Source organism: Phalacrocorax carbo, chromosome 10 (assembly GCF_963921805.1).
Source record: "Phalacrocorax carbo chromosome 10, bPhaCar2.1, whole genome shotgun sequence".
In the NCBI taxonomy this organism is placed as follows: Eukaryota; Metazoa; Chordata; class Aves; order Suliformes; family Phalacrocoracidae; genus Phalacrocorax; species Phalacrocorax carbo.
Genome location: NC_087522.1, coordinates 12,480,364 through 12,762,475, shown reverse-complemented (window position 1 = coordinate 12,762,475; position 282,112 = coordinate 12,480,364). Strand labels below are relative to the sequence as shown.

Sequence of the window (282,112 nt, the reverse complement as noted above, 5' to 3'; positions counted from 1 at the left end):
TGAACCAGGAGAATGAAAAGTGAAACCATCGTTGTCACTTCAGGAGTTTCAAAGAAGTCGATGATAAACAGCAATTTGAAGTTTTACCTGAGTTTGAACTCTAAGCTGGCTCAACTCCTACAAATTTTTATTCTGCTCATCTACCCTCTAGCTTTCTGCTGATGCAGCTGCAGCAGCTAATGACCCAAAACACAGGAGTCAACAGGTGGTGAACAGCCTGTCTGCTGTGTTGTAGCATGCCCACCACTGAAATAGGTATGTCACATCAAAGTTATTTCAGTTCAAAGATGCTTTTTTATTAAACCACCTATGGAAATGTATTAAACCATATATTTATTCTTTTTTTAATGTGGTGTTTGAATTCCCAACAAACTAGATAGAGATTTTTTATTTTAGCTAGCTTTGAGCCTAGGTGGGTTATGCTGATGCTGACTTTGATGCTACTAAATGGTCTAATTTCCCCTGACTTGCAGCCTTCACAGAAGTTATTTTCACCTTTATATGATGCTACATGCTGATGTGGTGATACCAAAATGTTCACTTAACAGAAATTATGGAATTAAGCCTAAGTATCATAAAAACAACTGAGTTGGTAATGTTCCATTTAATAGAAAGAGGCCTACAAAGGTGCCTGTAAAACCCAGTTCTGTAATCTTACCTTAGAGGGATTAGTCACTCAGCCCCCATGTGGTGGTGGCTTCTGTTCCCCTCCTTTCCCCTTGCAGAACTGAATAAGCCACTGAATATATTTCTAAGAAGACAGCACTACCAACAGAACATGAGTGAGATGGCAAGTAAAATGAATGACAAATACCTGGAAAGGTGTAAGGGGCATAATCAGCAGCAGCAAAAGTCAGGAACTGACTGTGTCTAGAAAGTCAGCCCTGGGGTTTATTAATTTCCAGAGCATTCTGCATACCTGTGCCATTGCTTTTCCTGTAGTTCCCTGCTGTTCCCTTGCACAGTTCCTCAAAGCCTCTGACAAGTTTGAGTGACAGGAAAGGGCGGTGGGGTTTTTGGCTTTGTTTTCCCCCACCCCATCTCCACAGCGTTGACTTCCTGAATTTGGTACAAGAGAAGCAAAGACTTCATGGAAGAAAGTTTAAGAAATGTGTAATTTTTATTATTATTATTAGGAACAAGACTATTTGATTTCAAGGAAAATTATTATTTGTTTTTTTCTGGAAACTTTCCTACAAATTCCTGCCATCAGATTACTGAATGAGCATCTACTCAACTGATATGTCAAAATAAAGACATACCATCAGTGTAACCTCCAGAAGCTGAGAAGGGCATTTTTAGTTGTTGAGAGAGCTTAGATGACAAAGGTCTGAGGAATCTAGGAGCCAGATATCCTAATATTCATTCAGTATCCTCTCCTTTCCACCAGCACAAGGCTTTTTGAAAAATGAGACAGCAAAGAGAAGAAAGCCAACTAGAGTCTAAAGCCAGAAGAACAGCTGTTGAAACTTTCCAGAAAACAACACTTTGATATTGCTGACATCCTTGAGTTGCTTTCTGAAGCTTTCTTGCCAGTCATCATCTTATTTGAACTGTTTGGTCTTCTGCTCTTTCACTCCAACCCTTTGTTTAGCTAAGGTAGTTCAACATGGTTTCCCAGAAAGGAATTAATCCTAAAACCAAAAAGTACTTGGAGCACATGGACACCATCAGATTGGTACAGATCCATCTTTTATCTCTTCCCGAGCCTGAGTCTGTTTTCTTTGTTTTCTTGCAGGTTTGTGGATGTGAATTGATGATGGTGTGGAGCAGTAATGCAGGAAAGGGTGAGGACAGAGTGAGGGAACTCTGGACTTCAGGGTAAACAAGAGAGGAAGCAGAACAGTAGAAGAAAAAGGACAATGTCTTATTTAGATACAGCTCCCAGAATATGCAGATTAGTGTTGGAAGCATCGTCCTATATGTTCAGTGAGCCCACAAAAGGGAAAAACAGGTATTTATGCCAAACACACTCACCTTTGAGCCCAACTCACTCAGATCATTTGCTACCTTGTCTTAGAGTCACTGAAGACAGGTCAGAGCATTCTTGGGAGAGTAATGTGCGTTGGATGTTCAACTTCCAGCACAGAAGGGGAACCCTTAGTAGCACTGGAAATAGTTAAACATATGAAACTCTCTTCTAGGAGGAGAATTCATTCAGCTTCTCACTCAGGAATGTTCATTTATGCTGTTTGCTCAGGCAGGCACCTCGTGAGGGCACAGTTTCAGCTGACCCATGTAACCAATCACATGCCATTCTCTGACAGCACTTGTTCTTTATCAGCCCATTAAGCATGGGCTTTCAGCCAGTGAAAACCTCAGATATTTGGCAAAGCATTTATAATTAGTAAGTGTTGTGGCAGAATAATGGAATTTGAGGTCTCACAAACCATCAAGTGTGTTCATTTCCAGCTGATAATCCCATGGAGACAACAAAATGGAAAGTGAAGAACACCAAATTGAAGGAAGCACCATGCAGTGTTTGGATTTACTGCAGAGTATCTTGCAGCAATCCAGACTCTTTCCAGAGTTTGATCAGTTCCTGAAGACCTTGTAGAGAAGGATGTTTTCTCCCCCCACCTTGCTTGTATTTTACCGGCATTACTGTGCTATCTTGCCTGTACCATTTGTTCCTGTTCTCTTCAGAAAGCTTTTTGTGTTTTGACAAGAGGTGCACTTAGGGAAAACATTTTTATACTCTTGAAATAGTTTGATATTGAGGACATGGTCACATTGTCAAGAAGGGAGGCAGACAGAGGCTTGAAGTATGTATGCTTCCTCTAGATGTGGTTGTGCAGATTTCCACTCAGTCTCACCGTTCATGAAGTGGGAATCTCCTTCATTTGTTTTGGCTGATGACCTAGGATCATCAAGATATGGCCACTTTCTGTCAACCATGTTTTTGTTTTTCACTCTCTTGGCATGCATTTGACAAACTTGCTTTGGCATCTTCCAGGAAACAGCCTGTTTCCTAAGAACTGGCTTCCAAGCTTTTGGCATTCTCCGGCTATGTGTCATCTTCCCATAGCAGAAATTCTTCTCCCCTCACATCACTGTCCATTTGGTATTGAGACCTAGCCTATACAGCTCAGATGAAAAGTTCTTCTGCACTCCACCTGGAGAGTCTGAAGACAGTGCTCCAGTGGTTCAGTCCATTAAGGCAACGCTACCCCTGTTGAGCCAGGAGGGCTGTGAGGGTTTGAGATTTGGTTTATTTTATACTTTTTCTAGAAGGCTGCAAAGAACCAAAGAAAGGACTTTAGGTCTGTGAACTCTACTAGCAAAGAGGTCCAATATCTCCATTCTGTGAATAAAGAAGCAAGTGACAGCAGCATGATTCCAGGTCAGCTTCAGCTGGTCTGCTGTGGGTTCTGGCAGCCCTTTCTCCCTGGCATCCGCTGTACAGCCTTCCCTCACCTCTCCTTTGCATTTATAATATTGGTCTTGTGACTGCGGTGAGAGAGTTAATCTTCCTGAACTCTAACTGGAAGAAAAAAAAGTCCAAAATAATTTATTTCTTCTTACTTTGCCAGACCTTTTCATTATAGGGCCACATGAACTCTACTGCTGGCAGAAGAGAGAGATGGGGAGGGAGGGACAGGCACAGGACCACAGCATCTTGGCTGAGATTCACTTAACCTTCTGTGAAATCTTATTCAAAACTCTCAGCATGTTCCAGGCCCTGGGTGCCAGGCACGTGCTTTCTCTGAGTTACAGTCTTAACTACGATTGCTGCTGCTTTCAGCTGCCTTCTTATCTCTATAGGGAAACCTATCATTCATTTTGTGATTACTGCATCAGTAGCCAGTTTAAAGGAAGCCCTTCAGAGTTATGATTTAGTCTTTGTCAGGACTTGGTATGTGTATGAGTACTGTGCGCTGTAGCCTCCTTTTGTTTTTATCTATCATGCAAATATCTGCATACAAAGGGACAGGATTATTTCTGTTCTTAGTCTGAAGTATTGAGTGAAAGGTGTTGAGCACTGGCTAGGGATCAAAACTGTACTTGCAAGCAGTCCTTAATGGCATGATGACAGTATTCTTTCCATTTAAAACAAGGGCTCAGACCACATGAAACATGATTTCTTCTAAATGCCCAGAAGGGGGAAAAGGGAGGGGAAGGAAGAAAGCAGAATGCCTTATTTCTGAGTTGCTGTATCCACTGTCAGAGCCAGCAGAGTCTATACTCTTCTGCTTTTTGTTTTGGTTCGGTTTGTTCTTTGGAGCATGAGAGATGGTCTGGAGACAGAAGATACTGGCTCGGCAGATGCAGGGTATGCGGTCCAGGGGCTCAGTTCCAAGTGCAAAAATTATAATTTCTCAAATGCTCATTTCTGCACTAATGCAACAGGCATGACTGGGCTGTGCAGTTACATTTAGGCTTTTGCCTCTGAAGTCTGGACAGTGCCTTCATGTGTGTGTTGCCCACAGAATCTAGGCCCAGTGCATTTGAAGCACCCTGAGGTACAGAGCACCCTCAGGCTATGCTGCCACAGCAGCAGCAAATAAGTTGGAGTGAGTACTGGAGATGATGTCTGGCAGGTCATATGAATATTTTGCAAAACTTTAAATGCAGGAGTGGAAGCATGGGCTGAGTACGATTGTATCAGGGTAATGCAGGTGCTATGGTTACAGGCCCGTCTTTTGTCATTGTGCCCATAAATGGTACTAGTGCTTTTTTTTGTTACAAATGGGGTGAAGCTCTTCTCCTTAGTGAGTATTTGGCCCAGTCCTAGATGTTAGAGTAACTTCCAACAGAGCAAGCCCAGCTGTGATTTGTAGTGGTGTTTTATTTTCAGGGCTTGTGGGAGACTGGCATTAGCACGCTTGCTGGGAAGGCAGCGTTGGACAAGAAAGAACTGCAGAGGTTTTTTAGCAGGATAATTTCAGTACTGGCCCATGCTGTAGCCTGGATCTGATTAAGCCAGCAGAAAACTAGGCTTGTCCATTTTTCTTGCCAAGCTTGTAGCTATAGCTCTTTAACCTTGCTATAACCAACAGCCATGTGAGTAGTGTGGCACTGCAGCTCTAGTGATAAACCTCCTTTTGTGCAGTCCGGGTGTTAACCGCATCAATGTATACTTGCAAGGCTCTGTCTTTGGTGCAGATGAACTGATCACAGCGTTGGAGACTTGTTGCTCCAAACTTTTGTCCCCTTCTCCCTCAGCACCAAGCAAAGCTGCTTCTATACAGAAGCTTTTCCCAAAACTGAGAGGAGAGTTATTTTTCTACTGAGTGCTTTCTTGCTTACCCGCTGATTGATTTAAAGTGTTTCTGTGTTGCCACTGAACTGTTGTATAGCAGCTTTGGGGGTGGGAAGCCATGGGAGTTCTTTTTGCAGTATTTTGTACGTGTTTGGCTATTGAAAACTGGTATGATGGTGTCCTAGTAAACGGCTTAGTTTCTGTTCATCAGTTCTTAAGATGCTGCAGCTCAGAGGAATCACACTTTTCATGAGACTCTAAGTTTCACTTTCGGGTTCTTGGATTTACTGCATTTCCCTGATGCGGTGAATGGAAGGGTGTTTGTTTAAATACAACTTTTCTTTTCGAGTTTTGAAACAGAAGCAGTAATCTTAAATCTTTCTATTTAGTTTAAATTAATAAAAGCTTGTTTTCATGAAATAAAATGATGGACCCTTTCTGATTTCAACATGCACATCTTCTTTTAAAAATACATTTAGAAATATCTACTGCTGTGACATTGTGTAATTGGCTAACAATTTAAGTTAATTTTTGTAGCCTTTTATTTCCCAATAGGATATTTCTGAGCAGTCTTTGCTTTGTCACAGGCTTATCTCCTTGTCTTCCTCCTCACTGCTTATAGGTATAGCCTGATTCCTTCTCCTAAGGGAGTGGATAGAAATACTAATGTCTTCATAGTTGTGGGAGAAAGCAGGGGAGAAAACAGCAGGAGAAGCAGAGACAACTTCATTAAGAGAAAGCAGTAGATAAGCTTTGGGATAAATAATGAAGCAAAAATGATCAGGTAGGATAAGGGGCAAAGGTTTATTTGAAGAGGGACAACCTTGTTCTGGAAAATGGTTGATGAAGAATGGACCACAGAAGACCAAATGCTCCAGAGAAATAAATCCACTGGTGCCTAACTATAAACTTTCTACCTCTGCTACAGTGATAGCGTTAGCCACAGTTCAGAACTCTGCTATAATCCCACCCTTAGGATCAGATCCAAACCCAGCATGCAGTCTGGAGCACTGCTTAACTCAACACACAGTATTTAAAATCTGTAGAAGTAAAGCCAAAAGCAATCTCTGGAGTTAAGAGCATCTTCAGGGCCCAACAATTGTCCAGCAGAATCACACATTCATGATCACCGTTTTGAATTTAGGAACACAAATTCTGCCATAATCTCACTTCATAAACCTATATTTCTTGACCTGCATGCTGGTTTTTTTTTAAATATCTTATGAGAATGGAAACCTCATGCTGTGAAAGAAAAATATGAATATAGGTTGTATAAGTCTTTCTAATTTATCAAGTGTAAGCTAGGAAAGAGAAAATATGCATAATATATCATAAAAGGAAGAAAGAAACTTACTACCCATCTCCATGCTTTAGTTCTTCTCAATTTTAATGTGTTTTGGAAAAAGTTGAAATAAGTATCTGTATAACATGTACTTGTGGCTGAAGGACAGCAAGCAAGTAGCTAGAGAACTTCTACAGATTATATTGTAATGCACCATCAACAGCAAGCACAAAAGGTGAGTTTCTTTTGTATTCATGTTTTTTCCTCTCCATAAATCTGTTTTGAATCCCTGGGAAAGAGAGGAACTACAAAATGAGGCAGTCTTTTACAACTGTGCAATGCTTCCAGCAGTGATGCATCGATATTCATGTAGAAATTATTTTACCATAAGTTAAGATGGGGGAAGGAGGGGTACATGCTATATTATTCCCTCACAGAAAAGAAAAATCAATCCATTCTCATAAATAATATACAAAATTCTCAGCAAGAGCTAAATTCAATACACTTAAGATGTCACCAGGGTTCTAAGTCTGATTGGCCAAAGAGCTGGCTGGGGAAAGGCTTTATTCCGTTCAATTGCTGGCAAAATCTGGGTGGACTTGATCACCCTTACTGTCCCACACAGACTCTGGAGAGAGGACAGTTTAACTCCCTGCATAGCTGAACAGTCAGTAAGTCACTGCAGTCAGACCTTTGGGGAGGGCAGAGGGTTGCTCCTACCTACCTACCTACTCTAGGGGATTAAGCAAAACAGCCAGGTAAAACGACTCTAGTGGTAGCTCTTCTACCTTCAACTGAAGGAATACCAGAATTGTATAAATGCAGAAATTGCCTAGTTTAAATCAAAAGTGGTTTAATTAACACTAAAAGAAGTTTGATGGGCCAAGAGTTCTAGTGTTCAAATAAAAAATTATAGGTGGAGTTGTTTACTGGGGTTTTTAACCTGCAAGTCCACTGTTAATTGCCCCTTTTTAGGTCTGCCTTGCCACCTTTCCTCTGTATTTGCAGAGCAAGATAACTGAGCTACAGGTTATTATGAAAAGGTCATATATAATAACAATATATTTGTTTTCTCTATAACTTGCTAAATAAAGACTTGAGTACATTCAAATGGCCGAATGTTGAAATTTTGTTTCTCTTGGACTTCAGTGCCTTTGTCAGAAATTTCATTGATTGCTCCATAACCTTGTTTCTGATGTTTGCTTTTAATTTCTGTCTTAAAATATAAAAGCATAGGAATTTATATCTAGCAGTATAGAGAAAGTCAGTAGATCCTAGGCTTTCTATCAGGTGTAGTTAGTTTAATGTTTCTACTGACTCTGAGTCTAACTGCTTGTGATGGTAAACTAGGAGCACCTGGGCTCAGTAAATATATATGCATGTTCAGGTGTTCCTCACTGAACCTCCTTTGAGTGCTAGCTTGTTGAGTTTTGGTGGGATTTTTTTAATGATTGCTGTAGTAAGTCTGTTGCTATTGGTGCTACTCTGAGTCATTAATCTGTTTCATCAACAGAAGCTGTAATTCAGCAAGTTAAAATGATAGAGCATTAATTTCCTAGGGCTAATTAAGAAAGACAGGACTGTCTGTCTCTTGGGTGATGAGTGCAGTGGGAGAGCAGCTAGGCCACTGAAAGCAGACCTTACAGAACTGCATCCTCCTGTGAATTTGCCCTGCATTCCTGAGCTCCACCTCAAGTCTTGCATAAACTACACAGATGTACTTTTAACTCCCTCCCCATCTCAGTCTGTAGTGGCCTAGCCTCCCATGGTTGTCATGCAAACGTGTGCACAGACATGCACATGTATGCCAAAAAAGTCACCCAAACACACACCCTCAGCACTCTCCACCATCTTCATCTACCTATATTTACTTGCTCACAGGGCAGGGAGCACCGTGTCCTAAGGCTGGTTAAGAGCTAAGTAGATGCTGGCTATTGTTTCCCAAATATGAAGTAAGCCATCCCATACAAATTTAAGTTGAGCTGTTTGTACTTCTTCCTCTGAGATTGGGTGCTTAGAGAAGAATAGAGTAGTTTCCTCTCTCTTCAAAACTGTGGGTCTTCAATGGGCTGGAGGCAGCAGCTAGCGCTGGTATTTCAAGATTGGTAGCAAACTGGAATGGAATTGATGAACCCAGTGAAGCCTTCCTGGCAGGAACAGGAGGCAGAAGAGGCAGCACAATAACATGAACTTCATTTTCTCAGGAAAAAAAAAAAAACAGACAAAAAAAATGCACTGTGGCAAAATTCTGCTATGTGCGTAAGCAGCTGCCTAATTTAAAGCAAGGGAGCAGTTCAGCTGAAATTTCCTGGCTGTTCCATTGAACTGCAATTCTGCCTACACTGTATTACTCCTCCAGATGTTTTTCTGTCCTAGGCACTCTTTCTAAAGTAAGCTAGCACTCTGCCCCACACCCCCCACACCCCCCCATTCAAAAAAAAAACCAACCCAAACAAACAAACAAACAAAAAACCAAAAACAACCCAAACAAACCTTTCCTCATAATTTTCTAGAACTGAGTATGTTGCAGGTGGTTTTAATACTAAGTGTCCTTTTGTTTAGAAATTAAACCCTCTTCCTTATCTCCAGACTGCCAGATCTATGAATAATGAACTTTTTCCCCCCTGTACTAGAAACATTTTTTTAAAGCTATTCAAAGATACTTTAGCAAATATTTCTTTGTCAGGCAGCAATTGAATAAAATCCCAGGTTTCTTGATGCTGTCCCTCCCTTTTCCTCTGAGTTTCTTATATCCATTGCTTTTTGCCTATAAATAACACAGAGATAGCTAGAAAGGGAAACCTTTTTTAAGCGGTGATATCGTCATCTGGCAGCTACCCAGGAAGGCCCTATTGGCTGTAAGTCAGTGCTGAGCTTCCCTGCAAAAAAGAAAGTCTAATGTTAGTTTTAAAAAAAAAAAAAAACAACCAAACAACAACAACAAAAAATAACCCAAACCAAAACCTCACTGTCTTCTGTTTGCTATTTAAAGGGAAAGGAACAGAGAATGTTTTATCTTCCTGTATAAGCACGCATGGACAGACTTTGCAGCTGAAAGGACTTCTCAATGCCTTTTATCACTGGAAATTATGTAGAGCTGTGGGTGGTACTTAATGGCAGATAGATGAGAGCCAAGCAAACTGGCAGCCAAAGCATAAGGAGTGGTTCTAGGTTTTTGCCTGTGCAGTGAGCTCCAAGTACTGGGACTGGAAACTTCTCAGTACTGTGTGCATCTGCTTGAGTCTAAGCCTGCATCTCCTTTGACTCTGTGCTTCAGCTGCAACACTGCTGTTAAAATGAGAAACCCAGTAGGCCAGAGAGTTTTGTGATGTTTACCTAAAGCTATAGGTTATGACTTTCATGCTATTGTAACTGCCTCTGTGCTCAAAAATAATACAGCAGAAAACTTGTGTTCCTATGCACAGACCACAAAATGCAAATAAGTGTTGATTTAGTGGTTGAAAACATAGCAAGTCAGCTTACTGCCACTAACTATTTTCATTTGCCCGTGCCTAGGAACTGAAGTCACTCAATAATCTGGTCTGGCCAACTAGGCATCCAAAAAAACACTAACTAGCTTTCCTACACCTTGTCCTGTTGTGTTCTTAGTTGCATTCAGGCTATTTTTCAAAAACAGCCTGATCTGGTTAGTATTACTTCATCACATATTAGAATGTGATATCAGGATCATAACAGTAGCATTTTTAAAGATTTTTGAATTTAGAAACTCCTAATTAGAGTGAAATGGTCACAATGACTTTGTGAAAATGGCCTCCTTCCGCCTTAAAATGTTAAAAAATGAAGTACCAAAGTTAATTACTTCTTAAAATCTAGTCAGCTGGATTTTACTTTTTTTTTTCCCTCTTCTCTGCCTAAATATAATGCAATGGTATTAGCACTCAAACAGCTATAGTTCATATATAAAGTTAATGAGTTTGACACCTTCTCTGGTCTCTCTCTATTACATAGAAGCTTACCTTGGATTTTCAATGAGATATTAACCACAGATATACTAAGATTATATCCTTTAATTATTTTGAAAAATATGGAGGGGACTAAATAGCACAAACCTACTCTCCATTTTAGGCAGGATCCCAGCCTGAAAATAACTTTGTTTTTGTAGTTTGGATATAGTTAAGAGCTCATTGTAAGCTTAGATAATTGTTTCTGTGCTCCAGGAAAGAAAAGAAAATTGAAAAACAAACAACAACAAAACCCCAAACTTGGACTCAAACATTAAACATTAAGTTGATTGTTAGGCTGTAATCAGATTTGGGCATAGTCAAATAGTAACCCTTGTTCCAATTTTAGCTCCTTGTTCACTGCCCCATATTAAGGTTCAGAACTCTGAAGCACAAATAAGGTAACATTAAGTATTTACATTAAAATCAAATTGGTATATCCATATGATGATTTATGGCCCAGTACCTTCAAACTATTAATGAGTTCTGTAAAGCTTATTCCAATTCCCCCTCCCATACATCTTGGCCTTAATAGGAAGGCAGCCTTACACCAACTGCAAATGTTTCCATGCAGTCAAGGACCAGAGTGCTGTGGAGGTTTTCTGATTAAAATAGATTTCTGATTACATCTAACTAGAATCAACACAAAAATGCTGCTACTGGGGAATAAGGAGGCCATATAACCCATAAAACAAACAGGTCTATATGGGTGGTTATATTTAGAGTTGACTAGAAGGTGATCCTGGCTAGCCAGAGCTATATGAGCTGCCACCTCTTTTCTCTCATCTGTATTATCCTTGAACTGTACCAAAGACATTCATACATTGATGCCTACATCTTGAACACAGCAGTAAGATATACCTGAGGTTCTCTTACACCGTATTTCCCAAGGTGCTTCTGGTTTGCAGCAGGATGGGGGGGGAGGATGATCAGAAACTAGGTGAGCTAGAAGACGGAAATAACAGACGGGTGAGAAGCGTCTGGAGAAAGGTAGGCTCATCTTCATATCAAATAGGTAAATAATTTTGAGAGGATGGCTTGGGCTGCCACTTGGCATTTGAGCTGGAGATTTACAGTGTTAGTGTAATTGAAACAGACTTACAGTGTGATGGATATCTGGTGTGAATGAATGTGTGTGGATTGGCCCTAACAGTAAAGAATATATTCAGCAGAGGCTTTGTTAACATAAAAATACAGAGTTTTTTATTATTGCAAAATTAAATCATTGCTGCTTCTTCCTCCTTTCTTGTTAATATCACCAAAATTCCCTAGGAAATGTTTCCCAAAGAGGGACTATCCACTTTCTGTTTCTGCTAATTGTTTTCATTCTATGAAATGAGCAGAAAATTATTTGATCAGCTGAAGCATTTGGAAACTACTGAAGTAGTATCTGATTCATCAGAAGCTGAAATTTGCTTTTCTTAATTGCTGCTAGGTAATAAAATGTGAATGTATTGGCTTTGTAACCAAAGCCCCAGTCCATGATAAACAAATACGGCAAGGCCAGGGAATAGTTGGAGTTTTAGACAGTCTTTTCCTGGAATGATAAGGAAATAGATTTCTTTGTTAAAGCTGGTAGAGCTCAGGGGTTTGTAGTGGTGCATGGCGCTGCAAGGACAATGCTGAGACATGCAGTTACATTTTAGGAGTACAAAGCCCTGGCTGTTAAGTGGAAATTACAAGCTAGGACCAACACTTGGTTATAATAAGAAAAGGAAGAAAAGTAAGCCACACTTTCTGTAACTTCCCAGCAAGTCAGAAGAATTAAGTCTGTAACAGAGAAATTTTCCTTTGTGTAAAGCAATGCCAAGATTAGGACCATTCCCTTCAATGCTACTGCAATACCTGTCCAGAAGGAGAGAGAGACAGACTTCACCTGCTCACTTTTGAGGCTGAGCTCAGTGTAAGCATTATGACTGAGGGAGGAGAAAGGTTCCTGTTCTTCAAAAAATAAAGTGCTCTCTGTGTGTTACAGTCTCCTTCAGTATCCTCTTGGCTCTGATAAGCTTCTGTGTCTGTTGGGAGGTGAAACCACCTCCCAGTGTGTGAGCATTCCCTGGGTTCCAGCTGCCCTTTAAGAGGCCACACAGATGCTCACAAGCTGTAATTGCACTGCCAGATTTAACTGGGAGGTGGGGAGAAAAGGGGGGGATTAATTTTGAGGCAGGGGCCACTTTTCTTCTATTTTTTCTGTTTATTTTGGATATTGCAAATAAGCCAACAGAAAGTAATGCAAAGGATGTTTCTCAAATCACTTTTTAGGAGAGAATCTGTGCCAGAAAGTCTGGTGGAGAGTAGAGTACACAAGCCAGTACAGCCTACATAGATATATGTATATGTGCACATCTCTCTCTTTTCGACAAAGCATTTTAGCAAAATCTGATTAGAGGGAAACTTCTGCAAGAAGACAGAAGGCAGCCAGAATTCAGAGAACAGTAGGATAGAGCAGAATGGTCAGGAGATCAAGAAGCTCAGAAAGCTACTGAGAAAGGCTTTGAGAGGATTTCCTGTAACTTCTCAAAGACTTACCTGCCTCATCCAGCATACCACAGTCTAACTGATTTCTGTGCTGTGCAATGAAATACCAATAAGGAAACAGTAAACAAATGCTAAATTTTAAGTACATCCCCAGACTAGTAGTTTGGGGATAAATAATAAATAAGACTAGAGTCCATAAGAGGCATGACAGCATCTCTTAGAGAAGATCTTATAAAACTGTGTGTGCATGTGCAGTCTGTTATGTAAGCTTGGTTTTCTTCATCATACCATGTGTAAGGTTTATATAGTGTCCTAAGAGCTGGATAGCTTTGATTCAGGCAAGCACAGAGTATAAATTTATTAGTCAAAACTGTTAAAAAATTGACTCTCATCTAGGATAGTTTTACTCTCCTTAACCTTCTTTCCTCAGTAAGCTAACTGAAAAAAATTAACCTACTTCCAATTATCTCTTGAGTAGAAACTGGTGGACGTAAACTACTAAGCAAAGTCAGTGGCCAACCTGTTGCAGACTGTGTCTTGTCGTAAACTTGATATTCTATATTGTGTTGAATCATTTATCAGGAAGGATCCTTTCAGCATGGCAGCAGAGGTCTAGCTGCTTCTGTTAAAAACCACAGAAACTTTCCCATCTGGCTTTAATTTCGATTATGTTAAACACTGTTACGGTATCTGAGGGAAGTCCTGTGAAATCGACAGGAGTAACTTCCTCTGGACTTAGTGGGATCTACAGTATCTTTTTAAAGAAATCAGTGCAAACTGTGTAGTTCACACTAAGCTAAGGTTTATGTGGTTTGAAATTAGCTGTGCTGACCATAGTGCATCACCACACAGCTGAACACTGTAGAGCCTGCGCTGATGTTTGGATTCAGCACACTGCATGGTAAATTAGGGCAGGCTAAGGCTCCTGAAGCTATTTCTCTACCACACAGTAGCCTGATGATCCTCTGACTTCTATCTCTTATGCTATGGCTAGTCTATTAACTTGCCTCAAAAAACAGTCAGTCTGTGGCTATCCTTCTGCATGTGGTCTTTTATTAAATCATTGATTAAAAAACTGGGAGGCTGTTTAGCCTTTGTTAACGAAGTGCTGACCGTGCAGCATTTTGATCGGAAAGTGTCCCAAGGAGACAAGTAGATGTTGTATCCTTAGCCAGCTGCTGCCTCATGTCTTCCTGCTGCCACACAGCATGCTGTAAGGGATCTCTCCCTTCCCAAGGACCTATTTTTGTTGCAGAGATGTTTCCACATTAAAATATTAGCAGCTGGATGAAATTCCCCTGGAAACTAGTACAGGCTTGTTATCCAAACATTTCTAGATATTGAGCTATCTCTATTTACATATTTTTGGCTTTGGGTTAAAAAAAAAAAAAGAAAAAGAAAAAATAATGATAAGGTAGATAATAAACTTTTGCTGAAAAAATTAAATGACTGTGCGGAACCACCCCCAGGATGCAGGATGCCCGGCAATATCAGATTGAAAGCAAGTGGCAGAAGATTCATTGTTACCAAAATAAGTCCAAAATTTCATTGACTAATAGTTGAAAGAGATATTAACTGTACCATACAAAAATATTTGGGCTCTATTATTGCTGGAAACATTTTTTATATAGATATATGTATGTATGTATTTAGCAGTTATCTGGGAAATTAAAGCAGTCCACAATAAATTGGTTCCTCACAGTATCTCTGTCTGTCTCTGATAAGAGAGAACTCTACCTATGGCAAGTCTGGAGGTATATAGCGCACTCAGTACTTTCCATAAGATTCACCTTTACTGACTTTCTCAAATTAACTTTGTCTCAGGTAAGTTTTTTTCATTCTTAACACCTTTCTTATTTCTTTACAGTTCATCATATCACTGAAATGAGTTCTCATCCCCTGGGAAGAAGAAATTTCACTGCAATACAGACATCTTCATAACATAGTAGTGTATAGCATATTCAGGGCTGGCATGTCCTACCAACCCAAGAGACTTCAACCAGTAAGTGTATTTCTTGGTACATATTGCACTGTAAGTGATGTGAAACATGACTCACTAGGTTTTTTTATGTCTCCTGAGTGCCTGCTGGATGCTGCCATCTTGTTAAATCAGTTGCCTTTCTGAATTCTGCCTTCATCCACTTCTAATGGAAGTCATACACATAGGAGTTTCTGGTTATAAAAGTCTGTTGCAATGAGAATTTAAAAATCTGCTAGTCCCAGACATGCCATTCACCCACAGGTTTTCTGTTCTTGTTTGTCTTTAGGATGATTTGATGCTGTGCTATATAGAAAGATGATTGTTATGCTTAACAAGGTAACTACATATGTAAAGAAGGTGTTCGCATGGGAAATTAGTTTCAGTTTCTATTACTTTGTGCTTTTGTATTCTGCCCTTGCCAGGAATGAAGCACTTAAAAACTGAATTGAAAACAGAGCTCAAATTGCTATTCTCTTGATTACGGACTTCTACTTGTCCATGAAAATTAGCTTTTTAAGTGCCACTGCTTGGTTCCAGCTAAGACAGAAATTTGTTCAGACTTGAAGGAATTTGAATGAAAGAATTCTTTACTTAGAATATGCTCAAATATGGCTGTTAGTTAGGCTTACAACTGCTAGTAAGCAGAGTAGCCATAGGAATGTTTGTGCTGGAGTTACTTACTGGGTGATATTGTTACCACAGAATCAGAATGGTTAGGGTTGGAAGGAACCTTTGGAGGTCATCTGGTCCAAGCCACCTGCTCAAGCAGGGCCACTTAGAGCCAGTTCCCCAAGACCACGTCCAGACAGTTTTTTACTATCTCCAAGGATGGAGACTCCACAGTCTCTCTGGGCAACCTGTGCCAGTGCTCAGTCACCCTTTTGGTAAAAAGTGTTTCCTGATGTTCAGAGGGATCCTCCTGTGTTTCAGTTTGTGCCCATTGCCTGTGGTCCTGTCACTGGGCACCACTGAGAAGAGCCTGGCTCCATCTTCTTTGCACCCTCCCTTTAGGTATTCATATACATGAATAAGATCCCCCCAAGCCTTCTCTTCTCCAGGCTGAGCAGTCTCAGCTCTGTGAGCCTTTCCTCACAGGAGAGATGCTCCAGTTCCTTAATCATCTTTGTGGCCCTTCATTGGGCTCTCTCCAGTATGTCTATGTATTTCTTGCACTGGGGAGGTCAGAAATGGACACAGTACACCAGGCGTGGCCTCACCAGTACTAAGCAGAGGGGAAGGATCACCTCCCTTGACCTGCTGGCAATGCCTTCTCTAATGCAGCCTTGGATACCATTCACCTTCTTTGCCACAAAGGCACATTGCTGGCTCATGTTCAACTTGGTGTCAACCAGGGCCCCCAGGTCCTTTGCTGCAAAGCTGCTTTCCAGCTGAGTGGCCCCAGGGTATATTCGTTCATGGGTTGTTCCTCCCCAGATGCAGGATTTTGTACTTCTCTCCTTGTTGAATGGCATGAGGTTAACATCAGCCCAATTCTCCAGCCTGTTGAGGTCCACCTGATTGGCAGCACACTGTCTGGCCTATCAGCCACTCTTCCAGTTTGTGTCACCTGCACACTTGCTGAGGGTGCACTGCCTGATCATCCAAACCATTAATGACGTGGTTTAACAGGACTGGACCCAGTATTGATGCCTGGGGTACACCACTAGTTGCTGGCCTCCAACCAGGCTTCATGCCAAGTTTCAATCCACCTCAAGGTCTGCTCATCTAGCCTGTACATCAACAGCTTCTCTATAAGGACCTTATGTGATACAGTGTTGAAATCTTTACTGGTCTAGTTATACAATATCCACTGTTCTTCCCTCATCTGCTAAGGCAGTCATTTAATCGTAGAAGGTTAACCAGTTGGGTCAGGCATGACATCCCCTTGGTGAATCTAAGTGGATTCTTACACACTGCAGTTCTTTGAACAAGTGTCAAGACTTTATAAGACATATTGTGATGCTACTGTTGGGAGAAGGGGAACAGGAACAGAGATTGCTTTCTGCCTGACGATCTGGAGTCTGATCCTGACTGATATTACTATGTGGGAACCAGACATTTTTGCTAGGCTGGGTTTTTTGAAAGGGGATAGTTCAGGTGTCTGTGTGAGGTATGAACTATATTCATCAGTAAAATAGAATATACTTTCAGTTTATGCCATGCCTTTGTCACCATTTTCTGCCCCAAATACAACCTGGTCTCTGAAACCATAACTTCTGCAGCTTCCCATACTGGTATCACTGGTGCCAAAAAAGGGCTGTGGTTTCTAAAGAAAAAAGGGATTTTATGGCTGTATCCTTAAACTGAGGAAACAGTCAAATTGTTTAGAAGCCTATGGGAATCAGAGAGCCCCTGACTGGCTTTCCTGCAGGGAAGCACATTTGCCTCCTCTCAGTGCAGCAACAGGAGAGATCCTTTGTGTCCTTAGCTTTTCTGCATTAGCAACCACTGGTCCCCTTCGATGCCTGCCAAGGTGCCACCTGCACAGCCACAGCATACTCCTTCACCCTGGTGTCTTCATCTTCCACTTCCCCTTTCCCTGCTGCTTGCTCATCACATCAGAGAGCTTCTGCCTCAGACAAATATTAATAAGACGACCACATTTCTATTAAAACCGTTGTTGGTTTTAAAGAAGTGCTTGAAGGAACCATAGAAAATTTTGATCACTTCTCGGAAATGAGACTGAATTGCAGAAATGCCTTCAGTGGAATCGTTTACTGGTGTGCTGCAGCAGCAGTGCAGCCGCCATGGCTGTGCAGGGGATGTAAGGACAGAGCATTGCATAGCTGTGGGAACATCACGTTGTATCAAGTTGCACCACACAAAAGAAGCAGTTGCGTTTTATGAGGGTCCTTGTGATGGTTTACTTTATAGAGCCTCAAGTGTGTAACCTGAAATATTTATTTTATGAATTAAACTTTCTGAAAGAAAGGATGAGAATTCACTGGAGAACTTTTTAATATCCTACTCCCAAAAGCTAGTAAGTTCTCTGCTTCTAAACTTAGGTTATACAGCAAGGTGTAGAGATATACAGACAAACATGAGGCATGGTGACACAATACTCTCCCAAGCCAAATAATTTTGCTTGAAAGCAACCTCAGAAGCAAGTTTTTCAGCACAGCAGTGGATTATGCATGAAAACTGTTCTACAATGCCATGCTTCCGTGCAAGGGCTTCACCAGAAAATAACTTGCCTTGCAGCTGGAAAATTAAATCTGCACAGTTTCAAAGAGACAGGGGACAACAACAGGAGGAAGGTCAGCTTAAGAGAAGCCTGGAGACCAGGCAAACGCTAATGATGACAGAAGAAAGGTAGTGTTAAAGACAACAGAACGTAAGGGCCCTTAGGTTCCTGTTATAGCCCTAACCACTGACATTGACTTTTGGAAGGATCACTTTGTTTCTTAGTGTCTTACATACCTGGCCAGAAGTGTTGACCTTCACATGGGACTATTCAGGCACAAACCAACAGTTATCTGAAGCAATGGACTGATGTGACAGCAAAACTGTGCATTGCATGAGGAAAATTGCCTGTGTGTATGCAAGAGAGAGGGGCAGGCCTTCCCTGGCTTCTGGAGGGAGAAGCAATGCTGGCAGTGGGCAGACGCAGCAGTGACGAGGATGGTGAGAACCAGAGGAAGGACATTTGCCTCACCTTCTCTCAAGCTGCCTGATGACGCTACACTAAGCACACAGTTGGTACTGGGAAGGGCAGATGTGGGTGAGGTTGGGCACACAGGCAGGGGGACCTTTCCAGGGGTAGGAAACTGGGTCTGTGATGGTGCCCTCAGTTTCCAGGGAAGGCTGAACCTCTGAGAGTTTTTCTGAAGTCCTGCCAGATAGCTGCCTATTATCAGATGTGGTACTTCATGGGAGTATTAGAGGATTTCATTAGCAAGTGCTAAGGATTTTAGCTCCAATGCTGAAAAGAGATATATTAGTTCAAAACATAAAATACTTATTTGGTTTTATTGGTATTTACACAGCACTTTTCCAAGACATATGGATATATCTGTAGTGACTAGTGGTTTATTGTGGCATATGTAGTATGAGCCATGATGTCTGTGTGCCAGTACCAAAAGTTACTGATGGCCTATGACTGAGCCTTCCACCCCCCAGAAACAAGGGATATGTGACAGCTTAACTAAGAGATTAAACATGCTGGTAGAGATTAAACCCTGGGAATGGTGAGCAGAGGCTCTGAACAGAAACGCTGAACCAAGGACAAATCTGGGTCTTTAATTGTGAGTTCTCTCTGTGATTGGTAGAACTGAAGGGACTTGAGGAACAAAAGTCTGATGATTCATCAAATTACTGATTGGTCTGGAGTGTCTTTGGCTTGCAATGTAACAGTTACTTTGGATGTAGTGAGAAACAGTGCATTAATCCCCTCCCTACTGCGCTCCCTTCAGCAGAAAAAAGCCAACAATGTCAGTCTTGTTAAGAGAAGCTGCAGAGGACGAGTGACAGGTTAAAGATTACACGGCGAGTCCTTTGATTTTTGTGCTGCTTCTCTCTAAATCTAGCTGCAAATGGAGGTCAGACCAAAAGATGACTTACTCCTGAAGAAACCAGCTGTGCGAGGGCTGAGGGCCCCCTCCCACCGCGTGATGGGGGGCCAGCACTGACTCAGCCCCTCTCCTGGGAGCTGTGATTGTTTGTGAGGAAAAATATGTCAAGATACTGCACAGCCTGGTTGCTCCCATCTGGGAACCTCATCTGAGCACAAATGCTGGAGCTATATTGGTCCACCAGGCCAGTGAGTTAGATTTATGCCCACTCCAATCCGCTTGAATTTACTGGAGTTATTCAAGGACAAGTGTGACAGCAGTATACCCAGCAGAGCTAAACATCAGGTTTAAGGATGGGGGGAATAGTGAAGTGTGGGAAGAAGGAAAGAAGATTGGGAAGGAGCTTCTTTCCTCCATATTATCAGGCACATAGTGACCCCTTCCCCTGATACAGTGGATCAAGGACTGCTAGGATCAATGAGGCTTCTCTTCCTCTACACTTCACAAGTTAAAACTTTCATTTTGAGGGGTGTACACATAATGCTGAGTCATTTTTCCTCATCTTACTAACTATTAGGCACTTATAACTATTAAGCACTTAATCTACCATATCAACAATGTACTCTGTACTCACTGGTTCAGAGCGTTGATCCCTTTGGTACCTCTGGCTGCAATCTGCAGGGAATGGTTCATTTGTGGCAGATCCAGAAAAGACCAAAACCTCCCTCCTCCTATTTAAAATTTAAAATGCAGCTCCATTTTTTTTCTGAATCCAAGCCCAGCAAATGAAGAATTCTGGCCAAGATGCTGATTTTACCCACTGACCACAAATAACAATAGGAACAATGCCCTGTGGTTCTCTGTGATACTCAATCCCAAAAGACTGACCTCTTCCTTATTTTTAATAAGCATATTTATCAGCTCCAGACCTCATCCACAGGAATGAAAACAACATCAGCTTAAATTCAGGTGATGTGGGCATGAATGACTTTTTCTGAAGAAACAAAATTTGCTTAGATCACAGAATCACGAGTTGGAAGGGACCTCAGGGGTTATCTAGTCCAACCTTTCTGGGAAGAGCACAGTCTAGACAAGATGGCCCAGCACCCTGTCCAGACGACTCTTGAAGGTGTCCAACGTGGCCAAGTCAACCACTTCCCTGGGGAGATTACTCCAATGGTGACTGTCCTCACTGTGAAAAGTTTTCCTCTCGTGTCCAATCGGAATGTCCCCAAAAGCAACTTGTGTCCATTCCCCCTTGTCCTCTCCATGTGACTCCTTGTAAAAAGGGAGTCTCCATCTTCTTTGTAACTACCCCTTAAGTACTGGTACATGGTGATGAGATCCCCTCTGAGCCTCCTTTTCTCAAGGCTGAACAAACCCAGCTCTCCCAGCCTCTCCTCTCATGGCAGGCTTCCCAGTCCTTTGATCATCTTGGTGGCCCTTCTCTGGACCCCTTCCAGCCTGTCCACATCCTTTTTGTATAGAGGGGACCAGAACTGTACCCAGTACTCCAGGTGTGGCCTGACAAGCGCTGAGTAGAGAGGGATAATGACTTCTTTATCTCTGCTGGTGATGCCCTTTTCGATGCAACCCAGCATCCAGTTGGCCTTCTTGACCGCAGCAGCACCCTGTTCGCTCATGTTGAGCTTCCTGTCCACCAGGACCCTTGGGTCCCTTTCCACAGAGCTGCTCTCCAGCCAGGTGGATCCCAGTCTGTGCTGCACTCCTGGATTATGTTTTCCCAGGTGCATGACCTTACACTTGTCCTTGTTGAACTTCATATGGTTCTTGCTGGCCCACTCTTCCAGCCTATCCAGATCTCCCTGCAGAGCAGCTCTCCCTTCTGGAGTGTCTACTTCCCCACTCAACTTGGTGTCATCAGCAAAATTCATCAGGCTACGCTTGATGCCGTTATCCAGATCACTCATGAAGATGTTGAATAACATTGGGCCCAATATCGATCCCTGGGGGACCCCACTTGTGACATGTCACCACTTGGAAAAGGAGCTATTTATCACTACCCTTTGGGTGCGGCCTGTCAGCCAGTTCCCCGCCCACTGCACAGACCACTTGTCTAGGCCATAACACATTAATTTCTCCAGGAGGAGGCTGTGGGGGACCGTATCAAAGGACTTGGAGAAGTCCAGGTAGACAATGTCCACTGCCTGTCCCATGTCAACCAGGCAAGTCACTTCGTCATAGAAGGCCACCAGGTTTGTCAAGCACGATCTGCCTTTAGTGAAGCCATGTTGGCTTTTCCCAGTCACGTGCTTCATTTGACTTGTGATGGCCCCCAGGAGGATTCGTTCCATAACTTTCCCAGGGACTGAAGTAAGGCTGATGGGCCTATAGTTACTCAGATCCCCCCTCGAGCCTTTCTTGTAGATAGGGGTAACATTTGCTTCCTCCAGTCCTCTGGGCCATCCCCTGTTCTCCATGACTTCTCGAAGATTATGGAGAGTGGCCTTGCAATGACATCAGCCATCTCTCTCAACACCCTCGGGTGGATGGCGTCAGGGCCCATCAATTTGTAGGGGTCAAGCTCCTGTAGTAATTCATATACTAACTCTTCATTCACCAATGGTGGGTCGGTGTTTGGATCAATTGGCAATGTCATTCCCAAAGCCTGGGACCCAATAGTGCTGGTAAAGACAGAGGTGAAGAAAGTGTTGAGGACCTCTGCCTTTTCAGCATCATTGGTGATTGACTCTCCTTTTCCATTTAACAGTGGGCCTATGTTTTCCTTCTTTTTCCGCTTATGGTTGACATGTCTGAAGAAACCTTTCTTGTTATTTTTGACATCTACAGCCAGTTTCAATTCAAGCTGGGCTTTTGCTTTTCTAACTGCATCTCTGCACACTCTGGCAATGCCCTTGTAGCTCTCAATGGATAATCCCCCACTTCTCCATCTCTGGTATGCTTCCCTTTTGGATTTGAGTAGACCCAGGAGGTCATGGTTGAGCCAAGGGGGGGCCTCTTGCTCCGCTTACTTCCCCTTCCTTTGTAGGGGATAAATTGGCTTTGTGCTTCCAATAGAGAGTTCTTGAAGAACTCCCAGCACTCACTAGCTGCTTTGTCTTCCATGGAAGCTTCCCATCGAATCCCTCCCAACTGAGCCCTGAGTGAACTTAAGTTTGGTCTTCTAAAATCCAGAACCCTTGTCTTAGAGCTGACCTTCAGCATGTGCAGCAGGATCCTGAACTCCACAATATTGTGGTCACTGCAGCCAAGGCTGTCACTAACCGAGATATTACAAAGCAGGTTTTCTCGGTTTGTGAATAGCAAGTCCAGCAGTATGGTTTATGTAAGTATGGTTTATGTAAGTTTATCTAAGTATGCTTTACCAGTCATCTAAATAAACCTTTCTTGCAGGGGAAAGGATGGGCTTTAACGTTCCCCACCCCCAACACAGGCACAGATCTCCTGTCACATAAATGAAATAGGCTTGGTGTCCTGGTTATAGAGATCCCAGCTGTTTCAGGATTTTCTCTAGGGTGGGAAGGGACTTGCAAAGCAGTCATGTTTGTGCAGGGATGTATTATGTCAAGAGCAGAGAGAACCTCTCAGTGTTTGTGCTGGCATAACAATGACTTGGCATGGGCTCAGTTCTGCTCAGCAGCTTCATTTCTGGAGCCAGCCTGTAAGCTCAGGAGGAAAATATCTCATCAGCTGGTCTAACTGCTGTAGGGCGGTTTCTTTTTAAAAACTGCCATCAAGTTATAACATGTGATTTATCTTCTAATGAAATAACATCCCCACCCTTAAATCATAATTTAAGGATGCAGAGACTGTGATGAGCCTTTGTTGCAGTTTAGCCTCAGCCAGCAACTAAGCCCCACCCAGCCACCCGCTCACTCCCCACCCTGGTGGGATGGGGGAGAGAATCAGAAGAGTAAAAGTGAGAAAACTCATGGGTTAAGATAAGAACAATTTAATGGGTAAAGCAAAAGCCATGTGCACAAGCAAAGCAAACCAAGGAATCCATTCACCACTTCCCATGGGCAGGCAGGTGTTCAGCCATCTCCAGGAGAGCAGGGCTCTGTCACGCTTAACGGTTACTTGGGAAGGCAAATGCCATTGCTTCAAATATCCCCCCATTCCTTTGTCTTCCCCCACCTTTATATGCTGAGCATGATGTCATATGGTGTGGGATATCCCTGGGGTCAGTTTGGGTCAGCTGTCCTGGCTGTGTCCCCTCCCAACTCCTTGTGCACCCCCCCAGCCCACCTGTGCGTGGGGTGGGGTGAGGAGCAGAAAAGGCCTTGACTCTCTATAAGCACCGCTTAGCAGGAACTAAAACACCCCTGTGTTATCAACACTGTTTTTAGCACAAATCCAAAACGCAGCCCTATAGTAGCTACTCTGAAGAAAATTCACACTACCCCAGCCAAAACCAGCACAACTTTTATAAATAACATTCATAAAATCATTTACATGTGTCATAAGGCTGAGCTGGAGGTTGCTAAGGCGTTACCCTTCTCTTGAGAGGAAGAGGCTGAGACAGGGTTTGAGTGTGCGTGTGGTGTCACAACAGGGAGGTGTGACGCATGAGAGTGTTGATTTGCAGTACATTTTTTGCATCCCAATCACGTGAGCTGAAACAGTTACAAAGCTCCATAAACTGCACTCATGCACAGCAGTTTCAAGGGCTCTCTGTGCAGCACTTGGCTTTTTACTTATTTTCTTTTCCAATTAAATTTTTTAAAAAGTAGAAATTGAGAGATAACTGACATTGCAAACATTATATTAGCAATAATGGTGAAAGCAAGAATGCTGGGGACGCTGATTAAAGAGCAGGATACAACAGAGCAAACAAGCTTGAGAAGAAGTCAAGGAACAGGAGGCTTACAACATCCTCTCTCAGTCTTGCTTAAGCCTGCCTGTACACGTGACCAGTGAAGGTAACTTGTGAGTCTAAGCAGGCACCTGCAGCAGTATGCTACAGGGCAATAATAGAATTACTTTCGGCTAATTATCGAAATGTTGTCCTTTGCTGACAGAGTGCCAGTAGTGGGAGGCCCCTGAGTCACTCATGCCATGGTTTGCTGACTCTGTTCCAGCAGCATTTGGGGAAGATTTCCTTGCAGAGCACTAACAGCTGTGCTGGTGTATCAGTTGTGCCTGCTCATTTGTGGCTTATTTCTAGGCCTCCTCATGGGGCCCAGTGTCATCATAACTGATACACGACTAAGATCTCAAGGTTTAAGAAAAAGGGAACTGATTTTCTTATACCAGGCTTCAGTTCTAATCCCTGTAGAAACAAAATATTCTTCCCTCCTCCCCAAAATACAAAACTAGCTGCAGAGGATCTGCCAAGTAATACATCAAGCCAGGAGCTGATCAGATCACCTGAAGGGGTGTTTGTGTGTACCAGCTGCAGCAGAGAGCAGGCAGCTCTGTGTATACGTGTTAATGGATTTCCAAGGAAGACAAGGGATCATCAGTATCTGGAGGGGCTACCTAAGGAGCAGGCACATCTTTGCTATGAGCTCAGAAAACTTCTCAGAAGAGGGGGCAATGTTACGAATAGTGGTTTCCTTTGAAATGATATTCAAATTCCTATAAATCACATGTTCTAACCCAAAAACTGAAGTAAACCATATGCCTCTCCTACCCATGTTTTCCTTCTTCATCTTGGTCCGTTGTTTTTCAGAGGCCAAGTTTTCCTCAGGCTACCCTTTCTTTGCTTTTTCCTCCAATTGTATTTGATTCTTGTTTTCTTCTTGGAAACAGCCTCTCTTTCCCTAGCCCCATCTTTTTTTTACCCCCTTTGTCTTTTCCTTCTCCAGAAGTGCAGCTGAAAGAGCTGGCACCACCACATGGTGCTGCTTTCTGGAGTAGGAGAGGCCACTGGACACTGGAATGCAGGACAGCAGAGGTGGGATTCCCCTCCCTGGCCATTAGCTACTTACAGCATGGACATGAGTACCCTAAGCTCTCTTTATAGTCAGTGGAGACAAATAAGCATTTTGAGGGCACAAATGCCCCAAAATGTGTTAGATTTTACTAGGTTATTCTTTAGGTTGAGATGAAACACACCTAGACTCTGTAGTGTCCACATCAATCAGGGTCAGGACTATATTTAATCAATACCTCACTCTTTAAGTCTACTACCGACCTGGTGGATCACTTGGGCAAGTCACCAATCTATAAAGTGGAATAATGTTGTGATTTTACTCAAGGCTATAACTTGGTTAAGTTTTACTTTGGCTACAGCAGGGTTTAGCTTTGTGCAGTGCTGTTATCCTGTTACTTTTGCCTTCTTTTTTTTAACCTTTGGACTCTTTTGCAATAGGAAGTAATTTCTTTTATTGGCAAGGGCCAGTCCAACATCTGCACCCACAGGGATCAGAGCTGGAGTTTAAGATCCCTCTCTTTACAGGCCACAGCTTCCTTCATCCAGAGAGCAACTAACCCCTGTCTTCCCAGAGGGCTGCTGCTGTTCTGGGGAAGAGAGCAACAAAGGATGTCAAGTGTTTTCCTCTCTGCTTAGCAGCTGTTTCCTGTCCTCACTACAGGAGGACACTAGAAAAGTTCACTGCATCAAAACAGTCCTCTGAGCTGTGGCAGGTAGGAGAGGTGGTAGGCAGCAAACTGGACAGGGTTTGCCCCTCAGTTCTTGTTTCCTTGAGGGAAGGTGAGGATAGGTCAGCTGGAAGCATCAACTGGCCATGCAATGCCCAGAGCACTGCAGCTGGGCAAGAGCACCTGAACTCGGACAAAGCACAAGGCACGGATGAAGGGCTGCCTGATGCCGTGGCTTTGGCAATGTTAACAGGTCTTTCAGTTTCATTATGGATTCATATATCATTTAGTGATATAAAATTATAAGTCTGTTCTCAAAAACAAACAAATCCCCCAAACAGAAACAAGTTTTTGTCAAGAAGAAAAAGCCAGCAAATACAAGCCGTAAAGTCTGAGGCTCCAGACCAAAACAATTTTTTGCCAGCAAGATCCAAAGTTAACTGTAAATTTTCACAATTTTACTCAATTCTGTCAATTTCTAGGGTCCAATTCAGAGATTTTGAGCATTCTTGAGCCTCCTCTGTTTTGTTAAGTGTAAGACACATCAAGGTCACCCCATGATATTTTCTCTCTCGCTCCTTGCTTTATCACATTATCTAATTGCACCCCAAATCTGAGGTCACCAGATGCAGCTATGCTTGCTTTTGCAAATTAATAAACTGCAGATTAGCGCAATTGAAAATATTCTGCTATTTTCATCCATTCTGACTTTTACCAACATTTGTATTCTTCAATTTTTCATCCTACAGCTTTGCCAAATTTTTCTTCTGCCATGCAGTTCTCTGCTAGCTTGGATTCTACCATGCATGATTTCTCCACAGGAACATCTTATAAACGGAAGGACTCTTCATCCTCTGCTTCAGTGATTGATTGGTTTCACAGCTTCTGTAAGGTGAAGTGCTTGTAATGTCCTTGAAAAAAACCCCACATGTTCAGTTCCATGCATAACAGATGAAATAACAGGATATCTGGTTATTAGTTTTCTTACATGATTCTGGCTTTTGGTACAGGATGTACCCAAGGGAAAGATCCTGCTCAGTCATCATTATGGTGACAGCTTCACACATCTGCTCACTGTGGAGGCATTTACAGGGACTCCCTGCTCTTTCACCTCTTCCTGAAAGGCACAGTTCAAAGTGCCCACAGTTAGCAGGCGCTGTGTTGTTTTAGCAATGTGCAATCTAGCTCATGTATGTTAGACCACAGGTGGGAAAATGGCCTGCACCTGTCAGAGCATCATCATTTAAATAGGACATGATGGTTCTGACATTGTGAAGTGTACTGTGTGAAAACGTTTCTAAGCTTGTCAGTTAGGTCTGCAGGAACTTTGATACTTGTTAGCCCGAAGACTTACAAATTGCAAAATACACTGCTGGAAAAATCTCGTGCTGTAATAGTGTGAAACATAACGCATGAGAAAGAACAGCTTCTCAAAGCAAACCCACTTGGTTACATCTTCTCTCCTTTCACTTCCTTCCCATCCTCTGAACAAAAAGCAAACCCAGAGCAGCAAGGTTGTGGGCAGTTGCACACACTAAAAATACATACGAGAGAAAAGGACATAGTCTGAAACCAGCAAGGACTGCATAAATTTGAGGTTGCAAGGTGCCTGAGTTTGCCTTGTGTCATTTGGGAGTGGGCACCCGGGCAGACTGTGTTTATTAGAGTGCTTTCTCCAGTTACATTTGAGATTGTGCATTCAGTTTTAACTCCTAATAGTTAGCCCTGCTTGCAGAATTTACTCTGCTCCTACTCACAGTCACCATTCCTCTATAGAGCTCTTTAATTATGTGGAAACACATCTAAATATGAATATAAGTTAACTCCTACTCTCAATGCTACTAGCAAAGCTGCAGCTGGCATATGGAGGCAGCCTTGAAGTGTTCTGTTCTGAATTGCCAGCTGTTTTTCCCAGGAAACATTCCTGGAAGACAATACATCAACAATTTCCTGCAAGGCATTTGACTAAATCATTTAGTACACAGCACATATGATATCTTTATCTCTCAAGAGCGCTGTAACATCTAGTAAGCTGCAGTTGCCTGCACAGAGTGTACTCTTCTGGCTGAAGTTCTTGTCAGTACTGGACGAGCTCTAGGCAACTTGGGAACAATCTGTGTTTCCTGTAGGTCATACTCTGCTGCGTGTGCCACAAAGGCACTTAAGCACTGGAAGATCTATCCCACTAGGACAGCTGGTGCCTACCCAGTGCTTTTTAGTTTCTGCGATTTTCTGGATCACCTTGAAAGAGGACATACGGTATGCTGTTGTAAACAGATGTGTAAACAAATTTGAATTGGTACTCTAAGCCTTTAAGAGAAAGATCAGTTCCATGCTGATGCAGATAAGCAGCCCTGCAGGCAGTGAAGAAAATGTTCCCTGAATAACAGTCTCTGCTACAGTTAGGAGTGGGACACAGAAGTGAGAAGCATTGAGAAAATTTTGGGGTTCAGAATGATGCTAGCCAATTAAAACAAGGTATTCCTCCAGAATGGTTGAGTCTGAAAGTGCAGTACACAGAAAGGTCATTAATAACATGTAAAGGATCTTGCAGCTGCCCAGGATGTGGGAAAATAAACATCGGGGTTTTTTCCAAAGATCATATCTCGTCTTTAATTCAGCATGTATAAAGCCCTTGCTTTGTAGTTTAAACAAATTGGTACCAAAAGTTAAAAGGAAAAAGCTGTTCTGAAGCAGAAACACACTTGCATAAAAGGAGGTATTTATAAGAAGTATGAAGCTGTTACCCCTTTTAGTTTCTACATCTTGTTCTAGAATAGAGACCAGTGTCCATCTAAAGGCAGAAGTCCTTTAGGCTGATTGTAGGGTTATAATAAAGGGAGTCCAGTAGCATCAGATGATTAGAAATGTACTGAGCTGGAGGTGCCTTACGCTAGAACAGTTAATTCCAACTGGACTGGAGGGTGGACTTCATATCGGGGCATATACTGGTGTAACTATTTTAACCAAGTAATTGTAGCAGTATAAAACCAGGCTTGATTAGGCCAAAAGTTAGTGTGGAAATTCATTAACAGTGACTGACCTTGTAGAACAGTTTGTGCTTCAGCTCCTGGTTCCTACTCTGTTGTCTTTCTGAATTGTCACCTCGTAAGGTTCGTAAGGCTCAAAGAGTTAGAAGACAGGAAGAGCTTAGTGTATTAGTAATATAGATAGACTTTTGATATACTCTTATCTTTGAGACAACTAAAATGGTTTAAATGCTTGCTATTTTTCCCCTCAAGGGACAGGGTGGATTTTGGTTTGTTGCTGTGTTAGGCCCAGGTTAAAGCCATGGGAACAGAACGAGATACGAAGCTGTTAGCAGACAAGGCTGAGAGCAATAAGCTGAAGAAATAGGAATATCCCAGCTGAATGACAAGTTTGTGCTGAAGTCTCTCTCTTTTCACCCACAACCAAATCTCTGACTTGCCCTTTGCTAGTTGGCAGTCTTGTGACTGAAGAGGCAGTTTAGCTTGAGGATAAGACTTAAGAACCTAGGATAGATGAAGCCTTTCATAATAAGTTTGATCTCAATGTGGGAGGGCTAATGCCTGCTCTCCACACCTAATATCAACAAAAGAGTATGAGCTTGATAAATAGTGAATTGTTTGCTAGTGTCATTAGTTTTAGCCTAAAACCCTTAGCACTTTACTTCTGAAGATCAGCTGCTGTCACACATAGGATTCTCTTCATCAACACACAAATATATGTATCCCTAGAACAAACAGCTGCTGCGTGTGTGCTAATTGATACTGGTTCTGATGTCAGCTAACAGGTCTGTACTCAATGTGTTCCAGTCAAATGACTACCCTAAGTAGTGGGTACTATGATGAAGCCAGGAGCCATGCCAGTCTGCAGCTGCTGTGGAAACCATTCACAGTTTGCACTTGCACACAAGCTCTGCAGTGTTCTGCTCTCTCTAGCTCAATCTAGGAACTGGATTTGGAGACACACATTGCTTCTAGCGTGTGATCAGAAATGTGCCAAAATCATTTTTATGCTTAGAGCTTGAGCTCAGAGCCTCCTCTCCACACCAGTTTTGAAGGTTGGTTCTCAAAAAAAGAAGTGCCTGAAAGGAGAAGAAAATGCTTTGCTATCTATATTACTCTTGGCAACCTCTTGCTTGTTTAGTGCTAAGCATGTTCAGCAGGTGTCACTGAGTTAACCTCAGCAGGCTCTGTGAAACTGCGCTTTAAAGTCCCGCTAGATGTATACACCTTCTCTTCTGATATATGTCAGAGCAACCCAAATAGCACTCCAGAAATCCAATTACTTGCACTCTGATATTCAATAATATTTTCTCAACCAGAATCCTTTAAATGTCACTTATCTAATACCCAGCCCAAATTTAGAGCTGTTCGAGTGCCTGTGCCCTTTTAAGTTTGTGCTCCAGTGACAGAAAGGTTCTGTTATGTTAACCTTCTTCCAGGACTCTGCAGCATACCATTTTCTTTTATACTAAAACAAATAATGAATATTTTCAGAATAATAAAACAAGAAAATGTTTATACATTTTCTCCCATATACTCCCATACATAAGAATGGAAGTCCTCGTAGGGTTCATAGATAGGCCGTCTTATTGGGTATTTTCAAATTAATATCAGATTCCTTCTGATCTCAGACCAAACTGTATCTAGTAAAAAAGCTAAGGGATAATAGGTTTACAATAGCTATGTTCCTGGAATCCATTTCTTCCTTACCTGTGTACTTTAATTTTTTCTGCATATTCTTTCTTATTTCCTTCTTACCCCTATTTTAACCATAACTGGATGATACTTTATTTCAGTTAACTCTAGCTTTTTTCTCTGGGGTTCACTGCAGACATTCCAAACTCAAATCTTCCCTTTTATATATTATCAGTCTCTCCAAATATTTATTTTTTCTTCCCTGCACCTATGTGCATTTCCCCTGCTCTTAAAATATTAAAGCAGCATCCTTTTAGATATAAGTTAGCTAGAAGTACTGTATATTAGTTTCATTGACTATGTTCTATAAAAAGCTGTTATAAATATAGCTTTTTCCAAAGGAAGTATAAGCAAGCTAAGAAATTCAGATCTGTCAGATACAAGTATAAATATCCACCTATATTAAACATACTCAGGAAGCTGTGAATAGGATTATTTGCCATGTGAGTAATTTCAGTTTGTGATTTACTAGAGCCAGACTTTGTGCAGGTTTTCTGCTGAGTGTGATCTTGATACTAACTGAAGGTGTGTGTGTTTTTGTCAGTAGAAGGGAGTGGCACAGAGTGCAGCCTAGAGTGAAAGTAGAAATAATGTTCAGCTTGTCTGTGGCACACCAGCAGGATCACCCCTTCTCTCCAGCATGCTTCCTGCTGCTTTTTGTAATAATTTTAACTACCAGATAAGGATTATTCTCCTGGGACATTTTCCCAGCTAGTTAAGCTCAGTGCTATTTGAATTATTTTTTCCTTTGGTGATGTTGAATTCTTCTTTGCTTAGTCTTCTATTGCTCTTTAATCTCTCCTCCAGACCATTCATCCTGATTATTGGTAAGTATTTATTATATCAGGAGGATTTGTTCAGGAGAGGAACGGCCTCTGTAGTCAAGAGGATTTTCAGCCCACAACTGGTAGATGCATGTCTGAATGATCAGCCAAGCAGAAATAGCACCACTCTCTGCCTCTCGCCAGCAAGCTGGTTTAGCTGAATGACTGCTGGGTGGTGTAAGTATCCACCTGGCTGAAGAACTTGCGTGGAAGAAGGACATGTGTGTGAGGTATAATCTGAGGTAAATAACTTCCTGTTCCAAAATAGGTGAGTGGCATAAGTTCTGATGGACTCAGCACTAAAGCACTGCAGCAATAAGTTTCTGAATATTCCTGGTAACAGGGCTTGAATGAAATGATCTGTCCTCTAACGATGAATAAATTATTTCCATCTTCCTATACTCAATCGGCATATAAGCGTGCAATCCACCTTTGAACCTTGTTATCTGTTGCTAAGATGTGGACTGTGTCTCTAGCTGTTGCCAGTCCTGTAATTTCTATTGCAGCATAGAAGTAGTCTGTCAGGGAACAACCTGAGAAGAAATACTATCTTCTGCCATTTTTCATCACACTGAGTCAGTACCACAGAGGATATGTTTCACCAGTCCAGCCATTTTGGTCATAAAATAAACCCTTGTCCCATTACTCACTAGTTCTGGTGCTTAAGTCCAGAGTTTGCTCTCCCCAACTAATGAATATACAGATCTCCAGAAATGGGTAAGGATTAACTGGAAATGGTGATTAGAAGAGGGAATTTTAAGAAAGTAAAACATAAGTCAAATGTAAACAACTTTTGAGCATTAGTGAAGGTGGCACTTTTTCAAAATGCTTGGACCTTGAAGCTCACTGGATAGAATCATTAAATGAGATATGAATTTTGGATGTAGGCTAAAAGTAGCTGAGTCTGGAGGAAGCTGGACTCAAGTCCTGGTTAAAGACTTCTGCTTAGAATCTGTGTCTGAAAAGCTTCCATCAAAAAGCATTTCAGCTCTGTCCCAGTCAGACTAGGCCACAGAATACTGGGATACAGATTGTTACTTTCCATGTTGCACTTATCTCCTGAATGGGAGCGGAATTCTTGGCATGTCGGTACTTTACAATGAGATTGTTGCTTAAAGGAAAGCTTCATATGTCTGGATGTGACTCACAATGCCCCTGGATTTTGAGGAAAAACAGTATTTGTATCAGTTGGTGCTCTTAATGATCGTCACAGTTCTAGAAATCTGCCAGCTGAGGTGGCTTGAGTCCTGTGTTTTGCAGAAATTGACACCTAGAGAGAGATGCTCGCTTAGTTTACTGAGCTTTAATGGAGCTATTTTGGGACCTGGAACTCCTGCTCATCAGCCACATACTTCAGGGCTAAATCATTCTCTAAGCAGATTGTTTTTAATTAAGCTATTCTGTCTGTAATGGATTGTGGCATTGTAGAGTAATTCTGGTTTGAATGAACAGATACCCAACTAAGTGCCTTATTGCTCCATATATTTCTAGCTTTGTGTGTATTTCTGATATGCAATCATACAATTAGCCTATGCATAGGCTAAAGAGAAGTTTGCTGTTTCTTTCTTTTGTTCTCAAGCCTATCGCCTGAACCCTTTCCATTTGTTTGGCAAAGATGAGTTGAAGTGGCTAAACACTTCTTGAACACCATGTCTGGAATACAGCCTGGTTTCTTTAGACTTACAGAAGTATTACTACAATAGTAAAGGCAATTATTAGTCAGATTTAGCGTGCAAGATACTTGCTTCTGGTCTGTCACTTCTTCCCATAGAAGACACTGAAAGCCCAATAAAAGAGCAGGTATTACCTAGGCAGCCAAGCACCACCATAATAGGAGATAAACAGAGATTCAGGGTCCTTGAATCTCTGCCAAAGGGAGGGAGAGGGGGAGGGAAGGAAGGAAATGTAGTCCAGGTAGTGTAGTCATAGCTGCTGCTCTTTGAGAGTCGGTATCTCCCAGCAGCAGTGCCAACATGATGAGGGTATCTGCTTGCATAGGAAGGAGTTGGGACAAAGCTAGTTGTAGTTCTCTGGAATGGAGGGAGACCAGGGGGAGACATTATGTAAATCTGTTTGTACAGTCCTGAAATGTCCCAATAAGGCCAAGTTTCACTTGGGTTTAGGACCCTCCTTGTACACAAAGTTGTCTTCAGGACTCTTTACAGTACAGGTTCTTGAACGAGAGCGTTCTTTAACCTGGGAAAGATGTTGAAGATTTTGGGGTGTCTGTCAATATGGAAGGCCATACTGACATACTTGTATGTCTCTTGGCCAAACTGCATACCTGTAAATTTTGACTGCTTTTGCCTTTATTTTTTCAGCTCTCTGCTTATAAACCCAGGTTTCCTCTGCAACAACAGCAGAAGTATCTGAGGGAAAAGGAAAGGAAAGTTACAACAATTTCCTGTTAGAAATCTTTTAAGATTAACCACACTAGCTTAATCACAAACTGTATTGTGGCAGTGTTAAAATTCAGTTATTCTTACTAAAAGAGATGAGTTTCCTAAAGGAAAGCTTTGGATCTTTTACAGATTAAAACTCCTGTCTTCATCGGCTATTTCTGCTCTTGATAGTTCACTCTGTGGTTGTAACAGACGAGGCAAGTAAAACCTAAGGGAACAGGCCACATTTGACTGGTGGGGAAAAAGAAATATTTAGCAGGGTGACTTTTGTCTTGTGAACAGGGCAGAGGGGAAAGTTATGCCCATGCGTGTCCTCTGTGGACAGAACAGAAGGGCAACTAGTTGCATTTATATTGTGGTACCACAATACACCACGAAGCCATCACCTTATTTGTAGCACAAATATAAATATATGTGTAACATTTTAAAAAGCAGATGAGCTAAATTTTCTTTTAAAAAAAGACCCAAGACAAACCAGGTGCCACAACTGCCTTGGTGCAATCCTTTGCCCACAATCCCCTCCCCCCAGCCCTGTCACTGTATTTCTAAGAATTTGCCACTTTCAGCTTTTCCATGTGTCACTTATACTGTGAACTCCTTAGAAGCTTTATACATAAATCAACTCTTTCACAGTACCAACAGAAACCTGGCTTGTCTCTGAGGTAATTTGATATTTCAGATAAATTGGATTTTGAGAACCATCAGCCGAGCACATTGACTTTCAGCGCTTGGTTCTCTGTGCTGTGTATTTCCAGGGAAGGATGAGGCCACCCATCTGCGCAGCTCCAGTTGCGTCAGGGAGCCCTGAATCTTCTGTGGGTGAGACTCTGGCCCTATCTACTGAGATAACATAATTTGTTAAATTATGTCCAGACTTTTGTAATGCCAACTCTTCCTTGCAAACTTGATGCTTCTGAGGAAGAGGGAGGGGTTTTCCTGAGGCCGCTCATGTATCTGTCAGGATGACAAGTTTCTTAAAAAAAGAAGTAGGATTACTATAATACATTTACAAGCCTGTTAATAGCAAAACAGAAACTGAAATTACACATGCAGCTCTGCTCATGAGAGGTTTGAGGTTATTTTGTTTTAGTTCAATGGCCATTGACAGGAATGAAATCCACTGACTCATAAGATTTTTGTTTATTTAGAGTCTCTAAGGTGAAGTAATTAAAAAAAAATCTTTCTGAGTTTTCTTATCCATGCCACTAACATGTCACTTGAATCGCTTGATAAAAACCCAATGTTGATCTAAACCAATGTTACAAGTAAACAATGAAATGCTAGAATAAGGCAGCTACTTTACTGGAAACTCTTCATCCAAGGGCTATTTCTGATGCCTAGGCTCCAAGCAGCTGCTGCAAAATATGACTTGATTATTTGAAAGGCTGTACCTTGGAGTAAAAGGAATGCTATTGATTTTCATTTTGAAGAGTTACGGAAGCCTAGGGGGAAAGTGAGTGAGGGATTGTTAAGTTCCAGGTAAAGTAAAACAGAGATAATGACAACTGCAAGGAAGGCAAGTGGATGGGCAGCCAAAATGTCTGGCTGCCTTTAAAGCTGCATAATTCTGTACAAGCAAACTTCGGGGAAACAGTCAGGTTTGTTTTCCAGGAAGAGATAATAATGTAGAAACCTCTTTCTTGTGGCTTTCTTTAATCACATGGAGGGATGGTGTTAAAAGCCAAACGCGCCGCTCCCTTTGAACTACAGAACACCACACATCCCAGGCTCAGTTCACTAAACGGGTGCTTTACTGAAAGTTACAGCCATCTCTCATGTTGAGCTGACCTCCTGTACCTCTTTTAAAAACAACTATTTTAGCAGCCTTTGCTGTTACAGTATTGTCAGAATAATTTAAGTGTGCAGAGAACTTGTCACTGGAACTGACATCAATATGCATGTGCCATGTTGCATGTTTCTTTTTAAACATTTTTGAACATATTTGACAATAGCTGTGCAAATCCAGTTAAAATATTTTCACTAGCTGAGTAGTTATTTCTCTAGAACTGTGCCTGGGAATATTTTGCTGATGTACCACAGTATCCTATTTCATTTTAGATTTGTAGATCACTGCTTGCTTCTAGTACAGTTTGAGCTGTCATTTCTTGTAAATGTATGGGCACAAATAAATCCTTGTATCCCTTCTAGTGTTCCCTAGGAGGGCTGAGTTGTTTGGTGCTGTGTGCACTACATCTGGAGCACCTTTAGAAAACACAGGTATACCAAGTTCTGCTACAAGCAGAAACACAGAGACACATCTGTGATCTTAGCAAGGAACTTTGTGTCACAGAAGTGTGTGTCACTCAGTGGGGCAGTGAAAAAGTTAACTTGCCCTGACCCAGTCCTGCAAGGGCTCATTCAGTTGCACTGAGATGAGGTAAGACCATATTGTGACAGAGCAGTTGCTTTGCTAAGTTAGAGCCAACGGGGAACAGGTTATAGCCCCTTTTGTTGCCCCTCTGGCCCTCATTAAATCTACGCTATCTTCTTTAGCCATGTGTAACCGAACAAACCCTTGTGTTAGTCCCTGCAAGTGCCTGCAGTTGGCCAAAAGCCTTTGGTTCTTCATGCACTCAGAAAAGACTCTGCTATTTGTTCCTGTTCTGAGGTATAAAACCCCATAGACCTCTCCTTTCCCAATGGACTTTGGATCAGATGCTCAGGCTTTTATTCAGCTGCAGCCCTTCCCCTGAGGAGAACTTAGTTTCTGGAAAGCTAACATCTGATGGCCCTACCCATGAAATCACTAACTAAATCTGACCTGATGCAGAAGAGGTAACTGGCAGGTAAAATAGGCTTATTTTTTGTGCAAAAGGGATTTCTTACTTTTTAGCAAAAACTCAAATTGTTTTGAGATCTCTTTTGAATTCAGTTTTGCAAACACTGTCAACTTTCTGCAGCAACTTCAATGGGAATAATGCCTAAAAAAAGTCTAAGGAAAACTGAGGCCTTAATTCTGTATTGCTTGCTAATGCAGTTCACTGTAAATCTGGAATGTTCTTGGATTAGTCAGTGGCATGTTTTCTTTCTTGGTCAGCCTTTTATTTTACTCCATAAATAATTAGCCTTAATTACAGCTATCTTAGTTTGTTTCTGGGTTTTGGTTTTGGTGTTTTGTTTTTTTTTTCCAATGAAATCTAAATATAGCATTTAAATTCTTAACTTATCCTTCCTGGAGAATTAACAGAGAGAAAGTTTTGTACTCAAATCCTTCTTCAGGAGGCTTTTTGTATCAGTAAGGCCATTCCCTTTTTGCAACAGAAGTAGCAAAGTCAATCTCTTTACATGTTTGTTTGATCCTACCTGCTACCTCTGAATGATCTCTCTCAGCTATTGGGTACATGCTTTCAGTTCAGCATTTTATTTCCAGTATGAGATCCTGCCAAACTCAACAGCAGGATCCTGCAATAGCTGTTCAGTGACTTTGGTCTAGATTGAGAAGTTTGTCTTTTATTGACTTTCCACGTGACTGATTTGCCAGATCTGGTAAGCAAACAGGAGCTAGTACATCCTAGAAGCTCTCCTTGTTCTGTAATACACAAGGGTGTCTCTTAATTACAACAGTGTGGAGATGAACACAAAGAACAACTGGTAATCCTAAAATCTGGAAAATTCTAATCTGTCCCAATCGTGTACTCCTGCTGCCATTTTGCACTGGTTCTGACATTTCTTGGATGATTTTTTGAAGGCATTTTAGCTCCTTAATGTGACATGACTGGATTATATTTTTTCCCTAAGGTAGCAAGCTGTCTTGGCTCTGGAAGGGATTGAGAGCCAGCATAAAGGGTGAGGTGGGATTCCACAGCCCAGGAGCAGGGATGGAGAAGGAGAAAGGCCAAGTTGTAGGGGAAGTTGCTGGATTGTCTCAGCTGTCTGTGACACCACACTCTTGAGTTGTTTAAAAAACACCCTGCCTTACATTGTTTCTATCACATGAAATATACAGCCGGCAGCCTTCTAGTTACTGGCTCACAGGAAAGAGCTAAAATTATTGAGAAAAATTTCACTTTTTGGAATGCAAAGTAGGGATTGGTTTTACTTACCAGGCTTGACCAATGTGCTAAGAGAGGACACATTTTGCTTTAGAGCAACTCAGAGAAAGGTTTTACTGGCCGCCCTGTTGAGGGGCAAGCCAGTTGGTTTGAGTCCTTCAGGCTACCTTTAACGCTTCGGTGGGGGAGCTATGTAAACAGTATGGATGAGCCTGCTTTTTCAGATAATGTCTTCTACATGTTTATCAGTTTCAATTTGGAGGACCAACCACTCAGTATAATATATGCATTACAGGAATGTACTGGAGGCACTGTTGTGCTTTATGTAACTCTAGTAGGGAAGTGGAAATAATTATCTAGTATAGGTAGAAAGAGGAGCAGGATCTGCCATGTATGAATGGTTAAAGAAATTACCTTGTAGCTCCTTGGATGAAATGAGACCCTTTTTCACTTCCCATGAGTAAATCCATTTGCCCTACCAAGTAAGGACTTCAAAGTGTATCAAATCACCCTTTTAAGGAATATCATGGAGATTTCTTAAAGCAACGTCATAATGAGTGAATGAGCACCACTTTCCTGATGCTAAATGTTTCCATCATTACTTTCAAACAGCTCCAGCAATCTATGCTTTGGCACTCAGGTACCTGAGTATATTACCATTGCCTCACCAGATATGAGAAGAGCCATCAGCCCATCACGTGTCTATGTGTACCTATCTACACCACACCCACCTCCTCTCTTTTTCTTTCTCCCAGTTGCTGGCAGCATATGTTTTAGCTGATACGGGTGCCTGGGAATCCTGCTATCAGAAGTTATGTCCATGGTAGGTAGATTCAGGCTTGCCAACCAGTAGCTGGGTGGCTGCATTTAGACCATTATCAAACCAAAATGACTAATTCCTGCTGAGAGCCAGAGTATGTTGACTCAGAGCCAGCTCTTCCTGTACTACGTAACTTCTTAAAGGTTCCAGTATAGACACAGGGGGAGGAATTCTACCAACCTCTGTCCTTTGCTGTCATCCAGCTCCAGCAAGTCCATACTTACCCCCTCCCCATCTGAAAGGACAGGACAGATTTCACAACTTGCATAACAACGATTTTGGAGATCCCACAAGAGTAGACACATGGATAGTGAAATGCCACAATAGTTTCCTTATAGATTTCTCCTTGGGAAGAAGGGGATAATCTGCCACTCCTTATGGGTGAGGGCATGGCCCCCTTCACCTCTAGATTTTCCAGCTTTTTGAGGGTGAGGGAGCCAAAACAGCCATCCTTGTCACTCTGTCCTTTCTCTGCCTTGCTTACTTGCAGCCTGGTTGCAATGCAGCAGTTTTACAAGACTTCTGAAGCCAACAAAGGTTTTTTTAAAGGGGATTCCCATCCCACAGATTGTGTGCGAGTGCAGATGAACTCCTTAAGTGTCATTGGGGTGGGGAGACGGCGAAGGGTGGAGAAGAGAGAATGGGTTTGTGACATGACTTCCCTGTGTTGCCTCAGTAGAAAGTTCCCTGCAAAGCCTTGTTTGTTCATGTAGAGCAACTGAGCCCCTTTCCATAGGAACTGGTAGCTAGGTATTGGTCAAAAACCCAGCTATTAGAATTATGGGGCGTTAGTGGAATATAATACACAAATTTCTTCCTGATTTCCTCTTTCTGCGATGACAAGAGAGACCAGTGGCCTTCATGGGGCAAGGTGTCCTCCCAGTACACTACATTATGGCATTGAGGAAGGGTCTTGACACAAGGCTGCTGTGTGCTAGCTGGAGAGAAGTAGTTTCACTGTTGGGAGCATATCTCCATGATCCACAGCCCACAGCAGATCAGATCATTTAATTGCACAATATCAGTAACAATGTATGAGGCCACAGAGCAGAAATAAGTCTACATGGAACAGAATAAACGTATGATGTATTTCTGGGGGGGACTAACTAAAATGAACTTCAAAGAAGGGGCCTTATCCTCAGTATGAAAGGCTTAATAGGTCTTCCTTAAGTCAAATAGCAAAGCAAAACAGTTGTCCAAATGACCATATCTAAGCCTGAAGTTCCCTGTGCATTAGGGAAGGCATATATGAACTGAAGAATTAAAGGATTACAATTATGGGAGTAAGAGTCTTCTGTGAAGTAGAGGAACAAAAGAAGGGAAGGGAAACCCCTCAATAACACTAACAAGATGAGTTCAAACAATACTATTCCCAGGCAAATCATCTTTCCAAGAGAATTAATAAATAGATATCCTGAACCAGATATGACTATGGCTTTTAGCCATGTCCTTTGGGATTTTCAAACTAAAACACAGGAAAGAGCAAAATCCTGAAATGAAATCTCAGTGTGACTCATATCATGTGCTAAAAAGCAGAACAGAGCCTCTAAGCATCTGAGCGCTGGCAAGCTGCTGAAGTATAAGAGCAACCAGATTCAAGTTTGTCATTGATGAGGTGGCAAATAGAAGACTAATATCCTGATCTGCAGTCTGATTCTCCTAAATTAGGTCATACACTTTCTGTCTGTGTGCAAACCCAAGCATTGGCAAGGAGGCACTTCTGACTTTCTTGTACTCTAACACCTGAGCTTCCTGTCAACGACCAACATCCTGTTTCTGTTACTGTCAGAGCTACGCCGGCACTTTACAGTCAGATCTGATTAGCGCAGGCCAGGTGGCATTATTTGATGGGTCATTATACAGTGAGTAAGCCTTTCTACTGAAATCAAGGCTCTTGAATAGTCCTAGGAGGGAGAATACATGTTGTGTCAGCCTGATACATGCACAATCTAGTCCTGCTTTTGCTGCCTCTACAATCAATAGCAAAACTCCACCAATTTCAGTAGACGTTCATGGAAGTATTTAGTCCTTGAAAAGTTCTCCTTTTTGTACTTTTGCTCTTGGGAGATGGTTGTCTTGGGTATATGGATGGTCTTGCACTTTCACAGCATTTCACAATCAAACATGAGAGTCCTGAGGTGGTATTTGTATTTGCCAAGAAACTTTCTTCCCCAATAGTCTTTTAGCCAGAGCACTTGCTTCCAGATAGATTCAGTGCTGGGAGAGGATTTTATTTATGTCCTTGTTGCTTCCCTCAGAGGCAAAGGTCCTGCACTACATAGGCTCTGTGGAGGAGGGGAAGGCACTTTGGTCTATGGAGGCTGTACAAACAGTAGTGCATCTCTCTGGGCTGAGCAGAAGAGAGCAGGGGAGGTCTGCAACCTGCTGATTCAATAGCTCCCTGCGCCTGAGAAATCCTGTGATTTAGTTATTGCTCCAGAATTAATTCTGGATTTTAGTTATTCACTGTTAAATCCTTATTCCTTCTATGCACACTTAAGTCTCCAGATGTTTAATTCCTTTTCCTGGACTTGTTCCTGGGTTATCAGCTCCATTTCCTGAAGTGGATGAAGCAAAGATTACAGACTGGAGTATTTCCAAAACAGGGCTAGTGTTTTCAAGTCCAAGCTCCAACTTGATCATATTTCCTTCATTTAAGCTTACAGTAAAATTAATAAAACTGGACTAGGTTTGGGATAATGAGTAGCTCATCCTCCTGAAACCTCTTAATATTGAACTATACAGAGCAGAAAACCTGAACTGATTTGTAAAGCAGAAACTGAGTTCAGTAAAAAGCTGCTGGTTCTCCTCTTCCATCAAATAACATTAGTAAGTATTGTTTGATGGTACTCTTTTCCCCTTCTCTGCCCTTAATTTCCTGGAGGATCATATCTGACCAGCAAATTTAAAGGACTGTGAGATATGTTCGTTAACTGCAGTGGTTCTGGTGTAGTTGTTTTACAGTAAAATGTGCTGTTTGTTATATAACCTGCATGGAACAGGCCACTGGCTGTTCTGTTTAGATTTGTAAGCATTATGTCTCTTTAAAATGACATTAATAGCAAACAGCATTACCACACGCGATTTAGCTGTTTAGCAGTTATCAAGAGAAGATAATATTTATGCCAGCTTTTTCATGGCAGGTCAATTATTTTGTTAGCACAGGCAACAGTATATTTGTATTGTGCAACTCTTCCTAGGAACTGAACTGCGCTGGAGGACAGGAAGTCATGGGAAGCAGGATGGACTTGAATTAAAAGGAAGGGATTTGTTTTTCTTGTGTTTGGATGCCAGTGCCTGTTGAGCTACAGTGACATACTGTACAATCTGTGCTTTTCATTATGCAACTAAGAAAAAGGAAGACTACAAGAGATTAAAGTAAAAGTGACTAGACTGTAGTTATTAATATTTTGAGTGTAGTTTCTTTTCCCTTAATCTGTTTTGACATGGTGACATGTGGTCTCCACAGGTGAAGCCTCTAGATTCTGGAACAATTTTGCAAGGTGCTATTTTACAGAACTTCACTTGGCCAAAGCTGTCTTAATCTAACCATATAAATGACTGCCTAACCCAATGGACAGTATTTAAAATTCAGCCCCTTCTGTATGTTTTATAACTAGTGAGGACAAGCTACTTTCATAATCTGTCTACTACATAAAGGCTTTATGACTCAGACTGGGGCAGTTTCATAAATATTTTGCTCATGGTTACTTAAAAATACACTATCTTATGAAGGTGTTTAATAGGTATCTCTTCCCCCTCCTTTTTTTTCTCTACAATCAGCATATTACCGTAATTGTGCACTTAAAGTGGATTAAGCTTGAACAAAAGAATGCATTCATTTCAGCTCAGGCACTAGAGGCTGTTAAAACAGGCCTGCAATAAGTTTGTACTTTAAAAAATTGGACCAACAGTAGCATAATTTGTATGGCAATTAATTAAGTGGCTTCTCAAAGTCCACAGTAAGGGCTCAGACCATCACTGTTGTGAGTCAAAACTGAGCAGCTTTAGGACAGTTCTGGATTATGTAACGTGTCTGAATCCTGGAGTAAAAAGCTCTAAACTACCTGTATAACTGTTCTGCACTTGGGACTCCTTTTTCATGGCAGAGATTACAGCTGGCAAGAGAACTTGTGAGAACTACCTGTATGCCCTTGCAGTTGTTTTTCCCTCTGTGCAGTTCTTTCAAAACTCAGCTCATATTTTCTCTGGCTCTCTTGAATGCATTACCTCCTTCCAAATTTTCACAGCTTTCCAGGATGCTTTCTTCTGACATGCTACAGTCTTCCCAGATTTTGCAGAGAATTTTCCTTTAGAGAGAAAACATTTTCTCTCAAGGTTAGTTTTGAGTTCAGTTCTGTTGACTTCAGTAGAGATTGAATTAGGCCCTGTAAGAAGCCCTGAAGACTGCTGGCAATTAGTTAAACCTGGCATTTGCTTCAAGCTGGCCCTGCAGTGATTTTTTTTTTTTTTGTTCCACCAACGGCCAGCATCCAAGCTAGTGGAATTACACATGTACTCATCAATTCATTCAAAGTCTATTTATACCAGCTTCAAGTATGCCTATGGGTTGTATTTAGCATTTATATGCAATTGCCTTTGGGCTTCAGCTGGACTTGTATACAATATTAACAGATAATGGTTTGTACACAGAATAACTACAGCAGACTGTATGCAGCAGTCATCCTTCCCTTTTACCTGGATCATAAGTTCAGGTCTGGCAGATGAACTGTGGTATTTTAAACTTGAAAGAGTCAGAAGAGATTATTCTTCCCCAGTAGAAATGTCAATGCTAAAACAGAACTATCTGGGCTTCCAATCCCAAAACATATTTTGGACTGATGTGAAATATGCTGCACTTTAAAATCACCATCTTCTTAAAACTGGATTGAAATGACAAAAGAAATGACATACGTAGGAAAGCAAGGAGAATACAGATGTCTGAGAAAGGCAGCCCTGGACTGTGTAGTCCTCACTTTATACTTAGTATACAGGCATAGCCTTACCTATACCTCTCACTTGTGTCTTTTCACAAAGACACAAATGTCTTTGTATATTTCTTACTTATGTCTTCATGGAGAGCCACAAAGTCGGTGAAGGGTTTAGTGGGGAAACCGTATGAGGAGCAGCTAAAGTCACTTGGTTTGTTCAGCCTGGAGAAGAGGGGGCTGAGGGCAGACCTCATCGCAGTCTGCAGCTTCCTCACAAGAGGAGGAGGAGGGGCAGGCGCTGATCTCTCCTCTCTGGAGACTGATGACAGGACCCAAGGGAATGGCAGGAAGATGTGCCAGGGGAGGTTTAGGTTGGGTATTAGGAAAAGGTTCTTCACCCAGAGGGTGGTGGAGCACTGGAACAGGGACCCCAGGGAGGCAGTCACGGCACCAAGCCTGACGCTATTCAAGAAGCACTTGGACAAGACCCTCAGAGACATGGTGTGAATTTTGGGGTTGTCCTGTGCAGGGACAGGAGTTGGACTTGATCCTTGTGGGTCCCTTCCAGCTCAGGACATTCTGTGATTCTATGATTCTAGTGAAGATTTGGAAGTCCTCAGCTATTTTAATATCTGTGATTGAAATTGTCATTGTATTCACCTTGGTAATGAGTTTTTGTATGGTTTTGCATACAGAGCACAAGTTACACTTCTCAGGAAGAAAGATTACCTAGGTTTTATTAGTTCCAAAGCATAATAAAAAGATACACAGTACAAGTTGTGCAGTTCACATAGACAACTTCTTCCTCATTAGGCATATTTGTTTTAAAAGTAGATATAAAATAATACTTAGACATACAAGAAAATAATCAGCAAATACTTCTTGATACCTAGGCCTTTATACTTTTACTCCCCAGAGTTAAAGGCTCTAAATACATGTGTGTAGTACAGTAAATCTTCCAGGACTAGAGCATGATATCCATTGCACAAGTAAGGGAATGAAGGCATGCGGAGGTTTATAGATGCAGAGTTCGAATCAAAAGACTTTTATCCTGCTGTCAGAAAGATGTAGAATTTGTTGTGGTTTCAGTAGGGCAGCTGTAAAAGGACTGGAAAGAAAACAGAAAGAGAAGAGAAGGCCATAATGAACTAAAAAAAAAGCCAAACCTCTCTTTACTGAGTACTCTGTTACTGAAACCCTTGCAGTGTTGCCTAATGGTCAAAAAAAAGATGATAGACATTCTGTTATGTGCTGTGAAAAATCAGTCTAAATTATCCATACAGTTAAAAGCTGCAGGGAGATTACAAGATAAAGTAGTATGACGTGTAGAATAATTTGTTGGAAAGGGCTCTGCCCATGAGTTTGAGTTCTAATCCTTCACTCAAACTATTTATGAATAGATATTTTGTACAAACTATATAATGCAAGATTCCAGGGTCACAGGGCATGGATAGTTTCCTTGATTGGAGTTTGGAGTCCTAAGCCTTGTTTCAGCAGCACTTCACCCAAAGGCTGAATTTCCATTCTTTCCTCTTTTCTTTTCTTATCCCAAGTACTTCTGTGGCTAATTGGAGCATCCTTTGTGCCTTACAGCTTCAGTAGGCCCTGCTATTTCACATTCCTTCCCACTCTCTGCTCCTAAAACAAAACCTGTCCTCCTTTATTTGCATTTAGATGCCAGAGAAAATCCCTCTGACCAATATGTGCATGGCTTCTGTTCATAAAATTCAAGGCCAGAGTGACATGTGGGTCACTCATTCCACTTTGCATATTAGAAGATATCAGATGATCCTGGTGTGTTCTGTACTAAGCATAAAGTCCTCAAAACTGTGTGTCCCTGGCAGAAAGTTGAAGACATTTAAAGTCTCATCAGTGCTTGGAACCTTTACAACTGCAACACACAAATTAGGTGAGATATTCTTATTTAATTCCTGAGGACAAATGACATTGCAGCATGTTGAAAAAAACATCCCTTAACAACATCCCTTAATTGCCAATCTGACCTGCACTCCCATCATGACATTCAGTCTGTCCCTAAGGACAAACAGGCTAGCTGAGAAGGTCATCTGCACAACCGCAAGAGATGCTTACTATGTCTGGCTTCTCAGGCTTTAGAGAAAGATGGAGAAACCCAGGAACCACTGTCCCTGTGTGAAAACACTCATATAATCTCTGAACCTTCTTCTAGACTCCTGCTGCTTCAGCTATCCACTCCAGAAAGGAGTTAACTGCTTTTTAGAGTGAGCTGATGAATTACAGCACCAGATGTACACGTATTGGTTGTTGGAAGTGTATACAAACCCAGTGTACAACAGCATACTGAATGCTGTAACACAGCTTGTGCCTAAGGCTTGAGATGGTTTAGACAGCTCTGCCCTCTGGGCTAGTCGTGAATCCCCTGTAAAGTCTAAGATTTCTCCCATTGCAGCCTTCTTTTTCTTTTCTTTACTGAATGGAAACTTAGAGGAATCATTTGGCATAGCTGGCAAATTATAAGAACCGTATTGGTTGTAAATGCCATTGTACACCTGGACCATATTAATGTCTATAGAGAGGAGAACTATAGCAAATTTACACTGAACAGCAGGTTGATCATATGCTCTACTAAACACAGCTCATCCAGTCACTAGCTTTTCCTGTGCAGCAACAGTAATTAGAAAATATACAGCAGCCAGAAATTCTTGTAAGAAAACGGAAATTAGATTACCAAATATGCTGGGCTAAGAATACTGGAACTGAAATTATTACCTTTAAGAAAGGCACCATCTACTTTGCATACAATTATACAAAAATGGCACATGCCCAACACATACAGGTGATAGCTACCCGATATGTTGCAGAGCTGTGGACTTCAAGAGTACACAGAGCTTGTGCTCTGGACTACTGTGCTGTTATACCGTCTTGTCTGGGAAAAGCTTCTGTTGGCTGCTAGTTCTACACACTTTGATGACACTCTGACATGTATTTTTTTTCTCTTCCCACAAAACCATAGTTCTTCCTGCTCTTCCCTTCTTCCTGGTTTTCCAAATCATAGACCTGTGTTTGCCTAAGATAGTACTTTACAATTGGTACATTTAGTCACAGGACAGTGATGGATTTACCATAAATCACATAATTCTTGACTAACTGTTCAAGATTAGATAAACAAGATCCTCTATTTGAAAAGGGAAATTCCTATCTCATGGTTGAAAAAGGCTTGAGGTACTGAACTGTAGCTTCAGGATGTTTTAAACAGAAAACACTTGCTTCAGGATGTTTTAAACAGAAAGCACTTGCTATGTAATACTTGTGAAGCTCACTTTATTTTACTTTGTATAGCTGGCCTTGTTTGGAACCAGGCAGAAACCTGGGGAAGGATTCACACAAAGTCTTTTAGGCACCTAATTTACAGATCTAATTGCCCCCTGGCAGTTAAGCATCTGTATCTGAAAGCACCTAAGTCAGCTGTTTAAAGAAGCTGGTGTGAACAGCTTACCTGGTGAGAGCAAATGTGAGTGTAAGGGGGACAGAAAACCATAAATAATCTCTGAAGCATTTGCCAAAACTATTTATAAACAGATTGTGTATGCAGAATACATGCCACAGGAGCCTACCGAGAAGGTTACTGGTTTTTATCTGGGGAGAGCTAAGAAAGTAGCTATTAGCCTTACTCATTCATAGCATATGTATCTTCCAGATTTATCCTAGTGATAATGTTAGAGATCATACCTATCCTACTTCAGTGTCATGAGTTTATAGGATATACCAACTCCATGTCCAGATCCCTCTAAACTCCCTGAAGAGTGATGGCATATAGGCAGGTCAAGAGATAACCAAACGAGGCTATTTCACTTAGTGTTACAAAATCTGTAAGCCTTAGTCAAGTCTGTGTTGTAATGTTTTTGGGACAATATTTTACATTCACTTCTGTTTTCAGTGCTCTGTCTGCAACCAGAAGTTGTTCAAATCCCAGAGAGGATAACCCAAATCTCAGCCTGAAAGTTCAATCTGACTCAAATTCCAGTAATAATTAGTTTCTGCTGTAGGGAAGTTGATTTGGGGAAAGTTTGGTTAGGGTGAAAATGTAACACAGTTATCAGTTTCAGTTTGAAGGGCACAGGGGAGACTTGCAAATGCTCTGCAGAGCTGGAAGGAATCGGGCAGGAAACTGCACGCAATTTTGTGTACACACTTTCAGTATCAAAACTGAACAGCATAAATATGGTTTCACATCACCCTCAACCTGTGAGTTTGCTGGGGCTCTATCAAGTAAGAAATCTTCATGATGTAACCATAGGTCTTAGGGTTAATTTTTAAAAGATACTTACTGTTATTTAATAGTAGTATCTGTAGAAAAGTTGATCTTCCCTGGAAATTGATTTCACTGGACTGAACATTTCATTCCAGGTGTTTGTATGTTCTGTTGTAATGAACCTTCAATTGAATACAGTTAATATTTTTTTTTCCCCACAACATGTGTAAATGTTGAGACTAGAGCAGATTTACCAAGAGAATTAATGGGTCTACAGTATCGTCCCTAGCTCTTTGCATTCACACCGTGTCTTGCAAAGTGTCCCTCAATTCAGGATCGTGGGAACCATACAGTGCTGGGAATGCCATGCTCCCACAATTTCACGCGGCTGCTGGCTGTCCTGTGCTAATGCTACTTCTAGGGTGCCCATTAGACCAGTACAGTAAAGCACCTTATTTTCAGTTTAAACTTAGTGAAAGATGGAAGGGATTGGTGTAATCATCTAAGATCTTCAGTCTAAGATAAAGGTAGCTTAATTAGAAGGTTTCCTTTACACTGACAACATATTAATCTGCCAGTACACTGGTAACTATTCACTCTATCCTGACCTAACCTGGGAGCATTGTAACCAAATTAAAGGATGGCTCCTTGGAAAGTACACACTTTGAGATTTGATCCCACTTGTGCTTTCCTTCCTAGGCTGTCTCCCTATCCCCTCTTCTCTGCTTCTGCTGATACCACCACTAAATGTCCCAGCATTCATCACAGTAAAGCCACCCTTTACTACTTTCCTCTGAAAATTTGCTAATTATTTTTCCTATTTTTTTTCTTGGTCACTACTAAGTTCATACTTCTCCTTTCTCATCATTAACATGTTCACCTGTGTATTATGTGTCTTGACTCTTGAAACCACTGATGTCTTTTCTACTACTCAAAGTCCGCAGCAGAGTATCAGGAGGGTAGTTAGTGGTAGAATAAGGAAGGGCCAAATAGTTTTTTGCTTTTTTAACAGAGCCAGGATGTCTATGAAAACCAACTAAAACAGAGCACAGAATTTCCAAGGGATTTGATAGTGTCTAAGGAAAGGCCTAAACTACTTACCTTACTTAACTATCCTACCGGGTCCATCTTTCCAGGTCTCTCTTCTGTGTAGCCTGCACATCTTATTTTAGCACAGTAGTTACAGTTTCTTCACTATCTGCATTTCAGCTGCCTGAGAGAAGGCGGAACTTGATTTATAACAACTTCAGACTCCTGTCCTTTCCCAATGTGCTTAACTAAGATTGATGATCAAGACTTTTCTCTTTTCTCTCTTGTTACCAAGCTCAGTAAGTCCTGCATGGCGACTAGCTCACCTTACCTAAAAGAAGCCAGCCTGTGCCCAGTCCTATTCTGTCAGGTAAGAAGAAAAAATGTCCCACCATCTACTTTAGGACTTTGTTCCCTCTCCACCTGCATCCATGCCATGCTGCTATTGTAATCCCAAATGGAAAGAGAACTGTGACTGGCCGGACGTGTTGATGATTGGAAAAGGTAAGTTGCATTGTAACACAGCCAGTGTGTTAACTGGTGGAAGCATATGGAAGAACACAGTAAATTCTTTAGTGCTTGACATCCTTCAGTAAACTATACTAAGTTTAATTACACATAACTGGCTTCAATAATGTTCTCTTACGCAGCAGGCATGACTGTGCGCTTTGCAGGAATAACTTCTGCGCTGCAGAAAATTCCTGGTGAAACTTCTGAGTCCTTTGTTTATACACAGAAAGTCAAACTTGATGAATGTATGGGTATTGTTTAGCCTTCAAAGGCATACAAAGATGCTGTAAAATATAAGTAAAGGGGCTTTGTGGAACTAATGTGCCACTGACGATCACTAGATCTAATCCACAAGTCGCATTAAGATAACAACACCTTGTATACATCCTGAGCCCATGCAAAACTGCCAGTGCACAGATGCCGGGGTCAGAGTGTCCTCTTACATCCTGGCACCATTCTGGATCTGCCCATGGAATATCTCACTGTAAACCTGAGCATGTTTTGGTCCACCATATTCAGTATAGACAATTCTGTAGAACTCAGAATCGTGTGTAAACAAAGATACTGTTAAGATTAAACCAAATAACCCTTTCCTGTAACAAAAATAGAACTAAAGAGGCATTAATTACGTTGGGAAGAAAGAGGCAATGAACGAGTATTTCTGTGGAAGAAGTGATAAGCGTTTGGCAATGGATAAGTGTGTAAGAAGCCTCTGATTAAAAACATACTAATCATGTAAAGAAACTTCCCCTTTTTTGCCACTCAGTCAGAACTTTAGTCCCATAGCCACGTCTGGAGGGATTATGCATAGCTACAAGCACAGCACAGTGGCCAGTGGATTTTATTCAGCAAAAAAAAAGAGCAAATCTTCACATTTGCTTTATTTCAGTTAGCAGCAGGGAACAAAAAAGAAAACAACCCAGTACTCTCTGTTAGTGAAGATGAACCTTTGTGATTACAAGCAAAAGCAGACCAGGCAGTAGTGATTCACAGAAGGAGACAGAACTCCTTGAGAGGGATGACTGTTTTTTTCATTCTTGTACATGGTTGGGAGGTAAAAAATCTATAACTAAGATTAAAATTACAACAGAAAGGTGATTGTACTTTGCCTTGCCAATATTATCAAGGGGAGCAGAATGAAGGAAGCTGAGCAAATGTGGCTTGTGGCACTGTTAGTTATTTGCTTTATTCTGTTTGGCTGCTATTCCAGCCTCACAATATCTGCTTGTCTCATAGCTGAAGAGTATAGGGTAATTGCTTCGCTATGCATAAGCATCATCTCCATCATTCTTGTCTTCAATAACAACATCCAGAGCATGTCACCGAGGTCCAGAAAGAGGGGAAATACTTCTGTCATGTGGCTAACTCACCCATCTGTCGGTCAGGAGTTTATATTCTGACTCTTTGGCCTTTGCTGCTTTGCTGTAGTTAGGCAGTGGTTACACGTTGGACAGGTGGGAGGAGTTGGGCTTTTCTTTACACGTGTCTTGATTTTGGCTGGGGTAGAGTTAATTTTCCTCCTAGTAGCTGGTGTAGTGCTGTGTTTTGGATTTAGTATGAGAATAATGCGATAATACACTGATGTTTTAGTTGTTGCTAAGCAGTGCCTGTACTAAGTCAAGGACTTTTCAACTTCCCATGCTCTGCCAGGAAGGAGGTGCACGAGAAGCTGGGAGAGAGCGAAGCTGGGAGAGAGCATAGCTGGGAGAGCTGGCCCAAACTGGCCAAAGGGATATTCCACACCATATGATGTCATGCTCAGCATATAAACTAGGGGAAGTTGGCCAGGGACCAGTGATCGCTGCTCAAGAACAGGCTGGGTGTCGGTTGGCAGGTGATGAGCCATTGCATCACTTGTTTTTCCTGGATGTTGTTTCTCTCTCTCTTTTTGTTGTTTTCCTTTTCATTACAATTATTATTACAGTTATTTTTATTATTTTTTATTATTATTATTTTATTTCAATCATTAAACTGTTCTTATCTCAACCCACGAGTATTCTTACTTTTACCCTTACGATTCTCTCTGCCATCCCACCATGGGGGCTGGGGTGCTGAGCGAGCAGCTGTGTGGTGCTTGGTTGCCAACTGGGGTTAAACCACGACAAAGCTCCCTGCTGGCCCACGTTTCTGTTATTCCCTGGTGACACAAAGAGCAAATTGGACCCGAGTGTACCAAATTTGGCTGCTATGTTGGGAAACAGCTGTGGAGGAAAAAGTCAGATACAGTGACACAGTCTGAGTACTAGGCAGAAGTCTGACAATAGGCAAGTCAGTGGCAATGAAAAGTCTTGAATGGCCCTTCCTTGCAATTGGGAGAAACATCCTGGAAACCTACTGCACATGCAGTTGTTAGCTTACACTTTGACTGCACAGAAACCAATGCAGAGTCTGAATTAAGTCACTGTTACACAGCCTTTGTCTTAAAGTTGGAATTAATGAATAAATGCATTGCTCACACAGCTGTCAGCACTATGAATGGAGGGGTGGAAGGAGAGCCAGGGACTGAATAACAGCCCAGCACAACAGAAAGGGCTGACACTAGATCTGAAGGAGAAGGCTCAGGAGGTGGATACACTGTTCAATAGAGGATTAAGTACAAGCTGGGTGAAGAGTATTGATGGCTAGATACAGCCAGCGTGTTGCCCTAGGGGACACTTTTTTCTTGACTGTTGAAAATAGCATCAGTGCTGACTGCAGCTGAAGCCTCGCTTCTTGTAAATGACTTCAATCATAACAGAATTAGTGTGACCACAGCTTCACAACGGGTAAGGTTATGCTTGTCATTCAAAAGGCTCCTACTGAGCATTCAGTAGCTTCTTCACAGCTAATTAACCAGGTTCTCTGAACACCTACAGTTCTATTAATTAGCTCTATTCGTTAGCATTTTATAGCTGCAACATGGTATGTAAATTAACCTACTCTGAAAGCAAAGGTGTGTTTCAGTCTTTAAAAAGCCAGGAAGCCTGAGTCTTGCTGTGTGTACGGTCACGGGATCATCGCACTAGAACAGGGCTGGGGTGGTGTCCCAGGAGGACCCTGCTGCACAGCTCCCACCGGGCTGCTCTCTGTAGGACAGAGAGCCCCCAGGGTCCTCACAGGTGAGACAGCCATGCAGCAAATGGTATTATTTTAAAGCTGTCCTTTTCCCACTAACTATAAATACTGCAGTTCTTCAGAAAACAAGGCTTTTGCTTGGCTCCTGATCATGGCTCAGATTTTTCCATAGTCCTGTAGCAGATTGACTGTTTACTTCACTTTCCAGCCACAGCCAGGACTGAAAAGGTCAGAGGAAAGAGCTGGGCAAGAGGGGGAGGGGCTGGAAACACCACCCTTCAAGTACTATTTAGCAGGGAGGATTAAAATCACTGAACAGTTATGTGGTTCCATTGCTTTAGGTGCAGAATACCCCAAATTCCCTGTTTGACCTTGCTGGTGCTTTATTAAACAGAGGATGAGAGATTTGACAGCTGGAATTACAACAGAAATCTTCAGGAGACTCCTAATGTGCCCCTTAGATGTGAGAGAGTCCTTAAATCAGTGCACACAGGTAAAAGACATTTCAGAGAGCCCTTCATTAGCTCTTAGAGAGGGCAAGTCAGAGCGACACTGTGAACACACGTACTGTGGTTAGGGTTTCTGAGCTGCTTTGGAGAAACCTACATATACCTGCTAGAAAGAGGATCTGCCTGGCCACTATATTGTATGCTGGGGAGAAAGAGAATGAGAGAAGGAAAGGAAGGAAGGGGAAGAAGAGTAAGACAAGTGAAAAGAGATATAGTTTAAAAATACAAGCCAGCTTTGTCTCCTCTTTCCTTAAGAGACCTTTTATATAATTCTGACCTTCTTGTTCTTATTCGTAGTTTTGATTATATTTTTTTCCTGAGCTATCCCATGTTTGCATTTCATTTTAAAGACAAAATGAAGGGATTTAGATACTTCACGTGGATCATTTCTGCTAAACTTACTCTAATAAAAGGGAGAAAGAAATTAGGTTTGTTTCTGCCAGGAAGAAAATTAAATGGGCGCAATCGTTATGCTTTTCATTCCACGCCTTTCAGTGGGAAGCCCTTTACCGTATATTAAGGTCTTGTTTGTTTTTATCAAGGGTAATGGAGAACTTTCTAAGCACCTTTGTGCTTGTCCTACCATTAATGCTGTCATGTGGACACCCATTTATATAGCAAGGCAAGAGTCATTAGTTTGGGGCCTGAAGGGTTAAAAGATACTACAGTGGGGGCTGGGAAAAGACAACAGGGAAAGGCATAACAATCTCTGCTGACAGCAAACCAGTTTGGCAGCTTTCACCCTACAAAGACTGTTGAGGTTTATTTTTTTCCCCACCAATTTTACTTCTTAAAGCTATTCACATTCAGGCAGTTGCTTTGCTCTGCTCTCTGCTGCATAGCTCAGTATTCACTACTTCCCCAATTTATATCTTTGCAGCTGCTGTGGGAAAATGCATCATTTGGCAACTAATTCCAGTTTTAGAATTAAGCAGAAATACTGTCTGCTAATCTCAGCCAGAGAGGGCTGACAAGGGAATGGGAGACTGCTAGGCAGGACTGATCCAAAGAACATTTCTGGGGAAGCAGCACAGTAAGGGGTTACATGATACTGCCTGTACGTTCATTCTTTTATCCTTTTTCACAATGTCCAATGATGATTGGTCTAAGTGATCCTTAGTCATGTTTGAGGAGGAAACCTATTTATTCCAAAGAACCATCAATGATGCAAGAACTGATTTTGTAGAGTAAATTATATTAAACAAATTACTCAGTACGGAACACTATACAACACACAATGTTTCCTAAAAGTGGCTTTAGTTTTAAAAGGAATGTGAACTACAGTAGAGGGAGAGACCTTTTATCTTCCAAACTCTAAAGATTACTTCATTTACTGCTTACAGTTACAGTAAGCACTGTAGATCTGTGCTGATATACATTTCTGTGAAAGACTGTGCTTTCTTTGAAGTGATTTGGTTCAGCTGGTTTTCTAAGTCAGCTTTTCATGGATTTCAGGAAATGCCTGGGGGAGGGGAGAATGACTTTATCATAGTGCAGGTGACATTTTGCCAAAGTCAGCATCTCAAGTCATTCACAGTTACAGCTCCATGGGGTACTGGTTTTGCATTTTATGAGCAGATAGAAACCCAGTGATGCTGTCACCAATTTCCTACAAATGGTATTACAAAACAGTCTAATATATTTTAACTTTCTTTGAATGCAGTTTAGCCACCAGAAGATACAGCTACAAATCTATAGGCTTATGCTCTCTGAATCCTGTCATGGAGCTAAGTCATTGATTCTTTTAAAATATCAAGTCTGCCAAGAATGTAAGACAAAAAACACCTTTTTGAAGTCTAAAGATGTCTGCACCTTTGTCCTTCTGTGTATGCCAGTTTAAAGAGAACTAAGCTATCCTTCCCCCAATGCATCAAAATGCTACAGTGTTCACAACCTTTTAAAGTGTGTGAATGGCATTTCTGGGCAGTTTTATTTTTCCCCACCAACATTCATGTTGTTTGGTTGTGTCAGGCAGCAACCTCTTCTCGCTTAGAGCCTTGTAGCTTTTAATAGAAATAAGGCAAGCCAGAGTTGGTACAATCAGCTCAGCCAAAGGTTTGATTCACTCTTTCAAAAACTATGCACCACTGTAGCCTTAGCACACTGCTCCTGCTCTCATGGATTTAGAGGAGAGCTAGATTCCTGGCAGATTCATCCTGAGTACATTGTCTACTTGCATCTTTCTATTTTAGGCTTTTGGGGGCAGGAATCGTCTGTCTGTTGGAGTACCACTAAAACAGGCTAGCCTGGTAGGGTGAAGAGCAGGACCACGTGGAGACCTGACGGCACTTACATGCTCAATTAGCAGTTAAAGTTTGTCAGCAGGATAGGCACCAGAACCTTTAAGACTAAAATCAGAAAAGCTTTTTTTTTTTTTAAAAACTTTCACAATAAAGTTTATTATGTTAATATCATTAAAAATATTATAAAATAATAAAATACTCTGCTTGGCAGAAAAATTATCCCAGTGTTTTAAAACCCCAGGTTTGTGCAAACAGTTTTTGTAAACATAAGAAGTCAAGTGTTCAAGTTCCATCCCAAAATACAGTAAATTGCTACAAAAATAAGTTTGCTCACTGTCAAACATATTTAAAAACCCAGAAAGCTGGATTTCTTTACACATCTCTCATGTGTCCCTATACAGTTAATGCTGTACTTAGATCTGAAATGGGAAGGATTTCAGATAGTCCTTTAAAACAGGATTGAGTGGGATCTGGTTTAAGTTGTCTCTTCCAAAAGTCTTCACAATGCTCTTCCGGCAGAGCTCCTGCAGGGGCTGCACACGCACTTTGCGCAGGGGGGTAACCAGTACCTTTCTCGGGGAGCTTAGGTAATGTTCCAGCAGCTTAAAAAGACAGTCAAAAGTCTCTTTGCTGCCATCCAGGCTAAAACGCCCAGTCTGAAAGTTTATCCGAATGCTGGTGGGCCCAGTCGCAGTCTTAACACTGATGGCAAAGAAGCAATTCTTTTGTGTGCTGTCCCTGATGAGGAAGGTGCCCTCGGGCTCAGACTTCAGCTTCTCATGGGCAGCATTGACAGTCAGAGGTCCCCAGTAGAAGCCACAGGCATCCAGCAGGCTGCTTGCTCGAGTGATGCTACTAAAATCCGCTTGCGAACGAAAGGTTCGGAAGTGCGTGTTGCTCTGTGCCTGCACAGTGCTGGGCCGGCCTGGGCCGTGGTAGCCTCGAGCCTGCGAACGATCCCGTGCTGGAGGGTCAAGTAGACGTCTCGGGTCTGCTGCAACTGCATTATCTGCTGACACCTTGCTGTGCGCTACCATCCTACAGCCTAGACCAGCGGATGCGGTCTTCCATAGCGTCAGTGGCTACGGCAGGGCAGCTTTCCAGCAGCTATTCTGAAATGCCAAAGAGAAACACAATGTGAGATCCTCAGAGAAAAGCGGCTGCAATCTCTGAATGACCAAGTCTTCCATTCACATGCCTCCCACCCATTATAAAATAATAAAATATTCATTTGCCAATTTACACTGGGCAAACAACCGTTCGCTTTCTGACAAGATTAGTAGTCTATCACTATGGCAAAGTCCAAAGCTCCAAAAATACTTAGCAAGGATCAGCAACAGCTACAGAGGATAATGCAGTTTCCCTGCTATGAGCCCACAGAAGCATATCAGCACCTAGAGAGTCAAATGACAGGACCCTCTCAATGTGAAGTTATCTTGTGTGTGCTCCACCAGATTCTCAGGTTTTTAGAGGACAAAGCAACAAGGCCTTACAACCGAGTTACCAGTTTCTCTGCACCTCCTCTCTCCTTCCCTTCCCAAATCCCAGCTGAGATGTCAGAACTCTGACAACATCATTATTTGGTGCATTGTGTGAAAAAGAAATTGGGTGAAGATGTGAACTCTGCAGCTGGGTATGTTTCCAGATAATTGGTGAACAGGGTGATGTGAATAGGTGCCATTGTGTGACAGAAGTGTAACTTGGAAGGGCAGCTGGTAAGGCTGCCAATTTACACAGCAATCCTAAAACTACTTTCCTCTCTCCTGTTAACCTGAGGCTCAGCCATAAAAGGCAATTTCCCATTCCCCCAGCTTTCCCTTGGGACAGCAGTGCTACAACATAGTGATGCTTACACAAATCAACCTCTATGATCCCTTAAAGCATTACTCCTCAGTCTCTCTCTCTTTTTTGTATTACATGCACTTTAAGTGGCCCAATCTAAATTGCTTCCTATTGATATATCTTTCAGCATGAGGGTCTAAATTCATCCCTTGCGTTACTTCAAAGAAATTAGCAGTGCTGCACCAGGAATGAGTTTGGCCTGAAATGCCTACCTCTGACAGTGTGGTTCGATACATCTCCGCTGGCTGCCTTGACCTTACTGGCAAGCATAGGCTTTAGGATTTATCCCTATAGTCAGATATAGATCTGCAGCAGCAGCTTCTTGAGAAACCTTGAAGTATTCTCAGAAATGAATCCCTCAGCCATTTTATGGTTCAGGGTAACATGCTAATGAGGGTTTCAAAGAAAGTACGCAGCTGGATTCCTGTCTGTGCTAATTTAACAACTTGATGTTTGGTTTCATTTAGGTCATATTACCTCCTGAAACAGCAAAGAGGGTTGTAAAATCCTTATGCTGGCAAATAACAGGCTGAAAGCAGCATTGGGCTTTCTTTACACAGCAGAAGGAAACTGATGTCAGTTTTTCCAATTACTGGGCCCAGATTATCGCTTAGCATTTAAAGTTACCAAAACCCAAATTTCAGGGCATGTGGGTGAGAAACGACCACTAATCCCGAGCTCTAAAAATCGCAGGACTCGCTAGCGGAAGCCGTCTGTAGCCAAGGGAGGGTTCGCTGTGCCCTTCCAAATGGCACAGAGCAATAACGGGGCACACGCCAGTCTTCACAGCCTGGAAGCCAGAGCTGGCGTCCGGTACGAGGGTGCCTCGACTGCGCCGGGGCAGAACCTTCGGCGGGGTCCCGGCCCGGCCCCGGCTCGTCCCGCTCTGGCCGCCGGGGGCTGCTCCGGTTCCTACCGCGTAGCGGGGCTGCGGGGTCCTTGGAGAAGAGCGGTGCTGTGCAAAAACCACTGCGTGTTCGCTTTAGTGTTTCTCCCGCTATTTTATACCAGGCACGAGAGAGCTCCGACTTGAGCACGGACATTGAGCCAAAAGGGCAGGAAAAAGCCAACAAAAAACAACAACAACAAAAAAGCAAAAAAACCCACACGCACACACACAAAAAAAAAAAAAAAAAAAAAAGAGGCAACAGCCCCCAAAGCCACCACGCTCTTGCACAACGCGTAGGGCTCCCTTGTCGCGCCTCCGAAATCTGACCTCTTCCAACTGCGGCGCAGGAGCGTTTCGATGCGGGTCGCGGTTCCCGAGGACCCCACGAGAAAGATACCCTCCCTTACCTTCGCCCGGGGCGCGGCGGGCGGGGGCCGCCCCCGAGGGGCGCAGCACACGCGCGGGCGGCGGGCAGGGACGCGGCGGTCCCGGCGACGCGGCGGCTAGTCTAGTCCTGGCCCCGGCGGCTAGTCCTGGCCCCGGCGGCCGGCTGAGCATCCTCCGGGCGGGGGCCCTGCCTGGCGCCGCGGCGAGCCGGGGCTCCCGCGGGGCGGGCAGGCGGGCGGCACTTCCAGCGCTCTGGGCCCGCTCATCGCCTCTGCTTTCTATTTAACGCGGCGGCGGCGCTTTTCTGCCCGGCGGCTCCTCCCCTGCCTTCTCCGAAAACACGTGGCCGCCGCTTCACTTTCACTTTCCGAATGAGTCAGGCTGGCGAAGTGCCCGCGGCGCCCGGGCTGCCCGCGGAGCGCGCCCGGGGCCGGGGCTGCCGGAGCGCCGGCGCCCGCTCCCGGGGGTCCTTCCCGGCGCCCGCTCCCGGGGGTCCTTCCCGGCGCCCGCTCCCGGGGCCGCGGGCAGGCGCTGCCCCGCTGCCGAACCCCGGGCTCCCCGCCCCGCCACGCCGCCGGTGGAGGTGTCCCGCCTCGGGTGTCCCCGTTTCTTCTGTCCGACAAAACCCGGGTTTACTCTTTATTCCCTTTGTTTATCGGCCGGCACAGCGAGTTGCAGGAGGTGGCCGTGGGTGGCGGCCAGCAGCGGGTGCTGGGTCGGGCTGGCCCAGCAGGAGGTGCTGCCTGGGAAGCCCGAGCCCAGGGGTGCGCTGAGGCCAAAGGAAGGCGAGGGGACGCTAGAGGTAGGTGATGAACAAGGCTCTGACCTGGCATTTAGCTCGAAACGTGGGGGAAAAATGTCAAGAAAAGCAAAAGAGCAACCAACGTGGGAAGTTTTAACCTGAAGATAGCCACTCTCCTCAGAGCTAACGTGTCGGCATGGACAGAGTAGGTGAGAGGACTTAATGTGTAACTTGTATGTCCAAGAAGGGGTGCAAGTTTAGACCAATAATAATTTTAGTGAGAAAAACATTCAGGGAAATATAAGATCCTTCCACTGAGAGGACTGTGCAGATGCTACACTGGGTTTTGAGTTCTCAAAACAGAATTTCCCTGGGGTTTTCTACCGGGTAATCAAATTTAAAAGTAACTGTTCAGAGCCCCAGCTGTATTTGTAACCTCGCCAGCAGCCAGCTCAGGAGGCTTGGGATGCTGTTCTGCTCACCCACAGGGAGATTTGAAACCTCAAGTACTAAACCAGCGTCTTATGTCCTCCCTTAAGCAGGCCCCAGTAAAGTCTGCTTTCTTCCAAAGAGGATGTTTCTTGAGGGAGTAACCAACACCCATTTAAAAGGCCAAGCAGAAGTCTTTCTTCTGATTATTCCTTGTCTTTTTGGAAGCCACATGCCCTAATAGATACTTTGCACAGTAATTCATCTGCATAGGCATATGCAAAAATACAGAAACTTTGTGAAGAATTCCACTGACTCTTGAATCTGGAGTCAATACAGGAATGTATTGCTTCCAGAGCATGTGCAGTTAGAGGCAAGCAGCATGACATCTGGGTTTTGCAGCCAGAATGCTTCTTTACATCAGGAGCAGAGAGAGGATGTTTTTCCCCTCGCAGTCACCACGATGTTTAGTGACAATGAAAAAGAATAGTTTCTGTCAAATGATTAAGGGGGCAGGGGCTGGCAAAGACTTGTGAGGTGTCCTTTGGGATGAAGTTGAGGGAATGTATTTCCTGCTTTGAGACTGAATGTTCTTTTCAAAATCCAGTGTGGTCACAGACTGAATTAACCTGATGGCAATACAGCACCTTACAGTGATGTGCAGCCAGTATACAATAGGTGAACCTGGAAATTTCTGACGATGCTTTAGCCACCAAAATTTACTGCTTAGCTTCTGTCATGTGAGAGTATAGTTGTCATGAATTTGGAGAAACAGAGCTCATCATTCATTTTAAGACCTGGCACAAAGAGTCACTTTGTGCTCAGAATCCTCTTTCAAACAATTTTTGAGCAACTGAACTTAAGGTAAGGTTTGGCATAAGCAGCTGGGGGAGAGATGCTCAGCTGCTTTTCTGTGTAAAGCAAAAGCATGAAAGAATGGTGGAACTGAAACTTACTTTAGAATTTGAACATGCAATAGTGAGAAATGTTTTGCCACTATTTGCATTTGCATAGTGCACTCCATGCAATGGCTGTTCTGTGTAAGGCATTCTTCATGTACAGACAGGTAGTAAAACCAGGCCTTGCCCTTAACAGGTTGAAGCCTACTTAGGCAAGATGAAGCCCCCTTCCTCCCTGCCACCTGTCCAAAGAAGAGAGACTTGAAGTGCTTAACTGTGTCACAATAAGGTAAATCCAAGCCAAAAGCACAGCTCAGATCCTCCAACTACTCACCTAGCCCCTGAGGCGCCCAGCCGAGCTACCTTCCTGTAACCGCACTGTTGGCTCCTGCCATCACTGTGGCTTTAAGGAGTGGAGCACGGCATGGCTGTAACGCAGCACAGTGGTACGAGTGCTTCTCAGATGAGATGGGGGTTGGCTGCAGTTTGCTGTAGGTGTGCCAGGAAAGCTGTTCTACTCTCATGTAATTTTTAATTTTGTAAGAATCACAGGGGAAGGAAAGATCCTCCAGGTGCATGTGCAGTCTGTCTGCCATGTACTGAGTAGCGCAGCTGACAAAGAGTCTGTCCAAAAAGTCTTCTTCATTGAGCAGGAATGTGGTAATGATATTTAGTTGCAAAGCTTCAGGGCTTGGCAGGGCTCGAATGAGTAGGTGAGCTTCCAGTTGCTGAGGGGAGTGATGGAGTAAGCCTGCCAGCTTGGACACCAAAAGCTGAGTGCGTCAGGCTGTTGCTCATGGAATTTTATTCCACCTCTACATGAATCACAATAAGAGTGGCCTGGGTGTTCCATAAGGTGCCTTAAAAAGGCTTGCCCAGGAGAAGTGGGCATCAATCGTAATAAGTGAAGGAGACTTGAGGGTCCCACGAGTTGAGCTTTCTTGGGATATCTTCAATTTTACACACTCATGTTTCCTTTTGCAACCACCCATTCCCATCCTTCTGTTTACTTTCTTACTTCCTCTCTCTCTACTTAAAATCCCCATAATCTGGGCCTTGGGAAGAGCCCCACGCCGGCAGGATTGGCTAAAATGAGGCTACTCATTCATCTACCCGGTAGAGGGCAGTGCATAAATTTGGAGCCGGTGCAGAGCTGCTGGGCAAAGCACACATAGAAAGTCTCCAGAAATGACTGAAGTTGAAAGCACTGCTGCCAGTTCAGATGATTCTGATCTTTGCTCTGTCAGTCAGCTAAATGAGCATTTATTGCTTATTGCAAGGTGAAATAGTCTTAGAGTCTATTTGGTAAGTAAAGCCTTCATTGTGAAATGCCTTTTTTTCTCCTCTTCACAAAGTACCATTTCATGTGAAGAAACAAATTGTGCTGATGGTCTCTGAAAAGAAAGGCAAAGTCTGGGGAGAAAGAAAATGACTGGGAGACACTATCCCATACCCCCTTCTCCCTTGTTTGGTGGGGCAGGAAAGTAAACCCTTTTTGGCCTGAAGGGTCATATCAGTAAATCTCCAAGGGCTAGGATAAAGAACAAACTCAGCTTTTGTTAAAAGTTCTTACCTCTAGTTTGTAAACACTGGCTTGGCAGATGACAGAAAGTTCAGAGGAATCACTGGGCATTTGTGCAGCAGGAGCAGGGCTTACTGGCTAGAAACAGGGCAAAGACTGGAGGGAATCTGTTCATAAAGCACTGGGAATATGGATGCCAGGAAGGGTCTGCCAGGAGGCAGCAAGGGAAAAAAAACATGGTTCAGAAGATGGTTTTGAAGGTAGAAGAGTGCTGTATCTGTTGGGGATACATGAGGCATTTGCCTGTTTGTTAGTTTGTTTTTCAAAAACCACACACTTAGCCCTACTAGCAGCAGTGTAATGCAGGCAGAGCTTCCTTTACTCATCCAAGCCTTTCCTCACCCTGTGAAACCACTAAGAGGGGGGAGGTTGTAATACCATGTATGGTATTCCCCAGTATAAATTCCCTTATGGGGCACTCCACACCCGCTGAATTCATCCCCCCTGCAGGGATAGTCCTCTGGGGGGGGGGAATCAAAAAACTTGAAAGGCTTAGAAGATCAGCAGGCACTCCCCCTTTCAGCTTTGCTCCTAATCTTTGAGAATAGAAGCAGACACTGATTCTCTTATGAAGCTGGATTAACTGGCAGGCCAATGTGTTTGTGGAATAGCATGTTGTTTGGAATTTGGTATACTAACTGGGTGAATAGTGTGGGAATTAATATGGGAATGTTAAATCAGCTCGGTTGTGTTATTGTTATGAAGACACTTGTCAATGAGCAATCAAAATATTTTTCCAAGTCTAATAAATTGCTATTTTCTTGTAAGAGCAGTTCGAATAAATAGGGTCACAACTTTTAGTATGAGTGTTTTGAGGTTAGAGTCTCTCTTGTGCTGATATTGTAAATGGTAGCTCTTACATGAAAGCGCACATTATCTAAACTGACCAAATCAGCAACATCATCTTTAGAAAAGGGGAACTGAAGCACCAAGAGATTCAGTGATTTGCTTAAAGTCACAGAGCGAGCTAGTCTGCAGAAGGGCTAGGAATGGAACATAATTCAGGTTTTCAGAGCCCCATACTAGAAACTTAACCACAATACCATCCTTCCTGTTTTAGTGGGTTTTGTTTTCTTCTCCAGAATCTGAATTTTCATTTAAATGAAACCCCTGAAATCGGAATTCTTTGATTTTGCAAGTAAATTAGACACCACACTGTTTCTGAGTCTGCTTTCAGATACACTGAAACCAGCAGCACTGAGAGAAGTGTGAACCTCTGTCAGCCACTTTAACTAGGTATTAAGGTCAGAGTTTGACGTATTTAAATGGGACATGCCCAAAAGATGTAACTATTTTGACTAGACATTTCCTTATACATGTCCATTTCCATACTATCCACACTGATTTTCTAAATTAAGAGATAATAAAGTGGGCCCGATGAGTACAGCTCATCCTCCTATCATTTTAGTCACTTACTTCAAGGTAAAATGGCTATAAAAATGACTCAGTTTACACTGATATTAATTATCATGCTAGATATCGCTGAAGAACGATGTGTGTATGGCATGGTTGTCACAGCATACACAAGTCGTTATGCCAAGAACAAAATACGTTTTGAGATGTCACCAGTTTGTTATCAAGCCTTGATAAGCATCATGCCTACACCTAGACAAGGGCTAGTCAGTCAGTACAGAATGAATGATTTCTGTCTGAGCTGGAATTCATGCTGTTCTGCAGATAATGTACAAGTCAGATCCCATCCAGCTGGGAGTTAATGGTTTTGTCTTCTAAAAAGGATCGCTGTATTAGTTGTGAGAAAGTGCACACATCCACTGGCTAGGATGAAAAGCTGTGTTTTTTTGAAGTTAAGCAAATTAAGCTTAACGGTGTACTAAAACTGAGTAAGAGTTGAGCCTCTCCCTCCCTTTGAATAGTCCAAATTGTCTGAAATATATCTCTGTAAGAGATATAAACTGTTATACTTCAAATAAGTAATAAATTAACTGTCTGAGGCTATGAGGAAAGTTTCTAAGCTCCCTATTCTGGAACTCTTTATTTTAAATTATGTTAGCCGCCTTTTCTGTGGCGGTTAATGCTGGTTTCCTTGAGCCTAGATTAAATGGACCCTGACTGATGTTCAGTGCAAGTTCTTTTGTTGATATTAACTAAGTCAAATCAAGATTCACATTAGTCTCATGAATTCAAATGCTCAACAGTTAACCAAACAAAAATGTGATTTGGGTTTTCTACATGTCGGTGGTTTAGTTCTTGGTAATTAGTTGGGGGGGGCGGGGAAAGCAAACCCTCAAATTGTTGGTAAAAGCATTGTGAAGGGGCAGCTGCTTTCTGCTGTTTTTTTTTTGTATGAATGAGAGCTTTGTTTTGGGGGGGGGGGGAGTGTGCGTATGTACACTCCACAGTTGATGGAGGAATTTTGGATCCCTAAAAATAATGTCAATGCTAATTGCGAAGGTAGGAGGCTGACACTCATACAGGGGAACTGCTGCTATAAATACTGAACTGGATATTTTAAAGCAGAACCATATGAAGGTAGTTCAGCTTCCAGATACACTTACTGGACTACAGAGGTTTCAGTGTTGGCTGGAGGATCACAGACCTTGAATTTCAGAGCCAGTTGCTAATTTTACTTCAGTCTGGCTACCGCAATACCTGAGTGATCCTTTCCAAACTAAGCCAGTACAGACCTTTACTCCCTTTGCCTTGCCTTCCTCACTGCCCTGGCAGCTCTCCCCCTTGCTGTTGAAGCCACATTCTCTGTTTCTCCAGTTGCCTGTTCTCATGTCTTTTCAGATCCCAAGCCCATGAAAGGAGAGCGGTAACATGGCACATGAAAATCAGCCATGGCACTGAACTCTGCTGTGGGTTTTGGAGCCAAGGTTACTGTTTGTAGATGCAGTTAGAGTCCTCAGGCAGTTATATATCCATGTAATATGGAAAGGAAATGCTGGCTGTAAAGACAACACAGGAGAGGTCATAAGCTTTGGGGAAAATTTATTTTTGGGTGGAAACCTTGAGGACACCATCCAAAACATCAATTCATAATCCAGAAAGTCTTCCAGAGTCTCTTTATTACTACTTTAATGGTATCTTTACCCTCTGCTCTTACAGCTTCCCATTCGTACAGGCATTTTTTACCACTTCTTTTTGTTTTCAGTGCCTGTTTAGATCGCATCCTGCACGGTTTACATGATTACGAATTTGCATTTGCTGCTGAAGGTGAATGGTGTTGATACCCTTTCTGGTGCTCCCATGATTCCGTCTACTCAAACCACAAGCAAATGCTGAGCTTCTGCTGAAGTAATTCAAAGGTTGTGGAAGCAGTTTCTGAAGCATTTCATTCATAAGCATAATCCACATATGAGGAGATTTTTATGGTTCGGGTGAGGTGGAGCACGAGCAAATGACTCAAATATTCCTTCACCTTTGGTTTTCAGTCCACAGAAACTAATTTAAATTAATTCTTAATATGGTCAAATGGATCCAAATCTCAGTTCTGTTTCCTTGAATGTAAAGAGACTCAATAGTCCAAATAAAAAGGAAAAAGGTAGTCTTGTTCTTAAAGTGAACTAAGACTGATACAGTGCTGTTATAGGAGACAGAAGTAGCACATAGGAAGCTGAGAAATCAGAAGTTGATGGCATAGCAGTATCTTGCAGCTTCTCCTCCAGATCCAGGTGGACAATCATATTTCTTTTGCAATGCACTCAGACACTTTAAATGACTTGGTGGCTTTTTAATACTTGAAGTTATGAAGCTTGGATCTGAGTAATTAATACTATTAAAACTCAGCCTTGAGAAAACATCTTTTGTGGGCTTTTCTACTACATGATATGCTGACCTCCATATTCCTACTGTGATTACCGTAATCTATTTTAATTGACAGATCTTTTTTACAGTTGCAGTCTAATCTCAAAATCATACAGCGCCCAAACTCTTATGAAGATGCAATATATCAGGGTCCTGCAATATCTAATAATTTCTATACCCAACAAATAGAAACTAGTGAATGTGCATATTTTATTCTTCTGTATGGATAGATCCTACATAGATTTTATTATTGTCTTATGGCCTTGGCTAGCTATGTAACATAAATCTGCAAAGATCTAGGCAAGAAATAACTAATATAAATTTTAATTTTGCAGTTTTCAGAGTATTGAGAAAATAGCTGGTTTTCTGTTCCTCCCTGTCCCTGAAGAACGGATAGGTCCTGATAGGTGGCTCAGCAGTCTACTTCAAAATACAGATATTAATTCCTCAGTTGCAAGAAAAGGAAAGATAGAAAACCCCACCATAACTGCTCTTGTTAAAAAAGAATTGGATTTTTTTCTTCAGACATTCTCCGTCTCCAGATTTATTGCAAACTTCAGCCAATTTTACATGTGAACTTAGCAAGCTGTGTTCAGAATAGATTAGCTTCACCATATTCCAACTCCAGTAGAATTTCTAGAAATCAGGAGAATAAGCTGGCTACTTCTGACACAAGAAAGAAGTCCTTCAAATGTAGAATTTTTGGCATCTGTTGTTGAAGTGGCAAATAAGAAACATTATGCAAATATATTAATGAAGCATTCTCTAATTTTAGAAAGAGCTATATTAGTTAGATATAGTCCTCACCACACACACTTTTGGATTAATTAGGAAGAAATATTACATTATGTAAAATTAGTGTAGCTTACCATGCAGGTCTTGATGTCCCCTATCAGTAAATTAGGTAACTGAGAATATGACAGTGGGAAGAGTGCCCAGCCTGGAGGATTTCCTCCTGGAGTTCTGGAGACATCTCACTGAATTGCTCTTGTCAGGAGGTTTGAAGTCTGTGGTGACTCACTCTTTAAGGGTAGCTTTGTCCTCTGACACTGTGAGAAGTCCTATTATCGGTTATCTTAAACTGGAAAGAAATGCTATGCTGTATTTCAATTGCAGATATATTTCAGTTCATAATAATGTCAAAATACTGGCAAAATGTCTGACAGTGAGTCTAGAGGAAGTGTTAGACTTAGTCATATACACAAAATGAATTGAGCTTGCCAAGATGACCTTCAAAAGCTTACTGAACATATAAGTAGTGACATGGGATGACCTCAAACCACAAGTCATTCTAATACAACTTTACTCACAGAAGAAAATTTTGGTAAGGAGGCTGGAGCTATTCTTATATGCAAACAGTTTAAATTTGTGCTTAACTTCTTTGCTTCAGCTGTCCTGTTCTGGCTCTGTCTCATACCGTGACTTGGAGTATGGCCTGAGTAACTTCTCAGTTTCTGCAGCAGTACCAAAAAACTACGTCCATGACTTTCTGGGTTTACTTCTAAACAGAAGGATCTCTATATTCCTGATATTACAGCCCCATTCAACATAAGTTAATGTAGCCTTCAGGTGATGGCTGGTTTAATATATATCTAAACTGAAGTTTCATAATTAGATTTCTCTGATCACCAGTTTAAAAATTCAGATTAGCCTTGTGATAACTTGTTAAGAGAAAGCAGATATAATTCTTCAAATGTCAAGTGTTGGGGCTTTTTCACTCAAGAACTTTTATAGGGAAACAGATGCAATTAAGCACCTACTACAATAATACCAAGAAATACCAATAAACCGACGAATGTGAATTTAAATCCTGTGCTCTCTCTAAGTAATTTCCACATAAATAGGTTTACATCCTCTCTCCCCGAGTCTATAAGGAAAGGTTAAAATACTAACAGGGAGTATGGATTTTCCAGTTAGTCAGTGAGAGCTCTGTCTCTTCCTAATGCTATGACTTACACATGGCGAAGGTGGAACACTTGCTTATGGACAAGGTACTGCACATCCTGAGAGGTTTGCCTAGCTTCAGAGGCCTGCCAGAGACCCAGAATTTCTGGGTATGTTAAAAATGCTCCAGTGTCTTCCCAAGTCATACTTACTTACTTCCCAAATCATATGATATGCTTTGGTCAGGCAGAAACCTTTTGTGAGTTTGCTTCTTTGGGGAAGGCTTGGCAGGAACTTCATCAAAGCCCTTCAGAAGATCTCCAGTTACAGTAGCATATAAAAAAAAACCCCAAACTATAGTACAATGTCCGTGATCATAGGATATTTCTCAGTATTTTTTTTCTGTTGAGCAAGGTGAACATTTTGTTCTGTAGTTTGTGCTGGTTCTTTAATAGGAATGTGATGGATATGCTGTGGCTATGGAAAGATGCCAATATGACTTCACGTTAGATTGGACTTCTGCATCCAAAATACTGCTAGTGGCAGCTGAGCTAAGATCTCCAAGTAGATGTTTTAGCAAAATGGAAGAGTAGACTTGCACCTGGAATAGAGCACTGGGGTCCCGACCTTAGCTTTACTGCTAAAAATGGCTTGTTTTTGAAGACATGAAAAACAAAGACATTCAGAGATCACTTCTAGATACATTTGTGTCACAAATTTTGGATTAGTTGAAAGGATGCCACCTAACTCCCTCCAGTTTCCTCTCTTCATTCTGGCTTTTTGTTCCTCACATATTTTACCCTCGCTTTCTTAGTGTCCTATTTTCCCCTGCACAGTCACTGACTGTTGGGCCACCAGGGAAGCTCAGGGTGAGGCTGAGCACGGTGCCAGTGGAGCAATGCCGAGGGGTCCATGCACTGGAGGATTCCAGGTGTCATGGCTGGAAAAAGCAGCTTGTCTGGTTCAAGCACTGGAAAAAATATGTCCTCACTTCTTGCTCGCTCATGGGCTATACTAAAAATATCTCACCACTGATAAATCTGCAATATATTGCAATGTGGTATTCCAGCAGTGAGTTGCATAGCATTCTGCACTTTTCCTCCTCTGTTTCTGTATGAAACTCAATTAAAAACTTAGTCTGATACACACACGCACACAAAAAAGAATATATTTACTCTCAGTGGCTGCATTTACTATCAAAGTTGGTAGTGTTTCCTGAAATTGGTTTCTGATCCCCCTGAAAGACTCTGGGGTTTTCTTTTCTTTTCTTTTCTTTTTTTTTTTTAAAAAGGTTAATTTCAGGGAAACTGAACAACATACATGAAACTCTAAAATATCAACTGTGCAGATAAATTGTGGTATCAAGGGTGTAATTCATGTGACCTGCCTTCAGTTCCCTGAATTCCAGTGAATTCCCAGTTTCCGCTAGCGGGTGGCAGGCAGATCTGAGTGTGGTTATTTTCTGTTAATTTTGTGCCAACATGTGGTTGTGATGGTGGTAGAAGGGTAGGAGGAGTGTGATTTGGGGGCAAAGAGGGAAACACTATGCTTGAGACTGGGGAGGTAAACCCATTGGTTTTCATGGTGTCGTGCTCATTGAGTTGTTTCGGATCACATATGAATCCTCTTCATGTGCAGACCTGCTGCATAAAATACCAAGAGTGGGGCAGCCTGCAAATCTTTGGCAAATGGATCATCTCTTGTGATTCATTCAGCATCCTTTCTGTGCTCTGTGTATGATGATCTCTCAAATGTGTACTTGAAAGGGAGGGCTAAAGCTGAATCTGGTTTTAAAAAATAAGCCACAAGCAGAGTTTTGTGCAGCATAAAAAAGAAAAAGTGATCCTGAGTGTCCAAAGCTGCCGACATATATTTCCAAAGCAATTGCTGCTCGACTGAACTGGATGTTTTTACTGGCTATTTAGAAACAGCTTTAAAAGACTTCCTTCTCTTTCACTCATACCTTCACTTTAAGACACTGAGTGTGTTACTGGCCACTTCCCAGAAGTCCTGTGGCTGATTCTAATTTGCATAAACTTTTCTGTATACTGGCAGAGAGAAGTGGGTCCAACTGAAGTATTTCCTTGTCTTTATATCTCTTCCCTTATTTTCTCCCAGCCCCCTTTTTTCAGGGCTCAGGAAATATGATGGCATGTTTGCACTGGAAAAAGCAGATTTGGGGCGGGGAGGGGGTGGTGGGCTGTGTCATGGTGTTGTACTCCACTGGGTTTACTACACCAAGGAGCACTCCATGAATGGAGACAAGTCCTCATCACTGGGGATTCAGCAGCCATTCCCCTCTGGAAATGGGATTTTGGTGCAGCTGTGAGGCTGTGCAGAGACCCCATCACTGTTCCAGAGAATCATTACCCCATTTCCTCTTCTCTTCTCCTAATCAGCAGCTTGCACTTCAGAACAGCACATACCACAGCCTTCCTCCCGTCTTGCACACTGGTGCACGCACTGCACTGATGTTATGTGGTTTACAAAGCCAAGAACTGAAAAACTGGGCAATATCAGATTTACATTTGCACATGCAACCTGAAATCTGCCCACTCACACATCTGTTCACTGAATGATGCAGGGGTGCTGATGAAATCCGTGATCTTAAGTCTTGCACAAAACTAGGACAGGATTTGCAGGAAAAGACAAGGAAGGCCCTGTCTAAATTTTAAGGGCTGGAATTTGCAATTACATTTTTTTAACATAGTTTTCTGTAGATAATTCTGTATTTTACAAAGAAGAAAGGCATAAAAATAAACTTTGCTAGCATTCCAGGATGTTGTTTTGATACCAGTTTATTGTTGTTTTAATTATGTTAATTGCCAGAAAGAAAATGTGCAGTATGCAGGAGAGCAAGACCCTTGTCCACATGCTGAATTTAGACATCACTGAGTTGAGGCGGGACAAGCTGGCAGAGCTGTGGTTCTCCCCACCTTTTCTGGATCTTTGAGTTCCTGCCTTACTTAAGACTAATTGTGAGACAACAGAATTGTCCAAGTTTTGAAGGTAAGTGCTTTTGTGCTACTGTAGCTGCCTGTATTCCTAAGATATACGATTACAGCATGCTAGTTTCTAAACAGTTCAGCAATGGAAAGCATACATGCAGGTCAGGTGTGACATACAAATCAGAGTGGATGGAGGAAAGGTACTTTTGTACTGGAGGTGGAATTGTAGAAGGGGCAGTATTTCTTCCATCTGAAGTGAATATATAGAAACCTCATGAAAAATGGATGCTAAACATGTGGCCTTTTGGAAAGTGTCTCTGTGCAAATGCATCCACAACATCTAGAGTGATAAAAATCATCTACTGAGCTGAGTCGAATGGCATAGCTGAAGTGGAGCTGTAAATAAAGTGGTAGGTGGTTTCCTGCTAAAACTCCCCTGCTTGTCCAAGAACTCACTGTGACTCAGCCATTGCAGTCACTGGGAACTCAGCGCAGACACCCTTTGCTAGTTGGGTATTTTTACTTCTCTTTTTGCACCATATCAAAAGGGGCTCCATTCATCCCTGGAGGAACTGAATTGACAATATGACCCATTATTTTTTGTTGTGTTAAGGCAATGATCTTACAGCAGACCGAGACTGGTTGGACTTCTTGTTAAGCTGTCTGATTATCAGCGATTCATGCTTGCAAAATGGTCTATCTGCCTGGATCTTTGTTAGGCCTTCACGTGGAAGTTCTTGGGACATACATTAACATACTTTAACTGGGCTCTTACCTGCATCTCTTGATGGCCTAAAGACTGAATTTTTGTTGCTTACATTTCATGTGCAAGAAGACTCAGGAATGACTGGGGTTTTTTATTTTCGAGTGTATGTGTGTAAATATGCTGAATGGAAGAGAGATAATTATGTATTTGCTTATAATAAATTTTCTAAGGTACCTACTTTTCCTTTAAAGAATTAGCATCTTTGGAATGATGATCTGAGCTGGAAGAAGCTGCACCCTTGTTAAAACAACAGCAGTAGCAATGTCTAGTAGTTTTTAGGTCAGCAGCATCTAGAGTCTCACTTGCCCTAGAATATTTTATGTTTGAAGCTGTCAGAAGTCATCTTACTGCTCTGGGCTCATAGTTTTTGTACATCCTTTGTCATTTGTCCATTTTGAACCTGCACAGATAGCTGCCTCTCCCTGTGAAATGTTCTGTACCCACAAGGCTTTAAACTTGGTGTTGGCAATTAATAAAGCAGATTTGGGAGATTTGCAGGTTCCCATGAGCTGAGCTAGAATGGGCTGTTCTGTTCTTTTTCCATCTTTATCCCATGCAATATTTATTCTGTTGCTTCTTTGTTTCCTCTTCCATTTCTAGCCTGTCTCCTTTCCTTCAGTTCAGTCCTTTTCCTCATTTTTTTCATTTTTAATTTATTATACTCCCCTCTGCTAGCCCCAGCTAATTCCTTATTGGCTTCTTCCATAATACTGCTGGAAGTTTCTCCCCATCTGACCTTTCTCTGTGTGAACAAATCCCAGTGTCCCAGGTTTAAAATTACTCCACTCTCTGCTTTTTTTTTCTGCTTTTCAGCCTGATGTTTTCTAATTGCTCGCTGTAATTTCTGTTTAATACCTCTCAGTTTCAAGGTGCTCTCTGCCTTTTGCTTGCTTTCTCTCTCTGATGTACCAAGTATGCTTGGTACAGGTTTTTCTTCTGAGAATTAAGTCTACCTTCTCCTCCAGAGTTTTCAGTTTAGCATCTGAAGGTTATCTGTGGTTCCTTGTTAGTGAACTTCCTTTCTGGGAAGTTCAGCCTCCTTGTATTTTGACTCAGGTTATTAACATCAAAGTAGATTCTTTCTTTCTTGCAAATTCCCATAACTGCCCACCTTTCTTCTCTTTTCCTCAGTCCTCTCCTGTAACACACATGGCAGTGCTATGCAGTGCATTGTTTTATGAAAGCTGACACCCAGTCGCTTTTCCCTCAGACAAATCCTCTTTTGCTGTTCTTAGAGCTGTGAATGGTGGAGGATTTGGTATGTTTTGAAATCCTCCCATCTGAAAAGCAGGAGTCAGGGTGTTCACAAAGCTCACTAGAGGAGGGGATACCCAAGGAGCTGGTACCAGGAAGGAGCTCAGATTATTGCAGAGGCCCAAGGGAACTGAGGGGTGTCTGGCATTGGGGGACCTGACACTGGGGAGTGAGCCAAAAGGCAGGGGCAGTGCTGAGAGTGCCTGAGGGTTATGAGAATTCAGCTCTGGGGTGATTCCAGGCAGGTAGAAGGGGAAGGCCCAGGAAGCATGTATAGCCCAGGGTTGTTGGGTCAGGGAGGGGACGCTCTGGTGTGGAAGGCTGGATATTTTTATTTCGTGAGAAGAAAGGCAGCTCTATAGAGAAGGGAGAGGTTTTGAAATGGGTTTGGAGAAGTGGGGTAAAGGATGTGGAGGACACCAGCTCCAAAGACTGGGGGAACTGAGAGCAATTGGTGGAAGTGTTGCAGATGTGGTATGGATGAGGGGACTCAAAGGCAGGAGGGGCCAGGGCTCACCATCTAGCAGAACTGGTGCCATTAACGGGGATGCTGGTTTGGGGACTGAGGACACACAGTGACCTGCTGCATCCCCCTTACTCCAGATGGGCTGCTGTAACCCTCACAGCCCGTCTTTTCTTCTATGAGAAATACGGTGGTATATAGCATGTCAGTACATAGTGCATCCACTTCCAAATAGGAAGTTTATCAGACAATCTGATATCTACACTAAATGATAATTTTATTTCACCAGGTGACCAGAATTCTCATCCTCCTCCTCCCCCATGTGCTCTTTTTTGAAGGAAAATTACTGGTCAACGTGGGTGGCAACTCTTGTACCCCACAATCACAGAGCGGCTGCTGAGATCCTGCCTTCTGAGAAGAGCTCCCCAGAATGACCGGCAAGGCCAGTGAGTAGGCAGAGCCCAGGCTGCTGCAGAGCGCTGCACCTATCAGCATCCCTGCAAGGTGACTGCTGCTGCGCGTGTAACAGGACAGCCCGCGCTCACGTCGGCAAGGGAAAGTGTTGCACCCTTATTGGTCGTGGTGAGTCATTTGCACCTTCTGCTACCTCTGGCATGAGTTTCATTTGAAGTTACTCTACTGCATCGTTATTTTCAATATTTCCTTCACCAGAAGCTGGAGCCACAGTGGTGAAAATAATTATGTTTACCAGAATCTGTCATTAGAATTGGCAGCTAGTTCCCACTAGAAATAAAAGAATCAGATTTTGAACAGCACTAGACAGTGCCATTCAGGTACTCACACATGAAGTAAAATTCTATTCATCAGAATTAATAAAGTGAATGTAATTCCCAGGCATTCAAATGTACCTCCCTGCACCTTTTTCTATGTGAATGGCAATCAAGTAAGAAAACAGTATGTGGGGGACAAATCCAATTAATGATGAAAAAGAGGAATTTACCAGAAGACTAGCCAGCCTGTTTTAATTTCAAGACAAATTTGTGTCATGCTTTTGTCTTTACGTAACACTGTGTGAAACTTAACACTAAGCATTAGCTTTAAATGTGCTTCTGTACACCACCACCTTGGATTACATCCATGTATTTGGTCTCACGCCTATTGTGAGGTTGCCAGTGGCTCTTGTGGCCATCCAGAGCTTTGTCTACTCTTTGAAACTACAGAGTGGCCTCACATAATTAGATAACTCCTGGACCACTTGGATCACATGTCCTGCCTTCAGATACACAGCTTTGTGGTGGCTTGGAAAACTTTCCACCAGGAGTTTACCTCAATGTCTTTTCTGTTTTTTTCTTGTACAAGTGATGAAGTAGTTTACAGGGACAGGTTTTATAGGAACTTGGACTCAGCTTTTCAGAGGAATTAGGAGCAAAAACTTCTTTACTTGCACACTGTGCCTGGTGCCTGTCAGGTATAACTGCTGGGGCTTTCTGCTGAAATAGAAAAGCCACACTGAAAAGTAAGGGAAACAAAGATAGCCGTAACAACACTCAATTAGAATTGTGTCTGTTTATATCTGAATCTCTTGTTTGTAGGAAGTTCTGTTTTTATCTATAATATTATGCAAGTTCCTATAAAAGTCAATTTAATTCTAGTACTACTTAATTTCCAAAGAAATAATTTGATTTGGTGTTTAGAAAACTTACTGCCAAGCCCCCTCTACTGGACAGAAAAATCATGTTTTCATCCCTGCATGCTGAAGACATCTAATAAAAGCATTCCAGCTTATTACTTTTCAAGCAATTACAATCTCAGAGTTCACAATATCATTACTATCTTTCTATTATTATCTATCATTATCTGTCATGAGCTGAGCTTTAGAGAAGAGTCAGGATGGTTGCTGCAAATGTGTTCGGATCCCTTCATTTGAATGAGTATTCAGTCAGTCTGTTGAAAATTCATCCTGTCACCTGATAATTTTATCATCCAAGTCATTTTCAGTAGTGTCCACCCTCTTCATCCCCCACTATCTCTCTTATGTATTATTTACATCTTTTGTCAGTGATCTCACTGCACACAGTTAGAGTGTACTTGCGTAATATGTCTCTATAGGAAATAATAGAAGTCTGAATCCAAGAAGCACACATGCTTTTCCAGGGCAATTCAAACTGCAAAGACCTGCTTTGCTTATTTTGAAAGTGTGACAATGGAAGTTCACTAGGTGAAAGGCAATACTGTGTGCTGTTTAAACCATGCTTTGTCATTTGGGTACGACAAAGCCTTTTGCAGGGACCAGCTTTATATTTACCTATCAGGAAATAGGCTGAGGAAGGAAAGACAATCCATTAGCTTGAGCATTAAATTAGGACATGGATTTAAACCCTGCTCTGAAACAGACTGGCTGGTGACCTCGCACCAATTAGGCTAGAAGTCAAAAAAGAAGTGTGCCACAACATTGAGCACTTCCCAACAAAATTTTGAAGTTTCTGAGATAATGTGTTGGACCCATTTATGGTCCTCTGTGGTGCACTTTGAGAGCTACGTTTCTTTGAAAGGAGATTCAAAGCAGCCAGTACACCATACAAGCAGCCAGAAAGGAACTATTGCCTACAGAGGTGTGTCTGAAGCTTTTTCCCCTCTTGAGCTTGTTCAAACATTGGTCTTCAAAGAGCCTTTTACAAATGGAGCAAGCCAAGACAGTGTTGCTGGGGCAGCTGATTAGTATGTAAAAGACCTCTTCAGTATGTGGAAAAGTGAGATTTGTGTCCCTGCCCGGCAAGAGGGCAGTCAAACTTCAGTTCCTTTCTTTTCTGGAAGGTGTCCTAACTACTGAGTAGAGGTCTCTTCTCATTGAAAGGGAAGGAGAAGTATTTGTTAGCCAAGAGAGACTTGGAGCTTAACAGCTAGAGCACTCACCTATGAGTGGGAATCACCTGATTCTGGTGCCTCCTCTAAGTGCTGTTACATATTATACATTAAGCAGTTATTAGCTAAGCTACATAAGTGGTATTTGAAGCTGAGCCAGAATTCAGTGGCTCAACTCTCTCAAATCAAAGCGCCAGTCTGCAGGCTTAAAGGCAAGTCTCACTCTTTCTGTAGGTCAATGGCTCTTGAATGCCTTTCTGTGAACTAATGCAAGTTCATGGGAAGACCAGAGGATGTTTCCTTCTATAGGTTTGTGGTGAGGTTGTCATTTCAAAATGAGCTCAACAAGCACATCCTTGAGTCTCTTTATGCCAGGAAAGGATCTGAGCCTGAATTTTCCACATTCAAACCTGAAACGCCTACATTCCCACAAATGAACCTACTGGTAAACTGTTGGATAAAACTGATGAGGTTGAAAAGATGATGGTATCCTTTTAAAGAAAATGTCTCTAATGAAGTCTGTGAAGGGATGAGAACTATTTCAAAGCTCTATTATTTCATTCAGTTTGAAAAAGTAGTGACAATTGTCCCACAAAAATCAAACTGTAGCAAAATTGAGGGAAGGAAAAACATACTGAATTGGTGTTTTATGTTAAAAAAATACTTTTTAAATGTAACTGTATTTCAGATGAGAATGTGAAATAATGTTTCCTAGAATATACTGTAGTAGCCAATAAATGCTAAAATTAACAACAGGTTTGGAACAGAAAGAAGTCTAAGTAGCCCTGAGTTCTAGGAAAGTTAGAAAACGAAGCCTGTGTTTGGAACTTATGCTCAACCTCTTCACTCACAAGGCAGAGGGTTAAATACAAGTAGTCTCAGTTTTTGTGTATGCAATGTTTTGTGACTATGCAACATTTCCTGTCTGCTGAAATGCAGCTGCATTGCCTCCCAGGTTTAAGTCAGCTGTTGCTTTATGATTGCAGCACAATAAAGAGTTCCCTTTCCTTCTGAATGAGAAGTTTTATTGCAGGGCCTGTGCACATTGAAGAAAGAAAAGAGGAATAAAAAAAAAAGTAAGCAGGAAGTACTTCAGTCCCAAGCGGTGGGTAATCAGAGACAGCTCTGCAACCAGGGGGGAGCAGTCCTTCCTTCTGAGGCATTTGGCCAAGCTTAGATGAACCTCAGAGTTTTCTAGGCCTGCAGCCTAGACATCTCATCCTACCTTCACAGAATCTTGTGCTTCTATGACCAGAGCTAACCTGCTTTTGCAGCGGCCAAACTGGCCAACCAAGCTGTAGCACTTGGTAAAAGCTGGGAGCAGGAGGCAGAAGCTCCCTCCTTCCTGAGTGGAATGGAGGACCAGGGCTGACCCGGGATATGACTTGCCACTTTCCAGAGGCCTTTTCATGCAGAGCCTGTTAATTTCTTACCTTCTGAAATGCACAGTCTGCCCATTTATACAGAGCTGCAAGATGAAGATACAACTTTAGAGCTATTAAGTTGAGGTGCTGTATATTCAGACATTTACATATAATGTAAAACCGTGACTGAAAACCAGCGAAATGAAAGCCATGATGGAAACTTGTTCTTTAGTATGTGCCTGCACAAGAAATGGCTACCAGGAAAGATAAAAGCTTTTCTCCTAAAGCATCTGTCTGCAACTTTACTGATGAAACAACAAAGCAACAGTACACCCTTTCCTACTCATATACCAGGAATTTAATGGGGCTTAATGCAAGATTACAGATCATAAACTATAGTTTGAGATCATTGCAAAACATGCAAACTGCTTCAAACTCAAGACCAGAAACTTAAACTTTCTCTTTCCCCCCATTTTAGGACTTAAGAACTTCATGACACTTCTTCTTTTATGACTTTACAAGCATTCTTTACAAATGTTATCAGTTAGCAACACTCCACAGCTGTGTGATGAAAAGCGCAGAAGTACTGGCGGAGGGAGCTTTATTGTTTTACAGCTGGGAAATGCAGCCTTTAGAAGGAAACACATCTATATATTTTACAGATCAGAGGATGAATGAAAAAGATTCTCTAATTACTTTCAGTTCTGTTTCCTTTGGCTGGAATTTCTGTTTGCCCTAGCTAATCACAAGTCCAGCCAGAATCCAGGGTAGTACAATGACATTTGTAAGAAACAGAAGGGAAAATAGCCACAAGCAAAAGGGAGATTCACTGAATACTGCCAGCTTTGAGTAAAATGTGGCACTCTTTAAAAGAACACTCATGTGACTGTGAACTTTAGAGATTTCCTTAATAAGGACTGTTCCTTCCAGCCTTGATTTTGCAAGTCGCTTATGACCATTACTCAGGCTGATACCAAAGAAGGATTAAAGTATGTAGCATGTCTCAGAAGGCACTGTGTACCTTTCAGAACAGGGCCCAGGTCAGAAGAAACAGTAGATTGATACTGAGTAGTGCTGGTTTTATAGGTAGCATATACCGTAATTTAACTGGGCTAGCCAAAGTATTTTATGAACTCTACCCATGTTATATATACTGAATCTAACCTATATACCTGAATGCTTAACTTTACCAGGCAGGGCGGAGCAGTGGAACTGGGGAGTGATTGGGGCCAGCACAGTTGCATTGGAAAAATGTCTGCCCTAATCTATTAATTCCTTCATCAATGTGGTTAGTCACTGTTAACTAAACTGGATGGAGGAAAAAAAAGGGGGCTAGAGAATATTTTTGCCATTGCCCAGATGTTCACCCTAGTATTTGATTTGGCAGAAATTAGGGTAAAAGGGATTGCATCAAATGACAGTGTGAACACAATACTGACTGTGCTTCAGACTCCTTAGCTCCACTGGTGAGCGCTAGAGGCTCTTGTGGTGTGCAGTGGACTGAAACACCACTGAGTTCCCAGCAAAGGAAGAGCCACAGGTACCAGAATGCAAATAAATCAGTGGTGTCTGTCAAACAGTAGGTTCAACTATTCAATTCTCCCTCTGCCTTAAAATCAATGAAAACAATGAAAATGAAAATACCTAACCCACATCTGTCAGGATTGTTTGTTAGTAATCACAGTATTATCTTTTAAAAGAGTCGAGGTAATGTATAGTCAGACTAGAGAGATGTGTAGATACGAAAAAAGAAACTACTTTGTACCTTTCACTTTCACGCTGCACAGTTTCTCGTAAATGAAGCTGTAACCGGCAGCCAGAGTACTCTGACGAACTTTGCACTTTGCCTTGCAAATCTGAGGCTGTGTGCCGTCCTTTTCCATTCTGAAGTGTCTGTTGCCTGAAATTCATATCTGTTGCAATTAAAATGTAGCAGACCTACAGATCTTCAAATGCTCCTGTACAAAATTTGAAATTATTTGAATTTAAGTGCTTGGAACATCAAAACTCTAAAGGTGCAAGCAAAAATGTGCACACACTGTCTGTCATACCTGTTCTGTCCAGCTACTTTATGCTATGGGACATTTGCATGAATCTTAGACACTATCTACACTGAACTGATGTCTCCTAGTCAGCTCTTAAAATATTGACAGTTTCTATTTTGAATAAACAAGCACTGTTGGCTTCTTCAACAGAGTGCACTACTGCAAGTCTGGTTTTGTGGGCTCGTCAGGTTTTGAAAATAAGGCATACTGGTTTTGCATTTATCATTTATTGCTGCTTTTCATGACAAGCTGAAAGCATGCTGAGCTTTTGGCTTCAGTATTTTTGACTCACTGAAGAGTCGCTTTTTGGCCTTATTTGAACTTCAAGTCCAAGTTTTGTTGTTTAGTTTCGAGGGCTGCCATAGAGCAGTCCCTTGTAGCAATGAAGAGCCTTTGTGGCAATAGAGCTACAATTAGAAACAACCATTGTGTTGCCCAACTATGTACGTTTTAGCCGTCTACAAAAATTGAAATACATATTTTAATATAATTCATTAATAATTATTTAAGTGTATTCAGATAAATAAATATTTATATAGTTGCCTCACTGCAGTCTTCATCACAACCATTGGTTCAGTAGAAAGGTCGGGTTACCTGTACAGAAGAAGTGATTTTAATATTTTCCTTTGAAGTAGGTTCATTTCACAATTTCTTTGTATGTTTGTTTTGTTTTCCTGTTTAGTTCATAACACAAGGTCTAGAGTCTCACTGGAATGAGCTGATGAAAATCTTTTAGTACCTGTAGATATATTTACCTTAATAGAAACTGAGTACCATGAGGTACTCATAGATCAGTTGTCAGTGGTCGTTGTTCAAGACTTCAAATGCCAGCAACAAATGTCTGACCTTCATTCCATCAAACTCATATTTGACCCTGCATATTCTGGGCTTAGTGGAAAGTCGTGGGTCTTAATTAGAGAGTTTCAATATAGTGTTTATTTTAACGTGCTGTATAGATGTAGAACCTGTGATTAAAGTCACTTAAATCAAGAGGTGGAGACAGTTTGTGACATTTTAATGTCAAATTATATTTTAAAATGTGTCATTTCCATGTGAGTCATAGAGGCCTTTCTAAGCTGAACTGGGGAGATGTCTCCCAGTTGGCTCATGCAATCTTGTGTCTTTTGATTATTTTTCATAAATTAAAGAAGCCTAAGAATGCAAAAACATATTTCAGCAATTGTACATTGAATGTCCTGATTTAGGAAGAATTGTGTGATTTTACTTACCATTTTATATCTTCTCTTTGACCTGTTAAGAGATAAATAGGCCTTGTATAGTCAATACACTAATGTGACTTTCATCCAAAATTAACGCTATTGTACATGCCAACATTCATTCATTCATGCCAGCAGCTGGGGGACCAAGTTGCTATTTGTAGGAGGTATGGCAATAAATGCATTCTAAGTCCAGGCTTCTAACTACTTCTGGTTTTGAACCTTGCTTTACAAAATGCACACCATAACATAAGAAATGGAAAAATCAAGCTTATTTAGGCCCCAGACCACGTAAGTACATAAAAACATGTAAGTGCTATTCTTGAGCAGCTTTAAACAAAAGTTTCACTGCTGTTGATTTTCTCTTCATATGATTTTTGCTTTTTCAGTCATTCAGCTGTTTGATCTGAATTCATGCTCTGCTTCCCTGCTGAGAGAAGCACAAGGCCAGCTGTTCCTTCAGCTATGATTGTAGCTTTTGCTTTCTGAAGTACCAATACCGGCACCTTCCCACCCAGCACTTAGCGGCATTCTTACCATTCAAGGCCATTTCTGCTCTTCATCCCAGTATTGCTGCCAGCACCAGGTAAGTCAGGAGACCAGTTGCTCAAAAGCAGTTTCTAAAGAGGATACCAGTGCTGCTAGTGCCCTGTGTCTAGTGCAGGATTCCTTTTTGTCAAGCATCCTCGAGCAATCACATGGGCAAAGCTTTAGTCACAGCCTCTTAGAAAATAGATACAGCCATTTTACATGGAGACTCTCTAATCTCAGTGCAGAATTTGGTTAGTTAAGGACAGTCACCACATCTGTGTCTTAGGTGATAGTCCATGGGAATACAAATAAAAAATATTGGCTAAAGCATAGGGAATAGTGAGGAGTATTCACTTTTCACACAAGTTTTCAGCAACTAGAAAACAACTGACTGATCTGCTTGGCTGTGTGAGCTGCCACCAAACCTGCTATCAAATCTCTGTCTCCTGAAGGCTCTGCAAAATACTCCCTCACACAGCAACAGAGATGTGGGCTTTCTCCTCTCTGGCTCCCTATCAACTCTTGGAGGCTCACCTCAAACTTTCCTCTTCAAGTAGCTTGATGTTAATCTTAAACTTCCAAAAGGTTTTTCCTGAATGAATGCTGGTGTGTGCCAAGTGTAAGACTGATATAAAATTCCTGAGTCATATTAAAACTTTGAACTCCTTTTAATCCTGCTCTAACATTTTATTCATTTCAAATTACCTTGATTGGTGATGGTGTAGCTGTGATGTTTTCTGTTTAAACAAGATAAGGCTCGTAGGGAGAGATTGCCTCTTTGATTGAACCTGAGAAAGATCTTGCCTGCTTGAAAATTTGACTATCAGTAGAAGTCTCTCCCTATTAAGCACCAGAAATCTATTTCATGAATCTTTGAGCAGACCTTGAATATTGCAGAACTCTACCAGTGCTTGCTCTGGAATGGCTGTAACTTCTCAGCCTTACTGGCCTCTATGTATACTTCTAATATTTGACATCTCAGATTTTAAGTTTTTGAAAATAAAATCCCGCTCTTCTGATTAATTTTCTTTAGGAAGATTAGTCTGCTCTCACTCCACTGGATGAACTGAATGCTGATGATGCTAATCAGAGTATACCTATGCAAAGCCAGCAGCTGTCAAGGGAGGACACCGTGGTCTGTATTCCCTTACGCTAGTTATAGGGGGTCACCAGTCCTGTTAACCTTTTCCTAAACATCCAGTTCTTTTGTGAAGTGAAATGAAGTCAGAAAGGCTGAACGACTGAAGTCTCCTAGCTACTGGCTTCACTTCAGTCAGGACAAAGATCTAATGCTTTGGATGCCATTCATATTTCCTCTTTAAAAAGTGTTCTTTTTTTCTTGGTATAGGAATTTGAATAAGCTCATCTTGAACCCAGATTTACAGACTGTTTCTAGAGCAGCAAGCAATACTAGTAAAGACTATGATTAATTCCTTTTTTTTTTTTCTTTCATCATGTTATGGTCCTATTCCATAGAATGCTGATTTATTTCAGTTACATACCAGCATATTTATAGCATGGAAAAAATAAACAGGTGACACCCACTTCTGCAGAATGCAACTGGAGCTCTCTAAGCATTTCCTCTAAATATTCTTTGGAAATGAAATGAGTCAGCTAAGCCGAAGAGCATTGCACTGTTTTCATAGTCTGTAGGCTACCATCAGTAGGGATGTGTGGTGAGTGGCAGGAACTGGTTAAGTTTGCATGCTGGTGACAGCAATGAAATAATTTCTCACGTTAAGGCTGGCTGTACACGCTAAGGTTTCCACCCTCTCTGAGGAGGTGCCTGAGCCAGATGCTGTTTTTCTTCTGCCACAGACTGGGTGCAGCTGTCAACTCCTGGCAGCTGCAGGACGACTCTTGCCACAATCCTCTACTGATTCCACTAAGCATATGCTAACATGCAATGTACAGCAGCTGTACTAGGTTCCTAAGAAAAAAAGCGTGAGAGGGTGCCTTGCTGATGCTTTACTTGATAGCATTTGCCACAGAAGTTAGTTCATGTTAGAGTGACTGCCATGCAGTTTTGACAACCCTGTGGGAGAGGCCAGACTTGTTGTTGTTCATAATAGCATTATGATGTCTGTCGCTCACATTTACCTGCCAAGTCACTTCTAAAACGTGACTTATTCTGAGATACCTGCTAACTAAAACTTTGGCAAGTTGCCCCTGGAGTTTTCCTCTTTCAGCAGATTACTCGCCTGGCTCCAGGTCTTTTGAAATTGCTGGTTGAATATAGCTTAGCATCCATATGCCAGACGGATCAGTCCCAAAGCATAAATTACAATCAGCAGAAGTTCAAGTTAGGGATGCAAATATGACTGACTTTCAACCCATTAATTTCCACCCATTGAGCCATTATTTTCAAATAATTAATTAAATTCAGTGATAATGAGGTAGACTAAGAAAAAAAAACCTGAAGGATGAGGATGTTTTTCCAGACTTCATCCAGCATGTCAGCATGTCTACATTGCATCTTTTATGCAGTACAAACCAAACATCAGGAAAAAATTGAATTTTATATTCTTGGGATTGTTTCATATAGTTCTGTGTGCAGTATAAGGAAATAGGTGTAAACTAGGATAGATCTCTTAAGGGTGAAACTTGGCAGTTCTTGTCTGTGCTAAAAGTTGTCCTTCAGTGAAGTTCCATATGAATACCAGGGAAAGGAAGACAGTTTGTCTCAGAACCCTCTTCCCACTTATGGAGTAATGCATTTTTAGTAAGTATTGCTTTCTTATCCTGCTTCTGTTACACTTAGCTCCTGTAGCTTCTTCCTTTTACCGAAGGAGTACATAAAAGACAATCATATCACTTTGCAGTTTACTCTGTGATCGTTGGCAATCCACTGTCTGCAAGAGATGCTAACACAGAGCAGCACCTGTCAGCATGTTGCAGAACAGAGTAGATGGAGAGCTGCCGTGGGCCTGTCCCCATCACACTCAAATCATTTGAGCTTCTGGGCTGCTGCTGACAAGTTTTTCTATAGTGTCTGTTTTATGGACATTTGTGGGCCATTCTGACATTACCATTATGATCCATGTATTTATCAGCTCCACGCTTCATGACTTTTTTTCCATTCATCTGTGGACCTTCCAAGTGGCCCTGTTTTGAAAAAAAAAGTAAAAAATACTAAAATATATATGCAAAAAATAATCTTGATTACTTGGATTCAAAAAAAATTTAAACCAAACCATTACTTTTTTTGAAGTCTGGTTAGTGACTTCTCAGTACTACAAAAGAGAAACAGCGATAAAACCAAAGAAGCTTTTCTGTACACATTAACTAATGGGCTGGGAGAGGGATCTGTTTTAAAACTCTTGTGTAGGATGAAAGTCTGTAAAATATCAGAATTTCTGGCCAAGGCAGAGAAGGATTTTTCTGATTGTGTAATACCAGCCTTTTACCAAAATTAGGGGAGCAGAGAATTGCTTCCATTTTAAGTAGTACCGTCAGTGAGAATGTAAAAATGTATGAGCTGGACAGAAAATTTCAAGTTGCTGCTTCTTTGGAAATCTCTTTTCATGGAGATCTAGGGTTAAATTCTTTTCTAAGTTCTCTTGACACCATATCAACAAAACAGTGCTAGAGTAATTGAGGGAGACCTGGCTGCTGCTACCTCTGGACTATTTTATCTATGTGTAGTCTGACCTTTTCTTACCCATACTGTGACAGCATGTCATGTGCATGTCCACGTGAGGAATAATGTCCTTGAAGACTGCTTTGTAGAAAGGCACATGTTGTAGCAGGCAGAAGATGATTGATTCCCTCTTTTTAATCCATGCAAACCAAAACTGTTTCACCCAGTGTGCTCTCAGAAGATGTGCTCAAGTTTAATCCAGTGTAATTTACAGCCTGTCAGCCACCAACTTGTTGCCTTTTCCAAATGTGTGCTGAGATTCCTCTGCTACCCTTAAATTAGAGGATGATCGGTGTGGGATCATCTCCAGCAAAACAGCCTGTTGAGGCATCAGGCATTTTTCCTGCAGCTGCAGAACATGTCTCCATGCTGAGCTGAGCCAGGTCTTCAATAAGACCTTTGCAAATAGTTCAGTATAACTGCTTTTTACTGAAAGATAAGGATTTTCTGGTTTAGGAAAACAAATCCATTTCTTGGTGCAGATCACCAGTGCTTCTGCCCTTCTCATTAACACAGTTTCTTCAAGGAAAATCTTTTAAAAGGGACCTTTAGTCTCTCTAGCAGATTATACTCTTGTAGGGGTCTTGCCTTCATCTATGGATTTAATGGCTTAATAAGCATTAGACCCTCCTATTATACTGTAACAAATAGGAATACAATACTTTTATCAATATTTGGCACAGTTACCTTATTTATGTGGAACTAAATATTGATGCTGTCAAGCGACTGCAGTTTAGGGGCATAAATTACAAATATTCTTCTCCTGTGAGCCTCGCTCAAATTTTGCATTCATATACAGTAACCATATAATGTCTTTCTATTCCTGTAAGCCATATGATTTGATTGCCAGATTACATGATTCTGTATTGTGCTTAGATGTCAGTGTTTTTATTGTTATTACCAATATTACCTTTTATTCTTACTGTAAATGGTAACAAAGTTAACTGCTTCCTTACACTATAAAAGGAACAAAGTCCCATTTACAGAATGTCTCTAAACAGAAAATATCTCTGGGAAAAAAAGGTATGCTGAATAAATAATTCATAACATGATGGGTGAGTAGAAAAAAAAGCTCTTTTGATGTATTTTGCTACCCAGAACAAAACTGGATTTTTAAAATAAAGTAACTGGCTATTTTAATGGGGAACAAAACATGCTTTAAAGAAGAATGATTGCAGGGGTGTCAGTTCTCTATGTTATTTTCACCCATTTTGAACTTTTATAGGTAACACAACACTTGTGAAATTGAGGAATCCGTTCACTTCATTTTCCTGATTCTTTTCTTTTTCTTTGTTTTGTTCTCCTGTTTTTCCATTAGCTTATTTCTTGGCTTATTTTCTAAATTAAATGTCAACCCACCCACCCAAAGGAAACCACAACATAGCAAAGATTTCAGATTGCAGCAAAGCAAAATAGCCCTTCTATAATATAAACAGACAGCAAATAAATTCCTAAAGGCCTTGGAATTACTAAGTCTCCCAGCTTGAAGCTGTCTATATTTTCAGTGCATTATGATCCAGATTTCCACGTAAGTATATACAATAAAAAGATATCCGGAAAGCATCCCTGAGAAAAACAGCATGTGCATTTTCTTTTTTCTCACAGAACTGGAGGATCTTCATCAACTAAACAGTAAACATTAAATGATCATTTCTTGCTAAGTAGTGAAGAAATACTTTGGGAAAATATCTGGGATGGCTCCAACAGCCTGGAAGGAGGTGTAGGCGAGTCTTACACTAGGGTAACCCTGGGATGGGGGCAAAGAGCAGAAGCCAGTGTGCAGGGTGATGAAATTGAGACACAGCAAGATGTATTTTCTGCTCAAACTAAACCATTGAATCAGATCTTACAGTAGTTTTTGCACATAAAGAAGTCAATCCTGGATTGAATTCGGGTGAAATGACAACCAGCTAGTCTAAAACTCCGGAGAGGCTCTTAAATTATCATTGGTGGTGGAGGGGAGGTGCTAGCCCAGGGCTGGCTGGTGAATCGCACTTTTTTTGTCCAAGTCACAAATTACAGCCAGTGGAGCAGCTGTGCATGGGTGGCTTGTAGGGAGCAGATAAACCACTTGGGAGTAACTTCTCGTTTGCAACTGGCATCAAAAATAGCACGCCTCTGCCAACTACGTTATTATCCATGTAAGTCCTTTTTGCCTTTAACACAGAAAACTCGGCACCGGATGGGCTGGTTGTGGGAGGTGGCGCCTCCAGTTCTGGGGAACAGGGCGGTTGTGCTGCCTCATCAGGTGAGTGGTTTATCGCTGACAGAGCGGCGGTGACGGGCCGCAGAGTCACTGTGAAAGCCGCTCTTTATGTGACAGTGAAGCAAAGCGGCGCGGAGCACCGCTCAACACCGCGCACAAACAAGCAGGCTGCGACTACCAATCTTTATTTTAAAGTGACACAGCCGGTCGCCTGCCGTTGCCTCCGCGACCCGAGGCTTACCGCCGAGCTCTGAGGCTGATCTCCGCCTTCCCCCGTCCCATGCCCGATGGCGGCGCCGCGGCGCCCGACCCCTCAAGTGGCCGCCGAGGCGCCGCGAACGCCCACCGCCGGGGCGGGTCGGGCCGCGCGCCGCTTCCCGCCCTTTCCCTGCCTCAGCGGCTGCGCGCCGCGGGCACTGGCGTCCCCTCAGCCGCCTCAGGCCCGCCCTAGCCGGGCGCTTCCCGGCGCGACAGCATGGCTGGGCCCGCGCCGGGGCCGCCGGTGAAGGTGCTGGCCGCCCAGCTGCGGGGGGCGGTGCGGGGCGCCAGCGGGACATGGCAGCTGTCCCGGGCGGAGGCGGGCCGGGCGCCGCTGAGCCTGCGGGCCGTCTGGATGCAGGGCACCGTGCTGGAGGTGGAGCGGGGCGGCGGGCGCGGCGGCTCGGCCCGGCTGCAGGACGGCAGCGGCACCTTCACCGTGCTGGGGGTGGAGGAGGTTCCCAAAGGGCGGCCCTGCCTCAGCGCAGGTACCGGCCGGTGGGGGGGCGGGCATTGAGTGGCCCCCGGGGGTGGGGGCTCCCCCCGCGTGTTGCGGGGCGCTTTTTCTCCCCATATTTATTTTAAAGTAATTCCGCAGATTCCGTGCTGGCGCCCGTCGGGTAGCCCCCCCTCCGGCCGCAGGGGCCCGCGGCAGGCGTCGCTCCCGGGCGGGACAGGCACACGGGGTGGGGTGGCCACACGCAGGGTCCCGCGCACAGCCCCTGCGGCCGTGCTGCGGCCGTGGGTGCACGGCGCGCTCCCGGGGTGCGGGGGAGTGCGGGCGGCCGAGCGCGCTCTCGCCCGCAGCGTGGGCCGTGGCACGCGGCTCCCCTGGGCACGTGCGCGCGAGGCATCATCTCGTGCCCACGAATGTAGCGGTGCTGCATGCTCCCGTTGCCTGAAGGCAGGAGACTCTTGCAGGCCTGCATCCCCGCTGGCTGCATGGGATGTTAAGAACGGGTCTTGCCTCTGTGTCAAGTATGTGTCGGGGGGCATGCTGAGCTTGCGCAGTTGTAGAGGGGGCATGCTTTCATATGCACCATCACTCATAGACGAGGCATCCTGAAACAGCTGTGCTGCTGTAGCAGTCACACAAGGAGCAGCGTGTGCTGCAGCAGGGGCGTGTGTTTGTGGCAGTCATTACAAAGACTTATGCAGCCTTCCCATATGAGTTCCAGTAAGGATAGGGCCTGTTCTCAGTTCTCTACAGTTACAGGAAATGTATAATCAATCTGGGGTGCTGCAGAGAGGACAACTGGAGAAGTGCTGAACTGCAGTGTTGCAGGAATTGTGGTACAAAAGAGCCACATTGCTTAATCGTCGGTCTCTGACTTGTCCTCCCTCTACTTGTATGGCAGAAGGAGGAATTGTGTACTAATTTTGACTCTTAATGTATGTGAAAATCTATTAAAATCTACTTTAAAAATAGTTGTATGGATAATGAAGCCTTTTTCTGAAATTTAGTGCTATGCAATTGTAATTCATTGATACTTCTTGGAAGTCCTGGCAGCTTTAATTCAAACTGTTTAACTACTCGGCTGGCTTTCTGAATGACGAATAAAATGAAAATACAAGGGTTAATTAAATTTCATGTTTGTTTGTTTTTTCAGGGAAGTATGTGATGGTGATGGGTGTGGTGCGGTCCTGCAGTCCTGAGCCTGTTCTTCGAGCAATAAAGGTGACAGATCTTTCTGAAAACCCTGTGCATAAGAATATGTGGAGCCTTGAAGTGGAGGATTTGCACAGAATCATCCCCTAGATACTTTTTCTTCTGTGTAAAATAATTGGAAATATACTTTTTTTTTTTTATTTTGGTGCAGAGCATTGGGCCATTCTGTGTATTTGTGGCTTCAAATGACCACCAGTCACTCTTGGAGTAAACCGAAGAGAGAAGTCAGGCTCAGAGTTAAGTGGAGGGATCTGTGCATAGCTGATAATAATCACAATGTTCTCTTTTACAGTCTCCTTTTATACCAATGTATTTGAGAAACACTTATTTGATGCTTTCTGAGTAACATGTCTACGCTATCAAGAATACTACATGTTTCTACATATGTTAGTCGCTGTTTCTAGGATCATGTGTTTAGATAGTCATTCCTATAGCAGTGTATTCTTGGCAGCAAGAGCTGCACAGAACTCGTGTCACCAGGGTGAACTCGATACGTGGAATGAAGGCAAAATGTGTTTCAGTCCATTTATATTGTGGTTGGAAATAACATCTTTGCCTGTGTTTTCTCTTTCAGTAATAACCATGTCAGTAAGCTCTACTTGTAAGACTGATGTTTCTTTCTAACTGTAAGCAGAGTCTTGTACTTAAATACCTCTCTGGTTTCTGTGTTTCTGAAATACTGAAAGTGGTACAGTAATATTCTATGTGTTCCACTGAAGTGAAATTAACTGAAAAGATGCAATGCAGGATTCCTTGGAATAGGCTGTCCAGGTTCAAGATGCAAATACTTTTACCACCTCATGAAGCAAGCTTGCTGTGCTTAAGTGCATTTTTCTCTTTGAAGGTTTCCTTTCTTCTTCCAATGTATGCTATTTTTAGTTAAGTCATTCTTACGTAGATTTTATTTTTATGTTTCTTTGCTCCTCCTGGGAAAAAAAAAACAACAAACTATGAAATCAAAAAATCTTTGGAAAGCAGAACTATTACTAATCTTATTTCCCCTCTTGTCTAAGAAGAATTTGAGTCCTAAAGAAAACATTGCATTATCTGCATGGTATGGCTTTGTAGTTTGGGACTATATTGTCCAGCAATACGGTTAAGTTAATTAGGAATGCATATAGGAAGGGGAGAGACTCTGTACAATGTAAGACAAGAATCAAGTGGCGGTAACTAAATTTTAAAATTGTGGGATTATGTTTTCAAAGTATATGGAAATTAAATACTGTCTTTTAAGTAGATCTTTAAATGAGATCATTACAGATTAAGGACTGGATTTCAGAGTATAATTCCAGCCTTGCGTTTAGTATTCCAAACCAGACCACATCAGAGGCAGATGTATAATTGACATCCTGTGTTCTGAGACCCTGCTCATGAAATGCCAAAACACAAACACATTCAGGATTTTGGCAGTCTGTGTTTATTTATTATTTTTAATGCTGGGAAAAAATCCACTTGTGGAATGCTATAGCCTTTTGGAAATGATCTGCATGGTCAGCATATTGGCCTGGCAACTGTTTTTATCTAGCGATAGATAACTTTTCTCTCTGAATGTTTTTTATGCCACGAACCTGAAGCTCATTCCAAGTAAGTTCACCTTGCGATGCTTTTTAACTAGGCAGTAAACCCCTGCAAGTAATGAGCTAGAAGGTCTGCTGCATCCTTGCTAGTGTCAGTAAATTTATGGCAGAATTAAGAATGGCTTGTGGCTCCTGTCACACGTAGTGGCGGGTGCACAACGTAGTGGCTATTAGGAGTGAAACTACTATTAATCCATGCGGCAGTGATGCATATTCACTGAATGCGTCTGAAAAGTTGTGTTTATATAGGATTGGATTGTATTTACGTAGGGCTGGATTGGATTTGTAGAGGATTTCTTTGCCTCTTTCCCATCCAGAGGCTCATGAGTCAAAGCATCTGGGGTTTCTTTGCTCAACTTGCTAACAGTCAATTCCAAGCATAATAAGATCTAGATCTCTTCATTGCTTGATTTAGGGTATTACAGTATGTCTCTGGCTCTGTACAGTACACTTGAACTCACTGAAAAGCCAGACATAAACTCTAGTTCCATGCCCCCCACCCCTACCCCCTGCAAGTTTCCCATACTTGATCAGTACAAATCTATAAATGTTGATTGGAAGGAGATCTGCTGCTGAAGTGAAGTAGTGCTTCAGAAAGACCTGCAATTACATTCATAAAACTGTAATTTTTAAGGGATTTAAAGCCAAGAATGGATGCTTTTATGACAGTTTACATTAAAAAGTGCTTTCCTGGGAACTCAAAGCAAAAGACGCCTTTAGCGAAGTTGAACGTCAAGCTTCTAAACAGAATACTTCTAGTGATTGCTTTGGCTTGGAGTTTAGCTGTACTTTACCTAATGAGTGGCTGGTGCTGCTTATGACTGTTGGTGGCTTCTGTACCACCTAGGTTTAAGGGTTGGGCTGAAGTGCCTCATCTCTCGTTTTCCCAGGCTCACTCCTGGGGCAGCTCAGCACAGCTCTGCAAGTTCAGCACTGTGGGGCTCCACTGGGTAGTGGGAATTCTCCCTTTTCCACATTTTGACTCGTGTCTGCAGTTCCACAGTAGAATGTGGGTTTGTTTGACTTTGTTGTACAGCAGAGCATGTGACTGAAAAGTTACAGGGTGAGGGGCTTCTCTAGACTCATCTTGTGGACAGGGAGGTCAAAGCTGGGCTCTTGTTCTAAGAATGCTTGGTATTTGGACCTTGAAAAGGGCAGGAGAATAGCTGTAGATTGCAGGGAGGCTTCTGTGCACTCTGTTAGCTTGGTCATAACTGGAACAAATCTGGATTTATCTCAGCGCACATACCAGTATCTGGAGAACTCAGCTGGTAGAAATATGAGGCCCTGTGTATCTCAAACTTTCTCAGCCTATGATAGATCCTCAAAACCTCAATTTTGCTACTAAGTTCTGGGGCGTAAGAGTTTGCATGGTATGCATAAATGCCTGGACTTTGCAGATCTGGAGTTTCTGTATATGACCTCTATAAAGGGCACGTTGAACGTGAATTGTAGGCACTAAAAATACTCACACTTGGAAGAATGACTTAAGGTCTCCACGCTCCTGCAAGGACAGCTGGGTGTGGGTGGGTGTGTTCAGACTGCGCTGATCAGCATGAGTTTACAGATGCAGAAGTTCCTGGTCTCCAGCGAGCTGGGAGGTAACATCAGAGCCATTTATATTGTGTGACTTGTAGACCCATGAGCTATTCAATGTATTTCGTGCATTTTCCATAGTACGACATAGTTTGTGTACAGCATTACCTTCATCTGAAGCATAAACATTTCAGATTGCTTCAGTCAAGGTGTTCTAAAATGTGTGGTATTATCAGTAGTTGTATACTACCAGTGCAGTCCTGATAAAGCTAGGGGTAGTGCAGAGAAAAACTGCCAGTTTTGAAATACTGAAACTGAAGGCTCGACCTGAGAAATTATTCAATCAAATCCTGCCAAGGGGATCATTCCTGGAGGATCACATCCGTAAGGAATCACCAACATATTTTAGTTGGCTTGAGGGATGCTTTTTGCACTGAGTCATTGCCGTGTCTTGGCACACTTGCCTGGAGGAATGTGTCTGCAGGCAGGGAAGCTGCTTGGGTCCTTAAAGGTTTTACAAAGTTCATTTGAAGAACGTCTTGACCTGTGACAAACTCTGCATGTTTGTTGTGAGTTATTTTATGAACAGGCATGAAAAAGAGATTGCCTTTCCACTACCACCAGTAGTCAGTGTGGCACACAGGAAAGGCATAGCTGCCAGTACAAAAATTGGAGACCTGACTTTATTTGTGAAAGCTATGAATCACTGCCAGACTCAAATTATGAACAAGGTATTGAAAAATGGTGGGGCTTGGTTTTTTTTTCTTTCCTTATATGTCCCCCAGATCATTATTCTGGTAGTCCTGTTCTGTATAAATGGTTTCTGTATAAAAGTTATACAGACTGCTGTTACTGGTCTGATGCAATATTTACTGCTGATGTGGTCAGCTGAGTGTGGGGACAACCCTTAGACCACCGGAGCCAGGGACCTGGGTGCTGGCTCCTCCTGCTGGTCACTGAGCCATGCCTGTGAGCAGCAACCCGTGCCCATGCTGACCCCAGCTCCTGCTGAACTTCATGGGCTTCAGGTGTGCTTTGGAGGGCCTGTTTGAGGTCTTGCCTCTCTAATGAGTATCTAGACACAAATTGTGCATTTCCTTAACCTGGGAACAGCTCAGAGACATCTCTCGATGTGCTGAGTACAATGGTTGGTGGTTTAAAATGTGGCTGTTCAAATGGCTTTTTTATCATCTGTGGTATAGTATATGCAGCGTCTAGGAGACCCAGTGTATGTGTCCATCTCAGTGGTGCTGTCTACAGTTAGCATATAGTTAAACTCTCTTCTGTATGTCTGTCTCCCTAACTGCGCTGCAATTAGCTGAAAAGTAACGTGTGTCTTCTGAATCCTTTGCTCTACTTGCTGACATTCTACTTTGTTCTTTCAACTGTCACCTCAGTATTTTTTCAAAACTGTATGGCATGCTTAGCACATATTAAGTGACTGGGGAGACGATCATGCAATTTTTTAAATCAATAACTGATATAAATTTTCTTTAACTTTCAGAACTATTTCATACAACTCTGGCTTCATTATAAAACACCTCTGTAAGTAAGCAGGTATAAACTTCTTACACGGGAAGACTTTATTTCTACCATTTTGTATAGCAGCATTTCATGCTTGTGGGAATCCTAACAATTGTAGGATTTTTTCCTGACTAGTGTGAGAATTATGTTTTAGTTAGAATTTGTATAAAACCACAGTGTAAATGTTCAGAAAGAGCGCGTTGGCTAAAGCAGCATACACATATGCCTGAGGCCAGCTGCTCTTTTTGTCTCTATGAACAACTATAGGAGCCATTTAAACCCAGCCAGTTCCAACTCTTAAGATCAGTACGACTTTATTCTTATGAATGATCAGTAAAAATATACTCCCACATAAAAATAAGGAAGTCAAATGTTTATTAACATTATTTCATAGTTTAGAGCACCATTATTTCAATGTTTGCATATTATGCAAAGACATCTGAAGGATTTTGCAGTGTTACCTTTTATTAAGGAATAATTGCATTCCTGGTACTGTGGAGAAATGTAATGCATTTTTTTTTAATCAATAGACTTACAATAACACCTTAAGACTACTTTATGAATAGGACAGGTATCAGTCACCTTTTCCTAAAATGTAAAGTGATTTCTGAGAAAGGGGTTCTAAAGACACATGGGGAGATCATGAAACTGGTGAACAGATACCAAGATGGCTGGTTCTCATCTAACAAAGTACACATTAGTAAGGGAGAAATCAACCAGCATAAAAATGAGAAAATTATTAAATGCTTTCAGTTGCTTAAACATCTTCCTTCTATCATAGCCCTCTTGCGTGTTGGGGCACTTCCCTGGGAAAAGGTCACTTTCTCCAGAATTTACTGAACAGCTGAGTGTCAGTTCCGGAGAAGAAAAGAAGTCAGCATCTCTGTAAAGGTTCAAAGCTGATATGCTGCTTTCACAAAGGAGGCTGCTTGTACTAATCTGAGCTGGAAAAGACCTTTTATCATGTTTTAAATGTATTTGTGCTATGGTTCAAGGCTTGTGAAGAGGCAATTTTGCCACTGAATAGGAGAATTTTATTTTTTTTTAAAGTAACTGATACCTCTATGTCTGGTTGATTATAGTTTCTTGTCACTGTACTGAAATCATTCCTCTTACCTTCAGGTGTTTCTGGGTGAAAAGCTTTCCTTTTATACTATATGCTTCATTATATTTTTAATCCTAACACTAATTCATTCACACTGTCATTGTTCCTCCCTACTATTGCTTCTAGCTTGTCTACCTAAAATAGCTGTTTCTTTTGGGTGCTGAAAGGGTTCTGCCATCCTCACGGCTGGTGTCTGCCATTCAGAACTGGCTCAAGCTGAAATGAAGAAGGGATAAGTTCCAGTTAAGTGGATAGCAAGTACTTAAAGGATTGAAAGTAACAACTGACATGTAATACAAGCTATTATGCTGAATTACAATAAATCTATGAAGGGAGATACAACATCAAATATATTTATGACATTATCAAAATCTGTGAGGAAAAGTATTCTAGCATTTTAGATACAGTTTTATCTTAGATACATGAAACTGAAACAAAGAAATAATGTTCTTTCTGCATGTTTTATGATAAATTCACGTTTAGGAGGCAAAGAGCAGCATTACTACTTTATTGGATCTGGCTAGGTCAGCTATCCAATGGAAGATCCTTGACAAGAATGAATATCTAGGAAGTAGTGCAAAGGTAGCTATTACTGACTGAAATTTTATCTTTTGGTCTCATGACCTTAGATGGCTATAGGTTACGATTCGTGACTAGCCTGGCCATTACAAGCTCTTTCACAGTATCAAACCTAATTCTCCCTTACCGCAATTTTGTCTGTTACACTTTCTTCTCTTTAGTGTGTTTACATGTTTAAAGACTTAACTCATATATTTCCTCAGCCCCTCAACTTTTTTCCCCACAGAGACACCCCTGGACTTTTCTCAACTGGTTCATAACTTAACTATGGTGTCCAAAACTGGATGCATATAATAAGCTGAATAGAGAAGAATTATTTCATGTCTTAAATGTTTATTCATGTGTACATCCCTGGTATATTTTGCTTGTTTAATAGCATGCTTTAATAGCATGTTATTGTTGTTAACTGAGCTTGTGATCCACTGTAATTCCAATCCCTTTCCTCAGAAATGGGATAATGTAAACTAGCAGCACTAGCTGACTTCAATCTTTTGGCTACTGAGCTGTTCTAAAATTCTGTTTTCAAGTGAATATTCAGGCTCAGATTTAACAAAATTTGTCTTTCATATTTATAGGTTGAAGAGTTTATATAAACTGGTAGGAGCTAAAACCACTTACTGCCTACAAGATACTACCCAGAAATTTCATGGCCATCTACTGCTTATGCACTGGGTGAACATAATACATGAGGCAGGTAGTGACACATGGCATTATTACTGCATATGGGAGCGTATGCATGTGAAGCACTTACCTGTATATTGAGTGTTCTTTTTCTAGGTTTTTATTTTGTGGCTAACACAATCATCTACAAAGATAAGTTATTCCCTTCCTTAGTGGGTGAGAGTTCAGCAAATAGTTGTAAATATGTTTTTTAATTGTGCCACAGATATGTTTGTAGTCACCAAATTACTCTTTGAAGGGGTAATGAGTTTACAAACACAAACAAATAACACTTCATTGCATAGATGAAGAAACCCACCCGGTTTTCACGTTGCTAAGCCTTAGCAAAGCATGGAGCTTAAAGTTAGGAGGGTAAACCCAAGTGCTTAGTTTCAAACTAAAGCCTAATTGGCTCTTCTGAGTGATTCCGTCATTTACTTAGAATACATGTTTTCATTGCTATTACTTGGACAAGTGTATCAGTAATTAGTATGACAATAATCTGTATGTGTGTTTCCTTTAATGTTCTCATTTAGTGAAAAGATACAAGCATACAGCAAACTTCAGAGAAGGTTTCTCTATTTTTTTTTCTAAACTAAGGAATAACAATGCAGGTAAATAAAGAATAAGTTTCAGGGATGTTCTTGGTAATTTCTCTTACAGCAGCGATATGTGACTGGTCAACAATATTACTCCAGTTGTACAAGTTACCATTGTTTATATATCATTATTTATGTAGCAATTTTTAGTAAATAAATATCATAGTTCAGAGAAGGTACTGTACACAGTATATCCAATGGAGATGGAGTTTAATAAGAAAACCTGTAGAAAAGATGTGTAGTGCAAATTAGTGAATATACATAATACAGAAAATGTCTAAATATACAGCTGCTATCATCCTTAAAAGGTAAGGTTTTTCAGATTATTAGAGGTCTCCGGCACAGCCAGCCGTTTGTTCTTTAGGTACTTCTATTGCAAAATAGCGAAGTTGGACTGGAGTAAGATAATGCATACTGGAAGTGGCAACTGTATAGTTGAACTGTGGTAACTGCAGTAACTCTGTAGTAATAATGAAGTAACTGAAGAAATAAATAACAGGACTAAATTTTATTACTAACAAGTATTTGGGGGCTGCAGGCTTACACAGGTTTTTTATTTTACACAGGAAGAATTCTGTAAAATTCTGCGCTTACCAAGTGGTACAGATACAGTTAGCAGAACACGACTCCAGTCTCCTTTAGAGCAGTAAGTGTCCTAATCTAGCTTCTGCAGCAATGTGCAATGCAGCAGTGTGTGCACCCTCACCAAGAAATGTGAGGATCCATAACTAATTTGCGCAGTAACAACAGAAATGGGTAAGGATTGTAGTGCCAAAAATTTCAAGCCAGCACTACTGCCCTTTTCAGGCTTTTCAGCTTTCTTTGCATTTTTAAACAGATTCCTGGAAGACAGCTATCTGGATGACAGCTGCATTAAAATACAAGTATTGATAATCTTGAAATTCTAGGTTTAGTTTAAAGAAGATCGCTTTCATTAAAAGACTGAAGAGTACAAAATAGATCACTGAGTATGTTTGGTATGCCTATATGATATGTATTACTGTTAAGACAAATCCAAATGCGTTATTCAGACAAAAAGAGCTATTTAAACAAAAACAGTATCTGCGAAGTGGAACCCCTAGGGACAATCACACCATATTCTGCAAGTACCAGTCTGCCACCTCCTGTGTAGCAAATCAGGAGGAGAGATGAAAGCCATTAGAGAGTGTGAATTGGATGGGTTATGGTGTGCTTCTGAGTGAACAGCACAAAGGGTGAGATAGACAAGAAGTAAGAAGAATAACTCCAGGAACAGGATCATTTTTGCTCATGCCCATATCAGATTCATTAGTTTTATTTTCTCGTGCTCTTGCATAAGGGACATGCAAGTACTGGAGCAATGCAGTCAGAACATTCAGGAGGAAGAGAAAACAAAACTTACCACTGAGGAGGAATTTCCACAGGGACAAAATTTCGGTTGCACAAGTGAACAAAAGCTGCTGCTAGACTGCAGGCAGCCTTCACCTCCTGTGATTCACAGGTGTCGTACGTACACATGCTGTAGAATGGTGCGGGGTCCACCTTTAACACAAAGGGGATTGTTCAGAGGAGTGGTGTGCAGGGTGCAGGCACACATCTCTTCTGGAGACAGCAGTCTGGTAATACACCTGCAGGTGAACTGAAAAGGAAGTTGGATTTGTGTGTCCCCCCACCCATCCCACACCCTTGTTAGGACCATTCACAAACCTTTATTCCCTTCCTAATGTTGAGGCGTTTGTTCGTATTTCCAAATTGTAGGCCTGTACGCTAAAGAGTGATTTAAGTCGTGCCACAATTTTGTGGACGTCAGTTAAGGAAGCCCTTCATTTATATTTATGGTGATATAACACTTTTTTTTTTTCCTGTCTGGATTGGCCTGATTACTTCTAAAGGTATCCACAACTAAACTATCCTTGCAACAATTATGTGTACGCCTTTGAAGCGTGACATTTGGCTATTCAGATAGTCCTTTGGTGGCTGCAGTTATACTTACAACTTTGAAGCAGTTCCTAAGAAGTGAACGTGATTCTTCAAAAAACACTTTACAGACTTTTTGCTTGGCTGTAACTGGACAGGGCTTCACTGTCTTCTGTACGAGACTGCACTTGTTCACCTGGGAAAACAGATTTACTCAAGTTGGGTGGGTTTTTTTTGTTTGGTTGATTGGTTGGTTTGTTTTTTTTTATTTAAACATCAGTGTAGTATGAATTCTTCAAATTTCCAGTGTGAGATGGTTTGAAGGAAGATACAGGCAGCTCGGTACACTGCTCTGATTAACATTTATTGTTCATTAATACTGAGAAGTACCTTGCACACGTCATAAACAAAAATATGTGTCTCATAAATATTACAGATTACAGACATTGTTTCCTTTTTCTATTGATTTTGTTATTCACTGAAGGATTTTGGTGGGTGGTTGCTCACACAGTAAGCCGTTGGCTAGTTGTCTTAACTTTTATTATAGATGACAGATCAGAGTTGTGCTTTTACTAGATCTTTTTGTTGGAGAAAAAACCCCTTCATATCCAAACCCATAGCTGGGTTATTTGTAGGTAATAAACAAGGCAGCTTTAAAAAAAAAAATAAATAAAAAAAATCCCACCAAACTGGAGGTCCCTACAGTTACAAGCATTTTTGGACAATGAAATGTGAATGGATTTTTGTTGTATATGGTTCAGGTAAGGTCCCTTAGCAGACCAGCCAAAAGCTGATGATGGAGCAGCATTTGCTAAAGTTTCTTAGGATTTGTTTTGACTGAACAGTGGTTTTAGTGCTGTCTCTCGGATCAGCAACTTACTGTTTTTTTAAAGCAGTAATTTCCTGGCAAATCTTTTTGAGGTCAGAAGTTCTTTAATCAAGTGTAAACTCAATTTATTTGAATTACTAAAAAAAATTGACTGCCAGTTTCATCTCTCATATAACCCTCATCCTACAGGAGTCAGACATTTTCAGTCTCCTTATTAACCTCTGCACTTTGTACACAGCAGCTGGTCTTGCAACACTAGAACTTCACTGACTTTTTTTTGCAAGGTCAGTGTATGACAAAGGCTTGGAATAAAGCTCCTGGTCATGAGTTGCCAGTCTGCATTTATAGCTTGATGTGAGGTGACTCCAGCAAGCAGAGTGACTGACTGCTTTTATTTCAGGCTTTGATACCTGGCCAGATTTAACCTGATGATGTTTTCACTTTCTGTAGTGTGTTTAGTTGTGCTAAAACTTCTGGTCAGGAAGGATTTTTTGCAAGCTCCATTTTATCAGCCCAGCTGAATACACTGTCTCTTTGAACTGGGTATTTCCACTGCATCATCTCTGCCTACTGCTTTAGAAAAGTTTCTAAGACTTTGCATGAACTCCTGACTTGGCCCATCTGTTTTTCTGGCCACGGCTTCAGTGATGTATGACAACAGTACATTATTGGCAAGTCACGTCTTTTTATTACTTTTTTCTGAAAGGGATATGACTGCAAACAGCACAGAGTTGAGCTAGAGTAATCCATAAATTTTTCTTGGTGGTATAAAGCACTACAAAGACGTAATGGCCTAGAAATAAACTGTAAAAATCAATAGTGTAAGCACAGCCATTATGCCATCAGCCACTTAAGGAAGGACATACATGACTTCCCAGCTTGTTTATGACAGTAAGTTTCTTAGGTATTACTTCTAATTGATTATTATTTTTAGTTCAACATCTCTGGGTAGTTTTGCATTATGAATATATTACATGTTAATAGTGGTAGCAATTAAAAAAATTACACCTATAGTCAGTCATGTCATGATCCCGCCCCATTATTAACATAAACACAGGCTGCAAACTCATACCTCTCCAACAGTACGGAAAAGTAACAGATACTGGAAGCAATCCTCTTTTTTAAAGTAATGTACAGAAATAAAGCTGAAAATAGCACCATTTCTGTGCCCAGAACTTGGGCATCTTCTGGTGAGAGAAGGTAAAAGGAAGTCACAGAATCTTAGTAGTATTAGCGTTGGTTCTTTTTTTATTATTATTTTTTTTGTAATAGAGTCTCAAATTAGGCTTGAAGGCATTGAGAGGATCCTGTCAACATGGCTTGAGAGCACAGTAACGCTACTTTTTGGTCAGTTGCATTCACAAATGGCTGTGTACACCTGCATGTTCCTGAGTACACCTGTATTTAGATTATTTTCAGCTGAAGATAACTTACATGAATGAAGGTTAAGCCTCTTTGAAGCAAAGAGGTATACCATTACTGGTATAAGAGTAAAAGAGTTGCAACCTTTATTTAAGATAGTTATAGGAAGTCCTTTCATGCAAGTTAATAATTGAATCAGTAGGAGCTAACTGTCCAAAAAAGTCTCAGCACTTAGTGGCATGGGCATGGAGAGCAACTTTACTAGTTACTGGTTTCTAAAGTTTTATTCCTTAATAAGATGAAAAGCAGGAAGAACAAAAAGAACCATAAGAGGCTTAATGTACCCAGCTATAACAGCTACAAAGAAAACTTAAAGAGGGAAGACTTCCTGGTACAAACTGGCCTTACTGATGAAGATACAGATTTGTCCCAGACCAACCAGCACCCAGCTCTGCATTCCAGAAAGAGGTATTCTAAGTAGGAAGACATTAAAGATACTTGGTTCTAACATCACTTTCATCTAATAGCAAAGCAGCCTCCATGTTTTACCCTACCACTTAGGCCAAAAATGCTCAACACTGGGAATTCTTGTATGTTTTTTCGCAAATATGTGCAACCTTTTTCCTGGTTAAACACAGGAAAACAAATCATATACAGTATGCTGCTGTTTTCACCATCTAGCTTTAGTTCATCTAAGCCAAACCAGTATGTCACATATTGCCCTTTGTGCGCCAGCACCGCTGGCAATCTGCATAGAAAAAAGCCCTTCAGCTCGTCACCTGCCAGCTCTGTGTGAACTCTTGCATGTTGTCAGTGAAGGAACGATTAGGAAGGATCCATTCATTTCCAGCTTCATTATCATTGGTACCAAAGAGCCCAGCTGAAATACCTGGTATGAAATGGAAATGGAGTAAAGTAGTAGTTGTCACAAGTAGACACAGGAAAATTTTAGGAGCTGTCTCTGGGCTCTGATCAGTTTGTACAGTAGAGCTCAGCTGTAATGCTGAACAGGGAAAGTATGCCCAGGCATCCATTATGGATTTTTCTTAGTCTCCCTTGCCATGTCATTTGTTAGCTGTTCATTTACTTCTCCTGATCAGATAAAGGCATTTTATCCATTCTTTGCTAATTTCAGGGGCCTGAGTTTTAGAATAGTGTGGGAAATGTATTCCAGGTATACCAAAAACCCTGGAAGCTTTTAGGCCTCCCTCTTTCACGCTCTTGCAGGTTTGACAAGATAAGCCTGCTCTAGAGCAATGATTCTCAGACAGGGTGTGGGGTTGGGCTGACTGCATTACATCTACCCCATATTTCTATCTCTTTATTGCATTGAAACAGTAGATAGTAGCCTCAGTAAACACGTGCTCTTCTTACTGGAATGGTACATGCCGTGCTTTATTTGGCAATAACTGGGAATGCCCAGGGGCATTTCCAGGGTGTGTGTAAATGAAGAGCAGAAAAGCAAGTGAAAGACAACCCACATACTACTACTACAGGTGACAATCAATTGGAGATACAGAAAAAAATGACTAACGGTTGGCACAAGCTGTATGATTGATACTCACCATGGTGCCACCCAGCCAGAGTGACAGTACAGAGGTCATACTGAAAGTCACAAGAGACAGAAACTCCCATATGATTAGACACTTCTATTTTGTTAGTTTCGCTCCTTGAATTAGTGGTATTCTTTCCAAGGGCTGGGTCCAGTACTTGGCAGTTCTCTTCCATAAAGGAAAAGTTATACATCTGGGATATCTGTTTTAAAATGAAAATGCAATTTCAAATATGTCACAATGAAAGTTCAATGGCAGGCAAGCTCGGGCTGGGTTTGTAGGTGGGATGGGGTCAACTTTGCTCAGCCCAGAGTTCAAGATTAAGAATAGGGTTGTGTTAAACTTCTGAAAGCATGGGAAAGCACAAGGCCTCCCACGTATACTGTGGCTACGGGCCCAGTTCATTCTCCAGGCCTTTCTAACTGCCATTCTCAGACCACGTAAGAGGAAAGCTGAAAAGTTCGTTAAGCCTCTCTTATTTTAAGTACCCAGAGAGTAAAGAGGCAGCCCTTGAGTTAAAACTGGTTTTGTTTTGGAGAGTTATTTCCTGATTAAAAAGTGGTTACTTTCTAGCAGTTATATGAGAGCTGTTCTGATCTATGTTTTGAGCATTAATATTTGATTAGTTGGTTAAAGATAATTTCTGGGCTGCAAAAGAAGAATGTTTGACTTTCCCTTCCTACCTTCAGTCTTGGGTAGATACTGATTACCATCTGGTTCATCTCCACATACAGTGATCTTGAGTTGTTAACTTCCTCATTTAGTATTACAGTGAAAGTATTGCGAAGAAAATCCTTGGCAAGAAGTACACTGCACTTTGATGCCAAATCATAAATTTTTCCATCAAAAGTCATAAGATGCTTGGTCCCCATTAACATAGCATGATCTAGAGAACGATATTTCAGAAGAAACATCAGTGATATTTGCACAGAGCAGAAAGTGCTGTGCTACTACTTGCATACCGCAACACAAAGAGCTTCTAGCTGGTATGCTCTTAAAATAATCTCTCAAGCTATTGTTACATTTTAATTAGTTGCAAGTTGCTTGCAATAAAAATTTCTCCAGAAAGGAAACAATCTAATAGTTTCTTTTTCATTACAAATCCACCTGAATGTCCTAAAACTTTGAGAAACATGAATTAGGATTCAAAGCTCAATGTGATCTATAGTCATGCTACTCGATATTCGTATTTGTAAGGCTCCCCCCTTTCCATATAAACTTTATACATTCCTATGCAGAAAATAGCAAGAATATTAACTGTCTCCAAAAATACCCTGCCAAACCAGAGCATCAAGCAGAGTTGCAGTCCAGGAAACACTGCTGATGTATCACTCAGATGATTTGGTCACTAGGACCTACATTCAGTGCCCTCCATTGTGCCTGCCTACTGGGAGGAAGCCTTTAAAACCGTCTTTTTCTGGAAAAGCCATTATGTACAAGGGACAGTAAGGACTGTTAATGCAGTCTTTTAGCATTTAGCAGTGCTTTTTCAGGTAATGCTGTCTCTGAAGTTTTGGTAAGGCTGAGCTTTTTCATCCTAGAGGCAATAGAAGCGATGTCACCAGTTTAAAAGTATGAACAAAACCTCCATGGCAAGACCCAGGGCCAACAGGTGTGACTGGCATTGAACCATATTATCAACTTGCAAAAGCGTATAGATAAGACAGATAAATTACACCTGCTGATTTCCAGTTGCAACAGTAGGAAGTGCAGAGTTGCAAAACCTTCATTAATATTAAGTAAAGGAGTATTTATTGCATGTCAACTTAACCCAAAATGTTGATACAGATACAATTATTGTTTTACAAGAAAGACTGTAAGTAAAGTTTATTGGAAAGTTATTAATTAGTGATCATGTCTATGTAAACCACTATTCCAAATACAATTTGTAAAATTTAGAACTAAGTGGAAATAGACCCAGTAACAAAACAAAGCAGCAGTTTGACAGGGCTTACATTCAAATGGACTCTCCATCATCCTCCGTTTGAATCTATAATACTCTGCCATAATGTTGGTATTGTAGAGGTCTTGTAGAGGCCTCATTAGCTTTTCTTCAATGAGATAATTAGTAATATTTGCCAGATCCAGGGAGCGGTCTGCTTTAGGAAGTACTGGCAGTTTCACTGCTACTGAACAGTTCCTGTAGAATACAAACAAAACAGCGTGTGCCCTTATCCACTAAACTGATGAGATGCAGTTGCTTTATTATTAGAAATGTGGAAGTGAAATATTCATAAGAACTGTAGTCTGGTTAGAATGGCAAAACAAAGATATACAACGGCTAAGACGTGCAATACACCATGCCTTATAAGGCCAGTTATCACAGTTATTGCTGTCCTGTTTGCTGCTAGGTAGCTTCTTTTGAAATGCAGCCTGTTCTGGTAGGCAACAAAAATACATTGAACTGTGATGCCATGTTCCCAAGCAACCCTCGGTGTTTTTCCGTGACCCTCAGAGCACAAGTTGATGTAGCTATGCACGTATTCTTTTAGAACACTACCCGGCAGCAGGGATCCTGCAAAATAACACCAGTTACCTGGCTGAGAAACTGTAAAGGTTGAGTAAGGTCTTCCGAATCTTGCTCACAGCTCTAGAAAACATGGCCTCAGCCCACCTAAGCATCTGCTCTGTAGTCTGTTGGAGAGCCAGAAAAGGAGATTACACAACTGACTTCAGCATCGCTTCAGGGTCAGTACTTGATAATGAGTTCTAAAGCAATAGTCAGTGAAATAGCACTTTAGTCTCTCTTGTATTTATCACTTGCCTGATGGCATCTTGTCATTTAGAGGTTAATATCCAGAGACAGACACTAGTCGCTACAGCAACAAATAATGGACAGAAATATATCCTTTCTACAATAACATTACTTAAAATATGCCGGTATTTCACTGAGTTAATGTGCTTCAGTATCTTGCAAAGGATTTATATCTTTGTTAATATAAATTGGTGTCATGATATATCCTTTATGCTCTTCATTTCAACTAGATGAGCCCAAACATATTTGTGTGTTATCCATTGGAATCACAATCCCTCCTTTCTATGGGAGAACAACAAAAGCTACATGAATGACAGATTACTGCTGCTGTGATTTCAAACAAAACTAGTAAAACAACCCCTCCTCTAGCTAGAAAAGTACTGCTTTTGAACCAGGTCAAGTATTTCAAGAACAGTAAATTAGCTCTGCACAAGCTTATTATGTGGAAAGATAACTACTATTTCCATACCAAAAATAGGTAAATGTTTTTGTGTATCCATAGTTCAAAGCTGAGACTTAAATTTGTAGGCCTTGTCTTTCAAACCATTACAAATGGAGAATTGAATTATACCAACCATATCCAGGCCTGCTTTCACAGCCTTTAATGCCACCTGGATTGGTTCCATTAGCCACACATCTTTTACAATCCTGGGCAAAAAAGCCTGGATTTTCTTCATGTACTCCTCTGTCTTCTCTTGCCAAACTTCATCCAGTGGCTTCAAGGTTACATCATAGTAGGCATCCTTCAAAGTTGCTAATGGCTCTGAAGCAAACACACAACATGAAAGAAACCTTAGCTAGTATGTTACGAAGTGGCTGTCCGTTTGTTTCCCCACAGTATAAGTGAAGGAGGGACACAGGAAACAGGGAAAGGCAGCTTTGTTTTCATGCCAGCTACGCACATTTCACCGCTGTCTGCATTGACAGTGTTACGAAAAACCAAGAGGCAACTAGCCCTAACCCTGATCCACTCATATGCTTGATATTATAAATACATTGTTGCAATATGCCACCATCAGAGCTGTACAGCTCAATCTGCACCTGCTCAAGGACTAACACAACAGTTTGGTCACAGCTGCTTTCAAACACAGTATATCAACAAAATCCCACTTTTAAGCGGGAAGAGTCTAGAGGTAAGTAGCCCAAACTGAGGTTTTAATCTTGCAAGAACTGAGGGTTCTCTCAGCTGACTGCATTTCTCAATGGTTTCAGTATGAGCCACAGTCCAGCTGAACGGTGAATTAGTGGCTACAGGATAGACTTGGAAAAAACATATCAAGGGAAATCTGATGAGTACAAGCATTCAAAACTCAAGGATGGGTATGAACAGCCCTTTGGGAGGAAATGCTTGCCAGGGAACTGTTAGCAGAAATGCTTCAACTTAGGAATTAGGACTCTGTTCTCATCCGATTGAACCCAGACTCCTGTGTCCAAGAGAATGGATGCATCTTCAATGATTTCACTAGAAAGGTGGTCATACTGAGGTTACTTAGAACTTATTGCATCAAGGCTCCCACTCTGTAAACTACGAGCCAAGGTCAGCACTTTTTGCTAGATCAAAATAGAAACATTTGTGCTGTTTAGCATGTTTTATACTCAAGTTTGTTTTGCCCTGCACTGACATTGTCCTTATTCTCCTTGATTTGCACGCTTTTGCTTACTTTGCAATTCATTCTGCAGTTGCTGGACAATATCTTGAATTTTATCCAGGTAAAGCGGGAGCTTGCTTCTCAGTATCTGCCTGATTCCACTTCGCTTCCACACCTGGGCGACAGCTCTACCCACACTGTGGAGGAATCTTGCTACCTTTTGCAAGGCTATTGAAGGCCAGCCAGCTGCTTCAGACAGAAAATCAACTTGCTGCACCTACAGTGGTTCCCAGAAAACAAGAAACATCAAAATACATAGTGATGACAAGCAAAGCTTTGACTCCATTCTAAGGCAATTCTGAACTCCTCAGTGTTGGTGCAGAGATATAGGATCTTTATCGCAAAACATGTTTTTTTTGTCTGTGTATGAATTGCAGGTTAGCATGGGATTAACTATTTAAATGTTTGAGCAAAACAAAACAACTGCATGCAATAGAATGATGTTTAATTAACACTACACAAACATTTCATGGTGCTTTCACAGGTGATGTACAGATACTTACTGTTCTCCTGAATCTCCACATATATCCATCAAACTTCTTAATCTTCTCCATCAGTTTAGCTTTCATAAGGCTCCCAATTTCATTAAGTTTGTTCTGTGAGACAATGGAAAAAAAAACCTTGAATGAGGTTTTGCAATGATTTAGATCTTTGATTTAGAATATGATCTCTATCATGGATCTAAATCATAGATCTGTAATTTAGAATTGCTTGTGCTGGGTCTAAATCACTCAAAGTTTGTACCAGTTTAAATGCCAGCAAAGATCCACAGTGGCCTCCTATTTCTCAGGGGAAATGACTTCTGTATTATTCAGTGGTTAGAAATGGGAACAGAAGAGTCTAAGGATGAAGAACTGAGCAGCCTTCTCCAAACAGAGAGTATGTGAACCCCTATTAGAAGTAAAACCACATTCAGGAATTCTAATCTTAGTTTTGTAACCAACATGCTGAACCGCTCTGGCACATTACTGCTACTCTCGCTTTATTTAGTTATGCTCTTCAGAGAAGAACGCCCTAAGTGGGAGTCCCATATGTTCTGTGCTTTCTAGGTATGGCTGAGCTTTTCAATTCTCACCATGGTGTCTTTTCACACCAAAGTGAAAAATAATGTTATTATGAGTTTAAAAATTGCATAATTCCCCTGTTTGCCTGCTTACTCACCAAATCTTGTACCTGAAGCCTGCCTGGAAGGTGTTCCACCAGACTGACAAGATTAAACAATATTCTGGAAAAATCACACCACAATTAACTGTTCAATATATTCATCAATGACCTGGATGATGGGATAGAGCGTAACCTCAGCAAGTTCTCTGATGATACCAAGCTGGGAGGAGTGGCTGATACACCAGAAGGCTGTGCTGCCATCCAGTGAGACCTGCACAAGCTGGAGAGCTGGGCTGAGGGGAACCTGGTGAGATTCAACAAAAGCCAGTGCAAGGCCCTGCACCTGGGGAGAAACAACCCCCCGCACCAGCACAGGCTGGGGGTGACCTGCTGAACAGCAGCTCTGCTGAGAAGGACCCGGGAGTGCTGGTGGGCAGCAGGTTGACCCTGAGCCAGCAATGTGCCCTTGTGGCCAAGAAGGCCAACAATATCCCGGGTTGCATAAAAAGGAGTGTGGCCAGCAGGTCGAGAGAGGTTATCTTCCCCCTCTACTCTGCCCTAGTGAGACCACATTTGGAGTACTGTGTCCAGTTTTGGGCCCCCCAGGTTAAGAAGGACAGGGAACTGCTTGAGCAAGTCCATCAGAGAGCTACCACGATGATCAGGGGGCTGGAGCACCTCCCTTATGAGGAAAGGCTGAGAGACCTGGGTTTGTTCAGCTTGGAGAAGAGAAGACTGAGGGGGGATTTCATCAATACCTATAAATATCTAAAGGCTGGGTGTCAGGATGGTGGGACTAGACTCTTTTCAGTGGTGCCCAATGACAGGACAAGGGGCAACGGGCACAGGTTGGAACACAGGAAGTTCCACCTAAACCTGAGAAAAAACTCCTTCCCTGTGCGGGTGCCAGAGCAGGGGCACAGCCTGCCCAGAGAAGCTGTGAAGTCTCCTTCCCTGGAGGCATTCAAACCCTGCCTGGATGCATTCCTGTGCCCCCTGCCCTGGGTGTGCCTGCTCAAGCAGGGGGGTTGGACGAGATGATCTCCAGAGGTCCCTTCCAACACCTATCATTCTGTGATTCGGTGATTAACTGCCGCTGAAGGGTCTCACCTCAGCCTTAAGAACTGGATCCCCGCATCCATGAGACAGAAAACTCAAGCTTCCGTTAACAGCTGTCAGAGTCATTTGTCCCATGTTTTCTTGCCTTTCACCATTAATGTTGAGATAGGTATTAACAGTAGCCATCTGTTGCCCATCAGTACAAGCACTGACTTCCATTCCTTCTTCCAAATCCCCTTAGGGAATGAAAAGAGAGCTTCATTTACAGGAACAACATTGACAGGCATTGTCTCAAAGTCAGCTTTTTAATTACTTACGTGATCAATCAGTGTCTGAGTGTGTTAAGTGTTTGTGGGAAAAAAAAAAGACATAAACAGGAGGAAATTAGATAAGTATCAGTGATTTTTCTCTTCTGTGTGGCTTGTGAATGATTTACAAATACAGATTTGCTACTGCGAAGAAAGCACTGAATTGCTATAAATCTAAATAATTCCCTCAGTCACAGTGATTCACAGGCTTTTTTCTAGTCTTCCACTGTCCCTTGCTGCTGACATTTCAAAACAGCTTAGACCATAAATGAGTGTCAGTCACTCATCCACCCATCACACACAAAAGCTGTTTCTGCTCAAGTAGTGATGAGCATAAACAGAAATTGTTGGTGAAGTGCACATAGAATCTGGGTTGAGAGAGTTGAGTTGAATCATTTCTACAAACTTATGGCTTCAGTAATTCACAAACCCTCTTTCCTCTCGGTTGTTAGTCAGAATTGACTGCTGCTGAGAAAAATCACCTGCAGAGGGTGATTTAATACATCTGTTTCAGCATGGGGTAGAGTCAGCCTCTGGAGGTGCCTTTCTCTTTCCCTTCATTGAAATTGGAATGTAACAATTATCTTAAACGAGGCACACAACTTTAAGATGGCTAAACAAGATGAAATGAAGCCTATTTTCAGTCACTATCTATTCTAATCTTTCTCTGGCTGGTAATGATATATATCTGTCTCCCAAACTGACCATTGTGTAACAAGTTTTAAGCTTCAGTTTTTCATTATCTGAAAGACCATAGCTTGAATCGCCATGCAACTGAGCTGGCTTAGCGCTAGAGAGACATAGCCTTTCTTCCTGCCTCTTCATACCAATGACAGCTGTGAATCAGAGAATCATAGGATATCTCAAGTTGGAAGGGACCCATAAGGATCATCAAATCCAACTCCCTGCTCCTTGCAGGACTACCTAAGACTAAATCATATGACTAAGAGCATCATCCGTGAAGGTACGTACCTTTCAAGTATCCCATGTAGTACTGAAAACACTCATTTCCTTTAGAAGCAGCTACTTTTACTTTCTCTTTCTGATCAATAATCCCCTCCACCAGGATTTGGCTCTGAACAGACGAGGAGGTGGCAGTTCCTGTCAGGCCTAGCCAAATATCTTCAAAGGCTCTTAACTGCAGCCATAAAGGAAAAACTTTTATTTAAAGCCACCACACAGAATTAATGAACGTTCAGCGATGATGCTCAAATATCAGTGCATCGCACGGAAGGCTAAGTGGTAAGGGAACTGTTTTCCAATGCTTGTGCCCTACACACGAGTTACACTCTTAAGAGAGGTACAAGCATTAGGATGATTGGCTCAGGAGCTGAATGACTGGATAGCATAAGGCTTGTGGACAAAATATTAATGGTAGCAATGAAAGAAACAAACAGTCAGTTCCCTGTAAGGCTGCTAATTTGTGCCATTTATTCCAAAACAAAGACTAGAGAAAGCCCAAGTAGAGCAGCTGATACTTCTTTCATATCCCTTCTTGCTAAAGAAAGAGGGGGAAATAATTTAGTATTTGTCCTAGCCTGTTATTGATTAAATCATCTTTTTGTTAAGGGGTGGCCTATTGTCTCAGTTAATTATGATGTTCCTTCTACTTTTCTGCCCCACTCTGTTGCTACCACAAGCTTCTCCACATTCTTCATTTCACAGAAAATTAAGAGCAAATGCAAAATAGAGGGGGAGAGAAAAAGGAAGAGTTTTACCTCAGGATGCGCATCATAGTAGATTTTCTGTGCCTTTCTTAAGGCCAGTTCTTTTTTCTGGCAAATGATGCTTTGTATGAGTCTGTATGAGTATGGTGCAATAAAACATGCTTCACCAAACAGAGCAGTCATGCTGGTGAGCTATAATAACACACAGCCTCTTACAACTTCTATATACTCATCCTGATTTCAGCTTGGATAGAGTTAATTTTCTTCCTAGTAGTTGGTATAGTGCTGTGTTGTTTTGGATTTAGTATGAGAATAATGTTGATAACACACTGATGTTTTAGTTGTTGCTAAGTGGTGCTTACACTAGCCAAGGACTTTTTCAGCTTCCCATGCTCTGCCGGGTGCACAAGAAATTTGGAGGGGACACAGCCAGGACAGCTGACGCCAACTGACCAAAGAGATATCCCACACCATATGACATCATGGTCCATATATAGACTAGGGAAAAGCTGGCCAGGGGGCCACTGCTCAGGAGCTGGCTGGGCCTTGGTCAGCGGCTGGTGAGCGACTGCATTGTGTATCACTTACTTTGTATATTTTTTATTATTATTATTTTACTTGATTGCAATTACTAAATGAATTAAATGCAATTAAAAAATGAATTTTTTTCACTTCTACTCCTCTGATTCTCTCCCCCATCCCACCGTGGGGAGCAGTGAGCAACCAACTGTGCAGTGCTCGGTTGCTGGCTGGGTTTAAACCATTACAATACTCCAGCTGATATAAATTTACTATATTTGTCACTGAGCTCTGCAGATAACTAATGTTGGTGCCTTTCTTTCTCTCTTGATCATATTGCATGTATATTGCATAACTGCTCCTTTAAACAGAACAAAAGAAACCAGGAGTATTTTATGTTGCCTGTACTTACCTGCTGTTCTAAAGTCACTGGCTGCACCTGATCAGTTTGGAAGATAGATGGCAGTAGGCCTTTAAAACCCAAAAGCCAAACCCCAGTGCTACTAAAATGAAATCAAAACTCACTTCAATTTCCAAGGAATAGTTCTTCACATCATCTGTACTCTGGTTTTTTAAGGACACTCCAATCAACCCCCCATTTCTCCCATGATCAGCAAGGTGGAATCTGCCCTCTGACTGCAAAATGATGTCATCTTTGTTGAGCTGATGTTTTCCAGAGAAAACAATTACCTAAGCATGAACAAAAAAAGGTGTTCTTCCAAAGAAATGGGCTCTGCATAGAGTAGTAAGAGGTTGTACAATATTAGCATTCTCATGAAATTACACAAAGAAGTAATGAACAAAACTTGTAGTTTCAGAAACCAGCACATCCCTCTTGTCACAGCTCTCTCTTACTTCATTACACCTTCAGTTCCTGTGGTATAACAACAAATGTTCAGTGATTACAGCCTAAGACAAGATGAACAGCTGTAATATAACTATATTTTATTTAAACAAGTCAAATTTTTTTGGTCTTATGCTTCTCAACTACTAGAGGCATTTTGATGTTGAAGAAAAGGATCCAAGAGAATACAGAGGCACCTGATTTTGAAGTAACAGGCACATATATTTTCTGCATTATAAAGAGGGACTAACATATCTTGGGCTTGGAAAGTTCTCACTGGCATCAGAATTTGTCTGTTTTGCATTGCTGCCAGGGTGTGACTGGCTCTGATAGTAAACAAAGAAACCAACTGAGATGTGGTTTAGCCACTGGGAACTGGAAAGAAACCACACTACAAGTTTGAAGTTTTGTGTTTGTTTTGTATATTTATAGGCAACTCTTGGGGTCCAAGGTACGCCTAAGGAAGACCATGGATGGGTCTTCTGTCTATGTGTGTAATATAAAAATAAATGACAACTACAAGGTTACACTAAGGCTCAAAAATGCATCACTACCAGCAGAGCAGCCATAAAAACTAGAAACTTTTACCTACATGGGAAGGAACACACTTTTATTCCTCTCTAGTTTCCTCTTTGATCACTGATGAGCCTGTTTTGATATTCTCCAGAAACATGAAATTAAAAGACCTTTGAGTAAGGAATAGGAAAGAAAAAAACACGGAGGAAGTGGGAATATTAACAACTGTAATAGGACCTATAGAATATACTACAGTGGCAAACAACCTTTTGCCTCAACCCATCAAAAGACACTGTTTATTTATGGTTTTTTAAGTTGTAGAAGTATGGCAATTCTTGTGAAAAGTTGCAGCAGAGGAAAACTGGGTCTCCAAAACAGTAATTACATTTAAAGTGAAGTAGGTTCAATATGGTTATGTGAGACTTACATTTGGAAGGTCACAGAACTCAAAGCTCATATAATTGTCCAGGCAAGACATGTAGTTTGTTTCTATTTTACCCAGAATCTTCTGTTTGGTGCATGGGGTCAGGAAAATATTTTCCAGAACAGCTTCTAACTGAAATTTATCAGGCCACAATAATTGATTTCTCTGCAATGAACCAAGAAAACAAAGTTAAAACATGACAACGGAATCTTAGACATTCCTCCACGCCCAGTCATCCCAGCTCTCAACCTCATCCTGTCCCCGTGCTGGCCTTTTTTATTCTAGTAGCTTCAGGGTTTTAACATAACATTTCCAAAATGTAGCACTTCCACTTCGTAATGTTTTGGCTTATCAGCACAGTTACTGGTCCCCATCCTATGGAATTAACAGCTTTACAAATTTAGGCATGTGAGGCCTCTAGTTTGTAATAACTCATTTTTTTCTTAATTATGCTACATTTAGCTTTCTGCCTATGCAGAGAAATATGTAAAAGGCAAAATGAAATAACGGTATTTCACAGAAAGTGGTGCTCTACAGAAGTTTTCTTAAAATCCTCTCAAAATTACATATAAAAACTAAATAAATTCCCATCTATTAAGAACAGCTTCTATAAAAATGGTGAGTTAACAGATACAACTGCCTTCTCTTACCTCGTAAGTAAAATTGTGTTTGAATTTTTTGTCATCCCAGTTCAGATCTAGATATTCATTAAAAAATGTTGGTCTTTGCTCTAGAGACCCACATGCGTGCAGGTGTTCCATACTTAATACTCTCTGAAGCTGGAAGAGGGAAAAAAATTAAGACACACATATTAGTAATTCTCAAAAAAAATTTGTTTAGTATATACTAGGGTGGTATGCTTTCTGGGCAAAAGCACACCCCTGTGAGAACCCCTGAAAGGTCTATATCCATAAAAGACAGCTTCAATCTCTACCAAGAAACTTAAGGGGTTGACGATTCTGTCCTGAGGGAAAACTGCATCTCAAATACAAATGTGTCTGGCAGCATGAAACAGAATTCTTCAGGCATTTTATTTTTCTTCCGAGACATGAAAAGAAAAGTTTGACTTAAAGGAAAAGGTTTTCATATGATAACAAATGCAGGAAAAAATCATTCTGCGAGACTCAAAACCAGAAATTTAGCTACATCCATCCCTTCTTAAAGACTCATACCTGACCTGAAGAGAGTGTCATACAGCCATTCCAGGCAGTGATGTTCATCTTTGATTTATCCTCCAGAGTCAGTTGGATGCCAGCAGGCTGCCCACCATTCCCTGTGAGCTGCAGCTGAAACCAGAAGAGAGGGATTTGTCCAGTGAAAGCAAAGCTAGAGCTAGCAGAAGAGCCTGCAGAGTGATCTAGCAGAATGATCTCCACCCAGTGGAGAAAAGAAGAAACACAATTAAAACTGCGACAAACAATGTTAAAACTCCATTGGACTGCACGTGGCCTGGAAGCAGAGGGCCTTGGACAAACACACAGGGAAACTGCACTTTTACAACGGAAGCAACAGAAGTCTGTCTTCTCTGAAAGCTGCATTGGGTCCTTCATGCATTGTAATTAATGACACCAGTGGAATAATGACACTACAAAAGAATTTATTGCTCTGAATACAATGCTCGAGACGTATTGACTACTTAGTCAAAAAAACTGAGAGCACTCTGTGGCACCACTGTCAGTACCAAAAAGGCTCCAGATGAACAAACAGAACATTGTACAGTTTGTGCAGCTTATTATTGACCAGAGAGCCTTCAGCCTCGGCAACTGGTGTGGCCTGGCCCACACCATGCATTTTCAGGCAGAAAATATTCTGTAGTCTTTGATCTTGGATGATGACTTGTGGAGTTCTTTCTCTTTTTCCCCATATAGGCTTTGCAAGTTAAAATACAACTGTATTTTAAAGCTTTTCTCGTCTCGCACATTTTTACACCTGTATTGCAATTTCCTATACAGTCCAAAAATTTGTTTCCTCTATGTGGCCTTTTTGTTTTGTGGAATGGGAGTTTGTTCATCACTCGGAGGACAAAATTTGCCTCATTTTCATTGCTAGGCTGGCCCCTTTGGCCACTTTCTGGCTCCTTACCATCCAAAAAGGTCAATGCCAAAACTGCAAGCCAGGTACTGTCAGCAAGTAGCAGTTATACTTAGAAAAGGAAGCAAGGTTTGGACACAAGGAGACGATAGCACTGGGTCCTCTTTACATTTTTCACAGTGATATCTGGTTCTGCCGTTCTTTGGGATGAAAGGTACGCTAGCAGTAAAAACAGTATTACAGCGTTGTATTTTGCAGCCCTTTCTCATGATCTTACCTGCTGGTTGTACTTTCTGCCTCTTCTTTCTGACAGGGAATGGACCTCCAGTTGCTTCAGAGTGTAATTAAATGGGTGGGCAACAGTGGCTCTGTAGTTCAAACGGTCTCTTCCAAACTTCAGAGAAGATGACACTGATACCTGATCCATATCAACGGATGTAAAAGGAACTTGTGAAATAAAACACCTCTCACACGCTGACCTCAAACATACACCCAGTAAGATTTCCCTGTACCTTTTCCCGAGATGAATTATGTGCCTAAGAAAGTCTCTTTTATAGTGAGGCAAATTAATGTTCAAGCGAATACATTCTTGCTACTTGAATTTATTACATGGTACAGCTGAAAGTAAAACCATTCTCTGTATTATTACTAAAATCATGAACCATGCTTAAGTCTGATGAGGCTTGAGTTTGGTCTCATCTTTAGGCACCGTAGGCTCCACTGCCACAGAGTGCTTAGGTGCAGCTTGCAAAGTTGAAGCACAAGAAAAAAACATTTGCAGAATCAGGAACTAAATTCAGTAATGTTGCTGGAAGCAAAATATTTTTGTGGCAATTTAAATAGTGGTGGCATTTAAAGAGTTGTAATTTAAGTAATAATTCAAAAATACATTCTATACAACTTGTAAAGTAAATTTTGGAATTTTAGCACTTTTAAAGAAACTAATTCTAATTCTTTTTGTAGGCACATTTATGTTGCTGTATGGTAACATATTTTACATATTGTTTTTTATCTTTCCTTTATTCAGAAAATAATGTAATACTCAGCCAAGGTGCTGTATTTCAAACACACATATAAAGATGGCATAGGTAGCTGCAAGTCAGTAAGTTTCCCCATTTAACCACTTCTGGAAACCAACAAAGTTCTCCTAGTTCTGTCTTTTTTACTACTCATATTTTTAAAAAATAATGCTGACTTACTTTAAGAAAATAAAAACTGGTTTAAACTGTGCCAAAGTTGTCATTCTCACCAATAAAGAGAAGAGTGAAAGAATGAAATACAGAAGAGCTTCAACTGAATCAGTAATGCTGAAAATGCTAGAGTGCAGTTGTGTCACACGCTTATTTGGGTAAACATAGCATATATCAATGCAACATCCTTTTCAACCTCACAAGAATGCTCACACTTAATCGTTTGCCTTAGATATTCTTTACTTCCCACTAAGCTGCTTTAAGCATGATGTTTGTGCTATTTTTTCCATCTACTCTCAAAAGCTGTCCTAGAGCCTGTTGGGAACGGCCTTTATCCAGTGCTTTGAACCATATGCATTTCATTGCCTTTGATTATCGGGCAAGCTGTGGGGTTACCGCAAACAAGAAAAATCATATGGCCTGAAAATGCTTCCAACAAGAATATCAGCTACTCGTCTTTCATAGTCACAGCCTTTTATACATCCAAGAAGGAGGATAGTTTGCCTCCTTGCATTCCCTGGCTTTCTTAATGTCTTTAAAAAAAAAAACCCACACAACAACAACAAAAAACCCTCACAAACAAGAAACCCAAAAAAACCCCAAACCACTCAAACCACTTGATATTCTTGCAATTCTCCAGACGTTTATTTGCTCTGGGCTGCTGTACCTGGTCCTTTTCATTCCAAATGACAGTAAGATCATCCTGGTGACTGCGTGCTGAATGCTTCACATATAAGTTGACTCTGGCATGCCATGGGAAAGGGATGGCAAGAGGATGGAGAAGTTCCACTATAAGGAAAAAAGCAAGTAAGTTTTCCCTGCCGCAAATCATGATTGTTCATTTTCTGATAAAGAAAAGGACATAGGACATATACTTCCACAAGTAGCAGGGCAACAGTTGGTTCCCAGGGGAAACATGGTCTTCGCTCACACACATGTGCACCTAACCACCAGCCACAATGGCTTTAGTGTGCTGATTTCTGCTGAATATGAAGAAATGTAAATTAAAACAGGAGTCCTTTCTTTACCAGCAAAACAGAAATTACCTGAAATAATCAAAACACCCAAAGCAACTTCCAGCAACAACATCCCGGAAAGCAATCTTTGTGAAGCTGAGATGACCTTACACTGGAAGAGGAAGAGATTACAACTCTCAAACAAGTAAGAGCAGTTTTTTTCTCTATTTTCAGGTAACATAGCCTCAACACAAGGTTTTAGCACCTCAGAGTAGTGGCCAGCACGACCAGTGCTCCCCTGCAGTACCCAGTGCAGTAGAGTAACAGAATTCACTCCTGAAAAAAGTCTCAGAAATAGGTGAGGCTTTATACCTCTGGTGCAGTGCCTGAAAGACAAATCTGAGATGTGGGTGACCTCAAAAGCCTTTCCTTCTCTCAGCTGCGAGAGATTTGCATTTGGTGTCCTCTTCATAGTGAGCAACCCTGACCACTGGATTAGCGGGTATTTGAGGCTGAATCTTCCTCAAGCTACATGTGGACTTGTGGAGCTGGAGCATTTCTGGCTAGCAAGTCCAGGTCTACACCTTACACATGTGGCAACCTCAGCATGGTAAGACCGCAGATCCTATAAAGCTCTTCCCCAACACCTTTACTCCTCCTAGAAGAAAATATGTATGTTTCTTTTCCAGTACTTTCCAAATGGATCCTTAAATCACAGAAATACAGAACCAAGACGCTGATCTACACTGAGGAGTGTAATACTGCTCACACTACATGTAGTCTCCCTGTCTCCCACCAAAGTTGTTTGTTCTCACAAAAAAAATAAACAAACATTCACGGGCACAGAACTATGAACTACATTATTCAAAATGGAACCATCAGGAAGAAGAGAGGGAGAGCCCCACGCATTGTTATTTCTCATTCAAAACACTGCTCTGAATGAAACCAAATGCAGATGTGAACCCCAGTCAGCCACCTGCCAGCTAAGTATCCTCATGCCTTGGCTAGAATGAAAGTAGCTGCAATACTTAACTCTCTTCTCTGTTTACAAATGGTACCTAGTCCAAAACTAGATCCTAGGATTCCTTTGCTCTTCATTAAATATTTAAAATATTCAAAGGCAAATATAAAATGAAACTTCTGAAATTCGTTGTAAAATAACAATAGACATTTTAATTTGTTGATGACTTTTCACTCTAGCCAAACTTTTTCCTGCCACTACTGAAGTTTAAGCTTTAAATTCCACATCCACAAAGCTGAAATAGTGTTCTGATGTGGACATTTCTAATAGCCAGATGTCATTAATTTAAAGCAAATAAGATCTTAGAAGGCCTGTATTGAAACCATTTGAACATGCATTTTGAAATCAGATTTATGTGATTTAGTTTATTTTATAGTGTGCTATCAACACTGGCAAAAGACTCGAGAAACCTACCCTGCACGTCATGACCTCCAGGCAACTTTGGGAAGAGTCCAGTGTAAGTGCCCGTTAACTTTATCTCTTTGCCATCCCACAGAGCAATGTGCCTCAGCATACGTGTTCTGTTGTCTTTTTGGTAAACCATCATAAACACAAGCTGCTTTGGAAGAATTTTTAACTAAAAATAGAAGAGGGGAAACATATTAAATCCCAAGTTCTCTGAAAAGTTAAAAACCTAAGTGTATAATTTTGATACTGTCAAGTCCTACGGAATCTAGCTTAAGCAACGTGTTTTTAAAAGGTCTAGCACAATGATACCCTAATGCCCACTGCTTTTGTATAAGCAGCTGGTTCATTTCTTCTTGACTTAATTTCTACAGTAAGTCATCTTCTCATGTAATAGAACATCCATAAACAACAGAGTATGCTCTTTACAATAGTCTTTGCTTATTATATATTTTGATTTTCTATCCCTTTTTTATCTCACTGAATAATTCTTACATCAAAAGCACCACTATTACAGAATAAATCCAGCAAATGGCGCAAGCAATAATATTTGTGACACCTTTTCTTCCTTATTTAGAAAAAGAAATATGTGTGGTACCTGCATAATAAAATTGGCAATTGGTCAGTTTGTAATATATTATTTTTCTGATTTCCTATATATCCTATATATGTGCATCATCTATAGGAGCAAACAAATATAAAATCAAACAACAGTTCACATCATTGGTCACCCAACTAATCTACAGTCATGCTACTGGAGAAATCAAGGGGAAAACACTTCATAGCAGCTGGAGCCGTATTTGACCTTCCCTGTTTGGCAGCCAGCATCCTGAATGCCATTCTCTATAAACAGGGCCAGTCACAGCTTGCCTTTTGCCATGTGAGCTGATGATACCAACCTGGGACGTTGTCTGTATTATTTCAATTACATTAGTGCAGCTGCTTCCAGTGAAAGTTAGCTTAGCTGTAACATTGAAATCCCCTTTTTCCATCCTGAGGTAGAGGTTGCCTTTTGCTTCACTCATGTCATAGTTTACCTTTTCAAGTTCGGATTTAATTAAAAAAAAAAAAAATAAAGAAAGGAGGGAGGGAGAGAAAGAGAAAATAAACTTCAATATTGTGCTTGCATTCTTTGCACAGTGTGTTATATTATGGTCCTCGGTATCTAAGAGAGATCTGATTTGTCATTTTCTCTTATGTTCACATTCTAGGAGGTACAGCTACAAAATAGCATAAACTGAATAACATGCATAAGAAATTAGTTTTTATGTGATCAGGAGTAATATTGTGTTCACTATTGGGCTCCTCACTACAAGAGGGATATTGAGTTGCTGGAGTGTGTCCAGAGAAGGGCAATGAAGCTGGTGACGGGTCTGGAGAGCAGGACTTATGAGGAGAGGTTGAGGGAACTGGGGGTGTTTAGTCTGGACAGGAGGAGGCTGAGGGGAGACCTTGTTGCTCTCTACAACTACCTGAAAGGAGGTTGTAGCAAGGTGGGGGTTGGTCTCTTCTCCCAAGTTGTTCACAATAGGATGAGAGGAAATGGCTACAAGCTGCATTGGGGAGGTTTAGATTGCATATTAGGAAAACTTTCTTCACTGGAAGAGTGGTCAGGCATTGGAACAGGCTGCCCAGAGAGGTGGTGGAGTCACCATCCCTGGAGGTATTTAGAAGACGTGTAGACGCGGCGCTTCAGGGCATGGTTTAGGAGACATGGTAGTGTTGGGTTGGTGGTTGCACTTGATGATCCGAGAGGTCTTTTCCAACCTTAATGATTCTTTGATTCTAACTGTGCTGCATTTGACTGACCCTATTCGTCTTCCTTGCCAATCCTTGCTGTTGCGTATTTCTGCTCTGCAAACAGCCAATTACCAAAACTGCTTTCTGCCTAGTCTCACTTTTCTTAGTAGCCAGAATAACTAAAAAAGTTCCTGAGAGGAATCTACTAGAAGTCATAATTAATGCAGGTACGTAGAAGCAGAGACAAATGGAATAAATCCTTTCAAGTAAGTTGGGATTCTTAGCATCTTTGACAACAGGAACATCATCAACAACAACAAAAAGGTCAGAGATACTAGTACTAGAAATAATGCAGTTTTACTCCTAAAATATTAGACAAGTCTAATCTGTAGTGCTGTATGTGACAGATAACTTGCAGATAGTTACCTTAGAAGATAGTTCTGATGCGCTGGGGAAGTACTGGAGAAAGAAGGGATGAGTCTGGAGTGCTTTTATATTCAACTCTTCACTAAAGGGAAGAAACGTACTTTTGTTAAACAGTATTTCAGAAAGCCCACTCTCACTAACAGCACAAGTTCATCTGAGTGAGTAATCTCTGACTCTGCCACAACTCTTAGAGTTACAAATTACAGTACCTTCCACTGAACACTTACCTATCTCATATTTTTTGATGCATTCATACAAAGGTAAAGGAGACCAAACAGTAGTGCCATCTCTGACCTCAGTGAAAAATCTGTGTATGCATCCCAGGGACGTAATGTGGCCTGCTAGATCAGAAATTACTTTGGCTAATAATTTACTAGCTGTAGTAAATGCATCAGCTTTTAAAAAATGAGGTAGATATTTTGGAATCTGACTTTGCAAGCATTGTCATGGTTTCCACATTTAGAATTTACAATTATTAGAGAGCTTAACAGAACTTACAAGACTTTTAAGTGCAAAGGTCTTTTGCTAGAAACCTAAGAAATATCTGAAATACCCCAAGGCTGAAAATATTACACCTCTTAAACATCCTCAAAAGCCTACAGGCTTTTAATACACTATACTAAATATTTCTATTTAGAGACTGATTATCAGACTTTTGTGAAGTAAAAATTATTCTATTCTTCTTCATTTCTTTAAAGAACTTCAAAACTCTTTAGAAGACAGAAAAAAAAATAAAGAAGTTAGCACAGCAGATACAGCCATACTGATACCAACTTAGAAAACTGGGTCTCCATAATTTTACAAGGTTCAACTGTGCCAAAAAAATTTAATAAGATTTAAAGTTATTACAATTTAAGGTATATTTTAAAGTATTTTTCTGGCTCAGACCTAGAGCTTTCTGGATTATTTAACTGTCTGCTACTTCAGTGCTGTGGGGGCAAAGAGACAAGCATGCCCCAAACTGCGAGGAGGGGAATCAATCTGCAGCCCTTCATAAACTTCCTGAGGCATACAGACTGTTTGGTGTGACTATGCACTTTACCAAGGATTTATTATCCATTTCACCAGTGCTTTGGTGACTAAGACAATAACTTTGTCCATGGAATCACTGTGGCCTAATGACATTTTTACAAAGCTCAGAATGACCCTTCTACCTTTGCTGGTCTTTTTTCCTCCTGAAGGTAAAGGAGAAGCTTGTGTTTTGTTCATAGGTCAGCCTCAGAGCTCCTTCCATTTCATTTTCAGTCAGGACTTCTTGAATTGTTATCTATGGGGAGAAAAAAATAAACAAATCACACCCCAGAGTTTCTACCCAGCATTTCACTTAAACTGAGCATAATCTCTTGACTGACTGAAAACCATCATCTTGACTGAAGTTTATCTTCCAGACAGGCCTTCCAGATGCTTTCTAGACTTAAACCAAAAGCATCAAGAGATGTTCTTTTTTTTCTGTAAATATGTTTCCATAGCTACTCATGTGTGTTATTGACAAATATCAGCCTTACTTTCAATGTACCCTTATCTGGTTCAAGGCTAGAGCCCCTGGTTCTTGTTTATGTCTCCTCCACTCTTCTTTTTCATATACTGTATAGAAGCTGCCTTTTCTTCTTTTTTTGATGAAACAGATGGAGCTCCACAAATCTTTTACTCCAGGGTATTTTCTTCCTCCTGCAGCTGCTGGCTCCTCTACAGCTTTATCCTGAAACTGCTCAAGAATCCCTCTGGGGCAGATGAGGACTATCTCCCACACTTAAATACCAACATGTGTTTGCCAAAGTCTGTGGGAACAGTCATTTCTGAAATCCCATGATTACACTTGTACATTAATAAGGCATCTAAAGAGTTAGCATCTCTGTTCTTTTTTTTTCACTGAAACATTCAAAGGATAAAAGACATTTCACTAAAGAATAAGGGGGAAGAAGCAGGGGATATATCTAATACCTTATAATAAAGTGTTGGCATTAAATATTCACTTGAAAGACTGACACTTGATATGCAGGTTTAATATTGAGCTGAAGTTTATTTTCATAAAAGTCTGCCTTTGATCTTGCATCCTAGCTACATATCCTCTTATTTGAAGAGAAGGTGGTGAATGACTTGGGTGTGCTGTTCTGTGTACTACCTTCCAAAAGGGAAGGAGACATTTCTACCAATACATCTTTATCCCAAGGGGTGAACCGATACAGCCTTTGTTGAGCCTATCAGGTAGTTTGGAATACAAATCTATTTCTGTTTATTCAACACTGAAATGTTTTAGGTACTTACACTACAAATAGTTTAACCAAGCCAAGGAATTCTTTAGTTACGAAGGACAGCTGTTTTCTACTAAAAGTCCTTTCTATGTTAGTAGGCCATATCAGTTAGAAAGGGACAGTAAGTGAGTGCCTTCTTGAAATTATTAATCCTGAAATCAGGGATTTCAGATACCTGCTGCATTTCCTTGGAAACAGGCAGTTAGCTCTGTACTAAAGTTAAACAAGGATTCAGATAAACTGGATTTATCTGGATTCAGTTAAACAAGGATTCAGATAAACAAGTCACCTCTCATCCACACTTGTAACCTGGAGTAATTTCACTGAGGCCACTGGAAATGCTCTGGATTCATCCTAGTGTAACTCAGATGACAGCTTTAATCAAAGCACAACAAAAGATCTATGGTGTATTACCTTAAGAAAGCAGGGAAGCCCCAGATGATGGAGAAATGATATTGAATGCTTCACCTCAGCCATTATTTCAAATATACCATAGAGCTGAAAGTCTGTGTCAACATCCATAGTCACAGTTATATCTTTATCATCATATTGGATTTCACCGATAGTCTTGGCTTTGTTTTCTAAACAGCAAGGACAAAATAGTGCCATTTTGAGGGGCCCATTTTCAAGGAAATTCAGTATTGCCTGCATAAAATCAATCCGGCCAGCTTTGGGGTTAAGACACTCATCATGATGAAGTCGTCCATTCAGGATGATAAGAGCTTCAGCTGGAGGAGTGCAGATTTTTATGGATGTCCTCGAACATACAAAGTCTTGACTTAACAGAGCTTGTATACCCACATACAAGTGTTAAGTGACAAGTCAGTTCCCAACAGTAATGTTCTTGGGAAAGTTCTGCAGCTAGAGCTGACTAGCTTATACAGCCAACTGTAGCACTTGGCAGACAGTAGCCACTTTTTCTAAAGAGCCCTGAGCTGTTTTGACCTCTCGTGACTCCCTTGGTTCCAGCTACAGCAGACCAACACTGCTCAAACAACACAACTTAACGACCTTTCCCCCATTTTCCTACCAGCTTTTTGTATTTGCAAAAGAAAATACAGAATGCTAAAAGATAAAAATTAGATGAGAGATGTGAAACCCCAAAATTCTTTATAGAGAAAACAAAGTCACAGACATGTATGCAATCATACTGTGACCACTCTGGCAGCTGACCTGAAAGCCACGTGTTGTCTGCTGCATTTTTCAGAATGGGAAGGTGCACTAACATTAGCAGTGATTCAGTGCCTGCTAACCTCAAAATTCCTACTTTTTGGTGCTCTCACAGTTGTTGGGGTTTTTTTTTTCAACACAAATATACACACATATAGGCATTGAAGGTATGTGCCCACAATGTAAATCATCAGTCGAGGGATACACAGGCAGGATTTACATCAGGGCAAGTTTTGAAGACAGACTGGCTTATTCAGGATGGGTCTGTCTCCCCTCCACAGATCAAACAACAAAAGCCATTTATAATTATTTTCAAAACCCACTTTAAACTACACTGGAATTAATATTTTTTTGTGCACTGTGATAAGGTTCTTTGTGTGATATTGGAAAAGACAGTTTCTTATTTTATGCAGCCAATTATCTTGGGGATCACTGGTTGTACCAGATGAGATAGTTCCTGGAATTGAAAAAACAGATGTAATGTAGCTAATAACAGAGGCAGTTTAAGAATGACCATTTTACTTACAAACAAGAAAAAGCCCCTTTTTAGGTACCACCAGCAAATCTTAGTCAGTTTGTAGCTGTTGGAGGAATAGTTGAAACACCCTCAAAGAGCTATTATATAACAAGAAAGCTTCAGGGAATGACAGGTACTTACCTGATTTCTGTAAACTGAGAATCAAGTTGATTGCCTTAGGGTAGCCAGATGCCTCTAGTGCCTCGCTACTATGTACACTTTGGCAAAAGATATCCACTTGGTGGCCAACATAATAGGAGTTTATTATGTACGTGATTGATGTTTCTCCAGCTGCAATGTGCACGTATCTTTCTTGAGTAGTGTTTCTCCCTTGAAAAACCACACCTATCTAAAAAATGACATGTAGATATAAGTTCTTGAAACAACATTTAAATACTATTTAATTTTAAAACAAAAGAAAGATGGAAGTGAAAGAAAGTTCTCTCTGGTCTATGCTTACATCAAAAATCTATCCATTAGCAAAAAAGATCTTAGCCTTTCATTAATCATCTATAACTTTCCAGTATGAAGTCCATTCAATCGGATGAATTTCAAACCACACCAGTCTCATTGATTTATGTCAAATTCTCATCAGGTTCTCTTTTATCCCACAAAAACATGACTCCCTTTATATAAAGGATCCTTGACCCATGCACAATGCCAATGTTTACTGGATAGTAGGTACTCCAATACTTCCCTGAAAATAGCACTTAAAGAAGTCCTTCGTTAAATATAAAATTCCCATTAAAAAACATAGGCGCAATATTCCAATCCCAATGCAACATGCTGGCTCAGGAGTTAGCAGGCCTCGTTGAGAGAACTTTAAACTAGATGCAAAGGGGGAAGGGGATAAAACCAGGCTTGCTAGGGATGAGACTAGGGGTGGCATGCCTGTGTTGGAGAAGAGATCAATAGCTCAACTGAAGTGCATTTACACCAATGCATGCAGCATGGGCAATAAACAGGAGGAGCTGGAAGCCATTGTGTGCCAGGAAAATGATGATGTGGTTGCCATCACAGAAACATGGTGGGATGACTCACACAACTGTAGTGCTGCAATGGATGGCTACAAGCTCTTTAGAAGGGACAGGCAAGGAAGGAGAGGTGGAGGGATAGCCTTGTATGTTAGAGACTGTTTTGACTGTCTAGAACTCAACAACAGTAATGATAAGGTTGAGTGCTTATGGGTAAGGGTCGGGGGAAGGCTAATAAGGCAGATATCCTAGTGGGAGTCTGTTATAGACCACCCAACCAGGATGAGGAGACAGATGAAGTACTCTACAAGCGGTTGGCTGAAGTCTCACAATCTCTAGCCCTTGTTCTCGTGGGAGACTTCAACTTACCAGATATCTGCTGGAAATACAACACAGCAGAGAGAAAGCAGTCTCGGAGGTTCCTGGAGTCTGTGGGAGATAACTTCCTGACGCAGCTGGTAAGTGAGCCAACCAGGGCAGGTGCCCCACTGGACCTGCTGTTTGCGAACAGAGAAGGGCTGGTGGGTGATGTGGTGGTCGGAGGCTGTCTTGGGCTCAGCGAACATGACATGATAGAGTTTTCAGTTCTTGGAGAAGTAAGGAAGGGGTCAGCAAAACCACTACCCTGAACTTCAGAAGGGCAGACTTTGGATTGTTAAGGAATCTGGTTAACAGAGTCCCTTGGGAGCCAGTCCTGAAGGTCAAAGGAGTCCAGGAAGGCTGGATGTTATTAAAGAAGGAAGACTCAGAGGCGCAGGAGCAGGCTGTCCCCTTGTGCCGTAAGTCCATCAGGCAGGGGAGAAGACCAGCTTGGCTGAATAGGGAGCTTTGGCTGGAACTCAAGAAAAAAAAGTGAGCTTACCGCCTTTGGAAGAAGGGGCAGGTGACTCAGGAGGACTACAAGGATGTTGTGAGGTTATGCAGGGAAAAGATTACAAAGGTGAAGGCCCAGCTAGAACTTAAACTGGCCGCTGCCATTAAAGATAACAAAAATGTTTTTATAAATATAATAGTGACAAAAGGAGGGCCAGGGAGAACCTCCCTCCTTTGTTGGATGAGGAAGGTAACTTTGTCATGAAGGAAGAGAAGGCTGACATACTTAATGTTTTCTTTGCCTCAGTCTTTCATAGTCAGACTGGTCATCCTCGGGGTTGTCAGGCCCCTGTGCTGGGAGATGGAGATAGTATGCAGAATGAAGTCCCAGTTGTTGAAGAGGTGGCAGTCACTGACCTGCTCCTTCACCTGGATGTTCACAAGTCCATGTGGCCAGATGGGATCCACCCAAGGATACTGAGGGAGCTGGCAGAGGAGCTTGCCAAGCCACTCTCCATCATTTATCAGCAGTCATGGTCAACCAGGGAGGCCCCAGATGACTGGAAACTAGCGAATGTGACAACCCTCTACAAGAAGGGTCAGAAGGAGGATCCAGGGAACTACAGGCCTGTCAGCCTGACCTCGATGCTGGGAAAGGTCATGGAGCAGATCATCTTGTGCCATTACACGACATGTGCAGGACAACCAGGGGGTCGGGCTCAGCCAGCATGGGTTTATGAAAGGGAGGTCCTGCCTTACTAGCCTGGTCTCCTTCTATGATAAGGTGACCCACTTAGTGGATGAGGGGAAGGCTGTGAACATTGTCTACTTAGACTTTAGTAAGGCCTTTGATAGTGTCTCCCACAGCATTCTCCTGGAGAAGGTGGCTGCTCACGGCTTGGACAAGTGCACTCTGTGCTGGGTTAAAAACTGGCTGGATGGCTGAGCCCAGAGAGTGGTGGTGTATGGAGTCAAATCCGGTTGGCGGCTGGTCACGAGTGGTGCTCCCCAGGGCTCAGTGTTGGGGCCGGTCTTGTTCAATGTCTTCACTGATGATCTGGATGAGGGGATTGAGTGCACCCTCAGTAAGTTCGCAGATGACACCAATCTGGGTGGAAGTGTTGATCTGCTGGAGGGCAGGAAGGCCCTACAGAGGGACCTGGACAGGCTGGATCGTTGGGCCGGAGCCAACGGTATGAGATTCAACAAGGCCAAGTGCTGGATCCTGCACTTCGGTCACAACAACCCCATGCAACGCTACAGGCTGGGGGAAGAGTGGCTGGAGAGCTGCCTGGAGGAAAAGGACCTGGGGGCATTGGCTGACAGCTGCCTGAACATGAGCCAGCAGTGTGCTCAGGTGGCCGAGAAGACCAATGGCATCCTGGCTTGTATGAGGAATAGTGTGGCCAGCAGGAGCAGGGAGGTGATCGTGCCCCTGTACTCGGCACTGGTGAGGCTGCACCTTGAGTACTGTGTTCAGTTTTGGGCCCCTCACTGCAGGAAGGACATTGAGGTGCTGGACCATGCCCAGAGAAGGGCAATGAAGCTAGTGAAGAGTCTAGAGAACAAGTCGGATGAGGAGTGGCTGAGGGAGTTGGGCTTGTTTAGTCTGGAGAAGAGGAGGCTGAGGGGAGACCTTATCGCTCTCTACAACTACCTGAAAGGAGGTTGTAGCGAGGTGGGGGTTGGTCTCTTCTCCCTAGTAACAAGCGATAGGACGAGAGGAAATGGCCTCAAGCTGTGCCGGGGAAGTTTAGGTTGGACATTAGAAAAACTTCTTCACCAAAAGGGTCGTCAGGCACTGGAACAGGCTGCCCAGGGAGGTGGTGGAGTCTCCATCCCTGGAGGTATTTAAAAGAAGGGTAGACGTGGTGCTTGAGGATATAGTTTAGTGGTGGACTCGGCAGTGATAGGTTAGCTGTTGGACTCGATGATCTTAAGGGTCTTTTCTAACCTTAACGATTCTATGATTCTATGCTGAAACTGTTCTGCAGAATTACAATGTCAACAATACACACCATACTAACACTGATCAGAACGGAATAATCTGGTCCAGAAAGCAGTCAAAAAGAAAGTTTCTATTTCAGTAGTTCATGTTTTAACCATGCATAATTTTGAAATATCAGAAGATCTCAGCTTCCATCTGTACCTTACAAAACAGCAGTTTTCATTCAAGCCATGGCCTATTACATTATAACAAAGGACAATAATTTTAAAGGAAGAAAAAAAAAAACAAACTACCTGCAAAGATGATGGGACTCTGGCTTCTAGCAGCCATGGCCACGTATGGTGGAAATTCCCAGTTATGTTGGTAGTTGTTTCGAAGTCCTGGATTTGCCCTTCGAGAACTGTTAGGTGAGCACCATAATGCACTTTCATACTAAAGCTCTTGATCACTTTCAGGTTCAAGATAACCTGTGTGCAACAAAGGCAAATTGTGATAAGGCAGCTTTGTAAAAGTCAAGGTTCTTTCTTCAGTTCAGGCAGTATCATCTCAAGAATGCGTCAAAAAATTAATCTTGTATGGTTTTATAATGGAGCATAGTTGCAGATGTTCCTTTATTTTTCAGTTCAACATTTTAAAATGTGTCCTCCAGTATGGCCAAGATTTAACCCTATCCAAGTTCAGACAGACTAGGCGTACAAGCTAAAATGCACTGCCCTCCTTGTCCAGTGCATGCTGCAAGCTCAGCTGTGGCTCGGGCTGTTCACACATTGGGAGCCAACCTCCAACCTCTTACTCCTACAAAAAGTTCTAGTCCAGCAAGGTAGTCTCCCAACCCCTTGAGAATAAACGGAGCTTCTGGACTCCCCTCACACACAAAGTGAGCATCTGGATTCCCCTCCACCCTGAATTTTAGGGGGAAAAAAACCCAACAAACCCACCAGAAAAAAACATAGAGAAAAAGAGCCCGAAGGAGAGGGAGGAGGGAGACAAAGAAATACAGACATCTTTAAAACAGAAGCAGGCAGCATGACCCATGTATATTGGGACAATATCCAAATCCAGGAAAATCTTATTCCATCAGGAGCATAAGCAGCCATGTGCTTTTCCATCTTCACGCTCCACCTAGACAAACATGTTTCCCAACTTCCTTTCACTTCTGATGGGTTACAGAACTCAGGACTACAATCTGCATGGCAAGAAAGTGACTGATTTGTTACCTGTCTATTACAGAGTGACATTTCATCTTACCACCATTTTGTTTTACCTCTTCTCTGCCTCATCTTATCCCAGCTCTTTCCAAGATAGTCCTTGTATGCACAGGTACAGACTCCTAATGTCCCAGACCATTCATTTTGCATTAAAAAATGTACAGTTTGCACATCCTGCAATATACTTTCATGATTAATACTCCACCATGCTTCAATTTACATATCGAAGGACAGACACACTGCTGCTCTCTCTGGCAACTGAATTAAAGGTATGGAAGGCCCTACTTAAGTAGAGTACAGGTAAAGAAGAGCAGTGGGTCTAGAAATAATTATAAATGAGAATGAAAGCTGAGGTGGTGTGACAACACAGACACCTTATTTCAAAATGATATTTCGTTGACAGTTAGATTGTATTTTAAAACTTTGAGAACAATCTTTCCAGCTTGTACCTGCAATATTAGGTAGATTCTTTATGGTTGTACTTTGCTCCACTCGTTCTATATTTTGTAGCAATAATCTTTTTCTCCTGGCTTTTAAGTATTATGAAGCAACTTTTAATTCTGTGCTATGATCTTATGAAAGATAGCTTAGCAGAATAAAGAGATTATAAAGATGCCAAAGTTAACAACTGAATGAGTAAAATTATACCCGCCTTAACAAAAATTTCACCTAAACAGCAAATGCACAAATACACATCTACACCCTCTGACCTTTGCCATTGGACTTCTACAGCTACTGCTTCCATCACAGCATGATTCCAGGCTGGATTCATGTCTCCCCTTGCATTGCCTGATAACTTACCTGCAACTCAATCCTGTCTTCTATTTGCAAAGTCTTCAGTGCCTCTATGTTATGGGTAAATTTGTAGTGAAGAGACAAAACATCCAGCTTCTGGACAAAGCTCAGTTCTTCTGTAATCTGTTCAGTCCAAATAAAAGAGGACAAAAGTTAACTGTGGCACATTCCTGATATTGTGACAGCTCTGATTAATTGTAATTATTGTACTAATTACACATTAAAGTAAAATTATGAAAACTATGAAAAATATGTGGTGAAGAAATGTCTAATTTTTTATAAGTCACAACTTTGTATTGTAGTAGGGAATATGCTACACCAAGTGAAGACACTTGATAAGAAAGGTTTGATACAATTTGCAAATGGGAGTCAGGGATCATTGCTGATGTCAACTTTGTTGCTAGAAGAGATTGCACAGAAGGAATGGCTGAAAGATACTGCCTTCATTTAAGGCCTTTAAAACCAGACCAGCCCCTGCAGAATATTCCTATAAGGGCCTCATGCACAGCTATTTCAAATGGAAAAACAAGATTTACCAAATCAATTCTCTCACTTTAACATCTATTTCACATCTGACTAATATGGTGGAGACACTTACATGCTTGCTGTTCACACAGAAGTGAATAAGTCTTTTATAGAAGTCACTGTTTTTTTCTGATATCACATCAACTAACATCCTTATAGGAATGCCAATGTCAGCAGCTCCTTGAATGTTATGGGTTAGCACCACATCCAACTCTTGTCTTCCCTGTTAATATTTCACGGCATATATAGCAAAGCATGTGTAGAACCCAAAGCTTGCTGCAATACACAGCTCAGAACAGAAATTTAGCAAATCTGTCTGTCCTTGTTAAATATGTTATACATTTAATACCAATTAGATGTAATTGCATTGAACTTAGGGAAGTTTCACTGGGAAAAAGAAAAAAAATATCACGCCTAACAGATAGGATAAAAAATGCATTTCAGCTAAGAAGGAAAAAGGTGTAAATGTTTCTCTCTGATGAAAAATAATTCCCACTAGCTATCTGTTTCTCTACAGGACAGAAATACACAGAAATTACCAGATATGGCAAGAAAGTGAATGATCAAAAGGAAGAAGATACTTCTCTCTGGGTGTACTCTGCTGCACTGATGACAAGAGAAGCCAAACTTGTAATTGTCAACAGGAAAGCAAGAGATTCACAGCCTTTCTTGTGTTGTTGTCTTACTGAAGAAACAAGCAGCAGTGTCTCAAGTAATTGCTTCCTATTATTTCGCAATGTAAATCACAGCGATCACTCTATAAATCGAATAATTTTCTTGTGCATTGCTGTATACTTTCATGTTGAATGAAAAGTTATATTGGAGTACCAGCTGTACATCTGGAGTGAGGTCAGCATTTGTGGTTTTCATTTCTTATCATACTTACTACATAATATACGGCACATCAAATAGTACAAAATAGAACAATAAAATATATACACCCAAAGAGCATAATAAGGAAATTATTCAGGAAGTGCCACAGCCTGTATCCTATTATGCTATACAACTGTTTTACTGCAGATTACAGGTGCCAGATTTTCAAAGATTTTATTTTTATTTGGGCATTAATTACTAAAGCTTGACTATTTGTTCCCAGTAAGATAGTTTAGAATATGTCAGTCAGTGCTTTAGATATGCAGTCTAACAGTGTGCAGGATACTTACATCAGTGACTTTTAGTATAAGGAGTCCTTGTAATTTACTTTCATCAACAGTGATCAATGTCTGTGAATCTAGGTTCATTTTATCCATCAAAACATAGCCTGAACCATCAATTTTTACTGGTGCTCCAATACCCTGTACAAGGGGGAAAAAAAATCACCACTTTTATACTTACCCGCAGATACACTACACACCTGAAACGTTTTATTCCTAAGTACCTAGCTGTAAATCTAGTATATCAGGCAGCATATCCATAGGATGTTTCAGAAATCCTGAAAGCTTTTTACTACATTTTATACATTTTGTCTTTTTTTTATTTTGAACCTGTCTGATATATTTTTGATAAGCAAGCCAGCATAAACAGCACAGAGGACAATGTGGCAGCTCTTCCTGCTGAAGTGAAGTCAGTTAATTTTCTAAGTTTGGCTTTGCTCTAGTGGTCCAAAGCATCTATAAATCCAGTGAAACCAGACAGTATACATAGGTTTATTGTGGCAGCTCTGTTTTTGGAAGAGGGCAGGTGAATCTCGGCTTTGACTTTGACTTTCATATTGAATCCACAGATCATTCTGTGGTAACATCTCTCTCAAATTTTCCATACAGTTCTCCTGTCCTTTCCATTCCTGCCTATACAGCACTGACTGGTGGGATCTGTGGGAGGCCAAGCACCATGATACCAGGATTTCTAATAGCAATACAAATTTTCAGTATGAAAAGTCAGTGCACAATCCAGCTAAATTTAGAATTGCTACTTCAGGAAATCCTGCTGCAGAATTTCTCCCCCTCCACCTACCTACAACAGTCTGGCCTGGGAAAACAAACTACTGGGCAAGAATTGAGGGAAAAAGTGCCATTTTTCATTCCTCCATCAAAAGGCAAAAGAGGGTCAGCATATCATGCTGTCTGAGAGAGGTCACAGCACACTGCCTTTCTTGGGAAGCTCTGAAAGCTGCCTTACTCCCCAGCTCACACAGCTCCTCCCAGGCAACGCCGTGGAGTCCTTCAGAGATGGGGACTCCCAGGATGTCTGATGCAAACCAGATTGAGTGTCCCAGAGACAGGGCCTCACTTCCTTTGCTTTGTATAGAAATGAGACCCTACTGCAAATGATGGCACATTCATGTGATGGAGCGAGCTTCTTCCACAGAACTCCAGTTTTCACTGTATTTTTCTACTGGCTAAGTCTTTTCAATGACAAAACAGCTTTTTTTCTTATCCTACTAGTTGTTCAGACTCAGAGTCTATAGTGAGGTTCCCACTAAACACAGAAGTTAAATCTCATTAATGAAACAGGAGGTGTGATTTGGTGGTCCTCGGTCAGGCACTATAAATGGTAAGGTTCAGCTCAGGGACAATTATACGAACAGCATTTGCAAGAATTACCACAGACAAATGGCTCACCAGGGCAGTCCAAACCAGCTTGTTCAAAACATTACTGTTTCATTTTCAATGAAATTCCCTGAAATATTTCTCAACTGAGGTCTTACAGGAAACGGTAACTGCTGTTTAATGCTGGCTTTTTCACGCTGTGTGCTTTCCGCAGTCATTTTCATACATTACATATCAGTTTGTTAGCAATTTCCATTTTCTGTGAAGCTGATTGAACATTTTCTGACTTGAAGATTATATAATTACTTTATGTATTTTTAAATTATTTCAGAGTTTCGTTGTCAAACTGCTGAGATACCGTACTTGCTGATAGAGCCAAAGACAAGTTTAAATACTCATTTCTAAGATTAAACCTCTACAGATTTCTCAACAATGCTTTTAAAAAACACATCAGAGCTAGTACAAGCAAGTCCATTAATGGTAGACACTGATTCATAGATAATTTGGCTTATACCATATAAAAATACAGTGAATGACTGGCTCCAAAAGTAAGACATAACATTGAAAGAAGAAAATGTTTTCTTGTTTCTCTGCTACCACTGAAATAATGAAACTATTTTCTTTTGACCTTAGTAGGGGCAGAGATCCTTGTTTAGATGTATAAATTCAAGAGTAAAGCAAAAAAAAATAAATCCTTCCAACACCTGAATTGTTTGGCATTTGTTTTCTATAAACATTTTCCACTGAAGCTTCTTTTCAGGGTCGAAGTCCCCATTCATCTGAATCTCACAAGCACCCGATTTCATTCCTATTCCAATATGATATTTTAACTGGTTCTGTGCAGTGATGGACAGCTTATTTTCCCTCGGGAATTCCTTCAGTTGAGGAAGGTCATGCCTGAATTGAATTTCCAGTGTAAACTCTGGGTTGCACTCTGCTCTCACTTCAAGATGGGCAGTCTTGCCTTCTGTTTCAAGGACACAGAGAAGTTCTGCTTGGCACTTGTCTTTCTGAATAGATCCTGTGAGCCGTGACTGAGTTGGAATACTGAGATCCTATGAAGATACAAAAAAACCCCAAAAACCATCAAAAAAACCTTTAGATTATACATACACTTTAAGATAAGTCAGTATTGAATATTTTTTCTTCTCCCTTTGGCATACAAGAAACGAGATTCTGTGCTACAATATTAGAGACAAAACCTACAATCTCTGCACTGTCATTTTTCTCTCTCCCAAAAGTAAGATGGCAATTTTGCCAGAATAAGGTCTGAGGGAAGATTTTATGACTGTCTTGCAGAATGTACAACTTCAGTATCTATATGAAGTTTTACATTTACAAAAAACACAAAATGCCTATTTCTTCAGAATGGCAAAGTTTACTGAACATCCTCTGCTTCATTCAGACCAGACCAATCTCAAATTTTAAACAAACCCACAAAAAGTAATAGGCCTAACAGACATCTTGTATCTGGTATTACAAGGATTTTTTAAAAATTATTTTTAATACTAAAACTTCAAGCTTGCCTTGTGCAACATCCCAAATGAAACAGTTCCTCTCATTGTTTCAAAGTATTTGTAAAAACACTGGAAATGTTGTTATTTTTAATATTTTAAGTGGTTTTCATTCCCTCTTCACTATGGATGATACATACTTTCCTGTCACCTTTGGTTTTATATTACTACTTTGTAGTTTAAGAAGTTAAAACTGAGGAATTAAAAGCAAAACATAAATGCCTATGAACATCTGGAAATAACATCTAAATTCACAATAGTAATTACTTCTCATGTAGTCTGTGAGGCTAGATGGGAAAAACCAAGGAAATTTCACAACTTCTACTTTGATAAAAAAGACAGACCAGTGAATATATCTTTTGACAAATAGTTCAAACTGAAACCGCTGTTCAGCTTTAGAGGGCAGTCTTGGTCTGCAGAGGCAACAAGCAGCAAAGACTGAACTAATCTCAGTCTACAGGGAACACTTACGGACAGGATACATTACATGCTTTCTTTGCTTAATGTTCTAAGACAGATGTGTCTTTAGAGTGGCTTTCTAACACTCAAACATTGTTATTTTAGCTAAAACCCTATACGACCCTGCATTCAATCCCAAATCTATCTTTAAAAGCCTCCAAGAGCTACCTGCAGAAGCTGACATTCTGTTTCTGTTTCCAGTGTCCATTCAGCTTTATTCTGAATACAGAGATCTCCTCTAGCCTTAAGTTTGCATTTGCCAGCCTGCAGCAACAAAATGCCCTCAGTGGTGGAGTCTGTGGCTGCAGATAACAAGACAGAGTTTTCAAAAGGCAGTCCAAACTGACTCAGCCAGTGAACTGAATGCCTGAGCATCCCTCGGAGTGTATATTCGTGTTCGCAGGAAGTATCTATCTGCACATCAACTGTTCTGCCATCACTCTGGAGGTTCATTACCAAGCCAACATTGCAGATGTTCTGTTGATATGAGCCCCCAAAGGCTACAGCAAGCGGCAATCCAATCCTCTGCAACAGAAAAGATTATGCTATTTCAAGAGCATGAGGTAAAGCAACTGCCTTCCTAAGTTGTTTCTAATTAATGAGAAAACATTTCTTCTTTCTGAACCAACATGCTTTTGGAAAGCACCATGCAAGATAGCCTGTTTCATGGAGAAACCAGAAATTTCTCTGTGAAACAAGAGAAAAAGAAACCAAAAATAAATGAGGGGGACACGGACAGACGGATGACACATACTACACACACACTCCTACAACATTTGCATAAGTACTATAGAAGAAAAAGTTCATAACCCCAAAGAAAAAGTCCAAAATTTCAAACAGAAAGGACATGCTTTTCATTAGATTCTAGGACAAAAGTTTATTTTAATTAAAAATCTATTATTATGCAACTATTTTATGGCAACAGCAGTAAAATCTACCATTGTATTCCTCCATATTCTCAGTTTCAAATACATTCCCTCTGTAAATGCTCTGACTTATTGCTCTGCCAGAACAACTTTAGTGACCAAATCTGTCCTTTCCATAAATAATAGTGTCAGGAGATAGTTCTCTGTGACTCATTATGATCTGAAATACACTGACTATAATGCCACACAGAAAATGATCTAGGCTTACCTCCAGACTATCGCACTTGTTTCTAAAAGTAAGCATCCATTCTGTATCTGTTTCATTGCTTGCCAGGCTCACTTCTCCATCAGCTTTTAAACTGCAAGACCCAAGGACAATACCAAGCACGCCCTTATACTTGTCATTTCTTATGGCTGACACCTTCACTTGGTTCTCTCTGGCAATTCCCAGAGACTGAAGCAAAGGCAAAGAGTGCTGGAAGTCAATCTCCAAATGAGGCTGAATGTTGGTGGTAGCATGGAGTTGCAGGCAGGCAAACATGTCATGAAAAGAAACATGTCCAAAGAAGATGAGAGTCAAGTTGCTGGCAAACACTGACCCATTCAATGAAACTCTTGCTGGAGTCTGAAAAATTACAGGAAAAACTGTTGTCAAGTCTGTTTTCCTTTCAGGCAAAATACACTATTTTTAAAAGCTCATGTTACTAAAAGGGAACTATTTCCCTACTCCTCTGACACCATTTTGTATTCATCCTACATATTTATAAATGCCTAAACAAATGGAGAGGTGGCCTAAAATCTTTTTTAAACTTCCATAATCAAAATAACAGGAGAAAACCCAAATCCACAACTCTGTTAAAACAATTACTAATACCAGGAAAACCAACTGCTATTGCTTTTACTATAATCACGTCTGTTTTTACTATAAGTAAATAGTGTTCTAGCAATGGCAGAATGTGTTGAATGCCGCTCAGTCCTCAGCAGGAGCGACCAGTGTTATGCAGATTGTACCCATGTTAAATGAGGGAGGAACTGAAATGCATTTGTCTTTTTCTGGCATTAGAACATACATGGGAATCAGAGTCACTGTGATTACTGTCTTTCTAGAGACAAACAAAACCTTCACTTACAGGAGATGTTTTTAACACATTCTTAAGAACACATCAGATTATAAGGTATACCTTTCTCGAATAGCTCAAGAGCCACAGGAACTTTCATAAACAAATGGTTAAATAGAAACAGCAGAAAATAGAGTAAGAAGTAGTAAATGGGGAAATTCTCAGCTTTTGCCTCCTATGCTCCCTTGTCCAGATCATATCAGGTTGGCTGCTCAATAACAGAACAAGACCATTTATACCGAGTTCAGTTCTAACTGGCAGAAGATACGCTTTGGAGACTGCAGCTAGCAACATGAATGTGACTCTTGCCTTTTGCCTCTTATCTCATTATATTAGTTTTTCTGCTAGGTGTAAGCTCTTGCACTGAGCTCTGAAGCAGCACAACTTGATTGCTGTAGGACGCAGCAATATCGCCTTTAAAACTGCCCCCGTTGGGCCCATAAAGATCCTTTACCTCTACTTTGTATTCTGCACTTGGTGCACAGCTGTGCACTAAAGATGTAAATCTGTAGCACTTGAATGCAAGTTTGTTGATGATTCTGATTCATAATAAACAATCCGTTGCCTGATGGTGAAACTGAGTGCAACCTTCCCCCTGGACTCGTCATAGTTTTTGATGGAGAAGTAACCTGATCTGTTTGAATCTGTGAATATTAAGGGAGTGAAAATACCTGAAAGTGTGTGCAAAACTTCCAGCTAACTCAAATCCCTTTCTACATCTCTGACACTTTCCAGTACTTAGATTCCTTCAGTGGTAGTTAAGATTGAAAATTGTTGACAGCAGAATTTAAAAATGAAGCCAGTACCTCAAAATGATGAAATGTAATTGCTCCACTGCAAAGGCCAAAAAATTGTTTGTTAGCAGATTCTCCACTGCAAGCAACCTGTTGGCATTATCAACAATGCACATTCAGAGCATGAAGAAAAGCAGAGAGGACTAAAATAAAAGGACCGAGCTAAAAGACTGCTTTCAGGATAAAAAGCATGAAGACACTAAAACATAGCTTTAAGATTAAAGGTTAAAGAACAGTTCCAACAAGATAAGGAGTTTAGTTGATCTGAGGCTAAGTCATGTCTCTAATCTTGTATTATCATGCCAAAATATTATGAGCATAGATAAAGACAGAAGAATATCTTCAAACAGTAGGAAACCATTACTTGCTAGAGAGAACTAGTTTTGATACTCTAACTTTTGATTTCAACAGGAGAGAGCAGTATTTCTTAATTTGGCATAGAAAATACCACCGTCAGAAATAGCATCTGAAAGACTGTCTATCAGCTGCGTCCCCCGTTGCAGAAAGCAAAGTCGTCCCTGGGGAGTGCTGTTGGCTGTATGAAAACTACTGCCATTCCCTCTGCTGTCAGTATCACTGCACCCACAGACAGCCATGTGATCCACCTGCAAACCCTGCTTTAGCAAGATGGAAAAGCTGGGACTGCACGTGACAGGGCAAGCACCTACTTCAGTTTCATGAAATAAATGTTTTGTAACCCACTACATCTTGAAAACCTGCTCTTTACGGTTAAGCAAACAATTTTTAGGCTGGCTGTACTGGCCTTGCCTGACAAAAATTTCTCTCCCTTCTGACCTGGCTAGCTTGGTGTCAAGTGGTAAATTTGAACAGTTGAGAATGCACAGCAGAAAGCTACATAAAATACACTATATAGCAGGATTTCTGCAGACCTCTAGTACACGTGGAACAATGTCAATCAGTCCTCCCACATCATGGTGAAGTGAAAGAGAAAGTTCCATAGCGCTGCCAGTGGTTTTCTTCTCTATTTCAATTTTGAGCTGTTCCATCTCCACTGTGGCTGTTATCCCTGTGGCAAACTTTTGGGTGAAATTCTATGCACAGAAGAAACCAAATCATGGAAAGAAACAAGCAACAACATCCCAGCAACAACTGGCAAAGGCAGTCTGTTTCACCATATTTAAATGTCACAGACTGTGTCAGGGCAGCAGCACTGGTAAAATAAAAGTGCAAATTCATCAAAGTGGCTTCATTTCAAATAGAGATTTTCCCGTTATACTAGACCTTCTGAATGCTGTGTACCAATAATTCCTTCTGGCCCCAAAACATGTTGAGAGCATTCAGTACCCTGGAGGATTTGAGTCCTAAGGCATACACGATTAAAGCAGTGAAACTATTAGTAAGCAGGGCAAAGGCAACTGTATAGAGTTCTTCCTTCACACACCTCTGTGTCTCACTGTACTACAGTGGCTGAACCCACCACAAACGTTAGTTTGTTAACAACTTGAGCCTTTCAGCATATGTCAGAACAAGAAAAATATCTGAACCCTTCTTTTATTGAAGGATAATTTGAGATGCAGAACTGCTGTATGTTGTTCAAAGATCTATAGCAGAAATGCAGATAGAGAGAAGAATGGCCAAGTAACACTGTACCAGGAAACAAGATCCGTGATGCTTCTGTGGGTAGAGATTTCCAAACCGAAAGCCATGCTAGACACTGTTCCGCACTTTAGCAGACATCCAAAGGATAACATCAGAACTATTTAAATCTAGTACCAGATACAGTGCAGTCCCTAGGCTCACTGACACTTACCTTATGGCTACATACATTAGGCCTGCCTGCCCCTTCCCATTTATAACAGAAAAAGAAAATTGAAGACTCCTGTTCCTATGCAGCAAAGCACTTCATTTAAATGAGAACTGTAGGATCTCATTTAGTCTAGATTCAGCTCCAAGACTTCAGATGACAGCTACACAGTATGACAAGAAGCCAGAAAACACCTTTCTTTCACATAGTAATTTAGTACATCTCAAAAATGCAGATGCTTTTGGAATAAAGTGCACAGGAATAACCTACTGTTATTAGAAACAGTTCTTCCAGAAATTAAATAGTCTCAGGCAGAACTCTTCTTACCTCATAATAGCCAGCAGCTTCCACAACAAAAGGGATCCCATGTTTCTTTATCTTTGAGATGTTGTGCTTTAAACTCACAGATAGCTGGGATTTAGGAGGCTCTGTGGACAGTCTGTGACCTGCAAACACAGCAGTAATCCTTTCACTGCCACTCTGTAGGGCTACAGTAATGGTATGATTTCTTGTGCCACGGTCACACGTGGCAGTAAGAATGCCATCCAAGGGCAATCCTGTCAACAGGGAAGAAAGCAAAGCCAACACCGTACTTCTGAGTTGTCATTGTAAAATACAGAAAAGATTTATTACAGATTAAGAGAAGCCTTCTATAATTTTTCATAAGAAAAGACAGACCTTTTTTTAAAAGTGCAATCATCCAGTTAGCTGCACTTACTGATATTTATAGTAAGAAAGGACATTATCTACTACATGAAAACCATATTTAAAAAGGATTGTTAAATTAAAATGTGGCATGCACTTTGGAAGTCAAGGATTTTTCTTTTCTTAATAAAGGATATCTATCAATGGGTGTCGTGTTCAACTCCAGTAGTTAGCTTTTAGAAAGTTTCAAAAAAGATTTTTTCAGTCTAAAGTGACAAAGGCAGTTTACACATTCAAAATTTTTGATAACTTCAGTTCATTAAAATCCTTGGTTTTGTTTAGGATAAAAAACACTTGGCATATTTTAGTCTCCAGTGTGATTTATTCAATGACTTTTAATGCTTCCATTCTGGCCGAAATCAAAACAGGCATAAAAATATGCTTGGAGGATATCAGTATGCAGGAATACAGATGTACAAGAAAGAAATAATTTACTCTGAAGTAGTTCAAGGAGTTTTTAAACAGCTTTGAATCCATTTTATTGTATTTTCTCAACAATATTAAAAAGAATGTTGCTACGACTGGCTCACATTTTGTTCTGGTGTGAGCAAATGCAACTCATCTATTTCCACTGGTCTGCACTCATTTAGTTAAATTCATCTTGACACCATGTTACACCATACCATCGAGTCAGTTTTCTTCATACCTGCATTTTTTAAAAAGCTGATATTATGTGTGAAAGTCCCACAGACTCTGCTGTACCCATGACTCATGACATTGGAAAATCCTATAGAAAGGGCTTTCTCATCCACCTGGAAGCTAGCTAGCCCCCTTTTCATCTCTTTACTGAGCTCCAAGTGTCCTTTCAGTTTTGCTTCCATTGGGATTGCCTGACTGCCATTCTGAAACATAGCGAAAGTGATATTGTGTACGGTGGTATTCCCAAACACATTCCTATTCCTGAGATGGAGTCCATACAGTGTTTTGTTGATCATCATATTGATGTTACCTGTAACAGGCAGAAATGATTACCATGGAGAGAGTCCTGTGGGACAGAAATAACCAGGGTTTGATAAGCAACATATAAATTAATCATTAATTTAATACCAGGAGTAATTAAAAAAAAATCCATTTATTATAATAGATACTTTAGCCCAATCCAGAGAGTGAATCAGTTTATTGTTGAGAGAGCGCTTCTCTACTAGTAGAAGTGTCTGTGTTTAAAACAAGTTGCATATTTCCAGCAGCTGTTTCTTTTTACTCACCAAGCTGCCTGTGCCTTTAGGCCATGGACTACACTGCACTGCCTTCTGAAGGAAAATATACAGAGGGACTATGACCTATCACAAAAGCTACATGTGTAACTCCAGGCTAAACAATCCCTCTGGAGCTCTGCAGTTACTACCCCACCCATGGAGCCATTCAGAAGAGTAAGGGCCTCAAGTCAGGGCCCCCCCACATGTCAGAAGACCTGCATTGGAAAGATGACACCCACTATTTCCTTCAATCAATGAAAATTTGAAAATTATTAAACTATGTTAGTTCACTAAAAAGTTGTTTCAACCCAATGACCAGCGTTTCATTTTTGCATGCTAAATACTCTCTTTTGTATTATATGCAGTTCAGTAAGGACTAAATTAAAATTAAGAAGTTTCCTTGGATAGCTGCAGGCTTGGCAGCAAAACACAAAATAAAAAAGTACCATCATGAACGTTGTTTTTGCACTTCAGTAATCCCTTCAGAGAAAGATGATGAGGTATGGCCTGTAATCCAGCAAATGTGTGTTGGACTCTTCCATTTAGGGACAAAACAAAACCAACTTTCTGCTCCCTGGTTCCCATGAAGTCCACGTGAAGCTTATTTTCATTAAGCTTCATCTCAGAAGATAACAAAAGTCTAAAAAGACAGAGATAAAAATTTCCAGTAAGATCTTATTATTATGCTTAATTCATGATTGTCAAGAGAACCTCCCTCACACTCAAAGCAGGATCAATGAGAGCAGGGTGCTCAGGACCACGTGTGGTCAAGGTTTTGAGTATCTCCAAGTATAGAGACTCCACAGACTTTCTGGGCACTTGTTCCAGTGTTGTGAATCAGTGAATCAGATGCCTTGCATGCTATTCACCAGATGTTTATGAAACTACTCAGTAAAGGCTGACAGACTGGCTGACCGATTTTTCTTCAAATTTCTTGGAAGCTTTTGTTATGATCCCTAATGAAAGAAAAAGATAGAGTTGGAAATTAAGTCCTCTCTGTCACAATATGAAATCTCTCTTCCGTGCTGATTTAAAAGCAGCATTGAGAATTCAGCTTAAACAATAATTTTGAATGCCTCCATCATTTGAGTTTGGTAAATGAACCAACACCTTTTTCTTTGTATCTTAGTCCTGACTTGAACAGTGTTGGAGAAACACAGCACAGCTTTTTAGGGAAACCTGCTGGAGTAACAAGAAACTCAATTTTCAGTGTTTCAAGTATAAGACTGAGGCAGAATTTTCACCTTGCCTTCAACAAACTGTCCATTGAGATGTCTGACTTTCTAGACTGAAGTAAACTACACAAGATACCTAAAAGTGAAGTAACCATATTTTCATTTTTCTTAGAAATTAGAATCCTCTTGAAAGACTGATAAGTAAAACCTCAGTGAAAATCCACTTAATGAGAATAATTGAACTACATAATTCAGGGAAGTAAGATTCATTTCACCAGTAATGACTGAAGTCTGTATAGACTGCATCTCTCTATCAATTCCCCAAAAATATTCAATATTTTCATTTTCTCACTTTTCTCCCTGTAAAATAAATCCCAAATAAATAGTCATTCCAGCAATGTTAGGTGTTCTGTTTTACTTCCTGTGAAGTGAGCTGCAGTAAAGTGCTCTGTTACAGCCTAAGCTGGTATTAAAACAAATTAATGTACTATCAGAAGCCCAGAACTTCAAGTAAGCTGCGGAAACATCTTTCTTGAATATTTTATTTTTCTTTTACTAGTAAATCTAATGAGCTTCAACTGAATTGTAATAACTTCTGATTTCTTTAATTCTGTCTCCACATTCTCCTTATACCATCCATCCCCTACACTGCTGAACAATGGGACTTCTACAAAAACATCAACTCCCTCAACTGCACACTTTAGTATTTGTGAAATTTGAAAAGTCGGCTGGAAGACAGCTGAGGCCTTGGTGGGCCAAATTTCAATTTCCCACCCCTTATACCTTAGAGTTTTCCACAATACTTAATAAAACTTCATAAACACTGGGAAGTGCCCTCTTCCACTGGCATAGCTTGTAAACATTAGTTCCTTCTGAGAGGACAAACAATGTGGGGAAAAAAACGACTGATCTAAAACCAATAAAACAGTACCACCCGTTCATTCAAGTTATTGCTATACAAAGTCCTAGGAAAGCAACTAGAACACATTAACTTAACTTATATCAACTTATGAAACACAAAGAGCAAAGTATTTCAATAACAGGGATAATGCATGAAATGGCATTTGCCCAGTGGCTTCTGCTGCAGCTAATATGAAAGTAGTTATGTTTAAATACATATCACAGGACACTCTTCAGCTCCTCTGTTAACCAAGATTCTGACTTCTCTACCTTGACGGAAACATTTTGCCCATGAGCTGCAACTGTATTGATTCTGGGTTTGTCAGGATTGTCTGATGGAGGAAAGCCCTCCATTCGACGACTTTGGCATTCTTCCTGTTTTCATTGTTCATATCAACCTCCAGCATTAGCATGTCCCTTCCATTGGAATGAAGGTAAAGAGAGCCATTGAAATTGCTCTCACCATAACCCTTTAGGGCTGCCTGGGCCTATACATAGAGAAAAAGAACAGGACATTAAGGATCTCATACCATAATACAGAATACTGACATATCAGTTTGAAGAATAAGACTGCAGACAACAGTTTGGGCCTGGGAAAAAGGGTACAGAGAGGGAAAGGTGGTTTTAGTTTTTGCCTTGTTTCTTACCAGCTAAGTCTTTTTTTATCTGGCAATAAATTAATTAATTTTGCCCAAGTCAAGTCCATTTTGTCTGTGAAGGTAATGTATAAATGACCTCCCTGTCTTTATCTCAACACACAAGTTTTTTCAACTTATTTTCTCCTCCTGTCCTGTTGAGGAAGGGGAGTGAAAGAGCAGCTGGGTGGGTGTTTGGCAGCCAGCCAAGGTGAACCGACTACAGAGGATAAAGTTCATCCTAGAGAAAGAACCTTCTGAATTGGTAATAAAAGCTACAGATGACACCTGATTTTGCATATAAGCCTGTCACCTTGCTAGAGATTTCAACAAAAAATTATGAACTACATTGAATTTTAAATATAATTTATCTTGACTTTCAGCATTTTCTGAATTTCAGCCAAAACACCTACTCCAACTGCATGTAGCCATCTAGCCAGAACAAACTCTAACCATAAAAAAGTAACTGTTTCCCTAGCAATTTACGCCTCTCCACAACACATAATGAATTGACCAACTTTATAGTATATACATACATTTACATTTGTGTTCCCATGCTTGAAAGTAGTTGCACAGCAATTTATAGCACAGAGTTAAACAGCTCCCAGGTTGACATGTATTCCTAATGCATGCAACAAGCAGGAGACCCAACAAAGGACTGAGCACATGAACTGCAAAAGCCACAAGTTCAAGCAGTAAGACTGTAATAATGAGGGAACTGACCTGTGAAGACACATTCTTGTTGATGATGGTTTTTACACTCACACTGTAGTCAAAGTGTTCCGGTTTTGTCTGCCTGGAAAACAGCTCCCCACTTAGGTCCATTGCTTGTGGAAACTCAAGCTATTTGACAAAGTAAAACGTAAACATAATCACTGCACTCCCATCAGTTGCCGTATGTGATTTCACATCTGAACTTTTAACATGAAGTGGACAATGTGTCTAAGCAAATGCGTGTATAAAATTTTACTGATTTTACCCAAAGACACTGAAAAATAAATCAAATGCAGTAAAAAAGTAAGAAAACAAAAGGCTAGTGGGTTTCTTACAAGCCATTATTGATACAGATTATGTTTTGATCTGCTGAGATACCTAGGGTCTTTGTCAGGGCCAGGACTCTATTGAACTAGGAAGTTTATAAGCATAAAACAATTATAATCCTAAATGCAGTAAAATAGCCAAGACATAAAAAAAACAAATTGCCATAAATGAAAGCCACCAATACCTGGAATGAATGTGTCACATCCATGTGTAAAAGATGTCTAAAATCTGCTTCACTGGATTTGTCCTGATAACTCCCCAGAAAGCTGAGAACATCATCTTTATTGACCTTCAAGGTAGTCTCAAGCTCATATTTCACCTATGTGTTTAGAATGTAAATAAGTGAATTGCATCAGGTATTAACCCTGTATATTATGAAAGATGAGAGAAGGCATCCCTACATATAATGAAAAATGAAAAGGGTTAAGAGCTATTGTGTGTCAGAATGAAAAATGAGCAAAGCAGGAAAAAAAACACACCTGTATTTGGTAAGAAACATTAATAGATACAACTAGATAAGGATGAGAACCCTGAATCCATTCCTCCCCAGTACTTGTTATTATTAATAATACTCATGCATAATAAGATTTGTAAAATAATATATTAAGTATTCTTATAATGAATTACTACATAACATATTATTATATATTATTATACAAAACATTGTATTAGGGTGCCACCAAACACATCATTGCCCTCTGAACTTTTTGGTTGCAGCATTTACGTGGTGAGGAACTAAAGACCTATAGCAAGTTAGATCTGAAAAGACAAATTTTAAATGAACAGGTAATGAGTCACTCCTTCTGATATTTAATGGGAAATTTACTCACATTTTGGTGACTTTGAGTTAAAATGCAAATTTCAGCATCTTTGGGCAACAACTTGTAGTTATAAGGATGAGTTAAGCCAGCACATATCTAAAAAAAGTTTGAGAGGAAACACAAGGAACATAAGATATATACAGTAAGTAAATCACTCATTTATGCTGGCTTTTTAGGTATGCCAGATTGAAGGAAATTCTTCTATAACTCACATAGGGGCTTTCAGGTTGGTATCCAAGCGTAAGAGTTTGAACTGTTTCCTCCACCCCATTTATCAAAACTTTTGTTTCCAAGAAGTAGTGCTTCTGCTTTTTGTCAACAGTAAATGTCTCCTGCAGAAGGAAGCTCTGCAGAATGGGCAGTTTAAAAGGATGCCTGGAGAAAAACAAGGAATAAGTGAAGTGTAAAAGGTCTTTATAGACAATCACAAAAAGAAATCACGTAGAGTTCAACTTGAACTCCAAAAATTTTCAATTGCAGATGCCATCGGGGAGTCATGTACAGAAGCAAAACACATAGGACCAGGACCTCTAAAAAATTACTGTAGCACAATTACAACTTCATACAAACCACACACATTTATCAGAATTTCTGATAAAAGAGTTTCCTCCCTGGATTTAGTAAAGGCTTGGAAGAGCATGGAAGAGGGTGACGCTCTAAAATTCTGACATGCATAACGAGTACATACACTTCATATACCTGCATGCCAAGACTTCATTTCAAATAGGGACAGTGTCCAAAAGCTTATGGCAGCTTTGAAAATCACGCCTATCAAACACATTTTATGCTTTCTGTAGAAAAAACACCTGCATGCCAAGAATCCTATGCAACAGATGTTCAGCCAATACATAGTTCTTGGAGTAGTTTACTACTTCAGTGTAATGTTTTATGGACTTTATTAAATATTTCTGCACATTTACTTGGTTGGACATCTCTGAAATATGCATTAACTTTCAAAGCAGACATTGGACTGCCTTTATACATGTTAGGATATCTGGTACAGCAATTCATTCTTCATTTACATACTTTTCCCATTACTGAAAAGGCATATTTTTTTAGCTCTGAGATGCACTGTGGCTCCTAAGGGAGCTTGTGCACTTATGTTGACCTTACTATGCCTTAAGAAAGCTGAGATGTCCCCAGAGATGATCCAGATTTCTCAAGTCTGAGCATACAATTTTACCAAGGCCTTCAGACTGTATTTTGATAATGGGTAATGAAGAGAGAAATTTCAGAGACAGCCAATATCTAGAAGGAGAGCACTCTTCTCATCAGGACATGGAAACATGTTCCAAAACCTAAACAAGACCAAAGGGATACCTTTGGCTTTAGAATAGCTATATTATTTCTAAGGTCTATAAAAAAAGGCATCTGGGTGGCACTGAGGATCAGATCTGGATTTTGGAACTTCTCACCACTTCAAAGTTTGGACACTCCATAAATCACAGAATCACAAAATGGTAGGTGTTGGAAAGGACCCGTGGAGATCATCTCATCCAACCCCCCTGCTTGAGCAGGCACACCCAGAGCAGGGGGCACAGGAATGCATCCAGGCAGGGTTTGAATGCCTCCAGGGAAGGAGACTTCACAGCCTCTCTGGGCAGGCTGTGCCGCTGCTCTGGCACCCGCACAGGGAAGGAGTTTTTTCTCACGTTGAGGTGGAACTTCCTGTGTTCCAACTTGTGCCCATTGCCCCTTGGCCTGTCATTGGGCACCACTGAAAAGAGTCTAGTCCCACCATCCTGACACCCAGCCTTTAGATATTTATAGGTATTGATGAAATCTCCCCTCAGTCTTCTCTTCTCCAAGCTGAACAAACCCAGGTCTCTCAGCCTTTCCTCATAAGGGAGGTGCTCCAGCCCCCCGATCATCTTGGTAGCTCTCTGATGGACTTGCTCAAGCAGTTCCCTGTCCTTCTTAACCTGGGGGGCCCAGAACTGGACACAGTACTCCAAATGTGATCTCACTAGGGCAGAGTAGAGGGGGAGGACAACTGCCCTTGACCTGCTGGCCACACTCTTTTTTACACAACCTGGGATATTGTTGGCCTTCTTGGCCACAAGGGCACATTGCTGGCTCAGGGTCAACCTGCTGCCCACCAGCATTCTCAGGGCCTTTTCAGCATAGCTGCTGTCCAGCAGGTGAGCCCCCAATCCCCAAAATCCTGCTGTTTTCATGAAAGAAGACTAAATATCCAGCAGAGTTGCCAACCAACACATTTCCACAGCACATATTGCCTCTTGCCTTTGACAACTTTGTTCACTATCATTTCAATAACAAGGGCAAAAGCTAAATGGATGCAAATAACCAGCCCATGAAGTCAGCGTGCTTGAGCAAGTTTGGACAGCCAGATGGGAGGAAGTGCAGGCTTTGCGCAGGTGGCACTTCCACTTTGTAAAGCCCAGAACGTTTCCCAAGAGCATCAAGATGCACATTAAATTTAGGCCAAAACATTCTTCAGAGTAGAAATAATAAGACTACTGAACCTGAAATGGAGGGTTCCACGTTTTTGATAGAGCATCTTCTCCTTCTTCAGCTCTTCCATCTGACCTTCAAACTGCAGCATGGCAGGCAGACTTTTATAACCTCTCCATACAGTTTTCACAGAAAAGTTTGTCTTCTTAGGCTGCAGCCAAATCATGAGACCAGAAAAGGAAAATTACATCATATTTACTGCATCCATATTCAGAAACATCCATGTAGAAACTACATTGTTCAACAGGCTGCAGAAAGGTGGTGATTTCACAGATCAACCCCTTTCTGCTTCAGTTTAAATCCTGATCTCCATTTACATAGGATTAAAAGTGACATTAGTAGAAAACCACTGACTTCAGGAGAAGACAAATGTCCTATAATGTATCACTTTTGTGTAACTTATTTGCAATTAGAGCAAGCTTTAGCTCTGGTACCAATACATTTACAGACAAAAACTGATTGGCTTTTCAAAGCGTGGAATATTATGACTAGAATACCTTAAGACATCCTGCAAGGAACTGACCAAAGTAACGGATCAAAGTATCTCTTTGAAGGACAAACTGCTGATTACCCTTCTTGTGCTGCAGATATCAAGCAAAGCAGAAATGATTTTGAGATTGGAAGGGATGAATATAAACCCAGTCTGTTACTATGCTCGCTAGCAGGCATGATATTTTGATTCTCCAAGACAGTAGAATCTTCCACACCTGCAATATATCTGCATCTAAATTTAATTAACCACATCTACAGCTCTCTTTCTAGCCATGTAATCTCTCTGTCCACTCCTCCCTGACCTTCTGTCTGTAGTTGGCCTCCCAAGAAGGTAAGAAGTACTCAAAACTACACCACACAAGTTATTGTTTATTTTCTTTTTGAACTTAGTTTTACATTGTAGGTTGTCAAAACAGACAGAAACAGAAGCAGCACTGGAAGTGTTTAAATTTCAACACTAGCAATAACATCTCTCAGGAAGGTTGCAGGCCTGAAAAACACAGTGCTGAGTCAAAGAAATTGCATTTGTATTTCTTTCTTACCACTGGTAGATTCTGATAGCTGGCTGTGAAGTTAAATTCCTGGTTTGTACTCTTTAAGATAAAGAGGAGAAATTTGGCTCGTTCATTACTCTCCAAATGAATCTCATTCTTCACAAGCTGATTCCACAGAGATATCATTTCACTATAGCTATGCAGAACATTCCTCCCAAGATGATTAAATGTGGATGCCTGAAAAACAAAGATGAACACATTAGCTTGGGTGAAATAGGACAGACAGAATCCTATTGTGCCAACAGCACAGCACAGAAGTGAAAAGAACACATTTTCTTGGAGATGATCTTTACAAGAACTATTAGAAACAGTATGCCAACTTTTCCATTATCAAAATATTCTGAATTGCCATAAAGATCTCGAGGTTTGTTTTATGCCCCCTAAGCAAGGAAGAGAGAAAAAGCTAAATAGTTATAAAGAAAATAGTTGTGGAACATTTTTTTTTCTCATTCATGAACATTTCTCACAACCCTCCACACTGTGCCTGAACCAGCAGTGATCTAACAAGTGAAAGCTGCAGTTCAGAATAAAGGAACTTCTTAAACATGAACCTAAGTTAAAGATTTAGACAACTGCAGTGGATTCTAAAAGAAGGCAAAAATTCCAGGCTCTCATCTCACTTATACAGAGGCAGAGAAGAAGTTAAGCTTCTCCAAGACAGATCTACACTTTGCACAGTGACAGAGGTTTCTCATATTGCTTAATGCACAGCAACTGTGATGAAATCAGTTTTAAATCTCTATTGCATAACATGGTCTAAAACAAATTAGGAGGAAGCTTAGAATCCAGACTCGGGGCACACTAATTCCACCCAGATGACAATCATTTTCTAGAAAGTGAAAGAATTCCAATAGAAAAGACAGAAGACTGCATTTGAGAACCTGCTATGGAAGGTTCTTACACAGGTTTGTGGGAGACTGGAGTAATTCTCTGAGTCACAACAAAAGAAATAACCTTTCATTTCTCAGGATTGTTCCCAACCGGTGAACTATCCAGTCCTCTAGCCTGTAATAGGATTACCATTTTTCCTACTGAATCTGTTCATATTGCAGTTACCTATAGAGATACTTATTCATTTTGTAGAGGCACAGTGGGGTAAAAAGTAGCAGCAAGAACACCTCAGTGGCAAGGGTGTTCTGTAAGATCAGAGCTCTAACATTAATGGAGCTCCAAATAGTCGTGGAGAATTTTTACAAACAGTGCCATATTAAGAGGCAGCAAGTGCCACGAACTACGTGACAGCCTATTGAGCAGGATACTCTCCAGGAAGAGGTGGATTACATTCTTATCAGGCAGAGGATACCTTTAAATATAATGCCTCAAATTTAGGTGAATGCTGTCATCACTGGGCTCTTAATTTAGAAGTTTGGTTGCTGTTCTTCCTACTTTGTAAATGAAATACATTCTCAGCTGTTTCATATCATTAAGGAATAAGTTTTAAACTTTTCTTACATGATGACCCAATTTTCCTACTTCCTGAAACTGTTAGCTCATGGCAGCGACAGAGGTGGAGAGAACTTTAAAATGGTAATTATTATTCGTACACTCCTAGGCAAAACTCTGCCATCATTTATTTGGGCTTTGTTCAGGGAGTGATAGACTCTAGTTCCAAAGCGGGGCAGAGGTGGTGGCCCTAACATTTTTTCAAAGCTAATAAAGAGATCCTTGCTATGCCGATACAGATGCCCCAGAGGAAGAATAGCTCATCATTGAAGCACAAAAAACAGATGAACATAGACATTTCAAGTTCCTCTCATAAGCTGGCAGATGGTGCTGCAGGAGTTTCTCAAACAAGCTACTTCACATAGCCTGCTGAACAAGTGTTATTTCAGTATGATGACAGTTCTGTTGGGTATCTATCACAAAGCTCTATCATCAAAGCCATGCGCTATAGGAAGCATCATGTTACTAACCTGCAGGTATGTGGTAGCTGGCGTGTAAATGTGAACTTTCCCTTCCTTTTCATTACCTTGATCTTTATAGATTAGTTCCACTATGAGATTCTTAATGGAGAGAACTTTTCCACTTGTCAGCTCCATAGTCAACGAATAAGCAGAATGCTGAGGCTGATGTAGTTTGTGAGCTGCATACAGATATAGCCATGGGGAGTCTATATTTAATCCACCTGGAAGGAACATATATTAAAGCTGGCAGAAAAGTGAGATTTCAAGCTACCCGGATTCTAACTCTGCAACAAAGCTGATAAGACGCTGGGGTTTTGGAATGAGGCTAAAATGCTACTATCAACCTATTCTCTTCCAACTGCCAAAATGTCTGGATGGTATATAATGAAATTAATGACCTTCACTATCATAACATACCACACAGTGTAACACACAGGGAGGTTTGCTAATAAATGGAAGTTTATGAAGTCCAGTACCTAGATGGCACCAGGAAAGGGTTCTACTGCATGATCTGCAACAAAATGTGAAATCTTTACCTGAACTGTAAGTCTGTATCATTATTCACATAATTACAATAATGGCCTTAATCAAAGCTCTTCTGACATATGCCAACACAGAAATTCAACCCTGCAATACATGCATTTTGAACAGGATTGGTAGGTTATTTTGGAAACTAGTTTACAGGCAGCTCAGAATGTTTATATCTGACAAGCTGCTGAAATTTCAATAATAGCCTGTTGAAATTTTGCAGGTTATTTATGAAATTACACCATTCATTCACCATGATACAGTTCAGTAACTCATGATCATTTTATGACAGGCACTCACAAAGTAATCTCCAAATTTTTAAAACTTTAGCATTAACCTAACCTTAGTTTGTTTCACCTTAACAAGCAGAAAAGCATCAGTTAATTCAGTTCACTGATCAAGCCAGTTGTTTTGTGTTTATAAGGATCCAAGTTTTTGCACGTATGGTGTATACTGGATTTGAAAAAAAAACCTTCTCAACAGCAAATCTACACACTGATCCAATAATTGTCCTGATCCAGCATTATCCACTGAAGCATAAATGGTAGTGGCATTCAATCCATCTTAAGCACTAAATGTCAGAAAACTGATTTTTGGCACATCACTGGTAACTTAACCCCTATTTGAGAAAGAACTCTAAAAATGTAAAATACAGCTTATTATTATAAAGGCCTACTCCCTGCTGTACTTTATGAAGCAAAAGGTCTAAGATAAATGTGAGTTTTAAAAAATATCCATACATATATACAGGCCTTAAATTTATAGCTTAAAATACACCATTAGAATTCTGCTCAGTATCCCATTTTCTAATGTTCTTAAAACAAACTTGATCAGTTTCTAGAGTAAAGAATTTTTTTAAAAATATGGTTTACTACTTCGTCAGTTATCTCAGTCAGAAGCTAACAGGACATTACTGGTTTACATTAGCAGCACCACCATCAGACAAAGTTGTGCCCCTCTGCACAGCACAGGAGAGGTTATGTCTGCAACACTGGATCTGGTTTTGGAGCACCCAGATCAAAGTGGATGGCGAGAAACCAGAAAGGCTACAGCATAGGGCTGCTATGATGATGAAGGGTCTAGGCAACAAGACCTGTGACAAGAAGGGAGGAAGCCGGGCTTGTTTAGCCTGGCAGAGGAACAGCAGAATCTAACAGCTGCCTACAGCTAACTTGAAAGTAAATGGCAAAGATAAGAAATACAAACCCTTCAAAAGAGGCAGACAATACGAGGAACAATGGCCACAAACTGCACTTTGAGAGGCTAAGGAATTGCTGGAAGAGGCTAGCCAGCTAGGCTGCGGAAAGTTGGAGATCTCAAAAACTCAGCTAAACAAAGCCACAGCAGATGTGATCCACTGTTAGGAACAGTCCTGATTCAAGCAGGGGGCTAGTCTAGATGAACTCCAGGGTCTGTCTCTTCCAACCAATAGTTCTATGATTCTGTTACACCCATACAAAACTACCTTACAAAATCCTCGCAGCAACTTTCAATGACTGCTTTTCTAATTGCAGACTGGAAATGGTTTGTGGTACTTCACCTTCCCACTTCTTCAGGCCATTTCTGGATGCGTCTTTCCACTGCAGTCCAGCCACAAATGGCATGCGGTCATTATACTGCACCTCAAAGTTGGTGCTGCTCTGCAAATAAACCTGAGAGTTGTGCGAGTGCTGCAGCTGGGTTCTATAATTCACGTGTTTTTCCAGGACTTGCACGGTAAACTGGAAAAAAAGTGAAGCAAATTTAAATAAAAACAGGATCCCATCTTCAGGGCTGTCTAAGCTAAGACACACACAAACACACATAGTAGCTGGAAGGTCACAGCTAGTGCCTCTGCTCTGCACATTTGCCATTCACTTGACAGCTTTTGGTGCATGCTGATCAATTACAGATTGGGGTTTCTTTTCACAACATAGACACACAGACTTCACTGATGTTTAAAATGAACAAGAAAATATTTGAAGTGAAGGTCTTACTCTTCAACAGTCATGATTACCTCCATGAAATAGTTGACTAGAGATGAACTGGAACTGTTCTTAAATGCTTGGCTGATCAGCAGTTTCTTCTTGTTGTTTATTTCATCCCAGTGTTCCCCATAGTTCACTTCCATCTGGGAGGAAAGCCAAGATGCACTTGCTTCGTGTTTCAGGTGAACCTAAAAAACAGAAAACCACCTTTTTCCTGTAAACCATGGCTTCTCTTTTATTCACTATTGTTAACTGCCTGTAGAAATATTCCCAAGTAGCAAACAAGACTACAGCAGAAAGGGTTGCAAATTTTCCAAATAAGTATTATAGAATCATAGAATCATTTAGGTTGGAAAAGACCTTTAAGATGGTCAAGTCCAACCATTAACCTAACACTGCCATGTCCACCACTAAACCATGTCCCTAAGCACCACATCTATATGCCTTTAAACACCTCCAGGGATGGTGAGCCAACCACTTCCCAGGGGAGCCTGTTTCAATGACTGATAACCCTTTCACTGAAGCATGTTCCATCAGAAGATATAAATTCAGTGGACAAAACCCAAAACTTTTTGTTTATGCACTGCCAGTCAAATTGCTTTTCACAAAAGCTAAAGTAACTGGACTCGGGTACTCCTGATGCACTGCCCCACAAGGATTCACTGTGTAGCTACAAGCCTGGCAAGTTCTTGCTTCATAGGAAATCCTAACAATTCTTGGCTTCAGGCAAAAAGTATGAATAAGCAGAATTCCTGACTTGTAGTTACAAAGAGGATAGAATAAGATAAATCATAAACTTATTAATATTATTGTTTTATATATAACAAAAACTTTCACAAAGATTCTGCAGAGGTCTGTGAATTAATACATTAAAAATTACACCACTGGAGAGTTCCATCACTTACAGCTGTAATGGACTACCGGATAAATTAGCAACTTGACTAGATATCTTTGTCTACACAGAAAGCAAAGAGAAACAAGATGAGATGAAAAAGACTGATCCAAAAATGACATTTTGGGTATTGCTCTGTTTAAGACCCTCAGTATGTGAGTGACACACAAGTCACTCAGCCCACAAGCACACAAGTGCTTTGGTCAGTATCTCTACCTTGTGATTATAGGTCGGAGTCTGCATACAGTGATATTCATGCCCAATATCAAGTTTGTACTCGCCATGTACACCTGTCTCCACTTTAATCTTTTGCCGCATACCGCATTCATGATGAAGATTTTTTGCCTCTCCTGTTCAAGTTAAATCACAAAGTTACCTACTCAAATAAATCAGAAGTTAACTTAAAAATGTTGACAGTATATGTCTAGTGCTGGCTTCAAGGTTTCCATTTTTCAAAAACATTGAAGTGAGATTTATCTGTTTTTACAGATAGATACTTGTTGATTTATCCTATGAATCCAAAGGAAAGCACATATTTAATGAACCTGCATTTAAGAACAGCAAGTTTGTATTTGCTAGAGAAGTGATTTACATCTATGAAAATGAAAACGCTACCACAGTAGGAAGTGAGAGACAAGTAGATGTTTAATGCCTGTAAAAGGTCAGGCAGTTATGTTCTGCAGTCTAAAGCCACTGACCAAAGTTTGTGAAGATTGGTACCAATACTGGTATAACTGCATTACCATGAGGTTCAGCTCAAGAATTACTTTCACTCTGCTCAAGATCTAAACACATTTTACAGACTACAATGTTGGTGTCAAAACACTGTTTCTGACACCTGAACTTATTTTCCTGCTACACGTATGTCCAACCTAACAGCAATCAATAGCTTTGCACTTCTGACTACAGACATGCTGTATATGCAAAAATTTGTAAAACTTTGGAAAAAATGCTTTAGGCATTGCAAACTTTGATTTTTTTTTTCCACAAGCTGTACTACAAATGAAAATCCTGTTAACAGCCATGTTACAGGCTTTACATATAAGAGTTTGGGCCTCTGTTTACTTTATACTCTGTTAAAATTTAAGATGTTTCTACCTTCAGACAGTTGGAAACAGCTGGTTTGTATTAAGAATGGAATGAAAGCAATCCAATGATTTAGGCCAATTTTGTTTAAGAAAAGCAAAGGCTCTCCTTAGACATTTACCATACTTCCATGTTCTTCCACTCACTTTCCCTTCAGAAGCAGTAAATAAATACTTAAATAAAAGGAGGCACTAAGTTTATTACTTAAATAAAATTTTTTCTGGGTGAAGTAAAAGCACTACAAACTAATCATGATCAACCTTTGCAGCTTTCTTGGCGTCTCACAATATTTGATGATTTTCTGTTACCACTCAGCTCCCAACATCATGACATTACATGACATTACATCTTAAACAAAAAAGAATAATGAACTTCTAGCCCCTGTGGTCACTGAGAAAAACTTAAAATAACAAATTTGAAGTTTCAACCAATGAGTAGAATTACATTATTTTTCCTTTTAAAATCCAGTACTTCTACAAGGAATCTCTGACCACTTCAGGTGGAACAGTTGCCAAACTGGGTTTATATCAAAATGTGACTTAAGCTCTAAGTATATAATTTCACAATTGCCTAGTTATAGCTAGACTTCCTCTAATACTGTTACAAATGCTCAGGTATATTTCTGTTTGTGTGTATAAAATATTCTGGTCAGCATGCCACTTTTAGCAAAATTGTGGGGTCATACCTGCATAGGTTTAAGAAAACTTTACTACTTAAATTGCTACATACTCTCTCTGAAAGTGAAACATACTTTACATACACAATCACACTATAATACTTATCATGACTAGCTACCACAAGTATTCAATACCGTCATATAATTGTACTGATGTACTGTTGTATAATTGTATAATGTATAATTGTACTGATGACTGTTTTGTCCAATAAAATTAACACACAGTTAATGGCAGCCAGAACACAGCCAACTGTCTCCTAGAAACAGTCCCTCATATTTTTAAGTGTGCGCATGCAACTATTCATTTTGTATAAATGCCTGAGAACACAAATTAATTAGAAGCAATTCCCATTGAAAAAGTGATTTTTAATCAAATGTTGGACATGCTTGTGAAACACAATTTAAAAGCATTAATTGTTTTTTATATGCAGACTCAAAGAGTAGAGTTTATCCAAGTGAAAACAGAAGCTCATCCTAGGTCTCAGATCACAGTTTAAAAATCAACTGAAATCTACGTTAAGAGTGTCCTAATCACACAGGCAAATAACTTGCAGAAATATGAGACAAACAATGTTTTTACTTTCCCTCTTTTTCACTGTACCTAGGAGTCCATATTTTATCCTCAGGCCATGAGACTGCAAGCCCTCACGTTGATGGACAAAACCAATGGCGTGAACTCCAAGAACACCTGGAAGGTAGGTCTCCCCTTCCAATGAGTATTGTCTCAGCTTATCATCAACCTTTTTCTCCAGAAATACTACAAAAAGAGTAGAAGTGATTAGGCAGTGGTAGAACATGAAGTTACTTCAGCTAGTAAGAGGAATACTACAGTGGGAAAAACACAAATGCATTCAGTCTCATCCCATGTAACTGACAAACCCCATGATGTATTCCTTGTGTAGGAAACAAAAAGACAGAGCTGGATATTCAGTCTCATTCTCCAACTACATACACAGCCTGTAGACTGTATTTCTCAGATACTGCTTATAGTTTAGTGAAAAGAATCCAGCCAGAGCTGCTTCTAAAAGGAAATAAATTCTAACAGACTGATCTTTTAATTACCTAAAACCTAGCATGAACATGTGGATATTTACTTCTACATTAAGTCAGAGCAAGGTTGTGAAAGCTAAGGATGAAGATCTCACCAAAAGATGATCTCCCAAAACACAAACTGGCATTCTACATTCCTTAAAAGCTAGTTTTATTTGAAAATATTTTGTAATCCTATGACATCTCAATATCTTTGCCACATGGAGACTACAGTAAGAAATACTAAGGAAAAAATGAGAGCCTTAGACTTAAATTACTGGTTTATTTCACTGTATTAATTTACCTTTTAACAAATTGATGTTATACAAATAGTAAAGCCCTCTTCCTGATACTTTCTCTTGTATTTTCCTCTTAATGAGAAAAAAAGTCAAGATTTTTAGTACAAGAGGTCTTAAGAGACATTTAGCTACATATATGTGTCTCTGCACTGTTTTGTACTAACAAAAGTGAAAACCAGAAAATATTCTAAGAACTGTTTTGATACAGTCCCCCACAGCCTCCTCCTGAAGAAATTGATGCGTTATGGCCTAGACAAGTTGTCTGTGCAGAGGGCAGGGAACTGGCTGACAGGCCGCACCCAAACGGTGGTGATAAATAGCTCTTTCTCAAACTGGCAACCTGTCACTAGTGGAGTCCCCCTGGGATCGATATTGGGCCCAATGTTATTCAACATCTTTATAAGCGATCTGGATAACGGCATCAAGTGTAGCCTGATGAAGTTTGATGATGACACCAAGTTGAGTGGGGAAGTAGACACTCCAGAAGGGAGAGCTGCTCTGCAGGGAGATCTGGATAGGCTGGAAGAGTGGGCCAGCAAGAACCTTATGAAGTTCAACAAGGACAAGTGTAAGGTCATGCACCTGGGAAAACATAATCCAGGAGCGCAGCACAGACTGGGATCCACCTGGCTGGAGAGCAGCTCTGTGGAAAGGGACCTGGGGGTCCTGGTGGACAGGAAGCTCAACATGAGCGAACAGTGTGCTGCTGCGGCCAAGAAGGCCAACTGGATGCTGGGTTGCATCAAAAAGGGCATCACCAGCAGAGATAAAGAATTCATCATCCTGCTCTACTCAGCGCTTGTCAGGCCGCACCTGGAGTACTGGGTACAGTTCTGGTCCCCTCTATACAAAAAGGATGTGGACAGGCTGGAAGGGGTCCAGAGAAGGGCCACTAAGATGATCAAAGGACTGGGAAGCTGCCATGTGAGGGTAGGCTGGGAGAGCTGGGTTTGTTCAGCCTTGAGAAAAGGCGGCTTAGAGGGGATCTCATCACCATGTACCAGTACTTAAGGGGTAGCTACAAAGGAGATGGAGACTCCCTTTTTACAAGGAGTCACATGGAGAGGACAAGGGGGAATGGACACAAGTTGCTCTTGGGGAGATTCCGATTGGACACGAGAGGGGAATTTTTCACAGTGAGGACAGTCACCATCGGAATAATCTCCCCAGAGCAGTGGTTGACTTGGCCACGTTGGACACCTTCAAGAGTCGTCTGGACAGGGTGCTGGGCCATCTTGTTTAGACTCTGCTCTTCCTAGAAAGGTTGGACTAGATGATCCCTGAGGTCCCTTCCAACCTGGGATTCTGTGATTCTGTTATTGTTTTGGCATTTTTTTGTTAAGTGATTCCTTACATCTTATTTCCTCCATCCTCCTCAACAGTAATTAAAAACAGACTTTAAAACCAACTTAATTTATAATTCCTATTACTCTGAAAGACATATTAGTACTAATTTACAAAGGATAATAATTTAAGAAAGCAGTCTTACTGATTTGAAAGGACTTTAGAAACACCAAACCAAAACTAGGCAACCCTAATATATAAGGCCTCCAGAGCTAACACTAATATGGCAAATACATATTGTCTTCTAACCTGAAAGAAATGCAGCATCCTTCAATAAATTATTCAGGGACACTGAAAAAGCTATCTTCTTGCCAAGTTGTTTAGTGATGTTTCCTGACAGAATGATAGGACTGCTTTGCTTTATCAGCTTTACCTCCAGCTGGGTCATGTACCTCTGCTCTCCACTCAGCATCTGCAAATCTGTCATTCCCTAGAACAACCAATCAAACACAAAACCTGAGCCAATCAACAGTACAAACTGATCCAGTTTTGATAAAGCAATAATATAGATTTGAGCGTTTCAGAAATTAAATGAGAGGAAGAAGAAAGGAGCTTTTTTCCTATATACCCAATAACCCCCCTTCCAACCCGCCAAACCATAAAACTTGCTGTTAGTAAATAATGGGGAGGAAGGATAGGTTTGTTTTTCCAGTTACACAAAAATCACAGTGGTGTGAAATGCTATTTCCTTCACCTCCTGCTGGCTCCAGTAGTGACTAAAATCACTAAGAATGTTACAATTCTTGGCCAAAAAAAAATAGTATCATGTTACTGAAAATATTGGCAATCTTACAGTAGGTAACTAGATTTAGGCTGGACTAGATGCAAATGCAACAATCTGCAATGCTAATTAGTGTTTGGGTTTGTGAGAAGCATTCAAAAAATCTTTGTTGAAATATTACTCTAGAAAAAACCTAATCTGTTAAATAATGTGTTCACTGTAGGAAAACGCAGAGTGTTTGAAACTGACTGGCTTTGGAGACCCATGTAAGACATGGATCCTGCTATGGGTATCAATTGCATGATGAAAAGAGTTGTTCAAGTCCTGAAATATAAACAAAAATATCCGTAGAGTTTCAGTGATAAACTCCCACTTGCATTTTTGTTTGCTTTTTCTTTTCAAACGTTGGCATTCTCTTACTATTTCCCTAGTGCTTTAAAAGAAAAAAAAAAAATCTGTGATATAAGGAACAGTATCTGAAAGATTCTTGCACCTATAGAGTCCACAGAAATGAAGAAATTAGCCTGGGCTTACTCACAGAGTCTTTACGCATGGTCAGAATACGTAGTCTGAAAAACTGTATGACTACATATGCACATAATGAGCCAAAGTCCACAGGAGTCAATGTGATCTTCTGTACCAACTTAATACTGGAAGCAACCCAAAAGTTTTGAGTACTTCTGAATGTGAAAAAATTGCTTTAGATTACTTGCAGAAGCCATGCCTTAGAAGCTTTTAAAACACAGCCATTTAGCACTGAGTCTATCTCAAAAATATGTAATAAAGAGAACTGGTAATTCCTCTGATGGATTTCTCCCAAAACTGTTTTTCAATATGTTTTTCATTGCCCTTCTTTCCTGTACTTTTATTTAAGTATTCATCCTAGAGAGCTCATGACCTGAACACATACCTTAATGTAATATACATCTCGGTCATCTACTATCAGCTCCAGGTGTCCAATTCGTGAATTTTTAGATAACTCAATTCTCCCTTTGAGAAAAATAAAACTGTTTACTTTTTTTGGACATACACTGTTCAGTGATGCTTCATAAAACTGTACCCAAAATGATAGTTGCCATTGTTGTGAACAATATACTTACAGAGAAAAAAACATAATAAATATCAGAGCAAAGGAAAAAAGTTAGGAACAGAGTTTGCAAAGGCATTGAAGTGTCCTCAGAATAGACATTTCATTTTGAAAGGACATTCTGAGAATACTAATTGAGAAAAGGCAATGAAGCTATCTCCAACAAACCAGCTTGGTTCTGGAAGTGATTTATACACTTCCTTTAGGCCTGTGGTAAAACTTGTAAGCTGTGCTGTGGAGACATTTCATGAGCTCAGAACACTGCGCACCCAAAGCTTTGCACAGTGCAGGTAAATCTTCCATGCAATCTATTTGAAAGCAACCAGGATAAAAAAAAATACCTGGAGTAACAAATTCTAAATATGTGATATGGTAGAACATGTCAGAACAAAACATCACTCGACCAGCATGTAAAAGAAGCTGAAATATGTTGTCTATATACTTTCCATATATTTATCAGTTTATATTTCATCATTGAGTTTGTTGATTTTGTTTTCTATGCTACAATGTGATTGAAATGTTACTTTTTGTTATAATGGACAGCAATATCACAGTAAGTACTTAACTGATTTGTCAACAAGTGATTTTGTATTATAAGTAATAGAATACAGCAAACTAAAATTCAGGTCTAGTAAGGCCAGTTCAGCATACGTAAAAGATTACAGAACAATCCACTATGTTCCTTAGCCTTAACTTCATATATACTAGTAAGAGCTTTCCTCTTTAACATGGGTTTGTGAATGAGGTACTGAACCTCTGGCTGTGCAAAACAGTCTTAACCAAGATGCAAACAACACTGGGCATGGGTGTTACCTAAAGTAGTAAACTGAACAGCTATCATACAACAGTACAGTTTTGGCATCAGATTATTGACTGAAATATATTGATATTTCTCTGTTAATTCTAATGAAGTTCTCCTTACTGACACTAAGTGATGACCTGGTTTTTAGTTGAAAAACCTACCATCAATCTCAATTTTCTTCTTAGGTTGAAAAAATTGGATTCTGAATTTCTTCTGTGGGACACTAAAATTTAGGTCAACACCAACATCCCTTTTCAAGTCTGACTTCGGAGTCCCAATGAAGAAGTGAAGGACAGCTTCATTTGGGATCCATGAATTCTCCTGAAAGAAAGAAAAGGGAACCGCATTTGCAATTGGCACAGCATTTACAAAACAATCTACACACTCAGTTACATCACGTGGTCATAGCCACTACAATAATTTTTCACCTAACTGCTTTTTGAGATTTTCAGCAAGAAATCTCTGTTTTTCCCAGGCTGTATTTTACATTCCCTGACCAGTACTTGTCTTGGGAAACGCCATCTGAACACCTCAAATTTCACAGCATACTGACCTTCTCTCGAAATTATGCTGAATACTGCCAAAATTTATGGAAAATAAGACCACACTTCCAGTTATAAATTTAAGCTCTATAGTTCAGGCCTACGTAACTACTAGAATTTGGTAGGGCTGCCTTAACCCTTACTCTCTGATGTCCACAGTGGGATACAGTACACAGAGCATTGACCCTGCAGTGGGTGCCTCAGTTGACTGTTTCAGCCTTGCCCTGCCTACATATGTCAGATTCTCTGGCAAAGGAAAATGCCTGTTCCCTTTCCTTCTTTTATTAGAGTAAATCAGAAAAACAAAATCATGAAGGGAAAGTTACTCTTCTTATTGCTCTTATCTCACTGTCTTAGATACTGAGGAGTGTTTGAATAAAGCCAAAGCTCAAATTGTCTCCCAGTAAAAAGAATTAGCTCAAGCCCAGCAGCATACTTGGGCTGTGATAGAAGATAAGACTCCAGCCACTGCCCATGTTAAATGCCTAGACTATCATTTTAGAGAAGGCCATAAATTCTTACTGTCTCCTGCAGAAAACCTCCTGAAAACCATTCTTTCCCCAGGCTTGCACAAATGAACATAGTAAAACAATTGACAGCTTCCTGGAGTGGATTCATCGGAGCTTAACTTCTGCTTTCTAAACAAGGTGTTTTATGTAAATTAACGATTTGGGTTTTGAGGGGGGTTTTGTCACAAAGAGAAACAAGCCATTGAAGTGAGGCCAGGTTGTTTAGTCCTGGGCACCAAGTCAAAAATCCTGGTCTCTACTTCCAGCTCTGTCAGACTTATCTAACCAAATGACTTAATATTTGTGTATGGTGTTTTGTACATGGAAATAGTATGTACCTACTATCAGCATCAGTAATTTGTTTTCAACATATTTTCCCCCTATAATAGGAATGGAAATAATAATGTAGACCTTGGAAACCAGTTAAGTCGAATATAAAGTACTGAGATACACCATTCTTTCATCAGCATAATAAACTAAAACTAAAGCCAAAGTCAAGCATGCCATAATGGTACCTGAGGAACATAGTTATATGCAGCTTCCACAATGTACTGGTGCAGGCCTTTGTCCTGCTTGGTTAATGTGACAGCCACTTTCAAAGGTCCAGCAAGCAGGAAAACCAAACCGCTGGCTGGGTTAGGGTATGACATTTCAGAACACAGCTGCCAGCCAATAATCTCAGACACTGGTGGAAGACAACACTCGAACATTCAGTTAGAACAACAAACAAAGCAAACACGCAAATGAACATTGTACTGAAGACCTTTCAGAACTAACGTGTAAAAAATAAATTCTACTGAATAAAATGACCTGTTGTGGCTATTTCAGAATGATCGAGCTTTCTAAGGCAAACATGATAGCTAGACTCACCTTCCTCCCTCGTGCAAGATCTGGTTTCTGCATGGTCTTGGAAAACAGTTATGTCTTCTGTCTCATCCACCACCGTGAAGTAGAGTTTAGAGCTACAACCAAGAATTTCAAACTGTCACTTAAAAACAATTATGCTAAAGTTACAGCAATAGGTAAACAAAATTCTCGGTTATATGCCATTTTCTCCCACATGGGAAAACCAAGAAAGTTTAAGTACTGCTAAGGTCAGTCTACATTTCTACTAACTAGCACTGATTTTTATCCACAGTTTCCATGTTTCATTTGTTACTAACTTGAGATTCTTCTGCTGTTCTTCACAGTCTGTATTAGATTTCTTTGTTCTGAGCTATTTTGTGTAGTCAGCTTATTGCAACTCCACTTACTTCCTGGCCTCTAGACATTTTTTTTTTCCCCTTAGGCTATATATAGACATGAGTTTTGTTCCAGTCTTGAAGTTCTTCCAGAACTTCAGAACTTCACTAAACTGCTTGTACAAGAATCATGCCTCTGCACTTGATGGGAGCAATATCTAATAGACTCTACAGTCAGCCTTTTGTTCAAATCATGCACAATACAGGTTTGTAATTATTTTGATTTTCACTCTGTCTAGCTGACAGAATTACATCAGTAAGTTTCCCAGAGTCCTAAGGGAATGGATTGTTTAAATGCAAAGTCCAGAGCCTTTTAGCTTTTTCTGAGCTGCATATCCTATATGCAGTGTCCCAAATCTGCAATGTCCCAAATCAAGAGAAACAGAAAGGAACAACAATCCACATACTGTAAATATTTCATTCATCTGTTGTCACGTCTAAGAGGCGTATTGTTGATGTGTCATTTAACAATATGTCATCACACTGATGACCTTAGTGCCTCCTACTTGGATTTCTATCAAATCTAAAAGTCCCAAGAGAAAGCCAGCAGAAAAAAAAAAAAAGAGCTAAAAAGCCTAGCTTGCATTAACAGAAGTAATTCATTTGCTTAACATCTGACAGTTGTTGAGGTCATATTTTACAATGTAGCCTTTACCTAACATTAAAGAACTTAAGTAAAGACTCACCAGAAGGGTATGATTACTCCAGTGATTTGCTAGATACCATTCTATACCTAGTTTTGCTAAATACCATCTGTAGAAGTAGTGCTAAGCTTTTTCTCCACCACTTTAATATCCTGAACTAGATTCTTTGGACACTAAAGTTCCAGAAACAGCACTGACATTCAGTAGGAAAAAACAGGGGAGTATGAAAAATTCATTTACGTCTTTTATCATAAGGCTTTGATTTAAGCATTTCACTTCAGTGGAAGAATGTATGTTTATATTCTAAAACAGTGTAAAATGCACAGAAAAAATTTCTCTTTCCTTTATGGACTATGAGTCAGTTCATTTTCTGAAAAAATATATTTCTGCTCTATTAATGAGCCTGCCAGTTAAGTTCTGATTCAAGAAGGTTATCACGATTACTATTTAGGAAGATGTACTTGCTTAATTTTACCTGAAATTAATTATCTCCATAGATTCTTCTGGAGTGTTCAAGAAAACTTTGAGCTCCTGCCCTTTTTTCACCTGGATTCCCCCATCAAGACTAGTAGATGTTCTAATTCCTGTTAACCAGCTTAGGCCAGCTTGTCCCAGAGTCCCCACAGTTCCCATTTGGACGGAAAGCTGGACAAATGCACTGTTGAAAGATCCAGATACATACTCTTCTATGAAAAGCACTTTCTTTTTAAAGCTTAATTTAAACCATAGGCAGCTCATCCTCTTCAATAAATACATAGCATTCAATGCTGTAACACAGTGTATTATAACATTAAAATTATTACTATTTTGTTTCAGAAAATAACAGGCATACACTTTCTAACACAAATCAAAGTATAGTTTTACTATATCTGTTAAGTAAGGGATCTGAACCCAGACTTCAGTATGAAATATCAGGAAAGGGAAAGCAGTTAGGATTGAGTATCATGGTGTAAGTTTATCTCTGTCTATACAGCACTTAGCAAAGTTTAGTGAATACATTCATCATCTATAAAAAGCTACAGTATCCAGGTAAGGAAACACAGGGTTAAGTCATCCACTGGTTTGTAGATCCATAACCTGTAACTGCATGTCTGATCCTGAGAAAAATCCAAAATGCCATCCCTGTAACAGGTAAAACATTCAAAAGATCATCTGCATGCAAGCATTTAAGAATTTGATTTAGAGATGGGAGGAATGATCAGCTTGAAGCAGAACTTGAAAACTACAGTGACAGAGTTCAAAATCAGACAGGCAGGACAGGAAACCACTGCTGTCCTTAGAGCATAGCAACCATTCAGCAATGTAAGGCTAACGACTGCTTGAGTTCTTCAGGAATCTCCTAACTGGTTACAATGGACATTCACACAAAACGTTCACATCAAGAGTTGCTATTTGACATCAGGAATACGTAAAAGCGACACATTTGCAGTAGTTATTACCTTGGCTTTATATAACCATTTAGAAAGAAATTTGACGGTTGTTTGAAAGCTGCATTCCCTTTGATTTTTATGTTGATCGCTGCTGAGGCATTGACTGCCAGCTGAACAGGAAAGCCTGAAATTGCTGGAAACTGCAATTCTTCAGTGGCCAAACTCAGCCTTTTATTAAACTGGACTTCTTCCCCCTATGGTGAAAAAACCCAAACAAACAAAACCCAGAATTTTATTTTGTGTAATAAAGTCAGCATTCAAGAATTTTTCCATATGTAACTATCCACTACATTTGTCTGCTGTGAAAGTGTTTTTAACTGAGCTGATTTGGGAAATAAGGCAGAAAGCAGCCCAAAGTTTGCATCTGGCCAGGGCATGAGTTAGACTCTAGTCCTACCCCAGTTAAAGAAAGAATTATTTTTCATTTAAGCATGGATGAATTTGAATGAGAAAAGCAAGAGATAAGAACCATCAGACACAGAACAAGTCCTTGCCTAATGCTTTGAATGCTGTTTAAAACCGATGTCTACTGGTGTCTTCTAGATCTCAATTTAGAGAAGAAATAAGTAATATTTTGTATCTTTTACATATCTGTCAGAAAGTAGTTTCTCAAGGCATTTACTTCCAAATAAAGGTTCCTTTTACCTTCAGAAGTTTGACAGCCAACTCAGCCAGATTTAAAGAATGTTTCATTTGTTTTCTTAAATCTTCACAATCCAAGAAGCTGAGTTCATTTCCAAAGATTTTCATGCTTAGCTCACATTTCAGCCACTCCTTTCTCACAGTTCTCTCAGTGAACTGACATGAGATAAAGAAATAAATCAGGAAGAGAATGATGTTTATATTAATTTCCTTTCAAATCATAGTAAACAAGTCCTCAGTGCAGGCTGTGTTATTAATGAACAGACATTAGGCTCCCTTTTATAAATATTTCAAGACCACTTATGGCTCTGGATTAGCAGCTGTTCTTTCTGGCTAAACTTCAGCTCCATACCACATGAGCTGACTTTTACTATGAACACAGGTAATGTCTAGTCCTAAGATGACTGGACAAAAGGAGAAGTATTGCAATGCATACAATACAAACCGATGAAAAGTACAATCTCAATTAATACAACATTATGGGTGCCATGATTGCTAAATAAACTGCTAAGAAGTAAAAATTTTACATTTTCCCTCCTTACAAATCAATACAATGGCAACACAACATGAACATGAGCTTACACTGTAAGAAGAAACTCTAAGAAGATGAGTCCCAAGAAGAGAGATGGTCTAAGACAAACTAAATAAATAATGGCCTCCAAGTTTTCCAGAAAATAAATCAAAAATTGGAGACAATTCCCAAAGCTTTCCTGATATATACATAGAACATAGCCATCTCTAACCATGGGTGAATTCAGAAAGGGTCACTGTAACATCTGACATCAAACTGGGAAGTCAGATCACAAACAGCATGACTCAGGAACTTAACACCAAGCAGCTCTTTACAGTGCCACAGAAGTAAATAGACAAAAGGACATCAGTATAAAGAGGATCAGAGACATCAAATTAATGAGAAGCAGCCCAAAATACATGCAACATACTCCCCTGGGTGATAGTCATTGTTTTGAGACAAATAATCTGAAAAAAACTAAAGATCTGTCTCTTTGTTCCTTTGTATTTTATGCAGCTATTAAGTTCTTTACAAGTGAGTGGAACAAGTTACAAAGGCTTCATGCAGAGGAGTCACAGTAATACAGAGCAGTTGTCTAATGCTGGCTGGGGCCCTAAGTTTAACTGGGGAATATCATTAATTTTTCCAAGTTGTAAAGAGTGAGCTACCTTTTTGACTAACTCTCCCATCTTACTGAACTTTCTACCAGGACAATTCTGTTTAGCTTTTCTCAACTTTGGCTTGCCAGACTTGGTCACAAGATAAGTGGGGCTGTACTGCTTTGAAGTCAGCTTCTTCTGCTTGGCTTTTCCTGTTGTTTCCACTGGGTTTTCTGACTTGTGGTTTCTTTCATTAGCGTTTGCAAAAAAATTCTCACTGAAAGTAGCAGACTTCTGCCCCAAAATCTTCTGCACAAGAGCTTCAGCATTCTCTAATCGTACACCAACCTAGGGGAAAGCATACAGCATTGAAAAGCCTGACAATGAGATGCATTAGCCATGTTCAGTTCTATAGGCAGAAATTTAAAAAATACATCCAGATGTAACCTTTAGGTTTTTGTACAAAGAAAGGTTTGCCATACAAGATCACAGTGGTCTACAAAGTTTAGTATCCTACCTCATGCAGTATCCCATACTGGATATTTCAGTATTAAACCTTTCCAGTAAAAACTCTTCAGTTTCTTGATTACTTGAAGCTCAGTACAAAATAAAAATCCTTTTTTATTCAGGTACTGGTTCATTTATACCATGATGGGACAGTATAAGCTACTGCTATTCTACAAACAGTATTTTGGTTGGAAAAGAGTAATGCACCCTTTCAGTCCTCCTGAAATAAGATTCTGTTTGGAAGTTTGACTAAAATAGTATTACTAATACATATAAATCCAGGGCATATGACACTGAAAAAAAAATTTGTTCCCTTGCTAGCTTAAACTTGAGATCTGAAGGCTACATTAAATTCTTTCTTTCACATACACGTTTTTACCTGCAACAAAAAGTCCATATGCAAAACACTGCTTTCTCTTGGAGGCACGGTAGAGGCACAATTCAAGATGATGAGGTTGCAGGCAAGCCATTTAAATATCCCAGGCATTAGCTTCTCAATGGGACTAAAACAGTGACTTCAGTTAGGTATGTATGAATCTGTATCTTGTATTAAAGGAATGGTGTACCCAAGCCACTGTAAGTCAACCAAAGGAATCTTACTATCCTAAACGGGAGCTAGACCAGCATCTCTGAAAGCACTGACTTCTGTCTTTCATTTGAATCAATAACAAGAGCTGAATATAACTCACTTGGCTAGTATATAGTATTATCAGGGTGGAAGTGGTTTTATTATGACTGAGTCCATTACACAAAGAAGTCATCAGTCTGAGGCAACTTTGCTGTATCAGTGAAAAGCATACATTGCTAAAGGAACTGTAATAGGAAAATAGAAAACATTTCTTTTTACTTCACTACACCAAGTGTCCCTTGAGTAGGGGGATTAAAAAAAATCCATAAACTTGCCTCCAGTAGATTGATAGCCTGCCCCATAAGGTGAACAGTCAAATTTGTCATGACTGATCGTGGTAGAAAAGATGCAGGAGAAAAGACCACGGATGCTTCCATATTTGCACCTGCACCAGCTGCAATAGAAAAAAATCAGGCATATGTCATTCAGAGATCAGCTATTCTTGTATACTTTGCAAGTCTCATCATTCTTTGGGAAACTGCAACTCTGCTCATTAAGACTATGGTGAATAAAAGATTAAGTCAACAGGTGACATTATTTAACTTTTTAGTATAGCAAAGACTTTAATGGACATTCCTGAAAACCTGTTATGTGACTAACAGTAAAAAAAGAGCATTTACAATACCTATCATACACAGTTGCACTGGAAGAGATGGACATAAAATCAAAATGTTACTCTGAAAAATATTATCTAGCTTTTTTGCTAAAAACAAATTATGAACAGATAGCAAACTGGGAAGGAATTAGTCTGAATCTTTTCTTATACCAAGGAAAGCATATGAATCAGAAGAAAAATATACATCTCAATCCCCTGTTGCTGCAAAGGAAGCTCACTAAGGAAGGAATCAAAAGTTGGTGTTCACAAAAATAATCTAAAAAGTGCATTGGTTCTTATTCTCCTCTTTCACAAAAGGCAAAGTTGCATGCTGTCTGGCTTGATGGAATTACATTTGATATACTCCAATTAAGGTCAGAGCAGAATCAAGCCTACATTCACTTATCTGGATACTACGGAGTCATAAAATTTAAAATTCTCTGGAGCAACATGTAAAGGACCAGAAAAGGGATGTGGGATTTAATAATCCATATGCTGCAAAGCACTGAGTTCTAAAACTCCACATACCTGAGTGGAACGTGACATCGGAATATGAGGAGTATTTCCATGTCTCCTGGTCAAAATCTCTGCTAAGAATTTCATCAGGAATAGAATCTCGAAAGTGCTCCTTCAGTGGATCAGCTGTCTCTAGGAGCTGAGAGAGATGACTCCAAACGAAGGACCCCACTTAAATTAAACAAAGAAAAACATTTTTAAACTAGGGAAAAATTCAAAAAAGTCTTAAAAACTGATACAGAGAACCTTTTAATTATTTATATCAGAATTACTCCTAACCATTCCCCTGACCACATCAGAATTAATTCATTTTCAGCACCATTCAAATCTGTCTGATGCACCTATCTTCACCATGGTCAACTTACTTAAATACTGTCTTACTCTTTCCAGTATGGCATGTGAGGGCCCATTCACTCCCTAGTTTAATTTATGCCTCTCAGCTAACCAAGGCAGGCAAGGAGGTATGGTTAACCTACTTATTTACTGTTTGCAAGTGATCTTCTATGCTAAATTCAAAGTAATGCTGAAAAAAATAAAAAGGATAAAACTCTAATACAGATGTTAAAGGCAGGCTGTGCAGCTCAAATAATATTGGACTGTTTCTGTTCCTTCTTCAAAGAACAGATGCAACAGAATTATTTGAAAGATGGTTTTAAACTTTAATTTTGGCAGCATCGCTCATTTTGTTCTTGAAAATCACTGACTCAAGTATACTGAAAAACACAAAAAAATATTTTAGACAGCAAGCACATGAAAATCTTAAAATAACAGTTAAAAATTATAAGCAGGAATAAACAAAGCCTTTTAAAGGTGAGCATTAAGCAACTTTAAATACTGGGAGGTCTATTAATCAGATACCGTACATGAACGCTAGCAAGCGATCACCAACTCTTCTGAGGCTTATGATGGTATTACAAGTGGACTTCTAAGAGAAAATTGGCAATAAAGTTTCTTCACATACAACAAACAAATCAGTCCAATATAAAGACTCCTTCTACACTGTGCAATGTACAACATTTCCAAAAGTGCTTCCAAAAGAAAAAAAAAGAAGCACATACAGTTAAACAGTTGTGATTGAGAATTAATATTTCTGCATAATACTGTGATGATTCATGGTTTGGCCATGTATGCACTGCATTGTGGGGGGCAAACATATTCCATGTGTTTTGAAGTCTGATTCTTAAGCAGAGGCTTTTTTTTTCTCCTGAAGATAAAAGATATCAGACTCCAGTGCTAATTCAATGCACAGACACTGAATACTGGTATAACTACATTTTTCACAATACAACTTTTTTTCATATTGCTTTTTCTGAACGTGGCAGCTAAAAACTAATATGTGCTCCCCGCCTTCAAAAAGCACTTGTTACTCAAAAGTCTATTATATGAATTATTTAGGTCTTACATCATCCAAAGACAAAGTAAGGCAATTAACAAAATTCATGAGTACTGCATTAAATTGTTTAACACATACAATATTTTGGATGGACTTGTAGAGCTCCTTCATAAATCCCCAATTTATTTTTTCCACATAGAGCCACAGGGAGGAGAGTCACTGAGGGTGCACCTTGACAGTATTTTGCAGGCTGACGGAATTTCTCTCTGTCTGAACTCTAAACAGAGGGGAAAAAGTCCCCTCCAAACCACAAGCCACATCATCACATGAATGCAATGCTGAGCCTGAACTCATAATCGCTGCAGGTTATACTGGTCTGGACATAACATCCTGATAAAATGGATGCAGAGCTTCAAGTTCAGAGCTGGCTAGGATCCAGAAATGTCAGAATGCAGACAGTGCCTGCTTTCCTCTGCCTGCAAACAACCTTATAGATACCCCGTTCATGTTTGCTCCTTCTTGCCAGATTTAAAAGCAAAGGATTAGTCTAGAGGTATTCTTTGTTGAATGTGGGAAAACATTTAGAAAAAAATCCCTCCTTCTCTCAAAATATGGGATCAGCTTAAACATCTGTGTGCTTTGGTAATAAAAAGATTATAGGATTTTGTACTTTTATTTTAGTTTCATACTAGCCCAAAGAGCTTCTCCTTCAGATGAGCTACTTACATAAAATGACCATTTTTAAACATAATATAGAAGATTTTCTACTTGGCATCAGTCCTCAGTTCAGTCTCTCATGTCAGTAATCTGGCTCAGATCAGACAATAATTGATCATGGAACCACAGAAGCAGGAAGCATAAATCAGCACAAACTGTCACTAATTAAGACTTTATACTTATGCTAACCTTTTCCCCAAATGACTGCTACACCTTTGGCCAGCTATTATACACTTGGATACACGATTAACACCCCTCACAAAGTCATTTTCACAGCATTCTTACCACATGTCCCAGTTCCCATATTTTGCTATTTCCCTATGTTATAAACAGTTTCTTGATGCCATTTGTTTGCCATTAGATCCACAGGTCTCAAACTGTGATCTTCAGTGGATTTACAGTTGACCTGATGAATCACTTCTGTCACAGTGATCACTTCTGGCACCTCCCACTAAGCCCTGATGCTAAGTGCAGGAAGCCTTAAAGTTCCTAGGTGTCTTAAATCACCTAAATGCAAATCAATAGGCCTTTATTTGCAGCCTTCAGGTCTGCTTAGTATCTATCCAATGCTATCTTTAAAATCATAGCATCACAGAATGGTTTGGGTGGGAAGAGACCTTAAAGATCATCTAGTTCCAACCCCCCTGCCATGGGCAGGGACATCTTCCACTAGACCAGGTCACTCAAAGCCCCATCCAACCTGGCCTTGAACACTTCCAGGGATGGGGCATCCACAACTTATCTGGGCAGCCTGTTCCAGTGCCTCACCACCCTCACAGTGAAGATTTTTTCCTTATATCTAACCTAAGTCTACCCTCTTGCAGTTTAAAGCCATTACATGTTGTCCTATTGCTACCTGGCCTTGTAAAAAGCCCCTCTCCAGCTTTCTTGTAGGCCCCCTTCAGGTACTGGGAGGCTGCTATTAGGTGTCTCTGGAGCATTCTCCAAGCTGAACAACCCCAACTCTCTCAGCCTGTCGTCATAGGAGAGGTGCTCCAGCCCTTGGATCACTTCCATGGCCCTCCTCTGGACTCGCTACAACAGGTCCCCATGTCCTTCTTATCTTGGGGCCCCAGAGCTGAACACAGTACTCCAGGTGGGGTCTCACGAGAGTGGAATAGAGGGGGAGAATCACCTCCCTTGACCTGCTGGTCACACTTCTTTTGATGCAGCCCAGGATATGGCTGGCTTTCTGGGATGTAAGTGCACATTGTCAGGTCATGTTGAGCTTCTCATCAACCAACACCCCCAAGTCCTTCTCCTCAGGGCTGCTCTCAATACATTCTCTGCCCAGCCTGTCTTTGTGCGTGGGATTGCCCTGACCCATGTGCAGGACCTTGCACTTGGCCTTGTTGAACTTCATAAGGTTTTCACAGGCCCATCTCTCGAGTGCCAAGGTCCCTCTCAGTGTCATCCCTACCTTCCAGCGTGTTGACTGCACCACCCAGCTGAGTGTTATCGGCAAACTTACCAAGGGTGCATTCAATCCCACCATCTCTGTCACTGACAAAGATGTTAAACAGCGCTGGTTCCAACACCAACCCCTGAGGAGCGCTGCTCATCACTGGTCTCCACTTGGACATTGAGCTATTGACTGCAAACCTTTGAGTGCGACCATCCAGCCAATTCCTTATCCACCAAGTGGTCCATCTGTCAAACCCATATCTCTCCAATTTAGAGACAAGAATGTAATGTGGGACAGTGTCAAATGCTTTGCACAAGTCCAGGTAGACAACATCAGTTGCTCTTCCCATGTCCACCAACACTGTAACTCCATCATAGAAGGCCACCAAATCTGTCAGGCATGATTTGCCCTTAGTGAAGCCATGTTGGCTGTCACCAATCACCTTTTTATTTTCCATGTGCCTTAGCATAGTTCCTGAGGGGATCTGCTCTATGATCTTGCCAGGCAAGATCATACTACTGGCCTGTAGTTCCCTGGGTCTTACTTTTTTCCTTTTTTAAAAATGAGGGTTATATTTCCAATTTTCCAGTCAGTGGGAACTTCACTGGACTGCCATGACTTCTTAAATATGATGGATAGTGGCTTAGCAATTTCATCCACCGGTTCCCTCAGGACTTGCGTATGCATCTCATCAGGTCCCATGGACTTGTGTGACTTCAGGTTGCTTAGATGGTCTCGAACTCGATGATCTCCTACAGTGGGTGGTTCTTCATTCTCCCGGTCCCTGCCTTTGCCTTCTGTGACTTGGGTGGTGTAGCCTGAGCACTTGCCAGTGAAGACTGAGGCAAAAAAAGTTGGTTGCTCTGATTGGAGTAGCTGCAATTCCTTTGTGCTGCTTTTCAGGTGCTCTCCTTCTGACCCATGATCTTTCTCCGGGCTTTGGGCATCTACTGCTGGCACTGGCACCAAACTGGTAGGAGTGGGATGGATTGAGGTTCCCCTCCAAATGCAACTTTAGTTTAAAGCCCTTTTCACTAGCTTGGCAAGCCTGTGACAGAAGATGCTCTTCCCCTTCTCTCACAGATGGACCCAGTCAGCCCCTAGTAGACTGGGTTTCTCAGGGTGAGTCCCATGGTCTAGGTAGCCGAACCCCTGGCTGTGGCACCAGTCCTGTAACCATTTGTTGATTCACCTGATTCAACTGGCCCTTTCAAACCCCTCCCCTTTGACTAGGAGGACTGATGAAAAAACTACCTGTGCTCCAGAGTCCCTTACCACCGCTCCCAGCACTCTATAATCCTTCTTGATACTCCTCAGACTGCTCATGGTTGTGTCACTGGTGCCCATGTGAAACTACAGCAGCAGGTAGCAGTCAGTGGACTGTACAAGGCTTGGCAATCTCGGTGACATCCCTGATACAAGCCCCCAGTAAGCAGCACACCTATCTAGAGAGTGCATCAGGTCAGCAAATGGGTGCCTCTGTACCTCTCAGAAGACAGTTGCCTACTAGTATCACCAGCTGCCTCTCCGTAGTTGCACTGGTTGTTATATGGGGAGCAGACTGGGCTGCCTTACTCGGCTCTGGCATCAATCCTGGTGTGACAGGTCTTTCCTCTTTAGTCTGCAGAGTGGTGAGGCGGTTCTGCAAGGTCACCTCAGGCTTCAGGGGAAATCTCTTCCTCCTGCTGGTCCTTGCCATTGCAACCATCCATTCTTCTGCATTATTGGCCCCCTCCCTTCTGTGTGTGGTGGTGGGGGAGCTTTTGGCTGTTTGACCTTTGGCTGTGGGTCCACTGCAGACTGTGCTTAGAACCAGCTATCTAACTCCTCCTCAGCCTCCCTGATGTTACGCAGCCTTCTCACCAACTGCTGCAGCACAGCCACCTGCTGCAGGAGGTCCCACACCTGAGCACACCTTTTACAGGCAGGTCTGCTGCCTGTCCCTGTCCCAGGAGAAAGGTCTGGGCACTCCCTGCAGTCTGAGGTCTGCACTGCAGCCTCTCCCTTCAGCAGCTCCATCCCAGCAGAGGCATCAGCCACTGCTGGGGCAGACCCCTAGCTGGAGCTGCAGCCTTTGCTGTCGGACAAGTGCCTACCATTCTGCCTTGAGGGTCAGGTAGGATGAGTGCCCTTGACCAGGGCAGATGGTCACAGAACAGTGCCTGGCTGCTGGGTTATGTGTACTACAAGCATCCCACTTGGCCAGTGGAATGCCCCTCCTTTGAAGAGGTGCCCTCCCTGCACACCCTTCTGTGTCAACTGCTGCGCCATGCCCTGTTCACAGTGCACCGGGTCGTGGGTGTCGGGGATGGCTGTTGTTACTCCCGGCCCCACCCAGGCCTTGTCAGACACTCTCGTGAGAGCTGGAGGCTCCTGGTATGTCTCTGCGCTCCCCTGGGGTTTCCCCAGCTCAGGAAGCCCCCCTGTGCACCACGATCCCCCACTCCCCTATGGAACACACTTGCACTGGAGCTGATCACCTCTGCAAGTGGGCATCAATATTAAAACCATACCAAAACTGATATAACATAACTGCAAAAGAGTACAGTACCAAAGAAAGACCATGGTAGTGAGTCCTTATAATAAATATTTGTATTACATCAAGGAAACAAATAGTAAATGTGGGATTTAGGAGCATTAAAAAGGTAATTAAGAAAACATTTACTTTATACCTTCAGCTTGCAATATTTTTTCTGCCACTTGCTTCTTTCTCAACTTAACAAAATGTAATTTGCAGTTATCCATTTGTATTTCCATTGCACTAAACATCAAAGGTGTTCCACGCATCTCTTTCTCAAGAGCATTCACCTAATAAAATGTTGCCAGTAGAGGGAACTAATTCTATTAAGAGTCAACTCCTTACTATTACCAAAATAACAGTATCACAATTCCAATACAAAATGTGGCCATCATGCAAACAACCTATTAAAACAACCTACAAAGTAGTAAGATTAAATAAAAATTTATATAGGTTGGTACCATTGCATCTGTAAAGTAAATGTTACACTGAAGTATTAGAAATGTGTAAGACTTCAGTGGTTGCTTGACTAACCTTGACTGGATGTTTCTTTCATCAATGTCTTTTGTACTTCTTTAAGTAACTCTTCATGTGGACATTTCATTGCTATATAATAAGCAGCAATCCTTATTTCCACATCTTCACTAGTTGCTTGATACAGCTGGACTAATATAGCATTCTAAGAGGAAAAGATGAAAAGACAACCAAAGAAGAAAATGACAGTTGTGATATTTACTCCCTTAAAACACCTCATGTATGCACTTTCAGGTACAACTGGGTTTTTCTTTCTGAAGGAGATAGACATTGCTTTTGTACATGACAAAGTCACTTCATGCAGCATGTATACAAATGTATGTACATATTCTCTATACTACCTTATCTATAAATTTCCAGAACAAACTGTCATTATGACAGTTGTTTCATGAATCCTATATTGACTAATTTATACAGGACTGTCTGCAACACAGAGCCTTGCTCGCTAGCACTGCTGTGAATGACGGGTTTATTCCACCCACAGGGGAGAGCTGCTCTATTATATTTCACACACGTGCCACAGCTAATACACATACAATAATGGCTACATTTTTATTAACAGGCTAATAAGATCATTACTTCTGGTCTCAATCAAAGGGTAGGACTGTAACAGTTTTATTCTGTTCAATACTTCCCCAGTATCAACAAATATGAGTTGTTTGGTGAACTTCCAGGAATTAAGACATTGGTGACTGATACCAGTAACATTTCTATTAGCATTTAACATGCCCAGTCCATCCACAGGGTGTCAGTTTAGCCATTCATTTGCTGGACGATGAGGGGGTGTATGACAACATATAGCCTTCATACTTTCAACAGGTCTAAGAAGCAACACTGAGCTTCCTAACTGCAGAACAAGCAGACTATGCAAATCCATGCTGTGATTAAATTTAAAAAGCCATGGAAAATGCTTCTCCAAGTGCAAGTCCACAGGTAACCTCTTGTTCTTCTGGAGCAGGATTGTCAGCTTTACCCAGGCTAGCACTCCTGGCTTTGTCATTCTTGTTAGTATCAACTTATTTGAGATAAACATGTTTTGTGTTTTCTTCTATTAAACCATTAACAAAATGTTCCAACTATGACGGTGTATTGTCAATTACAACAAGCTTCTTATGTTAATACATAGCATATCAGAGAACAATATAGTGGAACAGACTATAGAAAAATTCAGGTACTGTGGGTTTTCAGCCATAACCCACACAGACATACCCCACCCAACTGAGGTAACTTTTTAAGAAGCCATAAGCATTACCTCAGTCACTGGATGTGTTACCTCAACTATAGCAAAGTGGATGTTCTTGCCAAGCTGCTCTCCATCATCTTTGAAAGGTATTGGAGAAAAGGAGAGGTGCCCAAGGACTGGAGGAAAGCAAATGTCACTCCAATCTTCTAAAAGGGCAAGAAGGAGGACCTGGGAAACTATAGGCCAGTCAGCCTCATCTCCATCCCCAGCAAGGTGATGGAACCATTCATTCTGAAGGTCATCTCCAGGCATGTAGAGGACAAGAAGGTTATTAGAAACAGTCAACATGGATTCACCAAGGGAAGATCATGCTCGACCAACCTGATAGCCTTCAATAATGGTGTGGACTGGCTGGATAGATTAAGGGAGAGCAGTGGATGTTGTTTACTTTGACTTCAACAAGGCTTTTGACACTCTCTCTCATAATATCCTCATAGGTAAGTTTAAGAAGTGTGGGTTTGATGAAAGGACAATGAGGTGCGTTGACAACTGGCGGAACAACAGGGCTCAGAGGGTCGTGATCAATGGGGCAGAGTCTGGTTAGAGGCCCGTAACTTGCAGTGTTCCCCAGGGGTCTGTGCTGGGTCCAGTCCTGATCAATATATTCATCAGTGATCTAGATGATGGGATAGAGCATAACCTCAGCAAGTTCTCTGATGATACCAAGCTGGGAGGAGTGGCTGATACACCAGAAGGCTGTGCTGCCATCCAGTGAGACCTGCACAAGCTGGAGAGCTGGGCTGAGGGGAACCTGGTGAGATTCAACAAAAGCCAGTGCAAGGCCCTGCACCTGGGGAGAAACAACCCCGCGCACCAGCACAGGCTGGGGGTGACCTGCTGGACAGCAGCTATGCTGAGAAGGACCTGGGAGTGCTGGTGGGCAGCAGGTTGACCCTGAGCCAGCAATGTGCCCTTGTGGCCAAGAAGGCCAACAATATCCCGGGTTGTATAAAAAGGAGTGTGGCCAGCAGGTCGAGAGAGGTTATCTTCCCTCTCTACTCTGCCCTAGTGAGACCACATTTGGAGTACTGTGTCCGGTTCTGGGACCCCCAGGTTAAGAAGGACAGGGAACTGCTTGAGCAAGTCCATCAGAGAGCTGTGAAGATGGTCAGGGGCTAGAGCACCTCCCTTATGAGGAAAGGCTGAGAGACTGGGGTTTGTTCAGCTTGGAGAAGAGAAGACTGAGGGGGGATTTCATCAATACCTATAAATATCTAAAGGGTGGGTGTCAGGATGATGGGACTGGGCTCTTTTCAGTGGTGCCCAATGACAAGACAAGGGTCAATGGGCACAAGTTGGAACACAGGAAGTTCCACCTCAACGTGAGAAAAAACTTCTTCCCTGTGCGGGTGCCAGAGCAGCGGCACAGCCTGCCCAGGGACGTTGTGGAGACTCCTTCCCTGGAGACATTCAAACCCGCCTGGATGCATTCCTGTGCCCCCTGCTCTGGGTGTGCCTGCTCAATCAAGGGGGTTGGATGAGATGATCTCCAGAGGTCCCTTCCTACCCTCATCATTCTCTTAGTCCTACCAACCTTTCCAACAGCAAAGGAGCTCTTCTGGAAGACATGTTTACATATGTTCCTTATTTGTTTACACATTTCATAAATATTTCTGAAACTGAACACTCTGGGACAGCATCAGGAAGCCATCAGTCACCTGCTGGCAATAAATCACTTACCCTGACAGAACAGGGAATGCGTCTGAAGGCCTGGATAGCAGCTATACGAATTTCAATTGGATTACTTTTCAGGGAAGCACATAAGCTCAAAACAGGAGCTAGCGAAGCTGCTGCCAGTCCCGCATTTCCAATGGCTTTTAACACCAGTTGCATCTGCAAATGCAAAACAAGGCAGTATAAAAAGCTCTCCACATGTTGTCAGTTGTACCTAAAATTTTGTTGCATTAACATTTTCTGTGTAAAATTCCCTGTTTAAAATAATTGCTGATTATTTGGAGGGTTTAGTGCAGCCCCTGCTCTACCAGCTATACTCTGGCTTTAGGGTGAGGACAAGACTCATATGAACATGGGCAGCTGCTCTAATGCCATGTAGTACTTTTAAGTAAAATCTGGCTTACACCTGATGGAATACAAAAGCATTTAAAAAAAGCTGCGTTACAATGGAAAAGCAGAAGTCATGGATTTGAGGTGCAGTAAAAGTTTTTCAAGAACTTTCATATTTTGTCCCTTTTGATCACAGACATTTTTGCCTTTTGGTGATTCAACACAGAGTACTGGACACAATAACCGATTTAAAATAATAATTTGTCAACAGATGCCATAATGTTACCAGTTTTCTTCACTAACCATACAGGAATCCTGTGCAACTTCAGAACCCAGAAAGCATGTTACTGCTGGCAATCAATGAATTTTTAATTACAAGCTCTGTATTAAAGTTTAGAGCCCGGGGACTTCAATGCAATATGGGGCCTCGTTTTCCTTTTACTGACAGTTCCCTAGAAAAAACTATACTGAAGCCGTGACAGTTAAAAAGTTAAAAAACCTTCCACAACTGTCTGGGTCAAAAACTCCATTCACTGTTCGTTTGAGACATCAGATGGGAGGTCTATCCTATTGTGCTCTGCATATTCAGTAAAGTTGTCATAGTCAAAGATACCTCTCCCACCAGTCTGTACAATCACTCACTGCAACATGCTGCTGAGTTTCAAGAGGCTGCTCTTCATTCATCAGACAACTGTGTTTCAGCAGTAAGTTACAGAACAGTTTTCAAGAAGCTAATGAAACTTGGGCAGTCTTCCTCATTGTGTCCCTCTTCATCAGTTCCCTGTTCTGGTTTACTAATCTATTGGCTAATTTTAATCAGATTCATGTAAGACAAAAAGGGTTTAAAAAAGTAAAGTTTTCATGAAAACAGGCAATTGGGTGGGTGTACTGATTTTGGCTGGGATGGAGCTAATTTTCTTCATAGCAGCCTGTGTAGTTCTGTGTTTTAGATCTGTGACCAAAACACCGCTGACAACGCAACAAAGTGTTAGCTATTGCTGAGCAGTGCTCGCACAGCGTCAAGGCTTTCTCTGTATCTTACTGCACCTGCCCAGCGAGTAGGTTGGGTGTGGGTAAGAGCCTGAGAGGGGACACAGCCAGGACTGCTGACCTGAATTTACCAAAGAAATATTCCAAACCATATGGCATCGTTCTCAGCAATAAAATTGTGTGTGGAGGGAGAGGGGGTGGTTCCAAGGTATCCATTGCTCAGGAACTCGCTGGGCATCAGTCTACTGGTGGTGAACAATTGCTTTCACATCACTTTTGGGAGGTTTTGTTATGGGCTTTGGAGTTTGTGGTGTTTTTTTTTTTCCCTTCACTTACTAAACATTCTTTATCTTGACCAAAGAGTTTTCTTGGTTTTGCCCTTCCAATTCTCTCCCCCATCCCACTGCAAGGGGAGTGAGTGAGTGGCTGTGTGGTGCTTAGCTGCCTACTGGGGTTAACCCACCACAGTAGAGCCAAGAAATTAGTGTCCTTCTGCACAGAGAAAGATTGCAATATAAACTGAATAGGTATTTGCTTCATTTGGTCAACTGCTTGCAAATTGGCATGTATAGTCATCCAGTCCAGTGGCACAATCCTAACCTGGAACTACCCATATGACACTCTCCTTGCCCAGCTGGCAGCAAGGGATGTAAAGAGGAAGCAGGGTGTCGTGGTTTAGCCAGCAACTCAGCCCCACACAGTCACTTGCTCACTCCCTCACTGGTGAGATGGGGGAGAGAATCAGAAGGGTAAGGCTCGTGGGTTGAGATAAGAACAGTTTAATAATTAAAATAAATTTTTTTAAAAAAAAACAATAACAAAAATGCAATGGAAAGGAAAACAATAAGAGGCGCAAAACCCGGGGCAGGGAGGGGGGAGGGGGATAAACCACCAAAACAAACCGCACGCAGTGCAGCCGCTCACCACCCACCGACCCAACACCGCACCTTTCCAAGCTGCAAACTGCCCCCCTTAATATACTGGTCATCGTGTCACATGGTATGGAATGAACATCCCATTGGCCAGTCGGGGTCAGCTGCCCCGGCCGTGGCCCTGCCCCTCCCAGCCTCCTGCCGCCATGGCAGAGCGCGGGAAGCTGGAAAGGTAGCCGGCCCCCCCATGATGAAGAGAATTAACCCCTTCTCAGCCAAAACCAGCACACAGGGAGAGAGCAGATGTCAGGTGTCCATACCAATCCCACTGATAATCTGCTAGCAACATTGAAATCAAAGCTTCTCTTGAAAATCCCACCCCACATCCATCTTTGGGAACTTAAATGACTGTTTTAATTTTTTAAAATACTTCTTTCTAAGAACTTAGTAGAGACCAGTGATGCACCTCTGAGAGACATGAGACCACTCACCAGCATGGCGATGCCTCTTTCTGAGGGATAGCACAGACTTTTAAAGGATATGTCATCTATTCCAATGAGCGTAATGTATCCTCAAACCATGTAAAACATGCCAACTCTACCAAAAAGAACTAGGTAATTTCATACAGCACATAGTAGGAAACTGAAAACATATGCAGAAACTAAGATTCTATGGCTAACAGGAAGACAAAAAAGTTCAGCAGTGGAATCTCTTTGGGGTTTTTTAATAAAACTTTTGTTCAAGGTTCCTAATACATAAAATCTGAGTTTTTAAGTTATTCCTTCAATAAATGGGATATGAATTATAAGTGAACGAACTGCTCACACTGAATGAAGAAAAATACAAATCCCATTAATTTAGCTTGCACATTGGAAAATTAAACAGACACAAAACATGAGATAAACTTAGCTCTTGGGATCTTACTGCTACCTGATATAGTGTCAGCAGTATCTCTATTTTCTAAGTGTGATAAGGAAGAACTGATTGTTTAAGTAGATAATCAAACAGAAGACTTAGAGATATTTCTTTAGTACTGAATGTCAATTAAAGATAAAAAGCCCCAGACCTGTGACGGAAACTACTCCTAACTCAAGATCACACACAGCAACTAAGAACGATTTCCCTCTCCTGTTAGTATCCCAATATCATGACTGACTTACAGCCAGGAACACTGTGACTCAGCAGAGCTTTAGCCAGCACTACCACAGCTAACACTAACCGGACATGAATTTGAGTCAACAAAGGAACAGGAAACTTCCATCAACATGCCATTTTACAGGGGACCGATGGGTGTTCTTCCATATCCCGAGTTATGAGGTTTGCTTCATCAGAAGACCCAAGACTTCCTTATCTAAATACACAGGAACACCCATGCTGATAGGTTGTACTTGTTGGATTACAAAATTTTATCTGCCCATTCTACCAAAGAAAATTAATTTACAAAGCTTGAATTCATGGCTTTCTGGAAATCCACTGAATAGCATTATGATCTAGAACTTGTTTGATGAAAAAGGGAATAGAAAAGTAAAGCATTATATCATATGTTTCTATATCATTGGTACCTGGCTGAGGCCTTCTGAATCTTGCACGGCACAGTTTCCTCCCAAAAAGTTCCCAAGAGTCCTCATCACACTCTGCACAGCAGGTACATCATCGCAGGAGTTGTAAGCTGAACAAAACCTGTGTAAGAGAGCAGTTACTCCTAAGAAGCAGCTCTGGCTTGCTCCTGGTGACTTCAGCAAAGGCTGTAAACAAGGACAAAAAGAACAGGGTATTTCAGAAAAGTCATTCTCATTATTACTGTAACACACAATAGAAAATAAATGGATCAAAATATTTACACACTAAAACTCCACCCCAACAATGCATATTTTCAAACAGCCCTTAAAGGATTCAAACAAACAAAAAAGGACAACCCTGCAGAGATATAGTGGAAAGTACTTCCACCTTCACATGTACGCATACAAACTAAATTAGCATAAACGTGACATAGACCTTGGTTCTTTTCACAAGAAATCATGTCCTGCATGCTTAGGAATTAGTGTGAAAACAAATCTAAACTATTTTCCAGGACCTTCAAAATAGTAAGAGAAACTATGTACTAGCGAGGGTTTAAGTCCCACATCAATACTTAGCAAAAAGCACCGACAGCTCAGTAAGTCACGGGGAGTTTATCATTTTTAAAATGAAAATAAGTTTTTCCTGTCCCATAAACCTGCAAATTCCAAATTTCTGTATCCTCTGAAGCAAGCCTGCTACTGTTCAAAATCCCACTTCAACCAATGTTTGCAAAGCGCACGTGAACTCAGGATGAATTATTTCACACAGATGCTGTGGAAGGCCTGCCAGCAGTGAGAGCTGTTTTTTGTAATCCAGGTTGGAACCTCTATAATTGGGAACAGCAGGTTGTGAATATACTCCACAAGATTCTCCATGGCAGATCAATGGTTCATTAGCACACTAGCCAGGCAGGCATAACATTTTACTTAATTGAAAAATATTCTTAATTTAGGCTACAAGATTATTTATAATTTTACAACCTGGAACACTGCAGCTTCACAAAAGACATAGCAAACCCAACTTCAGACTCTAAGAGCATGACAGATTACACTGTATAAACCCAGCAGAATAATAGATCTTTAAAGGAAAAATACACTATAAAATGGAGCTGTTATTACTCAGCATTAAAGTAAAAAGGAAAAATATCAAACGCTGCAGTAGTGCTGCATATACAAAGGACCAAAATGTCTCCAGGTGCTAAATACAAACTTTGTAATGGACCAAACTGGAGAATAAAGCTCTCTATCTGAAGCAGGGGATAGCTGCAACAGCATCATTCTCCTCACACTGACCTGACCTTGAACCTCAAAAGTAATTAGCATAAACTGGTCTCTGGAGTCCACAGGATAGTTTACTTTTTTTTTTCTTGTTGTTGGTTGGGTTTTTTTGTTTGGGGTTTGTTTGTTGGTTGGTTTTAAGTCTCTAGGCTACAAATGCAAATGAAGCTCAAGTGACCAAACACAATTGCATCTTTTGGAATCAAGATTAAAACAGACAGTAGTTTCATCACCAAAATCACCTGGACAGTTAGAGTTTTTTATATATCTGTGAAAAAGACTATTACAGTAAAATACAAAAATTATAAGCCAGCTAGACTGATGATAAATTAAAGAAGAACGAACAACATCCACTCACAGCAAGAGATTCGATCATGCCCGAGGTGGGTTTAGGAATGAATGAAAATGACCAGAAAAAGTATTCCACTTTGTCTTCCTCAACTTCTCTGGAAGCTATAATTTCCTTCATTAGGACAACACACGCCTCTGTAGCACAAGATGGGAGAGCATCTATGAGTGGCTGCCTGAAACACAAGAAAAAAGTACAGCAAATCTAAAGTGACCAGAATACTCCAGAAACAAATAACAAACACATTGAAGTTGGGCTTCTTTCAAAATAAATAAAAGTCCACAGGCTTAGCAAATGCCAGATTCCATTAAAATCAACATTATTCTTTGTTTTAGTGACTTTACAGAAATATGCCTCAGCCAAGATGTGAACTGTATTGGTGTTTCAAGAACTGTGTGTAACCAGGCTTTTAAGAAAATACTTAGTTGCTTTCTCTGAAATGAAGCTAAAACATAACCCAAGTTTTTCTTCTAAAGACTGAGGTACTTAGAGCACAGATTTTTTTATTAAGGTGGGTTTTTTCTTCATTTCACCAATAACAAATGAAAATATTAAAACTGAATTGACTAGCTTTTACTTCCTGTGCTTTTTTAGACCTTATCTAAGCGGAAAGGTTACACCAGCAAGACAATGAACATCTCAGCTCTTAAGACCCCTCTGTAAATATTCTGTACCTATCTCCTGTACTGGTGGATGGACACTTTTGCATTAACTAGGAAACAGTTAAATGGAACTGTGTAAAAGCACTTGCATCAGAGTAAGAGAGTAGTCTGCATGAGATTCTTTTTAGGCCCTAAAGTTAATGATGTTGTCCTGAGTAAAATTAGTCTAAAGTTAATATTGAAAGAGGCAGAGTAATTTAGATTACTTTTTAATATTTAAGTATAGTAACAAAACTATTTGTCAAAAGGTGAGAATAAACCTAAGCCAAAACAAATTTTGCCCCTTTTGCATGACAAAGTTTAAGATTTGTTACAAACCTAAAACCTGACATTAGATGAATTTCAAACAGGCTGATGACATTTTGTGCTGAAATCAAGTAGAAAAACTTGTTTCTTTTTTTACACTTTTCAGAATGTTGATTTCAGAGGGAGAAAACATTATATTGATTTTAATAATACTGGATTAGTATTTCTGAAAGTCTCAAAACATTGGATCAGAACTATTCCTGTCTGCAGAGAAGTGGGGGCCTTAATCTTTAAAGCTGCAGTTCAATAAACAGTATAAACCATCCTGAGATCAGGCTGCTGTTGAAAGGTGTGGCTCCATCACATCCATACTTGCAGCATAACGTTTGTCCCCTCTCCCAGATGAGACCTAACGGCACTGAAGGTACAGATCCAGGTAAACTTTTTCATAACAAGCAGCAGTAGACACTTAAAACCAGCAGTATTGACTTCCACCTAAGCAGTGACTCAAGTTTCCTGTTCACTTTGTTCCTGAAACAGGAAGTCTTCTGTGGGAATAGGCATTGGACCGGAAAGTCTATTTTGTACACAACGTTCATTCAGTAAGGAGACAATATCATCCTTCTCGCACACAAACAAGATCTGCAATAAACATTCTTCCTTCAAAGTGCTGCAAATTTAAATCCAACATTTGGGCATGGATTTAAAACGTTAATTTATTTTAAATATTTACAACACATTCCTTTCCTGTATGTATTTTTTTAAATGCAGTTACTAATGAGGCCTCACCAGTTGTCTTTGCATTTAAATGAAGATCTTTGCCATACTGCTTTTAAGGCCTCAAGAGAAAGATGTCGAAGCTCAAACACAAGAGTCATGAAAAGGTCTGCAGTCTGTAAGAGAGCACAACAAATTAATATTAAAGCTGTGCAGAAAACAGCTTTAGAGAACAGAGCACAACAATTGACTGGGTTATACTAGCGTTGCCACTGATTCACAATGTAATCTGAGAGTAAAACCTCCTCTCTTCCTGTGCCCCTGTCTTCCTTCCCTCCCTTGCTTTTCTCTTCAGGCTGCGAACATGTAAGGAGGAGGGCTTTCACTTAGGATGTCAGTCGGTCCCTGAAGCAACAGTGCTCAGTGACCGCTAAGCACACCACTAGCACACAAATGAATAATAAACCAATATGCAGCACAGCAGTCAAAATCCAAAAGAGAAGGCCATAATTTTTGCTGAGGTTGTACAACAAGATCCTGATTTATGCCCAGAACTGCTGACACAGCCTCGACTCCAAATGAAACAATAGTCAAGCTAATTTTATATTAGTCTTAAGTTTATGAGAAAGATCATTTAACTGAAGTTTGGACCATGCTTAAAAGTTTTGCTGGAGTACCTCTGATGCTGTGTGAAAATATCCCACCTTACTGGGTAAAAGGCCAAGCATAACTGCTCTTACCTTGACAGGCAGCACAGGATTAGTTAAAACTGAATAGGATAGACTATTTCAGTTGGAAGGGACCAAGAAAGATCATCTAGTCCAACTGCCTAGCCACTTCAGGTTGACCAAAAGTTAAAAGTGTGTTATTAAGGACATTGTCCAAATGAGTCTTAGGGCATCGGACTGTAGTAGCAGAAGAGCTGTTCTCCCTGGCTAAGCTGAACTGCTATAACATACAGCAGCATTTTACCTGCAGTACATTACTACACACACTTTTCAGTGTAAAGAAGTTCTAGCCCTTCATTCATAAGCTGCCCCTTGCTCTTGTGGGCAAAACCAGAAAACCTGCTTTAGGGTTACTTCGTTTTTAAAAAAAGAAAAAAACCAACCACAAAGTATTTTAATCTAGCTGTACAGTTGGAGGTGAATAGTTCTGCTTAACAATTTATTTGCAAGTGCATGGCTGAAAGAAATTAAGAGCAATTCAGAGCTGACCCACACTTTTCTGTTAAGTGAAGTAGCTACTTGTACTAGACTTTACATTAAAAAAAACCACATCACTCCCACCCCCCACTTAACTTATATGGCAGCATCAGTTTCCTATAACCTGAAACAAATATTTTTCAGAAACCACTGTCTCGAGGTACTTTTGGATGTGTATTACATTACCAGCAATAATTTTTATTTTCTAAAATGGGATGCTGGAAATCAAATTAATGAAATATTAAATTGAACTGAACACATTATCAACAAGACAGAAGCCTTTCTATTTTTATGCAATACAAACCTTTCAGTGTCATCCTGACTCAAACCAGGCTCAGTATTACCTACCCAGTCTGTCCTCTGCTGAGAAAGAATGATATGTTCTCCTTTTTATCAGATTATTTTCATTTGCACATACACTATTCATCACATTGTTATTTTGACCTCAGTAGAAGCTTTTGGAAAATGGTATTTTGAAGGCTAAATATCATGTAGATGTGTTCCTCTGCAACATGATCCAAAGTTCAAGAAGGGAGATAGGTCTCATTACTTGAAAAATCAGCAGAATGTTAAAAACAGTAACTTTATGTTCATTTTAGCCTGACTTTATAATGTACAAGTTTTAATCATGGTCTATGTCATACAGATTCACTTCAATTCTTTATTCACTTCAGACATGAAAGGCTTAGACATAGGACTACTGCTCTGGTTCCAAAGAAAACACTTTCTTCATGTAAAAATCACACAAACAAAGTCTAATTCCACTAAGTGACATTTCCAAAGGTCTGGGGAGAGACCTACTTTGACTTCCTGACCTTCCTTCCAGAAGCTGCTTCCAAAAGCAATGAAAAATTGGAATAACCCAGTGCCAGCATCTGATTTTAATTTGAGACTGCCAAGACATTTTCAGTAAAAAGAAGCTGTCTTGCAGTAAGAAGACTAAAAAGCAGGAGTAATTTCTTACCATGTTGTTTGATAGGCTGAAGGAATAATTTTTCAGGTTCAATACAAACACTATTTATGTTTTTGTTCTTTTGGGACTTTTTTTCTTTTTACCAGTAATATACTAATTTCATCAAATTGAAATTTATTCTCCCACATGAAGCCCTACCTAGGCATTAATTCCAATAACATCTATAATTCCATAGCTAAAATTCAGTTAGATCCACATGTATCCCATTCCCTTCTTTTCCATCATTACCTTTAAGGTCTATTTTAAAAAGAAATTACCAAACCCTGAACACTATGGAGCTAGTGAAACAGATTACATTTCATGGTCTATAAAATATTCAGGGAAGTGTATTTAATGAAGATCTTCGAAAGTATTTGTAAAACACAGGCCTTATGTGCATTTTACACATGCAAATACACTACAGGCAGCAAGATTAGGGGAGCTGGGGAGCCTCACGGATATCATCACAAGGAGCTGTGTGTGCAGCTGCTGATGAGCTCAGGTGGCTCATCAGCTGGAGGCTGCAGCACAGTTCAAGATAAAATTTCCAGACTGATATATTTCCATGTGATATCATTTTAGACTGTAGACTGACTTCATTCTGCTTCCCACCTGCTGATTAAACAAGCTCCCATCTAATAACTCATTGCAAACTTTCGCAGAGAAACAGCTATTTTTACTTCCTAATAATAGAGCTTCAGAATTAACTGTCTGGTCAGGTGGGTTGTTTTTATTTCTTAAGGTAGGCTGCATTGAAATCAAGTTGTCATATACACAATAACCTCACAGTAAATTCCTCTATTTGTAGTATTATAACAACAAACATGCAAATTTGGCTGCCATTCCCACCCCTATATGAAACATAAGGAAACCTGGCTTCTATTCTATATAGAAGCCTGCTTTTCCTTCTATCTGTCGACTTACTGTAGCTCTACTAAAAAAAAACCAAAACAAACACCTCTCTGTAAGCATAAACTTGGTATAGTTTACATTGGAAGGTAAAGTAGGAGAATATTTCCAAATAAAAGTGTTTTTATTATGATATATACAAACACTTACCCTTTGAAAGCTCAACACCTTATTTGCTGCCAAGTAGAAACCGATGTAATCACAAGGGAGGTTACTTTGAAAACGTGTTCAGTTAACATCTTTGGTTTTGCCTACTAATTTATATTCTCAATGAAAGCGTGAGGCCTTCTCTCCAGTAAATTTAATATATCTCTTTGGAATTACGTAGCTGTCTCTTTTCCATACTTCTGGTTTTCAGCTGTCTAATTTCTTTTTTCAACTACACATATGTTAAGAACCAGTGATTTCCTTGAATTGAAGACCAAGCATGAAATCAGATGGAGGTGACACACTATTCTCCCTGAAGTCTACTGGTTGAACAGCTATGGCTATCCTCTCCCTGCCATGGCACAACTTCCCTTCCTTCTGATCCTCATCAGTTCTTTCATATTTGTTTTCTTACCTTGCCAGTTAACCTTATCTCAGCCTCCATTTCAGGAAAGGTGTAATTGTGCCTGGTCATGGATCAGATTTAAGTGACCTAACAGGCCATTCCCAATACTACCTTCTAAGGCTTTCCAATTCACAGCAAAGACTTCTGTTCCTGGTAAAGTCATTATTACAGTCATACAGCAAAAGAACAGCCAAAATTCAAAAAGCAAAATCACCGATGTAACTACAGTGTCTTAATTCATCTTGATAATCAGAACATCCTCTTTACCTGCGAAATATTCTGTTTTACTCCCTACACCCACAAGTTAGAAACATGTGAATCCTAACACCCAACTAGGTAGTAACTAGCAAGTAGAATGCCTTATGAGAAAATCAAATGGTGAGACCATGCCCTAAAGGTAAACTCTTTTGGGTCAGACCAGGGTACAGGAGTTGGGCAGAGTGAATCTGACATACCCTTGCCCACACTGCTTAATACATACACAGCCACATTCACTAGAGCTACTAATCCAGCATCAAATCCCAGACAGCCAAATGTAAATGCAGCCCCCAGGAAAATCTGTGTGACAGGCTTACTTCAACCCTCTCTCAAGTGAGGGTCCCTTCTCCCCATCCCTTTGACTATTCTTTGTTAGTATGCAGCTTGTTCACTTAATGGTCCATTAGCTAATCTACATCCACATTGAAATTCAATCTTATCTCATAATAGCATTAAAAAATTAAACAACAACTTTGCTTCCTTGGAAGTGACACAGTCTCCACCCCCATTTTCTCAACCCTTCACTGTTGGGGATTTTCCCTTCCATTTATTCTTGGATTTGTGTCATGAAAGAAATGCATTATCTCACCTCATTCAGAGTCAAACAATAAGGGGACAAACAAGCCATACATGCGTAACAGCAGAGCTGTCTCCCAAGCAACCATGGGGCATTCCCATAACTTCTTTCCTGGCCCAGGAAAGGATGGAACAGCCGATGGAACTGTGTGCTGGGACAGGCATATGATGAATAATTCACCTCTTTTTTAGGCAGTGGCACAGACAGCAGTCACTTGTGCTAATCTTAGTAATTTACAAAACAAATTTCCCACACATGAAGCCTGTGGGCCTATTCAAAGGCAGAAGTGACATCCCACTGTTACTGGGAAAAGTAATCTATCATTGTTTCAAAGACACTGAATTATGGGTGTTCAGAAGAAGGTAGGATTTAGAGAAAGATTCTCAGGTCCGCTGCAGTAATTTCTTTTTTCAACATTTTCCAAGTAGTATTTAGATCCTCCAGTCTGTTCTTAAGTGCCATTACATACTGCTGTTACAATGATAGCCACATAGAACTATTATCATACCAAAAGAGGCTGCTTTTATTCTACATTAGCAAGAACCATTATGTTTATGGCTCTTCTAGCTCTCTATAGCCCCAATCTCCCTAGCATGCAGCTAAAAAAGATGGCAGAATTGCTTATAACTCAGAGAAAGAAACCTATCCCATATACCACCACCCAGAAAGGCACCCTGCTGCTTTCTCCTCAGCCCTGTGCTGAGGTGTTCATCAGGCAGTGATACCAGGTCAGACTCTGATCAACATTTAATAGGTTGGGACTAACTGCTAGGGTTGTAATTTGTCATAGCTGACTGAAGTTGCTCATTTCAGTTGTCGTGACTCTGATCCTTCTCCAGCCTATGCCTTTACCTTAAGTCTCACGCCACGTTACACAAACACCTCTTGTGCTCATTAATCACAGCTAAAGCTAAGAGAAAGGTGAATATACACAGTATATTAATTTCTAAACAGGCATCACTGGCCTGCAGAACTGTAATCTAGCAGTGCACTCTCCTCCAGTGTCCATGAAGCCTGTACTCCAACTCTCACTATCTGTGTCCCCTCCCAGGGGAGAGGCAGGCAGAGCTTTTGTTTTGACATGGGACTTAACCCAGACAAAAGAAGGTGAAGTGCCTTCTCCTATGCTAGGTCTCAAGCTTTTTGTCAATGTCGCTTGTACCTACATGCATTTACAGGGGAGCTCACAGCCCTATTGCACAAGATATAACCTTGCTCCAAGGTACAAGCAATCTAACAAGACGAGAACATCAGAGGACAGGGAATGTATCAGGAATGAGCTGACTAAACTCATCAGTAGCAAAATCATGGAGGCACCAAGGCCCAGTTCAGTGCCTTCCCCATTAGACCGTATTTGTTTTCCAGTAATGTTCTAACCATGAATGACGTAAACAAGAAGTGTGTTCTTCTATTTCCAAATTTACATTTTTTGCACATTGTTCTATATAGGAACTCCATTACTAGCAAGAACCACTCCATGTGAAGCACAGTGGGATATGAAGTGCCCTCTCTTTTAGATCATTGCCCTCAGTTCATCTCAGGTCAGCAATGATTAAGCACTATCATCTGTTGATCCTTCTGTACTCTATGTTACGGGTGTTCTTGATAATGTCTAAATTTCACAGAAGATAGGGATCTTCATTTCAAAGACAGTGACAAATACTAACTGATCCAGCTGCTGCCAGTATCCACAAAAATTACAAGACCTGAGCGAGCTAAGGAGACAGGTAGACCCTCAGCTAGGATGATAGCCATCATAGGAAAAAATTAAGCCACTGCATGTTCCATATGACCAGAATATTCCACATTATCTTAGCAACATTCAAGAATGAAAATGGTTTAAGTGAGAAGACATTCCCTCTGGACCCACACAGCATTCCCAGAAAACATGATGGTTATTACTAGAACTCATAAGAAGCACATGGAACCAGCCAGTCAAGATCCAGAGGCAAGGGTTTCACGTGCACAGTGTTTTGAGGGGATGAGGTGACAGAAGGACCACAGAACTCCAATAAACATGGATACAACAGCACTACCAGGGGCAGTATCCCACACTAAAGCTGTAGAAAAGGGGTTTTATAATTAAGCATCAAAACTATCAGTGATAACCCAAACCAGACACTTTGTTTGTTTGTTTTTTCCCTGCAGCAAAACAAGAATCTGGAATATTTCCTTTCAGGGTAATTTAGAATACAGTTGAAAATTGCTTTTGCCCAGTATTCAGGGGCCACATGACATCTTGACTCTTCTTTTCCATTTGATTTATTGTCAATATTGGAAAATGATACTTCAAAGCATTTTACCTTTCTATAATTCGACATTAAAAAATTCCCCAAACAATGGAATGCTTCAGTATTTCAAAATTGCTGCTCTCACAGTCACCTCTAGGTAAGTGTAGGCTAAGTCTCAGACCACAAAGGGTCTTACAAGGAAATGAAGGTTATGTGTAAAAGCTTACCTCAAAACTCACACTATGCGCTAAGCAAAGCTTCCACACTAGTTCAGTCACTTCCCCTCCAGTGACTTCCCTCTCAGTGTGTTCCTTTTCATAGAGCATGCTGGTCACATACAGATTCTTGGAGTCCACTGGAAAGACATAAGGAAAAATCAGATATCTGGTGGTTGCTGGACATTTGCTATGGTTAGTCATAAATGCTAGGGGAAAGTTTCTCTCTCAGCCTTTATTTCTACATGTAAGAACCTCTCTAGTCTCAGTAAAGCCAAGGGATTAATATGAGTGCCTGCAGTCAGGTTGAATTTAAGAACACAACAGAATAAATGCCTAAAGACAAGTGTGACCTGAAAGACAGAGTCAGAGAAACAAGATAAAGAAGATACACATTGAAAAAGTCCCACTCTCCATCAGTATGCCTCTTACAATGGCCCTGCTACTTTACATTTACCACCCTTTCCAATTTAATCTAATCACTCTCACCTCCTGAAAACTCAACAGGAGTGCCAAGAAAAATAAATGGCTTGGCTCTTAACCTCTTCCCAAGGAAGAATCTTGTAATCTTATGTCGGCATAACTATAAACAGTGTCCTGGAAATTTGGATTTTGCTTTAAAAATCAATGAACTATTTAGAAGTAGAAAAAAAATACAGAATCCTTCTCAACATTTAGAGCTCGGTTTTAAAATCTTTCCTCAGGCAAGCTTCCCGTGTACTTCAATAGAATCATTCTCCGAAGGAGAAGCACACAGAGCAAAGAAGGAGCAAAAAATGAAACAGTTCTCAGACATGACATGTCCTTAGTTCCATCAGGACTTGCAGCTATTTAGGCTCCATTTGTACACAAACTAAGGATTATAAAATCATAGAACCATAGAATGTCCTGAGCTGGAAGGGACCCACAAGGATCAAGTCCAGCTCCTGTCCCTGCACAGGACAACCCCAAAATTCACACCATGTCTCTGAGGGCCTTGTCCAAGTGCTTCTTGAATATCAGCAGGCTTGGTGCCGTGGGGAGCCTGTTCCAGTGCTCCACCACCCTCTGGGGGAAGAACCTTTTCCTAATACCCAACCTAAACCTCCCCGGCACATCTTCCTGCCATTCCCTTGGCATTGGTCACCAGAGAGAAGAGACCAGCGCCTGCTCCTCCTCCTCCCCTTGTGAGGAAGCTGCAGACCGCGATGAGGTCTGCCCTCACTCTCCTCCAGGCTTAGCAAACCAAATTACTTTAGCTGCTCCTTGCATGGCTTCCCCTCTAAACCTTTCACCAACTTCATGGTCCACAGACACAAGAAAGTTGATGGTCTGTGTACAAGGGCACTAGGTATGTAAAGGTGGTAAAAAAAAAGGGTTGGCCATTAAGGAAATCTATCACTCTTGGGGACCCACCCAGCTTCCAGTTATAGCAGGCCCCAAGTCCTAAAGAAGGGACTGCTCTCTGTAGCCCAGCCTGTAGAAACATCCACTTTCACATAGTTTAATGCATGAAAGGAAATATCAGGTGCAAAGAGTTCTCACAGGCAAGATGCAGTCCCAAGATTTTTCTTGGAAATAAATTTACTTTATTTTAGCAGAAACATCATGTTACCTTTTTTGTACAGTGTATCTGTTTCCACTTGAAAAAGTTTCAGTGAAGACTGTGTCTGCGTCTTTGCCCCACTGCCCTTCTGAAAGAATGGTGTAACAAGGTGGGACTCAGTACATTCGGCCTCCGCCAGGACTCCATCCTGAACGCTCTGAACACATTCCAGTTTGGAGGACAGGATCTGCTGCTCAGACTGAGAATAACAGATACTTCAGGTAAAGTCTTGATGACCTACGTTAGCCTGCCCAATCCTTTCTCTCCCAATTTCATGGAGGATTCCAGGTCTGTGATACAGTGTGAAGTCTCTTGTCCTGACCTTTGACAACCCCCAGCCTGTGGAGGTTAATACACTCTTTATTTTCAGTCTAATTTTGCCACCACTGAAATGCAACTGCTACTAACTTTCAGTGCCAAATGGTCTCAATTCATTTCAGCTCACAAAGTATCAGTGTTAAGCAGATCTTTTTAGTCAGCAATGTTGAGAAAGCAAAAGGCTGGTAAATTATGACTAGCTAGTACAATAAAAGAAACAATATTCACCTAAAAGAAATGGCACAAGATACAAACATAGACTGTATTTGCCATGAACAGTGAAAAGCTGTAAGTTTGGCTTTTAGAAAAGCTTCTGTCTTTCCAAAGTTTTCTGCAAATAGCAACTTTCTTTGCACAATGTATTTTTACTCTGCACATCTCTACTTTCTGTTTACTAATATAATATATTTCAGTACCAAAGTTTAATCCAGGCACCTAACAGCCTCTCGCATTTATACTATAATGCCCATCAACTACAATGCAAATTTGCTTTAAGAACAAATTCTGTGAATAACGGGCATTACAGGGACAATAGTATTCATCTTTTTCTTTGCTGGGCAGACCATTTCAAGTTTGGGCAGGCACACACAAATGTAACTGAGCATAAATGACGATTCAAAAATGTTTTCATTTACATTATGAAAAATGTTCCCGCTAGGAGAAGTACCTGATGTGAACTGCAAACCTGGTACTTAGACTCTTCAAAGAAATTAAAAAGCCCCGTGGAAGAATCAGTGTAATTCCCCAACACTTACCGACGTATGAGGAAGAGCAACAGACTGAACAGAAGTAAAACCAGAATACCGATGAGAACAGAGGTTTAAGTCCCTTGTCTTGACAAGAATAGGACCTTTTCGCTGATACCTGGTTGGGCATATTCCCAGAACATCCACCTAGTAAGAACCGTACAGTGTTGAATCACACATGCACACATACAATACAAGCAGGTATTATGGGCTATTACAACTAATTTTAATCATTGTTGTAATAACAATGCAATGGAGACCTAAATTCTTCCTTGCAGGACAGTGGCTTTGCCACAAAAGCCATGGCAAATAATTTTGAAGGCAAATTATTTTAAAGACCTTGGTCAAACTTTATAATAGCCAGGGTTCGTTGACTTGTTTAACTTCCCTGTATTATTCTGAATCAGATCATTTACAGATGTATGCTTTTTCACTTAACATTTTGTGGGTTTGTAGGGAAGCATTAACTCAGAAAAGCATTTCTACTCAGAAGAAATGTAATCATATATAGGTGTCCCAAGCCTTATTGCAGAACATCTATTTAAGCACTGATATGTAGCAACAGCATGAGCATGAGGTGGTGCACAACATGCTGAAGGTCGATCTAGAGACTGCCCTTCAAACCAGAATTGCATCCATTGAGGCATCTCAGCTGCACTCACACAAACACACTGGCAACGGGGGTAATCTGGACTATTATTTCAGTGTAACACAGCAGAATTTGAGCTTAAGTATTCTAACAAAAAAAACTGCAAAAGCTCTGAGAAGCCTGATCTTAAAGCCTCCTGAAATTAATGAAAAAAGCCATGATGAATAATCATGAATAATAAATACTGTTTTCCCCCAGACAACAGGTAAAACACAAGCTCTGGTGTTACAAAGTCCTCAGAGAACTCTGCAATACACAGCTTTTCCTCAGATAACAAGGTAGTGGATTCCAACCCTCAATAAGAATGCAAATTATAGATAATTTCATAACATTCACTACAAAAAGCGATCAGATAACCACCACTGACTGCTGACCAGTCACCACATAACAAAAACCTCTAGTTATTTAAAAGGGAATAGACTTATCATGCACAAGTGCTAACAGCCACCCTAGAGCATGACACTACCGACGGTCTCACCTCTTCAACAACTGCACTGGCAGTGGTTGCTTGTGACGTCTGCAGGACACTGAGAATGCCTCGCTTTATGTTCAGTGCCCACCTCTGTTCACTCCTCACAGGACAGAGCTTCAGAACTTTCCCATCACGGAAAGAAAAATGAAGAGGATGCTGTTCTAGTATTTCCCTGCAATAAAATAGTTTATAGTTTCTTGCTTCAAACAGTGGCTGCAAGTCAGTTTATGACATTAGACTCAGATTTTCTGAACAGAGCTGTTGCTCCACAGTGGATCTGTCTTATTCTGTATCTCCATTCTTTACAGCAAGCCTTTATTCTTCATTAATTCACCCTGACACTAAGAGCCCTTAAAAAAAAACCCAAACTAAAACAAAAAACATCAAGATAATCACAATATCTTCAACACAGCTGTAATACTTAATAAAGCCAACTCCTGGTAAATTCTTTACAAGTAATTATACTTAATGGCAACAATTCTTGTTTCATGTAAAAGAGAAATTCCATTTTATGATTCAGGGTGCCTTTAGCATCAGTAAGCATGTCTCAATTGCAAAGTAACTACAAGTGCTCTTTATCACAGCTGAAGAGGAATGATACACACGAGAACAACTGCTTTCCAATCAACCCAGATCTTCCTGCAGTGCTAGGTGTACATATTTGGGCTCTATCCCAAAGTTATACCCTAGCTTCTGCTGTCAGTTCACTCCCTGATTGCTTTTGCTGTCCCAGATTGAGAGTACAGTGTTTTCTACTTTTGCAAGAGATCACTTTCTAACATTGGTTTTCACTCCTAATATAACATACTTTAATTGTATATTTTCCCTCTAAATGGGGGAAAATAAGCCATCCAAAGGAAGAATTCTACAGTAGCCCAATGGTCAGCTCCCATACAGGGAAATATAGAGTTCGTCTGCACATTAACTGTAGAACTAACTGTTCATCCAATCAACTGGGTCACAAAGACAATATAAGAGAAAAACTTTTAATGCACAAACACCTGGATAAAGTCTTTCCAGCAGAAAAGACTGTGCACATGGGATAAGGGTTTCTGAACTTCTAGGCAACTGTGGTTGCTTTTGCTATTATCTGTGGAAATTACATGCATGTTCAGAGGACAAGCTAGACCACTGTATAGTCACAATAGGCTGAGGCAAATGCTAATAAGGTCCACTTGCCTGAATAATTATTTTCAGTAGCCTAGTTTCACTGAATGCTTTCTTTGCTACCTCTATTTTTTTTTGGGGGGGGGGGGGAACAAAACAAAAACAAAGACAACTGCTTTTACATCTATAAAAATCCTATAAATAACTTCACAGAAGATGATGTGCCTGTACTCTGATTTAAGCTCTGATACCACTACCCGTACTGTGGAACACAAAGCTCTTCCTGATGAATATAAAAAGCAGTGCATTTACTCCAAACTTGCTCTTTCTGACCCTTTGAATTGAGTCAATTATCTCAGTTCTCAGTGTTGTTTAAAGGCTGAGAATCCAAGTGCCAGGACAAAGAGGAAGATTACAAGGCTGAGCTTAATCAGACAACAGAACTGCTTTTTTTTTTTGATGACGCAAGAAGCATCAGCTCTCTGGGAAAATACCAGACCTCCACAGTTTGAAGAGACCTTTTTCTATAGGCATCTTCCCTAGATTCTGTACCTTGACAAGTCAGGGGAAACACACTGACATATGTTATGAATGAGTCACTAAAAACAAAAACATAAAAGGAAGAAAACTACATTAGAGGAATAAATGCAATGTAAATATCCTGGAAGAAAGATCCCAACGTTTTGCATTGTGAGAATCTGCCAGGCCAAGAACCTCTGAAATGTACTTCAAATCTCAAGAGTCTGTACAAGTAGCAACTGCAACTCAGAGAACTAGTGAGCGATCCATACGCACTTCTAGCCAGCTGGAGGCCTGATAATTTGTACCTACAATAATTTTAATTGTACACTCTCCAAATGTTTTTACATAGAAATGCATGAAAATTGGGTTCCAAAAAAACTTCTTTTGGACAAACGCCTCATTTTGTTGATGGTGCTCATTTCTTGATCCCTGCTTTTAAAAAAAAAAAAAAAAAAACACACACCAAAAATCAAGAACTACAGAGTATGAAACAGTGAACAATGTCGAGTCAAGCTGCTGCTAAGCCACATAGCTTCAAAAAATCCAAGAACTAGATCAGATTAGAAGTTTTTCTACCTTAGACTGTCCATTTCCTTCAGAGGCTCCTCTCTGGATGCAAGAACTTTCTTAATCTGTACATCTTGCACCTAGGAGCAAACATTATAAAGCAACAAATATTATTGTTGATAGGAACTTGTGGACTTTGTCACATAAGGATATCTACAGAGAGTCTCATAGACTATGAAAAAAGGCTCAGTGCTGCAAGCAACGCAACCACAATAGCCACATCTTCAGGTCGCATATATGAGAGAGTTTCCAGAAATTTTTTCTGTAAAGAATTTTCACTCACTATTAAATACATTTTATACAGCAGTATTATAACCCTTTCATTTTCAAGCCAGAAGCAATCACCTACTCTGGGTAAACATTAAACATTAAACATCCTTTCTACTCCAGTTGAGAAGCAAAATGAATATCCATCTCAGTGGATTCTTGAGCCTATACCTGGTAAAGTTCTCAGTCATTCTCAGCCATTTCAAAGCTTACTTTTACTGATTCAGAAGAGAAAACGTATACTTAATTTCATTACGGAATTTCCCAAATTAGTTGCAGTTTGGCTGATTGTAGTAAGGAAGAACTGCTCTCAAATGGTAGATCAAAAACGGTGGCGCTCTGCCCCATTTTAAGTACAGCATAGACTGCAACTTTTAGTAATTTCTTTTCTTAATATCTTCTACTTTTTTATTTTTTATGAAGACAAGCATTCAACTACATATTATTTTGCATATCTTAGGAGGCCTCATATTAAGATAAAGAGCTAGAAGTAAGGGAATCCAGCCACTGATATTGTAAGGCAGAAGAGAGTGATTCAATCTGAAGACATTACTCAAATTCTCATTTTTCATGTAAAATCATAGGACCACTGGCCAGTTAATTTTATCCATTTGGCAATATAAGGACAGGGGTAACTATCCTATTCTTCACTGGCCTCATGTATATGTGTATATAGGACACACATGTCAACCCCCCACAGAACCCATGAATTATCTCCTCTGTTAACCTGAAGGAAAATCAAGGCAGATGAGAGAAGTTTGTTCTCCATGCTGCCCCTGCTAAAGCGCTGTAGTTCCCTAACTGGCCTACCACAGGGCTCACCCCAGGAAGAGGTCTGTAATTTGAAACTGGTCTGTTGCTCTTGTCACAGAGAGAGAGCTCCTGTCGAGATCAATGGAGTGTTACAAGATTGAATTTTACACTGTGCTAGGAATGGCACCAATCCAGAACATCCTGCAAGTTTCTCAAATTCTCTTTAAAACACTCGCTATTTTCAAATTACTACTACAGATATGAAAGTGCTTAAAAATACACCAAGTTCCTTTCAAAGGGACTAGCTTCATCTCCAGTTCCACACTTGTGACAAAATGGTGAAACTATCATGCCACTTACAAAACAAAACAATGATTTGTTTAATCTGTCCTTTAAATCTGGCACATACTTAACCTGAAGCCATGTCACATCAAAGCAATTCTGCAGTTCTAATTATGAGATGCAGAACTGAACTGGCTTTTAGTCAAAAGAAAAACAAATGTTTCAAATGTAGCAGTAATCCCAAAGATTCAGTTCTACATTATCTCATCCCAATCACTCAGACAATTATGACAATACTCACTTTCAAAACCATCTGGCAATTCCCCAATACCTCAACGATCACTGTGCTCTCCAGAGAGATGCCACTGCTTTTGTAAATACTTCCCTGTAGGAATGTGCTGGTGACTGCCGAATACCTGTAGCTGTATCTAGCTCTTTTGGGGGAGTACGATGCACTGCGTCCTAGGAAGCAAACAAAAAAAACCACCTCTTTTTTAGTCTTCCCCCTCCCCTACTTTTTTTCTTACTTTTTAATCTTTTGGCCACTGAAATCAGCTAAACAAGGGCCTGGATATTCAGAGTTCCTTTCCCACTTGGACTTAGAATTGAAAGAACTGGGTTTCTGAAAGCACTCTGCATGCTAGTGATAGCTCCTGTATGGAAGGTGAGAAGAACTCCCCTCTATCCAATGCGCATAACCTCACAATTTCCATCAAGGCAGGAATCTAATTTCCAAGAGCAAAAAAGGAATGCAATGCATTTACAGCATGACGCTCTTTCAACACCTTTCAGAGAGCAACAGCAAGATCTGCTGATGCATTCGGTGCTTTTCATGCCATGCTGTGGCTACACATACACAGACAAACTAAATTATGTGCTTTTTCAGTAAAGAACTTTGTTTCTGAAAGCCTGCTTGAAAAGATCCAGCCTGAGGCAAAGAAAGCACGGGAAGATAAGGATTATCTGTATTTGCATGAAGACATTGTAAAGACCTGGCAAGTGTCCACGGGTAGCACTGTCTCCTACTGAATATAATGTCAGACCGTGTGCTACACGGTCTCTGTATTCCCTTAGTCAAAGGAGATTCTCTTCTAGACCGGGTGATAAGAATTAACCCTGAAAGGATGAGAAGATCAGAGTCATAGTACCTTCAATGCCATATGTTTTGGTGGCCATGGTTTGTGAGATTGTAACAAATACAGCATCCCCAAAAGACAAGAGATCATGCTATGACCTTAGCTGGGACCACTGTAGTGCAGAAGAGTGAAATTCAAATAAAATACTCTCCCTTCCCTCAGATGAAGAAGACAACACCTAGGAAAAAATGACCACTGTGGCTTCCATAATAGAGCGCTTTTTTTCCCTCTGCCTCACAGCAGCACTGCAACATTTGAGCACTTTCAATTACAAAGCCACAGAGAGAAGAAGTAATATTGAAAGAATGAAGGGTCTCTGAGCCACACTGCCTGAGTAGGGAGTTGAGAGGCCAGGGCAAGATCTCCCTAGGAGCAGAACATCCATGTGCTCCCCTTGCTGTTACACTGAAAAGCACTTATGCATTTCCAAGTACCTGCTGGCATTGCAAATGAGAAGCATAAGTTACAAACTACACCTCAAGCCATTCAACCAAACCTTTCCAGGACAGTTCAATATCCTGTTTTTCTGTCTGTTCCTCTACAGAACAGAAGTTTTGTGTCTGCTCACTGAAGGAGAAGTCTTTCTTCATGCCTGTTTCAGTATGAAAGGAGCTAACACTGGGTACTGGTAAAAAAGACACACACGTGGCTGGGTTTTGTCCTGCACTGGTTTAGTAGTTTGCTTAGCTCTCACGTCTATGAGTTTTCTGAGCTCACAGAATGCAAACTTTAGGCAGGTCTGGGCCTGGTAAAGATCAGCAGAGCTTCTCTGCTACTTCCATGAATGCTGATCACTCAGACATAAGTACCATTCTTCTAAGAACACAACATCCCTGCTGAAGAGAAGGAAGGAAGGATTGAAAACTTCCTTCCTTATCGTATACAAGGCCTGAATACAGTCTTGTTTTACTCACCTACACATTCCTCAAAACAGGAAGCTCCATAACGTAAACTCTCCAAGGATCCTGCAATGACAGGTAGGATAATAGAAAAGCACCGAAAAATTGTGTGCAGCTCAGGAAGGACCTGCTGCTTTGCAATTACAATGAAATAACTGAAATCAAAGCATGCCTTAAAAAAAACCAAACAACTGTGAGTGTTTTGCTATCAAGTATGCAGGGACAAAACTTTGCTCTTGCCCCTTTCCACACATATACACCACACAAGCACATACCTTAGTGTATTTATTGAGGTATGTATGGAAATGCAACAATACCATGGGTTACTAAGCAAATTTTAAAAAGGAGTTCTCAATCCAAGAAAGAAATACACATTATACACCACACTTCACATCCATAGGCTTTTAACTTTATTGCAGTTAGGGAAAATTTCTACTTAGTTTTTATTGCACATGGACATTCAATAAATCATAAGTGTAATTTAAAGCAGAACAAGAGCAGGCTTTACTGCCCAAGAAAAACTTTCCCAGCACCAGCACACTAAGGAACACCTAAACATTACAACTCAAGGGTGTCAGTTGGTTAACACACCCTTTAACACTGGAGACCCTGTTCTCCAGCATGACTTTCATTCAGACTTTGACTGGGAAGGCAGCGAATTCAAGGGGATGCGGAACACACACCACGCAGATGGCATTGCTTCAGATTCGCATTAGCATGAACAGGGGAAACAGTCGGGGCTGCTATGTACAGAGCCTCCATTCCTCTCTTCACTCTGTGCACACACATCTGCCCAGTAAACTAGTAAGACTCTCACTCTAATGCTCTGACACCAAGTTACCTTCAATAAACCTGGCAGAATTACATTCATCCATTATTTCAAGCACTGCTATACAACATAAAAGTCCATGATGAACTGGATGAAAAATTCTCTTTTCACAGAGAATTTAAGCAACAGTGAAATTTTTAGGGTATCTACTTCCTGTGCATCACTGTGACTCTACAAGCATGATGACTGGGCACTCAGAGGGCTAGGCTGATATAAATCATGCTTCAGCACATGAAGTAAAACCACTGCCGACTGCTTTCACCCCTGGCAAATACACAGGTACTATGCTGAACACTGGCCTACTGGTCCCAATCTCTTGAGAAATTCTGTGATAAACTGGAGCTGAATTACAGGAATTTTGAGAGAGGAGCCCCATGATGGACACATGTGAGATGCACGTTCCAGGACCTGATCCTGCACTGCTAATGCTTCCCGGCATTCAACTCAGCAAGTTACCCCGAGTCCTAGATACTGATAGGAACATGCACATGGCAAAATCGGTCAGATGCCAGCTGCTCTTATGCATTGAAGTGATATATGAGGAGCAGCCAAAAGCAAACTATGTGATCCTGCTGCAGGATACATGGCATTTTTATGTACCACAGTGAAAGAAAATGTTACTTTATTAATAAATCATGTATTATGTGTATTCAGCCCTAACTTGCCATTATTGATAGATCTTTCTTAAAAATAACTCCCACAAGTTCAATAGCCAGTATAATTGCCCCTAGCCTCTGTGCTATACTATATGCTAATGAACCTCCCTGTTAAGCCGTAACTAACGTCCCTGTGTTGCTCCGCTTTGTCTCCCACCCGAGACAGAAGTTAAAAGAGCTTCTTTTTTCTGGCTTTGTGCTTTTGGATGTTTTATATATGCTATACACCTGATGGAAATGCTCTTTTCAAACTACAACATTTAAAAATTCACATTTATATTATTTATTGGAACCGTATTTTCCCTTCTCTTAATCCCCTTTTTTGAAATGTGAAAATCATTGGCAGGAGGAAAGAAGGGAATTCACTGGGTTTGGAACAAAAATAAGAAAGTGTTTGTTTCTTCAGCACCCACTCAAGCTTATATACATTTTTATTCCCAAGTTAAAATTTAAATTTCTCAAAAGTAGAACTACATTTTTCTTGAAAAGGTCTCATTCACACATTTATATTTTCCTCCCAACAAATGGCCCTTCTTATTTTGCAGAATCAATTATCGGTATGGAACTTCAGATTTTACCTTTCAGAAGTACGAATAACGTGTTATTTTCAAACAAAATTGGTCCTAGTGCCACAGATACCTGCAAAACTAGAAAATTTTCTAGCATATAGAGACCAGGTCATGCAACATATTAGAATTGTCACTCAACAATTATTAATTTTATAAATATAACTATCTATACACAAAACATATGCATTAACTTTAAGATTCCAAACACACTGCTTTTGGAGAGAAAGAAATACACTTCTCAGTCTCCTTGGGGGAAAAAATCATCCCTAAGTATCTACTGGGTCAGATAAGAAAAGGGCTACCTCACCCTTTTCTTTTAAACAGCGGGAAAAGATAGTGTTGACTTAATGGCTTTTAATGAAGAAATCAGTACTAATTATTCAGGAACCTTGAAATAAATATGGTAAGACAAACTTGGAAAATTCATGTCTGTTATGTAGCATCAGATTTTTAAGAAGTTGAGCATGCCTCTAGGACCAGATTTAAGAGCGCTCTCAGCTCCCGTGTGGATACCCGAATGCTGTGCTTAGAATTTTTAGCTGTGCTTAGAATTTTTAACTATGCTTATCCCAGACAGATAGTGTGGTAGGCTGAGCACCTTGGCCAATCGGGTACTTTGTTAACTTTGTTAAGATGCCTAGATTTAGAGTGTCCGCTCTTTGCTTTGTTATTTTAAATTTTAATTCTTCTTCCATAATTTATTTTGGTTCTAACAACAGCATGCAATTATCTCTTTTCAGTTGACAAGAGTAACAAAGGACCACATCATTGACATTTCACGACATATTCTCACTTTTCAGAATCCTTCATCTGCCAAATACCAAAGTGAGCACAACTTCAGAACATGATACTATCACGTTATTTTCAGGTGAGACAATTGACCGGCACAATCTCACTGTTTCTGTTGCTTTTGCTAATAATGCTGAAGGAAGATGCACTATTTAACTGCACTCCTTTATAGGTAGGGTGCCCTCCCACCTGCCCAGTACCAACTCACAGAGCTCAGTAAAGAAAATTGCTACACTACACTGAAAATCTAGACAAAGCTGCTACAAGAATTACTCCAAATCTACAAGTTCCGACCTAATTTACAGCATCTCAAAAGTTTTGCTAGTGAGACCTTTCTTTAGCAGAAGTGTTTTGCATTGAGAGAGATCAATCTTAGCAGAGGAAAAAGTTTCTTCTACTTACTCCCTGAAGCTCCTGCCACAACAGCACAGAGTAAAACAATGGTGTGCAGCCCCATGCCCATCGAAACCACCTCCTCAGCCCAGAAGTTAACAATACCACATCAGTTCTCCTCTCAAAGGCACCTCTGAGCAAGGCAGTGAAAGAAAATTTCCTTCACAAAGCAGGAGCTCACTATTTCAACTCTCCTCTTCCAGTCAGAGGAGGGGCTCTGGCAGGGCAGCCTGCAGAGGGGAGGGTGCATGTGTGTAGTAAGGGGGAGAGATAGACACACAAACATCTCATCCAATCTCTAACAGCATTTCAGCCTTTTTGCAAAAACAGAGAGAGAAGTTAACCTATTAGAAATTCCACAAAACTGCAAAGAAAAGAAGTATACGGGATCACAACATAGTAAATGCTCAGAACAATCCCACACCCTAAGTAAATAAATAAACAAACTAAAAAATCACCCTAGTGATCATTCCCTGATGACTAATCAATCAAAAAGTGCACAGGATGAAAGCAAAAGCTTTGGGGCTGAAGGCATTTCCATTTGGAGCAAGCAAGTTCGTGGGAGGCAGCTCATCCCTTCAACCAAAGTCCCAAATCTAAGATGGATGAAATTGTGCATAAGTAATACACAAAACCACTGAACTACAGCTCTTCTCATAGCAATCAGGTTTTTACAACACGTCAGACATATGTCTTCCAGGGTTCACTGAACTTGTGATAAAGACCTTCCACTCCTGCTTGAGGGAGATTCACCATCTACCTCCTGTTCTACTGACTCATTCTTCTAGAACGAGGGTTCTCTCCTACGCCTTCCCTGGCAGCCTATGGCCATGTTTACTTTTCACATGTAACAGGATCAATGACTACTTATGCTGCGGAGGCATTGTCAAAACCCAGTTATGCTTGCATGCCAAGGCCTTCTGAAGGAAGCTGTTGTGGACAGGTTTTATTTTAATCCTGCTACCATGTCTTAACCTGCTGCAAGACACTCTGGTTTACCCTGAGCTACTGTTTACTTCTAACCATATTCAAAGTAGAAATCATAGATAACAATCCTGGTAACCAGTACTACTCTCCCCCACTAAGCTTGTGTTGTCACAGCCTCTTGCCTGAACTTACTTCCTTCATCAGGTAACATTTGCTCAGTTCAAAATGCTTACAAATTTTAGTTAAAGGGAAAGCAACATCTTACATGTACTTTGCATAGATCAGTGACCAAAGAAGATGAGAGCGAGCAAGTCAAGTCTAAACAGTTAATGAAATATTCTATGACAAAAGCTGGGTCCCTCTACCAAATGGCAAACTCAGGGACAGCTCAGGTCTGAAATGGTAAAAAACAAAACAAAACAAAACAAAAAAACCCACCCAAAACAACTTACAGGTTTCATACAGCAGCTTGGATTTCCTATAATCAACCCGAAGCTGTAACTGAGAAAGCCTTTTTCCATCTCCCACTGTGATTCTTCAGAATATTCTAATTTTGAAACTGCTTCAGAGATTTCATTGTGGAAATCTTGTGACCTGCTGAGTTTGCCATTTTAACTCTGCTGAGTTACCGAGTCTTGTATTCGTTCTAATTTTCATTGTAAGATTACAGCTCATCTGGGCATAGTACATGCTCCGTATGTTTTCCTGCTGTCATTCAGCTCTTGGTCTATCAGCAATATGGATGGAAGCAGGTAAGTTGATAGCTGGGCATTAATATAAAAATATGACAAATTTACTGGAAAATTGCTATATTGTAACAATAATTTTCTTGAATCTCTGCTATTGTCTGATCTCTGCAGTAGTCTGACTTTTAACTGCTTATATGGTAATATTTTTCAACATGTTTCACAGAGCTGTTGCAAAATAACTTAAAAACATAAAACATATTGAAGTCAGTGGGAATATCTAAACTGGAATTAGAGGGAATTTCTGCCTCTCCTAAGAACCACATAGCCTAAGAGCAACAAGTTACAAGCAGTGTTTGTGTGCTGAGCATTTGTAGCCCCACCCTTGTATTAAGGACACCACTTGTAATCCATTGGAGAGGCCAACGTAAGCTCCTTTTAAAATTAATTTGACACTTTCTAGTAAGTTTTCAACTGAGTTTATGTTAACCCCATGTATGGCACCAATGTCCGGAGTGTGCTTAACTTTAAGCATAAGCACACCCCAAATAAGCATGTGCTCAAATCTGAAAGCTTTCTTGGAACAAGGCCATTTTATTAGTCATTTCATCCCCTACTCAAACACCAGAAGCTTTCAGAAACCTTTTTGTCTCTAAATAGCTATGCTTTCCTTACAGTGCTGTGGGCAGGTTTCTCATTTAAAAAAAATTTTAAAAATCACATGTTCTCTTTCAGTTATATTTTGAATTTTCGCCCAGAATAATTCACGCAGCTCACAGGCAACTCCTTTCCCACAAGGAAGGAGCTTCAGAAATTTCTACCACTGTGCTGTCCTAGACAATCGTCAAAGATTTAAGAAAATCAGGCACTTGTGCTGCAAGCACACTAGTTTAATGACACACAGGAGACCGACACTGGCGGTAAGCCTGAGAAAAGTATTCAGCTATTTTAATGGATATTGTACTCAAGTTAGCAAAATGAATTTGATCAAAAATACCATCTAGCACACAACAGAGTAAGGATGTCCATGGACACCTGAAATGTGTCTATGCTGGTACTGCCAAGAAAATATGAGCTTTTACAAACTGGTAAAGTCTGTTCTGTGAAGGCCCCACAAGTTCTTTTAGAGGAGACATGGTAGTGTTTGGTTGGCGGTTGGACTTGACGATCCTAGAGGTATTTTCCAACCTTAATAATGATTCTATGATTATTATTATGCTATAAAACTCACGTTTAACCCTAGTAGGCAAAGGCAGGAGGAAAGTGCCCTTAGCCATGGCTCCAAACTCGCATTCTAAGCACAAACACCTGCACGCCCGTCACCCTCCTGGGATGGTGGCAGGGCCTCCTGCAGCTCCTGCAGAGCCCAACCAGCACAAGGGGCTGAGGAGCACCCAGTCCCACCTTCTCCTTATTACAACTGTTTGGTGTCCTGACAGATTTTACTAATTCTGGATCCTGTAATGAGACCTGCAGAGAAACCCACTGCACCCAGCACCGTGGGGCAGGCATGCAAGGCATGGGCCAAGCGAGGCATGGACAACCCTCACCAAACGCAATGCTTCCCAGGGCAGAGCTTCAGAGAAAGTGTTCCAAATACATTCTTACCCTGGGAAAAAAAAGCCCCAAAACCAAGTACCTCTGTGAGACATATATATTTTTCAGGCCATTTACTAAGAAGAAAGGGGCCGGCCACCTTTCCCAGGGCCATGGCAGCTGCACACCACACCACTGGCCCAAGGGACTGACCCCCAGCATGCCCCCACCCACTGAGAGGGAGCCGAGGAACACACCAGGTGGCGGGGGGACAAAGCGCTGTGGTGAGGAGGAGGAGGTGGCAGCGGGGGTGCTGCAGCCACAGCAGAACCCAGCATCAAAAAGGGCCAAAAGGGTTACCCACGGCTTTGGGGAAGCAGAGGGTGACCTTGGCCACCTGCCCGGAGCCTGCTGTTCATCAAGGGGTGGTTTAGGTTCTTCACCATTGTTTATTTATTTGTTATCCCAGGGTGAAAAGTTCTTCAGCCCTAGTTTGTGAAGAACTAGAGCACCTTATGAAGCATAAGCCTAAGGTAACTTCTGTACAACTAGTTGCCAAGACACAGATGGAGTGGGACAGGCTTTGCTTTCCCCCCTCCCTCCAACGCTACTCAGGGCAGCAGGCCAGGAGAAAGCAGAACAAGAGATGGAAAGTACTTTGGGGTTGTCTCCCCCCCGCCCCCTTCTTTCTCCAATGCTTTTGTGAAATCTCTGTTGTCATATTCAAATGCAGCATGGCTTTAGATCCTAGAGCAGTGTCTGCCATACTTTCATAGGCCCTGTTAATGCAATAATCCTCTGGAGCTCACTGAAGTTGCTTTTTTGTTTTGTTGCAAAGACCAAGATGTTACATGAAGCAAAACATCCAACCACAAAAGGACTTTCAAAAAGTCTCCTACTTACTCTTGGTTTATTCTAGACTTGAGCATGACTACTTTTAGCATCTCCAAACCACACAGCCACCTGTTCAAACAGACACTATATTTTCAGATTCATAAAAAATATTCAAAACAAAAATCAATTGTAAGTGGTAATAAGAAATCTTCAGGTTTCACCATGCACCTTTTGGTGTCCTGGTTTGAAAAAGTAGTAAGACGCTCATTGAAGAATTTATTTCTATACTGGATTCACATCCAGCACATCACACATGAGGGTATTCACCTCTCAAAAATACATTAAAAGTCATCCTAAAGGTAATTAATTTGTATCACATTGCAGGATCTTAAAAACAAAATAGGAACACAAAGGTTAATTTGGTATGGAATACAGCTCTTTTGAACTATAAACACTTCACACCTTTGTCACAGTACTTGAACTTCTTGGTTTTCATTCCTAGGATGGCAATGTATACTCCATTACTTACCTTTTGCTGCTCAGTTATGAAGAAGAATTAACTGGGTTTCAGTATACAAATCACAACTCATTTTCAAAAAAGAACTTGTGGTTAGACTGACAGAAGTGCTTTCACAAACACTGCAACAAATAGCTGCTTTTTGAAACCACTCTGCTCTTGCTTAACAACTCCCTCCTGTAAGGCTATCAGCTGCTTTTTATTTGTTTTAACAGCTTTTATTTTGGATCCTCTTTGCATGACAGAACAAATTTTACTTCCTTCTGGCTCAAGCTCCATCAGAACTAAGTTTGAACATTGTGCAAGTGCTGCCAATTAAAAATATTAGCCTAATGGAAATATCACTGTCAAAGTGTAACAGAAAGCAACATCATCCTGGAAAGCTAACAAAGGTGGGGGTAAGAGACGACTTCACCCAAATTCGTCACGTGAGGCTGGAGGACTTCAGATGGCCTATGCCCATTCCTTACTTACTTGCGGAAATAGCATAACCCCATAAAGTCAGCAGGCCACTTCTCTATCAACAGAGGAAAAACTATCTGTTCATTACTCAACTTGCTTATTAACAAATTAATCAAGATGTTGCTTAATAAAAATACATGCATTAGAACAAAATTGTTCAAGGTATTAATCTTGCCTTCCTGTGTTTTCTGCATATCAGACAAAAAAAGTGCTTCAGACATAAAAAACCCCAGGGTATTCTTGCATGATTAATAGAGATTCTTCCCAACTGGACATAATGATATTTGATCATAGAATCATTAATGTTGGAAAAGACCTCTCGGATCATCAAGTCCAACCATCAACCCAACACTACCATGTCTCCTAAACCATGCCCTGAAGCGCCGCATCTACACATCTTTTAAATACCTCCAGGGATGGTGACACCACCACGTCTCTGGGCAGCCTGTTCCAATGCCTGACCACTCTTGCAGTCAAGAAATTTTTCCTAATATCCAACCTAAACCTCCCCTGATGCAGCTCGAGGCTGTTTCCTCTCGTTCTATCGCTAGTAACTTGGGAGGAGACACCAACACCCACCTCACTACAACCTCCTTTCAGGTAGTTATTTTCTCCCTACCAGTCACTGGTACATAAAACTATAGCCATATCTGTATGTGCGCGTTTAGTTGTACTGCAAGTCAAAGTTTTACCAAAAAGTTTTAACTGAAAAAATATTTAAAGGACCTGAGTTGCTGGAAAACAACACATTTTCAAATGTGGCTCTGCTTGTAAATAATTGGCCTGCAGGCCAGAGAATGCCATTTATCAGAGACTCAGGCCAAGTGAAACTCTGAAAAATTTCACCCTGTGATTACATTTCTTGACTTGATTTTAACATTTCAGCCATTCATGTGTTTGGAAACATTCAAAATGTTATAATTTTCCAATTACAAGCACTAGATATGAAAGACCAAGTTTTTATTTTAAATATAATCAGTTTTAAAAACAAACAGTAACTTCAGCGTAACCAAACACAATGGACTTTCACACAAAGCAAGTTATATCCTGCATTTGTGTGTCTTAAATAAGTTTAACAAAGCAAGCTACTTCGGCACATTCTGTAGATAATTCCATAAACAAGAGAACAAACACAGGCTTTGTTTGGTTTTTTTTGTTGTTTGTTTGTTTTTTTTTTTTAATTTAAGGATACTCCTTTAAGTTTAAGGAAATTTAAGTATAAAAGGGGCAGCAGAAAGTTTTGCAGAATCCTTAAGTAGATGGAATAGCTGCCAACATTGGGTGTCCTATTCTCAAGCCATAAGAAAAATTTAAAGCGATGAAATAGACTGTGCCCATAAAACAGAACAAAGAAAACTCCATACGATTATTTTTTTGGTCAGTGTTGCATTCTGGTGTCACCACCTCAGATTTTCCAACCATCAGTCTGTAGAGAAAAGGGGAGCTAGGGCAGTAACAGTTTGAAGACTTACTCACTAGATGGATAGCCAGCAATATTATCCAGACCAGTCTGACATGGGTACTAAAAGAACTAAAAATCCTCCCCACCATGCAAGAAAACATCAAAGTTTGGAAACACTGCATGCTTCACTGCTTCTTTCTGTCTTGCTCTGATGATAAATTGACAAGTAGTACATTTTCTGTGTAGTCTGCGGAGTGGGGGGGAAGGAGTGGTGGAATATGGCTTTAGAGTAACACATGTGACTTGCATAAATTAGAATTCGTGCCTGTATCATCAGAACAGAAAATTCAATGGAGCATCACCCAGGACCTTAAAGAACACCAAAAGCATTACGGTGATGCAGCAGCAGACAAAAACCACAAGGTAATACAGCATCATCAAAGCAGAAATCTACAAAACTACCAGCTTTTTATCTCTATCACTCTCCCGCCAGTTCATAGCTACTGATGTAAATTCTTCTGGTACAGGGAGTCAGATGATCAGAAACCTTTTCCAAATGCACAAGGATGCTCTTAAACCACTTGCAGACCCGCCCACAAGCAGCAGTTTACAGAAACTAACACAAGGCCTAGAGGTTGTATTTCTGATCCAAGAAACTGGATTTCAAATGTGAAATGCTGAAAGACATTTGAAAAGTTAAGTTATACCAAATATTTCTAGAAAGTACTTTTGGCAAGAACAGCAATGCAGTATTTTTTATTTGTATTTATTTTAGCTTTTTATTTTTACACAAATAATACAGTGTTAGCATCACAGCCTTGTTGAAACACCTGCCTGCCTTTTGTAGACAGGTATCATTCAAACACATCAAGATCTTATTTTGACCAAATCTGCTGCTTACGACATGGTAAAATACTTCCACCTCCAGAGCCTCATTCCCTAATTTTCTGTCATCATCTTAAATAAGCATATCCAGCTTAAGTTTCTGAAAACAGAATACTTCCTTCATTTAGAAAAATCAGGGTACAACAGAGGACAGCAAACATATCAACAGTTAAAAGCACATATCCTGTATCTGTGTTTTGCAGGTGGAATTCAAGCCTCTAGAAAAGGCTGGGGTTTGTTTATGATATATCAATTGACTTAAATAAATGTAAAAGGAAGTTTTCCGATGCTATAGCCAAGGCTCTACGGGCATTTTCACTCGGGTGGAGAGGAGAGAAGAGAACACTTCATAGACTTAGAAATCAGCAGTAAAAAACCCCAACTAAACAAAAAACGCTGGAAAAAAAAATCTATTAAAAATTCCTGTATGAAAATCTTTACTGCAGAGAAGAGATATGACTAGACTTAAAACTGGCAAGGAAATTCAGGTACTAGATTGAAACACCACTGATGCACAATAACCTGAGTTGTCCATTTGGTAAAGCAGCCTCCAAGAAGGTAGAAGACTTTAGGTTTGGTTCTCTTTCAACAAAGAAAGTTTTAAAGTGGATTTCAGTGCTCATGAAGAGATGCCAACAAATCACTTCTTTTGTCAAAGAGGGGCACCTGTCTCAGACACAAGCAACTCCCTGCCATTTTGTAAACAGTGCTGTTGCAAAAGCATCAACACCAAACATTAGACTATATAGGTCTCCACAGACATTCTCCTCTTGGTCTGTGCTGAGACCGTAAGCAAGCACACCAGCGTGCAACATGACTGAGGCAAGATTAACTGAAGAACATCATCAACCTATTTTGCATAAAGCAGAAAGGGAAAACATTTAGTTGCTATCAACTGGTGCTGGACTGAGTGGCCCATAAATATTGCATATACTTTTTACAGACCTAAGTCAGAAGCCCCTCACGCAAATACTATTTAAATGACTTAGCAATAAAGCATTACTTTTGATGGATTTCCAGTGACAAGGTGCACAAAAACAACCAGAAGACTCCCTGAAGCTTCAGAAAGGGCTTGTAGGGGTGCTAACCAGCTTCATCAATCAAATATCAACATTTAAACACTGCCTATAAACGTTTGTAAGAGCCGATAAGAGCATTGCAGTTCGGACAGGTGTGATCCACATCCTTCAGGGCATCAATGCAGAAGGGAATTAAGCAGCAGCCAGCTACACACCTGCACAGAAAAAAAAACAATCCGTTTTACCATTTGTTACATATGTGAGAAGGCAAGACACATGTCCTGCAAAAGCCATCAGTAAAACTGGTGCTGTGAAGCACTTTAGGACAAACGCATGTGGCAATGGAGCCCATCACTCTAGGGTTCTAGAGCTGCTTTAAGGTCCTTATAGGACTTAAATGCAGATGTAGGCTATTCAAACCATAAAGGGTCAGGTCCCAGACAGAATGAGAAAGCAACAAACTTAGAGCTTTGCTACTCCTTATAGCTATAAATCAAAGAAGAGAAAAAATAAAGTGCAAACTGGAATCAACCTACCCCAGCAGGCAGAGACCACCACATGACAGCCAAGTCAAAGCTCCTGAATCATACGAGAGACGTGTCACTATCATCTGGTTACAAGAAGGGCAGCACATCTGAACTGGGCGGTCATAAAGCACTACTGGTTGCTGCACGTACACTGTTTGAACTGTAACTGAGCAGAGAAACATGCTGTTTACTCAATGGGTTAGTAAGGAAAAAAGGATAATTGATCAACTTCCTCTGAGCTAGAACCAGCTACTACTCTGAAATATGTGAGGCTCAGAGCATTGAAATGCACAATGACAAAGAGAAATCACCATGGCATTTCCTAATGCAGAAACACAGTGTCTTAAGAATAAGTCTGCATTTAAAAATTGGCAGAAAGCCAAATGACATCATTGATATTAGTGCACACTGAAAGATTTGCAAGAATTGATTCAACTTATTGGAACACTTGTGAACACCGATTTTAATCTTCTGCATAGCACCTATTACATAGCCACTTGACACCTCCTTAACATGAGGTACAGTGGAGTTTTTCAGGCTTACCAGGGTTATTCACTGGTGCAGCCTGTCCCATGTATGGGGGAGGGTTCATTCCCTTCCCATCTGGTTTCTGGCCACGTTCTAGGACAGGATAGGGGTGAGGATAGCCTACATTGATTCCTGTTGTTTCCTCATAAGAAGGTGGTGCAGATGGGACAGGGACGCCACTCGGAGCAGACATTGTATCTAAAACATAAGAGACAAAACTATAACAAAAGACATTATTTATTGAGAGCAAGTGACAACTAATTAGGCTCTATTCAGACAGAAAGCAAGAAGATAACTAGGGTAAAATGCACCTTGGCCAGCATAAAATTTATTTACTGGTATATGCTTCTGATAGTATTAAATGTTAATCTTGATTTCATTGTTGTTGTTCCTTCCTTCACTCTTCCTTTTCACAAGATAGTTTTGATACATCTTCCCACCCCCAATTCTTCGTTTACAGATTAGAAATGCTAAAACAGGGTCATGGGGCATCTTTATTAGTATACTAAGCTATCTCCCAATTCCCCAGGAACAGTATTTCAGATTCCTCCACATTCTCCTGAAAGAAAAAAAAAATAATCAAGTAGTATGATAGGCCACATGGTATTTACTAACTAACATGAGCCTGGTTTGTGGTGAAGCTCAAATATTTAAAAATTATTTATCTCTGCTGCAGTTTAAAATAAAAATATATTTATATTGAAGGAAAAAGAAACCCCAAACAATTAAGTACATCCAACTCAACTCAAAGCTCAAATATGTCTAAGCTTGCCATTTTTGCTGCTTAGCACAGTTTCAATGAGTTTGTTAATGCAACTTTCCTCCACCAATTGTTGTTTCATTACAGTGTATAAGAATGCTAATCATTGCCTTTTCCCAAAGTGAAAGAGATGGTTGTGATTTCAGTGCACACTTCCTCTCTTTCTCCCTGCCTACCCACTTCCTATACTCTGTCCACCCATTTCTTTGTTGAACAATCTCTCATGACGTCAATGTTCATTAAGCATCTCCCTTTTTCTCTTCCTCCTAATAACCATCAGACAGCTCTAAGAATCACATTCCATTCTCTGTTGTTGCACATTTGATCCCTCTGTATACATGCAAGTCTCTTCACTCAGTACTATCTGGGAAGGGCAACCTGTATTCGGAATATTAATTCTATATTCTTATAGTAATATAGAAGCAATAATTAACCATAGCACTATTACAAATAAAAGTAATAAGAGAAATTGCACTGATAAGGAGGAAAAAAAGAAAAAAAAAAGTATGTTGAGAAATAAAGATACCCACGACAATATAACATTACTTTCAAAGCTCGTTGTCTTTGAAACCAGCAGCTTGCTGGATCTATGCACTGTCTTGTGGTACAAGACACCCGGAATTCTAAGCTCAACAATCCTCCTCATTGTTCATATCGCACCTTGGGACACCACCGCATTGCATAGTAATAACAGGACCTAAATATACACAGCTTCACTAGCTTGGTAGCTACTCACTTCAGAAAACCATTTGTCCAGTTTACAGCCCAACTTCCTTTTCTACCTTATGCAAAAATGACACCTCTTCCCAAAAACAAACCAAAGAGGAATGTGGTTAAGTGCAGGCACAAGCTGATTCAAAGCTGAACATTAAATATCAAAGTTCAGACCTGGTTAAACTCTGAAGGCCAACCAGCGAACAATCCTTTCCTCACAAGCTGCGCTGTGGATTTTTACAATCCAGCAAGCATGCTGCAGCTTCGCTGCCCAATATGCAGAGTCACTACACAGAAGGACAAGGAAAAGATGACTGAAGAATCGAAGAGAGTAACATTGTCCATGAAGACCTTGCTGGCTTTCTGGCCCAGAAGACAAGGAGCAGTGGTGGGGCAGAATCTCAGTATTAAAACCTTAAATTGTTAAATTGCCTTGGGGCAATTTAGTTCCTGAGAAAACGGAAGAACAAAATTTCTTTCGTACTGAATGCAATACATAGTCACAGCAGACAGTGGAGGAACAGTCAGTGGAGAACCAACCAACAGCTGTTGTGCAATGACCTATTGCACAACAGTTTCCCTCAGAGTGGCCTGAATAATACTTTTACTTCTAAGCTATAATAACTACTTTATCAGAGAATTTATTATTCCAAAGTAGAGATAACTGTTGTGAAAGTATGCATCTACAACTACCTTCTCCCAGATTTCCTCATTCCATTGTTTAAATGTGCAGATGAAGTCCAGAATTTGCTTGCTGTTTTCAGTATATTGTAATGCTTAAAAGCACCAGTTTCACAACCAATTGCATCAATAAGATTCATCCCAGGAAAGAATGTAGCTATTTTGTGCACAGATCTGGAACTTTTCCACTGGGTATGCTGAAAAAGGATCTTCTCATCACCATTTCAAGACTTTTGTGTAACAGCCACCCTGAGGTCAAAGCATCCTGGACTTCTAAATTAATACATGGAGTCCTACTATTAGTAAGCTATGGAAGAACTGCCTAAGAACCTTCTTTTTTCTTTTGGTTTCCTAAAATCTGACTTTTTGTACTGTTTAAAATGCACCTCTTTCCACCTATCGCCCAATAAATATATCATTCTTTGTTCAGAAAACTGATCACTTCAGCAGCTAGACTGCACAGAAGTATCCAGCAGATCTACCAGACCAGAAGCCGAATATAAGCTGACAGTGCCATGAAAATGGCAAACACCATGCAGCAACGTGTAAGCAAAACCAATATCTATATGAGAGCTGAAAAAGTTCAGCAGCTCTGGGAAAGCCCCCATGGGAGTCCAGTATCTAAGAAACAAATAGGTGAACAGATTCCAAAGAAAAACACCAAGAACAATCATAAAGGCTGGAAAAGACAACTTTGAGAAAAAGCCAAAGAAATTGAGTTTCTTCAGTTTCAAAAGACCAGAGAGAATATTGAAGACAGACAGGTAGCAATGAAGAATTAACAAACTCCTCTGACAGTAAACTACAAGGAAAACTGCCAGAAAAACTTTAATAAATTTTCCCCCTATATCTATAAATAAGACTATTTAAGCATTAGACAAATTGGCAAGAGAATTGTGGCGCCTTCCTTCCTGAATGTTTTAAGAACAGTTACATGCCAGAAATATATGTCATTCAGCATTAAGTGGATTAAAGAATGTCTTCGCATCCCTTCCAAATGTATCTTCCATTATTTCAACACTTGTTTTTGAAAATAAATGCAATGCCTTTTATTTTAAACACCTACTTTTATGTACGCTGTTTCAGAAGTGAGATGTTACATCTTCTGAAGAAAGTAAGGCCCAATCCTGAACAAAGTGCTTCCAAACCAACTCCCTGCCCCTAGAGCTCACTGCAAGACTGGGTCTGGAAATAACTGAAAATCAGCTTCCTCTAGTTAAAAACAAAACAAAAAAAGCTAAAAAAAACCCCACCACACACACAAAAAACCCCAAACCAACCATGATCATAAATAGTTTCTGAGTATCAAACTTACTCAAACTTCAGATAAGATATTTACTGCAGTAAATTGATATGGCAACAAGCATTGACCCAAGCATTAGATAGTAATGAAAACAAAGGCAAGAGGGACAATCTAGAAAGCATTTTCAGCATTTTATTTTAGGTTAGGCAAGACTTACAGCCTGGGTTAGTAAGTAAACTGCGTGTTATACTTCCCTATGCAATCTCTTAAGGCACCAATAAACTTCCCATAATTTCCATTTATGCTTTGCTCCCTGCAAATAGGTACAGAGCAGCTTCTAACTTTAATCATAGTACGTTTTACAGATACATTCTTATATAAAATACCACTGATACAGACATGTCTGAAGAACTAATGCATAATGCCCGATTACAAAGAGGACAAAAGATTAATGTTACAAACCAACCCCAGATCATATCAGAAGTGATACAGAATCTTAAGCATCCATATAGGATAGGGAAGATTGGAATTTCTAACACCTTAGCAAACTGTACCCAGCTACTTACAGAAGAGCAGCGATTTACTAGTTTAAAGATAAACAGGCACAAAAGCAAGCTGGTGGCAGAAGCAGAAAATGAACCCACAAGTTTTGTCTTCTTGAAGCAGTTAGTTCAAAATAATTCAAAAGGGAAGACTGTTCAGTGAGAGGTACCTGACTACAAGAAAGGACAAAGGATAAGATGGGTAACAGGGAAGTCAAATACACCAAAAAGTTATCTGGACGTAGCATATACGCAAACTGTTAGCCAACATTCAAGCTAACTCAAACCAGGATATGCAAACATTGAAATACCAACAAGCACACTATATGCAAGACTGCGCCTTGCACACTGATACACAAGAAGTTTCCATTTACATCTGGAAGTTTCAGATCCAAATGACACTAAGCACAGAGACGAACTGAGCAGTTCTAGTTTCTCTTCCCAGACTCTAACTACTCTTCTGCTTTGAGTCTTCAGAAATGCATGTGGTAAGAAAAAGACCAATGACTTCAGCTACCCATCCCATGTCATTGTTCTGCTCCTCATAAAAAAACTCTTGCATTCCAGGTGCACAATGATAAGGTGGGCACTGACTCACTGCGCCCAGCTGCACTCTAACTTTGGGCACATGAGTCACTAGGCTCCAGAGAAGACTTAATAAAGCAGCAAAAGCACCAGCTCCCTCCTCCAGATTTTTATTTTTTGTTCATTTGCTCAAGAATCACAAGTACTTAGAGCTGCAAGCACTTTTCTCAGCCCAAATAATTTCCTTCATTAGCACACACTGGAACAACACTGGCATGGGGCAAAGCACCCTTCCCGTTCATTCCTTTCTGCAGAGATCTATTGCTCTACATACAGAACAAAGTTGCCATAAAGGGAGGGGAAAGGGTGGTAAAACCCACAGCATTGATAAACCACTCTATTGAAATGAAACCAGATTAGTTACTTATGCTAGCTAGAGACCAGGAAGATAAGTAACAAATTCTACACACAGAACGATGCATGGATACCCTTCCCTCCAAAGGAGAGTGCAGCACAGCTCTGTGCCACTTTTACAGCTGCACTAAAGCCACAAGAATTTTGGGGAATGGAAGCCTTTTGAAACTGTTGAATGCTTAGTAAAACTCAGTGGTGTGCAGCAGTTTTTGCAGGGTTTTGCATTTTGCAAAAATCATATTTCAGCTAATTCAAACGGTCCCTCCATCTTAATTCCTAAATGCTAACTCCATGCAGCAATCTGAAAGGAGAAGCAGGGTCTGCATTTGCTCCCTACCCACAATTGCCAATTTTAACACAGCAAGAGAATTTGCGGGCTGTATCTGAAAAAAATAAAAAGCACACCACCTGGCTAAGCTTTCCTTTTATCTTGCTATTGAAGAAAGTGAATTAAGGGAATCAGAACTCTAAGGTGACTTATCAGAAGAACTTATTGACCAAGCGTTCATTAAAAAGCTAAGATTCTCACAGCCTTCTATCATGGGCTTCAGGGCTTGTATCTCACTAAAATCATCCGAGATAAAACTTTGACTTGAAACTAGAAGTAGGCTCAGGGGCAGCTACACACTGCAGAAAGATTAGGCAGGGTTATAACTCATCAGACAAGATAATTGTCCAATAATGTTTATTAATTAAAATATAGGCTATGACCTATGCCCAATGTTATTCAACATCTTCATAAGTGATCTGGATAACGGCATCAAGTGTCGCCTGATGAAGTTTACAGATGACACCAAGTTGAGTGGGGAAGTAGACACTCCAGAAGGGAGAGCTGCTCTGCAGGGAGATCTGGATAGGCTGGAAGAGTGGGCCAGCAAGAACCTTATGAAGTTCAACAAGGACAAGTATAAGGTCATGCACCTGGGAAAACATAATCCAGGAGTGCAGCACAGACTGGGATCCACCTGGCTGGAGAGCAGCTCTGTGGAAGGGGACCTGGGGGTCCTGGTGGACAGGAAGCTCAACATGAGCGAACAGTGTGCTGCTGCGGCCAAGAAGGCCAACAGGATGCTGGGTTGTATCAAAAAGGGCATCACCAGCAGAGATAAAGAATTCATCATCCTGCTCTACTCGGCGCTTGTCAGGCCACACATGGAGTACTGGGTACAGGTCTGGTCCGTTCTATACAAAAAGGATGTGGACAGGCTGGAAGGGGTCCAGAGAAGGGCCACCAAGATGATCAAAGGACTGGGAAGCTGCCATGTGAGGACAGGCTGGGAGAGCTGGGTTTGTTCAGCCTTGAGAAAAGGTGGCTTAGAGGGGATCTCATCACCATGTACCAGTACTTAAGGGGTAGCTACAAAGGAGACGGAGACTCCCTTTTTACAAGGAGTCCCACGGAGAGGACAAGGGGGAATGGACACAAGTTGCTCTTGGGGAGATTCCAATTGGACACAAGAGGGGAATTTTTCACAGTGAGGACAGTCACCATTGGAGTAATCTCCCCGGGGAAGTGGTTGACTCGGCCATGTTGGACACCTTCAAGAGTCGTCTGGACAGGGTGCTGGGCCATCTTGTTTAGACTCTGCTCTTCCTAGAAAGGTTGGACTAGGTGATCTCTGAGGTCCCTTCCAACTTGTGATTCTGTGACCTACACAGTTTTTTTTAAATAGCTGCATAGTGTTCTTCAGTACACCCTCCCACAATAGGGACAGTTTCTTCAGAACGCTAATTGACGTATCAAACTGTAAAGCCTAGTGTAGATGAAGGCGACTCTTACTCTGACCTTCTTCAAAATGAATACAGGCATTACAGAGAAAATAAGAAAGAACATATGTTTATCAGTCCTGGTCTTACTTAACATGCCCAAAACAATAGGTTGCCCTGTGATAACCTACACCTGCTACATCTGCCAGATAATACATATTCACACACTAACTTATGCTACCGTGTCTTCTAGGAAGGGAAATGTATTCAAGATTCGCTCCCTCCCAAGGGGCAGATTTTCTGCGAGAACATTAGAATGCCATTATCTGCGTCATGCTCCCAAATACAGAGATGCACAAAGCTACAGCCATCTTCCCCTTCCCTCTTCACACTCCATTCATGATGCAGACCAGCCAGGATACGATTCTAGCTCACATTACCTTTCATGCATTTTCACCTAGTGATCGTCACCATAACTACAAATTGTCCTCTCCATATCCCAAACTGAACACATATTTATTATTGTTCTCTCACCATAGGATGTAATCCCCATCTTATGAGAAATTTTTATATTGCTCAGATTGGTATGTTAACATTATGTAGTTTAAAACTGCAGCCTTTTTGTGAAGACAGGATGCAATGTGTATTCTAAGAATGCAGAGAAATCTCTTGCCCAAGGACAAACAGGAAAAAAAAGCAGGAGGGGGAACAAGTCAAAAGTGGAAAGGTATGTCAAGTCATTCATGCCTTACCCAACAATTACAGATGAATCATTAGGCAAGAATTTTTTTAAACCCAGCTGTTTTCCTGACCTGCACAAGAGTCTAGTAGAAATGGATTTCACAGCAGCACACAGCTAACAGCAACAGCAACTCAAGGATAACTGCGCATAGATGATCTCTCTGCCCCTTACCGGGGTGGGGAGGAAAAAAGGTCTGCGCAGTCCTCACACTAACACAGCATGTGAGGAGAAACTTATGCGCAGAGGTGTTGCTCCAGGGAGGCTGGAGAAGATGGAGGAAACTCTAGTCATCCCTCTCCCCCTGTCCAGCCAAACCTGAGCCTGGCACCTGCTTTTAATGCAATAGCAAGTGCTGCTCTTCTAAGAATGGAAGAGCAAATACACTTACTACCTTGCAGAACAATACTCCTTATCTGAAATCTTCCTTAGCCACTTGGGTACACACCAAGAATGCTCTGCTGGCTTTTAAATAGGCTCCCCTGAAACTAAATAATTACATCTGTATTTGCTTGAAGTTCTTCTGAAACAAACTTCAGTATAAAGAAAATGTAAATTTTAGTTTAAATTAGAGCGTATGTCTGTCATTAGAAATCTTCATAAAAGATAAGCATAGTTAGCTATATGAAAGTTTGAACTAAGAACATTTTCATTGTTAGGTATGGATTTACAACTTTCTTATATTTCTCAAAAGAAATTTATATCCTTAAAACAGTGCAATAGCAAATGTCCTGAATTAATCTAAGACTATTTCTACCAAAAGAAAGATCCAGCTTGCCACTTCAGCTGCCTACGACTACGGAGTGAGATTTCAGCCATATCAGCTTCTTAGTCTTGCCAGCCACACAATAGCACAAAAGCTAGTTGTACAAGTAGAGATGGCAACATGCAAGGGAACGTAAGCAGATCATGAAACCGGACCCAAAATCTCAGACCACCTGTTTCTACTCTCATAGAGCATCATTCCAAAACTCAGAATCAACACATATGCACTCGCAGCAAGAGGAGGGACATTTCTGTTACACACATTTATTAGGATGACTTAGAAAAGAAGTACATCGTTTGTTTCTATCTTCCACTGTAAGGAACGTTGCTGAATGTGGATTCATCTGAACATATTATATCAAATTATTTTCTAGAGAATTTTTACTGAGAGATACAACGCACTAGCAAAGATGCCATGCAAGACAAGGCAAGGACACAAAAATGAAGTAAGCCTATACCTGGCTATCCAAGTGCTAAACAAGGTGGCAGTATCATCAAGAAAGCATATAAGAGTGTAAGAAGTGATTATTTTCTTAGATTTCTTAGCAGTTTTCATTTTTGGGGGGAACTTCTTTTGAATAGTATGCAGGTTTGATTAAAAGAAACAAGACATATGTAAATTCAGTCATTCACATTTAGGTGCAAGACAGCAGATCTCTAGCAGGGTCATACTAGCTTCTACCCAGGATGAAGACACAGTACTGGGCACCACCTGTTGGGAGCACAGCAGACGAGTTGGCAGGAGAAATGGGGCCAGAGGAAGGCTGCAAAACAGCATGGCACGTGAGGGTCTTCAGCTGAGCAAGGGAGCAGAGACCACTGAGAACAAAACTAGAAGATTCACATAGTTGCCAGGAGCAGAAGAGCCAAGCCACTGTCTCCCTGCCATTGCCGTCCAACCCTGAAAGCTTGCAGCATGTCTCAGAAACTCCTGCCAGTCTCGCAACTCCTGCTGCTCTATTCCCAGCCCAACTGCTTTCTCCTGGATATAACGTCCTTCACACACACCCACTGCCCAGGCTTATTCCAAGATGCTATGCACCTCAGTTTGAAAGATACTACCTAAGCAGGGCTCAAATCGTAGAGTACAGCACAGCTTGCACTAGATGGGGAGAGAAACATGGAAGGGGGGAAAGCCTCAGGCACTAAGAAAATTAAAACGAAGAAAGGGCAAAATAAAAAAAAAAAACACACGAGGAAAGGGCAAAACAAAAAAAACACCACACGAGGAAAGCGAAAAAAAAAAAAAAAAGAAAGAGGTTTGACTTACACGCACGTTTGTTACACACAGCAGAAAGTTGCTGGATATAGAAGACCGTAGTATTTGACCTTTTAAGTCCAGGAAAAGACCCACTGGGAATACCAGCACAATCTGTAGGCAACACACACGAGGGCAAACAATGGATTAGTTGGAAGGAAACAGAAGCTATGACTGGACAGTTTTTACTAGAAGCAAACAAAAGGTACAGTAAATGAGCCAGATAATAAAGCAGAATTTTCTTCATCAGGACCATAGCTGGCTGTAAATAATTATGTAACAAGAACAGAAGTAGGAAACACACTTTGGAATAGAAGGCTGTAACAGAATACATAGTCAAAGGGCTTTGAACAATCTTGCCTAAGTAGGTCCTAAGCAGACGGCTGATCCAAATGACCTCCAGAGATCCCCTGTCAAACCTAAATAACTCTAAAATAATGCAGAAAACAGAAGTTAGGTTACCGTACCAGAAAAAGATTACAAAAGTCCAGTTCTGGTTTTATCCATACAATGAAGACTAACTAATAAGTTATGACAAAACTGATGCAAAAGATACCAGTCATGAACACATTCATTTGGTTTAACAACTTCCTCACCACCAGCAATTCTCCAGAAAACTGCCTTAATTGATGGTCTGTCTCTATTGCTACCAGCTTGGCTCAGGTCAGAGAAGCACAAATTCATCCCAAGTATAGAGACTGGCAGCAACAATAGGAACTATATGGCTATTAAATACTCCTTCTGTCCCAAGTACTGTTGCACACCTAGTGGAATACAGAATCTAGATCAGTATCTTGATATCAAAAGTAAGCAGGGTTTTATTAGTGGACCTGACTTTTTTTCGTTCCTTCACAACACCTAATGTAAATATATCTATCTGATAACAAAGGAATTCCAGACCATTTTAAGACCAGCTTGATTTTCTAGCTTTTTTGCAAGATGCTCTAGAATCTCCAGTCTATCACGGTTCCAAACTTTGTAATAAGTTTTAGCCTTAACTCATAACCAGCTTCTCTTGTGTCTACATCATCCTTTAGCAGTTATGTGTATATCCTAATGCTTATCATCTCATATACTTCTATTACCATAATGTCTCATCTAGAGCTCTCAACCACTGCCTCCTGTGTGGTAAACCTCTGCTGGTCTTACAGTGTCCATGTTGCCTCCTCACCACTCATGTCAACACTGCTGCCCTCCAGAATGACCCATCTTTTCCTTGCCACACTGTACCTAGGAATAATCAACTACCACCACACACCAGCTGAGCAAGTACGGAGCTCAGTTATGCAGCCAGTCATACCCAGTGCCTCTGCAGCTCTGCGGGCCAATCCCTCTGCTGAGTCAATAGCCAGTACTTACTCTCCTTATCACATACGCCACCTACACACGTCTGCATAACAAAAAGGAAAAAGTAATCTAAAATTGTTGTTACCTTCTCTGGTAAGCTATTTATTCAGCCTTTCCCTCACTTACCATCCAAGAAATCTCTCCTTTAAACTTTCAACTACAAGGATAACGCTCTGTGGACACACACCTCCAGACTGCAAACCTCAAAGAAAATAAGTGTTATTTCTAAGCAACATAAACAAGTTCATTTGCAATCTATGACTGCTCTTGTCCAACCAAGTCAATTCCTGTACTTATTTCCACAGTCATTTTTCAAAGTTTTAAAATAGGCCTCAGGTAGCACCTCTTGATTTTACACTTTTTCTGACCGTGTCTTTCAAATCAAAAGCCCTTTCAACACATGAAAGATGGCTATAAAGAACTTCGCAGGTACAAAAGACACCATGCAAAGGAAAAAAATTCAGGCTTAAGTATCCAATTCAGGGTGGAGTCACATCATCCACCCAGATTATGGCTAAGATCCAGCACTCCAGCTTCCCAACAATGACACAAGCCTCTCTGCTTTCCTGGAGTGCAGAAAAGTCTCTGGAATACTCCCGATTGCCTTCTTTACATTACACAGCATTCATCAGGATTTCAGTGACGTCTACAAACATTTCTATAAAGAACCTGTCACAAGTTTGTTTGCTCTTCCAGGTTACACAGGACTAATCCGCTGCACTGGAGGCATGGTAATACACCAGTAAACACTACTAATGTTTATACATTCCAGTAGTATCACGGCCTTCCCAGTAGATGAAGCAGAAATGTGGAAAGGTTTATTAGAAAGGGAACTGATACTCAGTCTAGCGTGGGTTTTACAGTACAGCACAGGAGCTGATACAGGACAGACGTGGCTACAGGCATGGTGTGTACACAGGAACAGTAATTAGTAACCCATCACTTCCTTGAGGACAGGCATTGCTCTTTCACACCATTCTCATACTCGCACCACAGCTTTAGCAGACCAAAGAGAGAACAAGACAGCAGTCAATGATGATTAAACTCAGTAAGTTTTTGCAACGATTATTTCTAGTACCAAATATTCTACAGCTATGTTTTTAAAAACCACTGACCTCCCGTTTTCTTTAGAAAAAGAAAAGTTTCCCCTTGTGACTAAACTAAAGAGCTGAATGCTGACCAGCTGCCCCCAGTCACAGCTACTTCTGCTGTGCAGACACTGCACAACCCAACACCACTCTCACCTCTGCTTTACTGAAGAGCAAGTTCTAAGAAATCAACACCTTTTCATATATTTTTAAATGGTCACAATTATAATAACTTCCACCATGAACACGTCTAGTCTTGATATTTAACATTCAATACTTATTTTTAAATTATGTTGTATTTTTCATTTCTTACCACTGACTAGTTTTGGACAGCTGGTTCAATTTAAAAACGACTGCTATGGTTTTTTCTGGTTTTTCACTTTTTTTTTCCCCCTTCCTGAAGACAGATGCAAATAGGTCTCAGGTCTTCGCAGCACTTGGCAGCATCCCCAGCAAGGCAACCATCTCTCCTGTGCCTTCCTTTTCTTTTTTTAAAGTTAAAGTTTCAGACATGAAGCACAGGTAGCATTTACTAAGTACTACACTGAATGGTATAAAATTAAAATCAAGCATTGGTCCCTTTAAGTTATCTTTCAAAACAGAAATTCCTAATAAAGAACAAGCTGACATCAGGATTACAAAACAATCTCTTCAAAATACTGAGTATTGTGGAGGTAACCACAACTTCAGCTTTTCAACTCAGTTTTGCTGATGTCCCTTCTGCTTTAAATGTCAACTCTGAAGAGATATTCAAAGTATTACTTCATACAGCCAGTGCAAACATGTGTCTTGCAATCCTGGGCACTACCTGAAGATTAGCCTGGGGACAAGAGAGGGTAATAACCCACCTCTCTGCTTGTTATTAAAAAAAGGGGAAAAAAAAACAAACACAAAAAACCACTTGCTTACAAATACAGCTTTCCTAAGCCAGCTCGGCCAAGCAAATACACTGTTGCCCTTCCCTTATTCTTTATCTCTTGCTAAGATTTAACACAATTTAATCCTTTAAATTAAACAATTCCTACTCAGTCCTCTTCACCAGAAATCCCAAGTTGCTCTCCAACGCCACAGGTAACTATAGGGGGTCCCTGCACAGCAGTGTTTAGAACAGTCACTAATCAGCAGCACCTGGAATCAAACACAGGCTGAAATTTAATTATTTTTTTTTTTCAACAATCAGACAGGATATACAGGTTTATCAGAGCACTCGGAATTTTTGCAGTGCACAGCAGCAACCTGTAGCACAGTACATGCTTGGGCCACCACCTTGGTTATCTGAACTCTGGACAATAACTTCCTAGAAATATTAAAGTTGTGTAAATTTCTCAGGCGTTCGTGAAAGAATAAGATTCAGTAATAACTACAAATTATAAAAAGTAATAATTACAAAAAAGACTGATATGTTAATATTTTAGTAAGATAACCAATACCATTTGGGCCACACTGAATTTTATACTGGCAAAAGAGAAACGGTACTAGACAGAGTGTTCTGCCGAGCGGGAGAGGTTACAGGCATTTAGTACGTTACTTTTACCAAGTAATCAACAATCTCAGATTAATCCACTGAGTGGCTTCAACTCGGGTCTTGGTGAAGCCGGTAAACTCTCTCCCTGGGGCAGGGCAGGGCCGTTTTGAAATAAACTGCTGCTGCGCCGCTCCCACTCCCTGAGGAGAGGAACGCTTTCCTCCCGAGCCTGGCTGCCGCACGCAACAGTTGGGTTTCCCTTTCCTTACAGTTCCAGGTTCGGCTCCGGCCTCCCCGGCCCCGCGCCCGCGGCCCCGCGGGCAGGAGCCGTCTCCCATCGCCGCTCCCGGCCGTCCGGCCGGGGCCGGAGCCGCTTGGGGGAGCGCTGCCGCCCGCGAAGCCCCAGCTTCCCGCAGCGCCCCGGGACCGGCCCGCCCAGCCGAGGCAGCTCCTCCGACCCCCGGCCGGCCCGGGGGGGGGGGTGCCCGGCCCCGCCTGCGCCGCGGGAGGGCTGGGAGCAGCCCCGAGAAGGGCAGAGCTCGGGCCCGGGAGCGGCTGCCGGCGCAGCGGCTCCGGCATTGGAGCAAAGCCACCCCCCCACCCCCCCCCCCCCAGCCCTGCCCGCCGCGGGAACGGGGCCCGGCCGGCAGCAGCCAGGCTCCGGGCGTCGCGACGGAGCCCGGCACCGCCCGCAGCGGCCCTTACCGCTCCGCGGCGGGTGCCTGCCTGCCCTCCGCTCCTCTGGGGTGAGGCCGCCGTCCCGCAGGGCTTGGCCCGTCCCCACCCTCGCCTTCCTCCTCCCCTTCCCCGAGAGCCGCCAACGGGCGCCCGCGGTGGGCTGCCTCCCCCAAGGGCAGGCCACCGCCCGCCCCCAAGCCGGGGACGGGACAGCCACCGCCGGCCCCGGGACAGGCCCTGCCCTAGCCCGGCCGGTCGGGGGCAGCCGCCCCCCGCCGAGCGGCGCGTCCCTCACCCGGGAGCGGCGCGTCTGGGCGCCGGCGGGCGGGGGCGGAACGGAGGGAAGAGTCTGCGGAAGAACAAGCACAACTGACGCAAACTCCCCGGCTCTGCCCCACCAGCGGCCCGTCCCAGGTATCGGGAACCCGCAGCTCTTACCAAGAGGCTTACTCATAGGTTGACGAACAAGTGATCCGCGACTCGTCCAAAAACAGTGTAGCCAGGCTCCACATGTTGTCCTACAATATGGTACCGAGACCAGTTCTTTCAGAGATCACCACATGCAAGAAAACATGACATGGTCAAAGACACCTTCAACAGATACAGTGATTTTCACTGGTGCCCTTACAGGCAATTAACTGGATTCCGTCTGCAGAAACCAGAATGTCACTCCTTCCTCTATCCAACCCAACAGCTCAAAGATAAGACAGAAAATTAATTACTGGTCAAATCCCTGAAAGGGATTCAGCAAGGACTACTCCACTAGCAATAGTTTAGGTGAACCAGTTGGCACCCTAGTATTCAAGTGCTTTGATCTATTTTAAACTGAAGGGAGTAAATAATCCATGAGAGCTCAGCAGGGATCATGCCTTAGGCCTTTTGACTGAAACCATCTAAAATCCATTAAAATCCTATTTTTCTGCTTAAATCCCTTCTTGGACATTGCCAAGGAGGTAATATGTATAAGTTGTTATAATACATTGTAACATGTATAAAGCTTCCACTCAAACCCATCCCAGAGCTAGGATTTGGGTTTCACAGGAAAAAAGGGCTCTGCCCCTGTCCTGGTTTCAGCCAGGACAGGGTTAATTTTCTTCATAGTAAATAGTCTGGGGCTGTGTTTTGGATTTGTACTAAAAACAGTGTTGATAATTTGGAGATGTTTTAGTTGTGGCTAAGTAGTGCCTACACTAGTCAAGGACTTTTGCAGCTTCCCTTGCTCTGCCAGGTGCACAAGAAGCCAGGAGGGGACACAGTTGGGACAGCTGACCCCAACTGACCCCAGGGATATCCCGCTCCATAAAGCGTCACGGTCAGCATATAAAGCTGGCAGAACAAGAAGGAAGGGGGGATGTCATGGCATTTGTCGTCCTCAGTAACCGTTACGCGTGGCAGAGCCCTGCTCTCCTGGAGATGGCTGAACACCTGCCTGCCCACGGGAAGTGCTGGATGGATTCCTTGTTTTGCTTTGCTTGCGCACGTGGCTTTTGCTTTACCTGTTAAACTGCTTTATCTCAACCCATGAGTTTATTTGCTTTTACTCTTCTGATTCTCTCCCCCATCCCACCAGGGTGGAGAGCAAGCGAGCAGCTGTGTGGGGCTTAGTCGCTGGCTGGGGCTAAACCATGACAGTCCTTTTTTGGTGCCCAACATAGGGCTCTGAGGGTTTGAGATAATGACAGATTTGATCGGAATGCGCTAGATCGCATTTATAGCTGTTACTGCGGTTCAGTTATTTATCAGGCAGCTTCCGTACTTGCCATGGGCTTGCTTGCCTTACTGTATAGTTGAGTCTAGAGCTCATTAGTGGCTGCTTTCACTGCATGCTGTACTGCTGTACTGCTTATCACCTTACGCTGCTGTGCCTGGGAACATTTTGATAACAGCAACGGCCATGCGCCTGGGCTGGCAGATGGCCACAGCATCGCTGCTGCTTCTGTGCTGCCGCACTGGACAGGCTGGAACTCCAGGGTGAACTCAAGTCAAAGGGACTGTGACCTGTGGGTGAGTCCATGTGGGAGCAGGCACCTCAAAGCATCTGTGGATAAGCCCATGCCAGAGCAGGTATATGTCGAAGTGTCTATGGCTGTGGTTATGCCTGTGCTGCAGCAGGTACACCTCTGAGGCATTTGTGGCCCAAGGATAAGTCCATGCTGCAGCAGCTACACCTTGAAGCATCAGTGGCTGGGCATGAGGTCATGCTGGAGCACCTCAAAGTGTGGGGCCATGGATAAGCCCACAACACAGCACATATGCCCCTGGAGGGACTGCAGCCATGAGCAAGGCCGTGTTGGAGCAGGTTCACTTCTGAAGGGACTGTGGCTGTGGGAAAGGCCACACTGGAGCAGGTACATCTCTGAAGGCATTGTGGCCCATGGAGAAGGCCACACTGGAAAAGGAGCACCTTAAAGCCACTGTGGCTGTGGATAAATCTATGCTGCAGCAGGTAACACCCCTGGAGAGGCTGTGGCTCCTGGGTAAGGCTCTACTTGGGAGCAGGTACAACCCTAAGGGACTGCCATCTGTGGATAAGTCAAAGCCAGAGCAGGGGCAAGAGGAGGAGTTAATTGCGATGTTAAACCCAATGGTCTGGTCCAAAGGGACTCTACCAAATCTACCAAAGGGTAGAGATTGTAATGGTTCCACCTTTAAACTGCTGTAACCCAGGATTTGGGTTGCATGTTATGGGAATTACTACAGCAGGAACCACCCTAAGCAATGGAGGACATGCCTTACAAGGAGCAGTGCAAGTGCAGCAGTGACCCGACCTGAGCTGGCTTTGGTGCCCAGTAACTCCAGTAACACTTTAAAGACATATTACAGTTGTGGTCCACAGACTAAGGGAATGATATTTGTGTATTATATCAAAGGATGAGGCAGGGGCTGTTTGTTAATGAGGTTCTATTGGATAGTGTGAGACCTGGGCATGACGTTAATGGTATGGAATAAGGGGTGGATACTGTCCTGGTTTCAGCTGGGATAGAGTATTTTTTTTCATGGGTAGGTAGCCTGGGGCTATGTTTTGGATTTGTGCTAAAAACAGTGTTGATAATTTGGAGATGTTTTAGTTGTGGCTAAGCAGTGCCTACACTAGTCAAGGACTTTTGCAGCTTCCCTTGCTCTGCTGGGTGCACAAGAAGCCAGGAGGGGACACAGTTGGGACAGCTGACCCCAACTGACCCCAGGGATATTCCAATACAATGTCATGCTCAGCATATAAAGGTGGGGGAAGAAGAATGTGGGGGAACATTCGGACTGATGGCGTTTGTCTTCCCAAGTAACCGTTACGCGTGATAGAGCCCTGGTCTCCTGGAGATGGCTGAACACCTGCCTGCCCACGGGAAGTGGTGAATGAATTCCTTGTTTTGCTTTGCTTGCGCACGTGGCTTCTGCTTTACCTGTTAAACTGTCTTTATCTCAACCCATGAGTTTATTCACTTTTATTCTTCTGATTCTCTCCCCCATCCCAACTGGGGAGGGGAGTGAGCAAGCAGCTGGGTGGGGCTAAGCTGCTGACTGGGGCTAAACCACAACATACCCCAAGTGACAGTAAGCACAACAGTGAGCTCTGTAGTCACAGTAAGCTACTGAATCACCTGCAGGTATAGGTACTCAGGGTTTTCATCAGGTGTTGGAATATTAGGGCTCTGGCAGCATAAATACTCCTAGTCCTCTGATTTGGGGTGAGGGAGGTGATTCAGCAGCATTGAGTCCTTCCTACAAGTTAAAATTTGAACCTGAGAGCAGAACTAGACTTAGAGGTGAATAAATTTTCATCATTATCAAGAAATCACATTATACATGGTATTTTTCTCAGGGGCAGAATACAGGTAATATTGGCTTTGGTGCCCTGACTTAACTAAAATTGGAATAATTTTTTCTCTGTAACTAAATTCCCTTCCCCAGGTGAGTATGAGCAGCTCAGAAGGCACAGGAGAGAGAAGTCATGATTGAACATATCTCCCAGGGTGAAATAAGGCATGACCTTCAACTGCAATCCTTCTTACTACAACTGCAATGCTCTGTCATGTTTTTTGCTTACATTTAGTAAGAGGCTGGCTCATGCTACAGCTTTTACTCCTCATTGGAGACCCCAATAACACTGCTCGCTTTTTGCCTCACTACTGTTTCTGCTGAATGTCCAAATACAGCAGGTGGTCAGCATCCATTTACCAGTGCATGAGCATATTTCCTCTCAGTACCCCTCCTCCTTCCCACCTATCTCACCATTCACCACCTCCTCCCTTTCCAGTCCTTTTCTGGCTGGCACTGGGTGAAAGAAGCATCAGCTTTAGCCCATCTGTGACTGTCTAGGCCATCACAGCATCTGCGAGCTGCAGCCTGCCAGCCTGCCTGGGTTAGGCAAGGTGCCTGCCCGTCCCCACAGGGCAAGCCCAGCAGAGCTTCCCCAAACCTGCTGCCTGTGTGTGTGGACCCACAGAAGTCCTCCTCCTGCAATAGACCAAGTGTCTCGCTGGGGACACTGGCTGCACCAACTCACTGCATGCTTGAGGAAACGTGGCTAGAAATCAAGATGAATCTTTCTTATCTCTCCCCTCCTCCCCATGAGCTGCATACCTATTAGAGTATTTTTCTTCTGAAGGTTATAAACATAATTTGTTTTAAAAAATAATGAGAGATGAAAAAAGGTCACATGGCAATTTAGGAAGCTTGAAGTAAGTCCAAATGCAGTATGCTACAGAGAGCTCCACTCCGTCACCTGCCCAGTGGCATGATGTCCTAGGCAGCCCCACCTGCTATGTCTAGCTGTTAGCTTTTCTCCACCCTACTGAGTCATCAATAGGGCTGCTAACAGCATCATGGAAATGGAAGTGTACACAAAATACTGTGTATATTTTATCATCACACTAATTGCAAATATGGTATTAAAAGACACCAGTAGATATCAGTTTAGCCCAAAAAATGAACACATGCTAGATTTATGAGCTCACCTATGAGCTGAATTCTTTTTCACGTGATTTTGTATATAACACTGACAAAAAGTTAAATAATTAAATATAACTCCTCTCCAGTTTTTTTAAGTGAGCCAAAATAATCTCTTCCCCTCTTGTCCTTTTACCCTTCATAATCAGATACTGTTCTGCTAGGTTGTTACTGCTAAAGAACTTGGATAAAAAGTTTCCTAGGAAGTAAAATGAGTTAAACAAATATAAGTGTACACGTTTGTCAAAACAACCAGTATATGGAATGCACAGGTTTTTCTTATGTTTCTCCTTAATTAAATAATACTGATATGAAGATCGGTATTTAGTCTGGGTATTGAATCTCTTTAATTATGGAATGATACAATTTCAAGTTTAGAAAATTATTGTCCCAAATCACTCAAGGGATTGTAGGGAAAAGTATCAGATGGTAAAGAGCTTTTTAATCAAAGAAAGAAAACCTATGTTCAGAGGACAAAGCTGGTAAAATAAAGATTAATATCTTATTTTTCTACGTCAATAGTTAAGTGATAAGCCAGTGGAACAAACTGACTACAGAAGTAAGAGATTCTACATCTTTTGATTACTTCTAGACAAACTTGGCTGACTTTCTGGAAAATACATATAGGACAAGCATAGATAAGACAAATCACATGTGTCTCCCACACTGTATAACGTGTCCAACTGCTGCGCTAATAATCCCATCTGGTTTGAGAAATAATGTATCAGTTAAAAACAAAAAAACACACACACACCCCAAAAAAACCCCCCCCCACACACAAAAAAACCCCACCCACAACACCACAAAACAGTCACACAACTTTGGCCAGACTTTGCTTCTTTAAAATTGACTTGCATTTTAACCAAAAATAAAATGCACATATTGTCAGTGCCACGAGTGTTAATCAATATGCTGTTTACAGGTCCAAGGTACAAATGAAGATGTTCTACTGCCTCTCCAGCTAACAGCAGCTAATCTTCAAGGAGATTTTTCTCTCTCTGACTAGCCAAGCAACCATGTGACATGAGCTTTGAGGTTCACACTTCAAGCCTCAAAGCTGAAAACAAGATACACATTCCACATTTCAGTGTAAAGTGCATGTTCACACTGCTGAGATGTCCTCAAAGCACTGGTAATACTTAGCTGCCATGAGCTGGGCACACAGTTTGCCCGGAAAAGATTCAGTTACTTAAGCAGCTCCTTCATAGTTGATGGGAGCATGAAAACAGGAATTTTGGCTCTCTGAGAAGACCCTCCCTGTTGGGGGTGTTAGCTGCACTTAGACACTGCAGCACTAAGGGGAGAGAAGGTATGAGCCTCTCTGAGGCTGCCTGCTGACAAACAGGAAAAACGTTAGCCACAGTATTAGCCACAGTAGCAAACTCACTCATCCTTTGTGAGGCACTATGGCTTCACAAAGCTGGTATTTACATACTTACACTCGATTTGCATATCCCTACTAAAGTATCAACAGCACCCTCATTGGCACGCAGTAGAGTAATTACAGCTATCCTGGCTGTGGTTCTGAATGCAGAACACTCATGGAGGAATAGAGAGTCCCCTTAACTAATTCTATCAGGTTTTATACAATGGTTTTAATGGTTGGCACTCTGGGTGTTTTTTGATCAGGAAGGAAAAAGATAGTGTCATTGACTTTTGGTTTTAAATATGTTCTCATTTAGGTTCGATCTACAGCTTAGAGCTTTGATAAAACAAAGACTGGGACACCATATTAGTTGATTTGGTAAACATTAAAAAAAATATTAAAAATCTGCCAAATGCTTCATGGGTCAAGGTAGTGAAGGATAGGCAAGCACTATATTTTGAAGGAATAATGTTACCATGTAATAATTCTGTCTACTCTAGGTTAATTCAATTAACTTTAGTGCAGGATAAATTAATTTCAACTTCTACATGGTCCTCTGCAAGCCAGGGCAGAGGAACAATAGCTAAAGGAACGACTTGAGCCTCAAGCTTTTGTTGAGCTCAGGGATTAGGGTTTCACCAGCTTCCAAACACACTCTATAGTAACTTCAGCACTTTCTGATTGTACTGTGCAGACAGCTTCAGTTTTATTCTCTTAAGCTACTTTTAACAGTGAGTGAACACAAAAAAGTCTGCAATAATTAAAACTAAGTACTGCCATAATATACTTCCTGTCATGTACTACTACAGAAGTACTAATCACAAAATATTTCAGAGCTAACAATGAAATAATTAACAGCTTGTAGAGGCAGACCTAGATAACACTGCTGTATGGTTTCTGCTTGGGTGAGCACTAGCCCTGTTCAATATAAACAGCTATACTGATACGCATTTATCAGAGAGTCTGACATTATAGGTGCCAAATTCATTTGAAAACACGGTGCAGTTTGCTTGCATGAAGAAGAGCAGAGCCTGGGTTTCGAGGCTGCCAGTAAGTGGGTTACCTTGAATGCTGGTTTCCAAGCACTTGGCTTTTAAAAAAAAAGCTGTGGTAAGGCACTTTGCAATGTTGATTTGGGAGTTAATAACTTCAACTTTAATTATCCCCAAATAAATTCTGTGTGTGACGGGGGGGGGGGGAAGAGAGAACAGAGAGCCCAGAAACACACCCTCTCTTTTAGAAACTACTTTGTGAAGATAAATACCTCGTGACTGACAGTATCATTGCTTTGGTTCACATATCAAAACAAAACTATTGCTCCACACCAATATGGAACTGTTAGGGAAAAAGAAAATCCCACGCCACCAACAGAAGAAACTCTCATGATATATAAATAATTACTTCAAGTCAGCTCTCGGACACATGTTATCTTACATAAAACCATATTCTTTCTCAGTTCCCATTTTCTTCCAGTATCTTTTACACTTCCCCTTGTGATCCCGCCCCCTGGCCCCACGTGCTGGAAACTGATGGGATGAAAAGGGTGAACCCTCCAAAAGTTTTGAGCTTTTAAACTGCTTGCAGATCTCTTCACCCCACACGCCCCCTTCACAGCTGCCACTCAGGCACTTCTGCCTGTTGCTTTCTGGTGAAGCAGGTTTAAGGCTGAGCTTTTCCTGGCTGCTGCTGTTGTCTCTTTTGAGGCTGCAGCTGCCCATTTACTGCCATCTTGGCAGGTAAGGAAGTCATTACCCTAGAGCCTATCCCTGTGCCAGGCAGTTTCACAGAGGTGGGCTTCCCTGTCTCCATAGAGTGGGGTCAGAGACTGCCTCCTTCCCAGGGAGGCCAACTCTTATTTTAAGGTATCGCAACAACTCCTCCATCTGCCATCCTCTTGCCATCCTCTTTCCCAAGCATGCACCCTTCTTACTGTACATGCCTTGCTCAGCATGACCATTAAGGAAAAAAAGGCATTTCTTTCATCCGCAAGTTGGTAATGTGTGGAGTAACATGCTTGCGGAAGATTGGAATATTAATGGCTTTATTACATGAAACAGAAGTAGCACACCAAGCCTGAAACTGCAAACAACCCCAAGGATTGCAACTGGCTGACGGAATTGCTAAATTAATCCAAACCTAAACATTAATACTTTACTGTCCTTCTTTTAGTATGGCTTCCTTCTTAATTACTAACTCCCTTAGTGTTATTTGATCATCATAACAGCTAATAACAGCCACCAGATTGCAAAACACTATTTCACACTACAGCAAAACATTTAGGTATGTAAATTGTATCATCTCCCCTAGAGAGCGACACAGCAGTGCGGTGTCAAAAGAGGTAATGATAGATTTATTTTTCCCAGAACACTTGTCACTTCGTGTAAAGAATTACAAGGAGAATAACCATTCACTGTCAGTAATGGTTCTCCCAGTATAAACAACCAAAAAGAAATGGTTATGATAGAAAAGCTTCACACTTAAAAATGCAGATGTCCTGATTAAGTCATCTATTATTTGATGGATTCTCTAATAATGCCATCAGAAATAGAGAGAAAAATGATTCCTCAACCATTTACCCTTCAAATTCATCTTCCTACATCCTTGACAGGGTACAGGAAGGATGTAATTTTAAAAATAAAGCTGCCTGATTATTTTTTCCTATAGACAGAACTGAAGCATGATTTCAACTGCTGTGATGTCATTGCTGAACAAAGTCGTGCAAAAATCCCATCTTCTCACCCTTGCTCCAGAATAATGCCTGATCTACTGTTTGGCCAAGCTGTGGTACAGCCTTGGCTGTAATTCAGCTTTGCTGGCTCTTGTTGTATCTGACCACTGAAACCAGTCATCTAAATCTTACATCCAAGCTTTCTGCTGTTTTACTTAAGGCAACAGCCAGACTTATTTTAATGAACTGCTTTGATCCAACTCTGTGGATCTAAAGGGTGAGGAATGACACAGTAGTCTCTTGTGCATAATTCTGACATAATAATCTTTCACACAGCTGTCATCTGGACACCAGAATTATTACAACCTAGTTGGGATATAGGCAGGAAATACAGAAAAATATATAGAGGTTAAGACCTTATAGCTAAAAATTCATAGTTACCCAATGAGGCTTTCCTTAAGGCCTCAAATATCCACTTCTCTGAAACCCTGTTCCCAGCATCACTCACACACATTATGTGCAAAGCTGGATGCCAATAAGTATTTGTGTTCTTATGCCCCTCTCACTTCACACTACAAACATTTGAACTTAGCAGTAGTAACGCTTGTTGCAGTTCTGGCAATTTTTAAGTTACTGCTATTGAATTCTGTCTAGGTTTATGATCTCTAGTTGTTATAACTTTTGTTATGTGATTTAAGAATAGCTTTGACATAATGTTTAATATTTCAGTTCCCCACCTCTGGCAGGACTGCCTCCATTAAAGGCGCTCTAGTTAATCTCTCAAGTCCACATGATGGCCAACAGTCTCAGCTGGGAAGGTGTCAGTTCCTGTTCCAGAAACTGAGATATAACATATCATACCTTGTCCCTTGACATTGCTTATCTGCAGAAAGCAGCAAACCAGGAAGCTTACCATCTGGGGACAAAATCAGCACAAATGTCATAGCTACATAGCTAAAACAGCAATAGCAATGTGAAGGTTAACACCCATTTACCAAAACGATGACTAATTATGGTGAAACACAAGCTCATCATCCATTGCTACAGATTAAGAAAGCACTTCACCAAATTTGCTGGCAGTCTTCAGTGGCTTGTTATACATGGATGCCAAATATTCAGGACACTCCTCAGCTGAAATGAATCCTCTGTCTTTTCAGATTTGTCCTTCGTGACAGGCAAGGCAATCAGTAAACAACTGAATATCCTCACAGACAAACACTAGCAATAAAAATAAGTGAACTAGAAATCCTCACATGGTAGTTGAAAGCACTTTAGGATTTTGAGAACTGGCTGATCTGCTGTACACATAAGTTCTGTGAGACTTGACCGTATGGGCAGCTCCTCCTGAATTTGCCCTGCAGCAAATCACATGATCTGTGCCACAACCAGAATGGAATCTACAGTAACTAAAAATAAACTGCTTCTCCACAGATTCATGGCTCAGTTTAGTCCAGCTCATAAATAACTTTTCAGCATTGGTCATCACACAGAGATCCTTGTGATTATTACAATGTGCACAACCTCATTAATTGTCATACTGGTGGGCACTGTTGGTACCTTCAAATACTTGTAACAATTGGTTTTGGTCTCAGGTGTTTGTTTAGTACATCATGGGTTGTCTTACCAGCTTACATTACGCACATTTGTATATCTCAGCAGTAGAACCATCTGACCCAGCTGCTTTGCCACTTGCTTGATAGCTTTCAGTACTTCAGAGGTACCTGTCAATATCAGGTGACAAATCTATTACCAGAAGCTGCTTATGCCTCTGTAGTACTAACTCTGGTATACATGAATGGTGGGAAAGCTTATGAATCAGCCCCCTTTCTGGTATTTCCGCATGACCAATAAACAAGAATATCTACCCTAAAGCTGGAAATGCCTTTGCTTACCTGCAGGATAGAGTTATCAGCACAACTATCATTGAAGTTTCTTTAATCAACATGTGGTTGACACAACTTTATTTGTACAGCAATTTTTATTCATTAAATCAAATCTAAATTACAGTCTTCTTTTAAACATAAAATTGCTTCTAACTGAGTTCAAATTAGATTTTAAGTCAGATCAACTTATTTGAGGCTTTTTCCTATTAGAATCATATCTTCAAGCTAACAGCAAAAACTTTACCATCGTAACCATCTCCGTTTCACTTTTTACATGCTTGTTTTTGGAAACATTTACCGTAAGCTTGCCTGATTTTAAATTTTAGAAGACCAGGCAGTGGGCTATCTCTAAAGGACTTTTACAAGACAGGCCTGTTGATCTCTGTGATCTCTGTGTGAGGAGGGAAATCATCTCATTCAGCAAGCATAATATTTTGACAGACATTGGGGGTTTTAAAGCCTTCCCTATAAACAAATCCTCATTGGTTTTGGAAGGACTCTTCAGTCACTAAAGAATGTCTTAAAAGTTGTCACTTGTGTTCTACCAAGAAAGAATCAAACAAGTATGGGCCAATAAAGAGTACAGATATCTTAATTTCAAATTAAAAAAAATATTTGCACAAGTTGCTTATGCCTCTAATAAGAATATTTTTCCTTTCATTCGTAAAGCACGTAAATTTCTAAAATTATTTTATTTTTATTATTATTATTGGCATGAAGCAATTATGCTGCTTTGACAGATGTTTCTCCAAATTATTTCCGATTTGTTCCCAGATGAACATATTCTAGGTCATTGATTTAAACTTAATTAAGAAGAAAACCGCAAATAATTTTATGTTTCATAGTTTTACAAGTAGTAACAAGAGATTCATATCCTAGCAAAAGAAATTCAGCTTCCTCAAAAGCAAGGGAACCAAACAAACTCAGGTAACATCAATTACAAAATCAGCATCCAAGAAGAGAGATGGTTTGCACTGAGCTACAAATATGTACTACTTTACATACTGCACAACTAAGCAATTTTGTCACACAACAAATATCATGAACTTTAAATACTTGTCTCAAGGATTCAGACATAACATGACTTGTCCATAAGATGGCATGCATACACTGTGTCCAGAAGGAGCTGACACAGCAAAATGCTTTGCAACGTCTATGGGACAAAAGAGCTTCAAGGAATTTTCCTTATTCATTTCATTATCCTTTAGACAAGCACAGAATAAAATCTGCCTGCAATTATTTTCCTGATTTGCTTATATAATCTACAAATCTGCTTGCCTCAGAGGTAACCAGAGACTTCAGTTCACATGGAAAACAGAAAATGTCTGTCATCCAAGGGAACCAGTTCTTCCTCTTTGAGATTTCAGGTGACTGTTACCAAGTTAAGTCATACACAAGAGACAAAGGCATTGTAGGGGGAAGGATTATAACTTTATCAAATGTCTGGTTTTACCAGAGTCTATCTCACTGCCTAGGACAAGCAGGCAAGAGTGGGAAGAGAAAGAGAAAGGATTCTGAAAGAACTGACCAAACCCCCCAAAAATCAGAATGAAGACAGCAATACTTCATAGGAAGATAAAAAGCTAAGAACAGTCTAGAAGAATTTATCCCTACGTAGCTGTCAAAAAAGCATCAAACTCTCAGAGTTCTCAGAAGGTCTGTTCAGATTAAAATAAAAAATACAACTACACAAACACACACCCCTGCATCCTGCCACTGATGCTGCCAGAAATAGAAACATTAAATGAATACAACTGACCCATCTGTCCCCTTTGGCTCTCATAGTTATATTGGTCTATACTTTTTGAGATAAAGTTTGCACAGAGGTAATATTCTTCCATTAGACTCACCTATGAAGCTCATTTTTCAAGTCTACATGCTCATCTCCAGATGAGGTCCTATGTGCCTTAAAGTCAGTTTATGTTTGTGTCAGTTAGCCTAATAAAAGGACCACTCCGCAAACTTGACCTTGTTTCCATCTGTCATAACCTTAGCATTACTATTACTATACAAACAGCATTGCACTTTTTTTTTGTTTTTTTAAAATGAAACCACTACAGTGTAGGACAGTTTCCAAGCCACAACTAAGGCTGAAATGATCATAGGCATATAACTGTGTCCTTTTGAAACCCGACTGAAGAGCCAAAAGGACGTGGAGCTGTCTGGGCTCTAGAACAAAGCAGTGTTTCCCAGCTAAGCTCAGAAAAGCTGGCACCAATAAGTGTTCCAACAGATACATTTACCAAGTTGCCAAAGTCTTGCAGGTTTGCTGTTACTACAACGTAAATATTTTCCACTTTTTTCGTACAGTGATCAATAATAATCAATGCCCCCTCATCATCCACCCTCCAGCCTTCCTCGGTTTATTGATGTTTATACACATCTTTAACAAAATTAAAAGCAACTGAAAAGCCAGGATTCTGAAATTAGTAACGCAATTCTTTCATTTCTGCAAAGTGGCTAAAAGTCCTTTTGTTGTCACACAAGTAATGAACATATCCCACTCAATTACACGCATATTTGCAGAGTACTTTTAAACTCAAGGCAATTGTACCCAAAATGAAGCCTGAAAACAGGAGCACAGGGCTATTCTGAAAAAAGAATTCAGAAGAGGATACTTCTTCGATTCCAAATGACCTGAGCTTAATTTAAGTATGTTCATGAATAAACTCTCTATTTGGCATTCTCCTCAGCAGTTTTCACTTCAACACACTCAAATACCTTAGGCCCATAAATCCCTAAGACACATGAAATGCTGTTCCAAAGAGTGGCATTAATTTTCTGATTATAAAGTCCTGATGTCCAAGTTCATCCAAACCCTAATTTTATTGAAGATATTTTTGAAGTTAGAAATAGTGAACCTGCTAGCTACACATTCAGTATGAAACACTGTTATTGTACAGTATGTGAAAACAACAGGCACCCATCCTTTACTCTTCCTGCCGCAACTGATTCCACCACCCACAACTAATGCAGCTATCCAAGTCCTTCAGTGAAGCATGGCACTGTACAGCCACACTTTTACAGCAAAAAGGCCCTGGTGATTCCAATTCAGCAAAAGTCCTACAATGTCAATTTTCCCCCCCTTCAGATAGACATTGTTGTCATTGCAAACTGGCATTAGCCTAAACAAGACTGCTGGAGAGGTTTTCCTACCCTACTGCTTTCAAGCAGCACAAAGAAAACTAGCCTAATTAATTATTAATTATCATTCATGGCTCTTTAGAAAATTGAAATGTATTTGATTTCTCTGCTATAGGCAAACTTTCAAGGGAGTAAGAAATTTGTGCAAAAACGGGCAGTTCTATTAAGTCTCAGAGACCAACAAGGGATTTGACATGTCACACATGAGATATTTTTGGCTATATAGATGTGAAGTGGCCAAAACCCACAGAATGATAGATGCAGCAATTACAACAGGTGTCAAAAGTACACCACCAGTCCCACAAGACAAGGTCCCTTTCTAATGCTGACATCACGTTTCTGTTCAGTCTTGATCATTTCACAGAAAAGAGCAAAGACTCGCCAGTGTATTGATGAATATACAGATTGGAGGGTTATTCTGTGTCAATACTGCTTCCTCCACCGGCTGCAGCTGAAGTTTCGAGAAAAAAACCCACTGGGCGATAAGACTGTTCAGAGTGAAAGCAGAAGGTTTCTGGTAACACCAACAAAGGCACCTCAGCTCAGGATGATGACACTCAGAAGTTACAATGGATAAACGTACGGTAGCTGTGAACTAGCTAATAGTGAGTGTGAAGCAGAAATGACACTGAGAAGAAATCTGTAGAGCTGTTAACCTTAAAATAGAACCTGTGAACGTGCCCAGCAGTGCTACAAGTAAAACAGATATGCACTAAAGGTACTTTTTTGACATTTAAACTAAAGAGACTGTGGAAACTTGGGGCTAAATTTCATCATACACAAGGTTAGGACTCTTTGTGACAGTGAAGTAGTATTATTGCTTAGAACTATCACTCCACTCCTCCAACTCCTACTTTGCACCCCAGTGCTTTATTCCAGCTAGTAAGTTTTCTTAAGCATATGTCAGGTCTGCTTACAGGTTTGGGGAAAACAGGAACAACTGAAAACCCCCAACAACAAGTACTCGGAAATAAGTAAGTTCTATGAGGGGACAGCTAATTGGTACAATAAAACACTGGTAGTCAGAATATCCAAGTTTAGTTTCCTACTTCCTTTACTGAATTGCTCTATAACAGAGCAAGTAATTTCACTGCACCGTACTACCACTGACAAAACAAGATTAATTGCCCTTACTCAGAGCACCCAAAAAGCTGACCTCCAGCAAATCACACGGGAAAGCCAAGTCCACAGTTGCAAGACAAGGTGAATCAATAAGAACATGGAAGTTCTGTTGCAGGCAATTATTACGGGACTGTGTTTTCAACAAATGTAATGGACAGTCCGTTATTTATTAGTGCGTTTCATGACAAACAAGAGAGGAAAAAGATCAATTTAAAAATCACACAGGTGCCAAGGTGGAAGTTACACCTTAAAAATAAAAATAAAAAAAACCCCAACCCAACCCACCCCCATGCCTCCCAACAACCTTATATCACACACACATATATATATATATAAAATATAATCTGCATTAATTATTCCAGTTCTAAAGTGGAAGCTACATGTCGGTGTAATGTCTCGTCTCCATTTCAAACACAGTTTTACACAGTGTGCAACAGAAAACCCCCATCAGAAAAATCTTTTACTCGGACACACAAAATTCTCTTTGGTGTTCCATCTTATTTGAAGTTATACTGCTCCATGAGGTTACTGGTGACTGTTGGCAACAATATCTGTATGCTGCCTATCCTGACAACTTGAAAAATATGATGAAAATTTGCTCTAGCAAACCAGGCATTTTATTTTCTCTTCTATAAATCAGTATGCGTGGACCTATAACTGTATAGGATACTATTAACACATTCTCTATTCATTTATTTCTGAGTTGGAATATGCCTACTTTGTTCCAGAATGCCCAAACCGTTCAATATTCAGCCATTCTTGATTAGTTCAGACACTGGGTTTGGACACCCAGAGGAAAGGCAGAAATGTCAGTTACAAGAGCAGACTGGAAGAGCAATGTTAAATCAATGTGAAATCAGCATCTGATTTCCCCATGTAAAGAAATAATGGCAGTGCTACATATTTTTTAATTAAAAGTGAGCCTGTCGGTATTTTTCAGATTAGTTATGAATACGAAAATTCCTAAGAAAATTGAATTAAAACAGACATATTGGCGAAACTCCTGCAGACACATCTAAGTTCTCAGTATCCTACCATGAGCATTCTAAGAAACTACAGCATATCTTTTTATTATAGTAATCAACTTACAGATTCTGCATGCAAGACAGAGCAAAATCATGTATGGATTCCAAGCCTATTCCCACAGAACATCTTTTGTGGTACTATATAATAAAGTGTGGTTTTAGGTCAGTCTTTATTACATATTTAATTGTTAGTTGTTGTTGGGGGTAATGGAGTGGGTCCTATTCAATGTGAATGAATTGGTTATGGTGGAGAAAAATTTAAAAAGTGAAGTGTCTTTTAAACTAAATTAGTAGGAATAGTAGGTCTTGTTCGTCTGCCAGGTCTTGTTGCTACAGCATGGAAAGTTTCAGGCTTTTGGTTTATTCCAATTTGATAGCCTGAATGCAAGAACTCAGGATATTTGGAATTATTATTTCAGAAATTGCACAAGATATATTCTTTGGGGATTACCATCAAGAATCTCCAGACAGTTTGTACACATCCAGCTCAATTACAGACATCTCTGAAAGTGGTAAAGTTACAAAGGTTTCAGACTCGACTCTAGAAATGGTCAAAGAGACAGGCTGATTACAGTGTATCAGGAAACAACGTGCAACTGCAGCTGGTAGTGCAACACCCCTCTGATGGTCAGCTATTATATTAGGGGTCACGAATACAGGACAAAAAGGGAAATTCAGTATAGATATTATGAAATTATTACTTTCCACTCCATACCAGAAATTAATTTTAGTAGTCCTAACAGCATACTGAGACTTTCAAAGGAAGCAGTCATCTTTCAATGCTGCAAGCCTCAGTTTAAAAAAAAATATATCACAGGGAAAAAAAGGCATACACATTCACAGATCTAATAATAGACATGACTTTACTCCAAAGACTTTTACTAATTTCCCAAATTCAGACTAATGAGACTAAGGCAGATTTTGAGATGCCCACCAAACCAAGTTCTACCACATTCAGGATTTTACAGGATTAGTCTGTCAGAAGGGAGCAATGTTGTAGAGTAAGAGACAGCTAGCATGGATTGGGAAGAATCTGTTCACCTGGTGTCATTTACTTCCCCCATGCTATATGTAGAAAATGGATGCAGATATGAAATATTACATACATTCAAATATTTTTCCTTTTTTTAAAGAAGTACTTACCAGTTTTGTGTTAGAGCAGGAGGGGCTGAATTTACTTATTAATAAATACAGTGCTATGTTAACAGGCTGCTGCTGGACTATTTTAATTTGGTAGCAAAAGCCTTATGTTGAGGCTAGAATTTATAGTGCCCTAGTGTTAAACATTTAAGCTGCCATATCATCCTTCTGGAAATGAGGCTGTGTGTTCAACCATACATTATTATTCTGGGAACCATTGACCTGAAAAGAAAGAAAAAAACCTGCCTGTCTTTGCTTCAGTACAAGCACACTAGATGTTTTTAGTTACGATTATCTGAAGCACTTACAAAATCTCAGTGCTACTCAAAAAACTCTCTTCAGCAAGAGCTGCATTCAATTCTCAATTATACAGCAAAACCTGGATGGGTAAAAACAACCCTGCCAGGACTGTAACTGACAACACTTTAGTTGCAATTCTGCTCTTTCAGCAGCTATTTCAAAGCAAACTTGGAAATACAAATGATTCATTCAAAACTGCAGGATGTATTAGTTAAAGCTGCCCTATTTGGGTTTCCAGGATAATGCAAATAGGCTTCACAGGTAACAATTAGAAATTATCACACAATCTTTTTTTCACTTGAATTAGATAAAATTAGCATCTGAGTAATATGATAGTGCAAAAAGATAGAGCTCCAGCACTTCATCAGGACACTCCATATCAGAATCCCACCAAAAGGATTCAAGCATCAGCTTTTAGGTCTACTTTCAGGCATTTATTTGCAATACAGGATTAGATATTCTCCTTTTAAGTGAAAGACCAGATTGCTGCTAGCAAACATTACTAAATTACTAAATTACTGAAGATTACTAAAGCTTACAGCAAAAGTATGAGATCAGCACTAAAATAAGTCGGTGAAAAGATGAGAAAGCATGCTACTGGGGGCAGGGGGAATCTCTCTGCTTTTCTCACCCTTCAGAGATGTATTTCTGTGAGCACCAGTGTACCTCCTGACCCTTATCATACTGCTAAAGCTGGGAAGTGTGCAAGGCTCCCAATGGCAAGATCTCCCTGGTGCCTCACTTAGCCGATGTCCTGCATGAATAGATCTTGGGAGTACTCCACATAGCTCAGACTTCACGACAAGAATATAGCAGCAAAATCCACAGTAGGAGCTTCCTGTGAGTTTAGAGGAATTGCCCACAGGCAAGTTGCACCCAGTTGGGGAAGCAGACAAGAGGTACTTGAACACCTGTGCTGCAGTAGCCTTTGGCAAGCCTTAGACAGCAATAGAAGTGGTAAAGGTACACTTTTCTCCTCTGAAAATCCTGATTACTCAAGGCAGCAAGATATCTGTGGCGTCCTTTCTCACAATATGTGTCTACCTTTTAGATAAGGGAAGTGGAGTGAAGCCTATTTGCATTTGCTTCTGTCGCAGAGGAAGAGAAGCTATGCAAAGGATGTTAAGACATTCAGATTGAGGGCTATATTAAGTAAAAAATGCCCTGCTACTCCCCTGTCCCTCCATATTCCCTGAGTTCTCACAAAACAAGACTGCCTCTGTCTATTAAGGAGAGATCTAGAAACAGCTTTCTAGGTGTTTGCTGTCTTTCTGGTCATTTCTTCTACGCTGTTACAAAGACTCTGCACTATTTGTTATCTTCTATGGCATATGTCAGAGCACGTTTCTGCTGCAACATGCTGTTGTTGAAGGTTTAGTTACGGTGGTGCCAGACCATGGCATAAGTAACAGAAGGAGCTGCGTCTGTAAAAGGCCAAGTGGCCGCGTCACTGCCAGAAAGCACAACAGTTACTAAGTTGCCTAGCTGCTTGTTTCACAGCAAAAAGCAAACTGCTCAGCACCAGAGGCTGGATTGCTTGCTCCCCTGTGCTCTCATTAGACTGCAGCCTGCGTGCCAGTAAGCAAGCATATTGTGTCCCTAACCACCAGCTATATGGGATCTGTAAAGTTTTGTTACTCTTGCTGCAAGGTCATGCTGCACAGAGGAGCCAACGTGTCCAGTCCTTGTCCAAGCAGCAATAAATATTTTTAACTCTGTGCAAAACTACAAAGAAGACAGATGCATCTGCAGCCTGGGTCAGAAAGCTCACTGAGCATTTTTACCTTCTTCCCCAAAAGAAGAAAAACTCAAACCCCAACACCTTCAATCTGTTACATTCAATGTATTTATTAGGTGATATAATTTAAACAGATTTCTTGTCTCTGTTGAAGGGAAGTCACTACTAACGATTAAGGACCAACAGCACATACACAGCTGTAGATTCTCTTGCCTATTTTACTTTGTATGAATTACCAAATAATGGCAGTGCTGCACGCAGTACACACAGCTCCTTGACAGCTCATTGACCTGTTTTAAACTCAGCTCCACTTTCTAGCAAAGAGTGTTCTTAGAACTGATGCTTCTGCTTAGGTGGAAAATGAGATTCCTTCACCTGAGGTCCAGGTTCTTCAGGCTCACAAAAAAGGCACCAAGAAAAGGCAAAACTCCATTTCTAACATCAACTTGCAGGGTTATCTTTGCATTTGAAATGTAACTTCCCAAAGTAAAGGCATGCAAAATGCTAACTATAGACAGTAAAGATTTATTAGGACAGACAATATTTCAATGGATTTCTACAACTATTTCCTTCCTGCACATATTACTTTTTAAATTAATTTCTATATCTTTCCAAGACATATGGCATCTACTTTTTTCCCCAGCTGCAAGAGGTCTTTGTGGCTACCCACATCTACTAGCTTGCTACAAAACAGTATTCTCTTCTTACCACCTGTGCTCCTTTTAATTTTTTTTTAATTTATTAAACTTTTACAAATAGATTCTTTCCAGATGATACAAGCTGTTCCCTATATGTGAGCTCAGTTATCTTTTTTCCTTCCACCTCCATCAGGGTGACAGAACTACCATCAACCTCTTTCCCTTTAGCTCCTTTATTAAGTAGACACAAGTGTATGACAGCTACTAGTAATTATAGTATGACAATAAAAAGTGAACTTAATTCCACTTCATCCTTTGCTTCCACCATACATAAGATATTATTCCCACTCCTGACAAGACCTGTCATTAACTCCTGATCTTCAGTCACCTTTCCTCCTCCACCTTGTACTTTCGTGCCATCCCACCTATGGAACCACAGCAGCTCTTCTCTGACCTCCGTCCCACAGTACACAGCCCCTGCTGGCTGCAGAGCCCGCAGCAGAGAGCTGTGGGTACGACTCTTGCCCTACAACCTTGTCTTGCTTCGCCGCACAGCACCACTCATATTCCCATTATGCAGGGCCTGCCTGAAACTCCACAAGGTACTGTTGTTTCTTCAAACCATTAAACGTGTGTTCAGAGGTGAATTTATACTTTCAAGGTTCCCTGCTGATAACATGATTTTTGCAGGCTGTGAGTTAAAGAACGTATTTGCAGAAAATTACTGTGCAGCTCCTGCACAGTAATTACTCTGACAGCTCCTCAATCATCTCTCTCAAAGTGACACTAAACACATCAAAGCTCAATACCTGTTTTAAGACCATGAAATAATATATATAACAAAAAAAAAAGTAAACACATGAAGGCATTCTAGATCATCAGTAATACAGAATGTTATCCTGCTAGGCAATGAAAGCAGCTGAAACTCACCAGCTGCCTCTAAATAATTCAGAATGTTGTTTGACCACATCTAAGCTCAGTGTTAATTTGTACTCTTGCTTTCCTCTTGGGTAATGTATAACTGAACATTTATAAATTCAGTGATTAATCTCAAGTAGAAATAAAGTAAATAGTTTGAAGGGGGATGTAACAGTCACAAGTGGTTTTAAGCATGGTAGCATGCAGTCATTTACCAATGACATTCAATTTCAGTTTATTAAGCCTTTACTTAGATTCACCCTGAACTGTGTACAAAAATCTTACTCTTCCTCCCTTTAGAAATCCACAGGGTAGTCTGGACACTGCATCCATAGATACAGCAATTTGGAGAAGCTTTACTGCAAATGGATATTACAAATGTACGCTCTCCTAAACTAAACTTTTTTTCCCCAAAAAGAAAAAAATAATTTGCCAGTATTTTGGACCTTAAAATTATTATGGATGTACCAAGCAACAACAGTAGATGAAAGAGAATTCACCAATTAAAGTGATGATGATAAAACATGTTCATCAAAAAGGCAAGTTTTATCCAAGGACATACAAGAAAGGGGTAAGAAACTTCAGGGTCAGAAATACTTAACTTTGCCTCTATAGAACACAGATTATTTTGCCATTTAGGAAAGAATTTGCATATCATGCACTGATGCATGCTTACGAAAGCCATGCCACAATAAACAAATTGGATGAAGCCCATGTATCAAAGGAAATGGAAGCAGCATTTTTTCCACAGATCTTAATATAGGCAAGCTTTACATTCCGGTCATAAGTCCTCAAACAAATGACCACAGGAGACACATTCTGAGTCACTGAAAGAGAACACAGCATTCTGTGAGAATTTGGTCATACTTCCACAAAGAACAGAAGCATAAAAACATCTTCTCAGATTCTTAAAGGATGGGATATAAATACTTATTGCATAGCGCCCTGTAACCTTTCCATTGTTACTAAGTTTTCCCAATCACAATTCTTTTGTAAATATAACACACACACCCTGGTTCTCATCTGCAGTTCTTGTGCGCATATAACACTCACCCTGTATCCCAAGCCGTAGCAGAATACTAGAGTCCATTCAGCCCCCCTACCCCGGACAAACACCCTAAACTCTCACAAAGCTGCTGGGCTGGGCAGCTCTTTAGAATGGATGACATAATGGTTTGCAGCTGAAAGGATCCCTCTGAAAAAAAGCTGTTTTTTCAGAGCTGTATACAGCCTGTTTACTCTGGTCCCACTTATCTGGAAAAGAAGAGGTAATGCAAAAGTTCCCACTAGTCTCTCATGAATTGCTTGAGCTATTGTAGTCCTGGATATGACAAAAAAAAATGGACTCCATAATTTTAGGTGTCAGGATTGCATGTATTAAAATATTTTCTTTTTAATCACGGGAAGAACTAGGGAGAAAATTTCAGAGTTGAAAGCAGATGTCTTTATTAATTTTCTTTCTAAGGCATGTAATTCCCCATCAAACATGCCTAGACAATGCCTTGCAGCCAGTAGCACCAAGACACATACTGAGCTTTGTAGTTCATGTAAGCAGAGAACTGGGTAGTTTGTATCTAGGACATAATTGCTTAGCAATGTTTTAAATAACATTCAAAAACCTTCAATAAAGTGAAAACTAGGGTTTAGACTCAGAATTTCTGGAAAGCCAAAGTCTCCTTTAAATTTAACAAAACAATTGCAAAGATCCTTCCTCCAAATACTCTAAAACTACAAATTGAGGTTTAGAGGGTTCTTATATATGCCAATTTACGGTATCAATACCTTATAGTAGGTACATTAAATTTCAAGCCCTCTATTGCTTTCCTCCCACCAGAGAAAACATTGGATTAAATGAGCTCTCCAGGATCTAAAGATGCTCAGCTGAGTAAACCCTACAGCAGAGCTATTACATCCTGTCCCTTCCGCCTGCCTCACTGATAGCAACACAGCACGAGGAATCTCTGTTGTCATCAGTAGTGGTAAAAATGTCCACTGGCTAAAATTTAGACTAGAAAAGCAACATCTGGACTTAAGTTTGCTTGGTATTAGGAAAACTTGACAAAATTATTTAAAAGAGCTTCAAAGCCCTGATGACTTGTCTTTTCTTATATCAATAGCATTCAGCCAACAAGTTCAAAAACAAAACCAAAGCACTACAGATAAATCTCATATACCTCTCTTTTACATTCCATACAACTAGACTGACTGTATACAGGTAAATACCTTTCCAGATTTGCAATTATAAAATGAAAGCTTTTGTATGCAGTTTCTGAATATAAATGTTAGTGAATAATAATACTCCATAAACAGTCCAACAAAACATTTGAAGACAAAAGGAAGAGCTACACTTCCAAACCCAGTACCCAAGCCTAACTACCTAAAATAACCTCTCCCTATTATCCACTCTAAATACCTGGTGACTGTAGAAAATTAATAGCATGGCTTTTTCATAGAATCATAGAATTCTAGAATAGTTTGGGTTGGAAGGGACTTTTGGAGGTCATCTAGTCCAACTCCCCTGCAATTAGCAGGGACATCTTCAACTAGATCAGGTTGCTCAGAGCCCCGTCCAGCCTGGCCTTGAATGTTTCCAGGGATGGGGCATCTACCACCTTTCTGCGCAATGTGTTCCAGTGGTTCACCGCCCTTACAGTAAAATATTTTTTCCTTATATCCAGTCTAAAAATACCCTCCTTTAGTTTAAAACCATTACCCCTTGTTCTGTCACAGCAGGCCTTGCCAAAGAGATTGCCCCCATCATTCGTATAATAACCCCTTTAAGTACTGAAAGGCTGCAATAAGGTCTCCCCAGAGCCTTCTCTTCTCCAGGCTGAACAACCCCAACTCTCTCAGCCTGTTCTTCACAGGAGAGGTGCTCCAGCCCTTGGATCATTTTTGTGGCCACCTCTGGACCTGCTCCAACAAATTCATGTCCTTTCTGTGTTGAGGGCTCCAGAGCTGGACGCAGCACTCCAGGTGGGGTCTCACCAAGCAGAGTAGAGGGGCAGAATCACCTCCCTCAGCTTGCTGGCCACGCTGCTTTTGATTCAGCCCAGGATACAGTTGGCCTTCTGGGCTGCAAGTGCGCATTGTTGGCTCATGTCTAGCTTTTCATCCACCAGCAGCCCCAGGTTCTTCTCCGTAGGGCTGCTCTGAATCCCTTCGTCCCCCAGCCTGTATTGGTACAGGGGTTGCCCCAGCCCAGGTGCAGGACCCTGCGTGTGGCCTTGTTGAACCTCATGAGGTTCTCACGGGCCCACCTCTCCCGCTTGTCTAGGTCCCTCTGGATGACATCCTGTCCTGGTGTGTCAAGTGCACTGCTCAGCTTGGTGTCATCTACAAACTTGCTGAGGGTGCACTTGATACCACTGTTCATGTCACTGATGAAGATATTAAATAGTACCGGTCCCAGTATGGACCCCTGAGGGACACCACTCGACACTGATCTCCGTCTGGACATAGTGCCGTTAGCCACTACCCTCTGGATGCAACCATCCAGCCATTTCCTTATCCACCAAACAGTGCACCCATCAAATCCATATCTGTCCTGTTTAGAGAGAAGGACATTGTGGGGGACCTTGTCAAAGGCCTTACAGAAGTCCAGATAGATGACATCCATAGATCTTGTCCACTGATGTCGTCACTCCATCACAGAAGGCCACTAGGTTGGTCAGGCAGGACTTGCCCTTGGTGAAGTCATGCTGGCTGCCTCAAATCATCTCCCTGTCCTCCATGTGTGTCATGGTTTTAGCTGGGATAGTTAGTTTTCTTCACTGCAGCTGGCATAGTGCTGTGCTTTGGACTTAGTATGAAAACAACGTTGATAACACACAGATGTTTTAGTTGTTGCTGGGTAGTGCTTATAGTAGTCAAGGACTTTTCTAGCTTCCCATGCTCTGCCGGGTGCACAAGAAGCTGGGAGGGGAGTGGGCACAGCTAAGAGAGCAGATTCAAACTGGCCAAAGGGATATTCCATATCATGCAATGTCATGCCCAGTATGTTAACTGGGAGGAGCTGGCCGGGGGAGGGAGACAGCCATGGCAGCTTGGGGACTGGCAGCATCGGTCAGCAGGTGGTGAGCAGTTGTATCATTTGTGCTTCTGGTTTCTTTCCTTTTTCCCTTTTCCTTTTTATTATCATTATAATTATTGTTATTATTATCATAATCAATATTATTATAATTATTATTTTATTTTAATTATTAAACTGTTCTTATCTCAACCTACAAGCATTTTTTCTTTTGGTCTTCCAATTCTCTCCCTCATCCCACAGGGGTGGAGGGAGCGAGCGAGCAGCTTCGTGGTGTTTAGTTGATGACTGGGGTTGAACCACAACAATGTGCCTTAACATAGCTTCTAGGAGGACCTGTGCCATGATCTTCCCAGGCATAGAGGTGAGGCTGACAGGACAGTAGTTCCCCAGGACCTCCTTTCTACCCTTTTTAAAGACAGGCACAATGTTTCCCTTTTTCTAGTCTCCAGAGACTTCACCTGACTGCCATGATTTTTCAAATCTCATGGAGAGAGGCTAGCAACTACATCAGCCAATTCCCTCAGTGATGCCCCTAACAAAAACAGAAGATAGCACTACAGCCTAGAGAGTAAAGAGATAAGAGAAATCTATTTAAGCCTCACAGGAATTATTAAAAAAAATTAGTTTATTTGTATAAGTATACTTCTTAGTTATATCCTGAAGCCATTTTTTGTTCTGCCCAAAATAGCTAGGCAGTATGGCATATGATAAAATCACAAAGTCACATTATGGACTGAGTGCATTTTTTAGATTAGAGAAATTACTCAAGCTTCTAATAAACCAGGCTTAAGTGTTTCTGATGTCATTCCCCACTGTTAAGTTACAACAAGCAGCACTGTATAACGTTCTGGTATAAGTACAGGTGTTACCGAAAAACGCGGTAAAATCAGAAACAACTCTTTAACACCAATTTGGTATTAAAGAGCAGGCATTCTTTATTCACGGCGCCAGATGCACACGGGATCACTCCTCCTAACATGCATACCTTACACACCTTTCCCATACAATTTATAGATCAAAAATTTACCTATTCATACATATTCATTATTGTCCTTTTTACTGATTGGTACAAACTTGCTCGTTCTACATGTAGATTACTGTGCAAACTCAGTTGTCTTCTTCTGTTGTTCTCTTTTGAGTAGGTGGTATTACTTGGGTCAGTGGTCCGTGAGTCGGTCGTCGCAATCTCCCCCTGCCGGAATTACCTTTTACCCTTTTGGCTCTCAGTCCCGGCAGTCCTGGCCAGTTTTCTCAGTCCACTACACGAAACTACATTTTGTCATCTTTTTCTGGCAGAAGCACATTGTCTATTGTTTCATTCACATTAATGATTACCTAGGGACTAAAATGCAGATCAGAGAATACACTGATTGGTATACTCCATGTCCCCAGACTTAATGTCCAGTTGGATAGGGCTGTACAAGGAGTATAGCAACATCCATGGTTGGTTAATTCTATTGCTCTGGTTACATTTCCCCCCTTTGGAAGTTTTGAAATAATAATCTTTTCAATACTTCCATCTTAGATCTACAATATTCCACTATATCAGTTTAGTGTTTGGTTCATCTTCTTAAATTTTTCATTTCATTGTGGTTTCTAGGGCGTATGCAGGTCTCATTTTATACATAAAATTTTATTAATTTGTTGAACTACATCTGCAAAAAAATGTGGTCCTCTGTTAGAGGACATTCCCATTGGCACTCTAAATCTTGGTATTATTTCTTTCAGCAATATTTTAACTATTTCTTTAGCTTTGTTGGTGCAGCAAGAGAAAGATTTTGGCCATCTAGAAAATTTGTCAATCAATCAGCACTAACAAATACTTATATCTATTTTGTCTGGGTAACTTAATTTGTTAATAATCTTCGAGAGAATTTTTTTGTTTTGTTTTGTTATTCTTAAAGGTGGGGTGTTTTTTTGTTGTTGTTCAGGGGATTATTTCTAGGACAGATTAGACAGTTATTATGGATTTAATTATTCTTGTCATGCCTACACACACTACAGATGTTTTTAAACTCAAAACTATAGTATCTACACCCCAATGTGTTTGCTCATGCTTTTCTTTTGCAAGTTCTGTCATAACTTGTGGGGTTATTATTACTTGTTTTTCTGGTGTTATCTACCATCTTTCTGTATTTCGTGATGCTTCCAATTGTTCTGCTAATCATTTATCCCATTTATTATATCTCAGTTTTAACTCTGGAATTTTTATCTGTTTTATTGGTACTAGTGCAAGGATGTCTTGTTCTGCAGACCTCTTTGCAGCTTTATCTGCCAATCATTTATTTATGTTTACAGCCATCTGACTGAATTGATGAGCTTTGCAATGCCTTACCACCACTTCTTTCAGTTTCTGCACATCTTCCAGAAGTTGGAGAATTTCTATTTTATGTTTTATTGATGATTCTTGGGCTGATAGCAGTCCTTTTTTCTTCGAAATAGCTCCATGATTATGGATTACACCAAATGCATATTTAGAATCTGTCTAAATATTTACCTTTTGTCCTTTGCCATTCAGAGTCTGCTTCAATGCCACCAATACTGCTTTCTGTGCTGAGGTGTTTGCAGGCAGCGTCTCTGATTCCATTACCTTGGTGGAGGTAACGACAGCATATCCGGCCATTTGCTTCTCTTCTTGCACAAAGCTTCTTCTATCTGTAAACAATCCCAGATCAGGATTTTCCAGAGGTTTATGTCTCGGGTTCGGTCTGCTGGAATAGACTTGTTCAATAGTTAGCAGGCGATCATGTTTTAAATTGTCTGTAAGATTTTCTGTTGTTAAAAACATACCAGGATTCACTATAGCAGTAGTCTTCAATTCCACATCATCTTGTTTTAACAACTTGATATTTCAACATTCTGCTAGGAGATAGCTAATGACCCCCCTTTTGTTCTAAAACAGTCACTGTTATGTGCGGGACATATACGGTAATCTTTTGTCCCATTGTTAACTTTCAGGCTTCTTGGATCAGTAATACTGTTGCTGCCACTGCCCGTAAACATCTAGGCTATTCTTTATTCACATTATCAAGTTGTTTGGAGAAGTAACCCACATGTCTCTTCTAGGTTCCTAGTCGCTGTGTTAGCACTCCAAGTGCTAAATGTTGTCTTTCATGGACAAACAATTCAAAAGGTTTAGTTAAATCAGATAGGCCTAATGCAGGGGCCATCATTGAGGCTCTTTTAGTTCTTTGAATGCTGTTTGGCATTCAGGTGTCCAGGTTAAATATTTATCTTTTGATTCTTTTAATGCCTCATATAATGGTTTTACATACAGTCTATAGTTCAGAATCCAGAGCTGACACCATTTAATTATTTTCAGAAAAGCTCTCAGTTCCTTCGGGCTGTTACGTTCGTGAATTTGACAAATAGTTTCTTTCCTTTTTTTTTTTTTTTTTAAATTGTCTTTGTCTTTGAGATATTTCAAATCCTAAATAAATCTCTGCTTCTTTTCTTATTTGGGTTTTGTTTCTGGAAACTCTGTTATCTTCCTTGGCCCAGAAAATTTAAAAATTTCAAAACATTTTTCTTTACTTTCTGCTGCTATCAGAATGTCATCTACATACTGTAACAATATGCCTCTGTCTTGGTTCTGGTTTGTTTTTTTTTTTTCCTATATCTCTAATTTTTTATGCCAGCTGAGTCTCAAATATCATAGGACTATTTTTAAATCTTTGTGGAAGTACAGTCCATGTTAGCTGTGTCTTTCGTTCTGTGGTGGGGCTTTTTCATTCAAAAGCAAATATGCTTTGACTTTTTATGTCCAGAGGTATGCAAAAGAAGGCATCTTTTAAATCTAGTACAGTAAACCATTTATGCTCCTTCTTTAAAGGGGTCAGTAAAGTGTATGAATTAGCTACTACTGGGTGTATATCTTGGACTATCTGATTTATAGCCTATAAATCTTGAACTAGTTAATATTCTTTGCCTCTAGATTTCTTTACTGGTAATATAGGAGTATTATATTCTGATTCACATTCTACTAAAAGCTCATATTTTAAAAAATTTTATAATTAACTTCTCTAATTCTTTTCGAGCCTCTCACTTAATAGGGTATTGTTTTTGTCTTACCGGCTTGGCTCCAGGTTTTAACGTTACTTTTACCGGCTCTGCCAATTTGGATTGCTCCGGAGCTCCGCTCGCTCAAACCAAAGGAATTACTACATTTTCCACTTCTTCGAGAATCTGTTCCTCCCTGGAGGAATCCTGTAACATAAACATTCTCGCCTTTATGGCTTTTGATTCTAGTATTAATAATTTAATCTATCTTTACAAGTTATTTGAGCATCTAATTTACTTAATAGGTCTTGTCATAACAGAGGCAGTGGACATTCAGGCATATACAGAAATTGGTGAGTTGCCCATTGCTTCTCCAGTTTAAACTTTAATGGCTCTAAGAAAGGCTGATTTTTCTTTACCCTGTCACACTAACATCATCTACTGATATATGACTAAATTTCTCTTTACATGTATTCAATACCAAATAAGTGGCTCCTGTATCTACCAAAAATTCTATTTCTTCATTCCCTAGCTTCAGTGTAACCAGGTGTTCAGCTAGGGTCGATTCCCCTAGTGTCCTTCATGTCAAGCTACTTAAGCATTTTACTCAAATTTCTAGATTCAGGTTCTTCTAGTTTCTGAAGTTTTTTTACAATATCTGGGGCTGATTGTCCCATGAATATAGAGGCCAATTGAATTGCTTTTTCTGTTTTTTCTGGGTCCAAATTAGTATATTTTCTGACAGTCACCTTCAGTCTTTCTATAGAGGCTGAAGGGAACTCATTTAATTTGTCTTACTTCATAGATTTTGACCAATTTATTGCTTTTGGCATTGCATGTCTTACTCCAAATAAAATCTATCTCTGATATCTAGTCAACATTTCCCTGGGTCCTGGCCGATTAGGGTCCCACTCGGGATTTGTAGATGAAAAATTCTTATTCATTGTTCTCTGTAAATTCCCATTAGCATGTGCTCCTGCACCTGCCTTCTGGCTGTATTCCATGCCATTTTCTTGTCACTTTCAGCAGGCAAAGTATCCAGTATCACTAGTAGGACAATACTTTTTCAAGTTCTCACCACTTTTTCCTCTTTTCAAAAACATTGCCGTAGAATCTTGTGGACATATCTCACACTATTTCTGCCGCTCTGGATGATTCCACAGTGTAAAGAATAAATCAACATATGCCACTTCTTCCCATTTACCTTCCCTTTTTACAAAACAACATTAATTGCAAGATGGTATTATATTGCAACGTCTCATTTTCTGGCCATTTTTCCCCACCTTCCAATTGATACATTGCCACCAATGATTGCAATATTCAATTAATGGTTTCCGAGTTAGTGGGTCACCACCCCTGATGTCTTTCCAATGCTTCAAAATACATCCCAAAGGTGTTCTTTGTGGGACAGGTTTCTTACTTGGAAATGTTCCCATCTCTCAATCGCTAGTAGTTGTGATTGTGCACTATCACAAGTACTAGTCAGAGGGACTCCAACCCCTGTTAGAGCTCCTTCTGGGATTCCATTCTCACTGGAAATCCCTGGGCTTCCACTCTCACTGGAAATCCCCCAGTGGGATCTCTAACCCTCCATTAGATATCCCTGGAGACTTCAACCCCCTGTTGAAGACTCCCCTACCCTTGGGCCCTGCTCCACAGGCTTTCGCCGAGCAGAGACTTACCAACCAAGGTACCTCTTGGCTCCAACCCTGCATAGCTTTTGCCGCACCTTACGGGCAGGCCTGTGGGACTCCAGCCCACTATCCTATCCTATCCTATGTGGGAAGCTAACCCCACGTATTTTTCTACCTAAGTTTCTTCTTAAAAGAATGCCTTCTTTACCTCAATCCAGGGGATCTTGCTCAGAATTCTCCGGTCCGGGGATCGGAAGCTCTCCTCAAGAATTCCTCGGTGCCGGCTGGAGGCCTCACGATCCCATGGATCCGTCGAGATTCAAAAGCAGGGTCCCATCTGGGTCACCAAAACGGTTACCGAAAAACGCGGTAAAATCAGAAACAACTCTTTAACACCAATTTAGTATTAAAGAGCAGGCATTCTTTATTCACGGCGCCGGATGGACGGGGGATCGCTCCTCCTAACGTGTTACCGCATTTTTCGGTAACACAGGCACTTGTATAAAGTACTAGTACTTCCTTATCTACTAACAAAATATCTAATGGTAACAGCATGTCTCTGCTTCCCCTTCTCAGTCAGTTCAAGTACTTTTTCAGTCAGAAGTAACTATTCCATTCTCCTTCCAAGGAAATTAGCACTGACAGTACAGACCTTGCTGCAGTACTCACACAGCACCTGCACTTGTACCTCAGGCAATGATCCTGCAGGCACTGAAAACAGTAGTGACTGTTTAGCATTAGCTTAGACACTGGTATATTTGTGTGTTTAGTTGGCTGCAGACTTTATCTTTGCTTCAGTTATTTTTAAACACTATTAGCTGCAGAAGCCATAGCAAATAATGTAATTAGCTTAAACTGCCTTAGACCTCTCTTCATCCTACACAATTTCAGGCATCTAAGGCATCTGAAGTGTTAATAGAGTCACCTGCATTACAGAGAATAGATGCCCAAGGACAAGCTTAACCCAAGCATTCTTCAGCAAGTGCTCGGCTTTATAATTTATGATTTCGTTTAACACACTCTCTCTGTACTTAAATGTTGTGTTTAATAAAGAATGGAAGCTATTCTTTTCTGTAGCAGTTCTATCACTTGCAGTTAGACCTTATTGAGTCACTGAAACTGGTGTGTTTGGAAAGTACTTGAAGTCTGTACTACAACAAAATACAGGTGCAAAGTGCCCTAAAGAAAGCACACCCACACCTTAAGCTCAGACCACAATCTACTTCACTCCTAAGAAACTTCCAGGAAAAATCTGTGTGTGTCTGCAGCGAGACAAAAAAGCAGCGGATGACTTTTGCATTGATGCACCAACTACAATCATAGTGCCAGTTTCATTGCTGTTGGTCTGTAGAGGTGACTTAACCACAGGTCTTGTGTTGTGACATGGCACTTATCTAGCACGTCCTCATCCTGTTAGAAAAAAAGATGTAATTTGAAAACAAATTATGTTGAATGTGCTGGGCTGAGTTAGGCTGCATTCTGGTGTACACTTAATTCTGAGGACTTGCTCACACAAGAAAATTACAGAGTTTAGACTGTAGTTTAAATAAAATTAGTCATATTAAGTCTAGTTAAATCAGTGGATTTAATTTCAAGGATACTAATTTCATTACTACAAATTGCCTCATTGCAGCTCAGCTATTACAGATACTCATGGTTAAACATTAAAAGCTGCTTCAGACTCTTTTAAAAGATTAATTTCAGTGTGATCTAGGCCATTTGAAAATTATATTTATTGTCTATGTATTGTCTATGTATGTCCATATACCTGCTTGTACTTGAAATGCTCAAAAATTACAAGCTGAACAAGTGTAAACATCTTGTTCCTGGTAAAGAACAAAATTGTTACTGATGCTTTTTCATTAAAAGATCTTCCAGTCTTTCTGACAACACTGGCTTCCAAACATCTAGTGAGGCTGTGCCACTTGACTTACAGACATTCAGTATTTCCACTTACTGTGAGAGTGCAACTTTGCACCTGTAAGTATGGATGACATGAGTACAGAGACCTATGTACAACAAAATTGACAGAAGAATCCCTGTTAAAATATCAGAATGTGATAAAAAGTATCACAGAAATGGACACAGTTAATATGAAATTAAAATCTTGTCCTGGTTTTGGCTGGGTTAATTTTCTTCATAGTAAATAGTCTGGGGCTGTGTTTTGGATTTGTACTAAAAACAGTGTTGATAATTTGGAGATGTTTTAGTTGTGGCTAAGCAGTGCCTACACTAGTCAAGGACTTTTGCAGCTTCCCTTGCTCTGCCGGGTGCACAAGAAGCCAGGAGGGGACACAGTTGGGACAGCTGACCCAACTGACCCCAGGGATATCCCACTCCATAAAGCGTCACGGTCAGCATATAAAGCTGGCAGAACAAGAAGGAAGGGGGGATGTCATGGCATTTGTCGTCCTCAGTAACCGTTACGCGTGGCAGAGCCCTGGTCTCCTGGAGATGGCTGAACACCTGCCTGCCCACGGGAAGTGCTGGATGGATTCCTTGTTTTGCTTTGCTTGCGCACGTGGCTTTTGCTTTACCTGTTAAACTGCTTTATCTCAACCCATGAGTTTATTCGCTTTTACTCTTCTGATTCTCTCCCCCATCCCACAAGGGCGGGGAGTGAGCAAGCGGATGTGTGGGGCTTGGCTGCCGGCTGGGGTTAAACTATGAGAAATCTACATGTAGATCACAAAGAGGTATCTGCAGCTTGAAAAGTGGGGATAAAGCTTCTTACCTATTCTGCTTCTGCCACATAGGAATACAAAGCATTAGTCCTCCAACCCAAACAGATTATTTCTTCTGAAGAAGCAAAGCCCCCAAAGGCTTCTGTGTGAAAACTTTACAAATGCCTCCAGGCTCCAGTCACTGCCATAGCAGTGTTGTACAGTCAGCCACCCCTCCTTTTCATTCCTGTAGGTTCCATTTTCTGCAATTTTCTCCACAGTTGCTTGCCTCTTTTTCCATAATAACACTTTACCTTGTTAGTTTTCACCATGTTTCTTGGTTCTTATTTAGGTCTGATTTTTTTCTTTTTATTATTTTCAAGCTCAATGTGCTAGATCCAACAGAGGCTAAAAGGAGTGGTGAGTACATCCTTCCCTTTACCAGTGCCTTTGCAATGGTCAGAGAAAATTGTGTGAGGATTCTTATCTCGCCTCATTCCTTCATTCTAAGAATGAAGAGACAAATGCTGCCTGATCACATCAGTGTAAATCACTCTGCTAGTGCTAACGGTATTACTGCAGATTTACATCAGCAGCAAAGAACTTGGTGTTAGATTCTTTCACACACTTCCCAGACTCCTCTTTTTTGTTGACAGCAACTGTATCATTCATGGTCTTCCCTCAAGAGTATTACAATGCACATCTAGACTTTAATAAAAGATAAAAAACTTTAGGTACATAGTGCATTTTCTATTGTAAGAAACTCAGAATGCCTTAGTCCTTTAAATTGTTCCTGTTTGCATGTTTGTCTTATAGAAGTAGAGCCCAAATCTACTTTTGATGCTTACATAGGGCTCATACATATATCCAGCTCAACTGTCTATGACAGTGGGTCTCTCTCTGGAAGTAGAAAACCATGTTTAGAAGCTATCTGAGTTGTGCCCAAGGCTTTCAAGACCAAAGTAATACAGAGAAAGACCTGCCTCTCTTTCCCTTCTTTGTGTAGTTGGCCTTGTAGGGCTCATGCAGGACAGCAGCTGCCTGTCCCCCACCACAGCCAGGAATTGTTAGAGAATGAGGTCCAGAGAATCCTGAAGTTCATCACTGATTAAGGAAGCAAATGCATGCTTGTATCATAAGCATCTTCTGCCTCTAGCAAAGGGTTAAATAACTTACCCTATTGCAGTTGTCTTAGACACCAGTCATAAAAAAAAAAAAGCTAACAAAGCGTTTTCCCCAACTGCAGTATATATAGAGAGAGGATTTGGGCTTTACAAAACAAGTTGGCAAGAAAGAAGCAGCATGGTAGCAGGTCTGACTGAAGGAGTGAGCGTAACAGAGTAGGTCTGACATCACACAGAGGTGTGTAACAGGCCTAAACCTGTAACATAGAATATTTCAAGATCAAAGGAAGTCAACAGTTACACACTAGACAGGATCAGGGAAGTGAGCAAATTATGTCTTTCTCCAGTCTCAGACAGGACTGCGCACATTCCTTAAGCCTCAAAGAATTTCAACTCAGAATTGGCAGGAAGGCTGGAATTCTTTATGTGGTCTCCAAAGCACCTGGATACACTTTGGGAACTGAGGGAGATATATAAATGTAAGTTATTTCTCCTGTTAAAAGAGTTGCCATTCATGAATTTTTCACATCATATCCATTGCACTTAATTTCCTTAAGCGCCTTTAGATTCTCTGGCAGAAAGACTGCATGGAGAAAGAGGGCAGCACATTAAAGTTGGAGATCTAGAAGAAATGGGATCACTTTCAAAAACACTTCAGTGAGAGCTTTAAACTCTCCTACTTTATATCCAAAAAGCATAATGAAATCAGGAAAAAAAAAGGTGACTAAATATATAGTGTACTAATTTTGTTCCCTATCTGATGAATTTTGTCATCTGTTGGGCCGTAATGAAATCTGAAGTTAAATGGCAAGCTTCATTCATGCTGTCAAAATCCTAATGAGCTGCATTCCTAGCTTTCTGAATGAGGAATGAGATTCCTTTCCCATAGAAAATGCGGGGGAGTGGAAGGGCAGCAGAGATGATGTGGCAGTGGCAGAAGGACTGCATGATCTGCAGCAGTGGCCAGGGAATTCAGAAGGGAGTTGGAAAAGAACACTGTTTCCCTCACAAAAGAATCAGAGTCACAAGTGAGGATTAGACATCCCAGCACCAAATACACAATATTCCACTCATTCCTCTTGATGAAATGAACTACTTTCACCCAAACACAAAACAAAAACTGGATTCCCTACAAGAAAAGTTTAGCATATGTTAAAGCCTACATCACTGCACCGCTGATAGCAAGCCTTGAAGTATCAAAAGGAATATACCTTTTATTTTGTTGGTGGATTGCAGAAGCATTTCACTTCCTATATAAAATGGTAAATAGGACTTTGTTTCAACACACACACATACATACTTACCTAGAGACTGGTATGCTGTGTTACCTAAACTCCACAGAAAACTGGCCAAATGGTACAGGAAAAGTTAGGATCTGTCACTTTCATGGCAAAATCTCTTCTTTGTAGAGCTCTCCTTCAATTGTATAAAATACAGAAAGAAGAGTTGTGGAAGAACATGCCTAGAAATTACAAATCAAGGTCTCTTGTCTTACTCTTTTTTGTACATGGACTCTTCAATAAGCTAGACCATGGTCTTCCCACATCCATGAGCCATGCCTACATTCACCACTTCCATAAAACTGAGCATGGTGGTTTTAGATCCATGGAGATTCTTACATAAGAGCTTGATTCCAGATATATCATGAGCTGTATGTATGTCATAAGCTGTATGTATGTTATGTTCTTTGGAGAAGCCTAGTATACAGACTGAACAGATAAAAGCAATGGTTGTGCTAGGCATTGGCTAAGATATTCTGTCTCCCTCAGTTTATCACACTGTAGCTGGATAGTTATGAATGTACAAAAAGCTTAAAAACAAACAAGCAAGGAATTTATGGAATAGTTTTGCACATTCTCACCATTTCCTACAGCCTTCAAACAGGGACTGTCTTACTCCTTTAACTCTGCTAGGCATTTTGGAAGGAAAGATACTGGAAGCAAACTGGACAGTTTGTACTATCACTACAGAGAGTGGAAGGGAGGCAGCAATACCTACTGTTATACCTACCCTAGAAGTTCCTGAAACAAGAGATGCCCATCAGTGTGAATGAGCTGCCATCGTTTCTTTCCTAATGTTCTGTAAGTCATTCCCAACAGAGCCTTCACGCCAGCAACAATAAATCCTCTAGGAATTATTTTGAAGATGGACATCTCTGGTTTATAAGAAACTTTCTATACCACATCATTTACACAAAGAAATGAAGTAATGCATTATATTATACATTAAATTACATTATTATATATTATATATGTATATTATACATTAAATTATACAATAAATTAATGTATAACGTATATTATACATTAAATTGCAGGCTGTGGTAGTATTGTAACCCCTGCTGGAAAATCTGCGTTGTGCAATTCAGTTGCTAATCAGATCTTCAGTTTAATAAAATTGTTTCTATTTAATGTTTATCAAATTTGCAATTTGCTTCTGACAGTTTCTAACTGCTGTTAGTAAGGCCTTTCAGGACATTGGGGGACTGCACATTCAGTTCTTGATCTCATCCTACTTTCTGCTCCATCATACAATGGACTGCTTAAATAATTATTTTTAAATCATTCTGTGACTATTCAGCTGGAGTTCTATATCACAAGCTATAGGGAAACTGGACACCCTTTGAATACTGACGCAACACCAAGCACCCTATTTACTAGCAAAAACATCTATGGAAAGTGAATTTCAAAGCACTTGCAGCATGCTGACAATCTGTGTGTGATCATTTACACCACTGAAGTACCACCACAAGATTCTCAATTAAGCACTAGTGCCTAAACATAGAGATTGTGATTGAAAAATTGGAGAAATAGCTTGGAGCTATTTCAAGATTGCAGAAATTTTGAATATTACAAAGCAGTAATATGACATACTGAGAAGAGAAGGCATAAAAAAAATATAGCTGACTTTCTGCTAGAAATTAGGGAGGTGGATCCCCATAACTTTGGGCACTTCTCATGCTTATTTGGCCATGCTGCATTAACCATTCACATGTGAAAGCGGGAGATGTGCACCTGCTGAAGAGCTTGTAGCACCAAACTCCTGCAAAGCTTATGGCAGGGTAGCATTAATTTGAGAGGAATATCTCTTCTTGGCTTCTTGTGTGCACAGACCTTTACCTTAATAATATTTCAGCTTCAGTTAGGGAAACAGATAGGGAAAATCACAGTTAAGAGGTCAGTCAGCCAAAACCACATGGCACAAAAACACCTAGAAACTCTCTGGTTTGAATTTCCATCTGCTCTGCCTTACCACTGGCTGAAGGTACCAAAAAGAGAGGAGTCCTAGCTTAGAACCACCATCCATGTACACAGCACTCTCAGTTTGAAAATGCTGACTATGCAGCTCTGCTGTTTCCCCTCCCCTGCCTGTCAAGACAATTTTTGATAGACTAATGAACACTTGGCCAATCTTTCTTCCTTCTGTCCCTTTCCCCACCCACTCATACCGTATCTGCTTTCACAGTAACCAGAATAAGCAGAGACATTCTTATGCTCTCTTGTAATGAAAATAAAATTTTGGTCTATCCATCCAGCTATCACTAAACCATTTCCCTTAAGCATCTGTAGAGATTTCAGCAGCACAGTGCATTTCTACTGTATGCTGTTTATTTTTCATTTACCCTTGTGCCTTTACTTTGCCTGTAGCTGTCTGATCACAACCCAGATGGCATTAAATTCGTTGAGCATTCAGAAAGCTCTGGGATGACAAAAGCCTCATTTCCAGTGCAAGTTTAATGCACTCTGTAGTCTGAAGAAGAGCTGTGTGCATTTCCTTGCATTTTCTCCATAAAGGCTGCAGCCAAGAGGCTGAACTCAAAATCCAGAACATGACCAAGGAGGTTTGTTTTGCTGTCTCCAGCTTGGATTCTGTGCTTTAGAAATGAGCTATAACAGTACATAAATGGCATATACGTGCTCTGTTTGTGGTCAATACTTGCTTTCCTGGGAGGTGAATAGTATCTTGGGGGTGTTTTCTCTGTATGGCCCTATGGCTTACACAATATTGCCATATTGGCGCAAAATCTTTTGAAATGGACCAAAAATCACCATATCAAAACATGTCTCTACACTAATATTCACATGACAGCAACTATTAACCACTCCCCTTGCCATCATAGATGCACACAGAGACTACTGGACACATACCAGAGACATCCATGAATCACAGAATCATTTAGGTTGAAAAAGACCCTTAAGTCATCAAGTCCAAATGAAGAAGCTTAGATGCACTGTGGAATATGTAAACATCTCTCAGTCTAAACTCTCTCCTCCAGTCAAACCACAAACCCATCGAAACTCAGGTGGACAGAAAGCAGAAAGATTTTTTCCATACGTATGACACCCCCAGAAATTCTTGATTAGGCCCTCTTGTGGGGAGAAATGAACAAATCATAATTGGCACTAGTATTCTAGGAAGCACCAGTCTCTAACCTATCATGTTTCTTCACTAATCTATCATGTTTCTATATATGTATTTGTGTTTATATATATGTATATTTATAGATTTTAAATATATATATATGCTTATACATATCAACAGTGTAGCTGCCCCTCCATTTTGTTATGCTAACATAGCATGTACTTACGCTAACATAACAAGACCAAGGGGCAGCTACACAGTCAGAGCACAGACATCCCAGTTACATGTTAGTTCACTCCTGTTTCCAGTCCTAGGTCCCTTTATAAGAAACCCAGATGTGAAATAAAAGACAATTCTCTGTTTACTTGGCTCCAGATGTGTGGACACTAAAGATACGAGGACATCAAGTGGCTGACAGTCAGGGTTTACCTGGGGCATGGGTCTCAAAGCACAATATCACAGTGCAACTCAGGCCAAATACTCTCTAGTTCACTCTACAATGCAAAACCTTTGTCAACTCCATAGCTACAAGTGTAAGAAGTTGCTTTGTTTAAAAGAAAAAAAACCACCCAACAAAAAACCCACAGAATTTCTAAAATTATGTGCCCATAGATGGGCTTGGGTCTGTAGTTAAAGCTCTGCTAATTTGTAAGTATTAAGAACTTGCAGTTTCCACTACAGTTGCTTAGTTTTCACTATCTACTTAATAGACAAATGACACTTGATTGAGGCTTGGAGTGCTCATACTGCAAATATTAGTTTGGATTCCCTGGCCTCACTATCTCAAAATACCCTGGCAACACATTAATCCTTATATAAAAAAACCCAAGTGCTAAAATATGTAACAAAATATTTAACGTTTGTATCACATTTTAAAGACAAGTATAGAATCTATTAGTCAACAAGTACAATATTAAGTCAAGAAGTCCCTTAAAAAATGTGGAGCTCCAGCACTAAATATTACTATTGTAACCTCATTTTTATTCTGTCAAGATATCCAAGCCAAAACAGATCACAGGAATCCTTGTGACTTGAAGTATTAGTCATAGCTTTATTCAGGGCAATCACATCTTTGATCTCTCCATGTGAGATGACCACGCGGCGCAACTGTTTTTTCTGATAAGGGGGAGAGGGCTGTTATAATAGTAAATGATTGCTGCCTGAAATAACACAAAGGAAATAGGTCTATGATCTTTTATTCTCTGCTATTGGGCCAGAAACTGGTTTTCCCTTTGATGCTTCTTACCAATTGGGGGGTAACAGTTAAGGACTTATTTCAAGGTATGTTAGTACCTTAGAGTAAGGCATGTGTGTTGTTAAACTTACAGTAAGGCTTACCTCGCACATAATTCTAACACAGCAAGCACTAACTTTGTTCAGGTGGCAGCCTGAGATGTTTGCTTTCATGTGGGAAAATTAAGAATGATATTTGTAGGAAGCCTGACTGCCTTTAGACCACAAAAGATTAAGCAGCAGGAGGAATGAAGACGTGTTTGCATAATCTATTCACTGCTAATATCCTGCCATCAGGCAATACACTAGCAATAGTTCTTTGGAAAGATGAGGGTTCGTCAGGATTTAATGAGGATCAGTAACCGCAAATGGCACAGCAGTGCTATGGAAGTGAGAGTAATATTTTTGGAGATTATCTCAGTTACCACCTAAGGTTCAAAGAAGAGGCTTTCTTTTAATATGGAACTCTAGAAATTTGTACCAGAGCAACTACAAATTTTTGAACATGGGTATTTTCTACTCCAAAAGTTTCCCAAATGCTTCTGGCTGGGGAGAAAGAATGACTTCCCTAGAGCATCCTCTGTGGAAGTGCAACCAGTCTGTCCAGCACCTATTGTGCATTACTGTGAATGTGAGAGTGACTGGCAATCTCCACTCCTTACGAAATCCATGTCTGCACATGGATTTAGTGTTAATTGGCATGACTGGCAATTGAACCAAACCACTTTTTTTCTGCTGCTGGAGCATATGATATCAATTTCACAGGAGTGCACAGGAATCACAGATCACCAGCAATCATATTTAGACACTGTTTATTCAGGTATAAGTGAGGGCTGGGGTAAACTGAAACTAGAGGGAAATCTGATTAGTATTCTGGTGGCATTCCTTTGGGAACAGTAATCTCAGTAATCTAACACTGTCACAATTTCAGATTTGTTTTCGTCTGAGGACTAACACCTTTGGAAGCCATTTTAGTTTGCAATCTGATTTCCAAACAATATTTGTTAAGACAGAGAATATAACTAAGCAATTTCTAAGGATCAAGTAAATGAAAATAGGAGATTACACCCATTACTAAGTACTATGCAATTTAATTTGAATGGGGCAGAAAATCAAGTATCAAGAAATGATGTCTGAAAAAAAGCAAAGGCTTGTTTTTTGTTGAGTAACAAACTTCTGAAAGTCACAGTTTCCAGTGTTTTAATACTAACCTATCATGAGAAATGCTTTGCTTGATCAATGGGGTAAACCAGACACTAATCCAATTTGCTGTTCTTTTTGTTTATTACCTGGATCCAGCATGCTAAATTCCGCTCCCAGCTGCCCTACCATAATCCCAAGTACAGTCCAAGGAATCAAACTCTGTTAATACAGATCTGTACTGTTATTTAAAAAAAAATTGCCCACCACTGAAATGCAAAAGAAGGATGTTTTATTTCCTTTAAGAAAATTTCTCCAAGAGTGAGACAGAGTATAAGATTCCATTTCAAATTATGATCATATGAAGAGACTGCACAAACACGCTACTTGCTCCAGGAAAGCTTCAGTGAAATAGTATTGTGTCAGAAAAGACAGAATTCACAGGGAAGCATAAGTGAGCAGTTTTGTCCTTGTCCCCGACAATCTGTTGTCATCCAACATTTATGGAAATAAATGCCTTTAGCTACTGTTTCCATTATTAGACGATCTAAACACAGCTGGGATTTAGGTGTATGTAAGTACAACAGCCTACATAAAGATCAGCAGCAGCTATTCAGACTGATTTGTTACAAAATGTAGCTATTCACCTTGAGCTTTCAGTACTGATACATAACAACTCTTAAGTAACAATGGTCTATGGTTATAAAACTTCCCAGTTACAATTCTGCTTCTGAGACCATTTATAAATTGCTAGCAAGAGCTGGAATGAACTCAGATACTCTTTTGGAAGAATGCAAAATAGAAGGCGGCTCTCATTTAATTACATTCAGTGTGGCCATGTGAAACAGCAGTTACCTGGAAGTCATGCACAGAGTATAAATAATGTCATCACTTGTATGCATTATAAGAAAAAAAAAAAAAAAGAAAAGAAAAAAAGAGAGAAAAACCAAAGTCTGCTTCTGTTAGAACTAGTGTTAGGCCAGGCCTGTTCAAATCCACTACACCAACATGAAGGGGCAGAGCCCTGGAGGGGTAACAGGTACACAAATGCACAAGTACCCACTGAGCCCTGCCAGCTGCTGTCATGCAACGGCAGGGACTGCAGGGTCCCTGGGAGGCAGCAGTTCAGAGGCCAGAATCAATGTCGCCATCACTCAGGGCTAAGGCTGGTTAGGTACATCCTCCTTCAGCCAGAAGATACATGGATTAAACCAACATAGCTGTTGGTTTACCAACAACCCAATAATAAGTAGCAAGCCAATCTGAAGGAACTTGGAGCGTAACTCAAAATCCTAAAGCCTAAACTAAGCATGCAAGTGGTACAAATTTTCTCTTTTTAGAAAACCTAACTCAAAACAAACATAGGGATAATTTTACGTGTTCTTAGCTACATTAACTTAAATCAAGTGACTTTTTATTCCTTCTAGACATGACAGCTGCAGAATATAACTTTATTTTAGTATTTAGTTCCATCAGTCTGTCTATGCCTGGTCTCCATTAAGGAACCATAATTCAGGACAGATATCAGAGCTGAGCGAGATTTAGCATTTATCAGAGAGCTGTCAGTAGTTCATATCACAAGGGCTTAATCTGTCTCCTCAATTACTCCTGTGCCCCTAATGGTAAGTAGGAAAACATTGTTTATTCCAAAATCTTAATTATACAATTTCCAACTTGGTTTGACATAAGCAAAGTTAACATAAAAGTAATAATAGGAAATGCAGAAGAATTTCTCTAGATCTTTTCATAATTACATAAATTTTTTTTCCTCTGAGATTAGTCATGTAAGTGTATCTCCACAGAGAAAAGGTTCTGCAATCAAAATTCCCTCTTATGGGGAAAAAATTTCAATCTTGCTAAAATATTCCAATTACATATTATTCATCTTTCTTTGAACAGTAGACCAGTGAGTGCTGCACTATATTAAGCCATTCATGATTACAGATTGGTTTAAGATTGATAAGGAATAAACCCAGCTATCATTAGTCAGTGTAACAGGAATAAGACTACCAAATTTTCTTATTATAATACTGCGTCTTCTTCAAGTGAATGACACAGCGTCCATGTGCAATAACCCAATTTAATATTCAAGCCGGGGAAGACAAACTCAGCAGTAATATTAAGAGGTTTTTAGGCAAAAGACCTTAGAGAATAAGAGTGTTCAGCTGAACCCCTTGGAAGCCTTTAACATACAGTGAGTTCCTCACAGGATTTCCCTCAATCTGCCATAACTCAGTTTTGCTTCAGTGAGACCAAAAAAATCTGGAAGCTGATCTCCTTCACCTGAACAGTGAGAACAGGAGTCTAATTTCCATACTATAACACTGTTGGGGTTTTATTCCCTCATGCCTGCTGCCATCCCTCGTTCAGAGTTTATCACAGCTGCTGCAGCAGCCAGGAGCACTTCAGAGCTGCATGGTTCTCGCTGCTGTTGTGGAGGTGCTTCATGACGAGGAGAGTAAGTGGATAACTGAGCAATTTGAATCATACACAGTCACTTTGATTTCTATCCCTCCCCCATTGCATTAAGAAGGCACCACAGCCACAAAGCTTATCTTGATTACAAGAAGATATTTTTTCTTCTAAAACCATTCTTGATCCTTCTCCAGAAAAGCACTAGCAGCTGCCCTTTCCCAACAGCTTTAGAAGGCAAGATGAGAAAGCAGTAAATTATTTTCAGATGATCTATTTACCATGGACATTTAAAAGAGAAATGCAACACTGGTCTCAAGGCACTCACTTCATGCATCTATATTGAAGACCTTTATATAATCACAAAATGGCAGGGGTTGGAAGGGACCTCTGGAGATCATCTTGTCCATCCCCCCTGCGTGAGCAGGCACACCCAGGGCAGGGGGCACAGGAACGCGTCCTGGTGGGGTTTGAATGTCTCCAGGGAAGGAGACTCCACAGCCTCTCTGAGCTGCCTGTTCCACTGCTCTGGCACCCTCAAGTCATTATTATATCACTTGAACGATGGAATTAAAAGACATTCTTGACAAAAAGCTAGTAGAACTATAGAAATATGTTTGAAATTTGCACTTTATTTTACTGGTTTATCTTGGATTATGTATGAAATTCCAGAGGCCAGTGAATCATTATAGAGTGTTTTAATTAAAAACCTCTCCATTGACTGAATGCATGAAGCTCTATGTAACACAATATCCATATTGGTAGAGCCAATATAGTTTGACCTACCATCTCTGTATAGGGTAGATGGAATGACAAGCAAAAGGCACATTAGAACAACACAGCTCAATAAATATTGGATTCCAAGTCCAATCGACTTATCTTCTTGCACCAAGTAGTCTAACAAAACTGAAATTTAATTGGCATAAAAACAAATAAAATGATGCATTCTAAAGGAGACTATTTTACAATATATTGTATTTATATACATTTATATACACACAGCATAAATCCACTCCACTGAGGACTGAACTATTATCTTCATGACTATTTGGATGATATTTTTCCTCTAATAACCCTGGGTTTTCATTCCTGCAGGCAGGATTATAACAACAAAGAGCTGATCAATATAATGCATTTATTCCAATCCACTAGTCATTAAGGAATAAGAGTGTTTTGGAGCTCAGAATGATTTAGATTACTCACATCTTACACTTGGTCATAAAAGCATGTCTCCTTACGAATCAGCATTTCAGTTTCAAGACATTCTTAACATACAGAAGGAACATCAGGCACATGCTTATTGAAATTACTGATAAAGCAGTAGGAATACACCTTTCACATTTCATGCTTCTGTTACATCGGTGGATTGACAAGACAAAAACAGTAAACCTATGCTTTGTACTTTTCATCTCGAAGTTTGAAGATAAACATGCTAGTATATTTTTAATAGAGCACTTTGCACATTTCTAATTGCTATGTAAATAAACACACTGGTTTATTAACACCTCTCAATAACTCCAGGAAAGGGGAACACTGACAGACAACCTGATTTAAACCATGGATGGTCACATACAATTGTTTTAGGGACAGAATCAGAGAACCTATTCTGCCTAAGGGTTAGCCAACAGCCAAGTGCTGTGCCTCCAACAGAAAAAAACTGGGTTTGCTTGCCATTTGGCACACCTATAAGAGAGTCAAGTTAAAAAATCTCATGGATGCATCAAAAGTAAATTTTTTGACAGTTATTTGTGAACAAGCTCCATTTAGGTCATATGTTCTGGAAATATTTAATAAGAGAATAATTTGATTGGACAATGTGCAAACTAGTACCCATCCGAATGAAAAGTTACCTACTTTCACTTTTATTTCAGGCACCAAGGAAGGGTTACAATGTCCTAGCAACAACACACTATAAGCAACTACCTTTCTCTTGAGCTTGTTTGGAGGTTCTAGCAGGGTAGCGCAGCTACCATATACCCTTGGACCGATGAACAGTACGCCTCTATCGGGGAAGGTCATCCTCTTCGACCAAAGGTTGGTCTAGATGATCCCTGAGGTCCCTTCCAACCTGTGATTCTGTGATTCTCCCCCTGCTAATACAGTCTTGCATTTTTTTAGTCAAATTTAATGCTTTCAAAGGTCATGGCTTAGATCCCAGAAGCAAACTTTGTTGCCTCTGACTTTTTAATTCCTGAGGAAATCTACTGCTCTCCAAATCATCTCCCTTCTCTCTCACCAGTGTACTTAGTTATATATTAAACAGAAATATAGAAATAGTTATTTCTCCTAACTGTATGTTAGAGGACTGGCTGGCCATTACTGTGCTTCTAAGACTCAGACTCCCTGTGCAGTTCTTAACAGAGCAATGCCTGTTCAATCATAAGCTCCTTGTACATAAATAAGGAACTTTACTTCTTTTATCTCCTGTCCTATCTCCTCCTAATTATTTGTACCTACTTGTGCCTGATTACGTCAGTTAAAGTATGTTCATAAAGACTCAGCCATCTACTGATTAAGATTCATTCAAGACTGGTTGCCTTAGCAAACCCAGACACATTGTACTTTGAGGGCTTCTTAAGTGAAGCCAGATTCATCCTTGGCATTATTCCACTGGCTTTGCTAAAGCCACAATATGGGTTACAGCTCAGCTGAATTGAAAAGTGTATTACTAACAAGTGTTGAAGAAAACTGCCTGTAGTTAATACTGGCTTACAGAGACACGGTATGAAGGTTTGCATTATGAGGAAGTTCTGTATCTCCTGTTTGCTTGGTAAAAACAGACACTTTACAAGAGTCATAAGATTTTCTTCATCAGATAAACATGCAAATTATCTGTCTTGCCACTTTTATTTTTGCTTAACCATTACATAGATGCCACTGTAAAAATAGAGGAGTAAAGGTAACTCGTGTTAACTAAAACTCTTGAATTTCCAGAGTACTTGAGTTTAGCAACAGTTTTTCAAGTGGATTTAAATAGTATCTAATGTAGTTAATCCAGCCTCACATCTTATTGATAGTATTTTGCTTTTGTGGAATTTTGTGAACAGAATTAATTAAGACAACACAGCATTAGACCTCTCATTACCATACTTCAGTGTAGAAAATGTGTCCAGAGAAACTCTAAATACTTAGAAGACTCAGACCAGTAATAACACCCAGATACTCTGAGAACTACTGTATTTTTCTAGCCAAGACCTTCCCGCTCATAGTTTCATACTTCTATACATTTCTGCCTGTCCGATGATGGTGTAAACATTGCAAAGCAGCTGCTTTTCCAAGGGCAAATCAGCTCCACCTGAAGACTTTCCCTTTTTTGTATATAACTTTTGCTGTTTAATAAGGACAGAAAAATTGTTCCCTATAAAAAGTTTACATAGAGGAATGAAAAAAGCATATAAGCATTTTTGAAGGATACATTAAACAAAAGAGATACCTAGAGCAGTTTGGTGGAAAGAAAAAGTGTGTTTGCTTTTCTGTATTCATTTTTCATTCTCTTTTACACCAGAAAGCGTTGATCATGACAAACTGAATCTAGCTGGCTCAGCAAAAACAAATAAGGCATTAAGGGTTATCAAATCCAGAGGAAATTCCTCTGGCTTTAAAGAGAATATTATAGTTGTTGGTAGTGAATGCTTTTGTATTGGTCATTCATTCTTTTTTCTTAAAAGTAACTAATTTGGATACACATTAAATCAATCAGATTGATGGCTATTATTCAGCAGAAAATTACCAAGGCACTCCCACCCTTGTGGTGGACTGGCTGGCACTAGCCACTGAGAAGAAAGGTCCAGCTTAAATTGACTTACCTTCTGGGGGAAAAAAAGGTAATGGAAAGGAAAAGGAAGTGCTGGTAAACACATTTTCCTCAATGCTCCATATACACCACCTCTACTGCTTGGACATTCTAGCCCAGATGTTGCCTTTATTCCCTTCAGCAAGCACTGTTACACCCCCGCAGGAGAGTGCATAATATTTTATGCGCATTGATAAAAGAATGAAACCAATTAGTGAGGTCTAGAAGAATGTGTAGATTTTTACCTCTAACAACTCACCCCTTCTCTGGACTGACTTGCGCACATTGATTTTTTTTCTGTGCAATCAATTTCATTGGAAATTGCTTCTAGCAGTTATTTTGTTGTTATAGGCGCTTCCACACTTTCTCTGAGCTATACTGATGTGCACTTCATCCAACTGTTTATTCAGCTTCTCCTATTAAGCCTATGACATTGCAGTCACCTCGGTCCAAATGTTTTCATTTCTTCTACTTTCTATGGCCTCTTGCACACAAGCACTATAAAAACCTCCTATGCGCAGTGGTCTTATTGCATTCGGGACTTTTCTTTGTTCATTTACTGGGTTTTTCTTTACTTCTGTTTTTCCCTTAATACATTAGGGGTATAATTAAAACTGCTACTCCAGCCTCTTCATACTACCAACTTCCTTCAAAAAACACTTTCTACTCTGGTAGTTTTCAATCTATTCAGTCAAAAACTGCTTCAAAGATCCTTTCTGGTTCTCCTACCTGCATTGGATCTTCACAGAACCACAGAATCACAGCATGACAGAATCCCAGGTTGGAAGGGACCTCAGAGATCATCTAGTCCAACCTTTCTAGGAAGAGCAGAGTCTAGACAAGACGGCCCAGCACCCTGTCCAGACGACTCTTGAAGGTGTCCAACGTGGCCGAGTCAACCACTTCCCCGGGGAGATTATTCCAGTGGTGACTGTCCTCACTGTGAAAAATTCCCCTCTTGTGTCCAATCGGAATCTCCCCAAGAGCAACTTGTGTCCATTCCCCCTTGTCCTCTCCATCGGACTCCTTGTAAAAAGGGAGTCTCCGTCTCCTTTGTAGCTACCTCTTAAAGTACTGGTACATGGTGATGAGATCCCCTCTAAGCCGCCTTTTCTCAAGGCTGAACAAACCCAGCTCTCCCAGCCTATCCTCTCATGGCAGGCTTCCCAGTCCTCTGATCGTCTTGGTGGCCCTTCTCTGGGCCCCTTCCAGCCTGTCCACATCCTTTTTGTATAGAAGGGACCAGAACTGCACACAGCCTCCAGGTGCGGCCTGACAAGCGCTGAGTAGAGCAGGATGATGAATTCTTTATCTCTGCTGGTGATGCCCTTTTTGATACAACCCAGCATCCAGTTGGCCTTCTTGGCCGCAGCAGCACCCTGTTCACTCATGTTTAGATTTCTGTCCACCAGGACCCCCAGGTCCCCTTCCACAGAGCTGCTCTCCAGCCAGGTGGATCCCAGTTTGTGCTGCACTGCTGGTTTACATTTTCACTCTCCAAACGTTTTGTAATCTACCTCTACATTACTTTCAACTCATATTCTCAAATTATATGTTCCTACCTCTGATGTGCTGACTGTTCATATTCAGTTGTTCAGCAAGCTTCACTGTTCACCTCTGCAGCCCGGTGTTTTCCTTTCTTTGTTCATCATGAAGAGGAAGGATTCATACAAAATTCTGCAATAGAATATCGTCACATATTTACTTAGAATTCTAATGTGTGTCTTTAAAAAACAGCCAATCGATCTATAGAGTTGCTGCTGTTGCATTAAGATCACTGCCTATTATGTCGATCGTTCTTTCCTGGTCATCCTCTCCTGTCTCCTGCCTTCAAGAAGAAGCTGGGGGCAGCCAGGAGTTTGTCTTTACAGCACCCAGGATTCATGCCTGAACCATTTGAAGCCACCAGAAAACCATTAAATCACAAGCACTGGTACCATTGGTTGGTGAGTGTGTACCAGCTGGGCACAGTCATATACTCCTTCTCCCCAAAACAAAGACTTGTTCATTTTCAGAAACACTTTCCTGATACACATTATTTGTTTTTAAAAATAATCTTTTTTTCATTCTAAACAAAATTTGCCTTTTTAATTAAAAACCCAGTACTTTTGCTCAACATCTTTGCAGAAACAATTCAACCAGTTCCAGCACACCTATATGTAATTAAAGGCTTAAGTACATAATATAGAGATAATTATGAAACAAAAGAGTGTGCTTTTTGATTGTGCAAAAAGGCTTCACTAAGACCAGCTGAAGTACTTGTCAAGTGCAAACAAAAGCCTTAAATCCATTTCATGCCACTTAAAGCTTTTGCAGCCTTCATAACACTATGATCGTTTTCTCATTATTTTTCCTATTCAAATGATCTTTCTCCAAGCTAAGAAAATTAGTAAGCCTCAGACTATTGGAAAAGAGTATAATGAAAAAAGTCATGTGTGCAACTTTTGAGACACTATTTAGCGGGACAGAAAAACCCTGCTATTACCTCTTGGTACGGAAGAAATTAATATTAGATTAAACAAGACCTGTTTTCGAACAGAATCTCAAACCAGTTTCTCCTTCTGCCTTTACGACTAAGACTAGAAACAGTTGATGGTGTTTGAACTCTTGTTCAAACCTGCAAATTATGCACATAAATGTTTATTTCAGTTCCAAAGAGGGAGCCAAATCAGTTAAATGCTTAGTAATAAATGCAGAGTTATTGATAACAGTGTTTGTATACATGTGGCTTGCTGGGGCCTTTTACAAGTGCATGCAAAGAACGCAGAGTAAAAAACAGCCATATTTACAGACAGAACATGTGCCATATGGAACTGCCAGTATTACAACTTCAACTTATTTCCAGTAAAAGGAAAAGAAAGCATGAATCTCACTTCCTCCCTTGAGGTTGTCAGCACACTATTAACTTGAGAATCTTTTAAAATCAGTAATCACATGGTTAGCCTAGGACAAACCAAGGAAACATCTGTCAAAATAACAATGGCAATACCCACTCTTTGAAATGAATTAGCAGGCTTCTGGAAACCTACTGGGTCCATTATTCCTTGCTGTCCTGCATTCTTCTAAAGGATCATAGTGACTAAGATTAATCAAAATGTAAGGGTTTGTAGTGGATATTCTAACTGGAGATAGGCCACTTGCTTGCACAGAGCTAGGTATGGAGTTCCGACATGTTACTGAGGTAAAACACTTAATGCAACTGAGGTAAAACATTTCATGCGACTGTGAGAGTGGCCAAAACCAACAGATGCACAAGAATCAACAGTTGCAAATTGCAGCAAGGAAAGTTTCTGTTAAATCATTAAAAAGAATTCTTCAAAGTGAGGGTGAAACACAGGACCATATTGCTAACTCAGGCTGTGCAACCTCCAGCCTGGAAGATATTCAAAACCCCACTGGACAAGGCCTTGAGCAATCTGCTTTAATTCTGAAATAAGCCCCGCATTCAGACTAGACACCTTCCAAGCTGCCTTACAACCTGAATGATTCTATTTTTAAATCTGTTACTGTGTAAAGGAACCACATATTCTGTTTAATTTATGATACTCTTTTATATGCTGTAGAATGAAATTTGTCTTTATAATCACTTCTTATTGTCTATTCACTCAGCCAGTGACAGACTATAGACTGTAGACCCATCTTCCTTTTCTGCAGTTCTGTTGCCTCTTAGATGCTTCCCATAAGCAAAGTTTTTAAACTACTGCGACAGATGTCTTGATTTCTACCACTTACACAAGTGAACAGAAGTTAATTCATTTTACTGGAATAACAGAGTGTCATGGTTCAGCCCCTGTCAGCAACTAAACACCACACAGCCGCTCGCTCACTCCCCCCCCCACCCCTGTGGGATGGGGGAGAGAATCAGAAGAGCAAAAGTAAAAAAAAAAAACTTGTGGGTTGAGATAAGAACAGTTTAATAATTAAAATAAAATTATAATTATAATAATGATTATTATTATAGTAATAACAATAATGATAATATAATTAAAAGGAAAAGGGAAAAAGGGAAAAAAACCCCAGAAGCACAAATGATACAACCGCTCACCACCTGCTGACCGATGCTGCCAGTCCCCAAGCTGCCATGGCTGTCTCCCTCCCCCAGCCAGCTCCTCCCAGTTAACATACTGGGCATGACATTGCATGATATGGAATATCCCTTTGGCCAGTTTGGATCCACTCTCTTAGCTGTGCCCACTCCCCTCCCGGCTTCTTGTGCACCCGGCAGAGCATGGGAAGCTAGAAAAGTCCTTGACTACTATAAGCACTACCCAGCAACAACTAAAACATCTGTGTGTTATCAACGTTGTTTTCATACTAAGTCCAAAGCACAGCACTATGCCAGCTGCAGTGAAGAAAACTAACTATCCCAGCTAAAACCATGACACAGAGATAAGATTATCACAAGAAAGGTGAATATACATTGACAGTCCTAGGGCCTATCCACACACTGAACAAGCTCACAAGTATTACAAGCCTGGCATTTGCACAAGGACTGCTTCAACTGTCTCATCTGTCTCCAGTGAGACCCGCTGCAACAGTTTAATTTAGTCTCTTTGTCTATTAAGTCTACACATTCTTCATTGACATTATTTACAAGTATGGGAATTAATGCCCACTGTAATGCAGTGCTTCTTTTCTGATTATAATTTGGTTACCTTCAATATCCTAAGTGAAGGAATTGCATCCTTCACAGTAACAGGGTGCTTTATGGGCAGCCCATTCCATAGCTGATGAGTTCCCTGGCTAGAAGGCACTAATTTGCATTGTTCATTTGATTTCAACTTGAAGTCAGTCTTGAGCCATTTTCCTTTAACCAGTTAAAAATAAACTGTCTGTATGACTCTGAAAGTAGCTGCATGAAAACTCCTCACACGATGCTCTCCCAATAATCACTCTGAAAATGTCACTATGTGCAGAGTGCCACAAGTGAGTGACACCACTTCTCCCTTGCTTGGCTAGGAGAGGAGGCAGTTATTGCTGGTAAATTTCTCTCCCTTCTCAAGTTTTTTACAACACTATTACTTATTTTGTTCTTGTCCTGGTTTCAGCCAGGACAGGGTTAATTTTCTTTGTCGTAAATAGTCTGGGGCTGTGTTTTGGATTTGTACTAAAAACAGTGTTGATAATTTGGAGATGTTTTAGTTGTGGCTAAGCAGTGCCTACACTAGTCAAGGACTTTTGCAGCTTCCCTTGCTCTGCCGGG

The 282,112-nt window shown here is 40.8% G+C and overlaps 4 protein-coding genes and 1 long non-coding RNA gene across 16 annotated transcripts; 1 reads left to right on the top strand and 4 right to left on the bottom strand.

Annotated features, from left to right (window-relative positions):
* Positions 1–55,284: 55,284 nt before the first annotated feature.
* Positions 55,285–58,827, bottom strand: SOCS1 (suppressor of cytokine signaling 1). Its single transcript, XM_064461919.1, has 2 exons — positions 58,314–58,827; positions 55,285–56,287 (listed from the first exon to the last, which is right to left on the bottom strand). Exon 2 carries the CDS (start codon positions 56,210–56,212, stop codon positions 55,589–55,591), a length of 624 nt encoding a protein of 207 aa, XP_064317989.1. The 5' UTR covers positions 56,213–56,287; positions 58,314–58,827; the 3' UTR covers positions 55,285–55,588.
* Positions 58,828–77,341: 18,514 nt separating this feature from the next.
* Positions 77,342–87,409, bottom strand: LOC135315217 (uncharacterized). Its single transcript, XR_010374669.1, has 4 exons — positions 87,096–87,409; positions 84,038–84,113; positions 80,490–80,511; positions 77,342–79,854 (listed from the first exon to the last, which is right to left on the bottom strand). It is a non-coding gene; the product is annotated as an uncharacterized LOC135315217 (long non-coding RNA).
* RMI2 (RecQ mediated genome instability 2) lies at positions 84,196–114,751 on the top strand. Of its 8 annotated transcripts, none has more exons than XM_064461925.1 (4): positions 84,196–87,600; positions 88,723–88,790; positions 88,933–89,017; positions 114,085–114,751. In XM_064461925.1, the coding sequence occupies exons 1-3, from the start codon at positions 87,330–87,332 to the stop codon at positions 88,990–88,992; spliced, it is 399 nt and encodes a 132-aa protein (XP_064317995.1). In that variant the 5' UTR covers positions 84,196–87,329; the 3' UTR covers positions 88,993–89,017; positions 114,085–114,751. The 8 variants fall into 8 exon arrangements, 5 of the variants coding, with proteins under 5 accessions (XP_064317995.1, XP_064317993.1, XP_064317992.1 ...); XM_064461923.1 differs by lacking the exon at positions 114,085–114,751 and adding an exon at positions 106,437–111,214; XM_064461922.1 differs by lacking the exon at positions 114,085–114,751 and adding an exon at positions 106,467–111,214 and having other exon boundaries at positions 84,197–87,600.
* LOC135315238 (uncharacterized) lies at positions 93,717–204,020 on the bottom strand. Its single transcript, XM_064462090.1, has 73 exons — positions 203,987–204,020; positions 203,161–203,211; positions 201,442–201,572; positions 199,818–199,888; positions 197,619–197,784; positions 196,550–196,638; positions 195,437–195,642; positions 193,855–193,982; positions 187,015–187,118; positions 185,327–185,492; positions 183,694–183,876; positions 179,946–180,098; positions 177,023–177,167; positions 170,528–170,686; positions 169,680–169,798; positions 168,247–168,617; positions 167,163–167,304; positions 166,527–166,711; positions 165,563–165,745; positions 164,073–164,164; positions 163,718–163,887; positions 162,313–162,472; positions 161,173–161,252; positions 159,791–159,971; positions 157,471–157,626; positions 155,324–155,457; positions 154,245–154,403; positions 153,789–153,969; positions 151,730–151,941; positions 149,805–149,993; positions 148,782–148,921; positions 146,508–146,670; positions 146,305–146,391; positions 145,659–145,793; positions 145,157–145,276; positions 144,069–144,286; positions 142,170–142,363; positions 141,174–141,476; positions 140,150–140,379; positions 138,948–139,109; positions 138,070–138,147; positions 136,414–136,770; positions 135,448–135,804; positions 134,011–134,361; positions 131,981–132,112; positions 130,299–130,415; positions 128,583–128,798; positions 124,696–124,903; positions 123,282–123,448; positions 121,770–121,882; positions 120,616–120,697; positions 119,349–119,486; positions 118,459–118,621; positions 116,735–116,856; positions 115,155–115,295; positions 114,019–114,132; positions 113,497–113,625; positions 112,850–113,011; positions 111,588–111,752; positions 109,849–110,014; positions 108,601–108,804; positions 107,567–107,589; positions 106,909–107,001; positions 106,418–106,622; positions 105,332–105,519; positions 104,538–104,635; positions 103,957–104,141; positions 102,685–102,887; positions 102,014–102,203; positions 101,228–101,337; positions 98,334–98,453; positions 97,743–97,882; positions 93,717–94,739 (listed from the first exon to the last, which is right to left on the bottom strand). The coding sequence occupies exons 1-73, from the start codon at positions 204,018–204,020 to the stop codon at positions 94,724–94,726; spliced, it is 11,505 nt and encodes a 3,834-aa protein (XP_064318160.1). The 3' UTR covers positions 93,717–94,723.
* A 9,475-nt stretch (positions 204,021–213,495) lies between these two features.
* On the bottom strand, positions 213,496–278,568 carry LITAF (lipopolysaccharide induced TNF factor). Of its 5 annotated transcripts, none has more exons than XM_064461930.1 (5): positions 229,658–229,755; positions 228,513–228,615; positions 215,720–215,902; positions 215,186–215,342; positions 213,496–214,864 (listed from the first exon to the last, which is right to left on the bottom strand). In XM_064461930.1, exons 3-5 carry the CDS (start codon positions 215,895–215,897, stop codon positions 214,756–214,758), a joined length of 444 nt encoding a protein of 147 aa, XP_064318000.1. In that variant the 5' UTR covers positions 215,898–215,902; positions 228,513–228,615; positions 229,658–229,755; the 3' UTR covers positions 213,496–214,755. The 5 variants fall into 5 exon arrangements, with proteins under 5 accessions (XP_064318000.1, XP_064317996.1, XP_064317997.1 ...); XM_064461926.1 differs by lacking the exons at positions 228,513–228,615; positions 229,658–229,755 and adding exons at positions 225,124–225,166; positions 226,526–226,543; XM_064461927.1 differs by lacking the exons at positions 228,513–228,615; positions 229,658–229,755 and adding an exon at positions 278,472–278,568.
* Between the last annotated feature and the right edge of the window lie 3,544 nt (positions 278,569–282,112).

Coding starts and splice junctions, on each gene's coding strand:
- LOC135315238 (XM_064462090.1), bottom strand. CDS start 204,020: ATGGATGAATGTAATTCTGCCAGGTTTATTGAAG. Junction 183,877..185,326: donor GCATGATCGAATCTCTTGCT/GTGAGTGGATGT, acceptor CCTTGTTTACAG/CCTTTGCTGAAGTCACCAGG. Junction 145,277..145,658: donor ATGTGACACATTCATTCCAG/GTATTGGTGGCT, acceptor TTTGTCAAATAG/CTTGAGTTTCCACAAGCAAT.
- RMI2 (XM_064461920.1), top strand. CDS start 87,330: ATGGCTGGGCCCGCGCCGGGGCCGCCGGTGAAGGTGCTGGCCGCCCAG. Junction 87,601..88,722: donor GCGGCCCTGCCTCAGCGCAG/GTACCGGCCGGT, acceptor TTGTTTTTTCAG/GGAAGTATGTGATGGTGATG.
- LITAF (XM_064461926.1), bottom strand. Junction 215,903..225,123: donor TCTTTTCCTGGACTTAAAAG/GTCAAATACTAC, acceptor CTTATGTTTTAG/ATACAATGTCTGCTCCGAGT. Junction 215,343..215,719: donor TGCACCAGTGAATAACCCTG/GTAAGCCTGAAA, acceptor TTCTCTGCTCAG/TTACAGTTCAAACAGTGTAC.
- SOCS1 (XM_064461919.1), bottom strand. CDS start 56,212: ATGGTAGCGCACAGCAAGGTGTCAGCAGATAATGCAGTTGCAGCAGAC.